Source organism: Plectropomus leopardus, chromosome 11 (genome assembly GCF_008729295.1).
Source record: "Plectropomus leopardus isolate mb chromosome 11, YSFRI_Pleo_2.0, whole genome shotgun sequence".
Classification (NCBI taxonomy): Eukaryota; Metazoa; Chordata; class Actinopteri; order Perciformes; family Serranidae; genus Plectropomus; species Plectropomus leopardus.
In genome coordinates, this window is record NC_056473.1 from 8,380,503 (window position 1) to 8,620,245 (window position 239,743).

At 39.4% G+C, this 239,743-nt stretch overlaps 4 protein-coding genes and 1 long non-coding RNA gene across 6 annotated transcripts; 3 read left to right on the plus strand and 2 right to left on the minus strand.

The window, feature by feature from the left end:
- Window positions 1-4,100: 4,100 nt before the first annotated feature.
- LOC121949974 (cGMP-inhibited 3',5'-cyclic phosphodiesterase A-like) lies at window positions 4,101-96,857 on the plus strand. Of its 2 annotated transcripts, none has more exons than XM_042495856.1 (14): window positions 4,101-5,656; window positions 52,957-53,007; window positions 66,469-66,729; window positions 69,686-69,843; window positions 81,031-81,104; window positions 81,411-81,562; window positions 81,666-81,803; window positions 82,379-82,490; window positions 82,695-82,808; window positions 83,413-83,612; window positions 85,136-85,339; window positions 87,472-87,633; window positions 92,967-93,219; window positions 96,019-96,857. In XM_042495856.1, the coding sequence occupies exons 1-14, from the start codon at window positions 4,742-4,744 to the stop codon at window positions 96,330-96,332; spliced, it is 3,108 nt and encodes a 1,035-aa protein (XP_042351790.1). In that variant the 5' UTR covers window positions 4,101-4,741; the 3' UTR covers window positions 96,333-96,857. The 2 variants fall into 2 exon arrangements, with proteins under 2 accessions (XP_042351790.1, XP_042351791.1); XM_042495857.1 differs by having other exon boundaries at window positions 81,414-81,562.
- An 8,925-nt stretch (window positions 96,858-105,782) lies between these two features.
- Window positions 105,783-130,346, plus strand: LOC121950144 (solute carrier organic anion transporter family member 1C1-like). The gene is made up of 15 exons (XM_042496062.1): window positions 105,783-105,994; window positions 112,491-112,658; window positions 118,219-118,360; window positions 120,644-120,776; window positions 121,000-121,121; window positions 121,464-121,610; window positions 122,402-122,500; window positions 123,151-123,399; window positions 124,342-124,506; window positions 125,144-125,339; window positions 125,593-125,758; window positions 126,637-126,821; window positions 127,883-127,947; window positions 128,338-128,455; window positions 130,037-130,346. Exons 2-15 carry the CDS (start codon window positions 112,560-112,562, stop codon window positions 130,260-130,262), a joined length of 2,112 nt encoding a protein of 703 aa, XP_042351996.1. The 5' UTR covers window positions 105,783-105,994; window positions 112,491-112,559; the 3' UTR covers window positions 130,263-130,346.
- Window positions 130,347-132,391: 2,045 nt separating this feature from the next.
- On the minus strand, window positions 132,392-136,086 carry bcap29 (B cell receptor associated protein 29). Its single transcript, XM_042496674.1, has 8 exons — window positions 135,928-136,086; window positions 135,356-135,462; window positions 135,013-135,113; window positions 134,757-134,904; window positions 133,466-133,601; window positions 133,100-133,196; window positions 132,864-132,964; window positions 132,392-132,761 (listed from the first exon to the last, which is right to left on the minus strand). The coding sequence occupies exons 2-8, from the start codon at window positions 135,445-135,447 to the stop codon at window positions 132,726-132,728; spliced, it is 711 nt and encodes a 236-aa protein (XP_042352608.1). The 5' UTR covers window positions 135,448-135,462; window positions 135,928-136,086; the 3' UTR covers window positions 132,392-132,725.
- Window positions 136,087-141,078: 4,992 nt separating this feature from the next.
- LOC121949995 lies at window positions 141,079-217,211 on the plus strand. The gene is made up of 3 exons (XR_006106309.1): window positions 141,079-141,236; window positions 215,755-215,784; window positions 217,192-217,211. It is a non-coding gene; the product is annotated as an uncharacterized LOC121949995 (long non-coding RNA).
- LOC121949994 (G-protein coupled receptor 22-like) lies at window positions 152,936-156,543 on the minus strand. Its single transcript, XM_042495889.1, has 2 exons — window positions 156,336-156,543; window positions 152,936-155,391 (listed from the first exon to the last, which is right to left on the minus strand). Exon 2 carries the CDS (start codon window positions 155,385-155,387, stop codon window positions 154,071-154,073), a length of 1,317 nt encoding a protein of 438 aa, XP_042351823.1. The 5' UTR covers window positions 155,388-155,391; window positions 156,336-156,543; the 3' UTR covers window positions 152,936-154,070.
- Window positions 217,212-239,743: the final 22,532 nt, after the last annotated feature.

A 239,743-nucleotide genomic window follows, 5' to 3' on the forward strand; every position in this document is an offset into this window, starting at 1 on the left:
TGATGGCGGTGGCATTCGTATGTGTGTGTGTGTGTGTGTGCGTGCGTGCGTGCGTGCGTGCGCGTGCGTGCGTGCGTGTGCGCGCGCACACCTCAGTGGAAACTTAGCCATGAGGGCTGGTAAACACTCTGTGATGGATCTCACTCTGCACACAAGTGCCAAACACAATGCAAACTTGTTTCCATCACTCCATTCAGCCACTCACTTGTTCTTTTTTTCCTCTTCTCTTCTTTGGTTTTTCAATTCTGATTCACACTGTATTTTATGTCTACAATAATCTATAGATGATCCAAGATTTGATAGCTCAATCTGCTTTTTGTGTCTCATTACGTTTCCTGCCAAAGTGTCTCAGTTTCTGCCAAAACCAAACAGATGGCTGTTCTCGATCTATAGTTAGTATACGCAATCAAATAATTTTGATCTTGTGGTTCTTTTAGACTTTCCAAATGTTATCGAACTGAATGGATTAAATCTTGATTGTGAAAGGAGTCATTTCACGGAAGTTTAGACGCTCACAAAATGTATCCACTGATTTATGGATGTGTCTTTCCCAATGTAAGTCTATGGGAAAAAGTCCTTCTGGGCCCCATAGCATCACATGACGGATATGGACGTGTAGTCTCACTTTTGGCCACTATGTAAAATTTTCTTCAGAGCCTGGCACACTTCCTGGAAGCTTGGTTTTGATCTGTAAATTTCTCATGTCGTGTGGCCAGCAGCCTGTGTTTTTGTCCCACTAGTTGTGTAATAAAATAACCCTCAAACAGGGGAGGAGGGTTTCATTATTAAATAAGCTACGTTCACGTATGCAGCATTTATTTTTGTTGTTTTAATAAGCAATGTGGAATATTTTGGATCAAAATTTTAAAAATCATACATATATATAAAGGATGAACTTACCACTATTGCTGGCCTTCATGGGCTCCCCGTAGTGCCCGGGCCCCCCAAATCTTCCCCCCCATTATGAGAGGCCCTGGCAGCATGAATTCAATCTCTGCTAAGGATGCCATTACTCCACTATATCTTAATACAGCAAATAATTGTTTGCTATTGATGTTCAAAATCTCATATATGGAACCTTAAGATTATTGACAAGTATTTACAATGAGTATAGCATATAGCCTGGTGGCTGTAGGATGGAGTGGTCAGCTGGTAAACAACTCTGCGGGACATTCACACTTCCTGAGTATACATCAGATCTGTCAGCAGCAGTCCCAGAGGCCAGCATGGGTCTAAGTGAGGTCACAGAGTTCAATCAGATGACTGCCCCCCCCATGCAACATCCAAACCAGATGTCTGATGAATTGCTCCTCATAAAAAGATTCCTCTTTTACAATGGACCGTGACATTGCCAAATAGGGTAAGACTGTTACGTGTGCATTCTCCAGTCGTTAAAATTCTTACGGGTAATTCAGAGTGGCCTCTAGACGTGTTTGTCGAGAAAACTGGAAAATTCACAATGATCTTGTCTGGAGATGCTGCGGCTGCTGAGGACTGCAGTGATTCATCTCCATGTGTCGCGGAAAGTGAAAGGGGAAAGATGCAGATTATGATAACTTTCCTTCCTCCTGGCCATTGAGAGTTTGCAGGGAAACAAGGACAGCTGTTTGCTTTCACCTTGGATAACATGGGTGTTATTAGATATTCCACATCTGGCATAACTGTAATTTTTTTTTCTCTTGTATTCCAGCCTATAACATAATCTGTGTCATTTTATAGAACATTACCACACACAGATAGAGTTATTTTGGACTACCTTTAGCTCCTAACATGATGGATTTGCCTCCATGATGTCACAACACGAGTGCTCCACAGTATCCTACAAGAAAAATGAATGCTCTCATATCCCTGTTTCCTGGCTGACTTCATCTCCTCTCTCCTTTGTCTTGCTCTTATCTTCTGTTTGTAAAAAGGGAATGTTTCTGTTCCTGCCATCCCTGAAATAAACCAGTCAGATGAAGCGGTATTGTTTCAACTCTTCCAAAGAAAAGTTTTTCATGAGCTTTGATAAGGTGGAAAAAAACAGTTGTTGTCGCAAAAATCTGCTCACACTCGGAGCCGGCAGCTGTCCCGTGTGATACACTGCATTGAAAGGGCTGTCTGGCACTCAGCGAACATGTGCTGAGAGGTGATGGACAGGACCTGGCCTCCTCCTGCTCCTATCGCTCCCTGTTAGCGCTTCTTCTCCTCCCGTGCTTCCAGCTAATCACAACTGACAAGGGATACACAGGACTCCGTCTACACCAACAGATAGAAAGAGTCTTGCTGACCTGTCTCAGCCTGGGGGGATGAGCACAGGTAGAGAGAGGATTCAAGAGGCCCCGAGACTTCAAGAGCATCAGCATCTCAGGCATGAGTCCTGCTAAATATGCTGCTTCTGTGTTTTGAAGGCTGCAGGATTTCCATAAATTAATGAAGGACGTGGGGCTGCAAATGCAAGAAGATGGCATGACGGAGCAGAACACCGTCTTCATTTAGATGCTGTGACAAGACCAGATGTTGAAAAGCCTCGGGGTGAAATGTACAGTGTAAAAGTGTGGGTGTGTGAGAGAAATAGAAAAAAAAGGAGTTATGGAATCAAGAAAGACAGACTGACTACATATGTACGTCAGCTCCTTTGTTTGTGCATCAGTAAACATGAGATCACATGCGCTGTAGATGTCTGTATATGTGCGAGGGTGTGATCCCATGTGAGAGCGTTACATCTGAGGGTGCACACGTGTGCCTGCTGAACTGTGAAAACATGTACTTGTGCGCACGGAAGATTTGCATGCTGAAACATTGATAGAGATCTTCCACTGTGATGCAACACGTCATCGGCGACACTTAAAGAGGGATGAATATTTCAATGACCTGGTTCAGTGGGGACCTTAGGAGTCAAGCTAGAGGGCAACCACGGGACTATTCTGGGAATTTCATGGCAAAATAGCATGAGGAGGTCCCACTTCTGTTGACAGGGTTCTCCCCAGTTAAAGATTATTTTTTGCTTTTTCGCCTTTATTGTGATAAGACAGGTGAAGCATGAAAGGGAGAGAGAGAGAGAGGAATATATGCAGCAAAGGGCTGCAGGTTGGAGTCAAACCTGTGGCCACTGTGGCAAGGACATAGCCATAATACATGGGGAACCCGCTTTACCAGATGAGCTACTGGATGCCTCACTTCTCCCCAGTTAAAGATGACTTTTGGGGTTTTTTCACCTTTATTATGATAGGACCGGTTAAGCGTGAAAGGGGGAGACACAGGGGAGCACATAAAGCAAGGGGCTGGTGTTGATCCCGTGGCTGCTGTGGCAAGGACACAGCCGTTGTACATGGGACACCCGCTGTACTAGATGAGCAACTGGACGCCCTACTTCTCCCCAGATAGATTATTATATTGTACTTATTTTTTTTTCTTTATTATGACATGACAGGTTAAGTGTGAAAGTGGGAGAAAGAGGGGATGACATTCAGCAAAGTCAAGTCAAGTGAATTTTGTTTCTAAAGCCCATTATCACAAATGACAATTTGCCTCAGAGGGCTTTACAGCATATGATATCCCTCTGTCCTTTGACCCATGATTAAGGAAAAACTGCCCCCAAAAACAGGGGAACAGAGGGAAAAAAGGACTCCATAGGTTACAGTCAAACCCGTGGCTACTGTGGCAAGGCAGCTATTGTACATGGGACACCCGCTGTACCAGATCAGCTACTGGACACCCCACTGCTCTCCATTTAATGATGTATTAATGTGAAGATAGTTTCAAGGCCTGTGGTTGGCTTGGCCACCAAAACCACAAATCAAAATGCAACCACTGAGATGAAACATGCCCTGAAATGTTTGTTCCCTAACACATATTCAGGGAGGAACTCAATGGGAAAATATAGGTCAACCCCATTTATGCAAAAACAGGTTTTGTTGCTGTTTAAATAAAAAAACACAAGTTCAGATTTTTAAAACAAAATGAAGCATGAAAAATGTTCGAGAGAAATCAAATCTAAACATAAGTCAGATCTAATGAGGACAACGCCTGCTGGGCTGGCTGAGAAAAGATTTGGGGGTTTCACTGCCGCTGCAATATCTTACTCCCTGCGAGGAATCGGAACTCGGGGGTGTGAATGAGCTGAGACTCGCGGCTGGTTGGAGAGCTGGTGACAAAACACTTCAGATTTGCCCCTGAAAAACGCCGAGGAATAACCTGACGGACACTAGTTCAAACTGCTCAAATTCCTCAGCAGCGCTTATCCTCGAAAGTACCAAGGAGAGCCTCTACCGTCTCGGCAGAGACCGGGAAGTGGTCAAACAATGGACTCAGAGAGCGCGTTTTATCGCTGGATGGTCACGGAACGGGACTGATGTTTTGCTGCACGGACCGGGCCGTGGAGCTACAGAGCGAAGGGAAGGACAGCTGAAGAGAAAGAGACGGCGCTCCACAAAGGAGGGCAAAGCAGGACGCGTGTGTGCAGCAGAGAAGCAGCGCCCTAGATTTGAATAACATCTGAGTTACTCTGTCATTCGGTCTTCTTTCATGCTGTCTCGGGCAGCAGTTTCTCAGCCCGCACCTGGAAAAACAAAGGAAAAGGCGTTCAGTGGCGGCACATCTCCATGCGTAAATGGAGACGCATCGGCGCGTATTGGCTGTGCTCCTTCACAATGAGTACAATAAATGATGTTTGTTTTGTCACTAACTCATGTCCTGTCCCATGACCACACTGCTATAGATGCATTATAGACTTCCTCATACTTCATATCTGCCATGAGTGATGGCGATGCCTGCAGAGTCTGACAGCACCGGTGCGCAGAGCAGCACTCATGAAAAAAGCGCACCGGATCGCAATGGTTATGTGAAAACATGTGTCATCCCACTGTGCCGTGACCGAGATTACGAGTCGTGGGTGAGGCTAATGTTCAAAAAAATATGGAGTTTCCAGAGACTCCGGAGTGCGGTGTGCGTGGGGTCGCTTTCGGTTTTTCTCGCTCTGTTGGTCAAATGTGCAGACTGGAAAGCTGAAGCCAACAGCAGCAGCAGCGCTGACAACAGACTCTCGCATTCATCGTCTCCCCTTCACTTCGTCTCAGGCTGCGCGGCGGAGCTGTTGCAAACTTGCTGGAGTGTTGTTTCCCCATTGTTCACCCTCGTATGTGCCTTCTTTTGGGTCGGTGTCTACTTAATCCGCTGCGGAGTTCTAATCCAGACCGCCCTCTCCCTCTTAACCTTGTGCCACCTGGGCGAAGCAGCGGCGTGGACTCTCCTGGACGGGACAGATGAGCAGCTGTTTTCATTCACGACAGCAGTCGTGGTCGTGCTCATCTGCGTGGCCACCGGCGCACTCATGGTAGCACGACTGAATCAGGGCATATCTGTGATCTTTTTCATAAGCCTGGTCAGGACCATCTCACTCTTCTCGCTGCACAAAGTACGGGCCACTTGGAGACCGTACGTAGCGTACCTGGTTGGAGTGCTGGGCATCCTGCTGGCGAGGTATGCTGACAAGCTCCTTCCCAACCAAGGGAGACACAAGGAGGGCTGCACCCCCGTGACTGGAGCCAGGGAAGAGATCCCTGTATTTAAAAGGCGCAGGAGGTCCAGTTCTGTGATAGCCTCAGACATGGCACACAGTCAGTCCAACAGTAAGTCCCATCGCCGGACCTCTCTGCCATGCATCCAGAGGGACCAGGTAAGAAGTTTCTGCCCCGTTTAACTTTTCTGTTACTGGCTTGTTTTCTGCTTTCAGTGACGAGTTTTGTGTTTGAGGCGAAGGGGAGAAAGGAGGGAGCAGGGAAATGGCAACAACATAAACACTGTTGCCCTTTTACAGCGTGACTCTAATTTTAATTTGCATTGTTGTTATTATTATTATAACCATTATTATAATCATTATTATTATTATTATTATTATTATTATTATGTCAGTAAGCAATGCAAATAATCTTGAGGTTATTTTATGTATGTCATGTGTAGTGTAACACAACAACAACATCATCATCATCATCATCATCAACAACAATGACAACAACAACAACAACAGCAATAATAATAATATTAATAATACACTTATTATTTCTATTATATTATTAGAATTAATATTGGCAGTGTTGTTTAATTTAACTTTTTAAAATTGTATTTTCTTATTGTGTGTTTACATGTCATGCTCCTGTTGTACACTGCAGTGTGGATATTCCTGTTTGTTTGGATGTGATTTGTTCTTTGCTCAGTTGTTGTTGTTGTTGTTGTTGCTCTGATCTGCTCAGATCATATTTGGGCTGATGTCTCCTCATATTCTGTAGCCACTTGCAGCCATTGAAAGGCATATATGAAATTATATCAATTTACAATATTTTTTCTTCTTTACCATTTCAGTAACAGTAACTGCTAAAGAACACCTAATTTAAATTACATTTTTAATATAAGCAATCATATGTTGTCTTTTTCTGAAATAATCCTTTAAGCCATTCCTCTGGAATCCTTGCATCCGTCAATGGTGAATCATTCATGTAGATGTGTATATGTACAGTACAGCTGCAAGTGTAGCTCTCCTCTGTCATTTGAAAATAAAGTACCAAATTTGGTATTTTGTTGCTGAAGGGGGGCTATTTTAGAATCAGCCTTGAAGTGCTGATGAGAAAGGGAAGCTGAGGACACGATTTCAATGATTCATCTCGTCCCTAATTATTTATGTCAAACATTCTTCCCAGATGATCTCTGAGCCACTACCACAATACTGACGAATGCGTTATTATCTTTCTGTCCTGGATTTTTATACATCTCACTCCTCATCACTTATCAGGGCTTTCTGTCCTTCAGCTTCAGGAATGTAGCAGCTCTGACTCCTAAACCTCCTCTGATACCGATACACATGCATACCTGTGTTAAAAGGAAGGGGGGCTTCATTCAGGAGGACTCATATCAGCTCCTCAGCCCTCCTTATGGAAAATCAATGAGCATGCTGAGTATGTGAATGGGAACCAGACTTTTTGGAGTGATCAAAGCTCTCGTTGTGACCTGTGAGTGTGGTTAGGCAGGGAGATGAGAGGCTGCACTGTCGGCCCGGCCACTTGAAAGATGCCCTCAGCTCTCAGGGCTAGTTAGCGTTGTACTGTGCTTGTTTGTTTTTCTTTGTGGTGACGCTCACTCACTCCTGCACATACACAAAACGGATATGAAAAGACTCTCAGATATTTTACAGTTTATACTTTTCCTCTCTGGTTTCAGTTTGACGTCTCAGCTGAAGCTTTATCAAATGTCAATAATTACTGATGTTATATACAGGAGTTGGTTTGCTGCACAGATGGAGTGAGGATGCATCTTTCTTTACGAATAAGTGATGAGCTGGACGATGGCTTGATGTGTTGTTTATATTGAATAGTTACTGTATGGCTAGAGAAAAGGCGTGCACACAGATGTCAGATTATTTTACACTCTGCTGTCTTTTGAAGAGCTATGCTGCAAATTATGGAAAGAAACATGTATTTTTTCTGTCTTACAAGTGTTTATTTTCTAAAAAAAAGAAATACATTTAGTATATGCTGTTGTTTATATATATTTTTTGTCATTATTGCATTAGAAAAAAAAGTCAAGGGTGCGGGTTTCATGTCAACAAGGGGTTGGAGTTCCACATCCAGAAAATTTGAGCATCAAACAATTTCCTGCATTCTGGTGAATTTTATGCACCTATTTTCTGCAATATGCACATATTTTCTGTTATATTATATTATTTATCTTAAGCAGTTACAGCTATACAGTATACTCTATGCAACATAAATTATTCACACTTAATCTTCCCACGGGTTATCTGACATATATTGTAAAGACATCAATGTTAACTTAATACGCCTGTGAGCCGTGTTCTGCAGGAGTATGGCAACACCACTTGGACAAACCTCACGCAGCGCTGCATTACACATCAGTTGAAATAATAATAATGGCAATTTCTTAAGTTTATTTATCATTGCGATTACAGTTGCTAAAAATAGTTTTGGACAGCAGTGTGTGTGCTCCTGTCATAGAGTAACAGATTATTTATATTTTTCATAAATACATTTCGGGGGGGCTAATGAACATTTGTGGGATATTTATTTTTTGTTTGTTTGCATCATTTTATGGTGTAAATGCTTTTAATTTGGCCAAAATAATAGTCCTCTGCTAATGACATTTATTTGGAGGGGGGGGGGTGCAAATGCACGTGTTATAAATATTGGGTGCAACATTTCCCCATCACGCCCACCTACCCACCCAGAAATCTATAAAATTATACCATTTATCTAAAATCTCATAGCTTCTCTATGACCGTGCATAAATGACAAGAAGGAAACTGTATATAGGTGACAGAAAAAAGTCAAAATATTTTTTTTTTCCCCGCTTCACACAGTAGTGTTTCCATTCTGGTAAGAGACAACCAAGCTGCAATAAATTCAGTGCTTTTCAGTCGCAGCAATGTGCTATTTCAAAAGCACAGAATGTGTAAAAAAAATACCCCAAGAGGATGAATGCCATTATATTTGGATTCAGACTCCTTTACTTTAAGGGATTCAAGATGGAGTTACTCAGAGAACAATAAAAACAGCCCTAAAATCGAGACATTAGTCGTAAACAGCTCAGATTGATGCAACTACAGCAATTAACACGTTTTTGTCTGCTTTTGATTTTTTTTCCTGCCTGCGGCAGTGTCCCAATAAAAGCTGAGTGGGATGGCGCTACCAGACAAACAAAGTAGACGATATCATACAAAGACGCAAAACATCTGTGGCTCCCCCCTTCTCCGTCACCTCAGCCTGGCTGGAGCCCTCTGCTGAGAGATGATCTCTATTACATGTTTCTGTTGTGGGACACAAAAACTGTCAGACTGTCCTGATAGTGTGTGAAAGTCAAGTTAAGAATATTATCGATTTTTCTGAGAGTTCTACCATCCGCTCTAATCTCTGGCGAAGGTGCTAAGCAGTTGAGCAGCCATGGCCTGCCTGTAATTGAGACACACATGGCGTACATATGCTGCCTTAACCGTGTCTTGTCTGTGTGGTCTGTAATGTGTAAACAAGCCAATGCTGACCCACACTAGTCATCACCTCACTCACACGGGGCTCTGGCCTCCTTCAGGGGGGTCAGACGCACGTATGGGGGCCACAGTGCAACTGCCACATGGTGATGGGAACAGCAGAGATGTCTGGCAGCATGAAGTGTCTTAACTAACTGTCTGGAGGACAAAACAAAGGCTCACATGGACGTCACTTTCCAGGTACAGCTGCTCACCTCAAGAGGCTGAATGACGTTTTAACATTTCTGCTCTTTTGCTGCGTTCAACAAAGTTATGATGTTTTGAAGAAGCTGTATGATGGAAGGGGGGGGGGTCTGCACTTTGTTGACTTGACAGTGTTTGCATTAGTGATGTGCATCTGAAGTGTTTGAAGAATAGTGTGAGGTTGGAGGAAGGCTTACAGTTGATACTTAACTTTGTTTTTCTTTAAGCATCTCCCACAGACCTCGAAGTCTTATATAAAGGCCCTTCAGATTGATAGTCACTGCGTAAAAACAGTTTATTCAGAAAATAAATAGAGCAAAGAGGAATCCCTCTGTCTCCTCTCCTTTTTGCCAGCCTTAAAGCTTCCATGTTGCCCTCTGCCTCGCTGCCAAAGCCACGCTCCAAGGCACAACTGTAGATTTAATAAACAGCCATTTTCCCTCCGTTTGATTACATATTGGCTGCCAGCGTCTATCAGCTCACTAAGAAGGTGCATTTTGCAATGCAGGGGTCGTCCTTCCCATCATGAGCGTAATAAAAGAAAGTCATTATCAGCTGATCTGATCGCGGTTAGTGGGAGCCTCTGTTGGATTCTTCTTGGATTAATACGAAATGACAGGCCGGCCTTCTGTATTTCAGCTCGGGATATTGAACTGGAGGAAGAGGTGTGGACTTGTGGTGTGGATCGCTTTTCACAATGTGTAAGGAAATTTGAGTCCAAGGTTCTCCTGCAGCAGACATCAGCACTGTCACAGAACTTCCTCCCATGCCGAGGAGCGCAGTCTGCCAGTGCACGTCAAATGCTTTTCAATACCTGGGCTGCAGAAGTTTGAGCTGATTAGCCGAGGAGGGTGGAGGACATTAGCGAGCTGCTTTTTGGATGATTCTCTTTAGGGGAGAGCCACTCCCTGCTCTGTGTGTGACTCCACCACTCTTCACAGCGCTCTGCTCTCTGTCCTCGCACTGACACCAACACAAATATTATCCCAACCAGAGGAGGAAATTCTTTCTTAACTTGGATGATAAAGATATTCTTGAAATCTATGGTAATGACTTCCTGTGGAATGGGATCCAAACACAATTACTGTTGCCGTTGTAAATGTTTCCTGTTACTCTATTTTTGCTGCACCATCCATAATTGAATTGTGATTTGGATGAAGGAGGTTGTTGATAGCCTGTAGGGCAGTGATTTACCACTGGGCCACTGCGCGCTCTCATCCCAAACAGCTTGTTTGTATTCTAAACACAAAGCCTCGTGGGATATGATGTTTCTTTACTTCTTTTTTTTTTACTGGACTGGCCTTTGGGTTAGAAACAGTCTCATCAAAAGCCTCCCCCTGCATTTGTAAAGGAAACTCATATCAGCATGGGGTTGTGTGTCTTGTGATTGGGCGATCCACTTCACACTTTCAATCCCCATTCAGTCTCAGTGTATTAGCTGCGCTGTGCATGTGTGAGGAGGCACGGGGTGGAAGAATCGGGGTAGGAATGAAAGTAGGTCATTGGAGGTTTTGTTTAGTAGCCAGGCAAAACAGCAGGCTTACTCTTACCCCCCTGAATGGTGGAAGGGTCTTGCCTTTGACTGATGCGGTGTAGCGACTCTAAGCATGCGTGCGCTCCAGATTTGTATGTGTTACCTCCACCATGTTGGCTACCCAGCGTGAAGCCACATTACACTAGGTTTTAGTCTGTGGTGGCATAAACAAAAGCTTGGTGCCCACATGTTTTTTTGTCTCACCAAACAGACATGTTCTGGACAGAGTGTGTCGATGGCCAGCTCTCTGATGTTTAAAGGATGATTTGGTTTTTTTTTTGTTGTTTTGTTTTACAAACTGGGTCTTATTTTAGTACTTTGGCAAACATTTCAATTTGTTATGGTAACAGGGGTTGCAGTGGTATACAATGAAACTGAAAACTGACGGTTATCATACTGTGTACATTTGCTTATTTATGGTATTGCACATACACATCTCTGTCCTCTTTGACTGCCTGTCAGACATTTTATACGTTCTTCCATTTTTAAAAATATGGTTTCAAGTTTTAAGTATTAAAAAGTGTTTAACCACAAGCACATTCTGTTTTGATTCTTTTAAGGATTCAGTGTGTAGGATTTAGGGGGCGTGATGGCAGAAAGAGAAGGGCTGAAATGATTCTTCGAGTAACTCGAATAACTCGATTACAAAAAGTCCTTGAGGCATATAGTTTACCTTGTGGATTTACCACATATTGATTTCCAAATATTGGATCTGCATAGACTTTATCTCTTACGCTCCTTCGGTTGCATACACACACATTTTTCCCACAAAGGTAGACAGCTCAGATGTATTAATGGCTGCTAAAGTACCTATGGCGACCTATTTTGCATTTCTTGTTTTCATTTTATGAGGTAACGACGCCTTCGATTGATGACAGTCTTCTCTCACTTTTTCCCCTCCCGGCTACTGTCTCATGTTTTGCAGTGAGAGATGCTCTCTGGCATCATGTTCCTCTTGTAAATGAACACGGATTGTGACACGAACCTTCCTATTTAATATAGCTCCACTTATGACGTTGTTTTGTGCAAACTAGCTGGTCCTTGTGATGTCTTTCGGTGCACGTTGATTTTGATCGGATAATGATTAACAAGCTTCCTATACACACCTTACCTCACCTGTAATTCTAACAATGGAATCACAGGTGAAAAAATCTGACATGTGTTTTTGGACAGCTTTATAAAACTTTATGCTGATGGAAAACGTTGCTGGGAAAGAAAAAAATGGAACGCAAGAGAAAGAGAAAAGCGAGAGTTAGAAATTGTGCAGTGTCGCAGTGAGTAGAATCAGCAGGTGTAGGCACCCCTTCAACATAGTAAATTAATTTGCATCAGAATTGTTTTTTTCTTCAGCTGCAGATGCATCATTTGATTTGTTAACTGTTTTAGTGCACACTGCAGACAGATGATATTGCAATTTAAGCCATAAAAATGTTGATTTTTCAAAAAAAACATAAATTAGTTGTTCATTAAAGAGACCTGGCATATTGTCTCTTTTGTATATTATATTGCGCTTGTATATAGCAAAAGTAATATAATTTAAAAAATGCTGAGTGTGCATATTTCTTATCTAATTACTCAAATAATCACCAGAACAATCAATAAAATACTTGATTACTAAAATAATCAATAACATGAGCCTTAACAATATATATAGAATGTTTCAAAATGTAGAGCTATTCCTTTAAAACCTGTTTGATTATTCTACCGCCTTTTAGTTGCCCCCCCGAATTCTTTTTTTTTGATGTGTCTTTGTTCCTAGATCTAAACCATTAAGTGCGTGAGGAAAAATTCATAAACGATAGCAGCAATCTGCAGAACTACAGAAATGAAGATCCCAGTTGTAACAAAGCGGAATTATCCTTTAAATTCTGCACTACACTGCTCACCCATCTGTGTCCAATTCCTTCATTACTTGCATTTACAGCAACAAGAGCAGCTCATATCCTGGTTCTTGCCCCGCGTCTCTGATCACCTAAGCCAACCAAACCAGAGGTCCAGGACTAAGCTGAGTGCCCCTCTTTCCTCTCTTCCGTACCTCTGGCACAACCACGATCTGGCTCCCTACTGATTACCATGGAAATTATGGAAGGACGTCTGTGTGAGCATGTGTGTGCATGTAAGCGTGTGTGTGTGTGTTTGTGTGTGTTGCCAGCAGCTTGATGGCTGCCAGCTGCTGCAGGCTGAGAGGTTGAATCCGCTCGTAGAAACACGGAGGGCCTCAAACCACAGACACAACCCAACGCAGCTGGAACTGCTAGACAGGCACAGGCCTCCAGTCCTGACACACAGCACACATATTAACACCTCAGGAACCTAATAACTGCCTCACATTTGAATAGAATAGTAGAATCTGAAGTGAATTATAGATTTTTTTTTGCACGTGTTGAGGGGCAGATTACATGTTGTACTTTCTTCTTCTGCTCTAGACGAGGGCAATTATGTCACTCAAGTTTTCTGTGTTACCATAAGAGACAGACTATTTCAGTGATGGAGGTGAACAGAATGTTCCTGGCACAAATGTGTGTAAGCGTACAGTGCGTGTGTGTGTGTGTGTGTGTGTGTGTGTGTGCTTTGTGCGTGAGTGTGTGTGAGGCAAAGAAAGAGAAGAGAAAGTGTATTTGTGTGTGAAGAAGTGGATTAATTTGCATATGTGCATACATTAGGTGTATGAGTGAAAAGGGATGGGTTTTGTTTGAAAATTTTTAATACCATAGCCAATACTATATCATTTTGACAGTGTTAGCTTAACGATACTCTTGTTGATAAGTCACCTCTGGCTCCAAAAAAAACAAGACAGTGAAGGCCAAAATGCAGAACTTGATGCTTTAAAAACTGAAGTCCACAAACCAATGGGTGACGTCACAGTAGCTACGTCCTCAATTTTATACAGTCTATGGTCTAAACATGATCGGCTGCATTGGTGGATGTGTTTATTGCCAGGACTGGTTGGGGGCTTAATTTGCAACCTCTTCTCACTCCCAGGACATCAGATATGGCAGCTCGATCAGTGGTCCTTCACCATCTGTATGAGACACGCTGTCAAATGATTTTGACTTGAGATGTTTCGAAACATGGCAAATCAACTCCAAGTGGGTCAACTGTGTCAGAAAATAGAACAACATCAGACATGAGAGTCCTGCAAGGTGGAGCCTGGGCTTTTTTGGAGGTGCATTCAGAAGTTGTTAAGTTATTCTTTCTTTACAACAATTCACCAAAAGAACAGGTATGCAGGTATGCCTCATTGCATGATTTGAACCTTCATCAAAACTTGGCATTTTGGTATGTCGGTTGTTACCTCCGAGGTTGTTCTTATGTCCCACAGTGAAGGGGATTTTGGAAAAAAAAAAAAAAAAAAAAAACTTAGTGTAAGGGCCAGCCAATGGAAGGCTCATCGTCACAGACAACATTTGGTGAGTCACACTACCAATCATGTTACCAGCACAGATTGATATGGAAACTGACATGTTTGAAACTGACACTGGAGGGGTACCTAGAGGGCCAGAGTTTAAAGTGTAGGGCCACTGACAAGCTGCTGTATTTGATTCGCTGGTAGTGAGAATGTATTGGGATTTGTCATAAATACATGAATAAAGTATGATAAGCTTACTGGAAATAGGATGACTTCTTCTTCTGACCTGTAAATGCAGACATAGACATTAGTGAGCTTGACAGTCTGAAAGGTGACTGAAAAAGAAACTACACATCTGAACACATGGGACCGCAAGGAAATGCTTACAAAAAGTTGCAGAATATTCCAGCAGCAGTACGGCTCATTCACGCTTCAATTGATGGTTGTGTTTGTTGTGCAGCACCGGAGGAGGTACTGTGGTCTGTCACAGGTGGTCTCCCCCCGCTGTTCTGACTCTCCGTCTGTGTCCGTCTTGGCTTTCTCATTTTCAGAAGATTGTGGAAGCTCTTGATGAGGTTGTTTGGTAATGAAATAATGCACTTTTGGCATGTTTCTAGTAACTGAATAAATGTATACTTAAATAGGTACATCTTGAACTCACCCAGATGGTTTCGGTGCATGGATTAGACTGGATCTAGAAAATGGGAGAAGCAGCTACAAATAAATAGAGTCAGACAGGATTTTGTATGTTAAACAGCTGGTCATTTCTTGGTGGCGTTATAGCCAAATCGCTCCAGCAGCTGCACAAGAGTCTTGCTAAGATAAAATACAGTCTAACATTGGTAAATGTTTTAAAGCAGGAAATGTCTGAATGACCTGATCAAAACATTCAATCCCAACTATCAGCACTTGACAGTGTTCAATACTTAACTATGGACATATTTTGACCCATATGTCTAAAAAATAACGTATCATATCAACGTTTTTGTTCTTTAAAGGATAGGAAGGTTTATGGGTGCTAGTATTGCTATTTTGGTTTGGCTGCTTTTATCTTTATTTCTTTTTTTATGACTCATTTTTATTAATAACAGAATGGACTGAAGTTTGATTCCCAGCGCTCTATGTGCAAAACAAGCACTTGTGTGTAACCTGCGCAGCTTTAAAGGGATGAGCTGGTTAATTGGTGCCAGTATGTATCCGGTACAGCGCATCACTTTGGGGAATTGAACGCAGCACATTTGGCTTTCATCTCTATTTATCCTCCTGAAGGGCCTTTTCAATCACACGAGGAGCCCACCTTAAAGACAGTGATCTCTTACATGACGGGACATTCCTGTGCTTGCCCCAGCGCTAAATGAACTGGAATGTGCAGGTTGAGCAGACCCTGAAGGGCAGGCCTGTGATCCCATTCACCCATCCCTCCCCTTCCCAGCCCTCCTCTCCCCGCACACCCTGACCTGAGCCAACACCACCATCCTGGGCTGTCACCAGGTGCGCAGCTGGCCTCTGCCGAATGAATAGACACTCTCACATCGCCCCGGGAAGTGTGCGCGCGAGTGTGTACGTGTTCATGTTTGTGAGAAGGAGGTAGAAGCAGCAAGAAGGGGGAGAGTAGGCCTAGACGTAAATAGCCGCAGTCAGTAAAATGTGTTAAAAACAAATGGAAGAAACAATTGTTAATATGCCCTCTCAGAATTTTCATGTGCACATTTGGACGGCGTTCCGAAAATTGATCTCATGGCCTTTGATTGGTGTCGGGATTCAGAGAGGAAGTCCAAGGAGTCCCTCAGGTGCACTCTGGCCATTGTGTCTCCACTAGAAACAAAGCAGGCCACAGTCACTGCTGCTGCCATCATTTATTTAACACACAGGGACATTTTGAACCTCTCTGACTGGGACTGTCCAATAAACCCAAACAGCTATTAATTAATCATTTATTTCAGGAGCATGACATGGAAGGATGTTTTCACTGATGCATGCTTTTATTTAGTAATCCATTGTCTGGTTAGTGACTCATGGCTACAACTGGACAGGTTATTTCATATACTTTTATTTGATTCAATTTGTTTATGCAGTAAACATTTCCCTCTTAACATTACAAGCTCTCTGTTTTCAGTCTGGTCATCAGAGTATAATATTTGCATTGTATGTTTCTGCAAATCACAGATATATTACATTTGTACGTTTCATATCTATTATATCAACATTTCTAAAGTGACATAATTATTATTATTATAAGAGCTGAGTTTCTCATTAGGAAAAGAAAGGGATGGCGGATGGTTTAACACCAATAGGCGAGAAAGTTGCCAAGTGGCAGATCACTGGTCGGAACCTACAAACAATGAAAGCAGTTAAATATAACAAGATGTTGGAACATTTCCAGCTGTGTTCTTTGCATCCAAACCGGGCATTTTTAACAAGACGTTACAACATTTCCAGCTGTGTTTGTAGTGACCAAACTAACTAAGTATTTTGAACAAGACTTTGGGACATTTCCAGCCGTGTTTGTTGCGACCAAATCGGGTAATTTAAACATGACTTTGGGAAATTCCCATTTGTGATAATCCCTGGAAAGCCATGCACATCATTTGCAAAATGCCAGTAGCTAGAGGAATTATTCAGATCCTTCACTTAGGTTACGGTAGCATTACAAAAATAGGAGAATGCTCTATTACAATAAAAAGTAATGCATTTTAAAAGTGCAGTAGTTTTATCAGCAATGTGTACTCACTGTTTCAAAATTAGCCATATTTGTTATGCAGCCAATTGACCCGTCGGTTATATAAAAGGCTACATACAGGCTACACTATTAATTATAACTGATTCATAAACATATAATAGCATGTTATATGCCATTGAGGTCAAGCTCATTTTACAGCTTATTATATACTCCAAGCCTGTTTAATCTTTTATAAACTGATCTTTTGTTTTATGTAAAATCTTGATCTGTAAAGTAACTAGTCAGTCAAGTGTAGTGGAGTACAAAGTGTAGAAATATTTCCCTCCGTCAGCAGGCTGCATGTCCGTCTAGCTGGATGGCGTGGTGCGAGGAAATGTGTTATTGTAACCTCTGCCTGGTGAGCCCTCCCCGTCTGTCCAGCCCGCTGCCTCACTGGCTCGCCATGAGCCTGTCTGTCCCTGCAGCCAACAAGGCTTCTGCTGTTCCCTGCTCAGTGCTATGTTTTACTCTCTAAATATGTTAGAGAAAAAAAAATCTGTCTGTACATCTGTCTGTCAGTCGGGTTATTTCACCCCTTGCAGCGGCGAGAGTCTCAGGGTTTGGGTTAAGGGCTGTTTTTGTGCAGTCACTTTTAATTAGTCAGATATTAAGAGCGAAATGTATAGTTGTAGCGCTGTGCTGAATTTGCATCATGGTGTACAGAGTCTATATGATTTAGACTTTTATGGACACGACGTGTACGAACAAATACCGATGTTGGAAATCTGGTTATGATGCTCGGTTTATAGTTTGAAGCTATTTCGGTCGCACTTTGGCCACATTTCTGAATCCACTCTGCAAACAGAAACTGCCTATGGTCAGCTGAGGGAAATGAGTTATTTTTGTTTTTTATTAAAAATAGCAATGAATGGGGAAAGAAGTCAAAATTAAAAAGCAGTAAGCTGTTTTTTTTGTTTGTTTTTGTAAGTTTTAGAAATAATTTTAATCTGCGATTTTAGTGTTTCTTTTTTATTTGTGTTTGTTGACATCATTCCTCATAGAGAGAGGTGTGTGTGCGTAATCACTTATTAATGTAGGACATTAACTACAGGGGGTAGTTTACAGGGGGTAAACTGTAAGTGTAACTTGATGGGTTCACAGAGACATACAAGCACCAGGTGCTAATTGTAGTTTTGTCTGTAGCAATAAAGTAGCAGGTCAGTTGCTTCATACTGTCATCTCTCACATCTCTCTGATGCCATCGTTCTCTCTAGACATTAAATCATTATGTTCTCCCTCCACCGGTTTCAGTGGTTGTTAAAGTCACTGGGGGTCACAGTAGCTTCGCCAGCGTTATTCTCGGCTGCCCTGTCATTACTAGCCACCATGCTAACATTAATGTTTTCCACCTCAGTTAATGGCAAGTGTGAGGCCTCGTTAGTTAGTTAAAACTTATAAATCCACCTTGTTGGATCCCTCTTCTCTTCATCTCTTTTCTGCTCAAAATTAAAAATATATGGGCTTCATCTTTTTTAGCAATGTCTGCACATACAGCCTTTAGCCTGTCATACTGAAGCTTTTTTGGGGTTGGCTGTGGCCCAGGAGGTAGAGTGTGTTGTTCACTAATCGGAAGATTGGCGACTCGATCCCTGGCTCCTCCAGTCTGCATGTCAAAGTATCCTTGGACAAATTACCAAACCCCAAATTGCTCCCAATGGCTTTTCCATCGGTGTGTGAGTGTGTAAGAACGGTTGACAGAGTAGCAGGTGGCACCTTGTACAGGAGCCTTGGCCACCAGTGTATAAGTGTGTGTGTGAGTAGTTGGATGTAATGTGTAAAAGCGCTTTGAGTGGTCGGAAGACTAGAAAGGCGCTAAACAAGTGCAGTCCATGTACCATTTTTTTCCACATTGATGACCTTTCTTTTATTTGACACCAGCTGCGTCATCGCAGAAACTCCACTGAATTTGGCGCATTGTGGCTTGTGGAATTCTGGAACATGTGGTTTTTGAACGATTAGCAGCCGAGGGGAAAAAGGATTACTGTAGGTTTTAATCACACAGTGTTCCTAATTTTTTCTCCGGGTTTGCACATATCTATATTTAGGGGTAAATGCTGGGGCTGTTGAGCCCTGCCACAATGTGTCAAGCGCGATAAATATTTAATTTTAAAAGTGAATGTCGTCTCAAGTTGACATCCACTTGTAAGGCTCGTGGTGAGGACAAGGCATCAAGAGGGTCCCGAGATATTCCCACACTTACAACAGTTCAACTACACTGTGTATTAATCAGTTTCAAAGTGTGAGTCTCGGGGCTCAGCTGGTAGAGAATTGGTGAGACAAAGGCAGCAGTTATGGACTGACCTCAGTCCGTTTTCCCAAAACTCCCCTCATGCCCTCAGCCTTTTGTCCGTGAGAGGTATGATAAAGTGGTGACCTCATCTAGTACATCTTTTCTACGCTGTAACCACATGCTGACACACACACAAACACACACACACAAGTCCAGCAGACTGGCTAGGCAAGGTCTCATTGATTTGTTGCTGCTATACCCTGCATTGCCTGGCGACACTAAACGATGTCAGGGCTGACGTGTTCTTGTGTAGGTGACATCCGTTTATACTCGGCCACAATCGATGGCTATGAACAGCAGGGCTCTTCTTGACATGCATGTGAGTGTGTGTGTGGTCAGACAAGTCCTGTGTAGTGGAGATAGTGGCTGCTGGTTCTAAGCACCCCTTCCTGCCCAAACCATGGTTCAGGTCAAATCTAGGTCTGCTAAACAAGACGTGAGAAAAAGCGTGGCATGACACGTGTGAGCTCTGTTGATAAGATGCGTGGCATTGTTAAAGAAAACTTCAAATGGTTCTCTATCCGCAGCCACCCAGATAACACATGGCCACATCCTGTTTGTTTCTAAAAAGTCTCTCTCTGTAGCTCTTCATACACACTGATCACACTATAGGGCAGCAAATAAGTCCCTTCTTAATGCCTCCTTTGCATTTTTACACAGAAACAAGTGATGGTGGCATCATCCCGCTCCAGTGTGTGATTTTCAACAGCGCCTCTGGTGTGACATATAGCATACACATTGGAAGCGCATTATAAAAAATAACAATGTCATAATATGGCAATTACGATCATTAAACATCTCTGTTATCTGGCCGCTCATCTCATCCTCTGCTTGGAGGTTGAGAAGCTCTGAAATATTATTCTTTTCCCAATTTGCGGACATTTATGACCACTTTTCTTCTTATTTAAATTAGCCACTAACTGCTATAAGCTACTTTTTTTTTTTAATCTCCCATGGTGTCATCAAAATGTCACACCCGTCGTCCTGGAGCCTCCTGGAGCCGCTGTCCTGTTTATACAGACACCGTTTCGGTGCTGTGACAGCTTAAAGGCAAGATCGCTCTGTCCACCCTTTCCGTGGTCATACCTTATATAGAGAACGGCGATGCGGTAGAAAGGCACAATATTCCAGCCTTGATCAGGCAGTGTAAAAGGAGCTTGTGTTGTAAAAAGAAGGTGAACATTGAAAATGGGACTCACAACAATGTGATTGAGGTTAGGATAGGTGTATAGAGACTTTATTTTAATGGTTATGTGCCTTGAGCTGCTTCAGAGTTCCTCTTTTCTCCCCTGCCTCTCCATAATGTTTTCCATTAGCTGCTGTTCCATTCATACTCTTGGTGATCCCTGCGTCGTCTCCTCCGGGACTAGCTTAAATGAAATCTCTACACCTACTGTAGTAGACACCTCTTCTCTTTTCTTCTTGGCTTTTCTTGGCTTTTTTTTTTCTCTTTCCCTGATCTGTCCTCTCCATGGACGCTGGAAAGAGTTCAGTGTCAGATCTCCGGGCTCGATGCAGTTTAGCAGCCTCAGATCCTGGATCACAATGATGGCTCTGAGACCACAATGCAGATTTGGTCCTTTCTAGAGCAGTGCTACTAACATCCACTGTAATTCTGCACCTTTCTCTTATTGTTTTTTTTTTTTTTTTGCTTATTGTTCTGCTTGAGCTAATATGACATTTTCTTAATTTTCTTTTACCTCCATGAATAATCACCTCTCTGTCATGGTCAGACCCACTACAATGTTAAAATTTAAGAATTGTGCGAGGTTTGGCAGGTGATTCATCAAGGCTTTTTGGAGAGAGCGTTTCCATTATAAGGGCGAGGAATGGCATGTGGTGGTTTTGGCAAAGCTCCACAAACTGGAGAGGCAGAAGGACTTTTGACGTCATCGGGAAACGTGACCCACTTCTCAAGAGGCGAGGAGCCTTGGGCTGGTTGAGCAGATGTTGCACAGATGAGCCTGCACGCACGCACGCACACACACGCTGACACACACCTACCCTGCGTGCACATTTTCTACTCTGCCTTTATTTTCCACTAAAGAAGACCCACTAAAAGGAATCAACGGCACAGGAACTTTAGCCGGGTCTCATTTGGATTTGTGGTTGTGCAAAGGCGTGAACTGATGTGGTCGTCAACATGTGCGCTTTGCAGAAGAGGTACAGCATGACAAACAGGAGGGTGTTAGTGGGTCATTTAGGCCGTATCAGGTGGGTTTTCTCTAAGGGATAGAAAGCACCTGAAGCAGCTCCTACAGTATGCCTTTCAGCTACCTTGCTCACCTTACGTAAGCTGGATGTAAGGCAGACAAAGTGATGTTGGGCCCAAGAGAACCACTCGCTCAGTTCTCCACTGGCTCCATCCTGCCTGTCAGCTGGGGGCCATCTCCTCCTCCTCCTCTCTGCCATCACTGTGACGCTTTCAGACGTTACATAATGCCTTTCTTTCTGGTCTGTCAGTTAGTTAGGCGTGTTACAGTGCAATAGCCTGCCTTTATCTTTCTGCTATTTGCACCTTTTATTGAAAATGTAAAGGGGCCCGTCATAGTGTTTGTTCTTAGAGATTGGGTATCGTGCAGCTCCAGGTCATCGTGCATTCCCACTGGAGCGCAACAGAATGCAAACCAAATCTTTTGGTGCTTTCTTTATTGCTATTTATCATTTTAATTGTGTGGCTATAATATTTTTTTTGCTAACAAGGGATCGCATGCATGTGAAAGTTGTTGCTTCTAGTTATAAAGTCACTTTCACTCAACTTTGCATTTCCCTCAAGTTCCCGTCAGTGGAGCATTTTAGCATCTTTCACCTCACTGTTTTGGTTTTATGGCCCACTTCTTCACTGTTTTGGTACTGTCACTGCTACACAGTATTGTTTTCTGCCACAGATTGCAGCTGGAGCAGGAAAGCCTTCAAAAACTCACTGCACACTACCTGCCCAGCACCAAACAGCAGACAGACAAAGTTAACGGCGAGCTAGTGAACATAGTGGAGCATTTAATAACAATAATAATAATACATTTTATCTATGGGCGCCTTTCAGGACACTCAAGGTCACCTTACAAAACAGCAATAAAACAACATAAAATCACATATGAATACATAAAAGTTTAACAACAGTAAATCACAGAACAGGGAAGTTTGAAAAGGTCCATCATGAGTTGACAGGGATTAAAACAGAGTTTAAAAGGGAGTGGATATTAAAATTACATTCATCAGGTGGTAGAAAAAAAAACGTCTCCAAATAATGCTAATGTTGCTTTGTGTTTGCCCAATGTGTAAAATAAATATGCAACACTTGCTAACAAGGACAACGCATTCTCATTCACAACACTTCAAATACCAACGCTTGGTCAGTGATCTCTCCACTGTCAGTTTTTTAAAACACTCAGGGACAGCATGTCAATTTACGCGTTACATACATTGTGTCTTTCCAAAACAAACTTTGCTTTACTAAGGCTGTCAGTATTGACACGTTAATTGTGATATGATTAAGGTCTGTAATCAAGGCATTGATTTTTTTTTTTATCACCAGCCAGCATTCCAGTCTTTAAGAGGCTGTACTGGGCTGAGTTTTAAAGCCAGAGCGATGATACTGGAAAACACTAAGTTAGGCTAAATTTTGGCGATGGAAAAACAGCCTAGCCATTTAACAGGGGTCCCTTGACCTCAGAATATCTAAGTGAACATGCCTATTTTATGCTAGTCCCATGCAGTTTTTTTGCTGTCATTTGATTCCCAATCCGGACAATCTGATAAGAACTGCTTTACCTTGTCAATATGGACTTCAAAAATGTTTTTAATGCAAAATAATGGAATTGAATCCCAATTAATTGTGATTCACTATTGAAAATCTGCAATTAATCATGACTTAAATTAATCATTTAATAGCCCTAGTCTTTATAGGAAATGTACAGTTTCTGCTTCTTAATGCATACAGTCTCTTTTCAAAATAAACTATGATCGTTAAGGTTTACTTCCTTTGGTTCACACTTTAAAAGTGCGTGGTTAGGTTTAGAAAAACACATTGTGATTTGGCCTAAAATAAGAACATTTGTTGCTGATGTAATGTAACATCACGTTACATAGGCCTATGTTATATATGTCATATGACATACAGGGTATGTTTTACCCGTTCTGCTCCCTTCCCGCCTGATGCATACGTTATATACTATGTACTATATACTATATACTATACTACGGCAGTTGCATGGAGCATAAAATAGTTCAGCTGCCCAGTGAGTCTCGTAGTCTGTCATTGCAACTTTGTATGATGTCAGTGGCCACTGACCAAATGTCATTTTTTGACAAGTTGGGGATGAGACCAGATTGAGTTTGGCATATCAAATTAAACAGTGATTGTAAACAGTTCACTTTTTATAGATTTTTTTTCTTGTGGCTGATAACCCAGCAACTGCTGGATTTAGAAAAAAAAAAAAATTCAGTACGTTATTCCTCTGCTTTCGTATCAAGTTTTTTTTGTTCGTTCAGTGTTTTTTTTTTTTTTTGTGCTACCACATGAATCTGAACCGAGTCCCCCCGTGGGAGATAATAGTGTTTCATCTAATCTGATTTCACCTCCTAAACCTGATACATCACAATTTGGTGTAACCGAACCTTTACATAATTTGTGGTAATGAGAGGAAAAAAACCCTGGCATTTCACAAATTTCAGTTGATTAAATCAAATCGTGGATACAGTATGTTTACAATGCTGGCAGCAAGACAGTCCAGTCTGCAATCTGAGATTTATGTGACTCGTATATGAACATCACAGCTTTGACTTATTCTCTATGTAAACAACTAATTTCAGGGCATTCTCTGTTGAATCTTTCTTTGCGATCATCTATGTAAGTCTCTTTGTCCATAATGGGGTCAGAGCATTTTTCCATTACAAAAAACTGCATTTCTGGACTATCTGCCAAACCGCAGCTGGCAGTCACTTCCAAATTTCTGAGAAGAATCTGCCGAATATCCCGGATATATGAAAAGTGAAACATCAATGTCAGTTGATCTCGGTCATAAGCTTGGCTGTGTGCTATTTGTATGTTGATATTGTTTGGTTTTTAATCTAGCTCAGTTTTGGCAGCCATGCCCTTTTCATTTGTTATTTTTTCCTCTGGGACAAGTCAGAGGCTTCGTATGGTTGCAAGCAGATGTTGTTGCCTTTTTTTTTTTTTTTTTTTTTCCAGAATTCAAAGCCCAGAAAACAAAATGGTGGTTCCTCCAGTGAGAGGCTGCTCACACTGTCTATGATGAACTCATTATTTCTGAAATGTCAGTGGTAATGAAGATTGGTCACCTTCAAGAAGCAACCCAATTTAGTGTGACTGAGGTCTTTACGTTTCTCGTCACGCCCCGTTCCTCGCCGTTGTGTACTCGGAGGCACAGTGAGCTGCAAGCAGACAACATTACATGCTTATAAAGATTATTCTTGCTCCATTTCACGTGTGCCCATATTGTTGCTTGACGGCAGGAATGCACTTTGGATGCCGAAGGAAGTACAAACACACACATTCATGAAACACACACGCACACACACACCTGCGTAAAAGGAGGCCGGAGCCTGTGATGTTGCCACAGATGTAATAAGCACTCATTCATTTCCACGTTGGCAGAATCTTAAGACTGATTCAGGGGCCGGTAGATGAAAAGGTCAGCGGGCTTGTTTTGAGTGAGTGTAAGATTTCCATCATCACGCCGCACGCTCTACCAGGCCCAGTCCAAACTACACAAACAGTGTCTCTGAAGCCCTTGACAGCCTCGATTCTGCCATTAAGTCAATAATCTGCCGTCGCTCTCTCCCCCTCTACCTCCTCCTCCTCCTCCTCTCTCCTCCCCTCACGACTGACCTGCTGTTAGTTTACGTACTTCCCTTTTTACTTACCCTCAACAATGCTTGTCCAAACAGCAGCATAACTCTCCCCCTTATGTGTTTCCCTTTCTCCCACTATGCCATTTTCCACAATTCTTCCACTTTGTCTCCCCTCCTCACTTCTCGCGCAGCACCTTTCATTGTTTCCAGACAGTGGTGAAACATACTGAAGGAAATCTGTGGAGTCTGTTTGCACGAAGACAAGGACACACACACACACACAGGAGTAATTGTTCCAGGAAAGTGGCATCTGTGCAGCCCATTAGACAGGGATTCAGTGGACCTGTGCGGGCCTTTTACATATGGTGGTCAGCTGCTGGAAAGGAACTGGAACCAGGGGTCACATGTGAGAGAAAACATTAGGGGAGATGATGCATGTTGGACACACACACACACACACACACACACACACACATTTCAAAGTCCTGTAGTGCCCTTCACAGCTTCCCTGGTAGCATTGCTCTGGCCAAGTCGTTTATATCCACAGGGCCTGGCTGCAGGTCGGAACAGACCGCTATCCTGCGGGCCGCGAAAAAACGCTCACTCACACACATTTGGAGCCGCAACAGATTCTAACACTCATCTCCTCTTGGGTCACTCCTTGAGTCACAAGGCCTGAAAAGTTTGACATTTGCTCATGAGTAAAGGGTGTGGGAGACGGTGAACTCTGAGAGGCCTCTCGTCAGTAGCAACACAGTTATTATTGCAGAAAAAGTCAACTCTACTGTAATGGCTGCTGAAATGGCTCTCCAGAGGGCAGGTACTTGACTTCAGTGAGGAGCGCGTGAGGATGAAAGGAGTGTGAGGGAGTGTTTTTCAGAGATTTTTGGGAAGTAAAGTAAGGAGGAGTCCTTCTCTTTAGACGCTGCAGCTGTGATTCATGAGGGTATTTGTGTTGCTAGATCTGAGTTGACTGGACCATGTATGGAGCCAGGCTAGGCCAAACCAGGCCAGAATATATCCTACTGGGTCAACAGATCTGCCTCTATATTTTTGAACTCATAGCTTTTATACCAGACAGGCATTCCTATTAAATGTGTAGTGGGTAAAACATGATTTTTATAACATTATATGCACTGGTGAGAAGTAAACCAGGATGTAGTACTTGGGTTCGGTCTCAAGGCCACTTTTTTTTTAAGTGTGCACTTGTTTTTGTTTCATGCCTTGTTGGACTCAGAGTTGTCTTGGTCTCTATTTTAAACGGCTCTGTCCACAGTCCATTGCCGCTCTGTTTTACACAAGCGCAGCACACTAGCTTTGCTAATAGCAAATTGTTACAAACACTTCTCACAGCAACTGGCTGAAGCTGTCAAAGTGGTATTTATGTATATGTGAGTGGTCCTACTGTTGAGTTAGTTTGCCATGAATCTTAAAATTAGGCAAATTTTTGTAAACTAACATTCCGGTTGAGACAAACCAGCCCTGATATCTGCAGGCAGTGAATCACTGTAGCTGAAGAAGGAGGAGGACAGGAGGAATGACTGATAGTGACTGATGTCTGGGTTTTCCGTTCTTTTTTTTAAACTTCACTCTGTATTGTGATGTAAGAAAATGTTTTTATTTTATTGACATTTAACATGTTTCCTGTGAAATATTATTGAATTTATAATGCGTTTATATGGATGTTTTCTTTCCATCTTAACTCCTTCATCACTATATTAACACTGGAAAGTAACCATTGCCTATTATAGTCCTAAACAAGACTTGATTTGGACTCGATTTGCTCTGGACTCAACCTCGAATTGATCTTGACTGGACCTGGTCTTGGACTTGATTTGGACTCATTTAAGTTTGATCTTGACCACAACCCTGCATATGAATGTGAGGAATGTTTTTGTCACTCAGCTCAGTTTTGTTTAGTAGATAGTAATTTAATAGTTAGCACGGTGTGGTTGTTTTGATAAGAAAACTATAAGGCCTGATGTTGCTATTAGGGTATTTAGCTGAGCAGATGTTTAGTTCTTTCCTACACTGGTTTATCATGTTGTTATGTGATTACAACATCATGGGCAGTGTTGCAATTTCTCTTGAACAGTATTCAATCATGATCTTGTGACTCATGTGCAGTAATATTACACTTTTTAATGCAACATTTTAGTGCATTATTGCAAAGGAGAAAATCTAATTATAAATGCATTAAATGATCTGAAAGGACTGATTGGCCAGAAACATATATTAGAACAAAAAATAAACTGTAAATATAAAATAATGGAGTTAGCTACCATGATGTCATCCACTGGTTTGTGTAGTCCCATTTTGAATCCTTGAGTTTGACAATTGGGCTGTCATCGTCTTGGTTTAATAGAGCCAGAGGTGATTGTATTTTGGAGAGACGCTGGAGCTATGGAGGAGGGAGGGGTGCATAGATCTGACTGAGAAGCTCAAGTGGCCATATGAGGAACTGCAGTTTTTGGCACCTCCATGTTGTCTTTATTTTTCAGCCCTGGCGATTGCTACTTGTAATTTACATATTTGGCAAGTATCAAAGATGTTGACACTGAATGTATCAGAAAAATATTCACTAAAAAAACATATTTCAGTTCTTTTCCACCAAGACAGGCAATCTTGCAATACAGTATCTACTTATAGTGACTACAGTGTTATTTTTTTATTACCTTTTTATCAACATTTAACCCAAATCCCTAACCTTAATCAAAGTGCTCTTTTTGCCTAAACCTACAAGATTATAGTGTTTTGATATCTAAAAGAAAGGCTGTCTCTGAACATAATCCAGGCAGCAATACTGCTGCCAAAACTTGTAATTTAGAAAGCAGTTTAGTGACATACAGACGTAATTTCTAGGAGACAGGGTTGCATTTGACATAACTTCACATAAATTCAGTTAGGTTATTAGTAGTGGTTTGAACACCCTAAATCATTTAACTGCCATGAAATTGGAGTAGATTGTCCATTTAACTTAATATGCTACACTTATAAGTGCATTTGAAAGCAATATGATCATATGCAATGTGGTTATACTTTTCGGCAGTTAGTCAGTAATAAATTACATTTGGAAAGGTAACTCAATCACCCTGTTTCCAATGATTTTTGGTGAGCCTCCCATGTTTTAAAAAGTTAGTTATAGCCAGGTAATGTTATTAGAGCAAAGTTTTAATGAGAACTGTTCCTTCTTGGGTGGTATGCTCTTGGTCAGGGTGATATTACAAGAGATATACGGCCCTCTGGGAGGATTCTGCTCACGTTGTTTGAATATGTGTTGTGTCAGAGCACCTGGTCAGAGCCTCGGGCAGCGGATGTGCTGCGCATGCTGCATGAATACGAGACTCATTAAGTTCACGGGCCTGCCAGGTGGACTGCAGCTTGTTTCAGCACATGCACACACACACGCACATGGCGCACACACGTTCGCACGGTGATGCATGTACATGTGTGCTCACTAATATTTGCACAAATAAGGCACGTTAACACACTATGCAGGGACAGACGGAGGGAGGGAGAGCTATTGGGCTTGTAATCAGATCAACTCAGATATGGTATCATTGTAACCAAATTAGTGTTGCTGCAGAGTATAGTATATCAGGTTTTAGCCAGAGCTCAGTCACATTTGTGGCAGAGAAGTGACATGGAGCACTTGTCCCAAATGCAATAACTGAACTTGCGTCATGCACATTAAGGACAGTAGAAAATACAGAGACCTCATAGGGAGATTGACGCTGGATGAAGCTCACGCATGTCACTTCATGTTCAAACAGAGAGAGACGAATACATCTGACTGGGGCTGCAGTTACAGTGTGTCTTTTGATCAGTGCTAATCTGTCTCACTCACTACAGACTCGTACACAAAAAAAACGTGAAGAATGGGATTACAAAGAAAGTCATCTTTTTGCAATATCTAATGAGTTTTCACTGTAAAATGAAGCTCAAAGTTGGAATATAATTGATGTCCTGACAAGACATTTGCTTACAGTTATAGCTCATAATATTTATTTAGTAGTTTAAACAACTAAGCATTAACTTGTGTTTATCATAAGCACAACACTTAAAAAATGAGTGAAAATCTGTCTTAAAAATGGTCTGATTTGAAGGCTATCGCATTAACTTGAAGGCTGATGGTTAACCTTAAATATGCATTTTGTTCAATTTATTAGGAACACTTAAAAACATTGGCTGATCTTTTTGTTCCCCGCTTAGACCAGGATTAGGTAAATAAAATTAAAAAAACATCATACATCAGCAGCCCGCCTCCCTGACATTTAAATTCTGAATTGTAAGCATCCCACATAATATGTTCAACAGCAAAACACGTTTTAAAGGGACAATTCAGACCCAAATCAAAAATGCATATTTTCGCACTCCTCTGTAGTGCTATTCATCAGTCTCAATTGTTTTGGTGAGTGTTGGAGAACTCGGCTGTAGAGATGTTTGCCTTTTCTCAAATATAATTGAATTAAATGGCACTCAGCTGGTGGTGCTTTAAAGCACCAACATTTGAAAAACTCAACAGCAATAACCTAGCTACATTACAGCTCAGCTGAGGATGAATGAACACAAAGCTTATGTCCATAAGTTGATGCAGGCCACCTTCTGCGTGGTGAATTGGTTGGCGGGTGTAGTTCTGTAAAATGAAAATAGGTCTGACGTAAAACTGCTCAAAAGGTCTGTGGATTATCTTGAGTAACCAGGTCATGACTTCTTGAAAGAGACATTGCTGTTGAGTTTTTTAAATACATTATTTGGCAGTTTGAGCACCACAAGCCAAATGCCATCTTGTTCCATTATATTTGGACGGAGGCAGACATCTCTGTGGCTGATATCCTCAACATTTGGCAACTCACACAAAAACAATGTAGACTGATAAACAGCATTACAGGTAAAATGATTTTATTTATTTAAAGTTTGGGGTGAACTGTCCCTTTAAATCTTACAGCGATGCATCATATGAGAGAACAAAAAAATCCTCCTCTGTATCAGTGTTTTTAGCATAAAATATCTTCACGTAGCTGTTTGTCAAAACATCAAACACACAGCTGTCTTAATTTAGTTCACTGTGTATCAGAAAGTATTATTTTCCTTGACACCAGAGATACAAAGGAGATGTTTTGGGTGAAAACACAGTTAATATGATCACAGCTGAAACTACTGGAGCCAGTCTGAGCTTTTTAAGTTCTGGTGGCTCTGGCCGTCTGTCTGGACCCACCTAATGGTCTTTGTGGTGGGAATGTGTGCGGCCCCAGTAATGGAGTCTGGATCACATGTTTGTCCCGGGCATACTCTTTTCTGATAGGCCAGTGGTTCTTAATTACCAGAGTGACTGTTTATCCACACTGTTTGCCTGGATCCTTATCAGCCCTAACAGTGTTTTAACTCCCAGTGGAGAATGTGTGGGAGATGGCGAGAGAGGAAGTGTGCTTGTGTGTGTGTGTGTGTGCGTGTGTGTGTGTGTGTGTGTGTGTGTGTTGTGACGTACAATAGTGTACATGTCAGCGTGCATGTTTGATGTACTTTGTCAGACGTGGGTCAGAGTGTGTGGAATGCAGAACATGCAGATTCTGCCAGTGATACCTTGGTTGCGGTTGTGCCAATGAGGTTGTGTTTACGCTCCTCGTTGTCGAGAGTCAGACTTGTGGTCTGCAGTCATCGAGGGGACACTTGTGTTGAGGTTTTTAACGCTGTGAATGTTCAGCTTATTGTTTCATTCCTCAGCACCAGCGTTATCAAGCAAACATCAAATTTGCGCATTTTGCATTCCAAATCAGGAGCCCTTGTAAAAGTGTGACGAATTTACAGAGTCTGGATTGTAAAAACATTCATACGGTGTGTCACCGTCAGTCTGCTTTATATTTAAGGTGGAGCTGTTGGAGTGAGTTGTGTGTGTATACAAGTGTGTTTCTGTATGCTTTCATTTGTGTGTCTAATGTGTGTGTGTGTGTGTGTGTGTGTGTGTGCGCGCGTGCGCATATGCAAGCATGTGTGTAACCTGAGCTCTGGCCATCTCCCTGTGTGTGAGTAATGGTCCCTGTTTTATTGGCCCGCTCCTCAACAGACTCTATGAGTAATCACATAATGCCTGCTCTGACGTCAGAGCTGTTTCCATGGTAACACAGTGCTCCCCACTCTGGGGAGGTGCGTTCATTTTTTTCTTTTTTTTTCTTTCCCCCCACATCTCGTCCTATGTGCGCTCAAAGCTTCGGCTCCGGATGGAGACGTTCCTCCTCGAGCTAAAATCACTTCCCCCTAATCTATAGTTTCACAATGTGTTCATGTGATTAGAGTCGCACACTTTGCTCTCTTTTACCTTCTCTTTTTTTTCATCTCCATCTCTCTGTGTCTCTCTCTGAGCCTCTCCCTCTCTGTCTTCACTGTCCCTATTTTAGTCATCCTCTGTCTCTTCTTGCCTCCCAGCTCTGTCTCTTTCATGATTAGCCCCCATTTTACTCTCTGTCCTCTCCCTTCCCGTCTCCTTTCTTCTCCTCTCCAAACTCCGTAATGCCCGACAAACCACCTCTCCTATTTCCACACCAGATGTATTCATTTTTCTCCCTGCCTTTCATGCACTGTTGGATTCCAGTGAACGGCCGACCCCTCTCTTTTCTACAACCTCTTCCTCTTCACAGTTTTGCCTTTTCCTTTCTCGTTCCTCGCTCTGGCAAAAGGACAGGCTCGGATGAAAAGGAAACATACTCCCTTGTGTATCTGTGCCTACATGAGATTAATACAGCTCCAGCCGTCCCCCCAGGGCGCCAGAGGACAATAACACAAGTTCAGGTTTAGTTTATGACTGGATTAAAAAAGGAGTAAAAATGATCACTTGTCTATTTTATGGTTGCTGGAGTGCACACACACACTCTTAATTCATTTGTAATGAGTTTCACATTAAGTCAGATACATTTAGAAGTACCAATAACTAGTGGACATCTGTAATTCAAAGTTTAGCAAAAGCTTTTTTAATGCCAAAATCTTTTAGAGTCCCATAGACTTTTTCCAAGCCTGAAAACCATCAAAATGTCAATAATCAGGCCAGCCTCAATCTCTAAGCTCGCAGCGACCGGTCTGTCTGGCTAGCCAAACACTCACACAGTGAAGCCGTTAATGGCTCTGTGTTATGTCTGTTGTCATTGCACCGAGAGGCGGGGGCTGAAAGCATTACTCTGCCCATTTCCAACCCATTTCCTTCCCCTATTGAAAGTGGTGTATCACCACTCAGGAAAGGGGTATTGCTGTCTGCCAAACCAGAGGTGATCTACTGCTGGCGCTCTGTCATGTGGATACTCGTCTCCGTCACTCATCCAGTCAGGAGTGTGATTGGTGGCTAACAATGAAGACAGCCTGGTTGTCTTGGGTCGGGGGCAGGACAACTGTAATAGACCCTGTGTCTCCTGCTAATCAACAGGGCGCGCCTCGCACAGGCGTCCGTCTTCATTTTCCAATCAATTAGACCCCAGTGGAAAACAGGCCGTCTGACACAGGTGCATGTGTGTGTGTGTGTGTATGTGAGAGAGAGAGAGAGAGATGCAGGCAGAGGAAACACGAGGGGTAGTTCATGAGAGTGTGTGATTCTGTGCGGTGTGCCAGAAAGGCAGCCTCACCAGATGATGGCCATAAAAAAGTGCCGCCTTACAGCTCAGCCCCGAGTCATGGCTGGGTTTCTGGCTGACTTGCCCTTGACTTGTTTCTGCGGCCCAGGGACAGACAGAGTCATGCCCATTAGTGCGTTGTTGCATGTGACTGGAGTTTTGACCCGAGAGCCTGGGATCACTATTGAACCATAACCCAATGAGCCACAGTTGAGGGCGTTATTGCCCGGGGCGAGGCCCATTCTGCCAGCACAGGTCCCCTGGTTTTGCACAGTTTAGCGGGGCAGTGCCAGCTCAGCAGAGAGATCAAATCCAGTCAAGGACGAGGACAAGGTGAGCATCCGAGGCAGGCAGGGTGCATTAACACACTGCAGAAAAGTGGGAGAATCATTGTCAAAGAAATAGTTCAACCTTTTGGGAAATAGTTATCCGCTTCCTTGCAATACCTCTTCACTTTATATACCTTATTTACCTTTTTTTATTTGCCTGGGACAGTGAGCCAGATACTAAAATGAAATAAATATCTTTTATGAATAATCCACGTTTTATGAGTAAGAGTATAATTTAAGCAAAATGGGCAATTTTCCATTCTTAGGATTATAGAAAGTTGTCATTTTGGTAGTTGTGTTCAATCTCCATTGTTCCCACGGTCATGGAAAACCTGGAAAAGTCATGGAACTTCACAATCACATTTCCTAGGTCTGGTAAAGTCATGGAACTAGTAAAAAACATTGGAAGTTTTGGAAAAGTCATGGAAATAAATCAAATGACTTAAACATAACACAGTGGGGTTTTTTTTTTTTTCATTTTTTTAAATTTTGAAAGGCATGTTTTCTTAAAATGCACCAACATTACACAATTTATCACAGCCAAAAACTGTAAAAACAGAGATTATTGAACACATCCTGTGGGATGCTGAAATGATGTTTGAAAAGTGTGTGAATCTTATATGTTTGAGTAATAGCTTTCTAATAAAATAGCACCTTCTGATAAATCCATATCAATTTCTCGCACATTCTGAGTACAGACAAACATTCATAATTTAGTTGGTTGAACAGATACAGATAATGATGTACTCGCTCATCCCTGTTAAAAACATTTCTGAAAACATGCCACTCTAATTAATACGTTATATCTCTTTTTTTTTAAAGTCCATATAAAAACCCTACTTTCCCAGTCTCTATGCGAAGCTTTACACTAACATCTGCTGGCTATGGCTTCATATTCACTGGACAGATATTAGTGGTAATGATCCTCTCGTCCAACTCATCCCACCCAAGCATTGTTTAAAAAAAACAAACAAACTCAGTCCATATGAAAATCTTTACCCTGGAAGGAGTTTTACAAAAGGAACATTTTCAGTTATCTAAAACACAATTTACATGTGGACAACAGGCTATAACATTATATGAAAATCACCAGAGGCCCCATGACACAATATTATCACAATACATAAGTCATGCTTCTAGTGTTATTGAATACATATATAATTTTTTTTTTTGATACATTCCCATTTCACAGCACATTGTATCCCCAAAGGAAAACTTTCTAACATCTGTTTTATCTAATAGAAAAAAATTTCCAGTCTGTTCACTTCAGTCATTTTTATTGCAGAAAAACGTATGTGGCGGACTGTAAAAGCAACTGGTTTTATTTTTCTAGTACCAAAAGCTTAATTTGTATTTATGATAAATATAATTGATTAATAAAAGCGATACTTGACGTTTGTCTATCAATTCAGTATTTCCACGCAAAATATTTTAATACTACGCTGACCAAACACATAGAAAAAGTTACATTTTAGAAATACCTCTGTGTGTGTGTGTGTGTGTGTGTGTGTGTGTGTGTGTGTGTGTGCGTGTGCGTGCGCGTGCGTGTGTAAGTGAACTCCTCTCATCAGCAATGCTGTCATGTTTCAGCCCATCACTGTTAATCCACCAGTTGGTATCAGAGCGCGTAAAAGATTGGAATGAAATGTGACACATGGAAAATGCACTGTTCTACTAAAACAATCTCCCTCCGACCTGACAGGAGTCATTTAGCTGCTCTCTTCCAACTCCTGACAGCTCATTATTGTTGCTGCGATTAGTTTTGAAATGTTGGAATCACTGGCAGTGAATGTTTTGGATGTGGATGCAGATTTTGGGTGAGGTTTTTTTTTCTTTTTTCTTCCTCAATTCTTGTTTAGAATTTTGTTTTACAGTGTGACAGCAGCAGTGACAGCCAGATCTGAGAGCCCTCCGTTCACACACCCCCGCACGCACCCTCCTCTTTATCCCCGCTGGTTGTCTGCGCAGATCCATTTGCTTCAGGCTGCAGCAGCTGTACTAATCAGGTTATATGGGGAGAACTAATTTGTTTTGGGATCTGTTTTCCATTAGATTAATGTGCGCATGCAGATAATAAACATGCAGATTTTTCAGATAGAAAAAAAATGACCATTTGCCTAAATTTCCACAGTTTTTGACTCATAGGTGGCCATTTTGTATTTACAAGCCTTGCACAGTACAGCCTTATCAGCTGTGCAGTTGAAGCTGTTTATGGCTCACTTTTATGATACCTCTCTTCTAGTCTACCTCCCTAATTAATTGAACTACTTCCCATTATACTGGATTATCCTTTCCAATTGGGCATTTTCCGAGCCAAGATTGTGAAAACAATCTTGGCTGATGGTTGCCATTTATCCAGAGCTGCAGCAGACGTTATTTGTTTCTGCTTTTACATGGTCTATGGAAAGTGCAATTACAGCAATTACAGATGAGAAGTCACACTAGCTTCAGGCTACAGCCCCACTTTGTCGGACTTATATGGGATGTGAACCTCTGCTGAACACGATCTTAAATCCAGAATTAATCTCTCTTTTCACCGTTTGATTAATTGTCCTGCCACCGTTACTGATTGGCCAATTAAGAAAATAACAAATGAGCATTCGGGACGGTATAATGACTGAGTGAGGTTAAACACAGACTCCATCACACCCTCCATCATGTTTGCTCTGCTTCTTCAGATGGTAGCAAGATGAGCCTGTGTTTCTGCGGTGTCTTTGGATCGTGTCGTGGGGAGCAGAATGTGAAAGGCAAAGGTCTCGGCAAATTGTTTCCTCAGCTGTGCCGCAGAGTGGACTGTTTAAGATAGGCTAAGAATTCAGAAGTCCTCTTGGAGTTGTGTTGTCTTAAACTTTCTCTGTTGTGAGAGTTTTGTGGCTTTCGGCAGCAGAATGCAAAGTCTAAAGTCACCATTTTGTCGACGAGAAAAACAGTCAGGGGGGAACAAAGCGCTTTCCTAACACACAAAGTGACACTGGTGTTTCCTGTGTTCATGTGCATGATCAAATCTATTCTACAGATAACACATCAAACTAATTATGTTTATGATTTGTTACCCTATTTACGTGATGTAGGAAACATAATTGCTGTCTGGTTTATGTTCAGGTGCAAAGTTTTATCAAGTGAAGGAGGCGCTAAATGTATGTACTGCAGGAAAACTGTAGAGAGGCGGTAAGGGACTCTGGGGGGCCCCAGCTCAATTTTGCTTGATCAAATGTCATAATCATTTATTTAAAAGATTAGACATAACACTATAGTGTGCATAGTCTGTGTATTTAAACCAACTTCAATCCAACTGTCATGCAGCTAGAAGGGGCCCCACATAGGGTTTTTTGGGGGCAGCACTGTGTAATACCTTTATAGGAGGTTTATAGTTATTATTGCACATTATGCCAATGTGAGGTGGGGTGCCAATGTCTTTCTGACAATGTGCACCAAACTGCAAGCACAGGATTGCATCCTAAATCCTGAGTGTAGCTGGATTTTGCAAAAAACAAAAACAAAACGCACTTTGGTTAAAGTTGAGCTTTTTCTGCTCCAAAGAAACCTCCCTGAGAACTGCCTATCTGCAAGAGCAGTCACACCAAAAGTAAAGCAGTTTTACAGTCAGCAGCTGCGATGGCAGGCAGGTGCTTCATTGAACACAGACGGAAGGGCGAACTGGCTTTCAGCTGCATGCTGTAGCAAGACAAAGGATTCACTGCAATAACCAAAGATTTCTGCATATTTGGACTATTTACCAGCCATCTGAAGTTTGGTAGAAGTGTTATCACAGGCCTACTTTTTCTTTTGGTTGTCTTTATAAGTTGCTAGTGCTGTAATTTCAGTTACTTGACATTTTCAGCTTCTCCATCTTGTCTTCTTTCTGCTTCTGTGATACCAGCTATTTGATCAGCCAAAGCCAGGCGGCAACTGCCAGAAGTTCAACACACTGAACTCGGCAGAGAAATGACTGGAGGCAGCAAGTTACTGGGCAGCTGTGTGACAGCCTCATTAGGTCTAAACTTGTGCTTCTACTCACTGTTGACTTTTTGGTATGGAACAGGACCACAGTCTTTACCTTTAATGAGTGCCATGAGTGCCTAAAGGGTTGAGCCATGCTCAATATTGTGTTGGAGGGGCAGATAAAAGCAAATGAATTGATTACTGATTTGTTCAGTACAGTTTTGACTTGTCAGATCACACTGTTAAATCCTATACATGCCCTTCTGTGACTACTACTTTATTTACATTAGGCCTACATACCTACATTGAGCAATCAATGTTTTCAGTCATAGTTAGAAATATTGTAGTCCAAAAGCAACCCGAAATCTTTCAGTAAGATGTAAACCACATTGTGTAGTAGGAGATAAGTAGCTAAGAGTGAAGCTTAATGTCCTCCATTCTTTGTTAGTCTGGACAATTCAAAGCTTTTCAGCCACATAACATATAATTTAAAATTCACACCATAGGCTAATCTAATAACTGCATGCTCTACCACCAGTACAGATTAAAATGATTCACTCATATACTGCACATCTTCACACACGCCTCATACTGTAGGATCGTCATTTACACTGTTGTCCTCCATAATACTGGAAAAAAAATGCACTAATTCAACAATAAGCTGTGGAAACGGCACCAAAACAAATCATACTGTAGTTCAAAACTGAAGCGTTCATGCATATTTATGTAGTGAGTTGTTTGTTCTCTGTATCCATCTCCTGACAGCAGTTTTGCAATTTTTATGGATTCCATGTTTTAAGTGGAACAGGAAGACTATTTCAGGCAATAGCTGTTCATGAGCGCACAACTGCTTATGAAAACAGATGGCAAACACGACGTAGTGCTTATTTATTTTATCAGGAAAAGATAAATATAGCAAACACAGTCTCCGTGAAAGATTGCTGTATGATCTCTGCCCCCTTTGTTCTGCAGCATCTGAGACAGTATCAGTGAGAACTGAGACTGATGAATGTGAGGAATGTTAGCTGACGTCACTGCACGTACCGTAGCTTCAGTCACATGGCTAAGTAAACAGAAGTAGCCGTTTGGCCTGTTGTGTGTGTGTGGGGGTGGCACCAGTGACTCTGACCAAGAAGATCCAGGAGCAAAGTGTTCCTTCGAGAGAGTTTGTGCTCCCTGTTGTTGAGTGTAAAAAAAAAAAAGAAACAAATGCTTTGTGTATTTTTACTAGGATTCCTTCCATGTTTAAACAGCAGACTAGCAAAGTTTTTAACAATGTTTTTCTGGCTTGTGGTTGGCCTTAATGCTGGCCCAAATCCTGCACACATGAATACAGTACATGGACGCTATTACACATCAGTATGCACACACAGACAAATGGGGACATGCACAAGCATACATGTATAGGGATATACTATGTGTTTACTGTACACCTATACAGGGATAAACTGACGGTCATGCAGTGTAAACACACAAAAGACCAACTTGCTTGTATATGCAGACATGCACTGTGACACACAAACATGTGCTAACACCAGTTGCACAATGCATTTGCTCCTTTAAACCTCTTTTCTCCTACTCTTTGGAGGATAATATTGTACTTTTTACTTCACTACATTCATCTGGCCAACAATTATTAGCTATTATGAAGATTTTACAACTCTGGGCATGTATAACCACTGCAATTATTTAATTTTTTTTGTCACAATGATGGCGAGGTAAACAGTAGAAATATATGCCGCTGGACTGGCCTCATGCAAATAACAGGGCTAAAGTGATTTTAAGTGACCTCAGTGCACTGTGCTGGTAAAACTTACAGCAGATTAATTAGAGTTGCGCAAGTTAATGTTTTTACATTAATGTATCAAATGTCTACATGTATTGTGAAAGGTATCAATTGCAGTGATAAACCCTCAGAGGATTATCACCTGACTCTGCAGTTCATCTCTGTTTTGGTCAGTCTCACCCCTCTTATCAAACTCCAGACAGAGCAGGCTGCTGTTTTCAGTAAACACACTCTGATAAACCCGCTGTACACTTTTTGCCGAACACCAAATGGCAGGCAGAAAAAGTTAGCAACATGTTGGAAACTGTAGTGGAGCCTTCAGCAGCTAAAGAGCCAGATATTTTCCCCAGAAGTAGGTGAATACCAAAACAGAGCTATAAAGAGAGTGATTATTGGACTGACATTTGCCTGGTCGCCAAAACACTTTATTGTATCTGCTGGATGTATGAATCTGCAACTTGTTGTTAATACGTTCCCCATAACAACTTTGTAATGATGATAATTTGTAAGTGTTGTATTTATAGCCTGAGGTTCTACCTCCAAGTGGCAAAATGCAGAACTTTTTTTAAAAATAATTCAACACTGTGATATTCCAAATCTTACCAAGGTATACTATGTAGGATTTCCCCCAAAAACAATTTATACACTCACACAAAAGTATCACCTCATCATTTCTGAGACATTACTGAGCATGGTACGCAGGCAAGGATGAAACTTTATAAAAAAGTAGCGACAAGGTCCCAAACTGTAAACAGCAGGCATCCAAAAGAAAGCAATAATTGCAGACACAGTGCAGAAAGAATGTGCACATATTCAGGTGAAAGCAGCTGGCTTTTACTTTCACTTTTGTAGTTGACACTGTTTAAAAACAGTAACCCAGAATTCTTCCATAGTATACCTTCAAAGGAGTTTAAAGTCCCCTTTATGTGGGATTTAGTGGCCTCTAGCAGTGAGGTTTCAGATTGCAGCTTAGTGAATACCCCTTTATTCATCCCTTCCTTTCAAAGGGTTTACAGTGAAAAATGCAAAAGGCCTCGTACAGAGCCAGTGTTAATTTTTTTGTTTCAAAACACCAACTGGAGATCATCACTGTTGATTCCTGTCTGATATAAGGATGATAGACCTCGCTCAAACATAACAGTGATGCTCCAGACATGTACAAGTTTACCTTTCACTCCTTATTAAAAAAAACATATTTATCCCCATAGACCAGGACATAGTTTCAGGTGATTATACACCAATTAAAACATAATTCCCATAATGCTATGTCCCGCCCTCAAACGCCACAAGCCAATCACATTTAGTGCAGCTACACAATGCACATATTCTGCTCCTAGACCTCCACAGAAAAGCATCAGAAATGTTGATTTTCCTGCAGTTTTATTAAAATGTCTGCAGTTGTAACTTTGTGTTGTGCATGGGGTAAATGCAACACTGATACGAGATATCCCGAGAGGCTAGAGAATATATTGATTTTTATCCCCCTCCCTAAAACTCACATAAACAGAGCAAAGTGTTTCCTCTGGATTAAGCTGTGAGGCAGAACACACATTAAGCTCAACATGAAGAAGAAAAACATGGATGTCTACATTTGTTCCAAGGTAAGGCAACATGTTAGCAAAATTTGCTGCAAAGTAACAAGTATAACCGCATACATTATGTTGGCAATGGCGTGGTGTATAATGTCACTTTGCAGTAAACTTTGGTAACGTTAGCTTAAGTAAGCTATTAGCCGCTAACATTATGGCCAACATCAGCTTCGTAATGTTATCTCATCATATCATTTTTTTCAACTTTGTCTTTGTATTTTTGTTATTTGACATTTGGATATCGGTTTTAACTATAGCAAGAGGTTGTAGTTAAAGCTTACCCAACTGAAAACCATTAAGGTTAACTTAGCTGTAACGTTACAAAGAAAGCAAAGGCTGGCTAACGCTAACACCACGGCACAGTGACGACCCTTTTGATGGCCTCTGTGTGAAATAAGGAGCTTCTGTCTCCAAAAGTTCTGTATGGCATCTTTGGATATGACTTTGACACTGACAGCCGTCATTGTTAGTCTAGGCAGCGCGCCGATCGTCTGAGTGAGATAAGGGAACGGGGGTTAGCGATAGATCAATTATGAATATTATCTTCCTTTTCTAACGATACATTCCCCTAAATTGTACACACTGTTCCTTTAAGTTACATTTCCCATCACTGGCTCGCACACATATAAACACAATTAAAGCATGTACAGTTTGAAATAAAAGTGCCTCAGCGGGCCTGCCAAAAATCTCTCTGGGTGGTCCAGTAACAGAGCTGTTGTCACTTTTCAGTGAAGCTCTACTGAAAACATACATCATAATATACCTTTGCCAAAAGCATAACTGCTGCACTACACAATGACAACATATTATTATTACTGTGTCTTTGGCTATTATCAAATCATATATCACTTAGGCGAGCAGGACAGAGAGCTTTAAGGTAGTATATATTGTGTATTGCTTGCTAAGCCCCAGCGAGCCTCAGTGAGATGGAAGAAGATAGCTTTCTGTCATTCATGGAGCCTGCAGCCTATTTCCCCAGAGGACAGCCAGCATCTCCTCTCTCTGATCCTCCTGTTTGCTTTGTTCCGATCCAGGTTTACAGCATGACTATCAGCATGATGGTCCTTTCTTAATGGCTCTCTCTCTGGCTTTGCCTCATTGAGAGAAGCCCACCAGAGTGTGGCAGGAAAGGCCTTCTCTTGTTCCCCCTGTACCTTCATGGTCCCTGCAGACCCCTGGATTCCTTCTACATGGGAAACTAGAGCCCTCTGGGAATTTCACTGACAAAGCAAGCGTTTTACAAGCTAATGGTGGAAAACCTGCCCATGGGGCTGACCGGAGCCTCTTCGAGGGGAACAAGCTCTGTAAAGCAAGTCCTTCCACCTGCAAAAAGAGGAAGCAGAGATTTATGCCTCATGCTGTTACACATGCTGTTTATCAGCGGCTGGCATTCACACACTTTCATGCATGCGCGCGCACGCTTTGAGTACATCAGTCTATACATAGGTGCCATCCTGACTGTATGTTTATATTTCTGCAGCAGTGATTTATAAAGGATGTAGGGATGTGATTTAAAGGCATATGCTTGAGCGAGCAGTCGCTGTCTGTGTGTTTACTGGAGTCCTGTGGGAATCTTGATGGGATTGTAAATGCTCTATGTGCAGCTGAAATAGTGGGGGAGATGCGTGTGTGTGTGTGTGTGTGTGTGTGTGTGTGTGGTCCTCTCTCCAATGAGCACAGACAAAACACAGAATGCAGACCTAGCTGAGTCAGGCCTGTGAATAAAAGATGAAATAATGTATGCACTGGAGGCATCATGCATGCACAAATTCCCATGCTGCTTTCATAACGTTGCCGTTGACTGAACTCTGTGCTCTCACATTCCCTATTCATTATCTTATAGCAAACCTGAGATTGGATACAAAAGCTAGAATATCAGAAAGTAGATTTCCACACGTCATCATTACGCCAAAACCAACCCGATTCAGAAGTTCAGTGTGTTTGCTTTAGTTCTCATGTCAAGGTCAGGCCCAAATTGTTTTGTTATTCAACTGTTCATTAACTTTGAAATCCCCTCGTGACGTAGATTGCCTCCTCCAAAAGAAATATTGCCTTCTGTCCCGGTCAGACTTATGGCTTCATAAAAACATTTTACAGTGGAACTGTAACACCCAGCCCTGTTGTCTGTGACCTGCACTGTGCACTAAAGCAGCACATATCTATCCGTTTCTCATTGCTTAAATAAGACCTATAAGCAAAAAAATAGAGTCAAGTGTGGCTTAACCCTTTTTTGTCAGCCTACGCTCCTAATCCCCTGGCTTTTCATAATGTCATTCATAAATGCGACAGGAAGTCTTTAAGAAGACACATAAATCAATATTACTATTTCCATTTTGTAATGAAAGCTCTGCTGGAAAATACCCAAGAGGCTGAATCAGGCTGAAGGGCTGAATCATTGAGTTGATGGATGATGGGGAAATGCACTCTTTATTTCAATGCTGTCCATCTTTTTTGATGAACATGAAGCCGGCCCAGTGACACATGAAAAGCATGTAAGAGAGAATTTGTTGTTCCCTTGATAGGTGTGTAATAAGCCAATCAAGAAGCAGGTGCAGTCAGTTGGGGAAGTGTATCGACCACAAAATGAGTGACAGTGCAAGCTTAAAGGGACAGTTAAACCCCCCCCCCCCCACACCAAAAAAAAACAACATATTTTACATTTACAACGTAGGTAAAAGACTACAGACTTTCTCGCTTTTTATATTATGCTGGTTGGTGCATATCATTACACTACGAAAGGTGCCTCTGTGCATCCGTGTCTGACGCCGTCCACTTCTAAAGTGGCAGTATGTGATGAGTTAGGTTGTTGCCCGCTGCCTTCGAAAACTGATGCTCCTGCTGTGTATCATAAAGATGCCTCTTTGCATCAGAGTGTGTTTGCGGACATCACTGACAAAGCGTAATTATTTGACAAGTTGTGAGTGAGATTGGGCTGTATCACCACAAAGAAGGAAGCTTGCATCTTCTCATTGATGAGAGGCTTGTGCTCATGACAGTACAAGTTGTAGACGTTAATGGCATCCTCCACTGCTGAGCTGTAATGTTTGCTAGTTTAGTGGTGCTAGGTAATCTAGCAGTCCAGTGCCATCTAGTTCCATTATATTGCAGTGAAGGCAGACATCTTTATGGACAATATCTCCAACACTCTGCACCAAAATAATCTAGACTGATGAATAGCACCACAGGTATGAGGAAAAATATGTATTTTAGATGTCGAGGCAAACTGTCCCTTTAATGTCTATATTTCAGAAGGAGACCAGTTAGCTTAGATTCAGTAAATGGATCGCAGCGTCATGTTTACTCTGCCATAACTCTTCAAAATAAGTGTGCTGTGGCCGTAGAGCAGCCTTTATTGTTGTCACACAGTGCACCGTTTGAATCAACTCTGACTTAAATCACACAAAGCCCACTGGCACCTTGCGGACTGAACAGAGCAGAGACTTGTAAAACAAACAAACAAGTGAGTGCTGTGTTCCCTTCTCAGCTCTCCAGGCCCCAGCAGTAATCCTGACTGGACCATTATACACTAATGGTGTTGGCATGCTGTTTTGAGGTGGGCTGCCAGGTCTACCCCCCAGATCCCCTCTTTTTCACCCAGCTGAATGTGCGAAGCTGAGAACCTAACTGCTTGAGAAGGAGTCGGCCAGTGCGCGAAAGCAAGGAAAAACAGTACACAAAAGATGATGCTTTTTAATCATGGATGAGGAATGTTTTATGCCATCCATATAGGCTTTCATGAAGAGATTTTCGCTTTGTCAGTGACACACTTCAAGCTGTCGTGTTTGATCGTTTTTGAGGTCAGAATATGGGGTACTCCCATTGAGGTTTTCTCTGGGCCGCAGCATCCTTGTGGCCTGTGCTTTCACCCCGGGAGACTGACAGATCTATCTCTGGTAGAGACTCATACTCTGGGTTTCTTCTAGGATCAGGCTAAGTCTGTCCCAGGAAACGTAAAGAAGATAAATCCCATTAGTCACACTTCAGAAATTAGCAGAGTCTGTGTAAGAAAGTGTGACGAGTAAGGGATAGCTTAACTAAGATGCAGGGCTTGTTTGTAAAAGACATCATGGGATCATATTTGTGCATGTGAGCGTTGTTAATGCTCATGGAAGTGTAGTTTTTGTTCATTAAGTGTGCATGTTCGGCCCTGCAGGCCGGTGCATGTAACAGAGAGTGTACGAGTCGTGTGGAGTCTTTTAGGTGTGCGTGTGCTAATCTTCGCATACACACAAGTGTGTTCCTCATTCCCTGCACACGGCCCCCTCCGCTTTGGCAGCCCACCTCAGTAGTTCCTTTCCCTCCAGCGATGACGCAAATGGCCCATGATGACTGACCCCCATGGTAAAACCTGTAAAACATTAGCCAGTGTGAATAGGAATGACTCTCCATACTCTCCCCTCAGCGGGCGGGCAGGGGAGGATTTATAAGTGTCCTCCCAGTTGACGGCTGCCAGGCTCGGGTAAGATGTGGCAGGGAGGAAGGTGTGACAGGGTTTTTCAGAGTTACCTGGACAAAGAGCCAGACAGTTTTGGTCAGAAATTTGTGTCTGCCTGTACCCGAGCCTTTTCCACACTCTATTTCTGCAGTTTTACTGTATACTGTACACACCCCTATTAATTCTCAGCACTTTAATGTCTGTTTTCCTTTGCCTTCTAGCATTACTATTGCCTTGTGTCCAATTAAATTCAGGACAGCTTATGAGGAGATTTTCCAAGGAGGATGATGGTTTAGTTAATGAAAATGCAAGGGAGTGGAAATACAAAGACGGAGAAAGTAACAGCATTATGTATGGGAGGGAGATTAAGACTCACAAACATCCACTGCTCATTTCCATCTATATATCTCTTCATCTGTTTGTTATTCATCTGAAAATCTCTCTTTGATAGTTTTTTTTTAACCTGTCAAAATGTCAGTGAAATTTACAAAGCTTGCTGTTTTGTAGTCCACATGCTAAATTTAAAAATCTGTAAAGGTTACAGAGAGTCTGAATCTGTCTAGACATCAGAGTGAGAAATAGATGAAGAGCACCAGGTTGACCAGAGGGTTCAATTATCAAAGCTTCCTGCACTCAAAGCTTAGGTAGCAATTAATGGAGATGTTCAAATTTATGTTTTAAGTATTATACTAGTTACTGTTCCTCCATCTGGTGCGGCAAAGATTATTTCACTCTCCAAGAAAGAGATCTTGTGCATTTACATTGTCATGATGATAGAAAACTGTCATAAAACAAAAGGGACAGTTTCTGTGAGGGTCCCAAGCATGGGCAGATTATGAGGCAATGGGCCCCGAGGTAGAGGCCCTACCACCTGCTTATAGAGGAGAGGTGGTGTGTCATGCTAAGGGAATTCTGTGTCCCTTTGGAGCCATTTTGTATCTTTTGGGGTTATTTTTTGGCTCTTTGTAGTCATTTTGTGTATTTGTGGAAAACACTTTTCTCCCAAAGGTAATTTTGTGTCTCTTTAAGGGAGTTTTGTGTCCCTGGGGTCATTTAGTGTCTTTATGGTCATTTTGTGTCTCTTTAAGGTCATTTTGTGGCTTTTTTTTTGGTTATTTTGTGGCTCTTCATTGTCATTTTGTGTCTCTTTGTGGACAAGTTTTGTCTAAATGGTTATTTAGTATCTGTTTGGAAATGTTGTGTCTCTGAAGTCATTTTGTGTCTTTTGTGGTCCTTTTTTGTCTCTTAATTTTGTATCTCTTTGAGGTAATTTAGTTATCTTTGGTCATTTTGAATCGCTGCAAGGGAATTTTGTGCCATTTTGTGTCTCTTTGTAGAAATTGTGTGTCTCTTTGGGGTATATTTGTGTCCCCTTTGGTCAATTTGTGTCCCTTTGCAGTCCCTTTGCATCTTGTGTGGTCATTTTGAATGTTTTTCTGGCTGGTACACGTCTCATTTTGCAGGTGAAGGCCACTGGGGCCCCTGACACTTTGGGCTTTTTGGCCTGTGCCTGGTAGGCTCCTTCAGTAATCCATCCATGGTCCCATGAGAAAACAGCTCCAGTTTGGGACACTAATCATGAGTATACCTCCACCTGTGGGTGTAAAAGAAGATTACACCTCATTTTCAAAGCCGTGATGAGCAATATAGTGTTTACTGTGGCTCTAACAACCATGAAAGTGAGTACAAGGATCTTTGATTGTTGCCTTGATGGTGTCCTTACGGCTAAGCTGCTGTCATTTCTGAAGCCTTCATATAGCGAGACTTAGTCGAATCTGACCTACTTTCTTTTTGTTGACTAAAAATGAAAGTGAGTGCGGGGATGTCTGAGTCAAACGAAGTAGACGTCAGAATATCTTTGACAGAGAGCAGTGATAAAAGAACAAAGGAGGAATAAGAAGAAAATATTCGGAGACCTCGAGGCAGAGTGTGAGTCTGAGTGCATGTGTGTGTGTCTGTGTGTGTGCACTTACGTAAGTAGGCATATGTGTGAATTCATGACTTTGTAGACGTGATTGTTAAGTGAGAGTATAGTGAGTTTAATTGGACAGAGAGGTGGTGGATAAAACCCCTGGGTCAAGCTGATTGGAAATCCTGCAGACTGATCTGCTGGCCCTTAATTAACCCAGCCATACTGTAAGATCAGCACTCCTCTTTTTCTCCTTCCCCTCCCTCAACAAGGAGATCTCTAGCTGGCATTTCTTCTAACTGTGTCCTCAGTGAAGCCAGTAATGATGGACGAAATAGGACGCGGGAGGCAGAGAAGGAAAGATGGAGGCAGAGAAGAGTGAAGGCCCAATCATGAATGAATGATTAAGAAACAGTGCTCGCAGTCATCTTGCACTGCACTATATTAGGATGAGGCAGTTTCCGGGTCCCTTTCGTGACAGATTTAGAAAAGCACTCAGTAGTAAGTCGATGACAGTGGGTCGGTCTCATTGCAAGGCCTTAGTGTGAAAGTGAGCTCCATTATGGGTGCTGTTGCTGCAGCAGCTCCTACCACTTCACACCCACAGGGAAGTGGTTCTCAACTGGTTACTGGCGGGAGCAAGTCAAACAACAAGCATATTCCAGTAGTTTGTTTATGCTTTGACACCGTGGTGTTTACCCAGCACCTCAGAGGCACGGCAGCTTGCTGTGGGCTGTGGCTCGGAGCCATGGTGGTGGACAGAGCATGGCTGCATACTGGCATCCACGCTGCTGCCCTCTTAACACTCTGGGTGAGAGGAAGGCTGGGAGTTTACTTGGCTGGCACTACTTTGAGTCATGAGAGTGCAGCCTCATTTACAGAGAGCAGTGGGCGTATTTTGGCTGGCTGCTTTCCTTTTTTGTATGTCTGACATTTTCATATCATCTGCTTAGGAGTATTCTTCCCAGTGTTTACCTTTATGCGTGTGAATCTAAACAAACTGTCACCAAGCTGAACAGTAAAAGACGGGATTTAGAGGTCTAGTGTGTAGGATTTAAGGGGGATGCATTGGCAGAAATGGAATAAAATACAGTAAGTGTGCTTTCTTGAGCGTATAATCACCTGAAAAGCAGAATCCTCATATTGTTCTTACCTTGTAATGAGCCATTTATATTTACATAGGGAGCAGGTCCTGGTCCACAGAGTCTGCTACACTGTATCTTGGAAACCGATTGCCTTGAAAAAGGAACGTTATTACAACTATAAATCTTAATTTATGTTTACTTTATATCTTTATGTCCAAGTAGGAGGAGGAGTAGGTTTACTTGAAATTAAGCTGTATTTACTCAATTTTGTGGAGCTGTTGCAACTTTAAGTGTTAGCAGCTTTAGTAAACCAAGTTAGTCTGGCTTAATGATTATCTAAAAGAGGATTTTGCCAGTGATGAAGTTAATTTGCTAGTTCTGTTTTCTTACCATGTTTAATAAAATACAAATATGTTTGACTAGTTTGCAACTGGTAGAATACAGATATATAGCTCAGTATACTTGATTTACTGAAGTTGTTAGAAAGACTGATTTGATTAAACATGTCATTTTTAAGTTGCAACAACTTTACAATATAAAGTAAATATAAATAAATTTTAAGTAAATTTAATTAGATATAGAGGAGACGTAGATATAGACTGATAGTTATACTTACTTTTTGAAGGCATTTGGAGATTTTTTTTTTGTTTGTTTTTTACTAAAATCAACTTGTCAGATTTTACAGTGTAGGTAGAAAACAGTTATCATTAACTGGGACACTGTTGGGAAGACACATTACTGTTGAAGTTTTTGAATGTTATTAGTTAAGAGGTTACATTGTTGTTGTTCTGGATAGTTACCTGCATGAAATAAAGTAGTATGCTGGCTCTCAGAACAATGTAACCTGTTTGGTGTCAAGGCTAAGGATACCACAGCACCACAAAAAAACTCCTTTATGTGTTCAGTATATCGGGGTGGAAGCAATGATTCCCCACCTGTGAAACTTGAACCATTATTTTATGGAGAGATCCTTTCACTTGGCTGCAATTTCTATTAACACAAAGCTGCACTGTTATCATTTCTTCCTCCTGTTTGTTTCTTGAGAGGATCACTCTGGATCAAGAAAGTACAGCAAATCTCCAGAATGCATCCACAATGGAGCCAGACTCCCATAAAAATGCCTCAGACCTTATTGAGCGTGTCATGTTACTCTGGTAGCTATTGCGCCGTGATTGAAAGACATACTTCCACTTTCAAAGACACAAAGCATTTTTTTCTCCCGAGGACTGCTTTCAGTCTCTTATAAATCACCAGCATTGCTATAAGTGATGGAAAGCCACTGCTAGACCTGACTTCTTCTGAGTTATGGGGCGGCATAATGAATCTAGCAGAGGGTGAAACAAAGGGCATAACTTCTACAAAGTTGTTATTTTTCCCAGTAGGTGCACTGGAGCTTTAGGACAAAAACAAATCCATTTGGAAATTTTACTGCTTCGGCTCTGTTATGCTGCCTGGAGGGCGTCCATGAAAAACCAGGAGATATCTAAGAAATCATTCATGTGTGGTTTTACCTCTTTAGACATAATATTGGCAGCAAACTGTCACGTTTTAAGTATAATCTACTCCATCCTCCCAAAGCAAAACAAGGTAATAAAGTTTGAACAAGACTTTTTGTTTTTCTTGTTTTTTGCTTGTAAAGGATACTTGAGTAGTTGACCTATATCCTCTTCATATTTTCATATTTTCTTTTGTTTTTGCAGTGATATCTATATATTTTAACCTCTGTGAGGTTATCAGGGTTTTTCATGGTCATAGAAGGCCTGGAAAAGTCATGTAATTTGGTAAAAATCATTGAAAGTTGTGGAAAAGTCATGTCATTTTGTTGTGTGTAATAAAATTGTTACAGTCTTCCTTGGATGATTTTCCGTATAATGTAACATGAAGGCAAATAGACTGTAGCTGCCGACATAATGTCGCTTTAATATGCCTTGTTGTGTTTTGTTTAACATCACGAATGTTTCTTCATTTTCTTCCCACATCCCGTTTCTCCCTTCATGTATGCTGGCTAGCTGAAATTACATTTGAATAGAAAGCATGAATCTGATGTGTTTGAAAAACAAGTGGGGCAAGAAAAAAAATTATTATGGGTCCTTGCAAAGTCATGGAAAAGTTTTGTAGTTATGTCTATGAAAATGCATGGGCACCCTGGGCTATTGTCTGGTTCTGTTGGAGGGGTTCACTGTCGTGACTGATATTGTTGCCTTCTCTTTGAGACATAGATGATGTTTGTGTAACAGTGATTTCAAGTTTATAACACCACTGGTTTAAATCTTGAAAGCCTCAACACCAAAATTTAGTTTGCTGATTTTCCAGCACTGGAAAAAAAAAACTTAAAAAACGTTCAAACACAGTGGCACCAGGCTGCATCCACTATTTGGTTTAGTAAGTAAGTAGCACACCATCCACATGTATTTGTTGATCATACTTTTTCTGAGGCAGTCTCAGAGGAAATGAACTCCGCTGTGGCCTGTAAAGTCACTCTGAGTAAAAGGCTATCTGCGCCACTCAAATTTTATGCTCAGCTTTGATTTTGTGTGAGTTTTTTTTTTGTTTTGGCACATCAAAGGACACATGTAGACTTGTGTGTAGTCTGGGTCTGTCTCTCAGAGCATGGAGATGAAAGGTTGGGTTACATAACAGCAAAAAGGCTGTTTATGTGTGTGTGCCTGGAGAGCCTCACTGATACTAGGACCTTCTAATGGAGCAGGACTCCATGACCATGATGGAGCCGCCCCCAGCTCCTATACTGTAAAAGCAGAACCATGTCGTCAGAGCAGTAAAGAACAAGACAAGCAGCTCACTGGCCGGCTAATGCTATCATTCACAGTAATTTACATCTCATACATGAGCCTTTTACAGAAACGATTGCTTGTTGACTTCCTTTTCTATTGAGTGTGGTTATTTTAATGCATGAGATGGTAAACGCATGCTTGATGGAGCTTTAAAGTGACTCACAGATATTATCATGCGTATAATCGGAGAATCCAGGCTCTTAGCAGTCCTCTGGCGAGAAAATGGAGGATGGGAGATGAAGACGTTCGTTGAGAAAGGGCAAACCCCTCATATTGCATGTTTTTTTTAAACCTACTAAATGTCAAGCTGTGTAAAAACCTTTGTGCTTTATGACTGGGTGTGCATTACGTTATGTGTGATTGCTGTGATGGTGCTCTACCTGCTCACGCTCAGCGTCGTCAACATTTTGTGTAGCCATTACCAAAATTCAAAACACAGGATTTAAACCTGTTGACTCCCAACCTCATTTACAGTCTTTAAAGGCCCTGAAAATAAATTTCTCACTATGACCAATTGAATCTGACATGAATGCACACATTTCCACCAGTGTTGGAGGAGCTCTGGATCATTTCGTATGAGAAAAATTGATTTTCTTTTAGATTTAGAAATATTTGAATCAAAATCAGATGACAGCTGAAGAGTTATTTGTTTATGCTGGCTACTGTCATGTCAGCTGTGATCAAATCATGCCCGTGCAGTGTTGGTGATGCAAATTAGTTGAGCTGTCTATTGTTAAGCTTTTCATGAATAAGGTAATAAGATATTTATATAATAATAATAGTAATAATAATAATTACTGATATTATTAATAGTAGTAGTAGTATAGATAAATACTCATAATTGAATGTGTTTAGGGACTTAAAAATGGGAACTATCACAAGGCAACATCTTAATATAAGATATCATATTCCATTCTATTTGACATAAGGGCTGCAACTAATGATTATTTATTTGCAATTAAACAATTCATCATTATGGATGAAATGGCAGATTAAAATTACAGAAATTACAGTTGTTGGTTGTTGTTTTTTTCCATTTTCCACAGTATAAAGAGATTGAAATTGTTCATCTTATTCAGCCCATAACAGTCCAAAACCCAAATTTATTCATCAGATATTACGGACAAAAGCATAGAATCATCACACTTGAGAAGTTTGTACCAAAGTATGTCTGCCGTTTTGCTTGAAACCGATAAACAGATAATCAAAATAGCTGCAGATTTTTTTTTTTTTTGTGAAGCAACTAATCTGTTCATCAACTAATCATTCCAGCTCGATTTGACACACTGGCTTAACAACTTAATGATTTCATAATATGTCAGTAAAATAGATCTACATTTTTCCCAATGCAATAAATTAATTAAAATACTTTTTCATTTTGGAACAGTTTTCACTTGAACTACATACCTACTGAGGAAACAGTCCCTCTGAAGTTCTGACAGAGTTCTGTGGATTATTTATATTAATCAGGGCATTGTTTATACTCAGACACATTGCTGCTGCTGATTTTAATGCTTTGTGAAACACAAATAAATCTTCCATTTACTTCCACTGAATTGGAATGGAGGAGAAGTACCAGAGCTGGATATCTTCAAACCTCAGCGCATAAAACTAAAACTATCTGCATTAGACACTATTAGAGGTATAATTAGTGAGAAAATTCCTTAATCTTCAATCAATATAAATATACATGTAAACCTGTATTTTTTACAGTGCCAGGAAAGCAGTTCTCTTTTGACTGAACTTATGCCATGTGGGGTCCAGTATCCAGATTTAATAATACGTTGTAAGAACAAATGACCTGTTTCACCATTTGTTTAGAACTAAGGAGCACTGTGTGAAGACACTCCACAAAATAACACTGCTGTCCAGCCAGCACCATAACACTGGCGACAGGAACCCACTGTTTTCCTAAAGTTTCACTCACAGCATGACACAACTCAATGACCTCCCCTGACACAGTAAATTACACCTGACTTATCAATTTAGCTCTTAAACTGAGCCCCTTGCCTCAGTGTGTGCAGCAGCAATTTGTCACATGCTGGGTTTCTCAGGGCTTCTCAGTTCTGGGGCAGAAAGCCCTAACAGAGGCAGGGGGGCTCTAATGTTGACTTGGCTCTCCTGCAGAGTGTTCATCCAAAAATCAGTGACAGAGCTGCAGTGATGCATTCGGTGACTCGCAAGAAAGTGGAAAACGGGTTTTACGAGGCCTGTGGGAGGACACAGTGGCTGGTAATTAGACAGCGTAAAAATCCTCAGCCTCCACCAGGCCCTTAGGCAGTGAATAGGAGCTAAAGTAAACCAAACCTGACTGTGAAATTGCATTAGACGTCTGCGCTTAATGGAAAGTGAAAAAAATAGACAAAACCCATTTTTGCATTTATGAGCGTTTCCATTCCCCCCACACTTTCATGACTCTTTGCATCACCACTCCTGCTCCTCCTCCTTCCCGCTACAGCACAGTACTGTATATCCCCATTATGGTGTTGCCTTTGTGAGGAGTTCTGTTTTAGGACGCCAACAGGAACAGGATGTTCAGGACTGTGGTTTGAACATGTCTCTGTTTTCCCGCAGATGCTCCCCCGCTCCGATTGGGACCACAAGAGAGGCTACCGAGGATCACAGGTTAGCACTGTCCACACAAAAAGAGACACAGTAGTAACAGTAATGACAAACAGCTGACAGGAAAACACACACAAACAGGAACTAGCTCCCTGATCTCTGTCACTCGCCTACACACACCTTATAAATGACGCAAATAGCAGAAAACCTACCACTAACAGGCCCGTTCACCCACTCCTTTTAACTGTGGTTAAACAGCATGTCCAGAGGTGTCACTTCCCACCGAAGTCCTTGTTGTACTCTGTTAGTCTTAAGGACGCAGGGCTGTGATTTGACTGTAAGGCGCTGCACAAGCCATTAAAGGCTGGAGAATAAAAACAGGAGGGACACAGACACAAGGGTCGCAGCTTGTAGAGGACAGACACACAGCACATCCTTGAGATTACCTTTACCATCTTTGGTGGGGAAGAGTGTGCGCACGAGCGTGTGCACACGCGCACAAGGGTGCAGGGGTGCAAGCATATGTGTTTGGGAATTGGTGTATTGAGCTGCTACAGAGCCACAGGGCAGGACTGTGGAGTATATGATGAGCAAACAATGCCCTTGGCATTGACATGGCCATGTACAGTACAGTTTGTAGTCTGTGCTATGTTCTGCAGTCAGGGGGATAGCCTTTAGAAATAAAAAGACAAAGCTGCCTGTGCTTACATTGTATGCTTGCAGTTGCTGATCTTCCCATTGGCCACATTAGAAAATGCCTTTTGACATTTGAAAAAATCGAACATGATGTAAATGATGGAGTATGTGGAGGACATAGCCCGGTCAGATCTCCTGTCCATTCCAATGGACATGACTTTTTCAGGATTTTTAATTATTTTCTATTATTACTGTCATCTGACTCCACCCAAATGCACAGGCTTATTTGTGGACTACAGTGTTCCACAACATCTAAAGTGGACGGTAATGATGCTACACCCCATTTTTTAATAAGCATGGCGACTGTAAGGCAAGAAGGAAGCATGAGCCATAATGTTGTGCTGATGACACACAGATCCCATTTTTAAAAATTTTATTTATTTTTTAAAATATTTTAATTCACTTAGACTGAACCTGGCATTCTACTGCTCCCTCTGTGCCCAGAGTATGCTCTGTGCTCCAAGAGTGGTGCAGTCAATAACCAAATGCTATACATATTCCAATAGTGTTAGAGTGGTCCTGTGCCAAAAATATAAAATCAATATGTGGTGGCAGATGTTGTGGCGGGCTGCAACAAATAAATGAATGTGTGGGAAACCCTGGTAATGTGTGTTTAAACCATTTTTAAATTAAACATGAGGCATTATATTACTTAATAATGTCAAAATATCACATGATATATCAATAGCTTTTACGCTTTACACTTTAGCTTAACACTATGTGCTTGGTCCAGCCCTGTATGCTTGGGTAGCACTAAATGTCAAAAAAGCTGTGGTTTTGGGTAAAATTAGGGGATTTTTCATGAATAACGATCATTGCTGTGCAGCACAGGATTGGCCTTGAAATCAAATTACACACTGTGTGATTTCCTAGAGATGTTAAGACTCATATAGACAGTTTCAAATAGCATGTTACCCTTTTGAAATATTGTCCAAGGCTCATATCAATTTGTTATGTAGGGTTAGTAGGCAAGCGCATATTTTTTGATTGATGCATTCCCTAAGCTGCCATTTAGACTCAGTGGTCAGTTCAGTCTTTTTTTTTTTTTATTTGGTTTGGTGCTCTACATTCGTCAATGGAATCCCGTAATAGTCCAGAGACTGACAGGACGTGTAAGAACTCGAGGCTTATGTTGGCATCTCTCTCCATCTCGTGGCTATTTTCCCTTGGCTCTACTCTCTTGGACCAGGTACCAGAAGCTGGTAGCGCCCCTCTATGCCATGGTACCTTGTAGAGCGTGTAAATCACACACTCGGCTCTTTAGCCGGTGACCAGAGCGTTTGATTGATCTCCACTGTGTCGTAGTCGCCAACATGCACACATTAGCAGGCTCATTTTCCAAACCGCGTCTTTTTTTCCCCCCGTCCAAAGCTTGTGGTGGATGTTTTAGCTTAGGAATTGACAGTGAAGTTATGTATGGAAAGAGCTATTTAAATATTTGTATTCGACTTGAAAACACATTGGTTTTGGAACATAACCCGCAGAGATTATCGGAGAAAAGAGTGTTTGTAGGCCCCGGATCTTGTGACTGTTATTCTAAATTACAGAAAGGCTGGAAGAGTGGTCTGTGAGGCAGACAAGCCATGACATTGCAGTCATGTTGAAGATTTCTCAAAATCACTGTGAGCGCTTCAAACACTTTGGGTCAGCATTTCTTAAACTGTGGTGTTTGGAAGTTGAAAAAGGTCACTGCCCTTTCTCTGGTTGGTCCCATCATGACAGTCTAGTGGAGTATTTTCTCATTAAATTGGGTCCTGTGGCAAGACTGCATTTAAGGCTGAAAGACACTGAAAACGTTCAACTACCTGCCCCTCTGATTGTCCTCTGCCTGGGAAATAATTGGATCTGCCACAAATGATACAGAGGCATAACAATTTTTAAGCTTTCCTTTTTACAGCCCAGTCGCCAGAAAAAAATGTTGGGGTTGTATATTTGTGCAAACCAAAAAAACGTTACATTTGCACATTTTATATAGATGTCTCTAAAGTGAAGTAATATATAAGCAGACTTTTGAATCTGGAGGGGTAGGGGATGGTGGATGGCATGACAGGTAGATGAGACACCTGCAAAGCTGCAGACCAGCGTTTGATACTAACAAACAAAAAAAACAAAAACAAAAATCAATAGATTTTTAGTGAGTCACAGCTGTGTTTCCAGCAGCTTTCTGGTTACAAATGTGGGTGATTTGTAGCTACCCGTTAGTGTTTTTCCAGTGGCTTCTTAGATACAAAAAGCAATTTGTTTTTTTTTAAACATCGCTGCCTTTTCTCCTGAGATAGCTGCTTGTACAGCGGGGATTGTGTCTCCAAAAAAAGTTTTTTTAGTTACGTTGCAGCCTTTTCTTTCAGGATAGTGGTCAAAAAGTGGTTGTTTTTTACAGAAACTTTGCTGTCTTTCATCCTGTTAAAGCAGACCAAAAAAAACTGTTTTTTGCAGAGACATTGCCATTCTTACTCCTGCAAAAGTGGGTCAAAAAATGATCATTTTTGCAGAGACAGTAGTGCCTTCCTTTCGCGAAACTGGGCCGAAAAGCCTTTGTTTTTTTCTGAAACATTGCTGCCTTTCCTCCTGCAACAGTGGCCCAAAAAGTGTGTTTTTTACAGAGACATTGCTGCCTTAACCCTCGCAATAGTGGCTCAAAGGTGAAGACATCTTTGCCTTTCTTTCCGCAAGCAGAGATACCACACTCACAAAAGTGGACTGCAACGCGATTTTGATTTCCACAACATTGCTGCCTTTTCTAATGCAAAAGTAGACTGAAAAGCAGTTGTTTTTTGAAGAGACACCACCGCCTTTCCTCCCTGAGAGTGGACCGAAAAGCTATTATTTTTGCCAAGACATCACTGCCTTTCCTCTGACGAAAGTGGACCGAAAAGCAATTGTTTTTTCCAAAACATAGCTGCCTTTCTCCCGTGACAGTGAAAAAAGGAATTTTTTGCCAAGACATTGCTGCCTTTCCTCCAGCAAGGTGACACCAAAAGTGAGTTTTTTACAGATATAGCTGCCTTTTCTTCCGGTATAGTATCCCAAAGGCGATTGTTTTTTTACCAAGACATTGCTGCCTTTCCTCCGGCAGTAGTTGCCCAAAAAGGGATTGGTTTTTAAGGAGACATTGTTGCATTTCCTGCTGGGATTTTGCTCCTCCAAACGGGGTGACATGATCTTTTCCTAACCATAGCCAAGTGGTTTTTGTGCCTAAACCTAACCACACATTAATCACAGGGTTGCTTCAAGTTTGTCAAGTTTCAATGTATCGGCTACATAAGAACGTGCAAATGTAACCTATCCTTGGTTTGCAGGAAGATTTAAAGCCAACATTTTCTGGCGATGGAGTGGACATTTTATGACGTGCTGCAATAAAACACCTCTGTGTGAGAAACTGATGAATAGAATGACATTTTTACTTGGTTTTATTTATAGGATGCCTGTTCAGTTTGCAAGATATTTAAAAACTCGTGACTGTACCCGCTGCAGTGCTGATGATGGATGTATGTTTAACCACTTGTATCATGTGGTAAATCCTCACTCACTCATCGCTCAGCATCTGTTTTACCTCATGCATCTCTTTTGTTTGCCCCTGTTCTTTATGCCAGCATTTTTCGCCTGGTCTGTGTGTGTGTCTGTCTCTTTCTGTTTTTTTTTTTTAATCTTAGTTGGCTCCTTTGTTGGAATCAAACACCCTGAAATATGTGGAAGGAAAAACAAGCTTCTCCTTTGAGATGAGATGGCTGCATGTCTTAGGGGTCAATTGGCTTGACCTTTCCCAGTAAATCTTTAATGAGGCAGTTATTCTTTCTTGTTTTGTTTTGATCTCCCCCCACATCCCCCAGCACACCCCTTTTTAATAAAATATGTAATAGCGTGTAATTGTATCCTGGCTGCAGCCGAGGACCTGGCTCAGCACAGCTCCGGTCTGAGCTGCAGAGGGGTTGTGAGGGGAGTCGGGGGTTGCGGGTTAGTTGGGAAGTGGGAAGTGCAGTGCTGCTGGGCGTAGTTTTGGCTTCAGGAGCTGAGGCAGCGAGCGAGCGGTGTCTCTGTGGAGTTTTGTGTTACCGTTCTGCTGTGATTCACACTGTATCACTGCTCTGTTATTTTAAGTAGAGACCATCACCATCTCCTGGGCTCCTCTTCAGCTAATCCATCTCGACAGATGTAATCAGGGCCATTACGCTAACTGCACTGCCACTGAAATAGAGAACTGCACGGTAATGATTTTTCAAACATGCAGAAAGTTCTGCATAAATGAAATCAACCTAGGAAGAATCATGGACACACTTAAGTATTTCTTTTTAATATATTCCCCGGCTTCTTGCTCTGCACATTCCTGTGTTTCTTAGAGTGTTAGGATTTGTGCGGAGGGTTAATTGCAAAATAAGCACCGCAGTGTGTCGTGTATGTGCGTTTTATAAAGAGCCAAAGTTGCTTACATTATTGAAATGTGTTTACTAAGAGTATCAAATACCTTTCATTCTCCAGCAGGCCCCCGAGGCATTTGTCCAGTCTCTAGCTCTCCTGTGGGATACATTATATTCTCACCATTGCACAATTTTAACAAGACCACATATCACTGGTGTTTTACTAGAGGCTAAAAGGACTGTATGTTTAGATGAAGAAGGCGAGGGGTTAAAAGTGCATAAAATGGGCTGCCTCAGAAATTGCAAAAATGTGACCTTTCTGTCTGTGTATCCCATTTATAATCATCATTAGACAGAAGGATCAGTGTTTTATTTGTAACAACAAATGCACTCAATCTGTCTTCTACAGATTTATTGGCAAAGACATGTGGACACAGCAGGAACACCAACAAGCATATTTCACTTTCTCTCTGTTGTTGCAACGGTCATTCGTGTTTGTAAAACACGATGTTTGCCATGAGAAATTTGTGGAAAAAAGTTTTTGTGTATACATATATTTGAAGTTTATGGTTTGAAATAAGGCTAAGTGGTTAAATTTTGCAGATGCACATGTGCACACCAGAATTTTGCATTATTCTTTATGCATTGTTTAATCATAATCATGAATGGGTGTGGCTTGAAACTTTGAATAAGCTTTTAAAGGTCCATTGTGTAGGATTTAGAGGGGTTTATTGGCAGAAATGGAATATCATATAATGTTTTCTTCAGTGTGTAGTCACTTGAAAATAATGGTCATTTGTCCTGGCCATAGAATGAGCCATTAATATCAACACAGGGAGCAGGTCCTCATCCACGGAGTTTACCATGTTGCACCACCAGGTTTCCACAGAAGCCCAGGACAGACAAAGCAAACACTGGCTCTAGAGAGAGCTATTCACGTTTTCACGTTTGCCGCTGGAGTTCCCACCCCCTTAGCGATGAGTGGAGCAGCTCTGGAAAAATACTGATTTTTAACATGAAATGGCTTTATTCTGTATTTTTAACGGTTTAAATCACCAAGCTCATTTGTTTTGGCGAGGGAGAGACTTACGTAGATAATTCGGCTCCTGATAAAAACCTTCTGAATGTCTGGATCTTAAGTTATGAGAGAAAAAGGATAACCACATGAAAAGATATCACAGACAAATGCAGTGAGCTGAACAGCAACAGAGAAACACTGATGTGCAGCATGACACTGCTTTATTAAGTGTTTTCACCTTTTTTAATCATAGGGTTAGTTTGTTTTTGAGAGGAAGAGACCTCCGGGGATAATTCAGCTCCTGCTAAAAATCTCCTGAACACTGAGGGAATCCTAAGCAGGAGTTCACACTTGGCACATGAGAGTTTCAGCTGGTTGCATTCTGCAACCTGCCTCTAAGTCCTACACACTGTGCTTTTAAACCAAATGTTTCTGGTCAGTGATACTCACTTCATCGATTTGGTACAGGATCAAGTCTAATCAGCACCAAAAGATATTTGCAAATATTATTTGTTCAATGTTTGTGGCACATTACTGCAACTTAAGCTACACTCACAGCAGAGAAGGATCTGAAGTGCAGAGACGCTGTGTGGACAAACAACTTTTCACTGCTCAGGAGTGATTGCTGGTTTGTTTTGACTGGCCCTTGCTTTGGTTTACATGAACTGCTGCGCGGGTGTTAATCTATGGCATGTCTATTGACATACTGTTCCAAACTGCGTTCACACAGGCAATTAAGGCCATTGATCATGTACACTGTTGTTATTCATAGTAAAATGTCATAACAGAATGTTCATGCATGGTTTAGTATATGGCTCTGCTTGTTGGGGAGTCATAAAACCTGTTTATTGATGCTCGTAGTCAGTTTCACCAAATGTAGCACATCAACAGAGGCTGGGGGCTTGTGACAGAATATCACACAGATTTGTGGTAATTTTGTGACCAGAGGTGCTGGCACAGGGCACGGATTAAGAGGATCAGTGGGTATGTCAGGGGCTGGCATCAGTCGAAATAGGAACTCTCCTGCATTTTCAAATCAGTGTGCCTCCTGCCAGTTAAATGCAAAGGATTGGCCAGCCACGAAAATACCAAACGCCTGTAAGCAGGAAAGAATCCGCATGTTGCAAAAATATTACTTCTTGGATAGCAAAAGGTCACCACAGTTAATCCACAATGGAACAAAAATGGCCTCGTAAGTATTAAAAATCGAATAAATCGAATAAATGTTTCTCTAAATAACCCAACTGTCAAGGTGACTTTGAGAAATGTATCTAAATGTTAGAACATTGAAATTTTTATCTGCTTTTCCTTGTTTATTTCAATGCCTTGACATTGCCATGCAAAATCAAAATCAAAAACAGTGCAACATTGGTTCAGTGTTTTGTCATTTCTTGAGTTCCGGGTCACTGCTCAAGTTTAAAACAGTTTAAATTTCAATGTCTGAACATGGTCACACAAAAACATAAAAGTGTCCACGAGAGAGGACAAGAGGCCTAAGTTAAGTAGAATAGAACATGAGGCGCTGCACCTAAAATGTAATATTCTCATCCAGTACGAGGGTCAGCCAGTTATTCCACAGCAAGCTCTAGCTAGCTGGTGGCTAGCTGTCTAAAAGTGCAGAGTGAACAAACAAGATATAACTTTTTAATTAACAAGATTTAAAAGTGCTGGCAGGCAGTTTTTGTTGCTATTGGACAGAGGCAGGCCACCCACTGTTTTTTTATGCAAAACTACCAGCTGCTGGTGGCAGAAGTGGAACCATGTCATTATTTTGCAAAATTAAGGTCTTCAAGTCCCAAGTCAAGCCCCAGTTCCTAAACTTTTGTGTTTTAGGTCCTAAAGAAATTATAATGTTCTCTTTAACAAATGTAATGCCATTTTAACAACAGAGTAATATTTTTAATTTAGAAAAATCATGAATGCTTTTTAAGATTTGGACTTAAGCTATTCATGAAAACAAGTTTGTTGGAAGTTGTAGCATCTGTCTGTAATTTTCATTTGCTACAATTTGTTGTTTTTTCTTTTTTTTCCGTAGTGACGTAATGTTAGTTCTTCATGGTTCACTTTTAAAATAAGTCCAAGTGAGGTCATGATCATGGTCACAGTCACGAGTCATTGATGTTAGAGTTCAAGTCAAGTAGCAAGTCTTTTTTGATTTATTCAAGTCATGTCTTGAGTCCATGTCATGTGACTCGAGTCCACACCACTGGCCAGTGGTAGTTTCATGTCTACCCTAGAGACAAAAAAGTGTTATCAATCCCCTTATCTCTTGGCAAGAAAGCCAATGAGTGTAATTACCAAAATGTCAAACTACATGTTTAACGCCATCTTTGTGTTGCTTGGCCAGGGCCGTAGATCATAGTTGTTTTCACTGTCAAAAAGGCAAAAATTAAGTAAAATCTCACAGTCATCAAAAATCGAACACCAGAAGCCAGTGTAAATTGCTGGTAAGTAGCTCATCCAATCTGCTGCTGTATTAATCTGTCCAGATGATGGGTTGTCAGTTCATCACGCTGCCTGCTGCTGCCAGCTGTTTTCATGGCCATCTACTGAGTGTGTATGTTGCCTTTAAAAGGAAAAATTGATCCTTCTCACTTTGAAATAGAGGGATAATGAGTCCCTTTCAATACAACGAAGCTGTTGTATCGATGATCAAAGAGGCAACCTTTTTTTTTCTCTATAATTTAGTTACTCCCATATCTCCTCCACACAGCTCTGCAAGATGCGTGATCCCTGACAAACTCTGAAGGGTGTATTTCTCAGAAAAATCTCTACAGAGAGGAGTGTGAGCCAGTGGCAGACAGTTGTTGACAGTTCCCAGATGTGAATGTGAGTTACTATGAATGTGGTTTAAGGCAGCAGTCAAAAAAAAAGGCAGTATTCGTTGGGAACCACTTAGAAAAATAAGTCATTAAACACATACACAGCCTCACTGGAATGTTAAAATGCATTGATTTTGACGACAGCATTAAATGGAACCTACAAACACTGCAGATGTGTCCAAGAAAAGAACATCCACTGTGGAGCTTTCAGAAAAATATTAAGAATTTTGAAAAGCTCCATCATAACATCTGTCCAAAAGCTTTTTTCTGTGCTTTTTTCCCAGACAGGGGTCACTGTGTGGGGCTTGTACGAGAGCAATTCTCCCAGCAAGTGAAGCCTGCTGCTACAGAGGTGGCTGTGGCTGAGGAATGAAACTGATCATCTAACCTGACAGGAAATGCTTATATAACCTTATCATATTATGTAACTTACTCACAATTTGATCTTTTACAGGATGTCCATTGATGATTCTTAAGTCTTAGGTTGCAGATTGCTGGAAGATTAGGAACATCAGGACCTATTTTCAAGCCAAACTTTTAAGGGATACATAAATACTTGCACCAGGGATGGTCAGGACTTTACATTCTTTATCGTTCCATGCACTCTGCTTTGTTTAATAGCTCAAAACCCTAACTCTGCGTCTCACAAACACTCTGTGGAAAGGATCTTTCAAGGCAGATATAGTTTAGCAGCACATTCTTCATTTCACAGTAAGATGTTGGCTTGTTCTTTGTAGCAGACAGGCAATGCCATTTTTTCAGGCCAATAAGAATAGTACAAATTCAGTGGAACCAAGATCCCCACTGTGTCCCCAAATCTCTAATGTTACTCGTGCACCTGGAGCGCTTCGCCACACTTTATTTTTCATGTCAGGTTTTGGGCGTTAAGTGGCTTGCTCCCAGTGCAAAATCGAACCCAACACATTCATCATTCCCTCCTGTTATATGGCCACTCAGGTCCAATTTTTCAGATAGTCAAGCTTAGTAACGCAAAGCTCGTCTTCCTTGCAGAGTGTGTTTGAGGAGATTCTTTTATGATTTTCAACCAGCTAACAATAGTGGTAGTATGTGTAAATTGAAGCCCCACTCCTAAAACCCAGATGAAAACTCAGACCAAACAGTAAAACTAAGCAGTGCTGATCAAATGTGATCTAAGATTCTTTTATCGTGTTGCCTATTTCTCTCCTAAAATGTTTTAGAGACATGTTTTAGCTCACCAAACTGTAATTTGAGATTGTTTATTATCTGGTGGCCACCATATTGTTTCCTGCGTTAAAACCCTGTATGTATAAAGAGAAGGAGATACAGCATTGTTAATTCCTGTGAAAGTTGCTCGGTGGTGCATGAAGCAACAAAAGCTCACTTTCTGCAGTATAAATTAACCCGGATGGCTCTATAGCATCGTATAGAGCAAGAACACTGCAGACTTACGGCGGCCAGAGGCCAACCTCCAGTTAGGCGCTCCACTAACTTGAATGGGGATACAAATGATTTGATTCCTGACTTCCGAAATGTTATTGGACTGAATGGATCATATCCTGATAGTGAAACTAGTGATTTGGTGGTGGCTTGTGATGCTCAAAAAAATTCACAGACTTCTTTTTCACAATGTAAGCGTAGTGGGAAAAGTGTTTTTAGGCCACATTGCATCACGTGACAGTCCAGGTCATTGTAATTACACATTTGACCACTATGTGTAATTGACTTCAAAGCCAGGTGCTGTTCCCAGGGGCTGTGTTGAAGATCACATTTTGTCACCCACCTGTGGGAGCATTCATTGGTCTAGTGCAGTACAGTGCATTCTGGTAGTTGTAGGTTTTCTACCTCTTGAGAAAAAGTGCATTTCACTTCCCTTTTTCTCCTTTTCTCTTGTCTTTAAGCACTAATTTAAAAAGTATTTGCATCTTTCTACTGCATAGACAGCCCAGTTTTATGACAGGGCCATCTCCCCAGCAGTGAAAAATGTCTCTAACTGGGTGCAAATGTTTGTCTCCAACGTCACTGTATGTTTGTGTGTCAGTCTTTGTAGCGTATGTTTTCACTTTTGTGTTGGCTGTGGTGTGAGAACTAGGGGTTAAGTTTGTAGAAGATGTTTGTGTGTGCACGCATGTGTGTTTTGAGATGCTGAGACCAGCCACATGTTTTTTAGCAGCATATTCTTCTCAGCCCCCCCTCTTTAGCAAACTCCTAAATCAGCCTGTAAATGAGCTGAGAGACAGGTGTTTACATCTTATGGTCCCAACATGCATTAGAGCAGAGTATAGGAAAGAGGAGAGAGGAGAGGTAGAGAAGATGTGGAGGAGAGGAGAAATGAGGGGAGTACAATAGTCGCCTGTCCAGAAAACGTTCCGTAAGCCGTCCCACAGGATGAATCCTTGTCTTTAAAAGACATTAGCTTGGTCCCAGTGCCGGTCATGTGTCAGATTTATCAATAAATGTGTGTCATCATCACGTGTGGATCACCACGTGTGGAGGAATACCCCTCACGCCTGCTGAACACACAGCTTTTGTCCTTTAGCAGACCAGGGAAAACTGCATAAATACAGTGACTTATCTGATATCACTTAGGAAAATAAAACACGAAACTTTCACTGTTCCCACAAGTAGAGACGAATGAAAGGTGTTCACACTTGTGTTGTTCAGGTCAGCTTCTTGCCACTTAGCCAGTGTAAACAGAGTAATTTTGGGTGCCTGGCAGCTGGTGTCAAAGTGAAATGGACATTGGAGGAGAAAAATCTGATAACAGTCTTTGGGGAAAAAAGGGAACTCGTGAGTTTATTTGATAAATTTGCTGGCAGCCAAGACTGACCTGTGTTTAGTTGCGGTTGTCCAACTGCTCTAGGCACAGCAATTAAAAGTGGGTTGTGAACTTTTCACTTTACCCTGCAAAAACAAGGCAGGCACACACTACACCGGTGCCTTCAAAGCTGTGGGGCAGACGGTCCGAAACAGACGAGGGCTGTTGGCTGTCTGAAGGGTCAGGAGCGAGGAAGTCAAAGGTCAGATTCTAGTTGAGGCATTGCTAATGAGGCCATTCATTAAGTCCTGCACAGCTGTGTCGAACATGTTTCGACCAAACGTTGTTCAGACGTCTAAAAGGCTGCAAGTATGTTAACTCCTACAACTGTGAAGTACCACTCCCTGTTCCTCCTCACGTTTAAGCTTCGTCAGAGCTAAAAGGAGCCATATAAGGTACAGAATAAAGCCTTTGATGTGTGAGTGGATGTTGGTGTGCACGTTTGTGTGCGCCTGCTTGTGCAAAGCTTGATGTGATGCCACAATTATAATACAGTTTACAAAGCTTGGCAGGATCTCAGTCCGACGCTGTTATTGAATATGTCTCCTATCATAGTGGTCCAAAGTCAATCGTCTATTGTTTTCTTGCTTTCATATTGTTGTGTTTGGGAACTGTTTATTGGTATCATTTGTTTTATTTTGCACCATATTGGTTTTTCCCGAGAACATGTTGTGGTTATGGCTGTGTGCGCTCTCATTGTCCTCAAATAATACATTCTTTATGAATATGGGGCAAAGCTCCTGACAAATTTTCATTTCTGCTGCTGTTCAGTTGGCCTCCCGCATTTTTAAATGCAGACAGTGGTCTTTTTTAAATCAGTGTTTCTTGTATCAGCCGTAAATGTTGCTGTGAAAGAGGGACTGGTGGTAATAGATGAATTGTGATCCTTTACTTAAGTAAAAGTAGAAATACAGTGAAATATTGCTCCATTATAAATCCTGCTCTCAAAATTCTATGTGATGAAAAGTGAGAAATATCAGCAAAATGTAAATATACGGCTATTAAAAGTAAGAGTACCCATTGTTCAGGCACAATGTCCTTCATCAGTGTTATCATATATTATTATATACTATTTGATTTTTTTGTTGTGATCTACACTAAACCACAGTCAGCATCACTAGTGGGTGTTGTCGTGTTTGGCCAAAAGTGTGCTCTGATGCGCCTTTGACGACATCTAGCAACTGTTAAGCAGCAATATGTGACAAATTGGGAAGAGAAATTGCTGAAAAGGGGTTACCCTGGAGTCCACCTCCACTGTACATCACTGACACAAGGTGAAAAGCTAAACGACTAAAGGTCAGCAAAAGCAAGATTTTGAGCTGCTGAGTTGCTCATTCTTGGCTTTAGGACTCATTCCAGCACCACATATCTCACAGGTTATTGTGCAAGAGAATTCTATGGGGGTAACACATTTACTTCACATAATTTGACCCATTATTATGATAAAAATATTTATAAGTGCAGCATTAAAAACAAATAACTCAGATTTGAATTTAACATTTGTGTTTTAGTAAGTACACTTTGTTTGTTTCCACCACCGAGAAAGTTAAAACTGTTTGTGTTAATGCAAAAACATAATCTGCTGTATCACTTTAGCAGAGTTAGATTTGCAGTTCTGTAGGATAAACAGCACAAGTGATGCCAATGTCACCGTTAACCACATTATGTCCTCACACGGGAGCAGCTGACATAGCTCACACACCTGCTCTTCACGCCTGCCACCATGATGCCGCACACAGCCGCCATCAGACCCAGCCATTAATTAGCATGAACACACATTAGCCACAGAAGTAATGACATTTATGTCTCCTTTTCTGTCTCCCTGTCACCCCACAGTCATCAGGCACAACTGTCATGGTGGACATAGCAGTGATGGGAGAAGCCCATGGACTAATCACAGACCTGCTGGCTGACCCCTCTCTACCCCCCAACACCTGCACCTCACTGCGGGCAGTCAGCAACCTGCTAACCACCCAGCTCACCTTCCAGCCGCTGCACCGGCCACGCCCTGCTCCCTTGCTTAACCCCAGTGATGCCTACACCCTCTCCGACTCAGAGGAGGGACCTGAGAAAGGAGAGAAGACGTCCATCCACAGGGTAAAGACATTATAAGAAGACCAATGATTTACAGTTTGCTGGTAAGATAAGCAGCGTTAGGAATTCCAGATGAAAGTGAGGATATTTCACCCAAATATCAAAAGTCTGAATTGTTAATCAAAAGTAGTCATAAAACAATTTTTTTAGAAGCGGCTGAAATAATCCTTACATGGAAATGCAGTCCGCTTTTATTGAGGCCAAATGATTTATACACCACACAGCGCTCCACACACATGTTAATCTTTTAGCCCATGTTTCAGCTAATGAGTGCTTCCTGCTCTCAGAGCTTTTAGCATCAAATGAAGGAGAGTATTTTCATAGAGTTGAGTGAAGAAAAATAGAGCGCGTCTACTGCTCCGAGCTCTGTTCTCCCTTCCATAGCCACAGCTGTGTCAACATGACAGATGTGCAGAGCCAGACAGTGTATGTGTGTATGTGTTAGAATAGGTGAGGCCAACATGAAGGTGAACGCATCTCTCAAAAGGTTACAAAGAGGGACGAGTATGTGTCAACAAAACTACCCCCCCCCCCCACATAATTTTGGATCCAGTTATTTATCTGAGGAAGATACCTCTCCTGGCTGTCTGGGAAGCTGGCGTGTGGTCGATGGCTGCCATGCCATCAAGCCATCGCTCGGCTGACAGGTGTTTTATTACATGGTCGAACTTTGTAAAAGTAGCTAAGACAAACTGCGCCTGTGGAGAGGCCAGTGAGGCTGCATTCATTAAGACTCTGCTCCCCGGAGACGACGTGCTCGGCTCTAACTGCCCGGGAGGAGAATAGAAGGAGGAGTGAAGGTGGTTAGTGCAGGAGTGGAAAGCCCTGCGCTTGCTTTTCTGCCTTCTGGCTAAGAGTTTGATGTCCATCGTGGTGCATACTGATGCCTTTCAAGCACTTTTCCAAAAACCCATTTTCTGTCCAGAACAGGGCATGTTTTCTGTGCTGCTCCTGCAAAAAATAAAAAAACAAGCTAATGCATTTGCTGCACAGACTGTACAAACATCAAAAAACATGAACAGCAAAACAAACAGCTAATTATGAAATATTTGTTATATTGATCTTACTTTTCTCACTTAAATGGTCATAGAGATGCAGTTCTAGAATTCCCTTATAGAATAAATCAACACTGACAGCAGCAGGGATCAGCTGTGGTTTTTCATTTCTTTTTTTTTCTTTTTATGAGGATGGCCTGGTTTTTGCCATGCTGTTGCCGATGGTGATGTGTGTGTGTGTGTGTGTGTGTGTGTGTGTGTGTGTGTGTGTGTGTGTGTGTGTGTGTGTTTTTCAGCTTTTGGTGTGTGTCTTTAGGGCTTTGATTAGAGTGGAACTGTGGCGCTGCAAATTCATACCATAGCACCATTATTCCACTTTCAGAATTGAGAGTTTGATGCAGATTTTGGTGCAGTTTTTGTATACGCTTTACAAAACACATTCATTATCCATTTCTAATCATAACACCATCATGCACGGGTTGTTGTGTGGAGACTTCTTTGTTAATCTGCATGCAAGCAATTTTGTGTGCATACAGTAAATGTGTCAGTGCTTGTCTGTGTGTGTGCATGTAGTGTGCTGACTGTTCATGGCTCATTTGTAGGTTTGTGGATTTTTTTTTTCTTCAAAGCGTCACAAGCATGTGTAAGGTTTAGTTGAATTTAGTAGCATCTAGCAGTCAGGATTGCAGATTTCAACCAGTGGAAATTATCCGCAGAGATCTCTTCCCCTAAAAAATGAATGGATCAGGTGATCAAATCCAGTAAAATAAAATCAGAATAAAGCAGTTTCCAAAGATTTGTGTTTTTCTGATGCTGCTTGTCATGGAGGGCTAGTAACTGCAATCGCTGATGCAAAAATGCAAATGGCCCTATCTAGAATCAGTGTTGGTTTGTACATTATGGTCTAAGAAATATGTAGAAATATGGCAGTGCTCGCGGTTCATTCTAAGGTAACAAAAACACAATGATTGTTATTCTCATTTGATTATACACACAAGAAAACATGCTTATCATAATAAATTCCTTTTCTGCCAATATATCCCCCTAAATCCTAGACACTGGACCTTTAAGTGCGCAATTGTGTTCTTACATTAGTTAATCTGCAGCTGAATAAAGCATTTGCTAAAATCTGAACAGTTATTGGGCTCAGATCAAGGTTATGTTAAAACCTCCAGTGAACGGAAGTAACTAAAACATCCACTTTAAGTGACCTAAACCAGCATTGTGTATGAGTGTGTGTGTATATGGGCACCTAGTATATGACGCCTTGCTGTGAATGGGCTCATTCAGGATTCTTAGGCAATCTTTACTAGGTCACCCTGCGGAAGACTGAGAGGAGGAGAGGCTGCCATGTTTGGCACTGCTGTGCCAAGCTGCTGCATGGCACCGAACAGATGGAGGCATCACAAGGGCACAGGCCACTGGGAATCCCAGAGAAAGAGCAAAGAAAGAGACAGATAAAGAAAGAGACTGAGGCCGAGACAAAAGAGCCTCACAGACAGAATGAGAAGCAGAGAGGCACAATGCCTGTGATGAAATGTATCTGTGCAACGCAATACTGACGTTGTATCCAATAATGAACCATGAGGGGCATCATTGGCAGGCTGCCTGCCAATATGACTGTGTTGATTCTCTTTGGATGCAATGAAGGAAAGAAATGAAAGTGCCTCAAATCATGAGGCACTTTCGTGGTTATATTGCCTGCATCATTTATTTCATCTTAGGCAGATTCAGGAACAACTGTCTCATCAAGATGATCAGTGTGACTGCAGACAAAGCGAGTAAGCATTAACTATCTCATAGATGGGAGTACTTTCAAAGCCAACACAATTAAGGCCATGTTTTTTTTATTCCTGCTCTTCCTACCACAGTTTAAAAATAACTGTTTTCATTAATTTATAATAAAGGGTTCTCCGGTTGTGTTAACTGTGTGTATGCATGTGTATTTTCCTGTGTGTGTGCAGCGTCTGAGGCGGAGTCTCCACCCCGGTCTTCTGAGGAGGATCTCTTCCACGTGGACCACCACCACCTCCGCCACAGGCCTGCCCACCATCGAGCCCGGTCCTGTCCGAAGGGACCGCAGCGCCAGCATCAAACCCTACCATGAAGCACTCACCTGCAGGTAATTGAGCTAGAGCCTAACGTGTGATGTTTCATTCTTCTCTCTCAGCACAGCACCTCTGATATCTTGAGAAACTTACTCTTACTTGTGTTCCAGTTTATTGCAAATGCAGAGCCATTTTTGCTTCTTTCTTCTTTTTTTTTTGCATGCTGTATTTTTATTTTCCTTCCCCAGAAGGAGTTATATTAAAGGTTCAGTGTGTAAGATTTAGGGAGATCTATTGGCATCTTGTGGTGAGGATTGCACTTTGCAACCAGCTGAAACTTCTCCCAGTTAAGACTAATTTTTGCTCCCTTTACGCACGGAAATAGATATGTCTGTTTCAAACATTGTAAATGTCACTGCTCTCATACACACATACATTCCATGCTTCCTTCACGATAGCATAGAGACGTGAGTGGCGTGAGTGGGTAGAGTCAATAGTTTCTGACAACAACAAATGAGGAGACAGAGGAGGAGGTCTAAATAATGTACCTTTAAACAAAAGCAGCGTTGTAGGCGGCGAAAGTGCAGCTATAATATACATCCCTACATGTGGGTGGAGAATTCTTTTCATTAATTTCCACAATATTTTAACTATACGCCATTTAGTTCCGTTCCACCATTATTTAAATTCCGTCTTTGTCTTCTACAGTCATATCTCACTTGAACTACACTACACTGCCCGCCAGGACCTCCAGTGGTAGGCTTCTGCTCCGTATCCATATGCTTTGAGAAAAAGGGCACAAATATGGACAAAATGAACACAGACAACAGAAAGAAGGTTATTTCTGTCTCTGTCCCCATATCTAACGTTAAGCATAAATGAGTCCTTGAATTCCATCCGTGGTTATTGTTCAGGGGGTTTTCACCAGGAGCCAAATTACCTGCAGAGGTCTCTTTCTTTCCCAAACAAACAGACCATGTGAAAGTCGTGGATATAACAGTTTTTTATTGCAAATCAGAGTTTCTCCTCCACTGTTGGCCTGCATGTTGGAGATGAGTGTCTTGCGTAAAACACACACAATTGTGTTCTCATCTATTTCCTCTGATAACTAATAATAAGACGTGCAGGAGGTTTCTACTAGCTAGTGTTTGGTTTGTCCGTTCAGGGCTACTGTAGAACATGGCAGTGCAACATGGTGGACTCTGTGAACATGGACCACCTCCCTTTGTAGATATAAACAGCTTATTCTAATGTAATGAAAATGCAATGACAAAATATACTAAAAATATTAGATTCAATTTCTGCCAATATATCACCCAAAATCCTACACACAGCACATTTAAGCAAAGCCCTAGACTTTTGTATTTCAATATTCTAATTAGGCCTTACTGTGCAACATTGTACTATAGATATGAAAAGCTGTGGTATGACTGCTTTACAGAGGACTCCTACAATGGTATGACACATCACTCTGAAGGTTTAGAGGTTTATTCCCAGCTGTTTGGCTTTAGTTATACCCAAAGACAGCGTGAGTGAACAGTAATGGCACAGCAGTTCGGAAGAGGATGTGTGTGCAAAGGGAGCCAGAATGGAAATATGCCCCACAGGCAAATGCATTAACCTGAATAACTGAGACACACATCAACTCTCAGCACAGTGGTGCTGAAGATAGCATGAGACTCTCAGAAGTAGATCGACATGCTTGCGATATCATCTTTTTTTAATTTTTGCTTATTTCTCTGTAGTTCTTGGTAATGTTGTGCGACAGAAAAGGTTTCAGGTTTGTGTGCATGAAAGCATGTATTCATGTGGTGGGGTTTATGCCTGGATGCATTTTGTTTTGCAAAAGCTGTTCAGAAAATCTGACCTGGTTGTTTCACTTTATTCAGACAGAACTAATTAACAAGCAGCGAATCAGAATGTCAAGACACAACAGTCCCATATTGTTAAAAAAAATAACAAATAACTTTGTTTCTGCTGCCTTCTGTTTTGCTAATAAATTACATTGGTGATGTAAATCTAGAATAAACACAGGGTCTTAATTTGTCAGAGTAGTTATGATTACTAAATGAAATATAACAGCACAATTTACTGTGATCAGTGCAGAGACTGCATTCCTTACAATTACTTAGTGATTAGTGTGACGGTATGTTTGGATTATCTAAGAGCAGCTCATGTTTTTATGCATTTCAAAGAAGGAGAAAATGGAGATTCAGCTTGAGCATCTTCAGCTGTGCATGTTCAGGTGTAGAATATGAGTTTCATAATGTGGATGCACGTGCTTTATGAGACAGCACGTGCTCTCTATCCTTAAAAAATTAACCATGTCTCAACTAGAAAGAGCCTTCATGTTTCATCTACCTTATGTAGTTTCTCCCCTGTCGGGTTTGTGTCACAGGCATGAAAGTCTTCCAGTGAAGAGCAGCATTTGTCTGCAAACACAGACACTTCTCAGTGTCTCTGTGCTGCCAGGCAGTATCACAGATGCTTGTCTTGTGTCAAATAGGGGGACAGCTAGTACATAGAGGAAGTTTATGTACGTATGTCAGTGGTGTTGTTGAAAGTTAAGTTTGTTAAAAAAAATAATTTTTTGTCTGATCTTTTAACTAAAGATAAAGCTTATTTATTTTTGTGTAGAAGAACTTCAGAATGCTTTGTCTGATGTGTGACTCAAAACAGGCTGCAGGGAGTCAAACAATTGAGTTTTTACTGAATCCATTTGTTTTGCTCGGTTTCATAGGTTTGAGAGTGCCCGTGCAGATGTACAGAACAATAGCTGTATCTTGTTTCTCCCTCCCTGTATTTAAGGCCAGTATCAAGAAATCTGTGGAGATTTATTTAAAAAAATGTAAAAAGTGCAACCTGTTAATTTCTTTTAACTTCATGAAGAAAGAGTAGTTTTTACAACCAGCTTTGTGTCTGATTTAAATCTGCTCACTCACCTACTTTCTAGACCGGTTGCTGAACTTTAAAACTCACTCCTGTAAAATGAGCCATGACTTTGCAACTGCACGGCCTATTTCCCACCGCTGATTAATTTAGAAATTAATTTTAGGTGGATAGTTTTGCAAGAAATGTGATGTTTCCAGATGATTTGCTGTATTATTTTTAGTTTGGAGATATGAAGCAAAGACAATCACAGGGCAGCAGGTGTGTCAAATAAGGATTGGTGACTAAGTGAAGAAGGGTGCGGGCTTATTGTACAAAGTATACAGTAGTTGGTATAGCATGTAGTCTTTTTGCACTCATGCATACAGCTCACTTGAAATAATGTCTGACTTAAGACAGTTCTTCCAGTGAAAGAAACTAGCTCGTGTTTAGTTGTGCATTGCAAAGTATTTTTTGTTGTGTGGAGATTTGTTTCATGAAGCTATTAACTGATTATGGTTGCATTGTAAAACTGAACTGTTCCCGTAAAAACATGCAGCTCCTGCCTTCCAAGGTAACTGTTTAAGCCAAGCTGTCTGGAGAAACATGCCAACAAGCCAGCCAGACGATGCCTGCAGCTCATGCTAGATAGACACACCTACAGTATTTGCCCAGTTTATGGCCATTATCTTATAGTCATGTAGCGTTCTAATCAAATATTAGGTGCAGTAATATTTCCATTGCTTTCTACCTTATTGGACGCGGTGAAAGAAGTATTCAGATGCTTTACTTATGTAAAGGTAGTAATACCACACTGTGAAGTTCTCTACTACAAGTAAAAGTCCTGCATTTAAAGCCATAATGCAAATATTATCAGCAAAAAGCACTTAAAGTATGAAGGTAAAAATACTCATTGTGCAGCAAAATGCTCACCATCTGTGTTTTTCTATTCCATCTGGTGTTTTTGGATAAATATTAGGGCTGCATTAATGTGTATGTTGCATTTTACTGCTGTAAGATGTTTGAGTACCACAGTGCTCATTTTAATTCTCTCATTTACTGTTTGGTAGTTTAATCTTTAGCAATGCATCACCTTCTATAAAATCATCATTTGCAGCGTTGCCGTCCTATAAGAATCATGTATCTCTGAAGAGTCACCTTTTTATGAGCCCTATTTTCAGCTCTGTTACAAAGTATTCTCCGGTTGATCCAGGAGGGTTTTTGAACAGTTTATTTGCTTAAGATGTAGGAGAATTTTCCTCACACATAAAGGAGCACTTTATCTTTAAATTTATCACAAACAAAACAAACTGAACAAAAAGATAATAGAAAACGTAGTCTGGAAAGTAACTAAAACTGTCAGATAAACCTCTGAGATGCAGTAAAAGTACAAGGTTGCATAAAAGGGGAATACTCAAATAAAGTACAAGTATCGTGAATTTGTAGCACTTTACTTGAGTGAATGCACTTGGTTATATTTCACCACTGCTATTGGCACATCCAGTAGAGGGTCTTAAATGTTTTAGTGTGCAGCTGCAACCATCAGGATGGATTACATGAAGTAACTTCAGTAACCGCTCAATGTATTAATGTTCACTTTTGTCAAAATAATGTGTATAGAACATGAATTGATTCCTGCAGAAATCTGACCTGCTCCATGTACTACTGCAGTGTGTTTTAATACACAAAATACTGCTACTGTAATTACACTAAAAGGACAAAAGTATACATTCACCTTCTCCTCTCATTTTTGCGTACTTTTGGTCCCATTTTTTTATGGTTTTGCCCCTTCATTCAAACTGCGGGAAATACTAATTTTATGACATGCAGTGATATTTTAGACAAAAGTTTGCTTCCAACTTTGTGGCAACGGTTTAGATAAAGCTATTTCCTGTTTCAGCATTGCAGTGACCCTGTGCACAAACAAGGTCCATGAAGAAATTGTTTTCTGGGTTTCCCTACACAGAGAGCCTGACCTTAAACCAACAGCGCTGTTTGGATGAATTTGAATGCTGACTTATCTCCCAACACAGCGCCCGACATCGCTAATACTCCTGTGGCTGATTGAGAAAAAATCCCAAGTAGTCAGGTTCCAAAATGTTGTGGAGAGTTTTCCCAGAAGAGTTTTGACCAACTTAGTGGCAGATTAATGCTCGTGGTTTAGGCTTGATTAACAATAACATGTGTCGTGTTCAGGGGTTTGACCAAGCACTCTGTAAGAGTTTCTATGTACTTTTGGCCATGCAGTGTATGTTGTCATCGAATCAGTAACTGAATAAATAAGATAAGATGTTTGCATTCTTCCAGGTAGCCTGCAGTCAGGGTGAATCTCTCAGTCTTGTGTGAAAAAAATGTGAAAAAGGAAATGTTGCACAGATCAGTGTGTGCATTTAGTACATTCTTTGCTGACCGATAATTAAAGTGCTCTTTGTGACTTATGAATACAAACCCATTCCACTGATACACTTTAACTTAAAAAGTTATGCTTTTGTTGACATCTGTTAGTAAACAGTTTTATCTAGAGATTAAATATGTAAATAAAAAAAGATGTCATTACAACATTCTGGCTTTAGTCAGGGAGGAATCTTTAATAAACATTATGTATCCATGAAACATCATAACAATCACATTGTTTTTATTCTGTCATAAACAATCAATATATAACACGCTTGTAAAAATATTTACACAACAAAACAAGAGAGAGTAAATACAAGAAAACCTCTACAAAACCCAGCATTGAACGTGGACATGCAGAAACAAAAATGACAAAACAGAAATAGACATGTTTTTTTTTTTTCCGTGAACTTATTATTATGAAGTTAATTTGAATTTCACAATGTCATGGCTGTAGAATAATGATACCATCAGTGTTTAACTTGGTTCCCCTAAAGTTTCTTTCACTTCACTGCAATTGGGTCTGCCACCGGGTACAATCTCTAAGGAATGAAGGTTCAGTTTATGGCACAGGGGAAGTGCTTCAAGTGTTGCACAACCAAAAGTTGAAAAGTTGTCTTTTTACACTTTAAATGAAATAAAGCAAACAAGTAAATGCACACTAAACAAAGAACATGTCATGCATGAAATTAAAGCGAACGCACAACAAGGAATCTTAAACTGAACTGAGCAAGAAATCATTTCCTTCCTGGCAATATACCATAAAATGTTCATGGACAGAGAGGGGGTTCTGCAACTTAAGAGAAAAATGTATTCACTACAATGTTTTCACAACAGTCTCAAAAGTGTGGCACTTTTCATGGAGACATTGTTGTTGCTGTTTAGCTGTTGTTTTTTGATTTTTTTTCTTTTTCTCTTTTTTTTACATGCTTGATTGGTTAGTGGTGTTGATTATGTATGAGGAGGATGAACAGTGGTTTAGCTGTAGGGTCAGACACTGGGGTGGATACTTGGTTTATGTAATTAAGTATTGATGAATGAGCATAAAATTCACATTAAAAGCATTTTACCTGCTCCATGTATGTCAGTATATTTTAACTTAAGTTGCCAAATGAAAGAATGTGTAAATGCATACATTTATATATATATATATATATATATATATATATAGAAAGAGAGAGAGAGAGAGAGAGATTTTTAGGTATACTTAATTAATGTAAAGTCTATAAGTGGTAACTACCAGATGTCCAACCACCAGCTCTCACTTTTATTGTTTAGTGCACTGAGTAAAAAGAAAAGGTTCTGCACAGTGTTTTGTTTTACGTTTTGAGCCCTCTGAAGAATAGTGTGGGCTGCATCTGTCTGTCAGTGGCTTGTTTGGGTCTGTTTGCACAATGACAGTGTGATACTTGAATAAGTTCTGTAAATGTAAGCACACTGAGCAGCTTCTGTACACAAAGCCCTGTCGCCTGGTCTTAAAGCATAGCCCAGCCCAGCAGCAGGCCCCGGCTATGGCCACTTATGGTGGTGTGAGTATAAACAAACACCTGGGCCTCTCCCCAGTCACCAGAACCTCACAATTAACACACACACACACACACACACACGCTTGGACACACTTTCACAGCTGCTTCTTCTGGCAGGGGTTACACAGACACAATTGGAGAGTACAGAGAGTCTCTGGGTTTGGTTTACTGCAGCTGAGGGGGCTCTCTTCGGAGTAACACTTAATTTAAATTTGGTTTCAGGCATCTGGCTCTGATCCAGATGCATAGAATGAAAAAGAGAGCTTCAGTGTCAAACTAAACAGGCCCCATGCGTACTGACAACAACTTGCTGTGGGGGTTAAACCCGTGATGGTCTCTTAGCAATCGGCAACCTGCCAACACATTATCTCTCAAGTGGGCTTTAACACAACAATCACAAGTTTTGGGGAGTGGAAGGGAGTCTTTTTGGTTATTTATGTTTTGTAACCTGTATTCGTTATCCCTTTTGAGAGCTTGTCAAGATACAGCGATGTATGAATTTATTACAGATCAAACAAATCACCAATAACCGTTCCTGATATGTAATGAGTCCCATCAGAGACGTGAGAAGCAGAATGGTTGGGGAAGAAGAGTGAGAGCACATGGAGGGGAGAAAATGAACACATGGCTTCAATCGCCTTCTCCCTGCTCCATCATCAAATCTGTACAATCTTAATTAGGACATTAGGCTTCTTTTTTTTCTCCCTCCTTTTTCCATCATGTCAGCTTTCAGTGACGTACATTGTTAAGAAGAAATAACACCGACTTCAAAGCTACAATATAGGCTTTTTTTATCACACACAAGAAAAAAAAGGGGGCAATTGAATACCTTCCATTCCCCTCAGCCCCGGTCACTGTGCTGTTATCTTCTTCACGTCATCTGGCTCGAGAGTAGGTAGATTACTGGAAGCAGAAATAATGGCTGCTGTGTTTATCGTGGCTTGGACACTGTCCGTTTGGGCTCTGAACCAATGGTAATCTGTCAACCTGCTGTGAGTGGTTGAGTATAAAATCTGGGAGTAAACTGCAGCGGTGTGGGGAGTGGGCAGAGGCCAGTCAGAGCTTATTTCATGGCTCCAAACTATTAAGATAAGTAACCTGGGAGGAGGAGGTGGTTCTCAGAAAATGCGGACAATGTTGCAATTTATACAGTATTTCCTATTGCAGGATAATTAACTTGATAAAGGTTCGTAGTGCAGAATGCCAAAGTGCTTTTGTGTGAGAACTAAAGTTATTTTCTGCTTCAGAGAAAGACTCCCAGTTGACTGTTGACAATTTCACTTTGACTGTATTTAAAGTCAGGCAAGAAACCAATTTTGACCTTTGACTTTCATATGAATAATTTTGTAAATAAAAAAGCACACAAATGTACCCTGTCTCCTACAAAATATGTTTATACAAGTAATTTACAGCTCATTTTTAAACAGCACATACGTTATAAAAAAAAGGGGTGGTTATTTTTTATGTGTCATATTTATGAACATTTATTTGACTTAATAGAAGTATTTGTAAATTCACAAAAGAATTAAACAGAACCGAAAAGATCAATCAATAAGTCATACAAGATAAAAGTCATCCTAAAATATTTCAGTGTTTTTGCAAGCAGACATGCCAGTTTGATGTCTTTCACTTATGATGCTTGGTCAGTGCCTCGACATGTCAAACTATAACACTCTAGGGGTCCCTCTGACATCAGTTTTGGAGGCTTTTCCATTTCACAGGAAACATAGAATTTCTTCTCATAACATGCATAGTGTCTTTTGTCAAAATAAACAGTGTCGGTTCACTTCGTTTTAAGCTTTAGATAACTAATACTTGGTTCGGTAGGAAAAAGCATATGTTTTGGTTTAAAGAAGGTACATTTGTTATTAACATAACATCACGTATGTACGTGATATACGTCATATTGGTCACGTACTACGATGTTTATTTAAAATAACTCAATGTTGACGTCTGGTTTCATAAAAGAATTGAACAGTGGTTTCCTGGGTGGAAGTCCTGTGTTTGTTTGACCCTTCTCCCACCGCAACCTCCCACTATATGCAGATTTTCTCACTCTTTATACTATGTTGGTTAAAGAGTGCCTCATTACATCAGTATCTGACACCAATGGCCACTTGGTATTTGACTAATTTTGAGTGAGAACTCCCTGGAATATTTGCTATCTTAACTCTTCCATGAAAGTAAATATAAGATTTTGGCTCAGTTTGACACACAAAGAAGCAATTTGAAATATCATTAAATTGCATTTTTCCACTCATTTCTGACCAAATGATAAATTGAGAGAATAGCATTAATTATGAAAAAATATTAAAGTAAGATGAGTATTAGCAAAATGTTGCTAACAATGTATTTGATTTGTTTTTCCTACAGCATCCACTCATAAGAAATATAGTACCTAACTGTAGTAGCAACAGCACAATAAATGTTTTGATGGTTGTCTTTGGGCACTCATAGCACTTTCTAAATGTTGGAGAAAAATTTGGCTTTGGTTCAAGAATAAAGAACTATATTCTTACTGTCTGAAGCACGAGACAGGGTATATTTTTTAATATCAAAGAAAACCCATGTTCTTTTCCTAACTTTAACCTTTTTTGTTGCCCAAATCTAACCATACCAGGTAAAGCAGGATGTTTGATGAAAAAAAAATATATTTGCAGACAATAATTCCATTCTTCCCAAAGGTATTAGGTAAAAGAAATTATTAGTATAAAGACTATTTCTTGGAGACAGGGTTGAAACATAAACATGCAGCAAAGTGTATTTTGTCTTCGTGCTGTAGGTCTATCTCACTGGGACAGCTAAATTACTGTAACTACAGTGCTAACTACTGTAACTACACTTAAGGAGCTTTTTGTGATAAAAGCAGAGTCACTTGATACATGACTGACAGATTCCTTGAGTGAAAATGGCCGACCTTCTTATTTACATTCAGCGCTGAAGGCTCAATGTCAGTAGCCGAGGCCATTCTGCTGCATTAGCAGAATAGGAAGAGTGTCTGCCAGTTCTTCAACTTTCATTAAAAGTAAACCTTTTAAGCCAAGCGCTGCTGCTGCCTGCCCAGACCCCCCTGACAATAATGTACTAACTGTTCGCCCGCCAAACTATCAAACTATTTTATATTCCACACCTGCTAGGCATTACACACAGTGGTCCAACCTGGCCCTGCAAACACAACAGAACTGCCTTTGTTGGGGCCTCAGGACCATTAGGCAGGGTGGGTACAGCTCAAATGTGTTCAAGAAACAATTTATCAGAAGGAGATAGACACACTACAGGGCTTTGTGCTCCCTGTGACACCGTGCTCTAACGGCAGGCATTTCCTGCCCTGAGAATGCAGGTTTTACAACATTTAGGGAGAGGTATTTTAATAGGAACCACCTACAGCCTGACAGTAGCCTCAGCGGAGAAACATGGAAAAGCTGTTGAGAGCAGCTCGGGAGGCTCCCCACGGTGTCACACAGCTAACTAACCAGCACACGCCAGCTCAAGGCTCTTTCCGTAAAAGATAATATTTGCTATTTGATTTATAAAACCAGTCAGAAAATGTGAATATTTCCATCTGTCTTCGAGATAGTGGCGAACAGTAAGCCGCTCTTGCGCCTGACACTGATATGTCATAATGCTCAAAGAGGGTGGGCTCGCTATCTAATGAGTCATTTATAACAGCGCCAGCAACGGCAACTGTTTTGAGTTTTTTTTGTTGTTTATTCTCATTGCATTGTGTTAATGTGTGCATCCATTAGGTTCATTAATGAGTATTTTTCTTCGAGCATCTGTACAGCGTCTGTTTCATGTGGGGACAGCACAGTAGGAATCCCATTAAGTTTTTTTTTTTCTTGACAACTTCTGCCGACTGGTTCGACATCAAAGACAGATGCAGCGAATGGCATTATTCCCGATGCTTTGGCGCAGCTACAGACGGCCAAGGCTTGCACATTTCGCTTTCTACAAACAAACACACATGTGCTATTCTGCATATGTCCCCATTGTTGTTGTTGTTGTTTCTTTCCAATATTTTTGGGGGCTTGGACTAGTTTTTTAACAATCTGTACTGCCAAACAAAACCAACTAGGCTGATTATGATAAACACCAGTTATCTCACAAGAGTAATAAAAATTTTATTCATCCTACAAAAACCACAAAATAGATGCATCTGATTTGCGGATGTTTTCATACATTTGGATGTAAACGTCTGATCAGAGGATAAACTTGATCCTTGTAATGTGCCGTTATTTTGACATTTAACAGTCTCTCAGTGTGTAGTCTCCAGTGTAGAGGTTCAACATGTTCTTCTTTAAGAAATCATTCGTATTGATGGATTTTGACATATAACAGCCAAAGAGAGAACACAACACCAGCCGCAAATATCACAGCATCACAACAGGGAACGCCTTATGCTATGGACTTAGATAAAACATTTCTCCTATATGCACTTCATGTCAAACCTGTTAAACCCTCTCTTGTCTGCAGCTGTGGGAGACCGTACATCAGACTGAGCCATGGGGAGGGCTCCATAGATAAGGGAGACAGGATACCACGGTCAGGTATGCTCTAAGTCAACTTTCTATCATTATCAACACTATATCCAAGCAGCATAGTAAGAGTGCATGTGGGCATCTATACTATACCACAGTGTTTCTCTTTTTCTTTTTTTTTTTAAAGAAAGTGTAGATGCAGAGTGGAAATGGGGGAGAGAGAGAGGGGTATGACATACAACAAAGGTCCCAAGATAACATATCACAGTGTTTGTAATTCCCTTTGGGACGGTCTGCGCCCATTACAACAGTGGTTTCAAACTGGCAATTTTATCAGGCCGCAGTGTGACATCTCTTTGTTTCTTCTCTTACCAGCAGAGGACCAAGTGGTTGCGTCATCCGACTATGACAGCACGCACGAGGCCAACCACAGTGACAGCAGTGATGTAGCACATACGGAGGAGGACACAGAGGAAGGAAAAAACCCTGCCCAGAATGTCATCCTCCACCCACTAATACCTCCTGAGGTATGGCGAGTCACACAGCGAGTCACACAGTCATATTAAAACACTCGTTATTTACATTGTATCTGTTTGTCTTATCACTTTTTATTGTGTGCCACTTGTACAGGACAAACCAATTCTGGCTCCAGAGCCGTTAATAATGGAGGACTTGGAGCCTCTGATGAGTCAGCTAAACAATTGGAACTTTCCCATCTTCAATTTGATGGAGAAGACCAATGGGAAATATGGGCGGATCCTCAGTCAGGTGAGCAGAGAATGAGTAAGCTCACAGGTCAGACAAGCAAATTATGACTTGTTCAGGACACGAGTCACATGACTAGAACTTGAGTCAGACACAAATCACAGACTTGATGACTTTAGACTCAACTTAAAAAAGCCAAAAAAGACCTGCAAATGGGCTTGGACAAACAGCAGTGCCTTGTCACATCACTAGAACTTGGGACTTTTGACTTGAAAATACTTAATAGCTTCCCCCAAACCACTTTGGGGAGAAAGTTGATTAATATGCTTTAAAAGTAAATGGCAGCACTACTCTTTTTAATGATTACGTACAATAAAACTTGTTTTTTACAAATCAAAAAAAAACTGAAAAAAACATTCATGATTTATAGTATACTGTTACTCCATTGCTAAAATTGTTACATTTGGTAAAAAGCAAATTATGACTTGTTTAGGATACAAATCTAAATGTTAAGGACTTGTCTGTGTCTTGTCTTGGGACCTGCTTGTCTTTACTTGGTACTTGACTTTGGACTTGAGTGCAGCCCCACCTTTGCTTACTTGTATTGTGTTGATTATCACATGATTTTTGTGTTTCAGGTCTCCTACAGGCTCTTTGAAGACACTGGCTTGTTTGAGACCTTCAAGATCCCTGTAAAAGAATTCATGAACTACTTCCATGCCCTTGAGAATGGTTACAGAGACATACCATGTAAGCTTTAACATCTCTCTTGTTGTTCTTCATTTTGCCCACACCTGTAACAATGAAACCAGCCACTAGAGGGAAATGCTGTATCATCATATATGAATGACTGCAGCCTTTACGTCGTCACCAGAAACATAAGCAGCCTAACAGTGCACTCTGGTGGAGAAGATAACACACTGAATAGACTTCTTTTTTTTTTGCCTGACCCAGATCACAACAGGGTTCACGCCACAGACGTGCTTCATGCAGTCTGGTACCTCACCACGCAGGCTGTGCCCGGTCTGCCCAGCCTCATCACTGACCACGGCTCCGCCAGTGACTCAGGTCTGTCACTGCAGACATCAATGTCCTGATGGCGATGCTGATATGTGTGTGAATCTGTCCAAAAAAAAGTGTTTTGAAAGTTGTCATATGAGCTCCCAGCGCCTTTTTGTTCAGTTTTCTAACTTATGTTAAGCCATTTATTACCATAAAGAATGTCTATATGTAGGCCAGACTTTTTTTTATTTCGATTTTCTGTCTGCCTGCAGCCATACTGTGAGCTATCTCATTAATGTTGGAGCATCAAACCTGCAGGAGTGTGTGTTCTTATCCTACTCACAGTTTGTCTTATCTTACTCAGGCTTTTGGCACTTGCATTTACGTACCAAACACTATTTGAAGTCTAGAGCAGCATGAAATTGCAGGCAGATTAGAGTTCCCTCTCACCCATATTTCCATAACCTCATTTGTATGCTTTACTAGGGCCATCCCTTTGATCCACATATAAGTGGATTTGAATGTTCAAGTGTGTGTCTCCGCATATGTGTGTGCTCTATAGTGCATGTGTGTTTAGGCATGTGTACGTGAAAGTACATCATCTGTGTTTGTGTGAATTCTGCCACCCTACTCTTCACCCCGCTCACTTTGTCTGTTTCCTGGCGGCTAGACTCCGACAGTGGAATAACACACAGTCATATGGGATTCCTGGTGTCAAAGACCTACACTGTGTCAGAAGACGGTTATGGCTGCCTGTCAGGCCTCATACCTGCTCTGGAGCTCATGGCCCTTTATGTGGCTGCTGCAATGCACGACTACGACCACCCCGGGCGGACCAATGCTTTCCTCGTGGCCACCAACGCCCCACAGGTACTCATGCTTTTCAGCCTGTAGTGGAGAACAGTATCTGATTAGGATCAAAGTCAGCAGAAGTTTATTTGATTGATTTATTCTTGTATATTCAGCTTTTCTTTGTAATCAACAACATGGTCATTTGATTGGCAGTTTTCTTCCGCTCTGTTTCACTGCCAAACTGCTCTGGCACAGCTGACGCATAATCAAACAGTCACCAGTTACTGTAGCTCCTTGTAGCTTGTCAGAAAGTGATGGTTGTTAAGGTTGGACAGTTGTACATTTCTGTTAAGATCTTTTACCAAAATCAGTGTGACATCACAAGTTCGCCACCATCTTTGTTTTGGGCCATGGGGGTGTAATGTCTTGAGTCAGCTTCAGTTTTTTGCCCTTTAATTTCACAACCTTGAATTGCATTTTGATTGGAGAAATGATTTATGCCAACAGGTGACTATGTTGAAGCCCTGTCTGATGATTCTTTTTTTTTTTTTTAAGGTTGTTTTTTGGTCGTTTTAGCCTTTTTATGAACAGGACAGCTTTAGGTAGACAGGAACGTTGTGAGTGGGAGGGAGGATAGCATGCAGCAAAGGGCTGTGGGTGGGACTCAAATCAGGGCTGCTGCAAAGGACTGAGTCTATATGGAGTGCACTCTATGAGGTGAGCTAGAAGGCGCTGCTCTGATTTGTGATTTTTAGGCACGATCTTAAAGAAAACTTGCTCTGATCGGCCTTTAGTTATGCCCATACCAGACGCCCCTAGACCAGTTGGACAACAGCATAAAAAAATGACTGCCCTTGAATATCAGAATGTGTACCAATACCCAATCAAACATGTTGGTGTGTTAATGCAATGAAGAAAATGATCTTAATTTGTCGCTTTTTCTAGCAGCTCTCTGCACTGCTACAAACTATACTGTAACCAATCTCTCCCCGAACAACATACCAGAAGTTAACTTTAAAAATTGAGTTGTTTCTGTCTAGACATATACACTAAATTTAGGTAAACAGGCTGTCATAATACTACAAGACTGCTTATCTATTAGAGAGAAGCAACACCGTTAAGGGGCTCTAATTTTCTTGATAATACTTTGGAAAGATTTTCAGGACATTTGAATTATCTGCATCATTCTGTTATTTTAAGTTAATTTAAGTTATTTCATTAATTTGAGTTCATGCTCATATATGCAGTTAACATATTAGCATATTTAAATAGTGTTGTGGTTGGTGTTAAACAGTTACAATTGTTTACTGAATCTACCTGAGATTCTCCTAACATTGACCTCAAGCTAGGTTCTCCTAGCTTCTGAATGGTTCATGCAGTGGCATGTGAGTCAATAACAAGGAAGTGTTAAGCTGAAGTGTGGAGAACGGTCAAGTGCTCCCTAAGAAAGTTATGTCTCCATCCTGCTGATAATGCTCAGTAAGAGTGATCCAACCACTACACCTCTCATGTCACACTGCTGCATGTGCAGGTTTGCTGAATTCATATACTGATATATCTGTACTTTTTAATTTAAATGTAAAGTGTTTTTGTGTTTGCAGGCCGTGCTCTACAATGATCGATCCGTTCTGGAAAACCACCACGCTGCCTCGGCCTGGAACCTCTTCATGTCGCAGCCAGAGTACAACTTCCTCGTCAACCTGGACCACGGAGAGTTTAAGCGTTTCCGTTTCCTGGTCATTGAGGCCATATTGGCCACTGATCTGAAGAAGCACTTTGACTTCCTGGCTGAGTTCAACGCCAAGGTAATTCTAAAAAAGTAATCGTTTGAGATTAAACAAATACAGGGTGAGGGCTTCTGGAGCAACTTCATCTGCAGCCAAGGTGCATGGAAATGAGAGACGAATTAAAGGTAGGAACTCCAGCAACACTTGTAGTATTTAGAACAACTTTATGTAAAAGCCAAAACGCGCTGGTCTTCTAAATAAAGTTATCCTAAATATATTAAACCTCGGTATTTTTCAACTGGTCTATATTTCCCATGTTTATGTATGTATGTGAAGAATGGAAAGTCTTATTTATGATTTTTTTTCAGTATTAAGCCAGAACGCTGTAGCCACCAGCCACAAAACAGGCTGCAATGTAACCTTTAAGGCAATATCAAATTGTCAATGTAAGCGTGCTTGTTTTTACAACCAACAGGCTCAGATTTTTATTACAAGTGTCTGACCACACAATAAAACATTTTTCTGTATCTTTACGTTGTTTGTTATTGTGTCTAGCCAAGTCTCAGTCAAGGAGAAGACTTTGCGTTCTCAAGTCTCGCGAGTCCAGCTGTTGCAGGAAGACATTAATAAACAGCGTAAAGCGAAATGTAAAGGAAAACATTTTATTTCTCTGTAGATATCTTTCTAATATGTCGCTAGACACATATAATAACAATCTGAGCCTGTCAGTGGCAAAAACGAGCACTTGAACACGTGAATGTACATTGACGGTGCAATATGCCCCAAAGATTACATTGCTGCCCAACTAGACTCACTAAATATTGGACAAATTTTTCAAATTTTTTTTGTCTCTATTAGTCAATTAGACGCAAAAACATGGGCATAGAGGGTGAGTGTTGAAAAATACTGAGGTTTTCCTTTAAATATTGAACTGTGTGACTCTTAGATCTGAAGTGTTTATGGATATGGTGTTTATTCCTTGAAAATGGTAACTTGACAGCATATTTAACTTTAAAATTTGTTGATTGACCTTTAACTTTAAGTTGGGATTTTAAGGTCATGCCACATGAATACCTATCCTCAGATATAAAGTGAAGAGTTTACATTTGAATACTTATTTCCATTTGTTGGTAACAGACAATAGAAATATCGAGAAAGAAAGAAAAGGGGGAAAAAAAGAAAGTAAGTGCAGTAACAGTAACAATGTAACCTGTACAGCATAAAGTACATGGATAATGCAGTATTCCTCAGTATTATAAGTCTAGTGTGTTCTGAGGAGATACTTGCCTCGCACATTCATACCTCTGCTCTGTTAATGTTAAAAAAAAGCTTTGTTGAAAGGGAAATGTCCAGTGGTTTTCGAAGAACAGGATTGTTTTTGCAGAACATTGCTGCACTCGCAGTACGTTCAACTCACGTCAACAACACAAAGCGCCCTGCAGTTTTTCAAGAACTCGTTTAAGTGCGGACAGAATGTTGGCTTTGGATTTGAGGATCTTGGGTTTTTCCGTTGTGAGTATTAGTACAGTGGTGGTGCTCGATGGCCAGGGCCTGTCAGCTAGCATTGAGTGCACTGGCTTGGCAACAAAAGTAACAGCAGTGTCTCTCGCTGTAGTGCAGCCCACTCTGCTCTTCCTGGAAGCAAATTAGCTTTCTGTGAAGTACCCATCGAGTTTTGCACTTGATCTCTTGAGCTTCGTGAATCATTAGGTTAAAATGTCAAGACTATGGGAGTCAGTGGTGCTCCTTCTCAAGATCTGAAGCTCATTAAGAAAAACTAGAAATCAGCAAAAGTCATTCAGTGTTGAGATTAACTGCATGTGTTTGACTGCTGTCACTTCTGTAGAAATAAAGTAGATGCCACTCATGTAACTCAGAAAACTGCATAATTATTTATATGTTGCACAATTGGTCATAATGCATTTAAAGCATTGTACCAAAAAGGATGATTTATGTACCTTATAATAGAGGTGAAGGCTACAATAAAGAGACATTATTGCATTTGTTTCATCTCATCCACAGCGCTCTTTGATATTGCTGTATGTCTACTGTCTGATGAATTAACCCTCTAGACATTACTATGAAGAAACAATCTTTGAACAACAGATCAATGGCATCACATTTACATGACATCTACATATCACATGCTGTGTCTGCCAACATGTTTGAATATGTTAAATGTCAGCACATCATGTTTGTTCATCCCCCAGGTGGGTGATGATCCATCCACGGGTATTGACTGGTCCAACGAGAACGACAGGCTGCTGGTGTGCCAGATGTGCATTAAACTGGCTGACATCAATGGGCCTCTGAAGTGTAAGGACCTGCATCTGCAGTGGACAGAGGGCATTGTCAACGAGTTCTATGAGCAGGTGCGTGGACTGAACTTGGGCCTCCTTTGTCTTTACTAAAGATCAGTGTACCATCATGTTCGCATGCAGGGAAAAACCACAACACCTGTGCAGTATAGTACGCCATCTAATAAAGTACCTTAATACTAAATCATACCTAAGTGAGGGTTTTGTTGAGGACAGTGTTGGCGCGTCAGTGTTATCGTAATTTCTGACGTCATTTTATTATTGTAATTTTAGTTTGTATATTTACAAAATATATAGTATATTATCATGTCTTTCAGTTAGCCCCATCCTCCTCATCACTGAAGCTATGGCAAAAAGAATTTACCACCAGATTTAGCTCTTAAAAATAGTGTTTGTTTTTGTCTTATCAAATATAAATCAGCTTTGTATTTTGAAATTTCTAAATTCTGATCTGTTTCTCCTAAACCTGCCTTTAGGAGAGATAAGGTGCTGTGCTCTTAGGCTTCTCAGGGGTTTCTCAAGCTCATTTTTAAGCCATTCAAGTGTTCATACAGATCTTACTGTTATCTGAAATAGATTACTGTGGTGAGAGAAGAAAAGCAGCCTTTTAAGATCTTAAATCGGGCTGAGACAAAGAACAAGGCTTTTTCTCAGAAGCCTAACTTAAGAAGAGTGAGAAAATGGTCAAAGTCTCTCATTGATGTAACATAGAGCTCAGATATGTCTAGTAAAAATAGGCTAGACAAAGCCGTTATCTTATTTTGAATTTTACTTTCTTTTGGGTACACATATTAAAAACAGGGTTCCCACATTCATGGAAAACCTGGAAAAGTCATGTAATTTCACAAGCACATTTTCCAGGCCTAAAAAGTCTTGGAATTTGTAAAAATCATGAAAAGTTTTGGAAAATTCATGGGATTTTATTGTGTATAATGAAATTCTTCTAATCTTCAGGGAAATAACCCAAGTAACATAAGGGCAAATTTCTTTTCTGTAGATGTCTCAGTTACATATCTCTGACATGCATCAATGTGTGACAATGTTTTGTTCACTCTCTCCTATGTTTCTTTATTTTCTCCCCACGTTCACTTCATGTATGCTAGCTAGCTGATATTAGGTTTGAATAGAGTCAACCCTGGTGAGTTCGAAAAATGCCAGGCAAGTGTGGTGAGTAAAAAAAAAAATAGTATGGGTCCTTAAAAAGTCATGGAAAAGTTTTGAAATTTGGTCCATTAAAATGTGTGGGAACCCTTTACAAAAAAATAAGATTCAAACAAAAAATTACAAAACAGAGGTCTGCTTCTCCACTTGTGTTGTTCAAAGAACAAAGTAAAGAAAATATAGAATATTGCAACTTTGTCTTTTCAGCATCACAACTGCAATTCATGCCTTGTCTTAATCTTAACCATAACTTTAAAGGTGCGGTATTTAACTCTGGAGGAAGATAGTTCATTGTTGAGTATCCAAAATGCAGACACTTTAGGTTGGTATTAGGACTGAATCTCCAACCCAAAGCGTATGTATTTGACTAATTGGGACTAATTGAGACTCAACAATCAGACATCTCCCTCCAAAGTTACATACAGCAGTTTTTATATAAACTGTAATTCTTAATTTATCTGTAATTTTCAGTCTGAAAACCAACCTCTGAACCTTCACTGTCAGATTGTAAGCTAGTTAGTATTATCTTTACTATGCAAATTGTCCTCATTCACACATACACACACACACACACACACACACACACACACACACACACACACACACACAGCCAGTGATAAATATACTTCAAGTACTTTCTCACACTGTTTTCTCTCAAAATAAAATAGAGTAGAGGAGCAGAGCAGAATGAATCCTAGTAGCACGCTGTGTTCTTCAGACACACTCATTCTATATTGTCTCAAATTCCACACAAGCAAGTACAGATAATGAAATAAAGTCCCTACCTCTTTATTTTCTTCTGCACATAGACTTTGTACTTGAAGCTTGACTGGTTTTGCTCCCATTAATTCATTTTTCCCTCAGTTTCTGTGACATATTGAGATACTAATGGCAACGCTCCTTCTGAGAGCTGTTATTGTGTGAGGAGCTGTCACAATTCCACAACAAGGTTTATGCATCAGTTCAATTATGTATTCTTCTTTTACATTATAAATTGACATGATATTTGCATAAGCCGAGGGAACCGTGGAGACAGTAAAGGTGTCTTGTAGTTTTTGCTGTCAGAATGGGTTAATGATTACCATGAATGCTTTATATGTTTGGCTTAATCGTCAGTGTAATGATATAATGTACACCCAGTTGTCACTTTATTAGGTACACCTGTAGAAATTAATGCAATCCAATACTCTGCCATACATTTTATCTTGACAAAGTTTACAGTGTTTCTCCATTGTTTTGCACGTACTTTATATGGAAAGGCATTTCAGTAACAGTTTATTTTGAAAGGTAAGCAAATTCACTATTAATTTGTTGTTTATTAGCATATTAATAGCATGTTGGCTCTTATGAGTCATTAAAGCATTTATTTGTGTCTTATTCTGCATGACCCTATTTCACCACCACAGGGTCCTTAACTAAGAGTTTTCCCCAAATAACCCCCTGTTTACTGATTATTTATAGTAAGTAAGTAAGGAAGTTTCAAAACATGAATTACCGTCTTAATCTGCTTTGCTCAGTATGGGCCTTATAAGGTGGTAGAGCCACAAAAATGGTCTGTTATGGTTTGTTGTTGTTTAGCAGAACACAAAAATAAACATGTTAATAGTGTCAAATAAATCTAAATGAAGTCTAATCCAATCTAAATCTGAGGCGTGGTCTTGCTCATAACCAGTTCACACATCCTTAGCTCACACCAAGTATTTACCCGCACAGATTCCCTGTTCTAAAGTTGTCTCGTCTTCACACATAAAGCATCACAGCACACAACAACAGCAATGAACAGACCTGATTCTTAGTAGACGTGTATTAAGATTCACAGGTTCTTTTCCAAAACTAGAAAAATACTCTTATTAATGGAACAATTCAGAGATTTTCAGACATATCTTTTAAAATGTCTTTTCTCTTAAGAGTAGGGTCTGTTATTGCAGATGTTGTGTGATATAATAAATTCAAGTGTTCAGACGATACAACTTTAGAATAGAGAACCTGTGTGGGTTAATAAACATTAAGCATGTAGTGAATAAGTTATGAGAGTGAGTTGACCTCACTTTAGATTGGGGAACATATTCTGAGTTAGAAACACTTAATTTTGACTTGTTTGGGCACTACTGAGCAAAGCGTATAAAAAACATAATTCATGTTCAACTTCCTTAATTACTGTTGGTAATTAGGGAGGTTCTCAAAGGAAAACTCTAATGGCCCAGTAGTTTTGACACTGATTTTGACACAAGAAAGTTAATGTTGTTCCAAGTTTCAAAGAGTTTAATGTAAAGTGCAACCGGTGTTTCTGATTTTTTGTCCTCTGTATTGACATAACGCGGGGGCCAGGGGTAGAATATTAAATACACCTCTGAACATAATGCTGTCCTGTGCAACATCACCAACTATATAACTGTGGCTACAATGTTAAATCATGTAATTGAATTAACATCCTATGACTTTAAACATAATGGGCATCATAAAAGTAGACGTTATGGCAGAAGAGTTGTGTTAGATTGGATGAGATTTAACAGGTGTACCTAATAAAGCGGCCACAGTGAACAGTGCTGCTATAACAAACTGAATCCAGTAATGCCTTCAGTCTAATGCCACCCTCAGTGACCTTTGTTACAGTTTGTCCCCTTGGCACTGAATGGCTGCTAATCTCTGCTAATTGCCTCTGGGTCAAGCTCAGGCCCTTATGCACCCTGCTACTTCATCTAGGTGACACAGCCAGCTTATTACAAGCCACTCTGTGGTCTGTGTGGGGGGGCACACAGTGCTGGAGGCTTGCAGGAGAAATGCTCTTCAGTTACAATAGTTTTAGTGCTGCAAGATGCGTTGACGCAAGTAGGGTGCCCAGGCAACTGTCACTCAGATGGAAGTAGCGGATGCTCATTACACTGACAGCCTTGAGAGTTCAACAACCTTGAGAAATGCAGCAGTGCTTCCTCAATAGTGTTCAGGCATGTACACAAAGCATACAAACATCTCAAAGTGTGCCACTGAGTGTGTGCCACCGAGCAAGAAAACGTGTTGCCAGAGTCTCAAGATGAGATTTGCTGAGAGGCTTTTTGAAATTGATGTGTGAATTGAAATTATGATGTGTGAACCAGGATCTGGGTGTCTGCATCACAATACTGGATGAATCTCTTGGCTTACAGGGACTTATATACACCATAAATCCTCCATTGAAAGGTATTTATTTATTTGTAAGGCTCAGTTAGAATTCAAGTGGCCACTGAATTCATAACTCTGTTTCTGAAATAGATCTCAAAGGCATTAGACAGTCTTTCGGGAGAGCCAACCTCGCAGTGCCTCAGAACTCGTCAAATTCCAACTTGTTGTGGATCCATCTCAGATGTTTTGATCACTCTCACTGTGCTCGGCAAGAACAAAAGCAAGCTATTTTGAAGTGTATGTGTTCACTAGGGGTCAGTTAGCAAGGCCACCAGGACAGCTTGTTATAGCTCTTTGTCATTGCGATCCATTTAGACGTATTATACGGCACACATGCTGCTGTCCCTCAGCCTTCCCACTTTATTCTTTTATGTTCTTTCGAATATTAAAAGTTGAAAAAAAGGAAACTGATTTAACAAGTTTAACAAGTTAAATAAATCAATCTTTTTAAGTTTTAGCAACTTAAGTGAACCAAGTTTTCTGTGCTATATATCTGTGTTGCAAACTAGTCAGTCATATTTGTTTTGTTTTTTTGGGGGGTTTTTTTAAACATGTTAACAAAACAGAACTTGCAGATCTCCTAACTTCATCATTGGCTAATGAATCCTCTTTGTGATCAAGTCAAGTTGACTAACTTGTTTTACTGCTGTTGTTAAGGGTAATTTCACTTGTCATCCTTTAAGTTGGAACAATACAAGTAAATGCAGCCAAATTTTAGTAAACTGAACAATTAGATTTAAAGTAAACATACATGAAGATTAATAATTATATTTACTTTCCTTTTTCAAGGCAATCGGTTTTCAAGATTATTTGAAATAAGATCAACTTGTCAGATTTTACTGTATATTTAGGCACCATATACCAACATTCTTACTCTGCGTGGACTCAAGCCTGTCCATTATTGTGAGACAAATATCTTCCGATTTGATAGACGTAGCTCCCGCATCTATCCCACTTATTCACTCTGGCCGGAATAACTCAGTTCTTTTGGAATAGTGTGTGTGTTTAAATGGGAATCATGCTGTGTCTTGGCTTTCGTGCACTAATGTGGGTCATGTTTTACATAGGGCGATGAGGAGTCAACCTTGGGCCTTCCCATCAGCCCTTTCATGGACCGAGCAGCACCACAGTTGGCCAAACTCCAGGAATCGTTCATCACGCACATCGTGGGGCCGCTGTGTAACTCATACGATTCAGCCAGCCTCATGCCTGGACGATGGGTGGAACCCAACCCAGAGGCAGAAGAGCCGGAGATCACGGAGACTGAGGATGAGGAGGATACCGCAGAGGAAGACACGTCCACCAGCTCAGAAGCATCACGTAAGCACTTTGGTCTAAAACAAAGCGTGGCACAAGCATAAACTGGAAGTAATCAGAAACATGTAGCCTGGAATGCTTTTCTATGACAATGACATTGACATATACTCTCTTTATATAGATTTGATTTTGCAATATGATATACTGCAGGACATTAAAGGTATGCTATGCAGGAATTGCAAACAACAACAACTTGAGCCTTCCTATACTGCTAAATACATGTGTCCTAATGGAAAAGCTGATATTTAAGCAAGTTAACTAAGTTAACTGCCAGCACATGTCCTTTGGAACAAAACGCTGTGTCTTCCAGTTCTCTTCAGATTCCAGATTCCTCCTCATTTTGGAACAAACTTTGTACGCTCAACATTTAGCCTCTGTATATTTGCATTGTTTTCAGCACTGTGCCCACAGTTTTTGTAGCTTACTCTTTGATACATGCTGCTTTGGGTGAGGCCGTACCTTTTTTTATAAAGAATCGACCTCACCTGCATGAAAAACCACTGACACACGCTAACATCTGGCTTTTTTATTTAACAGTTAAGTTTACTGATGGCATTCACTCCTGGGTCATATGTCTCTGCAGTAGTCACGGGTGTTTCTCAGCTCCAGCTCCTATCGGCAGTGATGAAAGTAAAACACTTGGGTGGATGCAATAAAAATTTAGCCCCTTTGCAGGTGCAATGTAATGTGACTGGCTGCCAGAAAATACCGCTCTGCCCAAGCAACACTCGATTATTGTTCCTAATTAATTTGCAACAAGTTTGAAACACAGGTTGAATAAATAAAAAATATAAAAAGGAAGTGACCACCATTAGATTTTCACTGGCCTCCACGTTGCTTTCTGCTACCAATTTATAAATACAGTTATATAAAATATTTTATCTGGTTTTCCCATGTTTAAAAAACTTGCGTACACACACTAATTTTGGAAGAAAAGGGGTATAAGAACAGGGCAGAGTCTCTGAAGATAAATACAACCCCACACACTCCTAGTAGGTCATAAGTGATGATTGGGAGGGATTACTTTTGTATGAGTACATACATTGTAAGGAAAATCCTGCATAGTATCCCTTTAAATAGTGGCTTCTCTGAGCAGTGAGAAAGAAATTAGTTCAGCAGTTCAGCAGCATTTTAAGCAGTTCTTTGTATCTCAAAAAACGTTCAGCATTGGATTACAAAGCCTCTGTATATACAGTAAATGCTAATGAGAACTCATTGGAAAGCCAAAGGGAAGTGCTGTTTTTAGGAGGCTTCTAGAACAGCCTGGGAGTAACACTATACATCTTTTAAGGCATATTTATACTGTAATTTATACAACAGTCCATCCCCGCAGCTTTAATATTTATATTAAATAAAAAAACACAAAAGAAGGGCATTTTTGTGATCTGGAACTGCTCTTGTGTAACTCTGTAGCCCCTGACAAAAAGGTCTGACCGCATAGTCTGACAGAGAGACCAATTACTGCTTAGGCAGTGGGTGTGTTTGCTGATGAGAGACTATACTTTTAACCTCCTGAGACCTTCTTGTTTTGTATGCATTTTTAATTTCTCCTAGCTATTAGGAATTAGTAGGATATGAGAAAAAATTAGCATTTTCTTTGAGCAGGAAGTAGTTTGGGGGGAATGTCCTCATATGGGTATGATGAGTTTAAACAGTGTATTTTAATGCCTTTACTTTCTTGTGCCAAAACAAACTTGCCAACAATGCACCATTTGTTCAGTGTTTTGTAACTCCATGGGTAAGGGGCATAGACTCCATAATTAATGGACATAGCTACCATGACGTCACACATTAGTACCCTCGAGTTTTGCATTTCGGTCTTCGCCATCTTAAATTTTATGGAGCAAGGAGTGACCATATCTGGACGAGAGGTTGGAACTGTGGAGGAGTGAGGGGAGGATCCAACTCACAGACGGTAGCAATGCCTTGCAGACAGCCTGTCACCCAAGCAGCCCCGCCCTTAAATATGGGTGACTTTGGCTCCTACTAAAAAATAAATGGGTGAGTTATAAAAAATAAAAAAAATTCACCCCCTGTACAGTTTTCATGAATGAGGAAATTAGTTTAAACCACTCTTTTTTGTGCCAGGCTGTAAACATGTTTATTTCTGCAGTAAAGTTGAGCACTTTAACATGAGTTTCTATGGGGATTTACTCTGTTTTGGAGACCAGGCTCAAGTAGCCATTAGAGGAAGTGCAGTTTTTGGTACTTCTGCATTGACTCAGCTTCCTAGGTTGCTCTTAGATGGTTAGGTGTCACTGTTTGAGTCTAAAACTGTTCATTTTTAGTGCCTGAACATGGCTGTGTAAAATATATCTAAAATCCTTGTGATTTGTTCATTCTGTAACTGCATATGAATTTCCCTTGCTCTATCTAACTTGTTACTTTTGCCAAATTGGTTAAATCTGTATGCTATATCTAACAGCAGACATAATTAAGCATAAATAAACAAGTTTCAGCAATAAAATTTGATCAGATTCTGAACCGTGTCCATTTTTGTGTCAGGATCAACTGTAGACTGACTTGGCAGAGATGGCAGCCATTTTTATTTTACATGATTAGTGTATTTTTAAAATTAAATGTAATGTACAGCAAACCCAAAATGTGATGTCCTTATATGACAGGGGTGTCCAACTTTTTTGAATGGGGGCCATATTAGAAAATGTGAAAATACCTGGGGGGCAGCTGCTTCTCACATCATGTGGGTTATTAAAAAAAAAAAACTGTACAAATAAGACATTGTTTAATTTTTCAGTGTAAAAAAATTGGCTGTAATTTTAATTAAGCTTTTTTTTTCTCCAGAGAAAGTAACTCCCAAGAAGAGAAGGAAAGTCTTCTGCCAGATCACCCAACACCTGCTGGAGAACCACGAGATGTGGAAGAAGGTGATCGCAGAGGAGGCGCAGAAACAGGGCCAAGGAGCAGAGTCTGTCCATTTAAACAATGTAGCTGAGCCAATCCTGGCTATTCACGAGGAGGAAGAGGAGCCAGGCAGCAGAGAGGAGCTAGTAGAAGGAGAGGATCCAGAGGAGGGGGTGGAGGAGCCGGAGTGGCCCGTGTCTCCGCAGGAAGACTCTAAACCTCCAGAGGAGCTAGAGGAGGGGGACCCACAGTGAAACAGCCCATGGGAAATATGGCGTCAGTCAGGGCAAGGATGTGAAGAAGTATTTCTTGTTTTCTTATCCTATCAACTGACTCCTGTCTTTGCCAGCACATCACTTAGACACAACACTGTAGATGTTTGGGAAATGTGTGCCTATACAGAAAAAAAAAAACAGGGTGGCATAATTTGTGCTTTACACATTTTATCTGAATATCTGATTTCACCAAACATTTAAAGGAGATTTCCATATTGCAATACAGGATTATTTGTGTACTTTGGGATACAGACTCTTTTGCTACTGTCAAGAGAAGAGGAAGACTGACTTGCACAGACCTCAACCCAGCGTGGTAACACAGGACTGCAGAAATTTGCTGCCAATTTATACATAATTATTTTCTGAATGCAATTATATATAGACACCACAGTTACTTGTACTTGTGTTTCAATTTTAGCAAGAGTTTTTGAGGTCTCACGTGGACCATAATATGTTTTTTTTTTTCTATATATGGATTATAAAGGGAGTCAATCAAATGAGGAACATTGGAGTATCTTTTATTCCTTTCTACTTCTGCCAAAATAATTCACTTACCTATAGGCTTTAGCATACGAATCCAATAATTACACATCTTTTGTTTTACATTTGTTGCCAAATTAAGTACTTTATACCATTAGCTGTGGCCATATTACTTTAAGAAGGAGACTGTTAGGCTCCTTACTCTCTGTGTGTGTGTGTGTGTGTGTGTGTGTGTGTGTGTGTGTGTGTGTGTGTCTGCCTGCATGTTTAAATTAGTGCACTTAAATGCACACTTCTCCTGTAGAGGACATCCTAGATAGATTCAGCAGCTTTATTCATGCCATCTCCAGCCCCAACGTGAATATAGTGGTTACAGGGTTCACTGTCACAAGTGTTATAGTCTAGAGGCCTTCACTGACAAAGCAGCAGAAAGTAGTTTGAATCTGTGCTGAATACGAGACCAAAAAGGGAATACAGTTCACAGAACATTCACTAATACTACCAAAGTGTTGCAGGGAAATAAAAGGGGAAAACAACAGAACATTGATAAAACATAAAGAAAAAGGGTATTTGAAAACAGCCATAGGTGGGCTAAGGTTTACACTGTCTTTCTTTTTTTCTGTCAGTTTTTGGCTCTCTGACTTTGTGTTTGGACTCAGTGAGCTGTTTTATACTCTATACTCCTCATATAACAACTTGCAAATGATGCTGACCTATGACCCTCAGGAAAACCTCAAATGTTGAAATTCAAAGTAAACATCTGTATCACCTGCGAGGACATGAAGTTACAAATATGCAGGGATATTAAGATAGTAAGCTAGTTTAGGATATGTTCGTAAAAGGTTCAGAGCAAGGCTCAATATCATGTCACAACCTCCCGGCATCTTTGTAGATAAACACAGTGAATCTGTCTGAATTCTCCTCCTAGCACCTCAGGGAGAGGCTCATTCTCTCAGAGTCGAGAGTAGACAGGAAGTCAGCGTGCAGTTCTTCTGCAAAAGAAAGTCCACTCTGATTTTTGAAATTTTGTCCATGGTGATAAAAGAGCATTGGTGCCAGGCTGTGTGCGAGAGCCGAAAGAATAATCTAAGGCTAACTGCTGTATGTAACGCCAGTAGAAAAGTCTTTCTTTAGAGAAGTGGTTCTGCGGTGCAGTAAAAGTTAACTTCTCAGTAATGACTGAGATGATGGTGATGGCAGCAGTATGTTATATATCACTTAATCACTTTTACTCTTTACAAAGCAAATTTGTCATTTGGAATTTCCCATGACCCAATTTTCTGACATATACGCTCAGTCATTTAAATTTTGCCCCAAACTTGTCCTAACATTTTTTTGGCAGATGCTATCTGCCCCCTGGTGTCTATAGCCAACAGTGCTATTTAAAATAGTGTGTAAATAGCCAATGCAGTATTTGCACTCGGGTGTATATACCTGGGCATCCTAGTGACATCAAAATACAACAGGGGTCTATTCAGGACTCAGTGTGCATTCATCTGTTGTATTCATCCTAAAATCTAAAAAATAATGACTATGTCTAAAAAAAAGAAACCAATGGCTTAAACCCCATTCATCCACCACATCTTACTTCCTTTATGGACTGATGTAACCAGACTTTTCTGGCAGCATTTTTGTGATATTTTAGTCGTAAAGTTACCACTTTAATCTCAAAGAATGTCCAAGATTGTCCAGTACTAGCCCTACCCATGACCTCTTTGCCCTAATCCTAACCTATAACAAAAAGCAATGACAAAGTGCTCTCTGAGAGTTTCCAACAGATGACAAAAACCCTTCTCAAACATGACTTTGAATGGAATTTAGTATAATAACATTACTGCACAAGACTTGTAATCACATGATATTCCCTTTCAACTGAGAAAATGCCACGACTTAAACCAGTTACATAACCAGCGGCACAGTAGATGGAGTCAAACGCAAAATGTCTCTGAAGAATGTCCCACTTCCCTTTAATAATTCACATTTACATAGAAAAAGTGTCAGAGAGACCATTAGTGGATCTCAAGTTGGATAAGTGAAGCGTTCTACACTGAGTTGGCAGGTCAGCTTTCTGTCACACATGAGTGCAGTGAGGCAATATGTAATGAATTATCCACTGCTAATCTTTTCGAGTTCTCATGACCCACATGCACATCTGAATCTCTCATGCACTGATTTCTCATCTCATACTGTACCACTGCTCTTCTCCATAACATCAGTGCTCTCGGACCTTCATCCCCCACATGATCATGTGCATATCCATAACTCACCCTGTGTTCGGTTGACTTCTGGAAGAAAACGTTGTTTTTCTCGCATGTATCCTCAAGTGAATGAAGAATGCAAAAAAGGTGAATGTTCTTGATGAATCTAAGTAATCGGGGACCACATTTAATTTGTTAATTTAATTTAATTAACAACAGCTAAACTATATGAAAACATCCATTTACAAACTCACACGTCTCGTGCATACAAGTCTCATTTATGTAGTTGTGTGCTCAGTGCTTCCCATTTTCACTAAAGCCTTACTATTTAAAACACTTTAGCATAAACAGTGCAGGCATGCTACTCATCCGTGAATGAGACCATGTTGGTACAACTGTTTGAAATAGTAAGGTTTTATTGAAAATGCATGATTTTGGGAAGTGCTGAGCATACAACTGCATAAATGATACTTGCATTTGACCAGCCTGTTCTTGGCGTAGAATTTGTAAACAGATGTTTTGATATAGTTTTGCTGTCTTTTAACGCCAACCCCTATGACTTCAATTTATCAAGAATGTTTGCTTTATTAGAAAAAAAAATCCTTCCAAATGCAATGGAAAATAGAGTTAGTAAATGTCACACAAAGGATCATTTGTGGGTGAAGTATTCCTTCAATCTGATCCTCAAAAAGCTGAACAGAACACAAGTCAACCTGGATATGATAGAGCTTCCTGTTATTAAAATAATATCAGGTATAGAACATTGTGTCCTTGTGTTCCTGCAGATCCTGCATTAACATACTCTATTACCACCCAATGTTCCCATCCGTGGTGAACAGCACACTACATCCATAATGGCCTGTTAACTGCTGCCCTGACTCTGCTACAGTGTGGAGGGGGACGGAGGGACTCAAGCTGCAGCGTAGACCACACAAGTCGAAGATAATTGGTCGACCCACTGATTATACATGCATTAGAGAGTCATTATATCAGACCAAACTTGTTAGCAGCCACTGAATCAGAAAATGTTTGTTTTTTCTGGCCTCTAATGATCATTTGTTGCCTCACTTACTGTATTTTTATGACCACCATCAACATGCCTGCTGCTTTCTGTATGTTCAGTTCATCCCTAATGAGCTGTAATCACATTACACACACAAAGGACACATTTTAGTCAGCATTTTTGAAAAACCTGAGTCAGGGTTGGGTCTGATTATTCTGAAATGTAGTCAGTTTCTAAATACAAATTACATGGCAGATTTTGTAATAAGTAACAAAATCCACTTGATTACAAAATAATGTAATCTGAATCTTCTGGGTTAATTCTAAATGGGGCTGTCAGTGTTAATGTATTCATTTGATGCATCAGCATCCGTACATAACAAGTTTTTTCTTTTTTTTATCACATAAATCGCCAGCCGACATTCCTGTCTTTAAGAAGCTATACCTGAGTTATGATATGAGTGATGATACTGGTATCACGTGAACCTTTGAAAGCCTGATGAATCCTGTGGTATCAACAATGTCATGCTAGGACAGGGGCTAAAGTACATGTTATTCCTATGCTCTGAGACTATGCTCTGGGATCTTATAGCATCACAGGAAAAAAAAAAAGGGTTTGGGATCTTAACATGACCACATCAAGTAAAACATTCGCAGGCTTTTGTCAGGAAGTTTCCCTCAAACAAGTGAAAACAAAAATGACAATTTGTGCCAACAGTGCTCCAATATGCATGGGATGATGCAACTTCCACTTCGAGTTTCTATTTCAAGCCTCCAGGTTGTATAATTATAATTATATCAACTTTCCACAGTTTCTGCTTTGTGAATGTGTCAATGCAGTATACAGTGTGTGTGTGTGTGTGTGTGTGTGTGTGTTCGTGTGTGTGAGAGAGAGAGAGAGATAGTGTGCGTTTGGATTTGTTTGAATTCTTCCATCAGCCGCTCTAATGTGACTCTGTCCTGTTATTGGCTGGCGTTTACTTTGGAGTAGAAGCTGCTTTTAGTCATAAGTTGAGGTGATGAAACAATGAAGGGTAAAGTGATGCAGTAAGTAGTTCTTTAATTCTTCTCAGATACTCAAATGAAATTGTTATTCGTTGAAGGTCCGATACTTCTTCTTGCGCTTCCTCTTTGATCTGCCAAGTGCTTAGCCGGCAGATCGGAGATCCTCACTGGCAAGTAGAGCATTCATCACACAACGTACCTCATCTGGAAAGGTGATGAGATTCTGTCCACTGTGTTAGTTTGTAAGTGAACTCTTTTTTTTTGTTTTTAGAGTGGACTATGTATGCATTTTGCCCCCAGTCACATCAGTCTTAAGTCAACACTTTTGTATTTGTCTTAATTGTTTTTTATTTGACTGTCATACTTATTCACACATGAAACATAATTGTAATCGTGGGAACCAAACAAGCTTTACAATTATGTAAAAAAATGAGTATTTTTATATAGTTGACACATGATTAAATAATTGCTTTCTTCTCACTAGTACCTTGCACTTACCACATGTACTAATACCTACACAAGAATATGTCCAAATACACAGTATTTGTGAAAGTAAAATAATTTTCTGGCAGGCTGATGCTCCATTTTGTACAATATACATATATGCTGTACAGTAAAGAAATTTTAAAACTACAAAAACTCTTTTAGATATACATTATTTATTTTTACCATTTTGTAATTTAGACACTATACTGTAGCTTCAATATTGCCAGACTTACTGGAAGTGCCTATATTGGTATTATGTATCATACAGTGAATATATTTGAAGATCATTAGAAGTTGTCACAAACTGAACCATGTGGATGTTGTAATGTGAATACAATGAATTACAAGACTATAATTTCTGTGGTATCCTCTGTGTCCTTGTTGTGTTTATTTTTCATATTTTGATTTATGTTGACAATCTGCTTTATATTACACACCGGGCTTTTTTAAACTTTGATCCTAGACACTTTATCCATTTTCTTATCATTTTAAAGTGTTATTTAAGTGCAATTCTCAAATATTAGAAAATGTTGAATTGGTTAGAAACTGACAAAGATGCACCAGTCAAGTCCCTCTCTGGCCACAGATGTCTGTCTTTGTGTTGTAATTAAATGAGTGTGTATAGAAGATAAAAAAAAAACGCCAAACTGAATTATGACAGTAAAGTTTTGAGATTTGAGAGTGAGTTGAGAGTGAGGCTAAAGGACACATACACACACACGCACACACAGACACACACACATACTGTTGTGTTACAGTAAGTCAGGTGTAGCAGATGGCCGTGGTTGAGAACTCCAGGATAGGATGTAACAGGGAGACAAAGACCTGGAAAAGTTGATGTAAAAAACCAAAACAACATACTTTACATAAACACAGCTTTTGTTTACATACAGTGTTGATCTGTTTACCCTGATGATGAGATTATTTTTAAGCCTCCCTGTCACAAACAACCATGTTGGAGGGTATTATTTTTCAGGTTGTCTGTACGTTCATCCATCCCATTTTTGTAAACACGATATCTCAGGAATGACTCCGCTGAATTTTTCCAAATTTGGCACAAATGTCCACTTGGACACAACGATGACCTAATGAGATTTCAGTGGTCAAAGGTCAAAGGTCGAGGTCGAGGTCAAAGTGACGTTGTATCCGTCTCATTCCCCTGAGTGCAATTTCTCAGGAGGGCCTTGAGGAAATGTCCTCAAATTTTGTGCACATGCCCTCTCAAGGATGAACTGATTACATGGTGGTGGTCAAAGGTCGAGGTTTTTTTTGTTTTAACTTAAGAATTTTTATGCTAACTGGGACAAAATTTCACACAAACATTTATTAGGATGATATGATGAAGTGATGTCATTTTCTATCCAAAAGGTCAAAGGTCAAATTCAATGTGACATCCTAATGTTCTGCAGAACGACTTTTTTGGCCGGTTTTCAACACCATAACTCATGAACAGAAGGGGAGACATTTGGTCAGATACTGAATTGGTGACACTGATCTTGGGTGCCAGTCTTGACACTACGCTGCTTGTAAAGTTCTGTGCTGCTGGGTTGAGGATGTGTGTGTGAGGCATCCATGCTTTTTTTTAGCATTGTCATCTGCCATGGCTACAAATGAGTCTGTACTGGCATAGATGTAAACTGGCAGAGGCATACAACCCCAAGGTTGTAATTCTAGTTTCCATATTCATAAGCTTTTATTTTTATTAAACTCTTGCTACAGTTGCTGCAATTAACCACAGCAGATGACACTGATGAAACACTTCTGAAGAGAGTAAACAGTCACAAAGTGTTTTCAGCCATTTGTTTATGCTGCTGCTGGAATCTCCTCTCTGTAAAGATCTTCATTTTGAGGGCATCAGTGACCAGAGTTCTTTCTAAATAATGCAATAAGGCACTTTAATGTCTATATTTCACATATGCTGAAGTTACATAACAGATTATATTTTAAAACAAGAGAGCGAGCATGTTCTCTTCCTGTTTGAGATTTTGACCACATCAAGTGTATTAACCTTCAGCTGCACTTGTAAACCTGTATATTCACACAAAAGGTTTTCTAATTTGACCCAAAAAAGAATTTGCATAAAGCAGACTATTTCCAATTCAGATATGGGAATATCACATTTAAGGTTAGGTGATATAATAAACTACTGCTGAGGATCAGAAATCAGAACTGCCCTGTACCTTAATTTTTTTGCGTTTGATTCAAATTTTCTGGATTTGACAAAAACATACATGCCTGTCTCTGTCATTTATGGAAAATCTATTACAATATATAGACTACTGATATGTTGATCAGTGACACATGTTACCCATTCCTAATCACACTATAAGAACTACAGCCTTACTCAGTGTCACTTTAAGGAAGTGAACCAGTTTTGTACACCTTGGGTATTCAATAGGTAATGTTGGAGAGGGGTATGGACATGCTTATAACAAGCAGGTCTGTTGTATATGTACCAGTTATCCCCATGGCAACAGAGAAACTTGAGAAATGAGGTCTGACTGCCTGGTGTGTCAGCAGGCTCAACAACAGAATTATGACCTTATGTAGCAGCATTAAGCATTAAAGAACCATGCATTGGTACCCTATCAGTTTTGTAGGCTTTTTAATGTCTTTCTTTTATGGCTGTCTTTAATGTCTTTCTATTTGGGGTAAGTTGAGGAAACCAACACAACAAAAATACAATTCATGCAAACACCTGAGCTCCATTCTGAAATTTGATTCAAACACTTAGTTTACTGCATTCTGGTGGATTTTTTTTCACCTATTTGTGCCTTTTCTGTGCCATTTTATAGTTTAAATGTCTTCAGATTTGATCAAATAAGTTATCTGCTTCTTTCATGTTTCTATAGGGTGCAGCAGGGATGATGTGTTTTGTGTAGGCCAACATAAAAGTTGAAATCGCCCTGGTTTCCTCAACAAAAAGTCAATGGGATTTTCCCATTGGATTTTGGATTACAGCAGAAAATAAACTCTGTGGCAAACAAACGTTTATGATGCTAACATTTCGTCTTTTTTCAGGAGGATTTCACAGGGAGCTGAATTATCCTCAGAGGTCTCTTCCTCTCCAAAATTTCACATCACAAATCAATGTTTCTCTGATGCTGTTAGTCGAGTCGCAGGACATGCCTGAGGCTAGCACCTGCTAATGTGTGCTAACCATTATTCTCTGATATCTTAAGATACAGATGTTTAGGGGTTTTTTTTACAGGGAGCCGAATTATTGGCAGGGGTCTCTCCCTCCCCAAAACAAACTGACCAGGCAATTAAAACCAATGTTAACCCTAAAAAAAGCAGTTTCACATTACAAATCAGTGTTTTACCAATGCTGTTTGACAAGTCATGGGACATGTTTGAGGCTAGCACCTGCTAATGTGTGCTCACTTTTTTTCTATAATTTAAGATAGACATGTTTGAGAGGTTTTTACCGGGAGCTGATTATTAGTAGAAGTCTCTCCCTCTCTAAAACAAACAGACACTGTAATTTAAACTAGCAAAAATGCAGTTTTGTGTTTAAAAAAAATGAAATAAAAAAATCTGTGTTTTTTCTATCCTCTTGTTGCAGACGGGCTGTCAACTTCAGTGGATGAAGCGAAAAGGCGAACGGCCCTATCTAAAGACAGTTTTTTTTTTCGTACCAGGTTACTGTAGAATCAACTAGAAGCCTACATAGATGTAAACGGCTCATTTTATGATAACAAAAGCACAATGATTCTTATTTTTAGGTGATTTTTTTTATTATATTCCATTTCTGCTAATATATTCCCCTAAATCCTACACACACACACTCCTTTAACATTTACAATTTTTTGCAGTTAAAACCTAAATAATCCTCCTAATAATCCCCTCAATCAGGGCCAGCTGTTTTCTCAGGTGAGGTGAACTCATGCGAGCAATCTGTATGATGGTTTCGCTCAGCATATTTTCATATGTTGCAGACATCCTCAAAAGCTGTGAACACTTCCTACTGTGGGAGGCAGTGGGGGGGGGGGGTTATCATGTTATCTATGCATGTGGTCTTGTCTGAGCCAAATGATACAGCGTCTATGGTAAAATAATGCCTCAACATGCTGCAGGTCTAATAGATTAATTATTCATAGTGGAAATTTGAATTCCTGTTGAGGGTCTGCCGACACACTGCAGATGTTTTCAATATCATTTCACCGCTTAAAGCTTATCGGAGCTGAGTGAAAAGGTCGGATATGTTCTGGCAAGTAGTTTTCGCAGCTCTCTTTATTATCGCGTCACGTGTGCAGCTCTGCGAGCACGCTGCTCAGTATCCACCCTGTCGCTTCCACTGAGACACACTGTTCTCCGCTGCAGACGAGCGTCTGCACTATGAGCAGGTGATTTTATTACAACCAGAGGCTCATTCTGTGAAACAACAGGATTATTCCGCCTCAGTTTTTTTTATTTTGAAATTAGAAGTTAGAGAGGACGTCAAGAGGACGGGCTGCAGCTTGGAGTTGGGTAAGTATCATGATGTTCTTATTAGTCAACATTTTCTGACAATGAAAATCATGTGCTTAATGTTTCTTGGACATTTAGACTCCTTTCAAGACTAGAATTAAGTGAAGTTGCAGTGATATGATTTGAGATATATTCAACTGAGAGACAAAAACTGTCTCAGTGTCAGTAGCTAGGTGTGTTCCCATCCACCTGTGGTTGTGTGCATTTGTCTGCCACACACACACAAAAAAGAAAAAATCGGGGAAAAAAACCCCAAAAATATTACTAAGAGGTTTTGACACATGGCAGATGTTGGAAAGTTGGTGTCTCGATAACAGAAAAATGCGAAAAGTGCAGTGAAAGAAACCTTGGTGAACAAAGTATGACGTACATGGAGGCACGTGACAAAAACGTTGACGAAGGTGAAGAGACAAAACATGGCGGCAGACGGAACTCTATGAAACCTTATGAAACAAACAAATGGTAGGCACAAATTTAATTTTTTTTAATCCTTTTTGTTGTTGTTCGTTTGACTGAGGCAACTTCAATGACTTTATCTCGGCGCCCTCTTTTTTGCCATGTTTTATTTGGTTTTAATGTTTTTTTGGACAGTTTTGTGTGTATATATAATATTAATGTGGGGCTACTGTTATTTCTTAAATGAAAAAAAGTTTTTAGATGCATAAAAATGATTATTATTCATTTAAAATTATGATACTTTTTGCAAAGGTCTAAATTCAAACCTCACTTCCATGCTAGATAAATGTATATTCAAATATATTGTAAGACTATAGGCTACCTTTAGCAAAACAAAACAGAAGCAAAAAAGCTGCTAAACCATAAGATTGTGCTCCCAGTTATTTTTTTCCATTGAAGTCTCTACTATTGTTGATCCCTGGCATGCTTTGTGTTATCTTATTTCACTTTTCCATGTTTATCTCTTCATCTGCCATTATGTGTGTGTGTGTATGTGTTTTGTTTAAAGTTAAATAGTTTGCATATTACACAAAGAAGAAAAAATTCTATTTAAACTTTTTTTTTGCATTAAAAAATGTTGTAATTAACACCACCAACTGTTTATTTCCCAAGAGCCATCTCCTAATATTCGCATAACAGTAGTAAATGAAACAGTGCTTTTTTTAAAAAAACAAAAAAAAAAAAAGATTTTATTTGGTCTTTTTTTAAAATATAGACCTACATTGTTAATATTTTTAAAAATTATTTCACTCTGTACATTTGGATCAAAGACTGTATATAAAGATGAACAGCACAATTCAACTTCCTCCCTCTGTACAAAAATAAAGCCAAAACATTCCACATATGGCTGCTGACATCCTGTGCTGGTAAATCTGCACAATGGCTGTATGAAGAGACCTGGATACAACATTGGCAGCAGGGTGCCACTCATTTCTTTAAGACTTGTTGAGAAGTGCATTAAGTTAAAATGGCTCAACTGCAGCATATAAAATTTACCTGCATGAGTGGTGCTGCTTCTGCATCATTGGGCCCATAAAGCAATCGCACAAGAGACTCACGGCAGCCGAGCACAGCCGAGCAGCCAACTTCTGGTTTGGCGCTTCACTAGCTTAAATTGGGATCAAATTATTTAAACTTGCGTCTCTTTTGGACTTTCCAAATGTACTAGACTAAATGGATTAAATCCTGATAGTGAAATGAGACTTTTGGTGGGGGTCATAACGTTTAGAAAAATCAACTCATCCATTCATTTCACTCATTTATAGGCGCCTTTTTCCCAATGTAAGTCTATGGGAAAAAGTCTTTTTGGGCCCAGTGGCGGACCATGGAAATTGCAGTACTGCTGTTACCACTACGAATGTTGGCATCAAAGCCTGGCGCACTTCTTGGGGGCCTGATCTGCACAGTAATGATTTCCGTGGTATGGAGGTACCATCTACACACTCGTCTAACTAATGAGCAGCGGCATTAATGGAGAGCACACTGACTGGCACACAGAGCTGTCGATCACAGTGTCAGACCCCCCTTTTTTAAAGCATCCAATAACTAATTAAGATCAGTCTTATCAGAAAATGAACACTTGAGCATGCAGCAGCATGAAAAGATCTACCTAAAAATAATTATTTTGAGTGTACTTTGAGATTTTAGTTTGGCTCATGTCCCAAACGCTAACATGGAGGGTGCAGGGTTTTTGACCTTTACTGCAGCCAGCCACCAGTTGGAAATTGAGATGTTTTGCCTTCACTTTTAGGGAACTGCCTTGTTGTCTCCTCTTTATTTATTACACAGTCTGTGTTTTGGATGGAAACCTGGCTGCGAAGCATTAACTCTGCATCAGTGATGTGCAGTGTACGCAGCATCCACAGATGCTTAACTGGTTACTCATTATGCATTGATTAATTTACCTGAGTGCATGGAGTATCACCCATAATTCAACAAGATCACGTGATTATGTTTGAACTCAGCACCAGTTTACCCCCATTTCCTGGTGTATTAAACATCAGAGTTTGTTTGATAGTAACCTTTAGTCTTTATCCATTGGTTTCAAAGGGTTTTGCCATCTAAGAGATACAGATTTGCCTTCGTGCACCTCAGTGATTTGAAGTGCAAAGGCGATTCTCTACAACAGCCAAGCACATATGAAATACTACAGAGACTCTTTATCAGGAAGCCAGTCAGTGCCTGTAAACAACAATTATTCACTTAAACAGGGTATTGAAAGTCGGAAATTAAAATGATCAGTCATCGACAGCTTCTTTTTTTTGTGCTATGGAGTGAGTGCTTTTGACTTTTATGCTACTCTTTGGTAATGGCTGCAGCAGACATGCAGGCAGTGGCACAGAGTAAGACACAGTTTGCACTGTGTTTCTCTTTTGCCTATAAGTTGTGAATTTAGAGCTCACGACAACTTAGTACGATACAGTCTCTGGCTTTTGTTTGATATTTAATGTCAGCAAAAAGTTGTTGCGCGTGCCAATCCGCCATTAGCGCTGTCAGCTTGTTTACTACAATACATGAATGCTGCTGTCACATTGAACATCGAATATTGGTATTTGACGAGCAAATCTGAGTCGACTGATATATTTGATGATGAGTTGGATACAGCTCTAGTATTTTACAGAGGAAGAGAGAGGAGACGGTCTGCTTAGAAGTGGTGAATTTACAGCGCACAGCAACTTAATTCAGTACAGTCTCTGGCTTTTGTTTGATATGTTTTTGTTAGCTACGTTAATGCTGCTGTCATGCTGAACATCCTGTTGAGCCCGTTCAAACTTTAAAATTTTGTATGGAACACAAAACGTATCGTTGAATATTGATACTGAATAGCCAAATCCGATTTGACTGGCATAGTTCAGAGTTAGGTACAGCCCTAAAAATGTAGCACAACTTCTAATAGAATGAAATAATGAAGTGATGACACTTCATTTCCAAACTTTCATAACAATGTTCTGCAAAAACACTTCTTGGCCTATTCTCAACTTCATAACTCAGTAACAGAAGGGGAGATATTTGGTCAGATGGTGACACTGATCTCGGGTGTCTATCTTGAAACTGTGCTGATTGTATAGATCTTCTGTGCTGCCGCGTTTAAGATGTGAAGCATTCTCGTTTTAGAATATGTAGCTCTTCGCAGTAACATCCATATTTAAAGCATTTCCTACTTTGATGGCTACAAGACTGAAGACAGATATGAATGTAAACTGTATCTGCAGTTTGAGGAGAAGTCTGTGGAGGCATAAAACTGTGAGGAGAAAATTCTAATTTTAAACATGAAGTACTATGTATATGGTAACTTCTATAAGTTTAACAACAATTATTTCAAGGCCGTGCCCAAGAGTGCATGATGTTGTGAAGAAAAGAGGAGCTGCTCATTATTTGGTATTCTAGGAATGCATTTTATTCACCTTGAACACTGTGTTGAGATGAGTGGGATTTATATGCACCTTAAACTCCCTCCTGTGTGGACTTGAATAGGTAATATTGTCTGGATCGCACAGTGGCTGAGGAGAGGAGGCAGTTTAATTGTGCATACAGAATGTAGCCCTTTACCAGCCTCTCTTGGAGCAAGCCCCTCAGTCAGATACAAGCTTCAAAACAAACTGATGAAATATTTTGACTGTCTTGTGTGAAATATTTGGCTCACAGTCTTTGCATGTGGGATGCAGGTCATTATTGTATACAGTCTTGTTGTGCCAGAATACCGCTCTACTGAATGTCTTTTGGTTTGATGAGCACGAAAGCCTTCATGTCGTTAGCTGCAGCTACATTTCTTTCTAGTTCAAAGCTGTACTGTGGTTTGGTGTAAGGAGGAGGGGGGATCCATAGGGAGTTTCATGTCACTGAATAAACAGTCTGGTTTTTAAACAGTGTCACAGTTTTGCTCCCGGCACGGCTCTGCTCTCTCCATGTATATCCCTGTTTCTCTCTGTCATTATGTCATCATTCACAACCAGACTAAACAACCTTCATGCAAAACTCAGATATCACTCATGCTGATGCTCATGTTGTATGTTGTTTGCTCTTTATTTTAGGTGTTCGATTTGTCCAAATTATTTTTCAGATTGACATTCAAAATATTGTGACGTTTTCCATCTGTTTGAATTTTTCCTGTTAGCTGTCACATTATTGGTCACGTCATAAATGGGAACATTACCATGGCATAAAAAAAATCCAGTTGCCAAAAGTAAGAGACATTCGCCAGATTTAGTAAAACTTCTGAGGGAAACCTGCCCGACCTGTCTGACTGACACAAAATCCATTCGTTACAGCTCCTCAGCTCTTTGCATATTTTTCTGTCACTCATCAATGAGTTTGATGATTCCTCTTAAAGTTAACCTTCACCATTTGAAAAAAAGTTCTTAAATATCAACAATTCCTTTGAGGGGATTATTATCACAACTAGATGAAAGAATATTTTGTAAAAAAAAATAGAGTTTCCTCTCTGGTATGAAAAAGACCTTTTACTGTATTAACTAAGTTGCCTATTGCCGTCCCTCAGTGTATTGTGTGCTGTACATGTAGGCATAACTGATCCATATGTCGCATGTGGTGTAAAAACAGTCAAAAGTCACGAATTATCATGACATCCATGTAACCTCGAGTAGGAACACTGCACACTTTTAACATCATGGAGTTATCCACAATCATGTCACTGATGTTTAAGAAAATGTAATGTTTCAACTCTTCTGCTTGGCCGTGCTTTAAATTATATATCCATTCTATTTTGAAAGCTAAAACCTTAAAGGTCCAGTGTGTAGGATTTAAATCTAGTGCAATAGGGGAGTGTGTAATCTACAACTAGAACTTTAGCACTCGCACATTAAAGTCCAGACGAAGCTGTTGTTGTCAATGACTTGTTGTCATGTTTTTGTTTTTTCTTTTTTGTGCCCTGTCTATTTTGTTGCCATGGAGCAATTAAGTGTTTGTATGTTACAATGAAGCAACACATCAGGGACAAATAAAGTATAATCAATAATCAATAGAGTTCTCAATCTAAAACCGTGCTCAGTGGCTCCCAACGTTTCCCATAGCAAAAAAGAAATATGATATTCGTAACTATGATTTCATTAGTTTATAATCCCCTGAATGTTCACGTTTTCACTATCTTAGAATGAGCCGTTTATGTCTACATAAGGAGTGGTTCCTCTTCCTAGAACAGACAAACCAAATGTATTTTTGCATTGATGCATCAGCCACTGTAGTTGTCCAACATGCTTGGCACACAGAAAAGTTTCGGCTTGCAACCTGACCACTAGATGCCACTAAATCCCACTCACTAGACCTTAAAAATGTTAAACAGTTTTCAGAATATATCAGATTTGCCCCACAAGCAGAATTTCAGCAGTGAAGAAAACAGCTAATCCAATCTAATCCTATCCAAATGTATTCATAAAGCACATTCAAAAACAACAGCAGTTGACCAAAGTGCTACACAATCAAAAAATAGCAAAAAACATAAAAACAATAGAGGAAAACACGAAGACCAGACCACAAAAAACAACACAGACACAATAAAGATAATACAGAAAGACAAAGAGCAGTTAAAAAAAACAGAAGGACTATAAAATAGAAAGGCAGTGCTCATAGTGAGTAAAAGCCAGAGAATAAAAATAGGTTTTTAAAGCAGGATTTAAAAACAGGCAGTGAAGGGGCCAGCCTTACATGTAGAGCCAACTCTGGATAATTGCATCGCCTTCTTTTTTAAGACACAGGGTAAAGTGCGGACGTTTGACAGTGCTGGAATCGATTGAAGGCTAGTCATTTATCCTTGCTTTTACTGTTTTATGCTCGACCATACACATCAGGCCTGTAGTATCTGCTGACAATGCACAGATGAGATTGACACTGAAGTTGCCTTTATGTTTTTTGTTGTCCTTTGTTTTGTTTTGTTTTTTTTAACATTTTAGTTCAAGAAATATGCTATTCCTAACTCACAGAACTATGATGGCTGTAAATAACAGTGCTGTTCAAAATGGGTACAATAATCGATGTTGAGCAAAATTGGCTTGACAGATTTCTAAATCCTGATTCCTCTAAACAGATGTGAGCGAGGACAGCCAGAGTGAATCATCTAAAGAGAAACCTCAGCTCAGGCAAAGTACAGGCAGCCATGAAGAAAATGGACGGCACAGCCACGGGCAGCTGGACTCTAGACAGCAACCCTACCTCCTCCTCCTCAGAGAAGAACTCCTGCCACCCCAGTCTGAAGGTACTGTACTCACTCTTCCCTTCCTTTGAACTGCAAGCCATATATCATTTGTCACAGTTCCTGAACATAATATAGTTTTTACTCAACTGAGATGTCTTGAATTTGGGTCTTTTGCGCACCTGTTTAGTCAAAACTTGGGCGTATGATAATGATGAAAAAATCTGATGAAATATGAAGAAATGTGAGGGGAAAAGTGGCTGGAAGTGGACAGTACAAAACTCCCAATATTTTAGAAAAATTGCATGGACATATCAAACTGGGAAATACCCTAATATTCAGGCTTGTGATTTTTTTTTTCTTTTACCATGCAAAAATCCAGTTTTTCCAGTTACACAGGCCACTGGAGACAGTATTATATACTAAACCAGAGAACAGTCATGAGAACATGTGTGGTGTGGTTCAGTCTGGAAGAGCATAGGGTTCACATGCCTGTCATTTGAGTGGCCTGGAGGAAGGCGCACACAAATCTCTGCATTGACTGCAGGATCACATGTTTGTAAGGCAGGCAGAGTGCATTATGTTGGTGAATGTATCCTCTTGTGTGTGTGTGTGAATATTGTAAAAAGCTATGGCTGTCTGCTTTTCTGCTCCGCTGAGTTATTTCAAAAAAAGATGTTTTACAGATGACTAGCTGAATAAGACCACTTTAGGCGTCCTCTGTGTCTGTTGGTGCAAAACCATGAATGTGTGATCACCTACTGAAAGTTTGAGTTGAGCGAGCTGCATTTTTCTGCCCGGCCCAGTTGACTAGGTATTAAGTCAATGGGAAAAATTCATTAAACAAAGTTTGTGCTTGGGCAAAAGAGGTGAGAATGGATGGTCTGTGCCTCTTTATTGGATTAGGAAGCACACTGGACAGAAATGAAAAAGCTGCTTAGGGAAATACTTGGGCAACTACATGCAGCAATAATAAGGAATTCCAGTCATGCCGCCTTTTTGTCCATGTGTGTTTTCCTTCGATGTCGAGTAATCTTACCATGATCTTCTAAGTGATGTGCTTTGATACAACATGCACTTCTAGAAAAAAAGGCTTGTCGACTCCGTGTAGCACGTGCTAAAAAAAACCAGGAAAATTCTGCATGAATAGCCCACGTTTGTATTCTACATATTGCATGACTTCACATGCAAATATTGTGAGATACAGCCTGTGACATGCTGTTTTTATTCTCATTGAACGATCTTTCTGGTTCTGTTTCCAATTGAACCATGTGGAGATTTTAAATACAGAAAGTTAAAGTAAGCAATCAATATATGTTTAATATTATCAGAGAGAATTACATTTTTTCAGAACAAGACTGCTGGTATTTTGCCACAGAGGAAAGCATGATATTTGATTTTAAGAAAAGTTGCAGAACTGTATACTTAAGAGTTATAGGAGCAGTGTGCAGCATGGAGGGTCTATTGATGGAAGTGGAATAAAGTATTCATAAGTGTGTTTTCATTAGTTTAGAATCACCTGAAACAAAGAATCGTGGTGTTTCTGTAACTGTAAAATGAGCCCTTGTTTTTTTTTACCTAAATAGGGTGCAGGTCCATGGCAGGGTCTGCTATGTAGCCCAGAACGGACAAACCAACTTCCTTTAAAGAAGTAAAATATCAGATCAGTGACATTTATATCGTGATATATTAAATTTAATGAATTAGTGACTAGGGTTGCAAAAGAATGAGATTTTCACAGAATCTGTCGCAAAAAGTATCATGGTATTGCACAGTTACTATTATCACTTACACTGACCCTTAAAGATGTGAAAACAGGAGTTTTTTGGGGGGAGTTGAACAAAAGCTTTATTGCAATTGAAAGTTACAACCATTTTGTATAAGTAAAAGTCATACAGGCAGTGGAGTGGGAAAGGAGATTTGCATGCTCATGAGATTGTCTTTTTGGTTGCATTTTTTTTCAATACTGTAGACAAGCAACTGTACATAGTATGACACCTGCCTCACAGTTAGTACAAATTCAGTGCAAAACACACACACACACACACGCACACTAGTGTGTGAAAAAAACAAAAACAGTACTACAATAAAACCAGGAACTGAGGAAACACTACCATAAGTGAGGAAACATCAGAGGCAGTGTAAAACCTATAAATAGAAAGATAAAAAATAAATAGATAAATAAATAAAATAATAATAGCAATAAAATAAATAGATATGTAGATAAAATTCTCAAATTGCAAATAAAAGGTAAATGAAAGGATAACAGCCCAAAGTAAAATAACAATAAATGTGTTAAAAATAATAAAATGATAGCGAAAGTAGTAAAACTGTGTAACAGACTAGAATATATCAATAAATAGTCAATAGATAAATAAAGTGCAATTAAAAGCCAAAGTAAAGTTAAATTTAAAGCCAAACTAAAAAGGTAGGTCTTGAATTTGCCTTAAAAAATATCAACCCCCTCTGTGATCTAAAATAATATTCCTCACACACTTCACTATCCCATATTTCAAAAAGTTGGGAAGGTTCCTTTGAATTATTGTGTCTGGCATACTGCCAACACCGTGATGCTGGTGAAAGGTTTTTAGATCCTCAAGTCAACATCATTAATGCAGTCATATGAGACCCATCGTGCCTCAGCATTCCAGCGGAAGCATTATATCCACTTATATTCTGTGGTATGAATGGTAATTATGCACTTGACATTAGAGCGAAGCCTGCCCTTACATCGAGAGAATCGGCTGCAGACCACCCATGTTGTTGCCATAGCTCCACTGGTCCCTCGTAGCTCCTCACACACTTGACACTTTCTTCTCATCCCTCCCTGTATTAATGCTGCTGAGAAAGTGAGACATTGTGAGAAAAAATGCTGTGATTGTTTATTAAATTTGGCAGATTTATGTCCATGTATTGCGCACTGCAACGTAATGGACACTGATGCTTCATCATAAACTACTGAGCTGTTGAATTAATGCTGAGAGAGAAAAAACAATACACACTTATTTACCCACTTCCTTCTCTGTTTTTAAGATTCTTGCTCAGCTTAACTCTGATTGGACGAGGTTTGGGTAAACACAAATGGGGTCACAGTTCACATGACCTAAACTTTAAGTTCACTGTAAAATCCAATCTGTGTGCAACGTACATGGTAGCACTGCTGCAGGATTTTGGGTCACTGGGATTTCCATAAGCAGACTGGTTTTTGAGCCACTCTAAAAGACTGATAAGCCAGGCTTTCAGGTTCATTAATCATGTTATTCAGGGTATATTTAGCTATTAATGCATGTGGTATGCCCAGAGGAATAATACTTCACCATTGATTTACTTTGTGTTTACACTTTGAGTGATGACCTGAAAAGATAACAGCTTTTTTCAGTGAATGGCACCAACCACATATGTCCATTACTGCAGCTGATAATGCCCAATTACTGTTGATGTTTTGAAATTTATTTGTGAATTGTCCTGTAAAGTTTGGTACACATTTTAAGATCTTGTTTGGGGTGATGTATCTTTTAAAATAGGTAAATAATAGTAACACCATTATTGTGAAAAACAGTTATCTATGAAGTCATAGTTGCTTTTCCAATGTCATCATGTCAGGATGATTTTGTCTGGGGAACATTCAGAGTGTTTTGGGCTCCAGCTTGAAATCTGACAAGCTAATTATGCTCATCTTATTTCATGACATTTTTCTATAGACAGAGAATGTGAAAAATAGAGAAACTAAAAAATGATGTGAGAACCAGTGGACAATGGATATGAAATCAGACACATATCAGAACGGTTAGTTGAAGCTGTCAGCCTGTGGTCTTCCTCCACCTCATTACATGTATTCTGAGTGAAAGCCTATTGTCAAAATGAAAGAAAAAATATTTCAGAGTTAAAGATGAATTTGACTGATACAGTGTTTCCAACAGAATAAGAGTCTGTGTTTGCCGGTAGCTGTCATTGTTTTCTGTTGTGTGTGTGTGTGTGTTAGTGTGTTTGTGTGTGTGTGTGTGTCCTTTTTATCGCATGTGTCCCCTCTCAAAATTCAGGCAAAATTCCCCCTGAGCTTTTTTTTCTCTCAGGAGCAGTTTGAGGAGTTTGTGTTGCGGTGTGGATAATTGATCAGTCAATCCGGTCAGAGCTGATCAGATGGACGGATGAAAGGAGCAGCTGCTGCAGAGGCGAGAGAATGCAAACTTTTATGGCCGTGACTCACCGAGGTCGTCTGTAATTGTGACTGCCACTTGGACAGCTAAAGCTAGTATGCCAGTTAGCTCATCAACAACACATTCCAGTATATTTACTGTGAGCCAGTGAACAACAACACGAACCATCAGGAGTTGCTTCTGTTAAGAGCTCATTATATATCAAGTTTGTTTTGGTCCCACTCCTTCTTAACTTTAGCCGTTTGTTTCCATTTTTCACCTCCGTATCTCTTCTCGTGCGCTGAGCTGAATGGCCAATCAGAGTAATTTCACTCTTTAAAGAGCTCTATAGCCTCCACCGCTCTTTTAACATGCTGAGTCCGCTGAAAAAAAAGCCAACAAGGGCCAGTGGTGCAGGACACACTGCAGTGACGAGGACCGTGGGCTTGTGCCGACATTCAGCTTGATGTGTGAAGTCCTTTTAGACCTACAGCATTTAATAATTGTTACTGTCACTGCGCCTGGTATTATTCTGCTGCTCCGTCTGTGCCCAGAGTTAAAGTTCTCAATGGGCCGAAAATTACAACCAGAGTCAAACTAACCCATGTGAGTTTAAGCCCGGACCTGTCCCAACTGAGATTTTCACATAAATTACCCAACCCGTCAGGCTCAGGTTGGGAATGACAACTCTACTCAGAGTACAGTGCGTAGCAGAATAGCATTTATATTCCAGTAGCTCTACTTATGAACAGTCCAGCTCAAAAATATAAAATCAATACGTGGCAGCAGATGTTTTGATCGTGGCGGGCTGCCACAAATAAATTAATGTGTGGTAAACCCTGTGATAGGATTATTTTAAATAAAAGTGTTCAGGTTTTATAAAGATATTGCGATTATTGTTTTTTTTTTTTTTGGTCACGATAATCGTTCAGTAAAAATCTGATATTGTGCCCTACATTACAAGAATAATACATTTAGTTTAACTGAAAAAAATAGAAAGACATGAGTATACATGTGTGTTTCCCTTCCAAGCTCGGGCTGTTTTCATCTCTAAGAGTGCAGGCTGTGGTTACTCTCACCTGTTTCCAATTATGCTGCATGTCAGCCGCTCTGTCGGCTTACGGCACAGAGGATGAGTCTGTGTCCTGGTGGGTTTGGCTTTTCTAATCCATCTTTTGTTGCTGACTGTTTGTGTCCACAGGTGGCTCAGCTCAATATACTCTCTGGCCCAGGCTTTAATAGCCACCTTTACAAATGTGTGTCTGCACTGCAAATTCATACACTCACTCAGAGAAATACACGCTCAAAGTCACAAGCTAGTGCTCAGTTCTATGTACATTTTATATGTACGTTGTTTTATTTTAGTTATAAAGTCTTTATATTCCCTTTTCAGTCCTGACTTTGGAGTGCGACTCTTACTTTTCACATTTTCTTTCCACTCTTGTTTTGAGATTTTTGCTGTCTCTTTTCTTTCTGTATCTCTGTAGATGTTCCTTGCAGCCTTGTCCTTTGCCTACTTTGCCAAGGCTTTATCTGGCAGCTACATGAAAAGCACAATTACACAACTAGAAAGGCGATTTGACATCCCCAGTTATCTGATCGGCATCATAGACGGGAGCTTTGAAATAGGTGAGTTTTCGATTCCTTCTTTGTCAATGTGTCCCTCTGTTTATTGGCAAAACAGTTCTGAAGCATTTAGATGCTAATGTAAGTAAGCCCTGAATATGTCCTCAGCATGCCAGAGAGCTTGACACTATGGCACTTATGCATCCCCCTTTGAGCTTTGAATACTCACAATGATTGTGTACCTAATTGAATACTAATAAGCAAAAAATCCTTTGAAGGTTACTGCATGTGAGCTTGGAATAGAGGGATTTTGTGATGATTTGTGTGGTTACACAACAGACTGGGGACATGACATATAAAACTCTCAGTTTAGGCCTTAGATGAATTTGAATTTTCACACTCACTTTGATCAAAAGCTACACAGATGTCTGGTAGGCTGTTGGAGCTGTAAATTAAATGCATTTCATGAAAAAGCTGTGGACTGTTTGTCATATAGCCTTGCGGTTAAAGCAAATCACACTGTATTTGTCTGAATTTGAAGACCTGCCTCCTGTTTTTATATGTCTTAAAGGTAGAGGTCCTGCTGCATGTCTGCTTAATTAAACAATAGTATATATCCAAAATCAGGGTTACAAGAGATTACATCTTACAACATGTGTAACATGTGTCTTGATTAATTCTGATATTTAAAATATTATTTAGATGTTCTTAGATACCATAAAAACTTAGATAGTGGACAGGGCCTTTATCCGATAGAGGTGGGTTTTTTTCCCCCTAATTCCACCTGTATGATGGAAATCACTGTGATGTCCCGCGAACAACAACTGGCAATTGATATAAATTACATAGATATATAAAATAGGCAAACTTGTTTGTCATTTTCAGCCTTTACTTTAACATGTAAAGATCTATAGATAAAAACTGGTGGTCCAACCTGTCTGAAACTTCTGCCATGCTCATTTTACGTACTTTGTTGCTTTGCTAGCGTCTTTCATCAACCAAATCTAACAGCATGGAAGCTAAGCAGTGAGCTGCTGTGGACAGGAGGAGCTGCAAAACGTATTTTCACCATTTATGAAGACCAACCTGGAAATCAATTTAAGTTTAACAAGTTCCGAACCCAATTATGTTCCATCATAATGATGGATTTCTTCTCTAAATGCACTCATAAATCACTAGCAAAAAAAAAAAAAAATTAATAGGATACTTTTTTTTCCGGCTATTCCAATGCACAAAGAATCTTAACTCATATAAATGAATAAGTTATGCTTTAAAAGACGTTTCATGTGAATAGATCTTAATTTTGTCATTGTGACTCAATAAATAAAAACAAAAATTGAACGTGTCATTAATTTCTGAAGTGTCTCCTGAAAATAGTATGTGGAAAACCTCCAGAGGTGAATATTCTGTCAACAATAATGAATAAGATACTAAAGAAGCTTGTTGTATCATTAGAAAATCAAATCTGGACAGTATTTCCTCGTATAAACTTTATTTCTCCTATTCATTTTTTGGTGACGTTCAGATCCACTGCCCCTTTCCAATGGATGAATATTTTTGAAAAAAAATCCTGAATAAAAGCTGTAAATCATTTATATGATTTTTTAACATAAATAATGTAACATCCAATGTTTACTTTAAAAGCTGTTTCTTTCCACAAATTATGTATTTGAACTACATGAATAATAGACCTCCAAAGTACCATGCGCCTGCTCCTTTCATCACAGTTGGCAATGCTTGTTAAAAAAGGGGGCGTGGCTCCACGGCAGATCACTTTAGGTGACGTGGAACACTGTGATTGGCTTACAGACATCCCATTAAATAAGTCTGTACATTTGGGTGGAGTTGATTGACAGTTATCATGGCTCTAGACATCCTAGAAAAGTTATGTCCACTTGAATGAACAGGGGATTTGAATAGGTTAAGTGTACAAAATATTCAGAATATTTACACCACTTTACCTTACCCACTAACAGATCCAGACAATATTAGACCAGCAACTCTAAACTCCATTTTCTAAAATGACAGTTTTTGTCATTGGAGTCTATCGGCTCTGAGATAACAGCTTCAGTGTCTGACAGCAAGGTAAAGCAGTGCAAATATTCCAAGTAAAGCCTACATTCTAACTGACATTGTATTTTTATAGGTGGGCCTTTTTTAAGGTGTCTAAAAACTAGCCAGTGGAGGCAGCATTTGCCATTTTATGTACATGAAGCAGGGTTTTCTACCTGGACATTTTTCTAAATAAACATTGGGATTTTGTCTTTACTTAAATACTCTCAACAGCAGTTCCTGTATGTTATGCCTTTGTCTCCGTCTCCTTTCCTGATCATCTCAAATTTGTAGGGAATTTGTTGGTGATTGCCTTTGTGAGCTATTTTGGGGCCAAACTCCACCGACCCAAGATCATAGCAATGGGATGCGTCTTGATGTCTTTTGGGACCTTCTTGATCGCCATGCCTCATTTCATCATTGGCCAGTAGGCAGAGTTTCATGTCTGTATGCATGCATTGCAGTTTGCAAATTCTGTCCATGTGTTTCTTTTTATTTAAGTCTCGAAGCACCATGAACACAAAGTAGAGAGAGTATTCTTTGCACTTTGAAAATGATGTGTCTTTGTGCTTCACATTGTGAGTATCTAACGATACCTGATGCTTTCTCCCTTCCCTTGTTTAACAGTCACATTGGTATTTTGTACGCAGCTATAAGATCGAAACATCAGTTAGATGGTCAGTGAATTCAACCAATAACTTCTCTCCATGTCCAGCAAGCTCACCTGAGTCCACCAGGGCAGGTGACAGACCCTCTATACTGCCCTCTAGAGGTAAGATGAGGAGTAGTGTACCCATAAAAAAAGCGTTGCTTATTTCTTTTTTACAATTTGTGAATATGGTCATTCTTTTTACCAACACTATTTTCTGTATTGTTTGTTCCGTCTTGGAACCAACATGTGTCTGTTTTATATAACATACATACATACAAAAGACATTTACGGACAGCCAGAAAATTTAAACAATTGCAGTAAACTAGTTACTTTGACATAGTCGTAATATAGAACACAGAAATAAAGACAGTGCGTGCAAAGAATTCATTTAATTTTGTCAATTTTGAAGTTCAGTTTGAATAATAAATTATCTAATTTTTCCTATTTTACTTTGAACTGTAGGCTGTGAGCGAGAGTCCAGTGTTTCAATGTGGATCTATGTGTTTCTGGGAAACGTCCTGCGAGGGATCGGAGAGACTCCAGTCCAGCCTCTGGGAATCTCCTATATTGATGACTATGCACAGTCAGAGAATGCTGCCCTCTATATTGGTAATGCACATCACTCACAGGCTTTGTTAGTGACTTTGCATTGCCATTGTTTTTCATTTAGGAAGTGGATTCTCTTTACAGTTGTATAGTTGAATAAACAGGTTCTATAGCCAGGCAACCAAGAATTATTATTATTATATTTTTTTTTCATATGTATTGGCAGGTATATGTACTTGGGATTAACGGGGAGTAGGTGATTCTAAAAATGTACTTAAATTGACTATTATTCAGTGGAATAAGGGCTGGGCATTATATCGATAATACATTAATCAGTATTGTGATAATTTTGTTTTTCTCCATATTGCCCAGCCATTAATGGAAATACCAAATAAATTCATCTTAAAAATCAGAACCTTTGCTTAAATTGAGATGTAACATAGAGTTTTATGTTTGTTTAAGGGCTGGGTGAAATGTAGAAAATGAAATGTCACAATATTTTGGTCTAAATACCTCGATATGCATATTGCAATTATATTGTAATGTTGACTATTGGTACTTTGACAAAATATAAACAAAATGAGATTTTTGATAAATAATCAGTAATTTGGATATGATGACTAACTATAAAGGCAAAAGAACGGCTAGAAGAGTCTGGTAAGATTAAAATGATATCGCTGTATGCAGCCTTTAAACCAGGAAGACAGCACTTATGATATTTGGATATCTGAAATCTAAAATGGTATTCAGTCTCATTATTAAACTGATATAATATTGACATATTGCCCAGCCATTGTGTGTATGTCATTAGGTGTTGAATGCAGTTAAACACATTCATTTGTTGTTTATGTTAGGATGTGTTCAAACCATATCAATTATCGGTCCTGTCTTTGGGTACCTGCTGGGGTCTCTTTGTGCTAAGATCTACGTTGACATCGGCTATGTGGACATGGGTGAGTAAGTTTTCATCTGACTCATAAACTATAATTTATTACATAACATGTTTTGCTTTGTAAATTTTTGTTGCAGATTATCACGTATTCACACTTTAGAATTCACACTCCTGTGTGGATAGTTGGATTTATGAATTTGTTGTTGTACACAATGGTGTTGAAGCTGTGCAGCTTCCAACACACCCGCCAAGAGGAAATGAATTAGAGGAGGGTAAATTCTGAGAAACACTTTGAAGTGTGTCGTAAATACAAGTCAGGAGGCATCTCCTCATTTTCTGAAATGTCGCTTTAAACATTTGCCACAGCCCTAAATTGTAAACAGACACTTCAACCCATAATCAAAAATACATACTTTTCCTCTTACTTGTAGTGCCATATTTCTAGATTGTTTTGATGTGTGTGACAGAGTGCTGGAGATATCAGCCATAGAGGTGTCTACCTCCTCTCAAATATAATGGAACTAAATGGCACTCAGCCTGGTTATGTTGACTTTGTGGTGAACTAAGAGTCTGTAAAGGTACTTTGAAACTGACTCTATATATATATTGTACTCAAAAATTAAATGAAACCTTACCTATAGTAAATGAGAAGCAGATTAAAGAAAAAAAAAGTCCACTTACTGTAGCAGTAAGGTTCTCATATCTTCGCAGAGACGGTGACGATTACCCCTGGTGATGCCCGCTGGGTGGGTGCGTGGTGGCTGGGCTACCTTATCGCCGGTACCATCACCCTCATGTCTGCGGTTCCTTTCTGGTTCCTGCCTAAATCGCTGCCCATGCCCGTGGATAAACACGATACCAGCTGCACTCCAGAGCAAACCAGGTTTATCAAAGATTCCCCAACCATGGAGCACAAGTTCAGACCTGAGGAGCCGGCTAATTTACATCGGATGGCCAAAGGTATGATTGCAGTCACTTCAGCATGTTGGAAAGAAAATTTGATTGTTGAGTAATTGTGTCATAATCTTCATGCATTCCAGAGAATCATAAAAACTTTGACTTTTCTCATATGACTACTTCCTTTATTAACCCTCAGTATTCTTACATTTCTACTGCAACTGACCTTTATGCCTCACAGCCCTTTGTTCTTCTGACCACAATATCTCAGGAATGCTTTAAAGGAATTTGGCATAAACTTGGACTCAGTGATGACCTGATTAGATTTTGAGGGTCAAAGGTCAAGGTCACTGTGACCCTGCATCTGTCTCAGTCTCATGAATGCAATACCTCAAGATTTTCCATAAATTTGGCATAAACATCTGCTTGGATTCACAGATGAACTGATAAGAAAATGTTCAAAGGTCTAGGTCACCATGACCTCACAAAACAAGTTTTTGACTGTGGCTCAAGAATTCATACACTAATTACAACAAAAGAAATTCATACAAATGTATTATAGATAAAAATGATAACGTGATGACATTTTATATCTAAAATGTCAAAGGCTAAAGTCTCTGTTCCCTCATAATGTTTTTCCAAAACACTCTTGAGTTAATGGGTAAAATACATATCTTTGAAATCATAGCTCATACAGAACAGGTGCAGTGAAGCCTCTGACTCTGGGAAGGACAAATGATGCTGATAAAAGACAGGTGTGACAGAAAACATGCGGGAAACAAATGACAGGAAGAAAAACCAGACATAACACATGAGGAGTGATTGTACAACATGTGCAACATGAAACAAGGAAAAAAATTAACAGAAAACCCTAAAACAAAGTCCACACAATAACAGAATATAAACAAAGACCCAAGGTTGTGTCGTTTGAAACATGTTTGTTAAATTCTGAAAAGATTGAGAGAAACATAATAAACACTGGTTTTTGTAAACTTTCCCATGCAGAGTTTCTGCCCACGTTGAAGAGCCTCCTTGGAAATCCTGTGTACATCACTTTTCTATGCGTGACCATCATTCAATTCAACTCTCTCATCGGGATGGTCACCTACAAACCCAAATACATCGAGCAACACTACGGCCAGTCAGCCTCAAAGGCCAACTTTCTTATGGGTAAGCAGACTGTTTTCACAATTCCCAATGTTTACCTTGTTTGGGTGATTTTTGTCTGGTCATTTTGTCTTTTGTAGATGAGTTATAAGCTTGTTCAAAGCTTGTGCTGCTTCACTGTGAAAGGAAAAGAATTTAAGGATGCAAAGTGATGTGAGCTGGATGGTCATCATAAGAGTTTCCCGAGCCAGCTTTTGATGAATATTTTATGCTCCAACTCCCACATCCCTCTTAAGTAAACGCTGCAGCTTCCAAACGACAGGCAGGTTTACTGAAATTGTTGGACACTGTGAAATGGCAGTTTGGCATATATTCTAAAAAGTACACAGATTAATTAGACTAGTCATGAGGTCAACGTGATTGAATTGGAGACAGCGTAATAACAGCTCCTCCTCCAAATGACAGAATGAGTGAAGAGGTTGTTGTATGAGGCATTTCTTATCCTCTCTACCATAATTTTCATCTCTCTCGACATGTCTTCCGTACACTTTACATGAAATATGGATCAAACTACTTTCTTATGAAGAGTGCTCTGGCTTTGATCCACCTCTCAGGGAGCGACGTTGTTGCCTGATGTTGCGCTTTTACGTTGTTTCCTGATCATCTAAATAATCCGTTTGTATTTTGCGGTTCGGCTTAGGAACCATCAACATCCCGGCTGTGGCCCTCGGGATGTTCTCTGGAGGCGTTGTCATGAAGAAGTACAAGCTGGGTATCATGGGAGCAGCTAAATTTGCCTTTGGGACCTCATTGCTGGGATACTTCCTGTCACTCTTTTTCTTAGCCATGGGCTGTGAGAACTCCAAGGTGGCAGGCATCACAGTCTCATACACCGGGTATGTGATGTCTGGATACATCTCTCTGAGGTCTTAGTGGAAGAGGTAACATTCAGTACAAAGGAGCTCGGTTTGGATTCAGAGAAACTCTACAAGTAATCAGTACAGCTACCACACTTTCCAAAGTTCCTTTTGTAGTGTGTTGCCTTTCTTTGTCCCTGTCTTCATATTTCATGCCATGGCTTCTTATTTGATCCATTTTTCATAGGAGCCGTCAATAATATATGCACATTCTTCGTGTTGTCCCACGCAGAGTGGAAGGCTTGTCTTATCAGGAGCAGTCTCTCGCCTCCGACTGTAATTCGGGCTGCTTGTGCTCAAGAAAGGAGTGGGACCCAGTGTGCGGAGAGAACGGGATTACCTATGTGTCCCCCTGCTTGGCTGGATGCACCTCGTCCACTGGCTCTGGTAGAAATATGGTCAGACACCGCTGACTTCATGACACATCCACATTTCTCAGTATAACTGCGTATTAACACACCTTAAAGGAATCCTTCGCCCACAAAATTATTACTTTTGTATCAGTTACTCACCCCGTGTTATGCAAGATTTGTGGGGGAAAAAAAGGTTTCTCACACACCTTCATGGTGAGCAAACAATCCAAAAAAGGAGAAAATTCTTAAAGTGATTGGCAGTCGCATTTAACAACAGCAAAACTACATCAAAACCTCAGTTAGAAAATTCTTGCACAACTTGCACAGCTATCCAGTGGTATGATCACTGCTTCCCAAACACAATTGTTTTTGCAAAAACCTTATTATTGAAAACACTTTTGCATACAAATCGCACCTTACCAAGCACATGCGCTTTAACTCTGCTGGTGCTTTCCGTTAGGTAGAGTTCAAACACACACCTGCTGGGGCCCACAACGTGTCCATGCCTGAGACTGTTTATGTAAAAGTGTTTTAAACTGTAATGTTTTAGCAGAAATCATTGTGTTTGGGAAGTACTGAGCATACAACAGGATAAATAATGATAACAGAGACTTGGTTTGTACTGCAGGAGTTGTGTGAGAGTTTGTAAATGGATGTTTTGATAGAGTTTTGCTGTTGAACGTAGCCCCCGTTTACTTCAATTCATCAAGAAATTTCTCCTTCTTCGTTCACTCTGGAGACTAGCTAACATGATATGAGTAACTGATATACAAATGGTCGTTATGTGGTTTAGGTGTATGTTTTAAAGCTAAATCATATAAAGCCCATTATTGCTGATGCTTGCAGAGTATGGTATTAAAGTTGTAATGGCATGACAATTTACCCACAGGACATGTCATTTATTGACTTTTCGTCTTTGTCAGGTGTTTGACAATTGCAGGTGTGTAGCGCTGGCTGACACCCAACCAGGCAACCTGACGGCCACCCTGGGCCAGTGTCCACGCGGAGATAGCTGTGACAAAATCTTCCCTTACTTCCTGGCTCTGTCTGTCCTCAGCTCGTTCATCATCTCTCTGGGGGGAACACCTGGCTTCATGCTGCTTGTCAGGTCAGTCGATAAACCCCCACGAGGAATCACTGGATTCACTCCACATCCAGACGATTGTTGGAGCTCTACATCATGTTTTCATTCTTGGACAGATTACACTTCCTGCTGTTATCAGAGAATTACATCTGTTACATATGACTCAGTATCAGTTATTTCATGAATAACTAAAACTATCAGAAATTTGAAGTTTGCACTAAAGTGTTTTTTACCTGTCTTACCTTAAAGCATCATGAAATTCTCAATTGTAAAATGAAAAAGTTTGTCTTCTAAAGAAAAAAAATGCTAATTATTTTCTTTATGTGTAACATTGTTTAAAAGTTACATCTCCTTTAAAGGGACAGTTCACCCCAAAGTCAAAAATACATATTTTTCTTCTTACCTGTAGTGCTTTTTTTATCAGTCTAGATTGTTATGGTGTGAGTAACTGAGTGTTGAAGACATCAGTCATAGAGATGTCTGCCTTCTCTCAAATATAATATATAATATAATACAAATAATATGTGGTGCTTAAAGCGTATTAAAATAAATTTGAAAAACTAAACAGCAAAGACTCTTTCCAGAAATCATGAACCAGTTATTCAAGATAATCCACATGTTCCAGCACCATACAAAAGAAAGCATCTCCTGCTACCTCATCTAGCACCACTAAGCCTGCTAATGTTACAGCTCAACCAACGTTTACATCTCACACTGTCGCGAGCCTCTCACTCATAGGTAGATGCATGCTCCCTTCTGCGCAGTGATATACTTGCCAGGTGTAGTTTGGAAGAAAGAAAATAGTTCCTTCGTGAATCTGCTCCCACCAAGGTCTGTCTTGAGTATCCGGGTCATGATTTCTGGAGTTTCTGGAGCTTTTCAAATTCATTTTTTGGCACTTTGAGCACCACAAGCTGAGTGCCATCTAGTTACATTATATTGCAGAGAAGGCTGACCGATGTGGCCGATATCTCTAACACTACTACTCCCCACTTGCACCAAAACAGTTTATATTGATAGATAGCCCTACAGATGAGACAAAAAATGTGATCTGTCTCTTTACCACCTCGTTCTTGTCTCTGTAGGTGCATTAAACCTGAGCTAAAATCCCTCGCTCTTGGAATCTACACACTGGCCACTCGCACCCTCGGTGAGAACTAATTTTGGTATTCTGTACATTACTGTCTAGTTGGTGTGAATGTCAAATACACAGAAATCTCCGCAGAGCTGACATTTAGTATGCTTTATGTTAGAGTGAGCAACTAATGTAATATAATTTTAGCGAATAACTAAAATAATGTCTGTTTGCGTGTGTATGGAAACAAATTATGACTTAGAATTAATCATTAGATATTTCTAAGAATGTTCCTCCAATCCTTTTCGAGTATTTTGGGCATATTGTAATGATTATGTGTACAACAATAACAATAAATATATTTTGTCCTCTGATAACATTTTAAAATGATGGATTTCTCATCTCGAAGCAACCCCCAAAGTGATCTTTGTTTGAAGTATCAACTTATTTTAAATTTCACAACAGCTGGGATACCTGCCCCGATATACTTTGGAGCCATTATAGACACAACCTGCCTCAGATGGGGAAACAAGATGTGTGGAGGACGAGGAGCATGCAGAATATATAACACCTCAGCATACAGGTAATTTGATCAGGAGGGCTTTTGTTATATAGCACTGTATTTAATATTTAACTCTAGAGTTCACTTTGAAACAAGACAAACAACTACGCTAGCTGCCTTTTGAGGCTGCAGTGCTTATTATCAACATTATGAGATGCATGAATATGAAGGCATATCACTTCGAATGACTGCAAGTAGAATATTTTAGCTTGCTAGAGCAATACTGCAGCCTGAGAGGAGAAAACCCTGTTGTGTGCGTGTGCAGAATCTGAACAACTACTGTCAATTCTCTCCTGCTCTCGAGTTTCACCTGCTCGCTCACCGTTTTTTTTTTTCTTCTTTTTGACAGTAAGCAGGCGGATCCAGTCGCCATAGTATCCCTAAATAAATGAGGTTAGCTCTTATGTGAGGTGTTTCCACTGCCATTTCTCAGGAAGCATAGGGCAAAGTGTTGGTTTCAGGTTTCTCCTACTGTCTTTGATGGTTATCTTGCGTCTTTCTTGTCACAGTCTGCCGTCTAAAGCAAAACGACATGGACTAAACTAAAAACAAGTAAAAGGGATTTTTTTTATTTTTCAAGTTAATTCTTGCAAAGCTTCTAAGATAACAAAAATTAAGAAATATTTAAAGACCTCTAAAATGCATGGGTAAATTATGTCTAATAAGAATAAATCAGGCATTGCTTTTATATTATATTATATATTTTTTGTTATTCTTTTTTTGGCCCTGTTTGTTTCATGCTTATGTATGAGTTCTTAAACAGCCACTTTTTAAATGTGATTCTTTGTGTTAGCCTATATGTTTCTCTAGAAAATGAATGTAACACTTAAGATCAAAAAGGATGAAAACCAGCAGACAGCAGTGTGTAGTTGCCTCTTTTAGTGTGGCTTTTTTTTAAAATTCCATTCAAGTCAAAAGAGGTTAAACAAGCATAAAACTGGCTATTATTTATCAGAATATTCGAACAGTCCACAATAACAGCAGTATATGAATAATTGAAAAAATGCCATGCTATGACAGGGGTTTGTTTTTTTCCACCAAAATATTCATTATTAGCGAGTGTAAACATAATCTTAATCAAAAGTAACAAATTTTCATTTTTACTGTAGTACTGTATGTGGTTTGTCTCTATCATGTTGCCGTAGATGGCAGGCGCCATTGCACATGTGCTTTCAGGCAGTTCCTTCTGTTCTTGCCCAGATACAAAGCAGATGGCCAATCAAAAAAGATGGCAAGCTAACCAATTATTTAGGGATACTATGGTGACTGGGTTCCCCCACCTACTGTCAAAAAACCCCCCAAAAAAACACGCATAAGCCAGCAGGTGAAACATCACTGCAGGTAGGGGTTAGGTAGATTTCTTGGTCATTGACAGTAGTTGTTCAGATTCTTAGTGCGCTCAAAACATGGTTTTCTCCCCTCAGGCTACAATATTGCTATTATTGGTAGTGACATGCCTTTATGGATTACAAATAGAGACAGTATTTCTATTATTAGACCCTAACCATTACAATAATATGGTATTATGCATAAGTTTACCACTTTGTAGTTTGACTCTTTACCAGTTAGTCTCCTAACAGCGTTTCTTTCTTTTCTGTGCAGGATGGTGTACCTGGGCCTGACACTGGGCTTGAGGACATTCTCCTTCTTCCTTTGTATTTCAGGCTTTGCTCTACTTAAAAGACATATTAAGAGGGAGGAGAAAAATGCTCTGACCAATGGGAGTGCAGAGTTGGAGTCACTAAAGAAAGAGGAGAACAGCTCCATACACTGTGAACAGTTTATACTGGCCTTGGACTGCAATCCTGACAGAGAGACTCGCTTGTGAGCTTCAGCAAAACCTCCTCTGACTCGGCTCCATGGAGCTCCTCACATTGGTATAGAGGAGCCCACACAGTGGACACTTTCTCATAGCGCACAGAGTACATATTTGTACAGGATTCGTGTAGATGATGAGTCTTTTTGAAAAGAAAACATGCTTTTTCTTAAATGTATAAAATGTATGTGTTTGTGTTTTTCATGAGTGGAAGACTTTTGTAGAAAAAAAAGAATGCAATTGTGCTGTATTTTCTATGTTGGTCTTCATTTTTATGATTAAACTTGATAAAAATTATTCTTTTGGATTAAGGTGCCTGTATAAGATGGTTAACAGGGTTCCTGCGAATCCTGAAAAAGACTTTAAAGTCATTGAATTTCTTAATCTAAAAATAATGCCTTAATTGTTATGAAAATATTTAAATCAATTTGTCAAAAGTCTTAAAAATGCTTTAAAATTTGTTTTTTTTCTGTTGTTGCTTTGCAAAATCACAAAATAATTTGTAAAAACTAATTGTTTAATAATTTACAGAATATTTCTCACATTACCATCATGCAAATAAGGGGGAATCAACAACACATGTATCACATCAAATAAATGTTTGGGTTTTTTTGCTTTGTTTTTCCCGAGGCAAACCAAATAGATACTTTTAGGATAATATATATTTTCCATGAGTTCCACTCTTAAAGGTTTGTAAAAAAACAGCAACAGTATTTTTAAGAAGATCACCCAACATTTTAACTTCAAAAACATCACGTTGATTTTGCCTTCAGCATTTTGACAAAATTGTTCCTGACCCTAAATGATTAATTTGTGTTTGTGTTTTTGTTTTCTTAAATTTACATCATTTAACAATTGGTCTTAAATTTCATTCAGAGTGGCACTTCAAAGTCTTAAAATTAACTTATCTTAAGCTGTAGAAACCCTGGTTAAAACCAGTTATGTAAGTCATGTCATTTCATTTTAGTTAAAAAAGAGAAATGGCCATAAAGAAGCTCTGTGGCCTGCTTTTGTACGTGCAGGAGTTGTGAATGTGTCTTCTTCACACTGAGGAAAAGTGTTTTCTGTGTAAGAAAAAATAAGATTAACAAGCAGAACAAAGCTGGAGGCCACACAGGAGCAGCTGCCTGTAGGCACACAGAGGGGAAACTACTTCTTCCTGCCCAGAAAAAGTCAAGAATAGCTGGGAATTCAAAATGGTTTGTTGAATTTTATGTATTAAAGAAACAGTTCACTTACATCTAAATTGAATTCGTTAAGAAAACTTTCTCACATGTGAGCATACCCCTATGTGGATGTTGACTGAATTTTCGTTTAAAGGTGCAATTCAGTCTTAAACCTGAGAGGCAGTAATCTGTAGCAGAGCTGCAGAGCTTTATTTTACATTTGTGTGGTGTCACTTGGTTACGCTGTAATTGGTAAGACTATTTATGTTTTAAACTAAACTATAAACAGGGCTGTAAGTCGTTGAAATGTCAGTATTTAAAGTGGGCATGGGAAGTGGAGACTTAATGGTAAATTAAAGCTATGCCTGCTTGTGTACCTGCAGCAGCGACATAAATCAGTGTCCCACTTGGGCCAGCCTTGACCAGTCTGGACACACCACTGACCACCACGTGACTGCATGTACAGCAAAAGTGCCAACTGCACGTTCCAATTACAAAATATAATCTCTTGTTGCACACTCAAATCCAGCCAAAAAAGCTGTGGTTAAGTCAACTACTATACTGCAGTTAAGCCAGTTTTTAGATTTTTGACAGACATTCACTCTGGACCGAGCAGCTTCTTGTTAGTTTCAATTTCACCTGATGTTGGCAGTAGGGGAACAGTCAGTTCACTTCTCAGCCCTCCTATTAACTGCTTGGGGCTGACATGGACCCTCAGTTACATTATGAATGGAACCATGTGTTTACAGCTGTCCAATGCAGAAAGGATGTTCAAGCCTTCAAGGTATAGTGTGTATGCATTACTCATTATGGAGGAGGACTCTATTGTGGTGGAAATCTTTGAGTAAAGTGTTGCATAATATCTGCAGTGACATTACATTCAGCATAATTCATTTCTGGGATGTTGTCAGGTATTAATCACTATTAAATGTTAGCATTAGCAAAAAGTGTGAACCTCCTGGGACAAAATTTACATTCATTTATATCCTTTTAATTCTTACAGGTAACAGGCAAAAACACAAGTATTGCATTGGTGATAAAGACTTTGGTGAGAAGAGGTTTACAGCATTTGAAAACTTGGCATGCTGTTGTTTATCCGATACACTGTTGTCTACCTCTTGTTTGATCCCGTCAAATAAAAAAAGTGCCTCGGTTCAAACTTCAAAGAAAAATGAAAGTTGTAAAAGATAATTCAAACATTGCCTCTGGTGGCTCACTGCATGCAGCACTCAGTTCTTGTGTAATGAGAAGAAAAGGTATCCATTTGCAGAGGAGAAACCTGGAAACAAAAGTTTCTGTGTTCATGCAGTTACTGATCCTTTTTGTCTGCAGGACTCTGGAGATTCTGTGGATTAAAAACACAATTTCCAGTATAATACACAGTCTGTATTTGTGATTTGCATGCACAGAAACAGTACATCTCTGTTTGTGAACGTGTCTGCTTTACCTGTAGTTGATGATGTTCCGTCAATAGTCTGTCGTATTCTTGTGCCAGACCTTTGGCCTGCCTCCTCATGGCCTCCACCTCAGCATGAGACTTGCGCACAGCTTCACATGCAAACAAAACTACATATGTAAAATGCTTTATACATCATCAGTGCCCCTTAAAATTAACTTAGTATAAGAATGTTCCTTTGGTATAACTGCAGATCATAATGCATGAAGGAGGTGATGATTACTCACCATCCTCAGCAGCCTTCACTTGATCTGCCAGTTTCTCAGCCTCCAGCTTCAATTGCTGGTTTTTTGCTGACATGGATTTTTCCTCGTCCAGGAGAGCCTGAGCACAAAGGATTCGCCTTAAAGTCCAACAGCAGACAATAGAGCACATGCAAAGTACAAATCACAGAGACAGTACTCTCTGTAGAATATATAGTGTGTTGATGCCTACATGCTTTCAAAGTTGGAGATGAGTCACAAATGTTTTGAAAGTTGACTATAAACTGCAGTAAGATAGTACATGTTGGGGAAAAAAAGAAAAGGAAAAGCGTTAAGACTTTAAGACAAAAGTTAGTTTTGACTCCAGTCACCAGACTGATTCAGTCTCACTTGTTTGAGCATCAGGTTGTCCTCTTGGTGCTGCTTGCCTGCTTTGACAGCACTGTCCATCTGTGCCTGAAGACCTGCACTGTTCTCCATGGTTACAGCAACCTCATTTAGCAAGGTCACAACCCGACGCATTATACTGTGAGGGAGGACAGGAAAAAATGAGAACAGCAACAAAAAAACCCCAAAAGAAAACAGGACGTTAAAAAAAGTGTAGTAGACTGAGCCAGTAATTATAATACATATTTAAACATGCTAAACATCAGAACACAGCTCACAGGTAGCCTATATCCAGCCAACATTAATGTCTTTTTTAATGTTACATTTGTCAAACAGCCCACAAGAAGTCTGAGTTTAGTGTCAATGATTTATCTTGAGCTGTATGAATAATCTATGTAGACAGTACAGCTTCCTTTAATGGCATATGTGCATGACTTACTGTGTCGCTGTACTTGGTTATGGTCAATAATATAAACAGTTTTGGACAGTAACAAAGTACATTTACTTCAGTACTGTAACTTAAGTACAGGTTTTGAGAAGTGATCAGCAGGCGGTTGCATTTGGTTATGCGGTGTTAGTAATGGCTACAAGATTCCCAGCCAGATCACCCATGGCTATACCTCAAGTCCATGGTTGCAGTTTTTGAGATGGAGAATGATTCGTATCATTTTAAATATTTGCTCTGTTTGTCATGCACAAACTTAATCATGGCTTAAGATAATTGCGATCCAATGAATGCATGAGGTATAAATTTTTCCCCTTCAAAAAGTGAAAAGGACAATGGTGGTCCTTTTGACAATTTGTGTTTCCATGTTTCCATTAATATATACTGTATATAAGCTTTTCATTCACAGCAAGTCAGTACATTCAGTGGGTTGTTTTCGAGTCATTAGGTTCTGTAAATGTATTGTGGCAATGTACAACAATGCATTGAGATTTTTTTTTAAGTACTTACTATTTTTATAAGCAAGTACTCCAGTAATATAATTTTTGACATGGCAACTTTCACCTGTACTAGAGTAATATTTGACCAGAAGTATCTTTTACTCAAGAAATAGAGTTGTGTACTTTGTCTACCACTGTATATAAAGTAGCAGGAAATGACTTTTCAAATTTTGAAATTTCTTCTGGGGGTTGGGAGTTACCCTGACAGATCTGGTACCCCCCAGTGTTGACTCCATGGCCTAGGCCTTGATGTGGACAGTAGTGTGGAATGGTAGTGTTCGTCTTTGACTGATGTCCCAAACACATGCTGTTATACTTTGAAATAAATGTGGTAAGAAGTGACACTAACAGCCAGAGGAAGAGAGAGAAGCCTGATATGTAGAGGTTCCTCTGGGCTCTGAACAGCTTCATGTGGACGTTGTCGTACAAATTCGGGTTCACCTTGGCGTCGTGCATGGGCTCAGGACCCGAGTACTTCTGCACCTCACGGACAGCATCTGAAGGTGGACAGGGGACAGAAGCATGTCTGATGCTGACCGGGGGAGACTGACTACATGCAGTCAGTCAGTCAGTGTTAATCACAGTCTGTCACTCAGTTTGCTCACCGAGGAAAAGAACTATAAGAACCATGATCATTGTAAAGAAGCATTTGTTCCAGTATGGAGATAACCAGTTCCATATTCTCCAGCTGAAAACTGAACGCCATCTGCAAAGTGGGTAAAAAGAGCACAGTGACTGTAACATAATATACAGGAGATCTCCCCAGAAAGGACATGCATGCTCTCTGCTGGTGACATGTGTGAAGTGTCGCTTTCATTTTGCTTATTTACATTTGAAAGTCGTGCACAGAACTTATTTTATTGATTCAAGCCACTGCACAGGAAACTGAATACGAGTTGCTGAATGAACTTTTGATCATTTTGTGTGTGTATGTTAAATTTGCGGTACCTCCGTGCTGATATGAAGGGTATACACAAGATGAGATTGACTGCTATCTCTGCATAGAGGAAGAAAGCCACAAATGTCCACTGGAGAGTCATGGTGACGAGGATTCCCTGAAATAAACCAGTTTTATTAGCTGTATAATATATAGAATATATAACAAAGCAGAACTGAAATATTATAAAGCTTTACACTTGGGGTATATCCTTCCATATCCTCCTCTTTCTTCAGTAAATAATAGCATTTACTTCAAATTATTTTAAAATGAATTGGATATGGAAGTCAATAAACAAGCAAAAATACTTCTTTCATCATGTTTATTTTTTACAGTATATACTACTGAGCAATGCTATTCTTTAATGTTGTAGAGAGGCTTTTTGAGCATTTACACAAATGATTCTGCAGGCCCACAAGATAAAACAGACACTCTGTAGCAGGCACTCAAAGCTTATTTCTATTTATAGCCTTTTACCTCTAAATCTATTCTTACTCCTCAGCAATAGTATCATCATCTTGTTTTGTTTAAGAGCTTAAGGTGCTCGATCTATACCAAGCAATAAATAGAATTGTTGGCTTACCAGACAAAGTGGTACGATCAGAAGAATGGGAAAGTCCAGACACGCATGCGCTCACACACACTCACAACAGCTGCTGGTGAGCATTTGAGCAGCCACAGCCCTAAATAAAACTCTGCCGGCTGATTGACATCATTAGTCAGCCACTTTGGATTTGTTAAAGTTTCACAACCTAACTGGACTAAACTGAACTAAAGCATTGTTTTCAGTCTAATGAATGACTGTAAGATCTGTCTTTTTAAAGTCTTTCTGCACCGGTTCTTATTCCTGGTGTGTGAGCGTGTTTGCTTCTCACATTTCATGTCATGGTACAAAAATAGGCGTGTGAGGGAGGGACACCCAGTCTCTTTATTGAAATAATAAATAAAACTTGTTATTTAGCCCCAAACCTCTAAATTAAACAAGCCAACTCAGTGTTCCCTTTATCTTTCTGTTTGTTTGTTTATTCATTTATTTATTTATTTATTTATTACAGTTTTTCTTGTATTTATCATTACTTAAAAGCATTATTCACATGGATATCTTTAGTTAGGTACCTATAAGAGTGAACTACTTTTTCAATAATAAATAATAATAATAATAATAATAATAATAATAATAATAATAATAAATAATAAATTAATTATTGATTATTTATCAAAATAATTTGATAATAAGAATTTAATAACAACAATTTTAATAATAATTTTAAACAAAAGAGAGATGTTTTGGGGAAATATGCTACAAACAGCTACACTCAGTATTCCAAGACAGTATTTTGTTTTTATTTTTTATTTTTTTTGCAGATGTTGGAAGTAGAAGCCCAAAAAGAAGTTTAGCCCACTTAAATATGATTTTGTCCAACGATATAGACACTAATTCTGTGTAAATCTCACATCAAAAAGCATTTACTTTTGGAGAGGCCCAAAACTAGTGGTAGTGGTTGGCCTCTTGTAGCAGCAGCTGAAAGGGCCTTGGTAGAAAGACTTATGAGCAGGTATAACAACAGAAATCCACTAAGACTTCCTGTCAAACACTTACCATGTGGTTGAGCAGACTCAGTATTTTTATGTAAATTTGGATATACCGATTTTTCTGTGTGCGCATTTAATGCACAGGATAGACCAAACAAAGGTCCACAAGGGGGCGATCTTATCTAATATCATAATATAGCTTTTGCACAGAGACAGGAAGCAGGAAGTCTTGTATGTTTTGCAGTTATTGCCGTGACTATAATCCAAATATTCTCTGTGTGTGTGTCAAGGAGATACAGCCAGCTGACAGTGTGGATAAAGGGCTCAGTTTACACACCAGCTGATTATAAATAGTTGTCACAGAAATAGCAGATACAGGCTTATTCCAAAAGCTCATTCATTACGGAAAATACTCAAAAGGACTGCTCTTTTTGCTTCTTTGTGTGCCTTTTAAAAGGGAACACAAACAGCTATTGGCTCCCTCATAAACACATAAATTGCATGGGTGTCGCACATCAGCAGCAGAGGCTCAGGGAATTCTGGAGCGTAATGTTCAGTGTGCTCTTCCTCCTTTTGAATGATGAGGTTTTTTTGGACCAAATTCAGCTCTAAGGACTATTCTGTGTATTTTTTCCCCCCTCCACCGTATTCAGTTTGCAGAGTACATTCACATGGGTTTCTTCCGTGAAAGAGACTGATAGCTGCTCTCCTCTTTGACTGCATGTCTCAGTAGTGTTGAGGAGCAAAATGTTTACAGCTGCACCCTGTGATAGCTTTTTGAGAGTGGCCAAATGACTGTAGCAGAACTGAATGTGCTTTGATTGCTCCCCTCTCCTCGCCATCTCAGAGGTCGCGGCTCCTGAGACTGAAGAGCCATTACAGCAAAATGCCTGCAATAAGCAGATGGCCAGGCTACGGTGATAGTGCGCCTGGTGGAGTGTTGTAACCTGAGAGCTCCATTCATTTTATTTATTGTCTGCATACACATTTGACAGGTACACCAGTCAATGTGACAATGTATTCATGAAGGCTTTCTCAAACATTAGTAATGATTGTTTTCATAGAATTTCGGGTTTTTGTTTTTTTTTCTTTTGATCCAGGGACGTTTGCAAAAACTCCTGCCCTGCTGAGTATTTTTAGGTGTAAAATGGGGTCTACACCCATGGGCAGACTACAAAACACTGGAGCCCTGGGCACAGATACACAATAGGCCCAACCACCTCCCTTATGTAGGAGCAAAACACACTGACTTTGTGGTAGTTTTTCCCCTTTTTTGTTTTCTCTTTGTAGTCATTATGTGTCCATCTGTGGTTGTTTTACCTGTTTTTATAATTAGCGTGTGTCTCTTTATAGTCGTAATGGGTTTTTTTTGTTTGTGGTATTATGTCTCTTTTTGTCTTTTTTTGTTGTTTATTTCCTCTTGTAGTCATTTTGTGTCTCTTTGTGTTTGTTTGTTTTTTCGCATTTTTATAGTTGTTTTGCATCAATTTTCAGTTGCCTGGCATTTCCCTGTGGTCTTTTTGTGTCTCTCTGTGGTCATTTTGAGTCTCTTCCTAGTCAGTACATGTTAATTTGAGTGCCATTTTGCAGATGTAGGCAAAAGGGGCTCCTGATACTTTTGGCCCCCGGGCCTGTGCTCATTGCAATACCCAGCACATTTAGCAACCTAGGAAATGCCTCCCAAAATAATCATTGTCTTTTATATTTATTGTAACTATTATCAACAAGAACACAGGTGATCAACACAAAAAAACTACTTAGCTATCAAACAATACTACAATACTAATAAATTGCAAACAATTAAAATATATTGTACGTGGAAATTTGCAAATTTTGACATTTTTTTTACTGCGCCCTGGACAGACCGTTCCTTTTCTCTTATTTATTTCCCTTTTATGTGTGTGTCTTTATAAAATTTTGCATCAGAGTGGCACCCCAGAGGGCTGCCTATGTCACCTAAGGGAAGATCCACCTGAGAGGTCCATTAAGTAATCCATCCATCCATATCTATGGTTTGCTGTTTGTGCCTAAAATGCCTCCTAAGAGAGGCATCCATAAACTTTTCTCACGTACTTCGGAGCTCCTAGCCCTGTCCCAGAGGGGAAGCACAGATACCATGGAAGGGAAACTCATTTCAGCTGCTTGTATCCTTCGATCTTATCATTTCAGTCACAACCCAAACTTGTGACCATAGCTGAAGGTCGGAACACAAATCGACTTGTAAATTGAGAGCTTTGCCTTCAGGCTTAGGTGCTTTTGTCATTGTAATGACTTGGCATCCAGCACCTTTATGCAATCAGGTGCACCTACTTGTCTGTTTTGGCCTCCATGTTGCCCTCATTTGTGAACAGCTTAGACAACATAGCCATGTGGGCCCTGATGGGTAAGGACCATCATGAGCTCCATATTGGTTATGAACAGTGCCAAAAGCAGATGACCTGCAGGGCACATATGAGCAGACATCCCATGGGTGTCACAAAGGTGTCTTGTTCTGTTTACTTGCAAAAAGCTCATTTAAAGTGTACTTTCCTGCAAAATTAAATATTTTACCACCTTTATGGAAAAATGGTTGATCAAAGCCCAGATCCCCTCCTCTGACATCAAGTCCATGGCCGCACCAAGAGCTTTTGTTTCTGCAGATTTTATAGTTTTTGGTATGTGGGCTTCCATCTTTTTTCTTGATGGTCCATTGGGCTACAGGAAAAGTGTCTGCACACATAGAAGAGCTAACAGTGTGATAATGAAGCACTACTGAGATTCAGATTAGCTAGGCTATTCCTCCAAATCACTCCCCACCATGGTTTTCCAGCATTAGTCTCCAATGATCCCAAATCTCACCTATAGTTTCTGTTAAGTCCGGATACTCCAAGCTACATTTTCATAGCCAACTCACCGTCGAAAATGTCTGTAATGGGGCACCAGCAGCGATGGATGGATTACTGAATGGCTGTTCTGGTCACAGGCCCAGGGCCCAAAGTGTCAGGGGGCCCCTAGCCTTCACTTGCAAACTGTCACTCAGATTTACTTGAACCAAACCAGGATGAGACTAAAAATGACCACAAAAGATGCAAATGAACTGTAGAGAGACACAAAATACCTACAAAAAAGGGAAAACAACCATGAAGAGACAAAAAAAACTTAAAGGAGACACAAAACAGAATCTGTGGGTGCGTCCTCTGGTTACTGGGACACAACCTAAAATCTGGCATATTGTTACAGCTAGGAATCATGGTGCTGATTGTTCACTTTACATGGCAAACCTGAAGGCAGCTTTATAATGACTGAACTAATTTTTTTCTTTTTTGCACATTAGCTTTTTATAGATATAGATCGATCTTTTTTTGCACTTCAGACCATTTTTTTTACTTTAAATAAATCACTTGTATTAAATTAAATTTTAAAATTGGAATACTACACATGTTGAAGTACTGTATTTTTTTTATGGGAGACATTCATGTAAGCCACCTACTTTGTCCTTTGTGATGTAAAATGTTTTTTTTTATTCATATTGCAGTATTCTCAGATGTATCTGGAGTTTGATTAAACACAGTTTCCAAGCAAACAATAAAAAAGATTAAAAAAAAAGAGAGAGACACAAAATGAACAAAAATACCATCAAATTATCTTAAAGACACACAGGGTTATTTCAATATTTCAATGAGACACAACATGAATATCAAGGAGAAACAACTACAAAAAACCCACACACACAAAGAAAGCACAAAGAGAAACAAAATGACTAAAGTAGGAACTAAATTACCTCACAGAGACACAAAAACCACAAGGTCTTTGTGCCTTGCTCCTATGAAAATGTTGGGGCCCTTTGAATACCTAACTTAGCTACATCATGGGGGCCCTTTTCCACCTGGATAAAGCCTTTTTGCTGACTTTATATCTGGTCTCTCTGCAGGATTTATCTTTGACTTTCTCCTTTGCATGATATTCATTTTTGAAACCTCACCGGAGCTAAATGACACAGAAACGTTTTTACTGTTTCTTTATAATGAAAGAATAAAAATAAAAAAACAGCAGTATTTGTAGTTTTAAGTCTAAACGAGCGCTGTAACTCCTTTCCCTGACTGTGGGTGGCGCATGCGTGGAGGTGCAGGTCAGAGGTCACAGGCTGCTGCAGTGACAGGTATTCCAAGATGGACGCAGTCAACCTGTCGGACTTTCGCTGTATCTGCACCCTGAGGACAGTCGCGGATTTCGGGACTTTAATAACTCGTGTAACGCTCTAATAGCGCTCTCTGCTCTGGGAGGACCGAGGTCACGAATGTGGCTTACAGATTGTGGACTGAAAAGACTCTGAGACTCTGAGGACTTTGAGCTACAGTCAGCCGGAGGACGTCCTCACAGGTCAGTGTCTGAGCTGTTTGGTTTCGGTGCTTCTTTACTTCGTCACGTGTTTCAGCATATTATTTAGGTTCATTTACTGTTGAGTAAGTGAGTTTAGTAATTGATTTACTGAACTTAATGTGTAGTTTTGAGGTAACTAAAGAATAAGACTAGTTAGCTGGGTGGACGGTTTAACATGTGCTAATGTTGGCCAACTTCCGCTGCTGACAGAAATATTCTGCAATTTATACTCAAACAAAATTTAAAGACTTTTTTTTTTTTTTTTTTTTAACATATAACGAGTTTAAAACATGTAAGTATCGTTTAGACGCTAACTGCTTTCATCACATCACGCTACAACATGTTATTTTGTTGCCCTTGTTGCCTTTTGATGGATTCAGTTTTCTTCTAATGTCGTGAACTCAGCCGTAAAGTCGTGTCGGTTAGTTCGCTGCAGTGCATTAGTTCATTGTTAACCCTTTGAAACCGGAGCGATTCGGCTTGATTTCATTGAAAAAAAAAAAACCTGGGGCGAAGGAATTGAACAGCTTAACAAGACATGGCCCCAAATCAACAAAATAGTGGAGAAAAAAACCAACCAAGTAGTGACGTAGTAAAATCACCTGAAATTTCGCAAAAAAGGAAAAAACATACAAACAAGTAAATGACCAGAAAAAAAGTACTACATGTAATTTTTTAAAATAAATATTTCATATATATATATATATTACATATTTTGAATAAGCCTATGGAATTATGATAATCACAAATATAATATATTTTTTACCAATTTCTTGCTATTTACTTTCTGCTTTTCCCCATGTTTTTTTAAAAACATGTCCATCCAGCTTTTTAAGTGTAAGACATTTCTAGGAGCAACCATATTTTCCTAAAGTTTGAAGTGGAGCTGGGGCTGGGCGCTAGTGGAGAAAATCCAATTTTTGACCAAATACCTATGTGACATTTTATAGTAAGGTGGACAAATTATGCTTTCACAAAATGTTTACACAGTGAGATTTTTGATAAATAATCATTTATTCAATCAGTAATGTGGATATAATGACCAGCAAAAAGACAAATAATTGAACAGCGACAAAAGTCTGGTTAATTCAGAAAATGACATTACTTTACTGTAATGCAGCCTTTAAAAGGACAACACTTATAACATCCAAAATCTAAGTTCATAGTTCATTTTGTCTTATATATCGATTTATTTTTCAGCCTTAACAAAGAGCACATCTGATATTGGATTTTTGAGGCTGATCGTGATATCGACATTTGAGAGTGAAAAAGGGGAATGGAAATATATTGTCTGACACTCCTTTTTAAAATATGTTGTGACCAACATATGTGTATTACTCACATGTAATTTATTGGTAACAGCAGTGTTAAAAGTAGGAGAGGTTAACAAATAGGCTTAGCCGATCCTTACAGGATGGTAAACAGCGCTCAGTTGTGATTGGTCCATAGCACATGCAGAGAGACTGTCTGTTCTGCACAGTGTCAGTTTGTGAAGTTGATCTTCACAAGACAGGTAACCTGTACGTCCCCACTACTGAAAATAAATACTTCAAGTTATAGCCTAATTATATAATATTATACCATATTATACTTGATATGTGTGCATATTGTACAAAACAAGACAATATGGACAGAGTTGATATTTTTTTACAGTTGAAAAGCAAAACTCTCATGGTTTTCTTTAGGGCAAAGTATGTTAGACCCGATACATTACCATCTCTTTTATCCTTTTGAACTGTAAGAACTAAGAGTTTTCCACATTTTATTTATCTAGGTGGCAACAATTGCAATATTACATCATTTTTTTTACAAACTGTATCCAGTCAGCTCTTGAACAGTGTCTAAACTCTTTAAACCCTTGTTGCAAACTTAAGTTACAGCTAAATACACTCGTGCTTGCCATTAAGTATGTGCATGTTACAATTTGTTCCTTTTGTGTGTTTGTGTAAAAACCTCCTTAGATGTGGAGGATGTGAGCGATTCTGGTTGCATCTGAGTCCAAACTCAAAAGCAGCCCACTTGCAGTGGGTGTTTCAGTTTAAACAATGTGGCTTATTTGGATCATGATATATAGACTGTGCTTGTTGTGTAATGAAATAAGGCCAGATGATGAATTCATAGTATATTGCACTGCCCTTGCTGTACAGTATAGACTGTTTCCCAGCAACGCTATTTCAAGATGTGCGTAGTGCGTGCAGATAGGGGCCAGAAAACAGAGTTTCACAGAGACATACGGTAGAGAGGAGTTGAGTGGGAGTTGTTGTGCGGTTAACTGAGCAAATCACAAAAATGATGGGTGGGAAATGATCAGTATCAAGGAGGAGGTTAACGTTCCTTTCACTGTAATTATATGTGTCCAGGGATATGGTGGGGTCCCTGAGGATGCTTTTTTCCCCCGAGGAAGTGATGTGGGAACAGCACCTGATTTAAAGGAACACTTCACCCGGATAATGACCATGTTTAAATCAATTAGTCATGCTGTGTTACTTTGAATTTGTAAAGAAAAAAATGATAATAGCCCATATATTGATTGATGAGAAACCACTTTTAAGAAAAGCAAAATCCTGTCAAAACATTGTTTTACAAACTCTCATACAACTCGTGTAATTGAATCTAAGTCTCATTTATTCAGTTGAATGCTCAGTACTTCCCAAACACATGCATTGTTGCTAAAAAAAAAAACCCTTAGTATTGGAGTCTGGCTCTCAAGAATAACTTTCAGTTTCAGCTCAGTTTCAAACAGTAAGGGGAAGTACTGAGCATACCACTGAGACCTTTATTATACTGCACGAGTTGCACGTTTAATTACATGAGCACATCTGATCTATATACAGCAAGAGTTCAAGTGTGCCGCATGGTGATATCTGCTATTTTAGGTTTTATAGAGGAGGAGGCAGACTGAGAACTTTGGATAGAGGATGAATCACTTCATCACATGCTAGTTAGAACTGCAGTCTCAGCCGTCTATACTGTATTCAGCATGCAGTATGAATAATTTAAAAGTGAAGGTAACTATCCAATAAAAAGCCTTTAAAAAAAGAATGTTTTCCCACCAGTGCTCTAACATCAACAAGAGATGCAGCTAATTATTATTTTCATTTGAACCTAATCTGCCAGTTATTTTCTTGTATAATCATTTGATCCATGAAATATTAGTAGAAAACAGTAAAAAAATAAAAAAAAAATAAAAAAAAAATATATATATATATAAAATTAAATAAAGCCAATTACTCAAGCAATTATTTTAGTCAAATAATTGCTAATTGTTTTTAGTCAATAAATGTATTATTTCATCTCTATTTCCAACTACTGAAAATGCCCATCAATAAGCTACCATGAAGCACCAGTGTTTTTAATCCTCCTTCTTTTTTTTAATAAGATAATTAAAATATCCTTTAATGATACTCACAACGTCCCCAACACAAAAGCACGGACGTCTCTTAGGTATATAATATATCCATCAATATTAATTATTTCAACTAAATGTCAGAGAAATCATGTTTAATGAATTAATACAATTAATTTTCCAGCCATAAAGAAGCAGTCTTTGGTGGGTAACTCATGAAAAATAATAGGTTACAGTCTGCTAGTTAAACTACTAAAAATGTAATAAGTTATATAAGTATTTTAGTTACTTCATCAAAGCAATGTAAGTGGCTGCATTTAATTACTTTTCAATTACTTTTTAAACAAATACATTGGGCAGTAAAGTTGAAAAGATGCAGAGCAGCTGAATGAATGTTCAATTCTACGTATAAGCTTTTTATGGATAAAAACATGTTTAGATGTAACCCCTTTGTAATCACCAACACTTAAAGCAGCAACTGTAATTTAATTACCCATGTTTTTTCAGCAACTGTAGTGGATTACAGTGACATTAACTTGTCAATTTAACTGTATAACTTTTTAACATGTAACCAGTTTGTAGGAGCCAACAGATTATCAGCCTGGCTGATTATCAGACCAATATTTCATTTGGCATTTTTCCTAATTACCCGTATCAGCATTTTATTATAATAATTGCCTATAAAATGAATTACAACGTGCAAAGAAAGTGTCAGCATGGGAGGAACTTTTACTTTGAAAAGTCCCAGGGAGCTACTTTTATTTATTAATTTTTTCATTTAAATTCTAACTTGACTTCATACCAAAGTTGCTGGGAACTTACTGCATATGATGTTGAAAGTCTCAGTTTTAATTACATTTGCTAAAGGCATTTTAACTAAAGTTTTGCGTTTGAGTTTGTTATATTCTAAATATTGACAAAGACATTTTTATTTCTGATGTAAATGCATATTGGTTCCAAATATTGGTTATCAGTCTCATAGACTTCCAATAATCAGTATTGTCCCTGAAGAACCAATACTGGTCAACCTCTACTAGTTAGTCCCCAATACTGACAGGAAGCCAGTCAGAGCCAGTCTCCAAAACAGAGACTGAAATTGAAGTGAGTCAAACTGCTGAATATTTTATTATGTTTCTGCTGATATAAATTTTATCTTCAGCTTGACGTCTGCAGCACAGCAGAGTTCAAAGTATGGTGCTTGCTTGGCCTCTTAACTTTTTCTATACACGTGTTAGTAACTTTGACTTTTTATTAAAGAACCGGCAAGAGCTCATTTTTTTGTACTAGTGATTCAAACAACAGGAGTTTTGAGTCCGTCCTAGCCCGACATTGTCTATGCAGAGAGAATAAATAGGACCTTCACTTCAGGAGCCTGGATGCTCGGATGACTTCTGCCACTTTACAGTTCTTTTGTGACCCAAGGACACTTGGAGGAGAATGCAATCTGTTTAAAATACAAGCATCTCTTTTGGCTTTAATCAATACAAATCTTCACCGTGTAGTGTCAAGCTGCCGGGCCGTGGTAGTGAGCTCTGTCGTGGTGGTCCCATTCATATATTTCCATGTGGAGAGAAGAGCGGCGGTATAATCCCCAGACAGTCGTCATCACTGCAAGCAGAGCTGGAGGGCAGCAATCTCCTCTCTGCTGTCTCCCCTCTCACACACAGTGGTTGACACTCTGTCACTGCCTGATAAAACAATTGGACTGACACATAACTGCGTGCACATACTATATGGGCATAGCTGCACATGCTGGAGTATACACACACATTGCTGAATAGATGTAGGCACACACACACACACACACAATCGGCAGGTGCATACACACAGGGACTGGGCATCCAGCCATGTCGGCACTTCTGACTTCTTTTTGTCCTTCACATTTTTGGTTTAGTGCGATAAGCTAGTCGGTCCCTTTGTTCTTGGTCCCCGAGCCACATTTCCAAAAGGAGGATTTTGCAATATAATGGCATATTTCATCAAACACCAAATTTGTTCAACACCAGCTATTCTTCATAACGTAAGCATTTCTTGTGCAGCCTAGTGGCTAGAAGAAAATGTTGGCATGGAAGTTTTCTGCAAACTGTGGCTATGTTGCATTTTTACATTTCACATTTATTGTATTAATGTCTCTGAAGTGACGTCGTGCATGGAACTGACATGTCATTGGGAAGGGGAAGGGATGGTGGATGGGTTGACACCCAGGCTGCAGACCATTGTTCAAGACCAACAAACAACAAACCTGGTTGTTTTTTAGCAAGTTTTTTAGCACCCATTGCTGTGTTTCTGGGTTGGAACAAAAAAACTAAACTTTACTGAGACATCCCTGCATTTCCAGCTGGGACAGTGCCAGATAAAGCAGTTGGCCAGAATATTGCCACCAATTTTTTTTTTTTTTACCAAGAAACGGCTGCCCTTCGAGCTGGGTTTTGCCACCAAATTCTATTATTTTAGAAATTTAATGCTATTGTTTTTTAGATTATATACTATATACTTTGTTATTCTGTTTTGTCTACTTATGCATAAATGTGATGTTGCTTGTCCTGGTTTGCCCCCCCCACCCCCCAGGATTCATTTGCTCTCTAATGTAGATAATAAAAGAGAGCAGCTCATGTGTCTTTAAACATCTGCTCTCCACTGATACCGACAGTAATCTACACAGCATTGATCTAAAGGCAGACTGGTGTGTTATTTTTCTCCCACAATGATACTGTTACAGTCACAGCAGGTAGAGGTCACACTGCGTCGTCTACCTTTGATTTCTGCTCTCTATCTTAGCCATAGATTTTCTCGTACAGAAATTATGGGTTTGTATATCAGAGTCATATATCTTCCAGCTCTATAAAGTGTCCTTCCATCTCTCTAAATGTGGCTTGGTGAGAGTAGCATTTGGAAAATGACCACAAGCAACAATTTGTCAAGCTGTGCTGGCTGATGTTCTCAATTCACTTTCTTCTTCTCTACGATAGCAGAATTACAGTTGAGTGTTCGCTGACTTAATGCAATAGAGGCTCCATACGGACAGAGTAATATGATTTCCCAGGCTTTTATTCTGTGTCTGCGGCTAGATTGAGAGGAGCCCTGAAGAGATGGCATCTGAATTGGGGATGGCTGCCTAAGAGAGGCGGCCGTCGAGCGAGCGCGAGAGGGAGGGCCATAATGTATGTGACAGGGACAGCAGCAAGTACCAGCCTTGATGTGCGAGTTTATGGGAGAAGGAAAAGGACACATCAGGGTCAAGTGATTGTACTAAGGCTCACAGTGAAGCATCATTAAACCTCTGCTGTTGAATGTGGTCGTGTGTTGGCCTATTTTTTTTGTCTTAAGGTTAAAGATGCGATGTCGGCCTGTTAACTTGTCCTATATACTAACCAGCAGCGCTGACCTTGAGATGGCAGCCGTTTGTAAATGTTAATGAAAGTGGTCCCATGTGGGCCAAAAACATCAAACTATGTACAGTCAATATAGTAACAATCATAACAATAAGGGTAGATGATACTGTTTTCAACTGAAGTCAGAGTTTAAACATATATGCAAAGGCTATAAATGCTTACCCCTCACAATATAAGATTATTTGTAATTACAGAGGAAAAAAAAACATGCAAGATGACGCTATACTAAGAATATTTTCACTTCTTCACCCTGCTGCAGACAACCTCTTTCCATCTGAGAAGCCATTATTGGCTGAAGTTTTCCATCTGTCCTCTTGTCAAAGCCACCAGATTCCATTGAGAAAAGCAGGAATTTAGGTGCACTGAACACAAGAGCTGCTGGTCTATTGCTGCCGCAGTCCATTAGTTATTTGGGGTTATTGCGTGGCTTTGGTGAATCTGAACTAACCCATTTAAACTTAAAGTCCAAAATAACACAAACAAAACAACTTATCAAGGCAGTGGTGGACCAGCAGCTCCTGTGTTGAGCAATGTAAAATCGCTGTTTTTCTCAATGGAGTTTGGCTTTGAAGAGAATGATATAGCGGCTGTAGTTCCCTGACAGACAGTGCAGTCTGATGGCAAGGTAAAGCGTTGAAAATATTCTAAATATAGCATCCTGTTAAACTGATATCGGTGGCTAAAATACATGTTGTTGCTGCCCCTTTCCACAGAAGTTCATTGCTTTGCTTTTGTGGTGGTACTCTTGCCAACTTCTCCAAACTGGAGGCGCGCCAACTGACATTTACTGTAATGTAATACACTAACTATGGATAAGTTCCTCATATAACCCCACCTGTAAAGATCAGGACTATTTCTTTAAACTTGATTAAACTTTACTTTTAATATTTATTTTGTAACATTTTAAGACCTGAATAAGCTGAGTAGCATGATAAGCAAGGGCATACCCAGGCTCAGTTGCTTTTCTTTTGCCCTGGGTGGTCAATAATTGCTTAATGCAGCTTTAAATGAAATTATATTTCATCATGATGATAAGACTGAGACAAAATTGAGGTCACCGGTCATCGCTTAATGTCCACCACATCATTTTACAATATGCCCCAAAGCAGGATAGCTTTGGGGCATTTTATTGAGGTTTATTTAAGGTAAATATATTAAGAGCATACTGGAGTGCATTTTGTTGCTATTTCAAGTGAAAGTACATCCACGCTGATCTTGAATCAGCGTTATTTGTGGCATCAGAGTTTCAGAGTTCTGTTGTTGCTCTCATGAGTGGCTTTTACCCCAGTTGGAACAGCTACTTAGATAGTCGGTGCCTTTATAGGTTAGACCAAGATTGGGAACGTCATCTCACTGTGCCAGAGCCAGAATCCGAACAAATATAGCAACAAGCGCGACAGAAAAGGGGAAGCTTCTTTAGCCTGTAAATGTAACTGACTCAAAACGGTTTTCAAGTGAGAACATTGAATGCATTTCTTTAACAAAAGGAGTTTTTGCTTCTTTTCTCCCCAAGAGGGTTGAGAACAGGTTTAATACTATAAAGATTCAATATTTATTGTTTGTCCCTTCATGGTCTTAATGAGGATCAGCCTGGATTGATATCGGTTTTCTGGCATTGCGCTCTAATGCTTTTTGCAAGCATTTAAGAGCTTTGACACTTGAGCAAATTGGTTTAATTTCTATTGAAAACATGGGCAAGATGGCATTAAGCAACTTGGCAAAAGATGTTCTGCAAATTACAAAAACAAACAAACAAAAAGGAAATTAGTAAAAGACTACAAGAAAAAAAAACTTGAGAGATTATTACTAGACAATTAACAAAAAAAAGGACAAAAAATGTCCAGAAAACTAATTATAATGATATAATGATTTAATTATTTATGTTAATGTCCTTTTTTTCTTTTTTAATTATTATTATTATTATTATTATTATTAGATTTTTATCATTATTATTGTGTGGTAATTTTCAGGATAATTTCCCTTCACTTCTACCAATTTCATACTAATTTTGGGGGTATTTCTTTTGAAGTTGCTCAATCCCTTTTTCTTATGTTCTTGAAAGAAATCAGGCAAAGCAGTGAAGGCATGGTTCGACAGCCATAAATCTTGGTGTGAACAGTGGCGATACAATGGTTAATAGGTGAATGCACATTGCTTTATATGTTACAAAAACATCATCTTACATCAATGAACATGAGCTAACTGCTCCTACCCAACACTCGCACAGCTTCTGTTTCGGCTGAAAATGACATCAAGAGAACAGATACATCAGTCTCAGTGATTAGTGAGAGCAAAATATCCCCCTCCCAAACAGAAAATGACAACAACAAGAAAGCGGGTGTCAGAGTGAATACCGCAGTGTTGAAAAATGGCAGTTCAGTAAGAACATCAGGCTGTGTTGGTTGTGCTTGAAAGGCCTTCTTGGCTCAGCTGGTCTCTGCTGCACCTCAGGATGGAAAACAAATCGTGACCTCAGTCAAGTCAAGTTAGTGTAAATAGTATTGGTCCTTGAGGGGTAATTTTAGAAAGCAATCAATACAAATGATTTTTTCAGTAGCACTGATGAAGTTTGGAGTAGTATCTGACATTTGAGCAGAGGTGTGAATTATGTATTCAGGAGTGGAACATAACCGATAGTAGTATATCAACAACTGCATTTACATGCACACTGATATTCCGCTATTTTTCAGAATGTGTCTGTATTCTGCATTGATACAGGTGATGGAAACGGCATATTTTCCGATTGGATATTCCAGACTAGGCCTTTTCTTTTTTTTTTTTTTTTTTTTGGAGATGAAGGATTTTGCAATTAAGACAATTGTAATGTCCTGGTATTATTCGCAGTGTTTTTTCCACACATTTCTTTATGTATGGATTTTCTATTTTTGGAGCTGTGAAACTAAAAATGAACAGTTGATTGCGCTCGGTCTAAAAGTATGCTTTCTCTCACCTCTGCAGCAGCTGCTTCTTTCATCCACCGTGCTGATATGATCAGCTGCGATGGGATCGACTGATCAATTATCGACCACAAGACTCAACACCACAAACTGCTGGTGAAGAAAATAAAAGGTCTCAAGAAATAGGGCTGTGCGATATGATGAAATATATCGTCTGGCAATAAAACAATGTTCATCGTTTCATGTTATGCTATATAGTTTACTTCGTTTGCACCATCTGATAATGTTCATCCGCGTGGCCAATGGGGCGTCTTCACAATGCACGGCACAAAAACAAACAGACATCGATGAGCTACAAAGCGACACTGAACATGGGGATTTCGCAATATATGAACTGGAGAGCTGTTGGTTTGTGTCCAGCTCGCAGTGGATGCTGCAGTTACAGTTAAAATATTGCCAACGCTAACATTTAGCTGTTGGCCGGAAGCTTTCAGTCCACAGCAAAAACATCAACACTTCCAGCCCGAGATGAGCCGGATCCTTCAAAATAAAAGCACCATGGGTTATGCTTTGATTTATTTTATTATAACAATACTTTACTTAACTTTATTTAACACTAACTAACATTATTTTATTAAACTTTTTTTTTTTTTTTACAACAGTAGCTTATGTAAGTAGTTACTTTATTTGTAACTTTGGTTCATTAAATAATTTTGTATTTTTGTAGTTTACATTATTTCAGAGGAGATTTCAAAATATTGAGATATATATTGTCTCTTATGTTGTAGCCTGAAAATATTGTGATGTTATTTTAAAGCTATATTGCCTCTGCCTGCGCTGTGTTCCTTAACAAGTCGGCCAACATTGGTAAACTATGAAAAAATCCTGTTTTGATGCAAAGGAGCAAAATGGCTCAAGCAGCACTAGCCATTCTACTTTACAAATGTTGACCTTATAAACAACATGTTAGGGCACGTTAATCTGAGTATGCACGAGTGCATGTAAGCCGAAATATTAGTGGAATATTCTCTTTTGTGAGTCATGTAAACAGCTTACAAGGAATGTTGTCTCTTTCAGAATAAGAGCAAAATACTGGAATATTTTGTGCATGTAAATATACTCATTGTTATGTTGGCAACAGGAGTACGTCTATACATTTATATACTGATACCCCACCTTTTAAAGTTTGACTCTTAAAAGATGGATTCATATACATATTTTCATTAAATGTATCCTCTGGTTCAGTGCTTCATCTCGCAGGTCATTCTCCCTCCCCTGTCGGCTAATCTGTCACTGGCTGCGATCCCATCTCCTCTCTCAATCACAGACATGCCCTCAAGGTACCATGACATCCACACTGCCTGTTTACAGCAGGGTCATAAAGAACCTCGCCTGCATCAATATTCCCATATCAGCCCTCTCTGTTGTGCTACAAACCACACACTGGCAGCCAGAGGAGCATCTGATCGAGGTTGTGTAATCACTCTGGTAGCCAGAAGCCCCGTGCTCTCAGGATCTAGAGGGCCCTTCAATTTTCTACTGTACCTGAGACAGCAGGGGCGTAATACGCTCATAACTGAGTTGTTGAGTACAGTGTGGATATGCATTTGTGTGTGTTGTGCATGCATGTGAAGGCGCTGTACAGTATATATCCACGTCTTAGACCGGATGTAATCCTTGACCCATGGATTGTAATGAAGAGAGCTGCCAGGCTAGCTGAGGATGGCTTTATATGCTAATGGATATTGTAGCGCTGCATCTAAATTCGGTATTAGAGCGCAGACTGAATGTAATAAGCTGACAGTTTTTAGGCCTTGTAGATTATTACTACTGAAATTCTTCTGAAGCTGTATGAATAAATTATTCCCTCTTATTTAGGGCAAACTTGGTTCATATTCAAGTTCAGCCAAAAATACAAGACTGGCTGAATTATAATCTAACAGCAGCAGCCACCTGGGAAATACAATTTCACTGTCTTATTCCTTGATAAACAAAGGAGGACACGCACTATTGGTAGACATACACAGACAGGGAAGAAGAACTTCATTATCTGTTATTGTGGATTGTAAACAGAATCTTTTATTAGGCTTTAAGATTTTTGCAGTTCTTTATTGCAGTTATGGATTTGCTTATTTGGAGAGCATTGTAGTTCGGCTTGTGTTATTAAAAAACAGACAATTTGATAATACAGCCATTTTCAACATTTCCCTTTAGTTTGATTAAATAACTCCTTTATGAAAAACATAACATCTGAGGATTGTATTCACGTCGGGAGTTTAAACAGTATTTGTTTTAATTTTTTTATATTTTGTTCAATATGTGCTCTCCCTTTCACAGCCCCAGTCCCACCAAATAGTCAATTCATCAAACCAAAATAAGGCAACTGTAGATTTTCCATTTGGCTCAAAGACGTGACTGTTAAAGTGAAACAGGCCAGGCTTTGATTACATCTGGTTTATGTCAGACGAGGTGATGAGTACCACGGTCCTCTGTTGTGTCTGTGGAATGCGAGTGTTCCTCTTAAACTCTAAAAGCAGTGATTGTGAACAGTACCCCTGCAGCTTTTCAGCTATAGCAACAGAACATACACTACTTCTGCTACTTCCTTTCCCTCCCTTTCTCTCCACGTCTGTCTCGTCGCATCCTCATACCTATAGTCTCATTTCAGTGGAGGGCCTTCCCTTAGAGGGCTCCAAGGCAATAAGGTCAGTGGTCACTGGGGATTGCGGGTCTGGTGTCAGAGCAATTGGCATGGTGATGAATGGGAGTAATCTCACAGTTGTTACAGAATCACAAACACTTTACTTGGGGAAGGGGAGAACAGGAAGCCTTTTGCTGCATTAGGTGAGTGAACACGAAATTTATTATAAATATACATATACATAATAATCCCTACTTCTCTGTCTATTCATATACCTTGTTCGCCCTATGCTGTACATGTATTATGCATGTACACAAAGCACTGTTTGTTGCTACCATTACAAAAAGCCATGCAGTATCTACAGTACTGTATATGGTGTATCTATGAAACCTACTTTTGTTCTCAATAAATAGTAATAAATTATCCACCTCTTGTTTTTGTACATTGTATTGCACATATTATTTACAGTACTGCTTTGGATTAACATTTTCCCTTTTTCATCACGACCTGATATCAGTTTTAGCTGCTTTTGTTGACTGTCTACCCCAAAGAGTTCCTTCACTCCACGTCCTCAGAAGACAGACATTTCTGTTGGGCGTCTTTGTCCTCAAAAGTCACCTTTTTGTTCCTCTTTGGGTCAATCCAAGAGTTGTGGATAATGGCGTTATTAGGGGTAGGGTCTGCCTCAATGATCGACACCACTCGCTTCTTCATCTTGCTTTTCAAGACTTTCTGGAACTTCTGCCTGGTGAAGGCGTAGAGTAGAGGGTGAAAGATAGTGGTCCCATAAGCCATGACCAGGAAGCCCAGTCTCAACTTGACCATTAGGTCACTGGGGCCCATGCTCAGGATGACTGTGTTGAGCACTGTGATGGGCGTCCAGCAGAGCAGGAAGGTAGACACAATCAGGAGGGACATCCTGAAAACCCTCTTTTGGCGCTCTCGCCTTTCTCTGTGGCGCTTCACAGCCCTGCGCAAGGCGATGATGACAGAGACAGAGGTACGCATGCCCAGTGTGGGGTTGCGGCTGCCGCTGCTCTGGGATGCATCTGTGGCCTCTTGCTGCGTTGTCATGGCTGTCATGGATGGACGCTTTTTCCTCCGAGCCTTCTTCTTCTGTGAAGCGTGGAAACGTGTGCCGATGCGAATATTGAGTGCCTGCAGGATCTTTGAGTAGGTGATGAGCATGACAACAGCAGTAAAGAAGAAAATAGGGATCTGAGCAAGCAGGTGGTAATAGAGGCCGAGTTCTGTGTAGTACTGGTTAGTGTGGACCACATTCTCCACCGCTGTCTGGTTCAGATCAGCGTGGCCCTGGGCGAAGAAGCCCACCTCAATAAAGGGTACAAGGAAACTAACAAAGGATAGCACCCAAATGGCAGCCAGCAGGGCCAGGGCACGGCCCATGGTCAGCACCCGGTTGGCTGGTTTGACCGAGATGTCGTAGCGATCAAGGGTGATAGCGAGCACATTAGCAGCAGTGGCAACGCTGGCGAAGGAGACGCAGGCTTCATGGAAGCAGCAGACGAGGGCGGTGTCTCCCTCCAGGGAGAGCAGCACCACCACGATTGTGAGAGGGATACAGCACACACAAACCAGCACGTCCAGCACATGGAGGTTCATAGTGACAATGTTACTGACAGAGCTAATGAGGTTGGACTTCATGCAGTAGAGGGCAAGCACAGTGAGGTTAGAGCTCATTCCCAGGAGGATTTCCAGCATGAGGAAGCCGGTCAGGGAGACCTGGAAACTAACAGGATAGGGATACGGGCTGGGGGTTGCCGGACTCATGGTGCGGCTGATGGGCTCAGTGTTGTCGGTGACCGTGACGTTGCTCATGGTGGCTTCTTGTTCCGGGCAGGGAAGGATATGCATTATCCTGTGTGTAGAGAGAAGAGAATTCATGAAAAGGATCGAAAAGGTTGCTGTTTGTGCATTTCTAGAAAGTTACAACTATCACTCATTTGAGCAATCTTGTCAAATGTAATGCTGCCAGTTATCAAATGATAAGAAAGCCTTTTGAGTTTTAAATGAGAAATTCTGAGACTTTAATGGTGCTGGAACTTTTTTTTTTTTAATTCTGCCATGCCCTGCAGATTAGATTGTTTCATACGCGCATGGCATGACTAACTACTAACTATCTCGCCTCAATCAGCTCCTACTTTTGTTATCGCCATCCTCGATCAGACAGTTGCGTCCACAGTGGAGGCACATAACAGAAACACTTTAGAACAAATTAAATTCTAATAACCTCATAGCCTTAATGGCTTAGTATGTTGAGGCTTTGTAGTGGCTTAGTTGTGGCTTAGTGTTCTTTTTAGCCTCTGCTGAACAGCACGTTCAAGCTGACATAGTTTTAATGTATTAGCATTTACTGTAGACATACTGAATATAGATCAGAGGTCATGAGGGTGACGGTGGAGAAAATTTTAGCCCCGTTTGGATGGGATTGAGGAAGGTTGTGAGATACTTGCTATGGGCCATCGTAACTTAACTCGTCATTTCTGACAGCTTTTCAGTCAATGCCAAATTACAGGAGGTGGTTCATTACTGACAAGAATATTCTGCCAAAAGATTATGTTTATGTCACCACCAGCTTCCAGCTCACTTGAAAATACAAGATGTTTGTTCAGACAGGACGTCAATGATCAAAGGACTAACAAGTGCACCAAAAAATAGCTGGTATTTGAAAACACATGCACTCCAGGGTAAAATAAGTGATTAGTACATGCAATATTCAAATAATCCAACCTCCATTAAAGAAATAAATCAGAATTGGGTCCTAGATGAGATGAAGAAATACGTTTTGAAATATATATTTACCCTTCCCTCCAGCACTATCTGAATATTAGGGCTGTGTAATCAGGCCATAGATTCCATGTTGCATCCACAGAGACAAGCATCACATCCAAACATAGCCAGTGGAAAAGTGTTTTCACTCCAGCAGAGCCCCCCAGCGAGGCTTTTCCTTTCACTGCTTGTCCCTCCCAGAGAGTCCGACAGCCAGAAAAGCACCTGTCCGTCTCGCCAGAGACTCTCTATGGGCTGCCAGCCTTTTTTTTCCTGGCTTCTGTGGTGAGAAACAAATCAACCACTAGTGGATTTAAAAAAATGTAGGCTAATGTTCTCTACAGACTTTTTCTCATATCTCTGCTTCGTTTGCTTTGGTGATGGTGGGAGCGCTGACGGATGAGTGGAACATGGATAAGATGTCGGAGCCACCTCCTGTTTATAATCTCATGATATTCCCAGGCAGGAGAGACACAGCCAACCAAGAAAACAAAGAAACACAGACTCTTTCCCCTGCGCAGGGCTGGAATGTGCTGCTCATAGTATGATGATCCAAATGTTTTCTTTTTTTATCCTCAGCAACAAGATAGTAGTCAGATCTGTGAAGGCAAATAAACAGTTACATCCATTAGCTTGTACTCCAAGAGGCAGAGTTTGTCAGTCGACCGTGTAGATTCCCCAGCGTACAGCATAGTAATGTCCAGAATCTGTCCAGGAGAGGTCAGTGTGTCCGGGCAGCATCCGGGCCCCGTGTCCCCCCTCGGGAGCGCTAATGGAACAGGCCTTCACTCTCCACCTTTCTCATCAGTCTCTGTGTGCCTGGCTCCAGCTGCCATTGACATGTAAATCGAGCACAGGTCTCCAGTTTGCCCCTCGACATACTGAACCCTCAATCACTGGAGATGGCGCGCGTGGAGCAGATTATGCCAGCGCATGTGTGTCCAATCACTATGACACGTGTGATCACTGTGACATTTGTGAGTTTTTATACGTGCTCAGGAGGGGGGTCGATTCAGCGATTCAGGAGAAGGTCACGAGGTAGTGGGAGCGAGTTCATCAGACTGAGAGCCTTGCCGTGCAGATTTGCAAACAGATCCCAGACAAGAGCCGGACTTTAGGTAGCTGCGTGCAACATCATCTGTCTGTCCTTCAGTGCCACATCTTTCCCTCACCGTGACCTGGAGACAGAGAGAGAGAGAGAGAGAGAGAGAGAGAGAGAGAGAGAGAGAGGGAAAGGATAGGGTAATGGATGATGGAGCGAGAGAGAGATTGGGAGAGAGTAGGAGGAGTAGGAGGAGTAGGAGAGGGAAGTGTGGGGGATGCATTAGTGAAAATAAACATATCCTCAGCAGAGAGGCAACAAGGAAACTCTCATTAGCATAGCAACAAGCCTCTGATGTCTTATCATGTTCCTGTGCATCGCCTGATGCACTTTACATCTCTGTTATTGCATTAACATAACAGTAGCACTAATAATGAGCTCGCACACAAGCAACTGGTATTTAACATCCCAGCCTCCTGTTTTCAGATTAAAGATTAACTGAAATAATATTTTGCTGTTCTTGTTGGTTTTTCTTGTAAAATGTCACAGGAGAATGGGAAGGATAAACTGTTGTATGTCGCTAGTTCAGTACAGCCACAGTGATGCTAAAATGGTCATGCAATTTTCATGATAGGCCAGACTTCCTTAGAGCTTTAGCGCTGTGCGATTCCTCGGGGAACTTGTCATAAAGACATGGATGGCCCCCTCCTAGTCTGTTACTATATATGTGATCTTATAATCTCTTCAGAGGAACATGTCGGTCATTCTTCAAGGTTGTTTCAGTGAGAGATGCCATACTTTACTGTGCCACAATGTCAGCAGAAATGATTAGTGAGTGCCACACTTTTTAATAGCAGGCGAGAGAGAGAGGATCATGCATGTTATAAAGTGAGCCGTTGCATGTCAAGTTTCTTGCATCATTCAGCCTGACAGTTTTTTAAATATGATGCAAGTGCAGCAGTGAGAAAAAGCAGATGTGCTCACAGTATGCAAAGCGTCTTTATGCATAAACAAACGATCAAAAGCCTGTTAGAGAGTGTTTACAGTTGCAGCTAGTTGGGATTAAAGGTTTAAGGCTGGCCGTATTTTAATCAGTCCCAAAAAGGTTCACTTTAACCATAATCATATGTTTGTAAATAAGTCAACAATACATTATAACTGAAGGAAATTATATCGATGGTTTCTAATCTCATGCATTTGTGATGACAGTTTTTTTTTTGTCTTTGTTGTCACAGACTCGGCTTAGTGCTGTACATCAAACCACTAAGTAGAGTGCCCCATCAAGGCACAGCAGAGCTCACCATGCAGGGTAAACACAGATGCTTCGGAGCTGGTCCATACACCACGACTGTCCCCTCTCCTCCCAGCTCTGCAACAGTCTGGGTCGACTGATTAAAACTGCCGCTTTATCTCCTGCTCCTTCTCAGCAGTAATCCAAGAATTGTGATTGAATATTGATGAACATGCAAGGGGTCACTCAACTGACAGATGTTCCTCCCCTCCTGAGTCCTAGACAGGGAGAAAAAAAAGTCCACAGAGATTAGTCCTGACAGGGATGTTGGTGGGATTCTTCTCCTCCCTTTGTCCCCATTTTTTCTCTTATCCGTCCATATGGACAGGTTTGCGAGGACTCATCTCACCAACTCTGTGTTGCGCTCCCTCCCTGCCGAAGTGTCTGGATTGGAGTGCAAACCATCACACTCCTGGTATCTCTCTATCTCCCGCTCTGCTCTCCTCTCTCTCCCTCACTCCCTTGTTCCCTCTCTCTCTCTCTCTCTTACTGCGGAGGTTTGCAGTGCTCCCCCAGCCCTGATTGGTCTTCTGTAATAGGCTTAACCCCTTCCTCCCCAGCGAAGGGAGGTATTTCCTTTTGTTCTGACTCTATTCCTCTCTTCCCTGACTGACTGTGACATCCCGTGTGGGGCTGTAGTGATTTGGAGGGGGAGGAAAAAAAGCCTCTACTACGCTTTTGCACAGGGACTTGAGATGACACTGCGCTAAACACGCAACCTGCTGCAGAGTTGGATAGGCAGACTGTTGAAGGAAAAACAGCAGAAAATGCCGGGATGATGTATTAATTAGCTCTGTCATGTTGTAATGAACAAGTAATGTGTTTGTGCACCGTAGGGGGAGTGATGAGGATGGAGAGCCAGCAGAGAGAAGCAGGTTTTTTTTTTTTTGTATTGATTTTGCGCACATGCATAGGTCTTAATATGCGTGTGCAAGTGAGCATGAGAGGCGGCGAGACTGACAGAGAGGAGATAAATTCTTGCAGCTGCGAGTGGGAGAAATGGATTATGCAGGAAAGAATGAAAGTCAAAAAAAGAAGAGATAGAGGATAGTGGCTCTCTGATTGATAGTTTCAATTAAGTTGCTCTGTCAGATCAGTAAGAGGTTGACCACCCTCCATTCTTTTGTCAAGGCTCATTTGTCAGGTGCAATTATTGCCACAGGGCACCCTGGTGCCTGACAGCCTCCAGTATGGAAGAGGGGGGCATCTGTCGCACTGGCATAGCTGATAAACTAACGATTAAAGCCCAAAGAAGATCCATGAGGTGTTGTTATTCTGATGGTGACAGCTTAATAATTACACTTTGCCAGGCAGATGTTTCAGTTCGTTTTTAAGGCATTTAAATGTGATTTGCTGCACTGAACACTGATCAAAGATTTAGAGGAGGTTATGAGCTTTTACTATGGTAGGGAGGAAACGACGTGTCAATTAATTTCTTGACTGAGAGAAAAATACAAGTGTACAAGTGTTAATGTACAAGTTTTATAATTAATATGATTTTTAAAAAAAATTCAAGTGAAAATGTCAAATATACTAGTTCCAACATCTCAGGTTTTAGGATTTGATGTCATTTTGGGCTCTTAGGAATTGTGAAAAACTGGGGTTTTTTTTTTTTGTTTTTTTTTTTTTTTTTATTTTGTACCCCCCCAAAAAAAACAAATTAGGTACAATGTTCAAAGTTTCTTTCCTGGTACCTAACGGTAAATTTGTTGTGCACTCGGGAATGTCAGCATTCCAAAACATCAAAGCCATACATATTTAAAGGACTTCAAAATAAAATACATGAAACAAGTATTGTCAAGTATCAAGATCGTATCAAAGTATAAGAACCCCTATGAATGTCATGATAACGCGCTTCTAACTACACCTATACACTCACTCTAAAGCTAAAGAGCCAAGCGCATCGTATGGTGCTAGCTTTGTTCAGTAATGCAGTAAAAAAGTGTTTATATATCATAGTTGACAATAACAATTGCAGTCCTACATCTTGTTGCTGAATGTTGACAATTTAATGTGTCCACACTACCCACATATACACGAGGTTCACATTACAGGGCTTAATGCTTGATTCCAATTATCTCCCTAAATCTGATCTTTCTACCCGGACGCGTCACAGTCATGTTTGAAGTGACTCATATTTGACTTCACTGTGAATGGATCACTGCCATGAAAATGCCTCACATGCAACCACACACATCACACACACGCATTGCAACAACAAAAAATATCACATTTGGAAAACAGGCATTTGAGAAATAAAAAAAAAATCAAATTTCAAAATATATAACTAATTCAACATTTTAAAACACAAAAAACAAAAAAATAAAATTACAACAGGGAATGACTAAAAAGTATGTTAATATATGCTATTAGTAAACCATAAAAACAATTAAACAATTAAAAGACCAGCTGAAATACACCCTGGCATTGACATGTAGAAGATGACAGACAAAGTCCTGCAGCAGAGCTTTTAAACAGCCTTGAGGAACCAAAGAGTGCAGCTTTGAGTCTCACTGCAGAAGATTCCACATACACGGAGCTGCATACATAAGACTCTTTTGCCAACTCCGTACAAACGCTAATTATAGACAATAAAAGCATAACCATTTTCAATTTTTTGCTTAATGTAGACACGCAAATATGCTGGAAGTAGGCCAAGAACAGCTTTGTAAATAAGAGAATGCCAATGAAAAAGTCTAAGCAGTTTTTAAGATAGCCACCCAGCCCGAGCATGCAGGATACAGTGATGAGTAAGGGGCCTGCAATTAGTAATGAATCTCAATGCACCATTAAACACAGAGTCCAGAACATAGAAACACTGGGAGGGTGCATTCATATATAATGCATCCCTATAATTAAGCACAGTCAAAAATGTCACAGAGACCAGTCTTTTTTTTTGGCCAAGAAAGTTCCTGTTTATAAAATAAAAACCCAGTTTCATCTTAAGCCTTTTCACAAGTAGTTCAATGTGTGGCTTAAAAGAAAGACAATCGTCCAACAGAATGTGCAGGTATTTATAAGCTGAAAAACTCAGTGCTCTTGTTCTGATGTGTAACAATAGTTGGGGTATTTGAGGGCCTCACCTTGGCTTTTGTTGCATTTTGAATGAATGAATGACATGCAAACTTCATCTCCTGAATGATCGCTAATATTAGGCAGATGTGATCAGGTCATTCTGAATATTAGTTGGTTCTGATTGGGAGAGTGTGAAGTGTCTTTTCAGAGCAATGGGTGTTTGTTTTCAGTATAATGGCCTGTCTTACATGAGCCTTGGGTCCAATAGCTCTTTTAGCAGATATTGCTCATAGTTTTGTGGACAGAGAGGTGTGGCTATGACTGGGAGAGGAGTCAGGAGTGGTGAGGCTGCGAGTTGACGGGTTTCATGGACAGTTCATACCAGGGTTGTCCTTAATCGATTATTGGTAAATGAATGATTGATATATGTGAAAAAAAAATAAAATGAGTGATATATTTGAAAAAAAACCCAAAAACATTAAAACTTTGCTTATGTCAAGCAATATCAAGCACATTTTTTCCTCAGTCAAAGCTCACAGCATTATTTCACATATACTTTGACGCATTGCATAGCCTGTCGATTGAACGATTAAATTTTATGTTAAATTCTTAAGAACCAATTAATCGATTGTCAATTAGTTGTTATCATCCCTAGTTTATACAAACCTTGTAACCAGAGCTACATTTCAATATCTCTGTCGGGTCCGCATGACAACACTGTAAGCAAGCTATTCCTGCCAAAAAGCATTGTAGTGGGGCTCTGTTGGGTGCTGACCGGTGCAGCCACCGCAGCAGCAGCGGTACATCTACAGCAGCCTTGCTCCGGCACTGTGTGGTGAGTGATCTGCGCCTGCAGTGAAGTATAAAGTGGAAAATCACACTTAATTATGATCTGACCGGTCTCACGGCGGTTGCATGGCCAGTGACAAGATACCTGTCAAATTTAGGACCACATATGAAAGTGGCGCAGATCAGATTGGAGAAAAGTCCGATATCTGTGTCCACACTACTCTGAAAAAATCAGATCTGTGTCACATCAGTGCAGAAATACATTTTTGCCCTGCGTCTGCTTGTAATGTGAAAAGAGACATGATGTTGCCTTTGGATCATGCCTGTTGGAAGCGGCATGATAAGCTCTGCAGCTTACGTCCCTGATACTGCGCCGATGTAGAACAAGTCGAAGGTCAAGGGGAAAACCTCAATAACAATCTGGTATTATTGAGGACATCCGATGCCCCTGATCATACAGAGATACGCGTTTCTCTTCCAGTTTACACACGAAGGCCACCACTTATTGGAGGATTAAGACAAGCAAATACTGTTAATACTGTTTTTAAGCCCGTCATTAACTCTAATTCTCACTGGATCTTAACATTGCATGATACCGAGCTTGGCACGTGTGTCAAGAGATATTATGTGTGTGAATGTAGGAAAGATGTGAAGTTTGACAGATGGAGGGAAGGAAAAGAGCTTTTCTCCGTGGTGCTTGGCTTGTACTTGTTGGGTGGTGTGTGCAGGTCTCCTGTGAAAATCTATTTGTCAGGAAGGTTGGGTGCACATGTGTCCTGAGGATTGCATGTTTGTGTATCTCGATGTATCGTGTACCTGCTTCCTACACAGGATCCATCTGCACGCCTCTGGCTGTCAGGCTATAATTACACAGCACATCAGTGCAAAGAAGCTTCTGCGTCACCGCCTGCAACTCAAGGCGCTGCTGTTCGTTTCATAAGAAGCATCCTGAAGAGAGTGGACATGTATATGAAAAGACAGGGCTGACCACTTGACAGCCTTCTCACGGCTCTTCAGGAATCCTCCTAGTTTAAAGAGGGGTAAACATGCTGCTGCAAAAACACTGCATTCCCAAAACTTCAGAGTTCAATAGAAGAATGACGTAAATATTTCATTCCCATTAATATTTCATCCAGCTTTTTCTCTCCGTCCCCAGACTCCACTGTCTGATTTTCACTACAGTTTTTATTCTTTTTCACTCTGAGTGCCTGTGGATGCTGTATGCATGTAACTATCAACACCCAAGTGTGTGCATTTGTCTTATACCACACGTATTGCATGCGCACACCCTCCTTGGTGCTGTGTGTGTGGTGTGTTTGTCAAGAGGACCCTTGCTGGCCTCAGCTCATCAGATAAAGACGATGCAGATGTGCCGTCAGTGGCCGTCTTATTTCAGGCCCATGCTTTGCATGCCAAACATCAGCAGGCAATCGTGCAATATTGGGATGAGGGCCGCCAGGCCCAGAGGATGCAGCACACAGACTTTTATCTCCTCCCTGCAGCAGGCATCCTACACTTCCATTTGGTGCCACTGTGATTTGCTCCAGATTGCGCCAAAACAGAGCTAGCCCACTTCTACCCACTTCTCATGGTGGCTGGTTTCAAATTTTGAAGGGCTCCGCTGTCATTTGATCTATTTAAATTTTGCAAACTCTGAGAAAGCCCTGCTCCAAACTCACATGAACCTAGTTGATCATACAGGAATAGAGAAGAAAAAAAATCAGGTCTTATTTAGAGTTGGGTTGATTTCAGGTTTTGTTGGTTTGGAATACTGCACCAGTTTGATTTCTGCAAACAGGTTGATCCAGCATTTGTCATTATGACATCAGCAACCTGTGCTGATGACATCACAACGCTAAAGCCAGCCTGTATTCCATTAGTAACAAGCATTATGACAACATTCATTCATTCATTCATTGTCCGTAACCGCTTGTCCTCGCATGGGTTGCGGGGGGGGCTGGAGCCAATCCCAGCTGTCATCGACAGGTCGCCAGACTATTGCAGAGCCGACACATATAGACAGACAACCTTTCACATTCACACACCTAAAGGTAATTTAGAGTCACCAATCAACCTGTCCTGCATGTTTGTTCCCCAGTTTTTTGAGGTAATTGTACCCCCTCTAATATTTAGCATTGTCATCCAGTTCTTAAAGCAAAGAGCTCCACAGTGAATTTTGCTCCTTAGAGGATGTTGGAGATTAAGACAACTGAGTGGAACATGGAGAGAAAAGGAGGACCAGATTCTGGGGTCCTCTGGTTTTTGGCCTGGTGTTTGACTACAGGGCAGTCCGCTTTCGCCTCAGTCCCTGAGTCCCTTTGGATCCATGTTCAGTTGGGCAGAGATGAAAGTGCCTGGATCAAGTAAAAAGAATAGAAGAAAAGCAGCCCATCCTCATTTCCTCCTGTGTTAAAAGCTTGAGATCGATGAGCAGCTGCTGAAGATAAAATGTAACTTCATTTCTGGAGGAACTGCTAACGTATCCTCTTCCAACCATACAGGTGTATTAGTACTGAAGTGGCTTAATCTCTGTGTTATTAAGTGCAGTATCGTGCAAGTTTATTTATTTTTTTGTTTTTGTTGGTATCATCAATATTCTGCAAAAAAAAAATAATGTGGTTATATAGATTTCAGCACTTAACTTATTGTGTAATTATTTTTTAATAAAATTTTAATTATCGTGCACTTGTAGATAGGGCTGCAACTAATAATTATTTTAATAATCGATTCACTGGTAGATTATTTTTTTGATTAATAGAAATAATGATAAAATAAGCATTTTTTTCCTCTACCACTTTGTTCAAAAACAGATTATCATTGACAACAGTGCAAAAAGTGCAGTGCACAAAGAGGCGGTTGCTTGAACATCCCTGAGCTGTCAAAATAATATTAAATTATGAATAATAAATAACTACAAAATCAAAGATGAAAAAATTCAAAAACTACATGTTGACAGCTTTTACAACATACCGTTACATTTCCGTTCTGCCTCCGCCATGCCCCTTCAAAACACTGACTTCTCCCATCTGCATGTGATATAAACAGTCCTGTGACACAGCAATGTGACATAATAATCACATGACACAACGAATAGATAATTTTATTCTTTGCCAACACATTTAATAATCGATTAGAATCAATTTTATCAATTCGTTGTTGCATCCCTACTTGTAGAATAATTATGTGGTACAGTGTAATTAAAAAGGGAAAAAAAAACAGGAAAAATATAGGAGTAAAGGTGTAAGTTTATGACGAGCATATAGGGAAATCATCATCATCATCATCATGAAAGACCAGAGAGGCCATTGGTGTAATTATTTTTACATTTTGTTATCCTCTGATCATGAACTCTGCATCACAAATTTTTTTTCTAATGAAATAACTTATTTGCTGTCTCAACAATCCAAATGTAATCCAGAATTGTCTGCTTGTAAGCAAAAGATAACATGCATAAAAATTCTGACATCGTAATCATCTCATTATTATGATGATTTATCCTCTTAATGTCACGGCTCACTTTTGACATCAGCATGTCATTATTGCCTAATGCAGCTGCAACGTCTAAGCGCTTTTTAATGCAGGTATTAAGTTATTGTACAATATCGGCTTGATAATTATTTGACCAGACAAAGGCAGGTTGTTGGGTGGGAAGGGAGCATTAGAGGAGACCATTGCTGGTTTTATCCTGTGTCAAAATGTAGCGCAGCATCTGGGGTGCTTTGCAACAAAAGCTACTTTCATTTACTTTGACAATTATGTTTGGTTTTGTGACACTGACCCCAATAGTAAGCAGAACTGTGAGAGTAATTATGTTGGTGCCGTTAGGTAGCATGCCCTTTCTGATCACCGATGTACAGCTGTGATTGGTTTGGGTCCATGTACTTCACGTCTGCCGCTCAGAGGCGAAAGTATTGTGTCATCTGTTCCGGGAGTTACAATAGTATTCCTATAGGGACTGATTTGTGTGCCTGTGGTCAGCAGTTTTCAAGTTCCCTATAGTGGTCAATTTTTTTAAGGGTCAATCTGGGAAATATTCACCAGAAAATGAGAATACATTGTATTTCTCATTTTAAAGACTTTCTTTACTTAGTCCTGCTTTGCCAACGAATGGTGACCGCGTGTTTTTCCACAGCCTAAGCACCAGTGATGTACCGTGGCACTACATTTCCAACCTACTTCACAGTTGGATGTGGTTACAAGTACAACAGAGCACATAATAAAACACCCATACGTGATTTCGGGTGTGATCAGAAGTACAGCAGACTTATACATTTTCAAGATCAACCTTTTTTTGGGCTCGTAAAAAATGTATTTTTGATATATGAATTTTATTATTATGACATATAGATTAAAAATGCTGCAGCTCACTGTATTGGCGTTGCCGTCTTTTAAAAAAGCGAATCTCTCAACACCCCCCTTATCTGTGAAGCACCACTTCTCAGCAAATTTTTTTTTTAACTGTACTTCCTCTGTGCTCTTCACTTTCCCTTTTAGGTTAATCTACTGTGGAAATGTGCTGCCACATACTTGCAGACTTTATTTGTTGTTAGCACAAAATTCTTCTCTATGGTACCTGCACAGTACCACTGATAAGCTTAGGCCTGTCTCGAAAATTACATTATTGACTTATTTTATGATATATGGTCATGACCTTAATTCATTTTGGCTGACCTTTATATTGCCTGTTGTGTTTATGTGTTTGTTTGCATAGTTAGATCACCAACATTTAAGCCAGCATGATGCCAGAATAAGCATTTTTCTGACCCTTATAAGACTTCAGCTCAGCGGTTCAGCTGAATGAACAGATAAAAACTATGCAGCGATCTTTTATTTTATTTATGGTTTATTATTTTATGACCTTTTTTTAAATTCCCAATGCCTGAATATTCTTCAGAAGTTAAAGGCCACTGGTCTTTGAAAGGCTGTATTCGCATTATTATGCAGTTATTGTATCATGTTATCAGTGGTGTAAAATGGTCTTAAAATAACATTAAAATAGTTTATTGCAATTATCAATGTTAAAAAATAATACAACAATATTTCAACCACCGAAAATAGTTATCATGATAGGCCTGGGAAAGCTAGATAAAGTAAGCATAACTTCAGCAATGTTGGATGGTTAGGTGCAATCAAATGAAATTGCTATCCATTATTGATGGTCTGTCACCAGTGTGCAGAATCGATGCAGACCCCCCCCCCCCCCCAAAAAAAAAAAAAAAAAAAGGGTTCAGTCAAATGCTGTGTTGTAGTGATGACAGTAGTGGAGTAGGGCGATTTCAGCAAACCACCAGTGGCAGCTGACCTCATTTATTTTATTCACCAGTGCAGATTTTCACTTGGATTTGGCGAGTGGCAGGTTCTAGTTTTGGACCCTGCGTGGAGACTGGTGCTGCTATATTTCTCCTCCTCCTTCCAAAATCTAGTGTGGAGTTTCTCTTCAAAAATAATACAGTTACTGAATTGCTCCGCTGAAGTGCACTCTAAATGAAGCTTGTAATTTGCTACAGCATTGTTTGTTTGTGTCATTTAAGTATTTTTGTCATTGCCGTAGTCCTACAGCTGTTACTCAAATGTTGACTAGAGTAGGTGCCAGAGTGTGTAATCTCTCTCTCTGTCTCCCTCTCTCTCATATTCAATCACTCGTCCTTCTCTCTGCTTTACTTAGATATGAGCTCTGTGTTCTGCCATTGATTTACAGTCCTGGTGGTACTGTGGGTCAGGAAGGTTAGAGCCATAAAGTCGGACTAGGTGTAGTCAGCTGTTTAACCCTGACCATGGGGTTAGAGATTGTAAATGTAGCATTTTCAATCCCCAGCACCCCGCCTGGGACTCATCGCTGTTTCCTGCTGTACTGTGACCTCCTCGCTGTTCTCTGTCACGGAGACCCAACAGCTTCTTTTCCATCAGCCCCTCAGAAGTCGGCCACTTCCTGTCACGGCGCAACATCTGTTTACGTTAGTCATGTCAAAGAGCAGCGACAAAGGCGTGGGAACGCAAGGCAGTGCATGGGGGACCCCACACTCCCCCACAGGGAGGTGCGAGTGCACTGGAGGGCTGAATCTTGAGGGGGAAGCACGTCGTAGAGGGACAACCACGGACACGCTGCAGATAAACACACATTCATGCTCCTCCCCACAGGCCATCAGAGCACTTAGTGTTTGTCATCTCATTTCATCTGGTCATGTTGCTCCTCCTGGGAATTCATGTCACTGGAAAATGCATACTTCTCTTAAAACAGCCGCTATCCTTCAACAGCTTGTTTAAGGACTGCAGTAACAAGTTTGTGTCATTGGCTAATTTGAGGGTAACTGGGTCAGTGGATTTTGAATTGAATTTTTGCGTTTTAATGCATATCAGGAAAAATTGATTATACATGCTTTGTGCAGAGGACATTTCCTCCCGTGAGGCTGTATATCTGTGTGTGTGGACGTGTGTGTATGTCTGTCTTAGCGCGTTTTTTGTTATTAAGAGCTGAGACCGCCATGCTGTCTGTGGTCTAAGCCTGTTAGGTCTTGTTTGCTTTCCTGATGGACTGTCCGTGGAAACAAGGCCTTCGCCCTGTGTTTGGTACCCATAGGGGACCCAATAGAGAGGGAATTCCCTTTTTGAAAGAAATTACTTGCCGAGGTACACAAAGACCATTAAGCTCTGAAGGCCACGGCAACACAGACAAAGGACTTCTTAATGGAGCACAATGACATTTAAAGCCTATTGGTGCTGTTGTCACAGAGTAGTACGCCATTATGAAGTCATGGTTGGCATTTCCTTCAAGGAATTTGTCCATGTTTGGTTACTCCGTTATTAAAAAGGTGGCAATAGAGCTAACTCTGAAGTTAGATCTGCACTCTTAAGTTAATAAACACATTGTTATCTCTATTCTGGTATGGGTTTTATTCCAGGGCTTTTCTTGGCTCAAAATGAGGCGGAGGTGGTACCATCCTGATCATTTAGCACACGCGTGCCTTCAGTTGGCTCAAAGAAACACTTTTTACAAACAACTTATTTTAGGAGTTCTTGTAATTATATGATTGGAAAAAATTACAATTATAAATAAATTGGGGCAAAATTAATACATGGATAATCAGTGATGTCTATAATGTGAATCCCTGGATATTAAATGTTCAATATTTCTATATTGATCCTAGTTAATATTTGTTTATGTACTGAAGCAGCATATAACATGACCTGGTTAAGCTATATTTTAGACTGAAAACATAACCACAAATACTGATGCACTGAATGTTGTGTAAAACAGTTTTATACTAAAATATTATTTACTCCAAGGTATATCACCTATTTTAAAGAATTTAAATAATTATTTTCTTAAAAAAAGGATTTTATTTATTCCCTTCTCGCACCTTTAACAGACACTTTTATAAGACAGCCAATATTTTATATAATTTATTTTGATTATTTTACTACTTTTAGTACTGAAATTATTGCTTTTAACCATGTATGTGGCAGTCATGTCCTCATATAATGAACTTTAAAGATGTCTGTTTGAACTTTTGTATTTGTATTTGTATAAAGTGGGGAAAAAAAGACTGATTAGAAAAATGACTTTTTAGCATTTTAGTCTCATTACAAGACAATGAACAGAAACCCTTACAGTATAAAGGCACATGGAGTAGCATTCCTGAATGTCAAGTCCAACTGCTGTTTGCAACAACTTTTCTGAACTCCAACTGCCGATGTAAAACTATCATCGAATGGCAAGAAAGGGAGTTTTGATTTCTTTTTTTGTTGTTGTTGTTGGTTTGGTGGCAAAGACGTCAAAGCAGAACACAATGGCGCATCAAAACCGATGGCTCTTTTCTTCCTCTTTGGCAGCGCCTTTCCCAGTGACAGTGCAGATTATGATAGCACCTCCCCATCGGCGTAATGCTGCAACTGCAGTTACAAATGACAGAAATCCAACAAGTGAAAGTGAATTGTAAGAAAACAGTGTTACCATGATGACAGCCATCAGAGTTTTGTCAAGAGGTGCAGGTGGGACTGAATTTAACAGAAACAGGACACTAAAATATGTTTATGAAAATATTTAAAATAGACAATGAATCTTGATTCATACATGATCAGCACTGCCTAGCCATGAGTGACATGATTGACAGCTGTGTTAGAGACTCCTCGGTCTGATTGCCTGTTTTCGTTCATGTGCAGTATGGCTGTTAGATAATCTGTGTAAAATAAAAACATATTTTTCTGTCAACTCAATTGCCTTGTAGCATTTCTGTTTTATTCAGAGAATATCGTGACAGTTTCAAGTACATCTTGAAGGCCCTATAAGACGACCATGTGTGTGAGTAGTTTGTAGTGGAGGGAGAAGATACTAACAGCATGTACATTACATGCAGTGCATGTGCTGCCGATGAGTCCTCACACTAATGTAAAGAAGACTTTGTAGCTGGAACACTGTGGCCTTGTGGTTGCCGGCACTAAACAATGCTTGTTTTTCTTCTCTCTGTCTCCTTTTATTTGTGGTCTTAGGGATCAACCTTAAATACAAGGGCCAGTGAACACGAATGGGAGGCCAGCTAATAAGCTGAGCTACTCTTCCTTGCACACGTACGCATATACTCACACACAGGCCCAAACAAACACACAGAACATTGTACTCTTGACATAGTCACAAGTTGCTCTCATCAAAACTTACATTATCCTATATATTTTAGCAAAAAGGGAAAAAAGCTAATGAGGGGGATTCCTGCTATCTTATTTTCACACAAGAGCTGCGTCTCTGTACAGCGATTAACTTGGCTCTTGACAACTGCCTTATTTAAAATTAAATTCAATGGCTCCGCGGGAGAGTTCCAATAATGCACCTTGTAGATGTAAACAACATGACACAAGCCTTTTGCTGTTGTTTCCTCCATCAAAATGCCAGTATTTTCCTGTCCCCTGTCTTGGTGCCTTCGCCTGGTTCTCTTCTGTCTCACTTTTCTCGCTAGCACCTTACAATAATTAGCCAGTGCTAGCCGTCGACTTGTGCCTGTCCCTAGTCACACCTTGTCAGCAAGGCTTCTCCTGTCCGCGGTCCACCACTAATGGGCGACTGCCTTGGCTCTGACAGGCAGGATGACCCTTTCTTTCTCAGCCGCTACCTCTTCATTAAAGCCTGCCTCAAGCTACCACGGCACAAAGATCAGCAACTTTGTCCCCCGTGTCTGTCACAGCAGCTGGGGATCCTCACAGCACCTCAGCTCCTCCTCCCACCCAGGTCAATATCCACGTCCCGATCTATACAACACCTCAACACTCACGCTGGTGGCTGTGTGGATGCACGTCTCCTCTCCTGTTCACGCTGTGAACTGAATGGATCTGATGCTGATTGTTCTTAGTGGTAAAAAAGCAAGACCCTTGGCCTCATGCAAGAAACAATATACAAACAGATTTTCTCTTATTTTTGCCTGAATCTGTTGTTTTTTTGTCTTTGGGAATTTACCAGTGTTTTTTTATTTATGATCTTTCTTTTAGATAAGAGAACATTTTAGGAGAACTCTTATCAAGAGAAGAGAAAACCATCTAGGCTACAAATTGTTGCTCAGCATTGGAAAAATAAGTTTTACATTTGAAAAATGCATGAATATCATTTAATCAAATTTAGATGATGTTTTAGAGTAGTTATGATTACTGGATTATTAAATTTCAGGACTAAAGAGATACTACTATACTAGATGCATTGATCCCAATTACTGTAATTTCTGTTCTTTTGCCTCCACCAGTGCTGGAATGTAACTAAGTACATTTACTAATTACTGTACTTAAATACAAATCTGAGGAGCTTTATGTTACTTTAGTGTTTTAATCTCATGTCTTTTTTTTACTTCTACTCTACCACACCTAAAAGAGAAATATTGTACTTTTTGCTTCAATACTAATATTTGGCAACTACTTCAAAAATTAATATTTCTGTCGTCTGTCTTATTTCTGTCTTCTACTTCTATAAAAGTATACAAGTGCGGCTAAAACAATTAGTCTATTAATTAGAGAATGAATTAGCAACTATTTTTATAATTGTCATTTTTCATCCAGAAAAACATTTCATGGTGTCAGCTTCTCATATTGTATATATGAGGACTTGCTGCTTTTTCATTTAATTATTTTGATTTATTAAATTTATTTAAAACTTTTTTTGTGTACTTTTACTTTTAACACTTAAATACATTTCCTGGAAATCAGACTATTTTCAGTACTGCAGAGGTTCTTCTTGCAGCATTTCTGGTGCCATCTCTCCAGTCTTGGGCATGTGTCAGTGTCATTGCACACGGCACAAAACCTGCCCTTAATATAGTGTTTAGGGGGCATCACTTTGTGATCAAGTTGGATTCAGTATTAAAAACACCTAGGTGAAAGCAGATTTGGATGGTTTAGAACGTTTGGTGCATCTGGAGTTGATTTCTCTTATCACAAAATAAAGAGAAAATATAAGAAAAATGTAAGAGAATGTTGCTGTATAAGGCTCCTTGATAGCAGCCTGACTTTTTATCCGTGCAGCAAAATGTGAAGCCGATATCTTTTTCCTGTTACTTCTCTACTGTTTGAATTGAAGGAAATAGATGCCAATTAGATGTAATTAAGAGTTAAATACTGCACTAAGCTGCTCATTCTTGTTCTGTAATCTGTAGTGAGGATGTGTGGCATTTATTATGCGTACGGGCACATAACTCAACCTTTGACTGGTGTGGAATGAGAGATAATTTATCTTGCCATTTTCAGAATCAGTGTGATGTCCTTAAATCACTGCAGAATATTTAGCCTTTCAGAGCATCACAGACACCAGGTGCAGTTTAGTCCGGTCTCCCATGCGTCAGTGGGATGACTGTTGCTCAGGAGTGTGACAGCCTGTGTGGGTGGCAGCAGTAGGGTGTTGGCCCTGCCTATAGGCGGACCAGGCTGTTGCCCTTGATTGTCTGGCACAGGGTCAAGGTAACACAGGGCCGGTAACTACCGTCAGCACTTCTCACTGTTGAGGCACACACTTAAACACCACTGGGTGACTGGAAGTGTGTGTGTTTGTGCAGATGCACATACAACGGAAGATGCTGTTCGAATGTTAATGCTATTAGTGCTTTCTGTGTGTCACTATGAGTCATGTCAAAGGAGACTGCCAAACTATTTCTATATAATCAATGCATCCTCTCTGATGCCACAGTGGCTGACTCATACTCAGGATGTGTACATCCTGTGACGTGCACATAGTCGTACCCTATGATCAGACACTTCCATACGGTGTAAGAGATCAAGCACTTGTTCATTTGAAAGTAGGAAAGAGAATATAATTCAGATCTCTCTGTGGTGTTTAGTTATTTAGTGATCATTTTCCATTAAGAAATGTTTGCCTCCACTGTGAAATAGTCTCTCTATGAGCACGGAGGATGCTGATGCACTCAGGCTCTTACTCATCTCGGCAGAATATGAATTGATCGTACTTTATCCAGGCAAAAATCCAGGAAGAGTGTCTTGGAATTTAATTTGAGAGGGGGTCAATGTAAAAGAGAGGTGTGTGAAAGTGCTGAAATTCAAACTGATGTTCAAACATGAATATTATTTAATAATCCATCTGTTTAATCTGAACCTCAAATCTACAGTGTTAATCACAACAGGTTGCGGCTTGTACTCCAGCACAGTGTTTTTAAAATGCACTGTAATGCACTCTAATCCATTGCATTCATTGCATCTCTTGCCCTACCAGTGAACTCGGCTATTATTATTCAGTTTGTAAACACAATATGAAGGAAACTAGCAAACTTCCTGAGTGTCACACCAAACCATTATAGAAAGTAATGTCCAGCATATTTTGAATTCTATATAAAGATTTTGGCTCTCATTGTAAAATGCAGCTACCTTTGAGTGATGTTAGCACTCACTCAAAGCCAGTGAACAGGGTGTTAATTCTACAGCGTAGTGGGACCAGGCTATGAGTTTCATTCAAATTAACAATATCGTTGGGTATTGCACTCTTATACTTATACTTTTAGGGGTATCAACCAAGTTGCATGGGTACTACAGGATACCCATTCAAAATCAGTGCCAAATTTTCTGTACCTAGAAGGGCATCTAGGTGAGGTTGGCGCGAAATAAAGACACTGAATAAATATAATTTGCAACCCAGGTGGAGCAGATCACACTGTCTCCATACAGAGCTAGAGCCCAGAACACTCTGCTTCTGTTTGTAATCCCATAGGCCAGGGATACCCACCTTGCTGATTGATTTAAGGACATTTCTACAACATAAGGACAATTCTAGGATTTTTGGATGTTTCTAGGATTTTAGGACATTTCTAGGTTTTTGGGACATTTCTAGACTTTTAGGATGTTTTATAGGATAGGATATTTCTAGGATTTTAGGACATCGGGGGATTAGCTAGGACCTCAAAAGGGGGGTGTAGGGGATCCTTCACTGGTCCTTTAAAAAAAAGAAAAGAAAACAAGCTCTATTTTGATGCTATTTTGTGCAAACCTGTGTGAAAGATGTAGAAAATGTATCTTTGGGCACCGGTACAATTGGGTACCAAATTCTAGGTACCAGTAGCTTATTCTGTTTTTGGACAGTTTGTTAGGAGTGCTATTGCGATATACATGCAGGTTGGTTATGTATTGCACGAGACTGTCGGAGCACAGAATTTACTCTGGGCAGAGATGGGGCAGCAGAACAGCAGGGGCAGTAAAAGTGAAACTTAATCATTAATTGCCTTGGGTCTACAAGTCTGCATTCACTCCCTCTGCAACAGCTGCCTTCTTCTGATCTGATCAGCTCTGACCGAATCAATATATCAATTATCCACCCCCCACTTGAACTCCTCAAATTGCTGCTGATTAAAAAATAAAACTCATGGAGAGCTCCATCTGCGCTGCACTCATGGACCTGCAAAAAACATCTGAATTTAGCGAGTGGACAAAAAAACTGATACAAAAACGACACACACAGCATCAGCAACCACCACACATAGACTCTGATTCTTTGGGAAACACTGCATATCATCATATTGCCCTCTCTTATTGTGAAATCATATGGGACATCTTAATAAATATGCTGCATAGGTCCTGGCTTTAACATATAAATAATATACACTGATGCTATAACTTTGATACTCAGTCCATGTTTATGACAGCTGTGAATGTGATAGATATGTTCTTGGGGGTATATAAATGTTGGCTGTGGTAAACAATGAAGGTACAGGGACTAAACAGGCGGGTTAGTGGGCCCTGCACAAAGGAGCCTCGTATCATTAAACAAACAGATTAGATTTTGGTTCCACTTGACAAATTGACTATAATTTCTTTTGCTGGCTGGATGATCGGTGGAGATTGGATTTCTGCTGGGCTCTGTAAGAAATTCACAGGGAGGCATTAGCAAAACAAACATCTAACAACTGCTCAGTCTGTATTCAAACACTCTTTTTGCACTACCCAGAGACTGAGAATCACTTCTGCAAGAAATAAAACCGTTTTGGGGGGGAACTCTTGAATGAAACGATTGACTTACAGAGTTGTTTTTCTTTGCAATTTAAAAATGTCAACACTGATTTACTCAAGAAGTAAGAATATATAACTGCAAGAGATGTGAATAAGTTGTTTAACTGATCACAGCAATGGAGTGATAAGCTGTCTTAATGACGGGAGAGTCAGAGTGAGTAATCAATGGTGTCCCCAACAGGAGAGAATCTCAAACCGAAAAATGCAAGCTCTAGTGCCAAACATGGCTAGCAGATGGCAAGCAACAGGGCCCTGTCAGTTCAGTGTTGTGTTGTGTGTTTGGAAGAACATACAGGGGGAAAAAAAATGGTCAGGATGGATGATATCACGCCATCTGTCTGCATTACGACAAGGTGTCATTTTCAAGAGGGTGGAAGGCGTGCTCTCACTTTTTCTTCAGATCTGATCTTTCCAGCAGATAGCACATAACAACGGTGCTTTCGCCTCCTCTTTCTTTGACTTTTTATGCAACCAAATCCCACAGTGGCAGTTGCATAATGTTTGTTCAAACATTTCTCAATTTGTGGAAGGATAGTGTAGTGGCACTGATGTTCTTTCAGTCTTCTGCCTTTACTCGTCCCTACCTTGAGATCTCTGTTTTTTTTCATCCCCCACATTGTTGTATTTCTTCCTCTCCACCTGTGATCTTGCTCTGTATCAGGTTGTATTGTGGTTTATGGAGGGGAGGCATGAAGTGTTGCCGTTGAATTCCCCTCTGGACTGTGACATACATAGGAAGGAAGCTGCCTGGTGAAGGAAGCACTGAAGTTCACAAACACATGCAGGGAGACATGCAGGCTGTTACCAAGTGGAAAGGAGTTTGTCCGCCTACACACTTCAGGATGAGAAGACCAGGAGATGTGTGTGTCTGGGCCTGGCTTAGAGGCTGCTGGCTTGCTCCACTGTAGCAGGTGGTGCACATTTTTCCATTACAAGAAAACTCTAAGTGTAGGCAGCAAAGAGGAGGTGCTGTCATCTATTCCTGCTTCGCACACAGCCGATCTGAACCACTTTGTGGCAGCAAGGATGGTCACGTTGTATGAATGTTGATTCTGGCACAGTGTTTGCACTCAGCTACGTTTCCAAAATTACACAATATAAAGTAGGGAAAAATGATTCACATTGAATCACAATCAATATCTACTAAAATTCTGAGTCATTTTCAAAAATATAGTTTGTACATTTATAAATGACTAAACAAAGGTGGCACTCAACCATGGGAGCACACTGCAACACCTGAGCTCAGTGATTAGCTTTTCAAGATGAAGGTGAAGTATTTTTCTTAATATGAAGTACACTAGAGAATAACCTTAGAAAAATGGAGCACTAAACTTCATCACTAGCAAATGAGACCACCAGCAAAGACGACAAACAGAGTGTAACAGCGCAGTGAGTAGTTTCACTCAGTGATATTGAATCAAATTGTGATACCAAGAATCTGAATGGAATTGAGATTCCCAAAGATTACCATCGCTAAAATCAAATACTATGTGTATATGCAAATAAGGCTGGGCGACATGGCCTGTAAATAATATTTCAGTGTTTTGTTTTTTTTAATATATTGTGATATGAGACATGTATTTCGATAGTGGTCAGAAGGAGAAATGCACCTACTGTTTAACCTTATGAAAGACTTAACAGGTATTTTGATATGCACAAAAATATTGCGACACCAACCTTTTCAAGAGGGCGATGGAAGGAATGAAAGGGAGGCTGTGTTTGCACAGACGATTAAGTCTGCCACTGGAGAAAAACTGGAAAAAAAAACCCAACTATGTTGATACCAAGCAGCTCCAGTCATTTCACTTTTTCATGTTTTAAGGAGTTAAACAACGTTACAGCACATTAGTCTGAGTATGCACGACTGCATGTTAATGGCAGTATTTGTAGTGTCCATTCATGATGTATTTAACTTAGAAGGAATGTAGTCTTTTTGGAAAAAGGACAAAACACTGAATATTTTGTGCGATTAAATGTAGTCCTGAAGTGATTGTCTGAGCTCGTGCTCAGCCAGTCACTGCAGGTACCTTTTATGTTGTCATCAATGGAAGACCTTTTCAGTTAATGATGTTGTCATGGGATAACAAACTTGGCTGAGGTGCAGATAGATCCATTTTTTGGAATCATTACAAAGCAATTTTTCGCTGTATTCCACCCAGAGCCGTGTGGATCATTGTTATATGTGAGTGTTTTCAGGCCAATGCAAGATGAAGTTCTTTGTGCTTTAGAATTTCTTGTGGTTGAGAACAGGCTGAGACCTTTAATACATGTACATGTGCACCTTTTGTATGAGTGACAGTCAATGAAAGCCAAAATGTCACACAAGATGTTTTCAACTCTAGATAAGAAACACTGCCTCAGCATTGTCTCTTATCATCGTAACCCAGAAAAGTCAAGAAGAACTCAGGGGGGCATTGTCCTGATTTAGATGTATTCCACATAAAGAACCAACTGAAGCATGAACTGGGAGCAAAAATGAGGAAGGAAAAAAATGCATGGAGATGATCCTTGCATTCATCCAGGAACCGCAGAATTGGAGATATGCAAATTATGGAGATTATTTAACCAACCATTGGGATTAAGGTGGGGCTGCTTGGGATTCATAGTCTCTGAGCTCTGCTCTCATGGGTCCCTGATTGGTTGAACAGTTGACAGAAGTAATCCAAAGTTGAAACCTTGGTTGATTTTGACGGTTGCACATTCTGTAGTGGTATTATCAATGCTCTGAGCCATACCGTATGTGACAAACCCCAGCTAGCCTTGCAATGCAAAGTAGAGATGAGTTCTGCATTGCATGGAAATATGCCTATATGTGCTAACTGTATGTATTCCCTTTGTGCAGCTCAAACATAAAAATACAGCTAATCCACCAGAGGCATGCAGTATGTTCTAACACATGAGCTGAATGCTTTCTTAATACTGAATTCAAAGGCTTAACCATCCAACCAAGGCACACTGTTCACAAGTATACTTAGGACTTCATGGTACTCCAAATGATTGACTAAGTTGCGAGTCAGAATTTCCTTGTAGGGTTCACTTGTAAACTTGCAGAGAAACTTCCATAACTCCATCTACAACCATCTTTGCCATCATCAACACTGTCACAGTAATATTTCAGTGTTACATTGTATAAATGCAAATGAAGCAGCACTAGAAGGATGACACAGGCTTTTCTGTGTGCCCCCGCGCTTGATATTTACACTAAACTGAACACTGATGCTGAGTAATGTTTGATGATGGGCCAAGCTTGTCCAATTTCCAAAATGTGACACGCTCCAGTGGCTCAGGTCATTATAGTCAGAGCCAGCATGCTTTAGAAAGCACTTTTAATGATAGGAGTCCTGTAATAAACAGCTAGACATTGCATTATAGTCACGCGGAGTTGTTACCATTGAATTTCTCTCTTGAAATATTATTTAGTTGTCAGTATCACCACTGCATAGCTTTGCTGATTTAAGCCAAAGGCATACTGATCATACAGCATTGGACACGATTCAAATGCATCAGCCCCTCCAGGAGGTAACAATGTCACGATCATACCAATTAATACAACTTCAAGGAGTCCCAGTGAATTCTGCGTGACCTTGCAGTTTTGTCCAATCAACGCAAATTTGACCAATTATCATAGTTTGCTTTAAGTTTGCTAATCATGGCAGTCCTCGCAAAACAACCAAACTCACTTTCTTGTTTCTAGTTGTGAAGATGCAGACATCTGTGACATCAACATCTCACATTTACAGCCCTATAAATGACCTGCTTTTATCTCGTTGTCTTTCCCTCATTTCTTACATCTCTCTCGCTCTCTCTGTGTATGTGTGGCTACACTTTGTTGGTGGTTGGGCGAAGATTGAAAAATTTGTATTTCTTTCATTAACATTACTATAACTTTTTTCTTTTCTCTCCTCCTCTGTATGTATATTTAAATATGCATTCACACCCTGTTTTACTCTATTTTGTATGAAATATATATATGACTTGACTGCACTGTGGAGGTAAACTGTTATGCACAGTGTGCAACATTGTGGCAGAACATAAGCGACATTTATTGACACACTTTTTTGCCGCAGAACATTCCTTGAAATTGCCTGAATCAACAGACCACAACAGACGCTTTTGCATCCAGACCTATGTCACGTGCTGAAAGAATCAAGGTGAGTTAAATAAAAAAATAGCCATGATTAGTGGTAAGGTTAGTGTGGTATAAATCCCAAAACTTAGAACAGTGTGGTTTTATTCCCGCTGGAACAAGTTGCATTTGATTTTAAAATACTATTGCAGTATGCTTTGCAAATGCTGAGATGAAATCTGGCATTTCAGGCCACAACAACCCCTTCGCAAAAAAACCCTGCAAAATCCTGAAAATACTGATACATTTGCATTCAAAAGTCTTAAAACCCTATTCACGAAATTAGCTCTGGCTCTAGAAACAGTTCCATTCAGGTTTCTTGGACCCTTAGTGCTGCATTGCAAACCAGTTCATGTTTCCACCAGTTTTAGGTGGTAATCAAGGATGTATCTGCAACGCAGGGCTTTGCACTATGCACAGTGGAAGTAAACAGTAGTAGCATGATGGTGATTGCATTGTTGTCTGCAAGCTTTTGTTCTGTTATTACACATATTTGTTTTTATCCAAAATACAAATATGGAGGAACCATTAATGAGACCACTACGTGCTCTTTTTAAATACATCCTCAACCCAAACTTTAGATTGACGTGCCTACTGATGTCATCACGATATACACTTCAGGTCAAGAAAACCAGCTATTTTTTGGCTCCAGCTGGGAACCAACTTTTTAGATTCTGACATGATTTATTTTTGGTGAAAATGTTTCAAACGGTTTAAAATTAGGCGCGTGAACCAGAATGGAACCCGTTCTGTGTTGTTGGTGGAAAAGGTTTATCTTTGTTGCAGAATGACAGTTCTTCAGAGATGAAGGAGACAATATGTCAGCTGAAACCTCTTTATTCCCAGGAGCAGTTGGGTAGCGATATTCTCTGTGTTTTACAGTGCGATGCAGGAAATGGATACATCTTTGATCCAGAAATAATTTGCCTCACAATTTCTTCTGACCCTGAAACACTGTTTGATGAAGACATTTGATTTCTTGCTATTTCTGGAGCCTCTCCTTCCTGTTGATGTTAATGTGTTAAGTGCGGATTACCCAGGCCTCGCACATTGCTCAACTGACAGATTTTTCTGTTTTGTGTTTTTTTTTTTTTTTCTTTCCTCTAACACCCCCACCCCCTTTCCGTTCATCCCCACTCACCACCCCACCTCCGACCCCCCAATGGGCAATGAGAGCTAAGATGGAGGGAGAGATGGATGATGTTGTTTTGCACTGTGACATGTCTCCATGCAAGTCATTCCATTATTATTCATAAATAATTGGCCAGAACCGTCTGTGGGAGCTATTTATAGAGCTGATTGCCGTTTTGCCAAGGAGTGCAAACTCTTTATTTTTTTTCCCTTTCTAGTTTACCCAACTGAAATCCAATCAGAAGGTTTCGTTTTCACAAAGATTCTTATGAAGTGCTTGACCTCTGGTTGAGTTTGTTCGCCCCAAAAGTCTGCTCAGATGCATTTAAAAAGTGACATTAATACAGATGGATGTGCAAAGTATTTATTCAAACTCAGTCATCTCACCTCTTCCAGCTGAAGTCTCTCCAATAGTGTGGAGCTGGCATTTAAGTATGTGTAATTCTCTTCCACTGGCAGCCAGAGATATTAACTCCATCTCTCTTCTGAGGATCTATCTTCCACTTAAGTTGGAAATCGATACAGACCGGTGAGGCCGGTCAGTTATACTGGATTAGACAGGAGCACTGACCCTGCTCAGACAAATAGCTTGCAAACACATGAACCACTGTTCTTTTCCTCTTCCTGACCACAACATTTTAAGCTCCATTAGTTATATCTGTGCATGTGTGCGTGTGTCTGGAGGTACCTGTAGTGTTTAGCACGCACTGTTGAATCTTGAACACTGCCCTTGACGGTTGAAAGTGTGAATGACAAAAAGAGGGAATCTAAGCAGAGAGGGAAAAAAAATGAGGGAGTAATCAGATTGGGAACAAAAGAGTGGATTATTTAGCCCTCATGGTTCATTATGATAAGCCCAGAGCCTTCTGGTGAATATTACATGAGAGTGTTAGATTAGAACAGATGAGAGGGGGAACGCTCGCCCAGCCAAGTTTCGCATAAACATATTGAAGATTTAATTGCACTTTGTTTGAAAGATGCTTTTTAAATTGGAATATGCAGTCAGGAAGAGAGCAGAAGGTGAAGTTAGATTTTTTTTTTTTTCTTTTAGAGAGCACCTTGTGGTAATGCACCTTTCTCATGCATGTGGGATTAAGCAGGTAGAAGTGCTGGCAGTGCCAAAGCCTTTCACAATCATCAGCCTCTGTCAGGTTACTGTTTTTGCTGAGTCAGGATATTGGAGTGTGGAATGTTGAACTTCCTGTTAAAAAAAAAAAAATGACGCAGGTTAGGTCTGAGCCTATCTGCATGATAACAAAGAATTCAATTTCAAACACAAGTCGGAGCTTCGCACGTGCTGTAGCAAAGCATCGCCTCATAAAGCGCTCCATCTCCACCGCAGCGTGACAGCATGGGAACATGGCTGGAATGCAGGATGTGACAGGGCTGTGTGGTAGAAACAAGTCGGCTGTCATTAGTATGCAGCACAGAGCCGTCTTGTCTAGCTGGACCTTTGCAGAAACTCTCTTCCCCAGAACAGCAGATAAATTGTCTGTGGTGAATAGAGCAGCTGAGGCAAATCTGTGGCCTTTTCTACGCAAGGAGATTTCTCTTGTGACGTTGGATTTGCTCCACACACAGCGGCCACAATAGTCTAAAATACGGCCATTGTATGAACAAAAGGGTCAAAGTTTAACTTCACTGTAATATCGCCATGAGAAGAGAGAAGCAGAGAGACAGAGAGAGGACCTTATTAAGACCTGTGCTCCAGCGGCTTAGCTCTCAACTCCTGAGTGAGTTTTATCAGAGAAGGCCCTTCAAGCATGACCACAGTAATGAACCTATTAGCCATGAAATTGACTTTTCTGATAAATAAGGAACAGATGAGAGTTTAGGGGACCAATTCGGCATTTCAGCCCTTTTGTTTGAAATTCATAATTACATTTGAGCATTAGTGCTTTTTTTTTCCCCCAACAACTGGATTTGCACATGTGCACACCAGTTCTTCGTCATCAAGTTTTCTACTTAGCCTCTATATGCTGCAGAATATTAATTGGAGTAATTTTCTGTGTTAAAAGTGTTAACCCCCTACACCACAGCCAGGTTTTAGAAAAAAGTCCAAACTGCATCAATAATGAATGCTAATATTCAAGGCAGTGTATCAGCAAATGACTCAATCAGCAAATGCAAACTTCCCTGCCTCTTGAAATAGCATTTTAATCAACTGCTGTGATGACGCTCAGAGTGCAAACTTTGGGACCTCATAGTGCAAATGTCTTCTGTCTGCCTTTAATGACTGCTGGAAGATGAATGTGATTTGTCTGCTAACACATGACTCAATCAGGGGGTGTACTTAAAAGTCAGACAAGATGCAAAAACCACTTGTACAAATCATTTAAAAGACCTTCAGTTTTCTTGTACTTGGAATTTTCTCTGGATTGCAAATTAAATTGTCGAGTGGTCCAAGAGTGCAGTACTTAACCTCCTGTATTGTTTTAGTGAGACACTTTTTTAGCGTCTAACTTCACATTAATCGTTTAGGTTGTGATTTTGTGACAGTACATGCAGTGCTGGCCTGATGAGTCTGATGACATGTCAACTATTAAAGGTCCAGTGTGTAGGATTTTGGGGAATATATTGGCAGAAATTGAATTTAAAATACTTAGTTTAAAACCACCTGAAAAAAAAGGAATCCTCGTGTTTTCCTTACTTAGCCCAGAAGCCCAGAATGGACAAATCAAACACTGACTGAAAACACAATAGAGCTATTATATTTTTACATCAGCCACCGTAGTAAGCAGCCCCCCTGCGTGAAAGTACAGGAGTAAATGCACCCATAACACAATGAAGAGGTGTTGTGATGCGTAGCCAAATCACCTCTGAGGTTGCTCAGGGACACATTGTGATCACATTGAACACATATCTAAGTGCCTTTATGTCTTAAATCCATAACATCTACGTGGGCGGAAGAGTGTAATCTTGCACGCCTGTTCCAAATCAGCAAGGTAGCAGCCAGTTAAGGAGCTGCACTTGTAGCAAGAAAATAGCAAGAAACCTTACGGATATATACTGTGTATAGGTTTGACCAGAGGCATAGACTCGACTCGCATGACTTGAACCCAACTCAGACTTGAGTCACAAATGAGAAAAATTTAGATGTGACTCAGCAGAATCAAAAAAAAGACTTGCACATAGACTTCAAAATTTCAAAAGTATTGTGAATTTTGAAAATGTTTGAAAATTATTACTTAGTTGTTAAAATGGCATTGCATTTTGTGAATAGTGCATCATGGCTTGTTTGTGACTCCATACGGCAGATTGGGATTTGGGACTTGACTTGCACTTGTAAGTCTTGACTTTGGACTTAAGTACAGACTTACTTGTGACTTACAGAACAACGACTTGGTCCCACCTCTGGGTTTGACACTCAGACTTCAGCCTTGCCATCACAGGTCCTCTCCTCTTCCAGTCTTCACTTTGTTCATCCAGTTTGTCCTCTGGACAATGGTGTCACTGACTACAGATGAAATTCAAGGAGCTGCATGATAAAACTGTATTCTCCTCTGCTTTTCTCTTGCCCATACAATAGTGAAGCTCACAGATGGCTACTATAATTTTTTTTGTGTTGTTTTGGGTTTTTTGGACCAACACCAAAAAGAGGAGTGATGTTCAGGTGTTTGAGCTGATCTCCCTGTGGACACTGCAGATACAAAAAAATGAGACCTAAATGTTATCAAGTGAAATTAGAGCTAAATGCAATCTGCGTACGAAATGCATTATACTGCAAAGTGTAAAAGGGGTCATATGCTTGTCATATCTCATGAACGCGGACCTACTTATTAACAGTTGGTTGTCATCAAGTTAAAAGAGTGACTTCCGAGTTGATGCTGTTAAGAGACTCAGATCGCTTTTATGAGCGAGTCTCACATAAAAGTTTTTAGGATGACAGAAGAAAAATGATCTTGCATGACCATCATTAACCATTAATAATTTGCATTTACATCAACATGATACACTTTTCTAGTGCCTCACATAGTGACAATATTTTGACCAAATCCATGCCGTCACTGGCAAGCGGTTGGGTCTTTTCTGAAACAGGTGGTTTGGATATTTCACCGGCTAGGGAGTAGAATACCAATGAATCTCAACTGTTGCTTGTGCGAAAAGGGGCCAGACAATCTCAGTGTGTACAGAATGGCCCACTACACTTTTCTATTTGCATGGATATCTTGTGACATCCAATCAACATATCCCATTGTGTCGAGTGTCAGACCCTGGTTGATTGATTGTAGTCCTGCTTCGCACCCCTCTGCTCAGAGCTCAGCTCTGCAATGACAGAAAGGACACACAGATGAATAATGCATGCCTATATCAACCCATCTTGCAAGCACAATGCTAGCAGAGGAAGAGATGGGTAGATAGAGAGAGGAACAGATGGACAAAGAAAATGAGATATATTCTAGAGCTGATCAAGATGGACACTGTACTTGAAATTAGAAGTTATGACATAATCTCACACAGAGTCCAACACAACAATGCAATAACAATGCAATGTAGTGCAATAAAATCACACAACCAGTGACTTTCATTAAGTTAGCTGTGCTCATATGAGATGACTGCTCTTGGTTTGAAATTCACTGTGAGGCCTTGAAATTAAAAAGAGCTTTCAGAGGATAAGTCCCCTCACTAGCTAATCTAATTAAATGTCTATTTGATTACTTGAAGGTCTTGCTGTTGCTCTCAGAATTTACAAATTGTAGGTCAAAGCAGTTTCTTCCAGAGAGGAAACGGAATCACTCAACACCTGCCACAATAAAGTATTAACTCTTGGAACAGAACTCAACGTTGCCTTGGAGTGAGCGATACATTGGAAAGGGTTCATCACAGTTACAGCAGAAAAAATGTCTTATTTATTAAGTTTGGTGAGGAGCCATCCATGGTCTAAGGGTCTAAGGCCAGCATATTGAATTTGCATCAGTAGCTCAGCGGCTCTTTTTTTGGAAGGTGCTTAATCAATCTGCGGCAAAATTGTATTACCCTCATACAGAGTAGAAAAACAAGACTATACCAGCCTGCTTCCTTCTGTTACACACCATTAGACAATACTGTTATTTTTGACCATTATTGTTCCTCAATGCCATCAGGGTGATTCTCTCTGAATGCAAAAGTGGTTTCATGTGATGTGTACAAGATGGGCATATAAAGAATAATAAGGAGCGAGGGCTGATGCTTAATCATGTGATCTATCTTGTGTGAGTGTTCTTCGTAATTAAGGCTAATTAAGATGCATGATTCTCAGTGAATGGAGTGTCACATTAGGTAAGCACGTCCGCAAGCTTAGTAGTGATTAACAATAGGGCAATTTTAACATGTCGGTTGAAAATAAATAATACGTTTACATTCCTGCTTTTGTCTAAAGTGGCATACAAATGAGATACACACAACAGTAGATCAAGGAGAAGCCATCGAGAATACGCGCCTCAACTCTCAGTCCCATGCTGAACCTGACACAAGTGCCACAGGACTACATTTTAAATATAGGTTCTTCAAAAATGATTTGGATCCATACTATAGTATTAATACAGGTACTGAAAAGCCTCTTTTTTTGTTGGCATCGACAGGCACTTGAGAGGAAGGTGAGGAGAAGCTCAATGCATAAAAATCAAAAGGGATAGTTTGGATTTTTTGAAGTAGGGATGTCCATAATTACCTACAGTAGATGAAGGTCAGTGCTCCCCCAGTCTGGAGCAGCAGGCAGGTGTGCCACGATGCAAGCTAAGAAATGTACTATTGTGGATGGAGGCAGCAGGAAAATGTATTTTAGATTCCTGTAAAAAGGTCCACCTAAAAAAAAATCATTATCAGTTTAAGTCTTTGTTATATTTAGAATATTTTCACCACTTAACACTGCTGTTGAACAGCAGTTTCTGACAGGAAAACACCATCATGAGGCTCAGTTCAAAGCCACCAGAATCCATTGGTCCATCCAAAGGTAATTTTACCTTGCTGAACACAGTAGTTGCTAGCCTACCTCTGCCTTGATTGGTAGTTTATTTGTGTTATTGTGTGACTTTGGTGAATCCAAACTAAACCTTTCATTGAATTTTAATCTATTTATCTATTGCTATTTTTTAATGCTGCTGTGACCCTGCCTTTGGCTGTGCTCGTGCTGTGTCTGTACTGATACTGTACCCCCTGCTCACCCTGATCCTGGTCTGGTCCTGGTTGCGCCGATGCTGTGATCTTGCCTTTGGACACCTCTCTATCAACATGTGCATGAGACTCTTCTCATCACCCTCAACATCATCATAGAGTGCAATTAAAAATTTCACACCTATCGTTATTGTAATATGACATGCATCTGTTTTTTGCGATTGCTGTGCCTCTCTCCCCTCTCTCCTCCCCTCTCTCTTTCTCTTTCCTTTTTGCCATGATTGTATTTCATTTGTTATTTACGACATCTATTGCACGTCTGTCCATCCTGGAGGAGGGATCCCTCATCATCCTCTACCGCTCTTCCTGAGGTTTCTTCCTTTTTGTTCCCCCCTGTTACAGGGGTTCTTTTTCGGGAGTTTTTCCTTGGGTGATGTGAGGGTCTAAGGGCAGAGGGATGCTGTACACTGTAAAGCCCTCTGAGGCAAACCATGTTTTGTGATAATGGACTCTATAAATAAGATTGACTGGACTTGACTTAATATATTTCACTGCTTTACTACTTGGTGTATCATTTTATTATTTTAAATATTGCATATATTATTTTACTTTGTGCTTTTTTCCTTTCATTTACCTCTTATTTACGGATTAGAGTATTTTATATATTTATTTATATTCATCTTTCTATGTATAAGTTTTATCCTGCATCTGTTTTTTCCTCAGCATTTTCTCAGTTCCTGGTTTTAATGAGTACTCTTAATTTAGTGCTTTACTTAATCACAAAATCTTGTTTTTATTCATGTGCTCTTGTGTGTGTGCGTCTGTGCGCTATACAAATAAAGAGTGATTTTTTTGTTTGATTTAAAAACCCAAAGTCACACAATAACACAAACTAACTGATCGAGGCAGCGGTAGACAAGGTAAAATTACTGTTTTATCAGTGGAAGCTGGCTTTCAGGAGAGCAAAGATAAATTTCACTTTCAATTCAACAGCCCATCACAAAGGGTCGTCTGATAGCCGGGTAAAGTGGTGAAAATGTTCTACACTTAAAGTGATATTGATTTTTTTTTCAAGATGTTAAAATACCTTTTGCTGCAGCTTCTATACATAGCAGTACTTGGTTTTGGTGTCAGTATTCCTGCCTCCTTCTCCAAACTCAGGGTGTGATGACCGTCATTTCCTGTAGGTGAAACACTGACTATAGATACTCACCTTATACAACCCCACTGCAAAAAATCCAAACTATCTTTTAAAGGGTTTCACTCTGTTTTGTTGAGAGAGAGAAAGAGAGAGAGAGAGAGTGGCATGGCCATGCTGGATGAATACATAAATATGCACGATTAACCCTTCACACCGTCACCATTTACTGTTTAGTTTAACTACTTAACACACTTACACAGGCCTTAGATTCAACAGGAGTAAACTGTATTTCCTTATCCTGGACCAGAGAGGACTAAGTAAAAATTAAAATAATTCTAAATATTATGTATCTGCCTTGATGCTCAACAAAGATCATGTAAGCAAAAATACAAAATGCATATATATTCCAGAAAATGTCCCACACAGACAGCCCGCCCACTCACACATGGCGTCATGCAGTGCCCTGTGTGGGTCTACACTGTTTGCATGCCAACAACAGAGTCTGAGCATCTTTCCATATTGTACGTCCGCATCACAGGGAAAAAAGTGTGAAGATAGAGAACCACATGACGGGTGTTACAGGTACATCAGAGTTTCAAATTGGGTTTTTAAATTGTTAGTTTTTGAATAAAAAGAGATTTTTTATTCGTCAGACGTAAGACTAATCAGAGCATCCAGTTTCGCCAATGCACACACAGAAGGAAGTTTAATGATGGCCAACAGATTTAAGTGTTATGTTAAGTGAATGTGTTTTTAATTCAGTTTTGTTGGTAAGTGGGAGCTCATGTTTTGAGACACATTTCAAAAGTTGATTTTAGCTTAGTTGCATTTGGTCTTAAAGAGTTTATCTTGTCGGTAAGCCACAAGAGTTTTATAATGCAGTGGGTATGTTCTCTCTCTAGCACTAACAAACAATACCGACATGAAAAGAAATCCTTTATAGTTCCTAAATGCAGATCCTTTATAATGCCGAAATATATACTCTGTGAATCTCATATTGAGCTGAAACAGATTGACCACTGCAGAAAATAATTACTTTAAATCCTGATTTTTTTTGCCAATTGCAGAGAAAGATTTGAATATGACCCAGTTTTAGGAGATTTACTTGCGTTTTGCTGACGTCAGTGTCTGAAAGGCTGGAGGCCTGACAACTTCAGCATGAAGGGAAGATGTCTGTTAAAATTTTAGGAATCCAATGCAGAATACAGAACTGCGGGAACATGCTGTTTGAAGTCTAAAGCCTCCCCGACCTCAACAGCATAATACATTTAGAGTTACTGATTTCAGTGGACTCTCAGCTTTGGTAATGCTTTCTCAAAAACATTTCAGTCCATCCAACTTCCTATGTTAAAAGATCAGTGAAGGGGAATCATCAAGTTTCTACATCACATGTAATATGATCCTGCATCCTGTAGATTTGATAGGATGTCATATCAAGAGTTACATTGTCCTTTCTGCTCACAAGCACTTGCAGTCTTTTACAGTCTATAACAAAGATACGGCACTCAGGCATCATGATTAGTCAATAAATATTCTAAGAGGATCATTGAAATATCAAGTCATCTACCAGCAACAGCAGCCCAGTAACATACTGTAATAAACTTAATTTCCAATTAATGCTCATAAGCCGTTAACCAGGTTTTATTTCATCACAATGTGGAGATTAACTTTGTTTACACACGCCTAATCTAATAACCTTTTATGTATGGACTTTTAAATAAGAACAAAGGCGATTCAGTCTCTTGAGGATCTTGCAGAGTTTTGTTCTAATTATTGTGGCCCACAATGGCTGAATTGCAGCTGGCTTTCCATAACAAGCCACATTGCTTGTTGCTATGATTTATAGCCTTGGGGGCAAACACTGCTTTGGCAGACTAGTTTTTGGAAAAAAATGAAAAAATAAAATTCTTCCCAACTACAGTTACAAGATGAAAGTTGGATTGTTTAAACTGAGTCTTGAGTTTTATGTGGCTTTTTCAAATTTAATTCATTTCTATGCAGAATATTTTGATTGGGTAAATTAGCAAGTATTCTTTTAGCAGGGATGCACATGACTGTACATCATCAGGGCAGCTACTGACCTTGCAAGGGGAATCAGGTATTTGCCATGACCTTACCGATCCACAGTAGATACTACTACTTTGTCAGTATAGTTATAAGAATTCGGTTTCCACTATCAGTTCTATCTACTCAGTCATGGCAGGCTGCCACAGCAGTCTCTGGCCTCATGTCACCTCACATAAACTGATTCCAATGAGTGCAGATTTTTACATTTGGGAAAAGCTATCTAACACTATCAGATTGATTGATGTATTGGAACTGGAAATGGGAGGGATAAAAATGGAGTGGTGCATTCCTATCCTCCAGTTTGACTATTTGACTATCATGCACTGTTTGAGTAAAACTTAATTTTTTGGCTATTTTCAATATTGCAAGGGCTGGCAAAGTTAGAGTTAATTCTAGGAATGACAAGTGTAAAGTCCTGTGAGGACTTACTGCTAGGGCTGTGAAAATATCCACATCAATGCAATATCGCGATTATGTGATGCTACCACTCTGATGAGGTCACCTAATTTTTGGATCTATAATAATATAATAATAATAATAATATAATAAATGAATTGAAAGATGTGCTACTTTGGCTCCTTTTTCTGCAGTCACCACTCTGAAGCCTCGCTCAATGTCCCAGCAACAGCACTACCTGATTGTTTACACATCACAAGTAATAGCTAATCAGACAGCAAAGACAGACTGGAGATGCTCCGGGGGACTAGGAACTGTGCGTCGAACATAAGACAGCAAATATTACCGAAGTTGTAATAAGTACTGCCGGTAATATGGATTTAACTGAAGTTTTTATAAGCACAAGAACTACATGGAGAGGTAGAGTGAAACTTTACCTGGATGCAGCGAGAGATTTGACCAGATTATCATAAATATGTTACAGTTAAGATAACGACATTTATACATGATACATTTATAATGTAGACCTGCTGATGTGCACTCAACCTGCATTTGGACAATTCATTTGAGTCAGTCATCCCATCACTCTGTTTGTCACTGCTAGTCGAGAATTCAATCTACCCTGTAATTTTCACTCTTCAGTGATAAACCAGAGAATTATACAATAACATTCATGGTGTACACGTGAACAACGCTCTGTTCTCAGGACAAAAAGGGCCTCCAGGGGCACTGTAAAGTACAGTGACAAACTAACACCATCATTTTTCAGGAGTGGGAGTGGAGGGGCATTGGCGATTAAGCCGCAGTTGCTCTTCACTGCAATAAGAAACCATATTAACTTCTGTACCTAAAGGGGAATTCCAACAAATTTTTCACATCAAAGTCCGCTGACAGATCTTGGGAAGCTCTGCTGCATATGTAAAAAAGTTGTACAAGCCCTCTGGGCTCCTGAAGTAGAAGTAAGGTTAGCAGACCTCTCAGCCTGAGGCTTGCAGCTCAAGGCTACATTAGGCACTACAAGTATCACATCCTAATCTCCTATTAAACTGTAGGCGGTTGAGTTGCATTATAGGTAATACAGACACCAAGTTTTGCTTATGAAAAAGAAGGCATCTAATAAGAAAATAAGATATCTTTTCTGCTGCATCGATTTAATTTTTTTTTGTTGTTGTTGTTCATCCCAAGTCTCATAATGTTTTAGAAGTACAATACTAAATTGGTAGAGTATGATGCTTTTTGATTTCAGAGTTGCCTGCCCTGGAGCACGGTGCACAGATTTAGCGGTTGTATTGATTTGCTGCTCATAAAGACATAAAAATCTCACACGTTGCTTTTGTCCTGTGAAAGCCTCCTGACTGAAAAGAAATCAAACTTGTCTGCTTCTGTCATGGTAGTCTGCTCAGTGAAATATGAGACAGCTTCCTGTCCTTGTAAAATATGTTTCTGGTTGATGGATTTCATGGCGTGTCTTGTCCTTGTACATTGCATCCTCCCATTTCTGAATTCCCCAGAGGCAGCAATTAGCCCCCAGTCTGTCAGCGGCTAATGGCTTTCTAATTGAGTCTCCACAGGTAGTGTACCTGTTGTGGGGGTTAAATGAAAACATTGTGGGCAGGACACAGATCTCCACCATGCTGTTGTTGTAGTTTTTTCTTTTTGTCATTTCACAGTGACCAGCAGGATGCAGTGTCCTCAGTCTATAAGTGTCAGTCTTTGTCTCGATCAGCTTTTCACCCCACTGCTTCACATCCAGCCTGCTGTCGTGTCATGCTGTTCAGCTCTGACATCTATTTGACTCTGCTTGTCCGCCAAAAAATTCATCAACACACCCCGCATACACTCTCTTTTCTGCAATGCTCATATTCCAAGTGACACAATGTATTATTCAGGACTCTGTAACGCATTTTTGGCTTCAGTGTTTTCTGCTACATCCTTTTCACTAACGATATTTGTAAGCCGCATAGTGAGTAGAAAGGAAGCACTTTGATTCAAAACTCACATGCATGCAACACTTTTCTAAACTGACTTAGAACGAAAAGGATATTTGATTTTCATTATCAAGTTTGCCAATTTTCTGGGTATATGGGTGCGTTTTATGTTGTGCAGCTGCACCAGTGCATTAAAAGTCCCTTTGCTATTGCACCACCACACATCCTTTTTATTTTTCGTAAGCCTCTCATTCCACCACACCACACATTTCTCTGCACCCTGCATTTTGTCTAGCCTCTTACCAACTTCAATCTTCTTTCCAATATCCCTCTCTTAAGGTCCTTTTTACACTTTATATTATCATTCCCTCACAGTGCTCTCTTTTTTGAGCCCCCTTGTCATCTCCAAGTCCATCTCTGTGTTCCTTTTAAAAGCATTTCTTTTTTCTGAGCAGACTGTAGGACACCAGCAACATCACCAATATCACCTGCTACATTTTCCTAATCACTTATCACAATTTTTGTTGTCTAATCTTAAGCCCAGTATACACTGTGTTATTTTGGGCTGTCCCAGATGAAAGATGACCATCATGAAAGCAACGCGCGAAATCTCTGGTTTGTGGCTCTATGACGGTGGCCCTACATTGCACAGTGAGAGAGGCTGTTCTTACGGTCTTGCGTTCAAAGACTGCCTAGGATGCAATTCTGACAGTGTCAGAAATTTGGGATGAGAATCTTACTGTGTGACTGCTGTTACAGCCTGTGTCTGTTAACCAGCTATAGAAATGCAGCATGAAATATAGCAGAGATCATCATGACACTGCTAAATTCTGAATGCAAGTAGATGCTAATACTTACTTTGAGCTCTTATTGCAAAATTGGCATGCCAAGTTAGGCCTCTTTCCCTAGCCGTGACCTTGTCCATATTCTCTTCCTCGTCCTCTTCTTAGGACTTTTTTTGACACATTTAAATGCCACCATGACAAGGGCATGATTGCTTTGTTAACACGTTGCTCTTCTGAACCAATTTATTTTTGGTCGAAATGCTCTGAACGATTCAAAATTAGGTGAAGGAACCAAACAGAATTGGTTTCATGTTGGTAAAAGAGGGACACAGCAGCTGGCGGGCAATACGAAAATGCGAAAGCACAGCCTGTAGTTCAAGCAGCAGCCCCAAGAGCCGCATTGACGCATTGTGGAAGAGTTTTGATGGAGGGTTGATGAGGGACACACATTGTTTTGATACAAAGCTGGTCGGAAATTGTCAGAGTATCCCTTTAAGGCAAAGTCACATTGCTGCAAAAGACCTAAAATAAAAGTATCACATCTCATCTCATCTCTCGTCTCTCCCCTTTATTCAAATCAGCAGCTCTGTGTATTGATCAGAGCTAGGAGTGCATTAGTGCCTAAACATGGACTCTCACTCTCAGGCTGGTAAAGCAATAAAGGGACTATCGATCATGCTGCTCATCTGACAGCTGCCTATTTTGTATGTGTACGTGTAGCTTGTAGTTTGTCTGAGGTGACGTGTTGCTTCAATAATGTCTTCAACAGCTGGTGCACTGCTTTGCTTATTGTGCTGAAACTTGATTAAAAATTAATTGTTTCTTTACAAATGAATTCAGTTGGGTAGCAGAGTGTTACAGCAGGTGTGGAGTCTATCTTTCAGACAAGCCATTATGATAGACAGCATGCTCTGTTTAAGTGTCCCAGCCGCAGGAAAGCTGATGTACAGCTGATCTTGTCCTTCGACCTTTCTGAAGAGAGGACAGGTTCAAAAACAAGATCGATTGTGTTCCCCAAACCACCCTGTGTAATTGTTGTATAAGTGTCCATTTATAATAATCAATATCAGAGTAATTCTATGTGTGTAACGGCCACAGGGATGAATATGAGAAGGCCTGGATATGGCAAACAAAAGAGATAACTTGATCAAGTTTATTTTGGCACTAATCCCGATCCCTGTCCTTTGGGTATGTGCCCATACCACAGACTGTATATAAAGATGGACGACACTTACTCCCACTATACAAATATGATGATAGGAATGTCTAAGATTTGGGCACTGTCATCTTGCACTGGTGACGTCATTTGGAGCCATAGCCTGGTATCGAGTTCCCACCCATACTCCCAGTCGAGACTATTGCAAGCACATAGATTGTGAGCTGAAAGCTGTCAATCATGATGTTAAGATAATAGGTCGCTGATAATGATGTTCAGGCATTTTTTATTGCGCTCTCCCTCGTCACTGTCACCATTGTCATTGAATATTCTGAGTTAAACTGTGAAATATCTGCCAAAATCACCTTTCCAACAGATTCAAAAACTGGTAGAAATCCAGACTTTGACACAGAGCTTATTAAAGATGATAGCGGTGAAGAATGGCGAATATCAAATATTAAACTAACTTTAACGCCTAGTTCTAAACAGCTTAGCATCAAAATGTTAATTTGTAACATTAAACTTTTGTCAAATAAAAATACACAAATATGATTGTCTAGCATGCAACCGGCAGAATACAGATAATTAGCGCAGTATTATTGGTTTACTTAAGTTGCTAAAACTGAGAAAGATTTAATTAAACTGGTCATTTCTAAGTTGCAGCAACCTAGTTAAATTAAGTAAATGTAACTTTATTTCGAGTAAACATAACACTTAGGTATAAAGTAAACATAAATGTAGATAGTTATTTTTACTTACATTTTTTAAGGCAAATGGTTTTAAGTAAGATAAACCTTTCAGATTTTACATTGTATCAAAGTGTTTAAGACGTTCAAGAAGTTTATCTTGGTGTATTACAGCTCAGTTTAGAAGGGCAATCGGCTCTGTAATTTTTTTGCCACCGTATTACAAACTTTGAAGGCTGTTTTCTCTGAATCATGGCTCAGTTACAATCATTATGTAGCCTAAAGTATTTTGTATTATATTGTATTATTAAATATTTTGTAGCATAAGAACAATACTGATTTTTATTAGTAAGCTAAGAATGACCTCAACCCTCGCTGTGTGTTGCATAAAACAGATATTTTTTTCAAGTTAGATTTTAATTGTAAATATTATGCCCCTCCCCCCAAAATATATTATAATTACAGCCTAGCCTCCAGTCCGTATGTTGAAATAGCCTCGGTCAAGATACCCCAAATTGCCACTGATGGCTGTTTCATTGTGTGATTGTTTTAAAATGAACAGCAGGCACCTTGTACGGTAGCCTCTGCCATCAGTGTATGAATGTGTGTGTGAATGGGTGAGTGCAGGCCCATTTACCATCCACTGTCTCTTTTTACATCCATGCCTGAGACAGTGCCAGATGACATATCAGCTAGTCTCTGTAAATACAGTAGATATCTGCATATAAATGAAGATGATTATTCTTTTAAGAAAGCTAATGATAAGATAAATCTTGGTTGCATTACGTCCAAAGTGTTCCGCCTCTTTTGCTTTCTTCGCCCGCAGTCAACCAAATCCTGTAAAACGGGATTGGTTAGTACTTAACACACCACAAAATGGAAACCAGAATGCTTTGAATACTAAAATGTTGTACCTTTGCCCACAGGTTCTGCATTCATATGCAGATTAGTGTCTCATTGCTCCTCATAGTTTATTATTACAAATTATTCTGCACAAATTTCAAGGGATAGGACAAAGTGTTACTCAGGTTTTTGCGTCACTATTGAACACAATGTCTTCTGGGTGCCACTTTATGTCAGGGTTAACTCAGCTAATTGCCCACTATCTTGTCTGGCACAGGGCTATTTGTCTCCCTCTGTAATATCTATTAATTATGAATAAAATGAGATCTCATAATGTCATTGCTCATATTTCACCTCGTATTCACACCACTCTCCATTAGGCTGCTGGCACCATTCTGTTACATTGTGTGAAACAAATATGCAGAACTTGGTCCCCTCTATGAAGAAAATGCCGTGAATATTTGAAACGCAGCATTTTTTTCTGCTCAGGTCTTTGACCATTATGTGCATCTGATAATTTTGTTTCTCTTGAAGTGGTTTTTGAAACGGAATTCACAGATACAACTGTGTGCTTCTATATCTCTTTCCCACTCATTTGCACAGAGAAGTGGAGCAAAAAATGGGAGTGCACTGTATTGCATTGTGTGTGTGTGTGTGTGTGTGTGTGTGTGTGTGTGTGGGCGTACACACTCGTGCATGTTCGTAGTGGGCGTTGTTTAAGAGATATGTGAGATCATGCAGTATTTTCTGTTGTGGTTCGGGGACATTTTGTTTAGTTAGCAGACTATCTGATTACAGTGATTTGAAAATGTTCATGCTTCTCAGGTTAAGTGACATTTAGATTTTACAGTCTGTGGTCTCAGGTCTCTTTAATAATGTTGCACGTGATGGAACGGAAGGTGTGTGTGTTTGTGTGTGTGTTTGTGATCGTGAGAGAGGGAGAAACAGGAAGGTGTGGAGAAGAGTGTGTGTGTTTGGAGGGAGGTGAGAGTGAAGGAGGAGGGATGTGAATCCATGATTAATGCAGCATTGCCCTTGTATGTATCAGAGAGAGGGGAGAGAGGACGGAGGTGAGCCTCACAGCATTAACATTCTGCTGGTGCTCCTGGAGGAGTCTGCTATGCCCCAGTACAGATGCTCCACTGCCTTTTAGATTACTGAAAAGACACTTCACAGACACTTCAGTCTGGATGCACACCAACCAGCTGTTTTCCAAAACTGTCTTAGGTCCACCGCATACTTGTGATCCACTTAATGTGTTAGTTATGGCTTGTCTGTTTATCTGATCACAGCTGGGTGGTCTCCTCACAGCTCTCCTTTCAAAGCTATCGGTCATGGTCATTCTGTTTGCTACCTCATTTTTGTTCAAATCCTCAATTTTGGTGATTTAAAGGTACAGGAGGAGCAGACTTGCTTTCAAGTAGCAAGGTTGCTGATTTTGAGCCGACTTCAGAGCTCATCACGTATTTAAATCCTTGCTGTGCTGCACTGCCAAAACCTTTTGGGGTGTTATTAAGAGTAGTGACAGCAGGCACAGTAGGGTTACCGGTATGCAGAGCAAGGCGCTCCAGCACATAGAGAAGCTGCTGGCCTGACGATGCAACTTTTGACATATCTAGTACTGCGCTGCATTATAATTTTAAAATAGGAGCCGAGCAGGAAACTCCATAACAAACTTTCTTATGTGCATCTCTGAGCTGCACCAACTCCATGTTCACGTAGGTGTCCCAAATTATATTAATTTGCCCTCATATGTGACACAGATCTGGATGTGAGCAACAAAAATCATTTTTTTCAGTTTGAATTAGGACAGATTTTATTATAACCTCAATACAAACACAATTGGTCTGCATAATAAATTCAGAACACTATAAATGAGTAAAATTATCAAAGTTCCACTTCAGGGTAGTGTTATAGCTTTACTTTTACATTCCCAGTCACAACTAATGAATATCGGTCACAATTCCAGTCATTACAGCACTATAGTAAAACTAGTTTTAGCAGAATGATGATAAAATCTGAATATTTATCACAAATAACCGATCTCAATCAACTGAAAAATGCGTTGATCTGGCCTGATACCAATCCTTCTGATCCGATCAAAACATCCTTATTCAAAAGTAATAGCCACACTATTAAAATCAATCCTAAAATAAATTTGTAAAGGCAGTGCCAGAAATGATGTAGTGTTATGAATATTTACATCATTTAGTATGTAATGAAAATAACAACCAAATGCTACGTATCCCACCAAATCTTGATTGCATGTAGCAGCTACCTTAAAACAGTGCTGATAAGCTATCACTGACTACATAAATACACGTGCTGGTCAGAGGCTGCATCTCAAACCTCAAGAGATGAAAGCAGGCTACTGATCAGCATCACATTCATAAACTGTTGGAGAATCAGACCCAACAGACAATAAGCAGATCCAGACATGATGACAAACAATTTGACAGCTCATTGAATTAAATTGGAACGGAAAATGAATCATTATGTACCACATCACCTCTAAATAAATCTTATTTATTGACTGAATGATACCAGAAGCTCATTCATACCTTGAAATATTCTGTGTACACTTGAGTCATTATTCTGATTTGAAAGAGTGAGATTTACATTTAATAATAAAACACCAGCCAGAAAGATAGGTGCAGGTATGAAAATTGTGTGAGCATCTCCCAGAAGCAACATTTGTGCCAGAGGAAGCGATTGTTTTGTGCGCTGATAGGAGCTATATAAGCATGTCTTTTTTGATCCGCAGAGATGAGACGATCACAGCTGCTATCACACCAATCGATTCCGGCGTTTGTCCTCCAGTGCTTGTTGTCCTCCTCCTGTTCCTCCTCCGCTGGGCTAAGGAAATGTTTGCACACATAGCTTGTTTGGGTAGTTATTTCTGCTCCCGCCTTAGGTCACATATTGAGCTGAGCCTGGCAGTAATAACTTTTTCCAACGTGTCCCAGACAGGTACTGCTGATGGTCTCTGGTTTACTTTCTGTGCCACAGGGTGCTTTTGGCTCTGCACAATAGCAGTCATTCATAAATGATAAATAACATAAAGATAATGTATGCATACTTTTATGGTTTAAATTAATTAATAACACCTGAGATCACCATTGGTCATTTTTTATAGTAGTCTTATAGTAGTATAATAGTTTTGACTTATTAATTAGCTGGTCGATATAGAGGGCTGCAGGAATTAGTCCAAAAATGTCAAAATTAATTTTTGCACTTCCAATTCCCTTTGTTTCAGAGTCAATGGGTTTTTTAGATAGGTTTTTAGTTAGATACCTAAAATAAACTTCTGTGTTTAAAGATCGGGTAAAATAAAATCTTTCTAAACACATTATACATGCCAGAAAAAAAAAATACTTGTTGAAAACGTGAAAATAACAAACACAGGACTTTCACCCAGGAGACCTCTGTTCCAATCCCAAAGTCAGTGCTTGCTTTTTTAGAAAGGACATCGCTTAGTATCCCAGTATGTGAAGCAGGCTCCGCTAGTGACGTATGTAGCATTATGTTAGTGACTAAAGTGCTCATTTAATGCCAAACCAAAATGTTTTTCCTAAACCTAACCTTAAAGTTGTGTTTTCTTAACATAACCATGTAGTTTTGGATAAAAAAAAATGCAACTGTTACATGACGTGTTTAAAACTTACCGTTAGAATGGTAATGTATGTTGTTTTTAGAGCGCTATTAGAGTGTTGTAAATAACACTACAGAATGTCATCACGCCAAACATGGCTTTTTAGCTTTGTTGTGGTGGGGTTGTTTAAGTCATGTGACCACGCTGTTATGTGTATAGCACAATGTTAGCCCTTTACTTTTGGTGATTGCATTTATGCAGAAGCATCACCCTGCAGCCTCTCTATCTTTTTTTGCAGTGTCAAATATCTGCTGATATTAGTTTATTACAAAATTACTTTACTGTAATTCCATTACTTTGCTTTGAGTTGTTGGTTCGATCCAACCATCAGCCCAGAGCATAGGTATTTGACAACCTGGGAAGGACACTTGACAAACAATTTTTTTGATTGAGTTACATACAGAACCTTTAAGTAATCATATGTTAATGAGAAAGTTAATTTACAATTATTTGAACTCTTGAGCAAACAAATCAGTATCAGATGGTAGTACTTTTACAAAGGTTTTGACAATCTGCTGTGATGCAAGCTAATTTACGTTTAAAGAACTGTCTTGGAACTTCAAATAAAAGCTGCCTCATCTAGTCCAGTTCACTGCCCATGTGAGAGTACTGCATATTGACAACTAAGTGATTTAAAAAAAGAAAAAAAAAACAATACAGGAGCTTATAGCCAAATCTGTGTTTTTATGTGAAAGAATGTTTAAAATTGAGTTGATATTTTATGGATAAGGTGATGCATTTGTTTGAATATGATGCACAAATGCAAAATATAGTCAAAACTGTGAAAATCCAATATACGTAGTGGGATCACACCTGTCCTGGTTGACTATTTATATGTAAAAACAACAATTGAAAACTGAACATACTAGAATGCATTTCATTCTTTTTTTATTATCGCACAAATTATCACACAAACCTGTTTGCATCACACTGCAGGTGACATCATGTAGAACAATACAAATTTCTGCTTTAAAAGTAACATTTGGCCCCTTACAAATGTACTGCACATATGTATAATCATACGCACATAAATTAGAAGGTCACTGTTCTAGAGTTTTTTGTTTATGACAGTAGAAGACTGAACGATCTTTAAATGAATCAACACGCTGTGTTCACTGCTGACCTCAAGTATCATGTACTGTTTGTAGAGTGATTTGATGCAGTTAGTTAGTAATGTAGGAATCTTGTGTTTAGCCACATGTAAATCAGTTTCTGCATTCAGTTATCAACCCACATTCATCTGTTTACATCTCCTACCTTTGACACTATCATCCATATTTATTCAGCATATTTTATATCTGCATAATTCTGTGGATGGTTTTGCGTCTGTATTGTGGGATTTATAAACATTGTTAGCCAAAACAATGCGTCAACCTTCATGAGACACAACCATACGTTAAGCTAGGTAATTTTCATAAGTTACCATAAATTATCATATCTTTATCTGATGCCTTGCAGCAACACGGTTATTTGAATTCATTTTCTAGTGACGTTTGGGCATTTAGGAAAAAGCTAGTACAGTGTCTGTTCAAAACATGCCTTTTCAAAGAAGGACGTTAGTTTGGCCTGTGGTATTGATGCCTCAATCTTTATGAAGCACTCATACAAACAGCTTAACACTTGACACTGTGCTTCTTTGGGTCCCGACCATATACCTGCATCCCAAACAGGTATATGTTTTTGTATGATTTTTAGACATGAAAAATATTGAGATGTGTCGCTATTCTAACTCACTGCAATCCAAAATAATGTACAATAGGCCCCAAAGCATTCCAACACTATGCAACTCAGCATTATAATTACTTACTGTGTACTTCTAATTTAAAGGAAAAAGTTGTACTGCTACATTTAGCTGACAGAGATGTGTTACTGGTTTCATGCAACTTCAGATTTTACTCACTAAATAGAACAATTAGAATATAATGCATTAATAGTCATTAAACTTTCCAGCATTCTATTCAAATTGAAAGCATCACTTTGACACAAAGTAAATTGAAGTACTTTGCTGACAATGCGTGTCTTTCCACCCTTCACTTTAAGTAAAAATTAGAATTCCTTACTTTTACTCTGCTGTATATAGTTTAAAAATTGGGGTTAAAAATAGTGTTAAAAATTAACAGTTTTACATAAAAGAAGGGTCTTTAGTACTTCCTCTACCACTGCCATTACTAGCAATCCCAGTAAGAGAGAGGGTGAAAAGTAAAGTAGGGTGGTAAGATGGAGCCCCAAACAGGCGCATTAGTTGCTTGTTTTAACAAAACCTTCAGATTCAGATTCAGACAACTTTATCGATCCCAAAGAGGGCAATTAATTTGCAGCTTACCCCGTCCACAAACACAAAACACAATAACATGTTACATGTCAAAAAATCAGATCAACCAACAAATAAACAGACAAGCAGAAGTTGGTGAAGGACAACAAGATAAAAAAAAATAAAATAAATAGCATTAAAACTGTCATCTAAAATGACTGCTGTCAGAATTTAGTAACTCGATACCAGAAGGAATGAAAGAATTGGAGTAAAATCAATGTGGGTATGAAGTAAAGCATGATTAAATTAGCGGGGGATTTTTTCTTGCAGTAACATTAAGATGCTGTAAATTTGTACAGCAAAAAAACAAAACAAACCCAAGTTGTGGCGGTCAGAGACACTTAGCGAGACGTGCTGGACTCTCTGTAGATCCCTAACACCATGCTTCCACTGCTGCTACACAGGGCCATAGAGTCCAAATTGCAGCATATTTGTCACAGCAAATCATTGGGCCCCCAGCAATACACCTGCCAAGTTTGAAGTAGATCTGATGAACGGTTCTCGAGATATGTGAAGGACATGCAGGCCAAGCAGTTAATAGATAATCCAAATATGCATACATCATATTCTGAAAACATATAATTTACTGTTACTCAGATTCACCAAACCTAAAAACACTGACCATTCATTAAAAAAAGAGTTGAAGTGTTGAATCACATTATTTATTATGCAGTGAAGAAACTATACAAGTTTCAAAATTTATCTGTGATGAAATGTTGAAGTGTTTTCAAAAGTTTTTTTTTCTTTGTTCATGAAAAACAAGGCCATCAGTTTCTGTCTGCCTATTCATGCATTGGACTGCCTGTCTGAGAAAAGAGTATCGGCTTCTTTTGCACACTGACCAAGTATTTTTGGTGCCCCCTGCTTCAGTGCACTGTGGAAATGGATGACAGTGTCTATATAAACAACATGGTGGAGTTATGCACCACAGACTTCAGAAAAACTCCTTTTTTGTTGCACTGGTTTGACCTGGCCTTAAAATAACTTTTTGCAGGAATTTACCAACGAGGCTCTTGGATTACAATATCCATTACTTTGATTTTCTTTATTGCACTCATAATATAACAGAAATAGCTTTTATTTTGAAAATGTAATAAATTCTGCTTTTAGCTCAAAATATCTTCTCAAGGCAGTTGTTTGGTGTATTATTGTAGTATTGTGGTGGAAAGCCTCTTGTGGGCACCCCTTATATATAGAAAGTAAGGACATCTTTAAACAAAGTGCTGGTGGAGTTAAAAATACAAGCAGGTAGAAATGCCCCACGGGTCAGCCATTAGTGAATGAGATTCTCTGGGAGCAGGACCTGTTATTGGTCCTTGCCATGACTCCCACGACTCTGTACATTTCCCAGCACCTGGACCCCAAAGTGGTGTTTGTGTTTGATGCAGGGATTTGATGCTTTTGTGTTTGATGCAGCTGTAATTGCGTTACCTGCGGTGTATAAGTCAGGTCCTCCACCTGTCTTTGGTACATGACATGTTGCTCTTTAGATAACATTTCCATTTCATTCCTTCTTGTAGGCTTATAGTGAGGGTTTGTTTTCAGTCACTTCCTCCCTGTCACCTTCAGACACACGACTATTACTCCCTCTGCACACCTGTGCCCCTTTTTTTATCCAGCTGTATTTTTCTGCACTCACGGGCAGAATTTTCTGCAGTCTTTTGGCTTGATTTTGGATTATTTGTTGTAATTAAGCCTGTTCGAAAGCTGTAACGATGATTTATCTTTAAAAAGGTGAATGCATTAGTCAAAAAGGCAATGATCTCAATCCCACCGAGAGTCATTTTATCTCGTCATGCTTAGTAATAGCCAGAGCCAGACGGATTCTGAGTTTATAAGGCTGATACAGATAATAAGGATTTTAAAAATGTGATAATGATATCAGCAGATTTTGATTGTTTTCTTTTTATGCCTGCTGGAAGCATTATGTTTTTGGGTTGTCGGTCTATCCGTCCTTTCTACAGATTCTCGTGAAAGTTATATCTATAGAATGCATTTGGGGAATTTCTTTAAATTTACCACAAACATTTACTTTGGACTTAAGGATGAACTGATTAGATTTTGGTGGTCACAGGTCAAAGTCACAGGAACCTTACATTCGTCTCATTCTTGTGAAAGCAATATCTCAAGAATAGCTTGAAGTCATTTCTTCAAATTTGACACAAACATTCACTTGGACTCAACGATGAGCTGATTGGAATTTGGTGTTCAAAGGTCAAAGTCACTGTGACCTTTCATCCTTTTGATATTCCTGAACGCAATATCTGAAGATGGCCTTGAGGGAGTCTCCTTTAAATCTAGCACAAACACAGACTCAAGAATTAACTGATTGGAATCTGGTAGTTGAAATCAAAGGTCAAGGTCATGATGACCTCATAAAGCATGATTTTGGCATTTCCACAACTTCCTCTAAACAGAGGTGAGAAGAAAGCGAGATGTCTCACACCTTAGCTACCTCGATTAGCTCTGGAAAAAAACAATGTGTTTAATTCTTTTTTAGGGGTAACTGAGTTGCTAGATTTACTAGCCTAACATGGCATTTTACTTGCCCTGGGAAATCAATTAATCCTTGTTGTTAAGCCCTGCCTATACAAAAAGGGTTAGACTTCAAAAACAATGCCATCTGAAGACCTCTTTTGATGCATATCCTGTACATTGATTCATCATGGAAATTTTCAGAAGTCTTATGTAATCAGACTGGTAATTATAAACAATGTATTTTCAAAATTGTGCTGTCAGAAACCATGGTTGATGTTGGCTATAGCCAAAGCCGTGCTTGGGTTATCATTCTTTGTTCCTGTATCTTGGACTCGAAATTATTTTTTCTCCTGTCAGAGTGTAAAATGATTGTATGTTGCAGATGATTCATTGTCACTGTGGGTAAGGACAGAGCACATAATATGATGTTGATAGTGCTCCATCCATCTTAACACGTGCAAATGTGGATATAAATACACTGTAGCTGTGTTTAAATTGTCTGCTGAGCTATTTATGCTGAGCTCAATAACCTACTTTTTCTTCTGTTGGCAATTGGTGTCCCCACTTCAGGGTATTACACAGCACTTCCTGTTTATCTGATTAACCCCAACAGTTTCTGCATTTCTGTGAACGCTGTCTGAACTCTGTTCACCTAATCAGAGCTATGGGTGTACTTAATGATATCTGTGTTTCTTTGGGCTCAGGGTTATAAAACTGCCATCAGTAGTAATGTAAATACATTTTAGTCCCCAATCTTCCCAATGAGATCTCATTTCTCCGGGATGCACAGTGTGTTAGTCCTGTAGGACTCAGATCTACTCAGAGGCAGCCTTTCTGTGCCTTATTTTTCATGGGGCAAACAGTGTATTATGGTCCTCCTACTGTGCCCCAGGTTTGAGGCTGTTGTCACCATTAATTCTCAGCTCAGCGTAGTGTCGTTGTGGCCCATTACAAACCCACACCTCCATCTTGGCTCTGTGGTGATGCATTGCTTCACACTTCTCATTAATAAATCCCCGCTGCATATAGCTTGGTGGAGGGAGAGACGCTGAAAGTGGGCCACAACAGACGGCAAAGCTTACAGTTGCTGGTCCACATAGGCACACAGAGGCAAAAGCAATTGATTACACAACATTGGAGGGAGAGTAAGACCACCTGCATAGTCTAATCATTGTGATGATTCAATTGTTTGGCTAAAATAACATCCATCTTCCATTACCTATTCCTACTGATGCTGCTGAAAAATGGATTGCTAGTATCTAATCACTGTGTGTCGAGTAGAAAGAGGTTCTGAGATATGGCTCTACATTAACCTTTTATGAGATAACGATGGAGCAAAAGAGGTTGAACGTCTGCAATATAAGTAAAAATAGCATCCAGGTGGGCCTGGACTCTGCAAGACTAGTTTGTTACTTTTGTTGGGCAGCCCATTTTCCAGAAAAAAACATTGCAACAGTACCTTTCAACAAAATACAGATACTTTTTCACATTCTTATGTAGCGGATATGTTAAAACCGTCATGTTTCAACAACACTGTGGTTAATGTGTGTTTAGGTTTACGCTCAAAATCCACTTGGCCATAATTAGGAAAAGATCATATTTTGGCCTAAAATACCCAGTTTTGGTGGCAAAATCCAAACGTGAAATGCAGCGATGTCCCTGTAAAAAAAACAACTGTTTATTGGTCGGTACAAAGCAGCCAGACCTAGAGCCTAAGGTGGCGATGGGAACATAACAATAACTTGCAACATCCCCTCTACCTCCAAATGACAAAGTCAGCTCACACTGTATATTACGTCACTTTAGAAACCTTCATGTTGATACATATGAAACATGCTAATATAAGTTAGTTAGTTAGGTTTGCAGAAATGTACAATGCCAATTGTGACTGGGGATGGGTGTGTTGGGGGTACTCTGTGCTCTGTGGAGTCCTGTTGTTTTTAATAGAGAACCAAGGGTTCTTTTCCTGGTTCTTTTCCCAAGTTTGGGGTTTCCTCAAACTATTTCAAGATCTAGCTTCGTTCTGAGTTAGTCTAATTTCCAATTGTAAACAAAAAAAGAATGAAATCATGAGGTACTCTCATGCACAATTGTAGTTAAAAACATTGCCAACATTGAAGGGACAATAAGGTCCAGGTAAAGCAAAAATAAATATATGTTTGGTGTTTGTCACACCATAGAAAAATGTGTTATTAATCCCACCAAAAATTAAATGATTAAAATTAATGCAAAGTATATAAAATTAGGTTTCAAAATAGTGAAAAAAATAAGCAGTATTCTCTGCTCTGAAATACTGGGCCATGTCCCCTGAGGGCCTTTAGCCCTTTCTGATATGGCAACAACACTGACATGTCGCAGCAATGGCCAAAGCAGTGTATACATGTTGAATATGTAATCCTACTAGAAAATATCACAGGTTTGGGCAGGCAGGTCGAAAAATGACAAAACAGCATTCTGAGTAAGTTGGTAACAACTTACACAAGCATTGCATACAATAGTCAACCTTCCACCTTCTCATCCCCTTTCTCTGTTTCTTTCAAACATAGATACCATGTCTTTGTCTGTGTTCCAATTGTGCTAGTATAATGCATAAGTCTGTGAGCCGGGTTGAGGTGGTTGAGTAACACAACTGTAGGCTCCAGTAAGTAAGTGTTACAACATGCTATAAAGCTGGAGAACCACTGATGCTATGCTCTCTAGTTTTAATATAGTTAGGGGAGGGGTTATGATAAGGATGGCGCCAGAGCATCATCGAGCCACAATTTTAGGCCAGCCCAAAACATCCTAAACACTAAAATGGTAAAAAAAAAAAAAAACAAGTTAAACGGTCCACAATTTAGTACCATATAATTCCCAGTCTTTTCACGTGTTCAGCAATTGTATTGTAACCAGTAAAATGTGATTTTAAATAATCTCTGTTTTAACTTTACCAGTACTTTAACACGTCATTTATAAGTGACAGACCCATAGCTAGCAACAAAACTAGAACAATACAGCAATGATTATAAACTGTCAATAAGATCTGTATCCAAAACACATTATAGGATAATACAGCATTTATTTGGCAAAGGAGGCTCTAATGCTAATGCTACTTGCTAGCACCTGTCGTCATATTTTTTTGCATTGATATTTGGTGGCATTTCCCTTTAAAATGTCGTCTGGCCTCTTATGCAGCCTCTCACACAGGAGCAACTTTTTATAACATTTACATTGTGTTAGGAAAGTGAATAACGATGATGTGCTCATGAATCAGTCACTCTGCCGGATCACGGAGCTTTGAGATTTTCCAGTCTGACATTAAAATTTTCTGGAACATGTCACATGAATGTTTTTAACAATGTGTTGAAACATTTGTGGTGTTTTTCAGGAGAAATTATGCTTTACCAAAAACTCCTCTCTGGACAGTTGCTAAACAGAACATTTTTACTGCATACCATTTAAATGTTTTATTTAATGTGTGTTACAGTGTGAAAACAGGATTTTAATTATTTTCCCTTCACTTTTGTATGTGGATGCCTGCTACAGGGTTTGTTAGCAGTACGCACTCGATCACAGGTCATGTCATCGTGTCTGCTGGCAGCTAAGTTCTGCTATTTTAAGGCTGCTGCGTTTACAAACTGTAAGTGCAGTTATGAGCATTTGTATTGTACATGTAGTGGCAAAGCTAATTTTTCCTTTGATTGTTGTTGGCACATAAACAATGATGCTTTATGCTGTTGATATAATTAACGATATTCTTTAAATCATTAGATCTAAACAGCTGAGCTGGGTCATTGCCAAGATGCACAGCATAGATGCCAAATATCAAAACTGTGCACAATCTGTAGTATTATAATATGTAAATCCATTTCAGCCATACAACTGGGGCCAGAATCATAAAACTCCACATTTAAATCCACGATTAGAGCTGATTGTAACCACAAAGACAGAAGTGTGCATAAGTATTTTCTTTTCTTTTTTTTTTTATCAGATTCTTAAAACCATGCCCATACCAGATTCTTTTTTTATAAATCTCTGTCATTGTGGTGCCTGCCACATGTGTACAAGCCTCATTCCCACACCCACATTTAGCAATAAATGGATATAGAAACACCCATAAAAATCAGTTTGCATATTGATACTTGTGCCCCTCTACCAATTATCAGACCTGTCACTGAGATATATGATAAAAAACAATACAATGTCAGCGACTGTGTCACATCAGTGAGGTTCTCCAACATGGCCGGAGCAGCTGTCATTACACTCGACTGTGGATATTTGTAGTGTCCAGACCACAAATTCATTACATTTCTGCCACACAAGAAATCTTGATCATAATTATTATTACAAGTTTTTTTCGCTTGTCAGTGTGCTGTGCTGTGTACCTCTGGAGATATTTTTAGTCCCAGATTTTGCTGCGGAGTGAATGTTCTTGACTTTCATGCTACTCTGTGGTACAGGGAGCTGCAGACGTTCAGACAGAGGCACAGAGGAAGAGAGAGTCTGCACCTTAAGGGTCTGAGATGACAATCTTCTGCTCTCTGCTGAGGAGTGGTGAATTTACAGCTCACACCAACCTAATATGACACTGTCTCTGGCTTTTGCTTCATGTCTTGTCCCTACAAAAAATGCTGTTGCGCATTTCGAATCTATTGTTAGTCGCTTTGAACATCCCACTAAACCCGTTCAAACTGATATAGTTCTAAGTTGGGCATAGCTCCAGTAAATAAGAAGAATAATAAAATTAATTGCTTACATGTAATTTAAAATAACTTTAGAAATGCTTATTTGATCGACATTAAACAGATCACTGTGTAAACAGCAAAAATAATGACACAATCAGTGAAATTTGCAAACAGTCTAAACACCATCATTTGTCTCTCAACTTATATTTAATCTGCTCCTTATCATTTCACCAGCAGCTACAGCTGGTAAAACCATGTGTATGTCTGGACTACAGAATACATGAGGTGCGGTTAACTAGCACAGCAGTTTATGTCTAGGAAAAGGTATCCATCCAGTTTTAGTGCATACACATTGTTTATCTGGCCCCTTGAGTTGTGCTACTTTACATATTCCACTCATGGGAACATCTAGTGCAGTCAGAAAATACTAGGACAGTGATACTTTTCGTCCACCATTCAAACTAAAATGCTAAATCAAATCTGCAGTCCAAGATCTGCAGTAAAATATTCAGCCCAAACCACAATTTTGTCCTTGGCACTGATTTTCAGTACTGTTTAAATTTGCAGTGAATAAATACTGCACCCCAAAGATGCCATAATCACTTACACTCACACATATCAGGGATGAAATGAGATTTTTAAGAAAGAAGAATTTTGTGGTGGATAAATGAGGTCTGTGATCATGTTTGTCTGCACATTTTAAGGTTTTTGAGGCCATGTCCTGAGAAAAAGTCTCATACGGTGAAGATAACAAAAAGGCTTACAGGAGGAGCTGAAGAAACTGTGCAGCTGCTTATAGGAAAAAATAAAGCATTAAACTTTTCTTCAAATCCCAGTTGTTTTGGATGGTGATCTCTCCACCACATTGTGTTCCATTTTCTTTTTCCATTATCTCTATCTCCGCCTGGATCACTTGGGAAGGCTTACCTGTTTCAGCTTATTCTGTATTTGTTCGAATGCAGTCCTGTCAGTAATTCTAAATGAAGCGGAGACTTTTCTTTGTGCTAATCACAAGCATGTGTCACTTGTCACCAGGGTGACTGGGAACCTCCGTGGCAAGGCAATTTGGCACACCAGAGCCCCCAGAATTAACAGTGTGCTGAGTGGCACTGCCAGGACTCCTCCGTGGCTCCCTCACATTGTCACTTAGTGGGATTCACAGAGGCTTCCTCATTATGTCAAATTATTGTGGCACGGCCAGCTATGCTTTTCAACAGTATATCAACTAACATGCAACAGATTTTCAGTGGTGGTATCATGTAGAATAAAGACTGTCAACTAGGTATTTGATCACTAACACAAATTTAACAGACAGAGTAATAGACTGTTCAGTAAACCTGTCAGTTATCATTGCTACACTGTTAAGTTGTCCATTCTAACACAATGCATATGCGGTTTACAAGAACAGTTGCAGATTTACCTCTAAAAATTCTTAATATTTTGATAACAATAGCACATAGGTGGACAAAAGCAGTGCCGAATATGCTCTTGTTGGCCATGCATCATGCTTAAAGACTGAGGCTAAAGCTGCATGTCCCAGCCTCTCCAGGTGATGATCCATGTGGAAAAATGGAAATAATAAAACTGAATGGAAATAATAAAACTTCTTCAGTCTAGAGCGGATTAGTCCTGAGAGTATTATAAGGAAAAATGTAAGATCAAACTGTTACAGTATTTTGTAGTAATTATTATTTCACATTAATAAACTGAAAATTTCACTTCTACCTTTATAAGAGAAAAAGTTTTCTGATGTGTTTGGCAAATGTAATGCTATCACAGTGAGGTTGCTCAGATTCCATGAAGAGCAGGACAGAGCTGCTTTGAAGGTATCGATAAGAGGTTAGCTTGTGGGCTTTGATTTGATTTGCAGCCTATATCAGCAGATAAACACAAAGTAATATCCATTCATAGGGCTGAACTTTAGGGGAAAATAATTTAAAAACATATCAGCTTTTATCTTCCATACACAAGCAATTAATCATTCAAGTATGGGTAACACAGCATTGAATACAGCATATAAACCGCTCTGTCATGTAGACTAGGCCTATGTGTTATGATGAAATGAGATCAGCTGATGCATTAATTGATATAAATAACAAATGTATTATTTACTGAATTGTAAAATCAGAATATTTTAACTTGTAACCTTAAGCCTTGTAAACAAGGAAAATCACAGCAGGACAACAGGACTGATGTGAATATCAACATATAAAAAATAAAAATGAATCTTACTGATCTACAGCCAGTTACCATAACACAGACATAAACTAAAGTGCAAACTATGGTTCTGCCACTCTAAAAATGCTGACTCAAACTCAAAGCCTCATTGCTAACATGTTGTTTAGTTGGGTAGCAAGACACACAGAGGTTTTTTGGGTCTTCCTGCAGCATTTATTAATGGACAAACTGAAACCTACATTATACATCTGTTCCGATCGCCAACACCTTGTTGCTCACAGGGCATCCACCATCAGTCTCTCCCAAATCCAGTTTGATGGACCTGCTTGGCTTAGTTATGGTTTCTAAGCAGTGATTGGACAAGTGCTTTTTGGTAGAGAGGTTAAGAGAATGAGTGAATGTATGTCCCATTGTTATGTAGCTCAAGTCTGTTGAGTAGTAGGTCTATATACACTTTTTTTGTGGATTTGTGGATCTTTAGTCTCTGATGAAGCATTTGCAGCTTGACACTAAAGCCTTTTTTTTTTTTTTTTTTGCTGAAGAGATTTAAAGAGTGTGGATTTCAACGCAGGTCTTGCAGAGATGGAAATATATTTTTTGCCCCTCCTTTTGCCTCTAGCTTATAAATATTAAACCATGCGAGGATACAGCATCAGTTGTCTAAAAAGATTAACTTCTGAAGTACAGACATCTGGGGAGACTTCCTCAGCAATTCTGATGAGAGCTGTTTGCTTTTGACTCTTCCCATATACACAGCAAATGCCTAACAGCCTTAAAGTGCCACCACTTATAGCTGACAGCTAGATCATCACCTATTGTAAGTGTGAAAGTCCAGACATGTCGCTCCATCTGTTGGGAGGAAACGGTGATTATTAGTTTGTGTTAGGGTTCTTATCGCCGCTTTGGCTGGCCAGTAAGCCAATGTGTTCAAAGCTGGTAGGATTTATGTGCCTGCATCAGGTGAGAAGAGGTCAGAGTGTTGCATGTGCCTTTCAAAAACAGCAGTGATATCATCATCCCAAAAAAGAGCGATCGCTGATCATTTTAAAATCCATTTTCTCCAGACTGAACCCCATTGCTCCAGAAATAACAGTGGCCCTGTTTGTTTGATAGTGAATCAGATAACAAGCAAGGGCGCCGATACAGTCGCCTCGTTCCCGTCTTTCTGATCCCCAGAGTGTAACTGACGTCTGTGGCCCAAGCTCAGTTTCTTAGTTTAGAAGATCTTGTTTCCACATGTGCAGGCTGTGCTGGTGTTTCATCTTTCATCCTCCCTCTGCACGGCCCTGAACCGGATAACCTTTAAGAGAAGTGGTGGTAGGGGAGAGAATGGGACAAAACATTGCCCCACCACAATTGATCACAGAAATATAAGTTCACGCAAATATAAGTCATATTATATTAGACAAGGGCATAGGCTTTGTTTCAACATTTGAGGGGAGTCGTAACAAGCGGTGAATCTGGGTGTCCTCCCTCAAGTAATTTTGGGTGCCATACATCTTATCTCATGCTTTGTAGTGAATTTTTATGCTTCAATTTGTGCCTTCTCTGCATTCATTTATGGTGGAAGTGTCATCCTGCTTCAACTATGCTAAGTTGGCTCTTATTTCTGTTGTATGGCAGATTGCATCCGTTGCTTTTAAGGTGCATACTGCCACCACTTACTTACTGCTGTTTAATGAAGGTTCTGAGTCAAAAGGACGGAAGGATTTAGATGTGATTCGGGCCAGCCTAGTGTCAATTAAAGAAAAAAAAACAACGGGCCTGTTTAATAGGTCAGTCAGACAAAAAAGAACCATTTGTATTGGCACCCCAGGAAAGAAACCGGTCTCCCAAATGGTCAGCTCAGCCATATGGAGAGGTAATCAGATGTTATCTCCACCTTTATGTTAAGTGGGGACATTTGTGTGTAGTTTGCTCAATGGCTATTGTAAGTAACAGTAGCTTTGTCTTTCACTGTCCACATTGTTATCGTCTATGCGCTGGAGAATAAAAACATTCATTCTAAGTAAGCACAAATGCGTGTGAGAATAGACACCAATTACTCTTATAAAATGTATAGCATGGGAAACAAGCCAAAAATGCACTTGTTTATGTTATCACTCCTAAAAGCTATTAACTTTTTTTTTCGCTTTATAATTCAATTGTGAAAATCTCTACAAAATAACAAATCGGTGACACTCTTAAAGATGAAGCCAAATTCCATCTATCCAGCCAGACAGCCTTTAGAAATTATTGATTTCTGATTGAGGTCCAGGGGTGCGACTAATGATTGTTTTCATTATGGACAAATCTGGTTATTTTCACAACTAATCAATTAATCATTTGGTCTATGCAGTGTAAAAAGAAAAAAAGTGGAAGAATGATCATGACAGTTTATCTGAGCCTAGAGTGACATCTTCAATTTGCTTCTTCCGTTCAACAGTCCAAACCCAAAGACAATTTGTTCAGAAATCTCAAATTTAGGTAGCCCAAAACAGTATTTGTGTGTATTTTTTTCTTGAAAAAAAAAAGAGAAAGAAACAACGAAAATAATCAAAAATAGTTAAGTAATTTCCTTGGAATTGACTTACCAATTCACTGACTAATGTTCCACCTTAATTGAAGTCACAGAGTTACATTTCAACCACAGCCACCTTACCAATAATTAGAAGAATTATCACCTCCATCATCAACCTTTCCACCAAGACTTCTTAATTGCCCAACTGGTTGCAAAGTGCATGTTTCTAAGAATATAACTTCAAATGCCAGTACGCAATCTGTGCATTATTTGCTTTTTAGAATTGTGAGCTGATGAAGCCCAAAAAATAATAATATTAATCATCTCAGGCAATATGTAAGCTAAAAAATTGTATCGGCATCGTAGTCTAACTGCTCAGTGAACTGAGGCTATATGGGTGGAGTTCACTTCAATAACATCATAATCAGTGTGCTGTGTGCACAGCTCTTTTTGGAGTTTGATAGAAGTAGCACCTGATTCAGCTGTATATTGATGCAAGTGTGGAAATCCCTCTTTATGTAAAATGCTTGCAGCCAGTGATCATACTCAACCCTGGATGCAAAGAAGAAGCATTAATGACAGTAATGCAAATAAAATGGAAATATAGGGATTATTTGCTCAGGGTGTATCTATCATGTCATACGCAGATAGAAACAAACCTTTTACCGTATCGTAAGCAGGCATAATTGTAAACCCTTCCAATAACAAATATCAAATATTTAGTTGAACTTTAGTTGAATAAATTGACTCATTTAACATCGTATTGATCTGTCATTGAACAACAAGAAAAACATTCCCTATGACTCCCCCTCCGAAGCAAGACTCTGTTCCAAATGTAATTTTTGGTCTAAGGCTCCAAATCATGCCTATGGACTTTCTCGAGGTCAGATTTTATTTTCCCACAATTAAGTTTCTTATTAAAAGGTACATTTTTATATTGAAATTATGAGAATTAATTAATTATTTTTTTCAAAATTTCCTAGCTTAACGCCCTTTACAACCTTAGTCAGCACTGATGGATGAATTTTCTCGTGCTTAGCACCATGACATTACTTACAGGGTATCATTATATCATAAAAACGATACACTGTACCAGCTGTCTTACACTGGTACAATGAGGGGAGAGCTGCTGTGTAGTCCACAGCTATATTTCAGCCTGAGAATCAAATAAATAAATAAATAAATCTCAGAATCAATTTTCTTCAGAGGTGTGTGTCACACAGTTCAGCACGCTCCATCTCTGACCTCCAAAACTGAAGTGAGTGAGCCACTTACAAATGTGACAAGTGTGTAAGACCTTCCTTTTTACATCTCCTCTACTTAAACCTGTATTATATTGTGTGTGGTCAGCTGTGTGTCGGTGGTCCTGAGAACACTTTGCATTCATAAAGGTTTTCTCAGGCACATTTACTTTAAACCATCAGTGTATGGCTGCACAGAGAGGTCCTGTAGGAGGTGAATGAGGTAATGGCTTTATGGTTAGCTGGTGGCGGGAGTACTCTTAAATTTTACTTCCCTAGGACAAAATAAATGTGTAATGTAGTTGTATCTTTAATTTCACAGCCATTCAGGCTGATGGCTTTGTGTAGTGTTTGGTAGTGATTTTATCAGAGATGTGGAAGTCTTCCTGTTTGAGCCTGTAGCCTATTTTGCAGAGAGAAAACCTGATCTTACTTTTTCCTTTTCTTTTTTTTTCGAGAGCAGCTGGCTGTGGAGTTCACTACAAGGAGTCAGGTCAGTTCCCCTTTTATTCTGGCTGCTGTAAAGATACCAGCCCTCTGCCATCTTTGATGAACTAATAATAATAATAATGATAATGATAATAATAATAACTTTATTTATATAGTGCCTTTAAAAACAGAGTTTACAAAGTGCCTTGACAAACAAAGCAGAGCACAAATGGGATACACAGACGCCCTGTTGAACACAAGCAAGGGGAAACTAGGGCAGATAAAATCAAGGATTCAAGGAAACTTTTATGTCATTCTGGCCATGTAAACATGAAGAACGAAATTCAGTACTCAGGACTCGGTGCATCAATAAAATCACAGTACCCAATTTGAATAATTAAAAAACAAAACAACAAAACAGAGGACAAATAATGCAAGAAGCAGGACACAAGATATCAACATAAAATAATAAGAAATAGACCAAAAACAAAACCAACAGAAACAATAAAAGCAATCAAACCAGAAAATAAAAGGAAATAAAGTAGACAAAACATAAATGAAAAAGTTTAAATAAATAACAAAGGAATAAAAGAAATAAAGAGAGAAATAAAAAGACGACATCACATGAAAGCAAGTCTATAAAAATAGGTTTTGAGAAGTGATTTAAAAGAAGTCTGCCAGCCTTATCTCCTCAGGCAACTTGTTCAGTGAATCTTAAGATGTGAGTCTTAAGACATGGGACTGTAGTGTAACAACAGTGAACAGTGGACTACAGTGAATAGTTAAGAGCCTTAGTAAGTGGATCACAGCACACCTGGGTTAAAACAACACAGTAGTAACGCTGCTGCAGAGTGATAATGACACACATGGTAAAAAGTGCTACAATCACAGCTGATGTTGTTTAATTAACTGAAATGTTATCTTTACCGCTTTATCGGTCATAGAGGTGTTTAGGGGAGAACAGCATCTACATGCTGCATGTAGGATGTAACCACCCAGAAAGTGATAATAGTACAACCAGCAACCTCTAAAATGTCTCTGGTAAATCCAGCAGAGACCTCATGTCAGGCCACATCTCTGACAGCCAGAGCAGCAGTTCTCTTGGTATTTCCCTCACACTTTCACATTTTCCTTATGTACTGGATCTGAAAAAAAAAACAAAAAACTGGGCTAGTCTCCCTGGCACACGGAGCTCCAGAAATACCTGCAGGTGATAACTAGCTGAGGTTTTGTAGCAGGTGTCCTGTCACCTCCGCCATTATGTATGCAGCATACCTGTGGGTGGAGGTGGTAATTAACTGTTGCTTTGTCATTTTTAGAACGTTGCCATGACAGCTCTCTCTGTGCTCTCTCTTTCTTCTCACCTTTATTTTCTCAATAACTGTCAGCTACTTTCAGTGTCGCTCTCTGTTCCGTTTCCCCTGTGTGCTACAGTTTTTTTCTTTTTCTATCATCTTTCTTTTTTTTTTAGATTATTTCTCTGGGCTTAATTGACAGGACAGTGTGCAGCAAAGGGCCGAGGCTGGACTCAAACCCGCGGCCGCTGCGGCGGGGACACAGCCTCTGCACACGGGGCGCCGCTCCATCCACCGATCCACCAGGCGCCCCTCATCTTTTGAATATATTCAGCGTGTAGTGTGTCCGTGACATATAGTAGGAAAGCAGTTGCATTGAATCCTCCCACCTTATATACCTGGTGCGTATGTTTGTGTGCGTAGCAGTAGTTTGGGGTGGCCCTGACGGACTGACGGTACCATCCATCATGGTCACATCAGGTCACAAACTCTGCTCATTGGGCTGTGACCTGCAGGTAGCAGCAGCTGCAGCACAGTGTCTCAGCTGTCACCCATCTACAGAATGTCAGCGAGACAATCGCTGTCCACTTCAGTCAGCAGCAGTTTACAGGACATCGATGCAAGTAAAACAACTGGCCTTTTTTTGCTCAATGCCTGCAAATAAAAGCAAATTTTGTAGTGTGATTGATGCTGATATCCAGTTCTGTGGCTGATGATTTACAGGCTTGTTGGACTGCATTTTTTAAGCTTGTGCCACCATGTGTGTATTCACCACTTTTTGAGTTTTTGTCACAGTAATTATAAAGGTCCAGCCTGTCGTTTTTTTTTATTTTTTAATAATTTTTTAATTTTAATCGATTAACTTGCGATGCTTGTATTCTGGGACAAGGACAGAAGTCCAATCAAATGACCTAATCAAGTAACCGTAACCGTAGCTGAACTTAATAGTGCATGTAAACAAACTGACCGTTCCTTTAAGTTCAAACAATTTTTTTTTATATGACTGATATTTTTATAGTCTGGTCTCTTGTATAGTTGAAAGGATTAGTTAATTAATCTATTACAGGGTCTACAACAGGGCTACCCGCTTGAAGTTTTATTCTTTAACCAATGACGCACTTCTTAAATCAGTGACAGCACCGTCTTTTGCACTGTTTACTATTGATTGTGCAACGATTGTTGGCAGCTGGCTACTTATCATCACTGATTTTCAGGTTGTTGTTATAATATTACTTGTCATCCAATGCTTATTAATTGAAAAACGAAGACAGTAAGAGTGAAAACAATGTTGCTGAACTGTTGCTGAACAATAAGCTCATCTTATATCACCGCTGCGTTGGGCTTGTTTTAAACTGGTGATGGCAATAACTGTGGTATGGTTTGATTCCATGCGGCCAAAATGCCAATGGAAAAACGCTAATCTGGTTCCAGCTTCTCTGACATGTATATTTGCTACTTTTCTCCGTAATCATGTCAACTGAATATCTTTAAATTTTGGAGAATTACTACCAAAAAAATGTTAAAGATGTGTGACTTTGGCTTTGGGAATATGTGATGTGACATCTTCAACATTTTCTTATTTTCATAGACTACATTTATACTACATTTAGTTTAACTACATTTATTCACTTTTGATAAATGAATCAGCAAATCATTCAGTGATACAGATAATTGTTATTTGAGGACTAATATTCAACTGTCTAAGTTTATGTTGTAAACACTATAAAAAATAACACTTTAGAATAAACTTGAATAACAGGTAGCCCTTCTTCAAACACTGCTTCCTGCACAGCCTTTTCTTTGTGTAGACTGCATGATAGATGGTAATGCAACTTATATTTAAGACCTTCATTTTTGCTTTTTGCATTGTAATGTGTACCTAATTTATAAGCTTTTGTAAGATTTTACAATAATATGCAATTAACTTCAACAATACCACAGATTATAGCCTCAGAAATTAACCCGCACAATACCTTTCTGATACAGTCTGAAAAAGTAATATTGATATAGGCACTATTTATTTGTTTTCTATTGTATTTCATGTCCTTACCTTATAAGGTGCCGTCCCTTTTATGCATCAGGTACAATTTGTCACATTAATATGATGATTCCCCTTTCTTGTCCACTGCCAACACTCCCTGACAAATGTAGTAATAAAATGAAATGGCTGCCCATGGTGAAATATTTAATAACCAGGAGAGCAAATATTAATGTTTGAAAGTAGAAGTGAGATATCATCAAAATGTGAGCATTAGTTTAAGAGGGAGACGACGTTTGAGTGATGATATCTGAGGTCTGTGAAAGCTCTCCTCTGTCTGTTACTGCACTGGAGATGGAGAACAGAGGGGATGTAGAGCAGACATGTCAGCATTAACATGCTACTGTAAATCAATCATGCTTTTACCGTTTTTAGGCCCATTTTGATGATCGCTTGCAAGGCTCAATCACCTGTAAAGATTTTAAACACCTTCGAATACCTGATGGTTTCTTTTAAATGTAATTGCTTACTAGGTGCTTAAAAGGATAGTTCACCCAAAATAACAGTCCAGTAATTATCTTCTCACCCTCATGCCGAGGAAATTTGGTTTTCATTTTCCAAAAAATACTGCAGGAGTTTCAAAGGCAAAGGCACTTTGCTCATCTCCCAAACCAGTGAAGCAAATGGTGACCAGGATTCAAACATAAAAAAATAAAAACAAAATTTCTCCATACTGCATGTCCGAAATATTCCAAGTGTCCTGAAGCCCCAACGTGTCAAGTTGTTTAGAAAATCATCACTGGCATCATGTTTTTAGCCTTGTTGCACTTTGTTGCCTGTAGCTCCTGGTGTGGAAGCTGCGTTCACATTTGCACACTCACCCAAGACTAATGAGAGCTTTAGTAGTAAACATGCTACTGGGAAGTATTCCCCACATACAGGGAGAGACTCATGGAGTTACCAGCAAGCAACAAGTCCCTTTGTCAGATTTAAAACTACTGTACGAAGTAATGGGACTAATGTCTGTCTTTGAATAGAGCATGGATAATTATCACTTTCAGCTAAGGTATGAATGGGAAGATATTAGTTCAATTGCATCAGTTAAGTACTGAGCTCAAGATTGGATAAATGACATTTGGATTGTACTGTGACAGTTTGTGAAAGTTTTGATATCGTTTTTCAGTTGTTTATTGTGGTCCACAGTTTATCAGTAAATCAATATGTTTGCCAGTTTCTGCAGAGGCATGCAAGAAAAACTTTTTTAAAAACTGAATTCAGGGTAACACAGCATGACTAATTGATATAGAAATGGTCATTTTGTAGATGAAGTATTCCTTTAGTTAAGACAGGATTTAATGTTACAATAATAAACAATACATTTTTAAAAAAGTAAAAACAATTGTTTAAAGAAACACATTTCAAGGTTTGAGCTTGTTAAATGTGAAGTTTGCTGCTTTTCCTTCTGATAATTTCAATATATTTTTGATCATTTTGAGGCTTGGACTATTGGTTCAACATAGCAAGCATTGTTTAAAGGGTTGGAAATGAAGTTTTTTTGTCCACCTTTAAGTCCATTTTCCTGATTATGCTTGCATTCTTTTACTCAAGAAAAGGATCTAATTCTTCCTCCACCGCCGCATATAGTGCTCAAATGCAGAGCGATCAAACACAAGGCCACCTCAGATGACTGACGAATGATATAACAGCATACAAATGGTGGCAGCGCAGGACATCACTCTGTGGTGTGATATACAGTATCTGCAGCACCATTACACAGATAGCCAATCTAAATGTTACAAGGCTGTGAGGCCATTAATGTCTCTGGGATGATCATCTTTGCCATCATGGATGTTTTATTGAATTTTGCACACAGCACTGCTAGAACTACACAATAAGCCACTAAGCTCACATCATGCAGACCCAATTCTTCACCTTGAAAAAGCCAAATATGTTTCTAGTGGAGCTAAAACCACTAGGCTGATTGTTAGAAAATGGGTTGCTATTATTGATAATACTCTATAATTAGAATACAAAAATAGCAAATCCCAAGCTCTGAGAAATATGTAGTCAGTTAAGGCTTAGAAAATCAGTCTCCAAAATCGCAGCCGGTCTCCGGCAAAACCTTTTGGTTTTATAATCTGAAATTGCAAATGGGGGAAAAACACATAATTGAGAACAGAGTTGTGCCAGTGTTTTGGAGGACCAATGTTGGATGTAATATACACACGTGATGAGCAGACTAGATATCAGGGATTTACCCATACCACAGGCAGGCTTAGAGCAGCAGCCTATTAGGTTTTCATTGATGTCTTCAGAGATTTAATAAAAGATAAGACACTCAGATCCAAAGCAGTGCGTGCTTACCTTCCTCTGTGTCCTTGGCACGGGCTAATTCTCACTTCATGGTGGCATGTTTATGGTGTGAAGTCCAACTTAACTGCCAGGTTATTGAATTCATCTTTTACCTTGGAGTCTCATTAATTTATTTGGGTGTATTTGGTTGTTGTGAGCAATGTTATAAATTAGTAACTAATACTGTTTTATGACTGTATTGGATATGTAGCCCAGCTAGCGTGGGGCTCCATGGATGGCAACATTGGTCGGCCTGCAACTTTGGTTCAGACTAGAATGTTCTAATTATAATAATAAATAAAAACAGTGACAGATGTTGTTCTGGATGAGAGATGTCGTCCAGTGAGCAGTTTTACACACCAATTAAATTGTACTTCTACAAAACTACAATGAATGTCAGGCATCATATGTATAATTAAAGGCACAATGCAAACTGGCTGAAAAAAGGGTTAGGGTTTGTCTCTCGTTGTTGACCACTGTGCATATTTTGGGCTGCTCTATAGAGATTCTAATAAGGCTTGCATTGTTAGTATTTATATAGAATATTTTGGCATCAAAGTGATTATGTATATCAATTTGTATTGAATATACAGAATTAGCCAAACACAGATATCTTCATCTGTTTATTTTACATTCCAACAGTTTTTGATTGATCTTAAAGAACACCCAGTTTAATAGTATACATCACAGTGTATTGTATATTGATATTTAAAATTGTATATACTGTTATAGAGAATTTTGTCCATACTCTGCACATTTTAAAAAGCATACAGTCATTGCATCTTTGCAAGAGAATGCAAACATGCTAGCAGCCTTCGCGGTGCACTCAGTCTTAACCACTGGCATTTTCTTTCTAATTGATATGTAAATATGAATTAGAGTTGTTGTTGTTACCATTTATGCCTGCCCTCCTTTGAAAATGAAATGATTTCCCACTACACAGTCGCAGCTTAATTACAAACTGCTTCTCTGTGGAGATCTGCAGTACAGTCAGTCAGTGGCTTGTGAACTAGTCCATGACCCATTATCATCTCTGTAGTTGTGCGTAACTCTCAAATACAAAGTACGCCCACACCACCTAATGATTGTAACAGCCTGTCATACCCCCGACAGCTGTTCTGCTGCAGTGGATGTCCTGTTAGAACCAGTAGCTTCTCTGTTTTGATGAATTAGTCGGCTGCATAATTTCAAATATCTTTATCTGTCTCCTGATAGCACTGCAGCTCACTTCAGCCAAACAGCTCAGACTACTCACGAGGCCTCCAGAGCAAATAAGAAGGCAATAACATTACATGAGCCTGCAAAAGTCAGTTAATGACAACAATCTAATTATCTTTTAATTCACCCTAAAATATGTCAGCAATCAATGAAGAATTTCCTGTAGAGATCTCACTAACTGGCATTTTATGGTGCCCTACAGAAGAAAATATATTTATTAAGTCCCCATTCACTCTCAGTAAATCACTGGAGCCAGTGTAAGTAGAGTCAGGTGTCTGTCTCTGTCTGTCTCTCTTTCTCTCTGGCATGCATGATGTCTCATTATCGGTGTGCTCGAGAGTCATTGATCCCTGGGAGACGTTAATTACGTTATCAGAGCTTGAGTTGTATCTTTCGATATAGTAAACACAGGAAATGAGGATCTGGGGCTTATTATGTTTACCCTTTTCAGTCATCCACTGGCTTGAGCCTCTGTCTGAACCCTGCCTATGATTTCTCAGAAAATATTAATCGATTGGTGTGCATGCAGTAATAAAAGCTCATTGCATCTCGTTCTATGACCATTTTCACTGAAAAAAATAGCTTTTGGTTTCTAACTTATTTTATATTAGGGCTGCGATGAACAGTTATTTTCTTTATCAACCAATGCAAAATGAATTTATCAATTACGCTTTCAGACTCTATCACAGTTTCTAGAGATGCACAAATCCAAGGTTTTCTTTCCAAGAGCAGTCCCAGTACCCAAACTCTGGGTATCAGCTAATACTATGTACATATCTGATATAGTACCAGACTACATTCCAAAAAATGAACTGTCATCAGCACAGTGTGGATCTGATTGGCATCACACCATATGCACATTAACATAATGTAATAATCTCACATTTTTATAAATTGGGCCATTTTAGGTTAATAGTAATTTTACAGTTATATTGTACTACTGTACTAGACAATTGTTGCGTTGTTTAAATGCATTAACCTGAGATTTTTATCATCAATGAGACTTGAGGGCAGACATCACATTCAACTTTAGCAAACAGGCAAATTTTATGAGTAATATACAGAATATATAGAGATTTTTTTTAAACTGCTTTTAATCTGGAACTGTGACTTCTGCCTGATATCTACTCTTTCTTAATAAAGTCAGTGCATCCCTAAAAGGTTCCCAGAGCCCAAGGTTGTGTCTTCAAATGGGTTTTTTTTCTGACAGTCCATCCATGCAGTACAAATGTATTGCATTTGTTTTAGCCATGCCTCTAGGGATGGTCAGTTGTTAAATTTGGTAGTTTCAAGTTTCAAGTTTATTTCTCACATGCACAATCATACAAGTACAATACAAAGTAGTAAAATGCCTTACTTCAGCACAGACATTCATGAATCCTACTGTCTTTGGTGATCATCCAACATGTCCTTTTTAGCGCCACCAGACATTTTTTGCCTTTAGTGAATTATCTTAACAACTGGTGGCTGGATTACTTGGAAATTTCATGCAGACATTCACGGTCCCCAGAGGATGAATACCAATGGATTTGGTGAGCCCCTGAATTGTCATTTTAGTACTTTAACTTGGTAATATTAAGTCAGAATTATTTTTTCCCCATTACTTTGGTTTTTGCTAAACTACGATTGTGAGCATAAGGTGAATAAAATAGTGGAGCCACTGTGACCCCACCAACTGGTTTGTCGGCTCCTGTTTTGAAGCCTCCAGTTCGGCATTTTGACCCTCCAACCTGAAGTGACAATGTTTGGACGACTGGGTGGAGATAACCCTGACAGTAACTGCTAGCTTGGTTAGTTAGTACAACCTAATGCTAAACAAGACTTTTTTGGGGTAAACAAAACATTTTAGTTAATTTTAGTGAACTGAAAACACACTGAAATAGTGACAGCTGTGGCTAAGCCTGTAACCTTTGAATCTGGGGTTACACTATGGCTGCATTAACTAACCAACCTTGTCATTCATTTTGCTTTAAGCTTTTATAACATTTACAGTTGTCATAAATGAGGAATTAAGCTATAGAGACCAAAACTTTTTTTTGTACCAGGCTGTAAATGTTTATTTCTGCAGTACATTTGGGTATTTCAACATGGGTGTTAATGAAGATTGACTTGCTTTTGGAGTCAGCCTCAAGTGGCCATTAGAGAAACTGCAGTGTTTTGAACCTTCTTCATTTTTTAGCCCTGGAGTTAACCGCTCAATTGTGAGAACATGTAGCTGTTTAACATCAGCTACATGTTAGGATTGCCACATCATTGCTTGATAGGTAACTTAAACAATTTATTGACTATCAAAGCAGTTGCTGATTCATTTTCTGTTGATTAAATGATTATTCAATTGATTAATCCATTCAGCACTACTTTATATTGTATTAAAAGGTTATGTCATGCAGATGTGATGCAACCTTTTGCACTACAAAAGCATTAATCTGGAAATGACTCGGCCCAGTATTAGCTGGGCTTTTCTGTGTCTACATTAACAAATATGTAATCCAGGGCAGCAGCTACTGTATGAGCATTAGTGTGGATTAGTATGCCTTGCAGCAGTTGTGTACCCGGCCTATCTTGTTTGACTCTACTGAGATTTCTGTCCCCTTGGCTTTTCTGTTGTTCAGCTGTCAGACCAAAGTGCAAATTCTATCAGCAGGGGTTTATTCAATTCAGTTCTTCGCTGCCTGAAACCTGTGGACCAAGAAAATGGAATGATTTTCCCCCTTTCACAGTGTTCACACACCATCCAATTAGGGCTCCGAAACACAAGGGAGAGAGCAATAGGCAGGCAGAGATGTGGGCAGTATAAAAGGACAAAAGACGAACAGAAGTGTGACAGGTTATAGAATGTAGTTAGGGAAGGAAAGAGACAAAAGAGAAGGGAAATACGGTGCTATTCAATACCATCATAATCTATTGTATATGTGTCTTGTTAAACTGAATTTATGCATTACTCTTGGTCACCGTTTTTAGTCAATCACTTTTACTGCAATTTACACTCAAATGGGAGTTTTCTGTATTATTCAAAAGTCTCTTCAAAAGTACCAAAGCTGGACCAATGTGTCAGCCAATATTAGTTTATTACAGATATTTTTTGTATAATGAAGGCAAATCAGACCATTGCTTTGCTATACTAGGAAGCGCAATTCACACTCCTGAGATAGTCCTACAGCACTGTGTCAACCTATGTAATGGCAGCAACAGAAAGCTTGCTGATTTTTCTAACGTTAACTTTGAGAAAAAAAATATGTGTGTGTGAGTGTGTGTGTGTGCATAAATATATACTCTGTAATAATTTATTGCAAGCACTTGAATATATAAATACCCATTCCTAGTGTATAATAAGTGACAAGAAATTCCTTTATAAAAATGTCAAAGTTGTGTTTGGGATCATCCTGAAACAGTGTCTTCATTAAAAAAGTTTAAACAAGTTTATTGATTTAAAGGAAGGCAAATTTAAAGGATCCTCAATATCAAAAAATGTGTGTACACTATGTTCTTATATTAAAAAAATTTGGAAAAAACTATTGGTAAATTCTTCAAATTGTTTTTAAACTCTTAAATATCTATTAGTTTCATCCACGGAAATCCTGTAAAGGTTATAGTTATAGTTCTTGTTGGTTGGTTTTAAATGCATAGAGTTAAAAATCACAATAAGTCATATCAAATCAGGTCAAACTTTATTATCTCATCAGGGGAACTTTGGTTACAGCTAGGTATCCAAAGCTATTAAATAAAATGTTTTTTAATAAATCACATAAAGCAGCAATCTAGACAAATAACAAGGACAAACAGCACAAAACTGAGATCACTTCAAATGAAGACAGAAACAGCTGAATGCTGAATACGTAAAGTGCTTAGGTGCCAAGATCACATTTGCAAATAATTTACCCACTGTCAGCATCAAACACAGATTTTTGGCAGCACTTGAACACACATAAAAAAGCAGCAGATTTCCAAATGTGTCCATTTTTTCAACTTCAGAACATGGTACATGAACACACATAGGCTATTAGCTATAGGTCAAGCTCAACATGAAAAAAATGGTTGTTTGAAAGGAAGGGGGTAAAACACATTCAGCAACGATCGATATAGTGTTGTATGTGTTGGAGAATGATCATCAGTATTGTAAAGAGTAGAAGATTTAGAGGGTTGAACGTGTGAAAACTCTCATTCCATCCGATCAGGAAATCAAAGTGTTTTCCTCACTGCAGCAGGATCTTGGCTTTGGCTTCATCTGTGATTCATACTTCAACATCAGTCACATTTTCACCAGCATCCTGCTGCTTTGAAGAGCACTTGGTATCAACAGCCCACTCCTGAATGAAGGTGAAATTCAGTGAGCACAGATTTCTGCTTGTTGCTCAGTGTTGCCCCCTTGTAGCCTTAATGGGCAGAACCACTGCACCCTGTGTTTCTGTACTGGGTGACTGAGTGAAAGTGACAAGATAACATCCACTGTTCTTCGCTGTCCTCATAATGGGCTGAAAAAAGTGAAATACTGACATAAGTGTTTTAAGTGTTGAGCTGTCCATCACACTAATGAAAGTCACAGTGTTCAGCAACAGCATTATGACAGTATTTCGGATAAAAGGATAAAAGTAAAAAAAAAAAAAAAAAAGTACTGTAGCATTGCGCTTTAATCCAGCTAACAAATTAATTATCCGTGCACGCACAAAAGTATATCTGTTAGGTTTGAGGAAAGGTAGACACAAAATAATTACATTTCCACACGACTTGATTATGTGGACTGTTACAGTCCCGGAATAAGATAAAACAAGCCCTTTTGTTGCTCACTCCTGTGCGTCATGTTTCCCATGAACCTGCAGAAATCCTTTGCTCTCTTTAAATGTCATGGCACCTTTTGAGATGCCAGTGACGGCTGTGAAGAAAGAGAAAAATCCACTTATCTTTTTTTACCTGCAGTCGTCTCTTTAATGTCAGCTCCTTTTTCTCCTAAATTGACACAGTAGCTGCATTTCAAATTTCTTTTTACTTTTAGTACATACTGCAGCTGCCCTTACAAAGTATGTCCTGTTTCATGCAATATGCACACAACTGGGACATACTACTTCATCATAGCATTGCGCCCTGAGCTTTGACCTTCTTGCTCATATGTATGCTACCTTAGAGATGTAACAAAATGCCATTCTTCCAGAGACGTAGGTCAACCTGGAGAGCTATTTAGTTTAACTTTTAAGTTATGACTGCATACAGTATACTATATTCATAGGAGTAAAATTAAATATGCGTGTCAGTTGTTTTATTTTTGTAATGTGTTTTAAGAATGTACGCATTGTCATTGACTTGACAATGCGTCTCTAGCAATGTTGCAAAGTAATGCAGGTAGTGTAACTAATTCCTTTCTTCGGGGAGTATTTAAGTAAAGTAATGCATAAATCTTTTTAAAAGTAACGAGTAATGTGTAATACATTTCTTTTTCAGAGTAACGACCCCAATACCGTGCCACAGTAGCTCAGAACAGATAAACCAACACTGGCACTAGACTGGGCCATTCGTACTTTCACTTCAGCCACCGTAATTTTCAGCCCCTTTTTTTATCAAGAGCATTTGAAAAAAATAAATGTTTTTTTCAAAGTAAAACTGCTTTATCCAGTATTTTTAACAGTTTAAATCACTGAGTCTGTTTGTTTTGAAGAGGAAGAGACCTCTGAGGATATTTTGGCTCCTGGTAAATATCTCCTGAATGTCTGGATCTTAAATTATCAGAGAAAAGTGGTGAGCACACACTTGCAGGTACTGGGCTTGATGGACTAGCAGTTTTAATCTCCTGGTCCATGTTTTGGAGGGGAAGAGACCTCTGTGGATAATTGAGCTCCAGTAAAAGCTTCCTGAACAATGAATACTTGAGAAAGTCCAACCAGAAAAGTTCCAGCTGTTGCAATCTGAAATCCTTACCACTAAATGCCGCTAAATCACACTCAATATTCCTTGGAAAAGGTAAATATTCTTATTAATACTTTTGGACTGGTCATCAGGTACTTGAACACGCTTTGGTCCATCACTGCAACTTCTAACAGTTGTCAGTGAGCCATGATCTGTTTGCAGCTCATTCAATCTTTCGCTGCACAGAGGATTGTGTGTCAGAATAGCCAGCAAAGCATTCTGGTTTGCAGACTGCACAATGCAACTGGATGCAGTAGAGCATCCTGGTATTTTTTGTATACTGCATCAGATGCACTGTGTATTTGGACCATAGCTTGTATATAAAGATGGACCACATTGATTGACAGCTGTGCCAGCCAATCTATGCACTCGCTTTCAGTGGAGTTGCTCGTAACTGGTCAGACGGGTGTTTCCACGTTATATCCCCCACCGCGGACTCTGGCTCTCAATTACATCACCAGCTGATGGCAGTACCCATATCCCTGATGTTTTAGCTTTACTTAAGCATAGTGGGGTTAAGTTAGGGCACGTCATCCATCTTTATATATAGCCTATGATTTGGATATACTAAATCTTTTTGTGGCATACTAATTAGAGTGATAGTGTGGGTATAGGAATACTCTTAAACATTAGAATATCTTAAACATTGATATGAAATGAGTGATAAATGTGTGTAAACATGCAAAGAGAATCTTTCATAGTGTTTCATAATACATTTGTTCAAGTTCTGGATAATGCACTAAATGAGGGAAGGTACTGTATGAATGCAGCTCCCTTTTTGTTTTAACACCTTATATAGAAAATTGTGCAAGATTTTTGTAACCAGTGTGAAAAAAAAAAAATCTGGTATGTATTCATGACGAAATACCATTTACAGATGACTGCTAGACACTAACGCCTTGCTCTAACAAAGACACAGAGAATCTGCTAACTCTCAGTGAATTACTAAAGCTAATTACCCCTAATTAGAAAGCCTTGATTAAGGTGCAGCTTCTGATTTAAGAGGAAGCCAGCAGCAATGATCCCTGTCTTACCTTCTCTCCATACTAATTGTTCATTTTAGTATTCATTTCCTCTTTAATTGTTCCTGTCAAAAGATCCTATGCATAAATGTAAGCCATTTATGCAAGACAACACCTTGCTCTGCTGATTTCCAACCACTGACATGAAATGAACAACATTGTGGCTTTTTTTTTTGGTTGCACTTAAGTCCTCAAAATATAATTCTTCAAGAAAAATTATTTTTAAAATTTAACTCGCCGCAGCTTAAAATAAACCCTTGATTGTCATGCTCTAGATATTTTTATGTTCTCTTGTGTTCTTGGCTGTAGTAGCAGATTTTTTAATCCTCAACCTTCAGAAAAGAAACATAAATAACTATTTTAAACAAGGGTCAAATTTCCATTAAAAAAATATAGTATGCCACAAAAAAGGCCATAGCATAAAAAAGGAATTAAAAATGTGATTAGAAATGAATGAAAGTATAGTGTGTAATAAAAAAAGGAATAAATATTGTACAGTATGCCAAAAAAAGACGTAATAAATGTCCTAAAAAAAAAGTACAGCCTGCCATAGACGTTTCCTAGTATAACATGCCATGAAAAAGTCTTTGAAAAGTCAAAGTATATGATTTAATTTAAAAAAAAAAATAGTTTAGTACACCACAAAAAAGTTATTAAGCAACACAGCAGCAAGGCAGTAGCGATGGCATATGTGTGAACACCACATGCATGAAACACACTGCTGCTTGTCTTGCGCTTATGCGGCGCGCTGTGTTAAACAGGCCTGACACCCTCCTTGCAATAACATGTTAGTATAAGGAACGAAAAATGCCACAATAGTATGGCAAAAAATATATCAAAATATGACATGTCCAAAAAACAGCTGAATGCCACATAATATAGCATGTCGTGACATGTCAGAAAATAGAATGTTGAAAAAACATCCAAAAGGATCATAGAACTGACCAACTTTTTGGTCGTTTTTTCATATATTTTTTTTAAAGTGCTGTATTATGGTGTTTTTGGTCATTTTTTCGACATGCCATATTACAATGTTTCTGGATGTTTTTTTGACATTCTGTGCTATGTCCTGTCTCGACATGCAATTTTATGTGGTTTTATCTGGTTTTCAGCTGTCTTTTGGATGTGTCATATTTTGACATTTTTCGCCATACTATAGTATGGCATTTTCGATTGTTTTTTCAACATGCTATATTATGGTGTTTTTGGCCGTTTTTGCAACTTTCTATGCTATGACGTGGTTCGGCATGCTATTTTTAAGTGGTTTTCAATTGTTTTTGGACATATCATATTTTGACATTTTTCACCATACTGTAGAATTGAATTTTTAGTTTTTTCTCTATACTATACTTTAGCCTAAAATGCTAAAAATATTGACTGTTTGGACAATTTTTCCAGCTGGCTATACTATAAACAACCTAAACATGATAGTCTATGACTTTTTTCAGCATTTGGAGCGATCACTTTGTTGATCATTTTTCCCTGTACTATAATATGACTTTTTTTCCCAAACTATACTTTGGTCTAAAATGCTCAAAATACTGACTTTTTGGACAGTTTTTTCAACTGGCTTTACTATAAAAGGCCTCAAGATGCAGTTCTATGGATTTTTTTTCAGCATTTAGAGCGATCACTTTGCATTGAAAGTGGCAAAAACGGCGAAAAAAAAACATAATATGGCAAGTTGAAAAAATGACCGGAAAAGCAAGGGTATAGTGTGCTAAAAATGTCAAAAAATGACCCATCCCAAAACCAGCTAAAAACAACTGTAAACCACATTAAATAGCGTGCGAAGACACTCCATAGCATTGAAAGTTGCAAAAACGACCAAAAACACCATAATATGATGAGTCAAAAAAATCACCCGAAAAGAAAGGCTATAGTATGGCAAAAATGTCCAAAAAATTACCCGTCCCAAAAACAACTGAAAACAGCTTTCAACCACATTAAATAGCGTGCCGAGATACGCCATGGCATTGAAAGTGTCAAAAATGGCCAAAAAAAAACATATTATGGCAAGTCAAAAAAATAACCCCAAAAGCAAGGCTATACTATGGCAAAAATATCAAAAATGATCCATCCCAAAACCAGCTAAAAACAGCTTAAAACCACAATAAATAGCGTCCAGAAACACGCCATAGCATTGAAATTTGCAAAAACAGCCAAAAACACCATAATATGGCAAGTCGAAAAAATGACCCAAAGAGCAAGGCTATAGTATGGCAAAAATGTCAAAAAATGACACGTCCCAAAAACAACTGAAAACAGCTTTAAACCACATTAAATAGTGTGCAGAGACACGCATTAATATTGAAAGTTGCAAAAACGGCCAAAAACACCATAATATGGCAAGTTTAAAAAATGACCCGAAAAGCAAGGCTATAGTATGGCAAAAGTGTTAAAAAATTACACGTCCCAAAAACTGCTGAAAACAGCTTTAAACCACATTAAATAGTGTGCAAAGTCACGCATTAATATTGAAAGTTACCAAACTGGATAAAAACACCATAATATGGCAAGTTTAAAAAATGACCCGAAAAGCAAGGCTATAGTATGGCAAAAGTGTTACAAAATTTCACGTCCCAAAAACTGCTGAAAAAACCTTTAATCTACATTAAATAGCGTGCAGAGACACTCCATAGCATTGAAAGTTGCAAAAACCGCCAAAAACACCATAATATGGCAAGTCGAAAAAATAACCCAAAAAGCAAGGCTATAGTATGGCAAAAATGTCAAAAATTGACCCATCCAAAAAAAAGATGAAAACAGCTTTAAACCACATTAAATAGTGTGCAGAGACCACATTAAACCACATTAAGAGGGGTCTCAACATGCTGTTCTATGACTATTTTCAGCATTTGGAGCAATAACTTTTTTTTTTTTTACCATTTTTCCCTGTGCTACAGTGTTGCAAACCCAGCTTGCAATGGGGAAAAGAGAAGTAACACACACACAATCGTTGGAGGGGATTGTGAATTAAGGTGTATTTATTTTTAAAAAAAACAGACATGAGCATATTAACTACAAAACAGATAAGGGCCGCCAGGTGCTGTCAAAACAATGAAATGACCATAACAAAAACAGGACTCCTTAAAGCAAAAGTGGAACTGACTATCTAAAACTAAGGATTACGGTGACAAATAACTCCAATATCTTGAAAACAAAACCTAACTTACTACTGTAGTGACTTAGTGAAAAAGAGAAAGACAAATGACCAGCACCCCTGAACCTAGTGAAACTAAACAGTGACAAAACCTATGGTGAGTGCAGTACAAAATCAGTGTTTTAATCTTACCCTGGCCCAAATCTGGGACACGCACAGGAATCAAATTCTCTTATACTTTATACAATTCACAAGCAACAACTTAGCAACGAGGAGATACAGGTGGTGTCTGCCGCCATCAGTAGAGCACACCGAACTTTTATAACCGCCGTCCCTCCTGGATTGGTGGAGCCCCGCACCGACCAGCTGCATCAATCACCAGCCGCCGGGAAGGACACGCCCTCTGGGGAGAGCTGTAACTCAATTGGATGGTTAGACACACACACATAAATACTGTACATCCACATAAGGCGAGAGGAGGGGATTAGAGCTCACGGCTCAGGGCCGTAACATATACTATGACTGTTCTCCCAAAACGATACTTTGCTATACTGTTAACACCTGTTAACATTTTTCTCTGTGCTATAGTATGACTTTTTTCCCCTAACTAAACATTGGACTAAAACGCTCAAAATATTGACATTTTTGGAAAGTTTTTTCAACTGGCTGAACTGTTAACAGCCTCAACATGCTGTTCTATGCCTTTGTTGAGCATCTGAAGTGATCACTTCTTTGACCATTTGTCCCTGTGCTATAGTATGACTTTTTTCCCAAAACTTTTCTTGAGCCTAAAATGCTAAAAATATTGACTTTTTGGACAGTTTTTGCAACTAGCTATACTACAAATGGCCTTAACATAGTATTCTACTACTTTTTATAATATTTGGATCAATTACTTTTTTGACCATTTTTCTCTGTGCTATAGTATGACTTTTTAGCCAAAACTATTCTTTCAAAATATTGACTTTTTGGATTTTTTTTTTCAACTGGCTAGACTTTAAATGGTTTCAACATGCTGTTCTATGGCTTTTTCAACATTTGGCGCGATCACTTTTTTGACCATTTTTCCCTGTGCTATAGTATGACTTTTTCCCCAAACTGTACTTTGGCCCAACCACTCAAAATATTGACTTTATGGACAATTTTTGCAACTAGCTATACTACAAATGGCCTTAACATGTTATTCTACTACTTTTTATAACATTTGAAATGATCACTTTTTGGACCATTTTTCCCTGTGCTATAGTATGACTTTTTTCCCCAAACTATACTTAACAAATTATACTATACTAACTATACTTAAAACACTCAAAATTTTGACTTTTTGGACATTTTTTTTCAACTGACTATACTGTTAACAGCCTCAACATGCTGTTCTGTGACCTTTTTCAGCATTTAAAGCGATCACTTTTTTGAAGATTTTTCCCTGTGCTATAGTATGACTTTTTCCCCAAACTATACTTTGGCTTAAAACATCTGAACAATTGACTTTTTGGACAGTTTTATCAGTGGGCTACACTATAAATGGTCTCAACATGCTATTCTATGACTATTTCAGCATTTGGTGAGATCACTTTTTTTGGCCATTTTTTGGCCATAGTACTTTGTTCCCCAAACTATACTTTGGCCTGAAATATTCAAACTATTGACTTTTTCGACAGTTTTTTTTCAGCTGGCTATGCTGTTAACAACCTCAACATGCTGTTTTATGACTTTTTTCAGCATTTGGAGCGATCACTTTTTTGACCATTTTTTCTCTGTACTATAGTATGACTTTTTTCCCCAAACTATACTTTGGCCTGAAATTCTCAAAATATTGACTTTTTGGTAAATATTGAGTTTTTCCAGCTGGCTATACTGTAAAAGGCCTCAATATGCTGTTCTATGACTTTTTCAAGCATTTGGTGGGATCGCTTTTTTGACCATTTTTACCTGTGCTTAAGTATGACTTTTTCCCGAAACTATACTTTGGCCTAAAACATCCAAACAATTGACTTTTTGGACAGTTTTTTCAGCGGGCTATACTATAAATGGTCTCAACATGCTATTCTACTACTTTTTGTAACATTTTGAGCAATCACTTTTTTGCAGATTTTTCCCTGTACTATGTTATGACTTTTTCCCCCAAACTATACTTTGGCTTAAAAAACTCAAAATATTGACTTTCTGGAGAGTTTTTTCAATTGCCTATACTATAAATGGCCTCAACATGCTGTTCTATGACTTTTTTCAGCATTTGGAGCCATCACTTTTTTGGCCATTTTTCCCTGTGCTATAGTATGACTTTTTTCCCCAAACTATACTTTGGCCTAAACACGCAAAATTTTGACTTTTTGGACAGTTTTTTCAACTGACTATACTGTTAACAGCCTCAACATGCTGTTCTGTGACCTTTTTCAGCACTTAAAGCGATCACTTTTTTGAAGATTTTTCCCTGTGCTATAGTATGACTTTTTTCCCCAAACTATACTTTGGCCTAAAATGCTCAAAATATTGAATTTCTGGAGTTTTTTTTTCAACTGGCTATACTATTAATGGTCTCCACATGCTATTCTACTACTTTTTATAACATTTGGAGCAATCACTTTTTTGACCATTTTTCCCTGTACTATAGTATTAATATTTTCCTCAAACTATACTTCGGTCATAAACACTCAAAATACTGACTTTTTGGACTATTTTTTCAGCTGACTATACTGTTAACAGCCTCAACATGCTATTCTACTACTTTTTATAACATTTGGAGCGATCACTATTTTGACCATTTTTCCCTGTACTATAGTATGACTTTTTTCCTCAAACTATACTTTGGCCTAAAATACTCAAACTGTTGACTTTTTGGACAGTTTCTTCAGCTGCCTATACTATAAATGGCTTCAACTTGCTATTCCATGACTTTTTTCAAGCATTTGGTGAGATCACTTTTTTGACCATTTTTCCCTGTGTTATTGTATGACTTTTTCCCCAAACTATACTTTGGCCTAAAACACTCAAAATAAGGACTTTTTGGAATTTTTTTTCAGCTGGCTATACTATAAAAGGCCTCAACATGCTGTTCTATGACTACTTTCAGCATTTGTTTCCCTGTGTTATTGTATGACTTTTTTCAGCAAACTATACGTTGGCCTAAAACACTCAAAATATTGACTTTTTGGATAGGTTTTTTTAACTGGCTATACTAAAAACGGCCTCAACATGCTGTTCTAAGACTTATTTCAGCATTTGGAGCCATCAATTTTTTGACCATTTTTACATAGTATGGCAAAATGTCAAAATACGACATGTCGAAAAATCTTCCAAAAGTATCACAATATAGCATGTCAAAAACATGACCGAGCACGTCACAGTGTAGTTTGTCAAAAAATGTCAAAATATGACATGTCCAAAAAACACCTGAAAACCACATAAAATAGCATGTAGAGACACAGTATAGAATGGTGATAAAATGTCCAACAACATTGTAATACAGCATTTCAAAAACGAAAACGACATACTGACAACCACTGACAATAGCATGTCAAGAAACGCCGTAGTATAGACTGTTGGAAAAACATCCAAAACCATCATAATATTGTGTGTCAAAAAAACAACCGAAAACGCCATGTTATAGTATGACAAAAAATGTCAAAGTATGATATGTCAAAAACACTGCTGAAAACCACATAGTATAGCAAACTTGTTCTCACACTTTTTTCTGTAAATTACCCCCTTTAAAATATATTTTTTTAGTCTGTTATCCTCTCACCTGCGCAAAACATTTTTGGTAGAAAAAATAGTACAACACAGCGCTGTACCATCAGTGTCCGATTTATTAAACAGCATTGTATCTGAAAAACGCTTTCAAATTTCAAACTTTTGAAAAAATCATTTTAAACATTTTACATGTTAAGAATCCATTACTAAATTCATGACAATTTCTTTTGTCACCATACAATTTTTAATGCATGCAAATTTTTAAGAGGCATCACTTAACCGTAATGTAATATTGAGTATAAAAGTAAGTTTATGAACATTGATTTATATTTCTACTTAACTTTTTATAATTCAGTTATTTTTTAACAGGTATGCATGCCTGCTATTTTTTAAATATCTTTTCTAAAAATCTCTGTATCTGACCAAAAACTTCATAGTATAGTATGTCATAAGAAATCGGACCAAAACGTCATACTACAGTATGTCGTCAAGAATCTGACCAAAACGTCATAGTATAGTATAGTATGTTGTCAAAAAACTGACCAAAATGTCATTGTATAGAATGTCATCAGAAATTGGACCAAAACATCATAATTTAGTATGTCATCAAAAATCCGACCAAAACGTCACAGTATAGTATGTCATCAAGAATCCAACCAAAAACGTCATACTATAGTATGTCATCAAACATCTGACCAAAATGTCATTGTATAATTTATTGTCAAAAATCTGACCAAAACATTATTATATAGTACGTCGTCAAAAATCAGACGAAAATGTCATAGTACAGTACGTGGTCAGAAATTGGTATTGAGTATGTTGTCAAAAATGTGACCAAAAAGCAAAGTATTATTTGGATAAAACGAGAGGGAAATCCAGGCACTCCAAGAGTATGACAACGTGAAAAATGTTATCATATAGCATGTCGTCGGAAAAATCACAAAAAATGTCATAGTATAGTATGTCATCCAAAAATTCTTGAAAAACGTCAAAGTAATCATAGACATCACAGTACAGTATGTTGTCCAAACTATCCTAAAAACTTCACAGTACAAAGTGTGGTCCAAAAATTAATTAAAATGTCATAGTCTAATATGTCGTCCAAAAATGTATCAGCAACATTCATAAAGATGTCAAAGCATACCATGTCGTCAAAAAAAACATCTCAAAACTGTCACAGTACAGTATGTATTCAAAAAAATCATAAAAACCTCAAAGTATAGTCATTCAAAAATACATAAAAGCATTGTGGTATAGTATGTCGTCCAAAAAAATCATAAAACCGTTATAGTGTAGTATGTCATCCAAAATATAAAAACTTTGCAAGTACAGTATGTCTTCCAAAAATCCATGAAAAATGTCATAGTATAGCATGTTGTGCAAAATGGCATAGATTATTTATAGTATATGTTATCCAAAATGCCATGAATAAGTCATATTACAGTCTGCTGTTAAAAATAACATTTAAAAAATAGTCACAGACATATCATCTGTTGTTCATAATAGCATAAAAAATCAGTATAGTTTGACATCCAAAATGGCATAAAACAGTCATAGGATAGTATGTCAACTAAGAGATCATAAAAAAGTTATAGTATGGTACATTGTTCAAAATAGCATGGAAAAATCATAGTACAGTGTGTATTTACAAAACTGCATGAAATGTCATCATATATCATGTTATAAAAATAGTATTGAAAAAGTCATAGTATAGTATGTTGTCTAAAATGGCATAGAAAAGTGATAGTTTATTATGTTGTTCAAAATAATGTAAAAAAAAAAAGCCATAGTAGAGTATGTTGTCCAACATGACATAAAAAAGCCATGCTATCGTATCCAAATTTGCTTTAAAAAAAAATGATACAGCATACTCTTGTCCAAAATAGCATAATAAAAGTCATAGTAGAGAATTATATCCAAAATTCACTCACAGATTTGATGCCCTCTTCTTGGCCATCACTGTGATGTCCTGCAGGGTGAGCGGCCAGCAAAGCCTCTGCAGCCCACCTCTATGGGTTCAAAGAAAGTCTTCCAGTCTCTTTCCTGGAGCCAATCTCCACTAGCTCTTGGTACTTAGGACGTTTCTGTCCATTGGCTTCCTCAATGCTGACTGTGAGCTCCAGTATGATCTGCTGTTTTGCCACCTCAGAGGTAATGATCATGTCTGGCCGGAGTGAGGTTGCTATAATGCATTAAAAATAGCATATGAAAATCATAATATAGTATGTTGTCCAAAATAGCATCCAAGATAGTATGCTAAAGTTATGGTATAGTATTACGTCCAAAAAAGAGAGAGAGATACAAAAAATAGTATCTTGTAAAAAATCTTATACTATAGTATTTAGTAAAAAATGTCATCGTACAGGATGCCATTAAAAGTGTGGTAGTATAGTATTTTACCAAAACAATTACATATAACATGCCAAAAAGTCATTTTAAAAAATGTCATTAAAATAGATTAGTGTAGTTGCCATACAATACCACAAACATATGTCATTAAAAAAATCATGAAATAGTATGGCATTAAAAGGTTATAAGATTGTATTTTAACAGTCTTCTTTTAGTGTTCTATGGTATGTTTCCTCGGTGTCCAACAGCTAAGCTCCCAGGTGGACAAATCTGCTTCCACGTTGTGTAACCAGCCTCATGACAATGACACATTGTTTTAATTTACAAAACTGTACAAAATTTGAAAAATGCTTTTAATTTCTGATCGCAAATAACTTCTTTTTTCTTTAGTTCTCAATTTAAACTTAGAATGGTGCTGAGCCAGACGCATATCTGACATAACTTTCCATTTCCTAAAATACGCCATAAAGTATTCAACTCGGATCATTTTGGAGTGGCCTGTTACAGAAATGCTATAATTAGATTCCTTTGCTTGAGAGGCTTGCAGGGTGTTGATCATTGTTATTTCATGAGGCAAACAGTGCTATGTATCTCATCCTTTCAGACTAACCATTTTCTGCTTGCAGACAAGCTGGGTCCTCGAGAAATTCATAAACATAATAACTTCCAAATCTCCATACATTATTCAAGAGCTGTTGTTTTTTAACCTATAGCAGACTAAAGTGCTGATTTGCTTCTATTTTTAAACAACTGCAACATGTTATACTTACTAAACTGCAGATACAGTATTATTAATGTTATCTCTATGCTAACACTATAATCTTGTTATCTTTCACACAGAGAGAGAAATGAGATTTTTGTATTATGGGTAAAAGCAGCATGTCTACCACTAAGCAAAAATAGAGTGACAGCGCCCCCTGGGTTTAACAAAGCAAATATGTCTTAAAATTGACAATATTACATATTATTCTAGTAGTTTTTATAATTTCTGTATGCTAGTGCAAGCATCAGGCCAAAAGGGAAAGAAAGCAAATCTTGGATGTTTTGAACTGGATGTTTTTGTGAAAATGCAAGTCTTCCTTTGGAACATCCTTTAACTTCGAGTTGAAAGCTTATGA

Coding starts and splice junctions, on each gene's coding strand:
- bcap29 (XM_042496674.1), bottom strand. CDS start 135,447: ATGACTCTCCAGTGGACATTTGTGGCTTTCTTCCTCTATGCAGAGATA. Junction 133,197..133,465: donor ACAACCTGATGCTCAAACAA/GTGAGACTGAAT, acceptor CTTTGTGCTCAG/GCTCTCCTGGACGAGGAAAA. Junction 132,762..132,863: donor CGGAACATCATCAACTACAG/GTAAAGCAGACA, acceptor TTTAATCCACAG/AATCTCCAGAGTCCTGCAGA.
- LOC121949974 (XM_042495856.1), top strand. CDS start 4,742: ATGGCGATGCCTGCAGAGTCTGACAGCACCGGTGCGCAGAGCAGCACT. Junction 82,491..82,694: donor TGGTTACAGAGACATACCAT/GTAAGCTTTAAC, acceptor TGCCTGACCCAG/ATCACAACAGGGTTCACGCC. Junction 82,809..83,412: donor CGGCTCCGCCAGTGACTCAG/GTCTGTCACTGC, acceptor CCTGGCGGCTAG/ACTCCGACAGTGGAATAACA.
- LOC121949994 (XM_042495889.1), bottom strand. CDS start 155,387: ATGCATATCCTTCCCTGCCCGGAACAAGAAGCCACCATGAGCAACGTC.
- LOC121950144 (XM_042496062.1), top strand. CDS start 112,560: ATGAAGAAAATGGACGGCACAGCCACGGGCAGCTGGACTCTAGACAGC. Junction 124,507..125,143: donor AAAGGCCAACTTTCTTATGG/GTAAGCAGACTG, acceptor GGTTCGGCTTAG/GAACCATCAACATCCCGGCT. Junction 127,948..128,337: donor ACTGGCCACTCGCACCCTCG/GTGAGAACTAAT, acceptor ATTTCACAACAG/CTGGGATACCTGCCCCGATA.